Source organism: Equus asinus, chromosome 3, assembly GCF_041296235.1.
Source record: "Equus asinus isolate D_3611 breed Donkey chromosome 3, EquAss-T2T_v2, whole genome shotgun sequence".
NCBI lineage: Eukaryota > Metazoa > Chordata > Mammalia > Perissodactyla > Equidae > Equus > Equus asinus.
In genome coordinates, this window is record NC_091792.1 from 141,558,631 (window position 1) to 141,846,988 (window position 288,358).

General features: G+C 44.8%; 2 protein-coding genes and 4 long non-coding RNA genes across 7 annotated transcripts; 3 read left to right on the top strand and 3 right to left on the bottom strand.

The window, feature by feature from the left end:
* The first annotated feature begins 23,168 nt into the window (after positions 1–23,168).
* On the top strand, positions 23,169–28,248 carry LOC139044886 (uncharacterized). The gene is made up of 3 exons (XR_011502293.1): positions 23,169–23,447; positions 26,696–26,821; positions 28,113–28,248. It is a non-coding gene; the product is annotated as an uncharacterized lncRNA (long non-coding RNA).
* Positions 27,687–38,434, bottom strand: LOC139044887 (uncharacterized). Its single transcript, XR_011502294.1, has 3 exons — positions 38,296–38,434; positions 27,924–28,033; positions 27,687–27,790 (listed from the first exon to the last, which is right to left on the bottom strand). It is a non-coding gene; the product is annotated as an uncharacterized lncRNA (long non-coding RNA).
* LOC123284739 (uncharacterized) lies at positions 33,710–34,995 on the top strand. The gene is made up of 2 exons (XR_006526034.2): positions 33,710–33,847; positions 34,884–34,995. It is a non-coding gene; the product is annotated as an uncharacterized lncRNA (long non-coding RNA).
* SEL1L3 (SEL1L family member 3) lies at positions 37,342–134,668 on the top strand. Its single transcript, XM_070506110.1, has 24 exons — positions 37,342–37,671; positions 49,946–50,516; positions 61,208–61,334; positions 62,970–63,091; positions 63,436–63,551; positions 66,105–66,163; positions 72,179–72,311; positions 74,124–74,256; positions 75,750–75,890; positions 87,197–87,408; positions 88,658–88,837; positions 97,007–97,126; positions 98,940–99,080; positions 102,789–102,851; positions 105,892–106,068; positions 108,498–108,625; positions 110,908–110,991; positions 118,668–118,758; positions 118,891–118,975; positions 120,127–120,236; positions 125,026–125,153; positions 125,775–125,877; positions 125,958–126,030; positions 133,494–134,668. Exons 1-24 carry the CDS (start codon positions 37,507–37,509, stop codon positions 133,631–133,633), a joined length of 3,402 nt encoding a protein of 1,133 aa, XP_070362211.1. The 5' UTR covers positions 37,342–37,506; the 3' UTR covers positions 133,634–134,668.
* LOC106840438 (uncharacterized) lies at positions 38,733–40,007 on the bottom strand. Its single transcript, XR_006526033.2, has 3 exons — positions 39,841–40,007; positions 39,540–39,676; positions 38,733–39,375 (listed from the first exon to the last, which is right to left on the bottom strand). It is a non-coding gene; the product is annotated as an uncharacterized lncRNA (long non-coding RNA).
* Positions 134,669–169,726: 35,058 nt separating the features above from the next.
* On the bottom strand, positions 169,727–196,786 carry SLC34A2 (solute carrier family 34 member 2). 2 transcript variants are annotated; one of them, XM_070506111.1, is made up of 14 exons: positions 196,564–196,786; positions 195,728–195,931; positions 185,182–185,296; positions 184,946–185,080; positions 183,743–183,871; positions 182,153–182,296; positions 180,914–181,025; positions 178,131–178,326; positions 177,274–177,369; positions 176,698–176,818; positions 175,859–176,026; positions 174,317–174,433; positions 174,102–174,226; positions 169,727–172,232 (listed from the first exon to the last, which is right to left on the bottom strand). In XM_070506111.1, the coding sequence occupies exons 2-14, from the start codon at positions 195,839–195,841 to the stop codon at positions 171,606–171,608; spliced, it is 2,199 nt and encodes a 732-aa protein (XP_070362212.1). In that variant the 5' UTR covers positions 195,842–195,931; positions 196,564–196,786; the 3' UTR covers positions 169,727–171,605. The 2 variants fall into 2 exon arrangements, with proteins under 2 accessions (XP_070362212.1, XP_070362213.1); XM_070506112.1 differs by lacking the exon at positions 196,564–196,786 and adding an exon at positions 191,250–191,325 and having other exon boundaries at positions 195,728–195,762.
* Positions 196,787–288,358: the final 91,572 nt, after the last annotated feature.

Below are 288,358 nucleotides of genomic sequence, written 5' to 3' on the forward strand. Positions count from 1 at the left end.
AAGAACAAAAGGGAAAGAAGAAGAAAGAATGCAGAACGGAAAGTGAGGGGTGGCACCGAGTTGTCATCAAGTGAGCCAGGTGGCTCCAGTTGACACATGGTCCAGAGGTCCAGTGCTGAGCATCCTCTGTAGCCTGCTGGATGGAGGGCAGAGTGTTTGGGAGCTCAGCAAGGAATGGGAGTATTTATTGGGTCTGAGTGCCTGATTCGAAACTCTTCTCCAAAATTCCTATTTTCTGTCTGCCAAAATAAGTGATGGACTTTACAGTTCATATTCTAGCTCATCTGCCCAGGTCAGGGACCTACCACTCTGAATTTCTCGTCTGCTTCTTCCCAGCTAGAAGTAAGTCTCAATTTACTTCCCATCAAGAACAAGCACCATCTCCCTGCTCAGTGAGATCCTAGTTTTAGAAGATTCTGCCTTTATCCTGGGAATATCTATGTATGTGCACAAAGCCCCTCTCTGTGGAGGAGACACTTAAACCTAAAATAAGTGGAAACTTCATATTCAGGGAGATGGCAAATAAAATGTCAATATTTTTTACATTAAACAACCTCTTATATATCTGTTCTTCTGTGAACGTAACGGCACCGATGGGCCAAAAGTCCAAAAAAACTGCTTCAGTTCCTGTGTTAGTCCGTTCAGGCTGCGGTAACAAAAGCCCACAGCCTGGGTGGGGGGTGGTAGTTTATAAACAACAGACATTTATTTCTCACAGTTCTGGAGTCTGGGAAGTTCAAGATCATGGTGTCAGCATGGTTGGACATGGGCCCTCTTTCTGGTTCACCGCCTGCACCCTCTCGCTGTGTCCTCACATCGTGGAAGGGGCAAAGGATCATTCTGAAGCCTCTTTTTTTCAAGGCACTAATCCCTTGGTGAGGGCTGCACCCTCATGACTTAAGCACATCCCAAAGGTCCCATCTCCTAATACCATCACCACTGAGGGTTAGGATTTCAACATTTGAATCTGCGGGGGACACAAACATTCAAACCATAGCAGTTCCTCAATGTGAATGTCAACAATTGGTGCAAAAAACGGAGGCACAGATTGTTTTAGCCTCTTTCCCCTGTGGCCCCCACACTCATAGGGCTGATCATCCCCTGCTCACGCGTGCACCATTCCCAAAGGACATCACCGTGAAATGGTGGCTATGTTCTTGGACATGACAGAGCAAGTGTCTTCAGTACTTCAAGGACACAATTATACAGCTCTATGCACCTTGGGAATTACAAAGACATTCACTGATCAGCCTGGTCAGCTGACATTCTTAATTGTTTACAGTCAATTCTCCTTGCTCCAGGTCCACCCATGAGTCCCTAGAAGGATAAAAGGGTAGATCAGCTTATAAAAACACTGCCTTAAGAACCTAAAAAGTCTGAAATGACAAAACTCTGCCAAACAATGGAGAAATCCATTGAAAATACCAACTACTTGTGTAGTAAGGTCAAGCAAGCATGTCACTAGGCCTTACTGTATCAGAGGTAAAATTATCTAACATGGATGATTGGTCCTACTGAATATTTTGGTTCCTTCAACTCCCTACCACCCACCCCCGTAATCATTCTCCACACAGCAGCCAGGGCTAGCTTTTAGAAATTGAAATCAGATTGTATGACCCCTTGCTAAAACACCCCAAAGTCTTCCTAATCACTTAGAATAATCTCCAAACATCTGAGCAGATCCTTAGAAGGTTCTAGATCATTTGTCCCTGCCTCTCTCTTCTACCTCATCTCCCTCCATTGTCCCATATTAACAGGTCCTGCCATACAAGTTTCCTGTTTGTTCAAGAACACACATCAAGTCTGATCTGTCCTCTGGACCTTTGCACCTGCAGTGCCCTCTGCCTGAAATGCCCAGCTCTTGGCCTGGCTTTCTTTCTTCTTTCAAGTATCAGTTCAAGTACCACTTCCTTGACCACACAGTCTAAAGCAGTCCTCACCCCACTTCGCTCTCCATTGGTGCTCTTATTTTCTTTTCTATAGCACCTTCAACCTAGATACTTACACGTTTATCACAGCCCCTCACTCGAGAGTGTATGTACCATGATGCAGGAACTTGATGGACCTCCCCTGTGTCTCCAGCACCTTCCAGAATACTTGGGACAAGTAGGTACTCAATATTTGTTGAATGACTGAGCATATTCGTTTCTTATATCCTCCAGGCATTTTAGAGACACTGTCGCCTGGGGAAGACACTTGGAAATTTAACCTCTCTTGAGAAGGCAGGGAAAGCCTCGCTTCTCATTAATTATTTAAATACCTACAAAGCCTGGGATTTCAGGAGGATTAAGAATCTTCCTCATTCCACTTGTCACTGCTACATGCTCTCAGGCCTAATCATAGCACCTGTGACTCTTACACCGACGGCTGGTGTCTGGTCTCCCGAGAGCCTTAGTGTAGCAAGAAAGCATCTACAGACTATTAACACTGGCATCTTTTGAGATTTTAATTATTGGAGTATTTTTTTTCTATCTCATTCATGGTCAGGATTTTGATTAACTTGTAAGTGGGAGCTTTGGCAATTAGAGGAGTTTGGAGGAGGGTGTTTAGGGCTGGTAAGAAATGCCAGGGCCGCCCTTAGCTGCTAGTGAAGGAATTGGCGGTATGCCAGCTGCCTCCCCCATCTTTGCATCCATCTACACCCCATGTGGGAGGATGGGCATGCAGCAGGATTTTTGGCTGCAATGGGTGGTCGGACTTGCTGGGAGCTCTCTGCTTCCCAGACATTTCTTTCTGTCTACGGCATCTTTGTGGATGTGGGAGTCTCCAAGTTTTCAGCAGGTTAGGTCAGCAGGCAGCAGCTCACTCTGGTGTTATGTCGTTGGAGCACCTTCTTCTCAGCACTTGGGCTTCCATCCAGGCTGCCTCAGCGCTTCTGAACGACCAAGGTCTGGAAATAGTTCATCCACGGAGCTGGCTTGGCAGAGGCAGGCTGCTCAGCTGAGCAGTGCGGCGGCTCTGACTGCTCTCTCCTCAGGGGCCCCAGGTCCACCCATCGCTTCTCACCTCCTCCTGTTCTGGGCTTTCAGAGCCCAGTTCTGCATTTAGATGTAGCTTTGCAGGGAGATAGGTCTGGGTTTGAACCTTTACCAACCTATTTAACCCTCTGAGCCTCAATTTCTTTATCCGTAAGATGGGGACGAGAACCACAACCTACCTCACAAGTTTTTGAGAGGATTGAATGAGACACTGGGTGCAAAGCGTCTAGAACAGTAAATGTCAGCTGTTATCATTTGGGTTCAAGTTTATGTGTGACACCTTAAGCCAGTTCACCCTTCTGGGTCTCAGCTTTCTCACCTATAAATTGAGGATAATGCCTCTTGTAGTTGTGTGATAATGAAACGAGGGTGCAAGATAAATTGTCAAGCATTTTCCAAATGCGGCCTGATTTCATCAGTGAGTCTTTGACTTGCATCTACCTCTGGCCATGAAATTAAGTTGAATTTCTCACAAAATCCTAAACATGGACATGTTGTCTGCCTTACTCGTGAAAAGAATGTAGAAATATAGAATGGGGCGGGCTATATGCAAACACTGTTGGGAAGTTAAACAAAAAAAGGCAAATAGCATTAAAATGATTATTGCATGAGTGACCAGACTTTCGTCCCTCAGGGGTAAATATTTCCCAATTTGCTTAGAGTAGCAAAAAAGAGGAAAAAAAAAAGATTTGATGGTTATTTCAAATCTGTCTCCCCCAGGGAAATTAAATCTGAGTTATGAGGTATTTTTCATGAAGCCAGAGTCTAGCATAAAACTAACAATTAAAAAAAACCACTGTGAGATGACCATAAGTGGATTCGGACGGGATTGTCCTTAGCACAGGGATGCGGGGGCACACCGTCATCCCTGCCGCAGAACTTCCTCCGACCCCCGCCCTACCCCACATCCTTGGCCTGGTGGGGACTGGGTACATCCTTTAGGAGTTATGTCACCTGCCATGTTCCCATCGCCCTGCAGGCAGGGACCTCCCAGTGTTCACAGCTGGTAAATTGACAGGCCTCCTCAGTCTCTGTCACTCCCACCGCCCCTCATCCCCAGCAGTAATTGGTGCTGCTGTGAGGACCGCAAAGGCAGCAGGGCATTTTTATTCTGAAGTAACAAGTTATTACATGTAAGCCATGGTTTCTTTTTTTATTTTTTCAAAAATGACACTGAGTACTTTTCCCAGAAACCTGATTGTTTTTAGCCTCATCTTTGGTCTTCTCTCCTATGGGCAGTTTCAAAGGTCAGGGGCGTTTCTCATTTGAATCTCCCCAGCACCCCTTTCTGAAGCAGAGCCGTCTTCTCTGTAGGGAACCCATGCAAGGGGAGCTCACTCTGCCTTTGCCCATTCGCAGGACCCAGAACTGGCCAATCCTTGTATCCTACACTCTTGGCCATTGTGGCTGGTTCCCATAGGCACGTGAGGCAAATCAAGCAAATCAGGAGCTTCCTTGGATCTTTCCTGATATTGCAATTGGCAAAGGCCGTGTCTTTCCCCTGGGGTTGTCAGGCTGGGAGGATTTCAGTCTGAGGCTGCTGGTAGCCATGAGGCCAGGGCCTGCCTGAGAGACAAGAGATCTCTGATAGCATTGTTGGCACTCTGGATCAAGCCCTGCCTGAAGCCACTACAATAGGGCACTATGTGAACTAACAAATACCCTCCATGTCGCTTTTTTTGAAGGGGGTTTCTGTCACTGCCAACTGCAAACATCTTGATTGATACAGTTAGATTAGCCTCTGTGTTAGGTTTTTTGAAAATTCTTGAAGAATGGCTAAGATGGAATGAATGCGGTGTAAAGAAACATGAAATAGAGGGGAGCATACAGGTTAAATTTGGAATTTCCTTGAAAAATAATGCCTCCCATTTACTGAACACCTGCGAGTGCCACACATTTTATATACGCCATCTTCTTGGCTTCTCACTGCCATCCTGCAGGTTGTATTATAACCATTTTAGAGAGCAGCAAATTGAGGCTTGGAGGAACTAAGAGACTTGCCAAAGACCACTCAGGGAGGAAGTAGTGGAGCCAGGATTTTGCACTCGAGTTTTTGGTGAAACAACTTCCATCCTATAGATCTAAGACTATTGCTTACTCATTCATTCAGCACTTATTGGACATTAGGTATTTGCCAGGCAGGATGTTAGTCACCGGGGATATGAAATGAATATGATAGCGCACATCCTTCAGCTGCTCAGAGTCCAGTGGGGGAGACCCCCATTAGGGTCATTATTATGGGTTGAATGGTATCCCCCAAAAAGATATCTTGAACTCCTAACCCCTGGTATGCGTGAATGTGAGATTCTTTGGGAATAGGGTCTATGCCCATGTGATCAAGATAAGACGAGGCCATTAGGGCAGGCCCTAGTCCAGTATGACTGGGGTCCTTCTAAGAGGGAAATTTTGACCCCCAGACCCACGGGAAAAGGCCACGTGAAGCTGGAGGCAGAGATTAGAGTGATGCTTCTCCAAGCCAAGGAACACCAAGGATTGTCCTCTGTCACCAGATGCTGGGGGAGAGGCATGGAACAGATTCTCCCTACGAGCTCTCAGAAGGAACCAGCCTGGCCAACACCCTGATGAAGGACTTGCAGCCTCCAGAACTGCGAGACAAGACATTTCGGTTGTTTTGAGTGACTCAGTTTACGACAGCCCTAGAAAACAAATACAGTCATCCAGGGTTCCACCTCCAGGAACCTGTGTTGATTTGAATCTCGTCTAAGATTGCTCTGCCTGTGGCCCCCCCAGCTGACAACCTGGGACAAGCCTCTGCAGCCTGCAGTCCCACCCTCCCATCCATCACACCTCGCAGGTGGGCTCCTCCCAGCCACAGCTCCCTGTCCTCTTCGCCACAGATGAGTGAAGCCACCGGGTCCCGGATTGCCCAGCACCAGGACGCACCCTGTGTGACAATGCTCCCCTCCCCCGACCTCTGAACACACTCTGGCCCCAATAGCCGCCCAGGGGCCCACTGTTTGCTTTGGACAGGCAAGTACCTGGAGGCAGCGGACAGCTAATACCAGGGCGTTGCCCTTCCTTTATATTCCAAAGCTGTTCTGTTTCCAGGATACGAGTCTCATGATTCCTCCTTTGTGATTAATGTTGAAGCCATTTCTTGATGTACTGTCTTAATAACACGGTGAAGGCAAACAGCCTTTGGTTGGCGAATGTGACAGCACTTTTATCTGACCAGCCTCACCCTGGTCCATTCCTGCAAACCAGGTAGGCAGCATGTGGATGTGGAAGACGTGAAACGAGGGGAAATAAAGTCTGAATTAATCGGCAATTTGCCTAGGCTGGTGATTAGCTATAATTTGGACCTGCGGCCTAGCGTTTTAAGCGCTGGCCCAACTTCCTTTAGCTTTTGACTGTCTTGAAATGCCAACAAAACTCTCCTAATGAGAAGCATTTACCTGCTGATGTGTTTGGAGGGCAAAACGCCAGCTCATTAAACATGGTGAAGCCTCCAGTAGCTAAAGCTTTCCTGGTGGGTGAACTTAAACTTTCCATACTCCTAAAGAAGGGGGCGACGTCAGTTATAATTATTCCCAAGTGGGTGTCCTCCTGTCAACACCTCAAGGCCAAGGCCCTGATCTTGCTTTTTTTATTTTTGTACCTTTAAGAACATCTAACAGAGTGGGTACTTCCGGCCCGCTGGTTGGCTTAAGTACAGGGATTTAATTCGGGCCACTGTGACCCTAGTATGTTTTTATCACACATGGTGGTTAAGAATTTAGGCTTTGGAGCTTAAGAGGCAGGCTGCCTGGATTAGAATGCAAGCTGGCTGTGTGACTTCGGGAAGGTGAGTTAACCTCTCTGAGCTTCAGTCTCTTATCTGCAAAATGAGTTGTTAGAATGAGTCAATGAGATAACGTACCTGAAGTGCTCAGCAATCAACAAAAAGAGCCATTATTATTAACTGGTAATTGGAAGATCCGGACTTAGCCAGGTTTGTCTGACTCCAGAACCCAGGCTGTTGCCCATTTTGGGGCTCAGCATGACTTCCACTGGATTTCTCTCCACCATAGGGTGAGCTGGCATAACCAGACGCAGGACCAGCAGCCACGTGCTGGAAGAGCCATGCTGGACATGCTAAATCCTTTCTCAGATGCCTGGACAGAGCTCCCTAAGCCCCCAAAATCACAGCCAAGAAGCCCCATACTCCCATCCAAGTTGGTCATGCAGGTCTTGGGAGCATCTCTGTCTCTTTGTGGGAAGAGAGAAGATTTCCAGACTCCTTTCGGGTCTCTCTCTCTCCCAGGGCTTGTCAAAGTCCCCTGTTGTGAGGACAGGAGCTCAAGGAGAGAAGACACACTTTAAGGTCCTACTCAGCTCCCCTCCCCCAGAGGTACAGGTGACTGTGCTCTCTCAGATCTGGAAGCAATCTTCCCAGCTCTCCATCTGTATTAGTTTCTTATGGCTGCCATAACAAAGTACCAAAAACTGAGTGGCTTAAAACAGAAATTTATTGTCTCACAGTTCTGGAGGCTAGAAGTCCAAGATGAGGGTGTCGGCAGGGCCATGCTCTCTGACAGCTCTAGGGGAAAACCCTTGCTGGCCTCTTCCAGCTTCTGCTGTTTGGAGTGGTCCTAGGTCTTCCTTGGCTCCTTAGATGCATCACTGCGGTCACATGGCCATCCTCTCCCTGTGAGTCTTCACACAGTGTTTCCTCTGTGCATGTCTGTGCATGTGTCCAAATTTCCCCTTCTCATAAGGACACCGGTTATCTTGGATCAGGGTCCACCCTAATGACCTCATTTTACCTTGATTTTCTCTGTTAAGACCCTATTTCCAAATAAGGTCACATTCTGAGTTACTGGGGGTTAGAACTTTAGCATTTCTTTCTTTGGGAGGCGGAATTCAACTCATCACACCATCTGTGATGGTTAATTTTATGTGTCAACTTGGTTAGGCTATCACACCCAGCTATTTGGTCAAATATTATTCCAGATGTTTCTGTGAAGGTATTTTTTAGACAAGATGGACATTTAAATCAGTCGATTTTGAGTAAAGCAGATTACCCTCCATCCGATCAGTGAAAGGCCTTAACAGAAAAAGATTCACATCCCTTGAAGAAGAGAGTATCCTGCCTGCTGGCGACCTTGGTACTCAAAGTGAAATCCTTCCCTGGATGTCTAGCCTCCCGGCCTACCCTGCAGATTTTGGACTGGCCAAGCCTCCACAATCAACTGAGCCAATCCTTAAAACAAATTCTCTCTCTATAGATAGATAGATCGATCGCTTGATAGATAGATAGATCAATCTATCTATGGCTAGGGATCTATATCTGTATCTATATCTCATATAGATAGAGTTGCTTCTGTTTCTCCATTGATTCTGTTTCTCTGGAGAACCCTGACTGATACACCATCCAAGGGTCCCTGTTACAATAGACCCTCCCTTCAGCCTAGGATCTTGGAGATGGTGCCACGATCGAGGCAAGGCTGGCAATGCCTCACCCAGACAGAGGAGAATGCCTGGGGCTGCCTTTCAACTCACCTCACTGTAAACAGTCAGTCAACGAGCAGACACGCATTTCTGAGCCTTCAATTTTTATTAATCCCTCGGCAAAGGCAGGTTGGACAGTTCAGTCTCAGTGTGAATTGCATTCAGAGACCATGGAGAAGGGACAAGAAGAGATTCCCTAGCTTCACAAGCTGGTGTGGTTCTGGAGCTGCTGTTCTGTACAAGGAGTTAGGACAGAAACACTCATTTAAAATAATGCATAAAATGTTAAAGTCTGTCACATTGTTCATTGTCTAGCTACCTTTTGCTGTCTAACAAACTGCTTCAAAATTTACTGGCTGGAAACTATAACTATTTATTTATTTGTGACTCTGAGGGTCAGCAGTTCATGCTGGGCTCAACAGGGTGGTTCTCCTGCTTGATGGCTTCTGGAGTCATATATGCAGCTTCTGTCACCTGGTAGTACAACTGGGTGTCTTACTTAGTTGGAGCTGCTGTAACAAAAATACCATAGTCTTTGTGGCTTACACAAAAGAAATTTACTCCTCCCAGTTCCGAAAGCTGCGAAGTCGAAGGTGAAGGTGCCAGCTGATTCCCCGAGGGCTCTTCCTGGTTTGTGGAGGGACACCTTCTTGCTGTGTTATCTCATAACAAGGACAAAGATCATCTCTCTCCCGCCTCCCCTTATAAAGGCATCAATCCCATTCAGGAGGGCTCTTCTCTCACGACCTAATTACCTCCCAAAGGTCCCAACTCCAAATACCATTACACGGGCCATTAGGGCTTCAACATGTGAATTTGGGGGAAAAACGAGCATTCTGTCCATAGCACTGGGACGAGATGGTCCAAGATGGCTTCACACACATCTGGCCATTGGTACTGGCTGTTGCCTGGGCTTCTCTCTCCATTCGAGTTCTCATCTTCAAGATAGCTAGCCTGGGCCTCTTTACCTGGTGGTCCTGTGTTCTAAGAAGGTGAGAGTAGCAGCTGCTAGGCCCCTTAAGACCTAGACTCAGAAGTCACCAAAACATCACTTCCATTGTATTCCTTCGGCCAAAGCAAGTTACAAAGTCTTCTTCTGTTCAAGGTGAGGAAGAATGGACTCCACCACTTGACAGGAGGTGGTGCAACGCGACACTGCAAAAGGATGTGCATGCACTGATGTGAGGATTTATTACAGCCAACTTTGCAAACAATCTACCACATTTACTGAGCAAATTAAATCAGTGAATGCAAAGGGCAAGTTATGTCAGGATACATCAATGGAGGTGACAGCACGACACTGATCAGACCCAGAGATCAGAGGGGCATTTCAGACATGTGAGGACATTGCTGTTTATTACGCCATTTGATTGAGAACCCGGCAGGGAAGGTCTTTGGGATCTGCCTGATTCAAAGTCTAGTCTATAAATTTTTTCCTGTGAAATTAGATATTTGCCTCATCTCTGTTACAGCACAGCCAGAGGCATCTGGCTGGGCCTGCTAACTTATGTTCTTAGATTTTCCTTGGCAGAAATTAATTTCTTTTTCTTAAGAAGTTTTTTTTCTCACTCCAAGGCTGAGTCTTTGCGTTAATACCGGGGATCCACAATTCATAAATTTGTACCTCTTGGTTCATTGTTTCAAAATGAGACTTTTAATAGATTCCAAAGACTTAATAAGAGGGCCGCCTAGTCACATAATGAAGCTACTGTGCACGTGGCTGACAGGTAGTAATTTATTATTATCCATGTCTCTGATAAGAGCTGTGCCATGCACAGTGGGTGCCTAATAAATATTAGCTATTACAACATAAGCGATGGAAGAAAGTTTGTCCCTTTGTGTCTCAGCCAACCATTCATAACGCATTCTTCTATTACCATTGTGTCTATTTTCTGTTAATTTTATCAATTATATGTAGAGGGGAACTATAGCCATGTGTCTTTATTATTGTGAGTTTAAATGTCCTAATTTATCCTGCCACTGTGTTTTGCTTAGCAGAGCAAGTCACAATATTTTTCTGTCCCTGCAGTGAAAGACTGCAGTAAATTGATCTTGCTAACAACAGATAATTATTAGCTTCCTCAAGAATTTTACTGTATATGCATTGCTAAGCATTCCAGGAGGATTAATATTTCTAAGAATTTTGGACAAGATGAGGTATCGGCCAAAAGAGAGGGCTGTTTTAATGTTGGCCCTTGCTCCTTTTGCATATCCACCACCGATCATTTGTTAATGCTGCTTGTGTTTCAATCTGTGGTCACTCCAAGAATGAATGCTCCTCTGCTGACTAATACACCCAGTTCCAAAGGGAGAAGCAGGCAACTCAGAACACTGGACGATGCCGGCAGTCACCAGGTTTGCATCCAAGAGCGACATCTTCACAGGGTGATGCTTTTCTGAAAAGTCGGCAGTGAAACGGCAAATTTTAAAGCACGGTTCATTGATGTTCAAGGGTTTCTTCTTCAGATGAGCAGAGCTATTCTGGCACTTGGAATTGCACAGTTTTTTTTAATTTTTTTCTTCCTTATTTCTTTGTTATGTTGTCATTGGGAGCAGGCAGAGGAAAGGCAAGGGGTTTTAAGATTCAGCAGAGGACTGCCGAGAGTCAGAGCTCGGTGGGGCTGGAAAGTCTTTGCCAAGCTAAGGGTCCAAAAGAAATGGAAACCTTCTGAAACATCCAGTCCATTCATACATTGATTATAAATAGATGCCTAACCAGACTGCACTGACATATGTATTAAAACCATTTAATTGGGGGCTGGCCCTGTGGCTGAGTTGTTAAGTTCGCGTGCTCTGCTTCAGCAGTCCCAGGTTTCGCCGGTTGGGATCCTGGGCGTGGACATGGCACTGCTCACCAGGCCACGTTGAGGCGGTGTCCCACATAGCACAACCAGAGGCACTCACAACTAGAATGTACAACTATGTACTAGGGGGCTTTGGGGAGAAGAAGAAGAAAAAAAAAAAGAAGATTGGCAACAGATGTTAGCTCAGGTGCCAATCTTTAAAAAAAAAACCCAGTTAATTCTTTTAATACATTTCTAGTGAATTTTCTATTTAGGAAAACTTTGGGTAAACCACAAGTAGGCAAATGTTGATTTATTCCCTTAGGGTTGGAATGAGGGTTGGGTCTGGGTGGGCCTCTCTGGAGGAAGTGAGGGCTGGGTGAGGCGGTAGGCCTGATGGGAGGTGAGGCAGGAGGGGAGGTAGCCCCAGGTCTGTGGGATTCAGCCCCATGTTATGTAGTTTGGCCAACGGAGGGCACAGAAGGCATTAAGAAAGGCAGAGACAGGGTCAGGTAGGTTGCAGTGGGAAGGGTAACTTAGGCATTTTAGGTTGGGTTGCAGAGAAGCTGAGCCTGAGACAGGCTTCTTGGGCAAGCAGTTTCTTGAGGGAGCACCCTCAGGTGAAACATGGAAGGGTTTGAGGGAGACTTGAACGTGACAGGCTAAGATGTGGTCTAGCCTCAGCCTGATCCCATGGGGAGCTCTGGAGCGTGAGGGCCAGCCTTGTGCCTCATTATCAGGCAGCCGTGGCTGTGGGCTGTCCCCAGAGGGAAGGCATTTTCTCCTGGTGAAAAAGCTTAGTGTTTTTCTCCCAGGGCAAGTCTCAGGAGAAGGGAGCAGCTGTGAGCTGTTAGCAGCCCCCAGTCAAGGGGATGTGGGTGAGGCACCAAGCACATCTACTTCCAGAGGGAAGCAAGAGCAGTGGAGTGGGCTCTCAGCATCCTCCGAGAGGTGGGAGACTGCGGCATGCCGTGGCCATAAAGGAAAGGGCAAAGCAGTTCTTGTAATGGAAGAAGCATTAGGCTTTCTAGAGAGAGCCGCTAAGTAAGGGGTGAGAACAACACGACATTACCTGCGGTTCGGCTGAGGGCAAAATCTAAGAGCTGTATCCATCAACCACGAAGGAAAGACGCCCACAGTTCAGAATTACCCAGAGGTAAAGGGAGTGGGATTTGGGTAACATTGAGGTATGTGTCAAGCAAGGCAGAGAAGGGGCTATGCCAACATTCTAAAAATAAATGATTCTCTCCTGTTTCCATCCGAGGTGCTCAAGGTAATTTGCAAACATTTGCAGGCAAGTTTTTTCCGGGCTGAACTGCAGGCAAAGCTCCCACTGACTTCACAGGGAGCTCCCAGGGGACACGCAGCAAGGTGAGGCCTTGGTTCTGGGTAATTAAGACTTATGGCACTCTTGTTAGCGAAGAAATCCCTGCGCGCACCATTGACATGCAGCCGGCTCAGCAGCCCACAGCCCCTCGGCAGCCGTCGGCCGTTAGAAGCCGGCTCGAGCCGTCATTAATTTTGCCATCCCTCACTTTCTGAAATCAGAGGATGACATCACTTTGATTAAGAGGGACAGTCACGTTACAGACAGTAGAGTCAGCCTACGTTGGCTGGTGTCCTCAAAGCCAGTCACTGATGATGGGGTTGGTACCCCATGGGACCACAGGCAGTAGGAGTTCTCCAACATGGAGTCAAATTCTACTGTCGCTTTCTGAGCAGAGGAAATTCTCCCCAGACACCCCACCTGCACTCCTTTCTTACCTTACTCTTCTTTTCTGCTTGCCTTCCTGTCCCCTCCTCTAAGGCACAAAGGTGCTCACTGATGATCAGGCCTGGACAGGAGGAAATGTCTCTAGAACGCTCTTTAGATCCCTCTGGATCATGGTGGAGGAAGGATGGATAAATGAATGAGCAGGTGTGTATTGACCTTCACCATGTGCAAGGTGCTGTGCCACAGCTGGGAAAGGTACAAAGAATTCTGGAACGCTTTCCTGACCCTCAGAGTCTAAAATCTTGCAGAAGAGGCCCATCTCTGCCCAGGGTTAGCAGCACAGCTTTGGAGCCAGATGGCCTGGGTTTGAATCTTGGCTCTGCCACACTGACTCTTGGACCTTATGCAAGTTATGCAACCTCTCTGTGCCTCAGTTTTCTCATCTGGGGCTAACAATAGTATGTACCTCATTCGGTCGTTGTGAGGAATAAACATATTAATGAAAGAGCTTAAAACTTGGTCATTACTCTTATAAATGAGAGCAAAGCAGCAAACATTTATAAAGTATTCACAGCTGAGTGCTGTACATGCTTCATCTCATCTGATCCACAAATGACATGTGAGGTGGGGACCGCCATTATCCCCATTTTACCGACAAGGAAATGGAGGCTCAGAGAAGTTAAGTAAGTAACTTGTATAAAACCACAAAGTTAGGAAGTGGTAGAGGTGGGATTTGTACCCAGAGCTAAGGCACTTAGCCATGATTCTAGAATGTGTCTCCTATAAGAAAATCAATGAGGGCCAAATGCTTTAGGTTCTCAGAGAACTGAGAGCTCTCTGGGAACTGGGGCGATCATGGTAGGTTTCTGCTGAGTCTTCCTTTTTGATGTAGGAGGATCATTTATATATTCAGCCATATTTATTGAGCATGTAATATGATCAGGCACAGAGCTGGAGACCTCGTGAGTGATGCACGGTTTCTACTCAGTTTAAAAGGGAAGACATAAACGATCGAAGGCTGCAGCAGCAGGGAGCGGGTCATGCTGAGTAGGGCCTGGAGGCGGGAGTGGGCGAATCTTTCAGGGATGGGAAGATATGGACGAAGGGAGCAGGGCAGGGGAGCATCCCTAAGGAGGTGAAGGCTATGGCACAGCATGAGCAAAGGCTCAGAGGGATGAAACAGCTCAATGAAACCCTCAGTATTTACATAGTTGAAGCCACGCGTGATAGTGGGTAGGATGGGAAGAAATAATTATACTAACTGACACCCTTTGAATGCACATGATGTCCTCTGCACTCTCTCTTTTATTCTCTCCCTGGAGTGGGCAAACTATGGCCTGTGGGCCAATTCCAGGCCACCACCTGTTTTTGTATGGCCCACAAGCCAAGAATGATTTCTACAGATGAACATTTGTAATTGATTTTGATGATGATTTTGAACCCTAATTAAGCAAAATGTTATCCTTCCCCCGAAAAGAGCACTCCATTGTTACTAGCAGACCCGTGTTACAAAAAAAATTGTCCTCGATTATTATTATATTTTGAAATTTGTCAATAAAATATGTTGTGGAAATTAATTCTCTCTCTAGTTATGTAAGTACCTACATAATAGTCTTAATTTTGTATCTTGACCTACAAAACTTGAAATATTTACAACCTGGCCCTTTATAGGAAAAGCCTGCCAAAGACTGTTCCTTCCAAACGCCCAGGAGGCATCGTTCTTATTTAAGGATAAGGGAACTGATGCACAGAAGGATTAATTGCAGAGCAAGCCGGGATGGAAGTAAGATTTGAACCCAGGCAGTCTTGTCCTAGGGGCCCAAGCTCTGAACTGCACTTCCACCAGTGTTTGTAGAGGCCTGGGGAAGAAGCTCAGGCCTGAACTAGAGCAGGGCAGAGCGAATGGGGGAACAAAACTGCCCGGATGTGGAGACAAGCAAGAAGAAGGAGGCATCCCAGCTGAGTCAGGCTTCCCTGATGTGAGCGGAACTGCGTTGGGGGCCGTGGGCACAATGGGAGCCAGCCTTGTTTCCCAGGAAAGGACCCCTGACCAGGAGCATTGGATTTCTCGCTTGGATGACTGGGCCTATTCGCAGTGCTGCAGGAAATGCCAGAGGAAGAGCAGGGCTGGCGAGCTGAGGGTGGGACGTTCAACTTGGACATGTGGAGCTGGAAATGCCTGGGGGATAAACGTGTGCAGATGTCTAGGAGGAGGGTGGATAACAGAGTCTGGGCTCAGGAGCTAAGAGCAGAGTTGGGAGTCATTAGCCATGGAGGCTGAAGGCTCGGAGAATCAGGATTCATACACTAAGGCAGGAGATTATTCCCTCTGTCAACAGCAGTTGAAGAGTTCCTCTTCTCAGAACGGGGCTGTGGACAGAGCACTTTTCATCTTCGAAACTCTAGGTGGAGGGGAGTGGGAGCCATGCTCCTGGGTTCAGTGGACCTAGGAGAACAAGGAAACAGGGCTATTTTTTAAATGAGTGCCCATGTCATTATATGATGTCTCTTGTCACACACACTCACTCCAAAGGATCATAGAGGATGTATTTTTAAAACTCCGGTGTGTGTATTAATTTACACAGAATTATCTGATTAACTTCGAAGGCTGTTGACTTGAGCATGAAGATTTCCAAGTAAAAGCAGAAAGAAAATGCTCAGTGTAATTGAGAACGCAAGGAGAATTTCCTTCCAGTGAAGTTTCAAAAAGACAAAGGAAGAAGGAGCCTCTGATTACATAATTCCTACCTGGGAAAGTAAAAATCTTTGATTATCTATTTATGGCCTGCCATACTCAGGGCCCAGAGGAAATCAGACAAGCCTGAAAGAAACTAATTTCCACCACTTCTCCTTTTCCTCTCTCTTGGTTTGTGGCCTCATAACCTTGAGGAGCTGGCCTGTGTGTGCTTCTGCATGGCATGAGGTCCACTTCCACAGATCTGCTGAGGAGCAGGCCCTGCTGGCCAGGGAGAGACGGAGGTAAAGGCAAAGAGGTGGTGAAGCCATCACCTAAAGGGAACAGGACTGAGTCAACCTTGCCAGCCGAGGGGATTCTTACAGACCTAATGTTTTCCCAAGAGTTCTTGGGGCAAATAAGGAGAAAAAGATGAGGCTGTCTGAAGTTTTAGAGGAAGTGAGGGGTAATCAAGGTTAGGGGCATGCCCAGTCTTTGGAATTTTTGCCTTGGTTTTCCTTGGGCCCGCTCCTGGCCTATAAGGTGTCTGTGTGCAACTTATAACAGGTGACCCCACTACCCCTGGCCCCTGATGCTGGGCAAGCCTGAGGCTGGGACTGTTGGCGGGGTGAGGGAGAGTAGGCCCCCACTGGCCCTCTTGGGTGAGCCAAGGGCAGAGCACAGCTGCACATCTGGCCCCCCCAGGTCCTGTGTGTCCTACTCATTAATTTATAGAAGAGCAGCATCTGGAAAGCGGGTGCCGTAGAAAACCCGATGATGTGTCAGGGTTCACCTAAACTTAATGCGTGTCCATCTCACACACCGATTTGTCCTTTTCCTTGGACAAACACTGTCTCAGTAGGCCTGGGGACGTCTGTCATTTCATGAACTCTCCTCTCCCTTGGATTTAATTCTATAAGGGATCCTCTAGGAGGCACTTTGAAAAACTGCAGCCACGCTTTGAGCTGCTAGGCTTCCACTGAAAAAATGATTACTTCGATGTTCTAAATGGAACTGGAGATGAAATCAATAAGATCTAGGAAATCCATTAAAAAAAATGCAACATGGTCCCTTATCTAATATAAGAATGAGATTTTCATGAGATGTCTTTGAAAGAGAAAAATGCATGTGCATAAATACACAACATCTGTATAAACTAAAACAATTATCTTTCCTGATTTGAAGGAAGCATATAATGTAGGTGGAGGAGAGATTTGTATGTTTACCTCTGAACCTGATTTGATTTTAATATCATTCTGTCATTTGTGAACAGTTCCCAAGCGCCTTGTCAGGAAGAGTCGCTTATTAAGCCACTGAAAGTATCTTATAAAAATAGCAGACATCTAAACTGTGACTCATTCCACGAAATCCCAGTGGCCCCAGCACGACTGGCTTCTGCACCGACTTAGTTGTGCAAACGTGTGCCAGCATCCTTTCCATGGCAGATTCAGTGCTGACCTCAGAGTGAAGGAAGATTCATAAGACATAGCCTGATCTGAAAGGAGTTCACAACCCAGCAGGGAGGGAGCAAAATACTATACAAGATAAGGTTAAACCATTTGAGATCAGTTAGAAGGGATTGCTCTGAAGTCGTATTTATGGAGTACAGGTCTGTGTAGAGTGCGTTAGGAACAGAGAAGAGGGGAAACTGACCCAACCTGGGGGTGCTGGGGGATTGTCAAGACAGAGACATTTGAACAGTGTCTTGAAGGATACATAAGAGTTTGAAAGTGGCAAGGGGAGTCTTTTCAGCAGAAGAGCAGCACACGCAAAGGTATGGAGCTATGACTTTGCACAGCTAATAAAGGAACAGCAAAGAGCTCTCAATCTCTAGACAGTAAGGTGTATGTGAAACTGACAAAGGATGAAACTGGGGAAAAAAAGCAGGCCAGACTCAGTGTGAAGGTGAGCCCCGAAGGTTTTCAGGCTGAGAAAGGCATGAGCAGATTGGTGTTTTAGATGGCTTCATCTGATGGCCTCTGATTTGCAGAATAGACCTCTCAATGAGATCCACCTTAAGTGTGATCCATGGTGTGGTGGTGTTTTTCTCACTGATTCAGAAAATTAATCCATTTCCTAGAGTTCTTGGCTTAGACTCAGGAAGTGTTTATACCCTAGAACAGAGGTCTGCAAACTATGGCTCATGGGCCATATCTGGCCCACCAGCTGTTTTTGTAAATAAGGTTTTATTGGCACATAGCCACATCATTCCATCCAGTATCGTCTGTGGCTGCTTTCGCATTCTGGCTGATTTCGAAGCTGAGTTGAGTAGTTGCAACAAAGACTGTATGACTACAAGGCCTGAAATATTTACGATTTGGTCCTTTACAGAAAAAGTTTGCTGACCCTTGCCCTTTGGTTCTTTGAAGTCTTTGCCATCTTTCTCATCAGATGGGAAACTTCAGAGACAACCTTGAAGTTTAGCCTCATTACCTTTTGTACTGCTTGCTTCCGCCTTTATCAAGTGGCCCAGTTCAGTTGCTCTCTTCAAGCCAGTAGTGAGAAACACAGGGGAGAACCACGTACGACAGAGGCCATAAGACAGCGAGCACAAGGAGCCAGGCAAGTCTGGTCAAACCACTTCATTTCTTCTCTACTGGAGTCCCTGCATATGAGATCAACAGCCTGCCACCGACACCAAGCATATTGAGGGCAGCAGAGTTCGGAAACCCCTCACCAGGTCCTCTTGGGCAGGGCGGAACTGATTAGGTGGTTCTGGTAATAGACCAACACTGGCCTCCAAAATGTACAGATTAATGGGCTGACATCAATCTTAGGGAGATCTTTAACATGTTCCTGCAAGATTCCGGACTTACTCCTGTCCTCTTCAGCATTTCTATTGGAACACATAAATCAGAAGCCGTGTTATCAATGTGGAGTTTCCCCATATCTGGGGGAAGTGGGACAGCTAATAACTGGCATTGCTTTGTCAGCATCAGTGTTTCAAAAAATTCTTGATGAGGTAGAGCAGTGTCCAAACTCTGCTCTCTTCCAGAGGGACAGTTTCTCCTAAGTGAGGAATGTGAGTCTTAGAAGGTCCACCCCTAACATTCATGGGCCCTGGGGCAAGAGTATAAACGGAGGCCAGCACACCATATGTCCAAATACTTAGAAGTTATAAATCAAGCTAACAAACTGCTAGACAAGACGTATTCTCTCCTCCTACCTTGACAAATATACCTTCTTCACCACCTAGAAGCCCAGATTCAAATTCAGAATTCTCTGACTACTCGGAATCTTAAAGCTGGAACATGGCGGCTTGGAGAGAGCCAGTCCTCGCCTGGCGCTCCCAGCTCTTGACCCACCTTTTTACTTTCTGATCTGCTCTTGGGCTCCTCAGTGACTTCTCTCCAGTTGCTTTCTCTTTGCTGCTTCACCAGTGAGAGCTATCATTTGGTGCCATTCATCCGGTTCTGCCCTCTGGCTTCTATGCTTAAACCCAATTCCTACTTCCACCACTGATTCATTGGTTTCCAGTCTCTTCAGGTAACCCCCGGTTTAGTGCTTACATTTGGTATATCCCCAGGCAATCGTGTCCCTGATGGATTCTCCCCATGGCTAGGAAACAGAACCTGGCCAACTCTCACCCACCTTCCAGCTCCTGTTCCCTCTCCCCAATTCCCACCGGTGCCAATGTCTCCTGACCTTAATTACAAAGAATGAACACATACTTCAGCAAATTTGGGGCAGCCAGGGGTGGTAGGTAGTCCCACCCAGAAGCAATATATTTCTTTGAATGCTAGTGTTTTTATCTTCAAAGGGTCACATGCTTTAAGAAAAGTTTTAATCACTGAGATATGATTTATGTATAACATACATTCAAAAAAGTACACAAAACATAAATATACAGCTTAACGAATTATCACAAGGCATATGACCACCAGGTAAACAAATGCCCAGAAGCCCCCCACCCTCTGTGCCTCACTGTCTTCTCCCCAAGGGAAACCAACCACTATTCTGACTGCTGATGCTATTGTTCAGTTTTGCCTGGTTTTGGAGTTTTTGTAAATGGAATCAAACACTGCTAATTCCTTTGCATCCAGCTTCTTTCACTCAACATATCTGTGAGATTTATCTATGACGTTTTGTGTAGTTCTAGTCCACTCGTTTTCATTGCTGTGTGTCCATCATATGAGTACACCACAATTTATTTATACATTTCATAGTCGATGGGCACTTAGGCTGTCTCCAGTTGTTGATTATTATGTCTAATACTAAATATTCTTGTAAATATCTATTGGTGTACCTGAGCACGAATTTGGGACTGTATCTATCTCAAAGTGTGTTGCTGCATCGTGGGTTTTGCATATTTCAACTTAGTCGATACCTCCAAAGAGTTTTCCAGAGTGGTTGAACCAATCTGTACTCCCACCTTCAGTGTCTGTGGTTTCTTGTGGCTCCACATTTTCATAGGGTTTTTCTTTTATTCTTCTCCATGATATATCCATGTTTGTTTCCATGTTGAAAAATGTTACACATTTTTTTCCAAAAAGGGGAAATGATGCTTCTGAAAGGCCTACAAAGTTTATCGTGAGGCTTCACTTGTCCCATGTTGGAGGAGCTCAGCTGTATATTAACCAAGCTGACCTCTAGAAGGTTCTTTGCTCCGTCATGACCTTTTGGCCTTTTACCAAACAGTTTCATATTCAGGGAACAGCTTCTCTCCTTTGTCTGGCATAGAACCTGCATTATATTGACTGAATATGAAGAGATCCACCACTGACCTTCGATCCGTTTTGCCAAGACAGTATTTATCTGAATAATCTTATTTTGACTACGCGTTCATCTATTTGTTGCTTAGATCAACCTCTGTGTCATTTCGAGGAAACAGACCATGTACTTCTTTAATATACACCTCCATCACCTGCAAGAAGTCTTGGGACCCCATGGGGAGCAATCAGTATTTGCTAACCGACTGACTGCTCAGTGTAGCCTAAAATCCATCTTTATTTTTATATGATAGTTTAAGTGATTTAATGAGTGGCTGTCACTGACAAGGCACTTGGGGACTGTGCATAAAATGACACAATAATATAAAAATAAAGCTTTGCTCAGAGACTAATACACAGAACTGCCTTCCGTGTACACATTACTCTTTCTCCTAGAGGAAACAATTCTTCCTTTGGTCAAGTGCCGTTGTTTTATTGACAGAAATAAGTAAATCCACATTTCCTTCTGCTGCCTTATTTGAATGCTTACGAAATCAGGACTCATATATAATGTTCATTTCAGCAATGAATATGCAGAAAGTGCTGCATCTCTTTATTTAGGGATTTTAAACATTGCAGTCATGTTCATCGTGGTGACTGTAGGCTTTTATATCTAAGTCAGACTCATTTCTCAAAGTCGTATTTAAATATCTCAAACAGTAGTGTTGGCCTCTTGGGTATTACACAACATACAACCAAAGAAGGAAGGTTAACCTCGCCAAAAAAAGTATAAAGAAATGGTGCAGCTGTGGATATTTCATGTTTAGGAAGCAGTGGGATCAGGCAAAAGAAGAACAGAGAATTCTAGGGGAGCCAAGCTCGCAATGAGAATCTGGATGTGGGCTTCATCTTAGAGGAGAGCGTGGGAGTTCTTCTCTAACTTAATGATGCTCTGAGTGAGGTAGACAATTTTTTCTCAGTTGCATGTTTTGTAGGCAAGGTTTCTCTTCTGCTTCTTTCAATAATTTAAATGCCAAATACTGACAATCCAGATGGTGACCTGGACCTAAGCGCACACGTGGTTTCACAGCCATGGCTTTGCTCCTGAGTTTAGGTTTTAGGATAGTTTCATTCATTCATTCATTCATTCATTTGTCCTTTTATTCATTTGTTTAGTTAAGTGCTCAGGCAACAAATACCTACCCAGCACCTACCACATTGCAAGTGTTGTGTTTGGTGCTCAGAGTACAATGACGTGTCCTACTAAGACATTTTTCAAATAATCACACAAATAATAGTAAAATTGCATCTGTGTGAGTGCTCTAAAGGAAGAAAGTGGTACGATGAAAATGTGTATTAGAAGATCAGGGAGGTCTGGGATATGTCCTTGAGGAAGTCATGACTGGGCTGATATCTGTTAAATGAGCAGGTGAATCAACTAGGTGAAATGGGGGGAGGGGAGGAAATGAGAGGCTTGTGCAAAGGGCCTGTGGTAGGAGAGAGTATGACTTACATGTGGATGAGCATGAAGGTCAGTGCAGGAGGAGTGGAGAGAGCAAAGGGTGTGCGCAGGACCTTCTTCACCCTAAAGGAGCTTTGTCCTTATCTTAAGAGCAAAATTGACACATGGGGAAGAACAGGTGGACAGGAAGGGATCCAATGTCACGGTGTGGGTTGTGGGACTCAGAGGCACACCAGGAAGAAGGTTTTAGAACTTGCCTTTACACAGTCCCTAGTCAGCAGCTTGACTCAATTACAGGTATCCCCCAACAGCTGTTAGCTGTCGGGCAGGCTGGTTTCCCAGGTCTGAGTGGATAATAGAGAGGATGCTCAGGGGTGGCAGAGGGACATGCTCCAGTGGTCCGGATCTGCTCTCTCCTCTGTGCACAATGAGCCATTTGGGCAGGAAGCCACGCTTGCTGCTTGCAGATCTGAATGTGTTTAGCTGTAACGGTCTGACAGGGAAGACTGGTTGCAACTTTAATAGAACCCAAGGCACCCACCCAACTGGCATAATCTCTCCCCTGAAAGGTAACGTGTGGCCTTTGTGTGCTGGGGCTTCAGTTTACAACCGAGATTAAATATAGACAAATTCAAAATATAAATGTTCTTGATTCGATTTATAATGCTAATAATAAAACACATCGTAATAGCATTTTCAAACTGCAGGTATTCAACATTTGGAGAGTCAAAAGATCTGAAAAAATATTTTTGGGTCAAGCTATTGTAATGCATAACATACCAAGACAGCAATAAATCTTGGTGGGGCAGAATTCTGGGCGGGGAGGAAGGAAGGGGAAAAGGAACAGTTTCCTGAGTGTCGACTGTGATTGTCACAGTGCGGGGTTTCTCAGCACTACTGACATTTTGGGCCAGATCATTCTTTGTTTGGCAGGCTGTCCTGCACATTGTATGATGTTTCACAGCGTCCCTGGCCTCTGCCCAGTGGATGCCGATAGCACACCACCCCCACTCCCATTTGTGACAACCCAAAACGTCTCCAGACATTACCAAATGTCCCCTGGGGGGGCAAAATCCACCCCTCCACTTTTGAACTGTTCTAATAGAGGATGCATAACTAATAAACCTGGTGTGCAGAGTTTGATGAAATAAAAACAAAAACTGCCAATAATTTGAAGATTAATGTTACATAAATTTTTAAAAAATTTTTCTATAGAATGTGATTAGAGGCTTTTCCAACCAAGATCACTTTTCCATCTCAAACCATTTGGACACAAAGCATGTGTATGAAAATCACCATACTCTAGCTTCCCTCGAAACTCTCAGTAAAAGGCAGATCCTTTTCTGTTCGTTGAGGGACATTGAGTTTATGGTCTGCAAGTCAACTTTGAATTTAAAGTCTGAAATGCAAAACTGGCTTTCCCATTTCTTCCTCTGCAGAGAAGCAAACAAGGAACCGATTCTTTGCTTTCTGTGCTCTTGAGACTTTAAATATTTCTCCCCATCTCAGTTTTGGTGGGAGATGGGAGGGTATTACAAGCTATAATGCAATCATTTGGATGCTTAACTGCAGACGAGAAGAATTGGGAATGCTTTGTAAAATTTCCCAAAAGAGTGAAATGCTCTGTCAGGGGTCCAATGCCCCCATCCTCTGCTTGGACAAACATCTCTGTCCAGCTGGGGCTGCCACAACGGACCAGACGGAGGATGTTTTGGCTTCGGCTTCTTTACCATGCTGTACGTGAGTGACCTTGAAAATTGGCCAATTCTCCTTGCATCTCCACTGTCCTTTTTCTGGAAATCAAAATAAAAGCAGTGGCTGAATCCCTCACTGGATGGTTGTGAGGTTTAATGAGATCACAGTTGGGAGATCTGGTGTTAGCATCTGAGGAATGTTAGTTCTCACCTTGAAGCTGCTGGGCTTTCTCGGTATTTTGCCAATTTTTTTTGTTAAATTGGGTAGGTAGGCAGATGTTTCTTTTATATAATTGGAGAGGCAGGATTTAGAAATATCACAGAAGTACCTGTTAACCACCCTGAATTTAAATCTGGTGAGTTGAGATTAGGTATAGACAAGTTTAAACTTACGTATATATAAAATATGTAAATTATATAAACTTATTGTATATACAAAATAAATTTAAACTCATCTCTAATATATATAGTTGTTTGCTCTATATGTGTAACACATAAAGTAGATTCAAACTATACATATATAATAGATATAGGAAAATATATATAGGGTGAATAATAATAGCATGCTACCTAAAATATTAATAATACTCTGGCTTACATGATTTGAAAAAGCTCTTGGTATTTTAGATTAAAAGGTATAAGCTATGTCTACTAAAAACGTGAATGGAGTTAGAAAAACCTAGTTGGTCCGAGTATCAGAAAGCCCAGGACAGAAGTCACCCCAGGCAGCATGCATGTTTCTCTCAGGGAGGAGAATTTACCTACAGTCCCTGAAGTAATATGGAGAGAGGGCTTGTTTTGTTTTGTGGTCTGTGCTGCCGGAAGTAGGAGGATTAGTCAGAAAAAATGTTGGTCTGTTTATATTAAGGCTGAAGACTGATCCCTGGCTAATACTGAAATTAACCAGCTAAACTTGGGCTGGTCCAAGGGGGAAAGTAAGTAATGAAATAAGAACGACATCTTTGAAACTGGAGCATGATTTTGGGACAGTCCAGTGGCAGCAGCGTGGCACGTTTGTCTTGTGGAAGAGGGTGGGAGAAGACCTGGGAGGTTTTTCAGTCCTGACACTCAGAAGTGTGTGCCCTGAACAGGAAGATCTTCAACCCTGTCCAAAATGATCCTAATCACCCCACATTTGTAAAGCTTGCAAAGCACGGCCCCAGCCACCATTTCACTTAATCCTCAGAACAATCCTGAGTGGCAGTCAGCATTTTCAATGGATAAAGCTGGCTCAGAAGGGTCAAGGGACTTGCTCAAACACCCTTGATTGGGAATTGGTGGAGAACCAATTCTATCCTACTTCCCTTAAAAAAAGAAAAAAGAAAAAAGAAAAATAGGAAGACAATTTTCCTTAAAAAAAAAAAGGTAAAATAAAATGAAAATTGAAAGCAGTTGGGATTCTAGGTGGAGTTGGGAATCAGTAGAGTGGTTTTGTCGGCTTTTAAAAAAATGTTTCTCTCCCTTCAACTCACCACCTCTCCCTTTTTTATTTTAATTTCTGGCTATGGGTCTTGGGGTAAGGTCATCTTTCATTTTAAAAAGGTAAGAAAAACCTGTCCGCTTGTTAATCACCATCTCTCTGCCACACTGAAAATTCCAGTAGGTTAGTTGGCCAAATATCGACATTAGCTGCCGGGCGATGTGTCACCAGGCAATATGTACATGAACAGATGCACACTGTGGTTTTAATTACCATGATCTCTCCAAGGACCCGTCCATCCTCCTCCGTGTGTACATTCCAATTTACTAGTTTGAAGATGCGCTGAACGGAAGTCTGTTCCTGTAATTGACCAAGAGGTCTTAGCCCACCAAGGCACAAACCTTCTGATGAGAATGTGGCTGCTCTACTCTGCAGCTCCACCCACTGAACCTAAGCAGCTGCCACTTTCACTTCTTCTTCTTCTCTTTTTTTATTTTCTAAGTTTTTGTTTGTTTTTGCCCTTCACAGATTTAACAGATACATTTATACTTTCTGGGTATTTAACCACTTGTGTTAAAGGTATTTTTTTCGTGGTGTCCTGTCAAGACAGTGAGGATACAATTTTAGGAAGTCAAAATATGTTTAAACACAACTTAGTAAATGTAATTACTCATCATTTGGCATTTGACCTTTGCAATTTCATTTTATTTAATGCCATAATTGGTGTTCTTGATTTGGAACGATTCCTAACTTTTATTTTTGTCTTGAAGGCAATATATATTTTTTAAACGTACCTCATTTGGCTTTCTTATAATAACATTCTTCCTCAAAACATCCTTGATTTCTATAGGGGGACAGCCTGGTGGTGTAGTGGTTAAGTTCGGCAGGCTCTGCTTTGGCTGCCCAGGTTCGTGGGTTTGAATCCTGACTTATGCCACTCATCAGCCACGCTGTGGTGGCGACACACATACAAAACAGAGGGAGACTGGCCACAGATGTTAGCTCAGGGTGAATCTTCGTCAGCAAAAATATATATATATATATATATATACTTTATTTCTATAGAAATTCATACCTATTTACGTGTCTGCCTGGCTATCTATCATCACATATCTTATAATCAAAAACTGCTTCCTCTGCAAAATGCTAGGACAGATGACCATATTATTAGTCCCCAGAAGAGGTCTTCTACTATCTAGCCTCTGGGGAGTATCACATGGCATTGCTCCTTCAAAGTGAGACATCTAGTTGTCACTCACCAACCCACCCGGCCTTTTATGGAGTACATTTGCTGCCTCTCCACTTCACTCAGATTTGCAAGAGTTAATTATTTAATATGTTTGCAAAGCACATTGAGTTCCCTAGAGGAGGTGTGCCACATAAATATACAAAAATGAATAATTAATTAAAGTTTAAGCAGATCACTCGGTGAGTGCTTCCTTAACTGCCCCATTTTTCTAATGAGGTGGTTTGAAGTTACAATCTAGTTTTGGTTTCTCACCCTTCCTCCTTTCTGGTGCCTTCTTCTTCTTCCTCTTCTTCCTTTCTTTCTAATTCTTTTTCCCTTCTGTCAATTCTATCACCGCCTACCATATTGTAGGCACCTGGTCAATTACAATGATTTAGTGCCAGATCTATAGGTAAAAGCCTTCATTAACTTCAACAGGCATCATAAACTCTTCAGAACTCTAGGGTGAGATTAATAATTAGATAATGGTTCTAATGCGCTGTGAAAATGGGAAGCCGGGCTCATGAAATGCTGAGCACCACGTGGTGATCAGCAATGGAGAAAATCCTTGTCTACTGAGCCTTCTTCCCTGATCTGTTTCAAGTAAAACAAGAGATCCCTGATACTCTCAAATTAATATAGGTCAAACCCAAGCCCTCCGACAGCCTGACTCCTCTCACGGGCTAGAACAAACAAGGAGATTGCAATTGAAGAGCACGGCTTGGAGGTTCGTCGGATTCTCTTCGAGGGAACAGAGGACTAACTTAGGTAGAGTCTGAAGGAGCGACATCATTGCTTATTGAATGTTGACGTCCAAATCCTAGTTATTCCCTTACCAGAGATTAGAGGCATTAGGGAATGGTTCACGTCCATCCTGCTAAACCTGACCCACTTTATTTACACTGTAATCTTACTTCAGAGCGTGAAAGGTAAAAGGAGCTGCTCTTATCAATTAATAGCCAAAGAAAAATTTAGAGTTCACGTTCAACGTAACAGCTATTTATTCCAAAGCACTACAGAAATGAAGAGGCACTCCAGGTTATACTGGGGGAGAGAGCCAGGGGGATGGGGAAAGCGCTGAAGAGAATTTTTTTCTTTCCCTCTTAAGAGTTTGAATTACTGTGCAATCTTGGATTTTCTAGTGACCTGTGTTAAAGCCCTGGGGCTAAAGCAGACCTATAATGGATCTATTTCTGAATTGTTCAGCAGGATTGGAGTTTAAAACAGCAGGTGTGGTACACGCATATAATGAGGCCAGGGCTTCCTTCTGAATCCAGGAGGGCACTGGTCACAGCCCTGCACGGCCTCTCAAAGTACAGAGGAGAGCAAGGTCTTCCTCAGCCCACTTCCAGAATTCTCCAAGGTAGCCAGACCCGTCCTAAGCAGACACAGAGGTTGCTTTAGGGATATGAGATAAAGGGTCAGCAAAAGACTCTGCCCTCACCGCCAAAGCTCCCTGCTCTGCTTTGCCTACCCCTCACCCCAGCCCCACAATTGAATATCAGAAATTCACTTATCTGGGTTAAGGCATTGTTCCACATTCAAATACCTCTGGGAAGTATAACACATTCTCTTTACCAGTCATTAATAATTCAGTGTTTATTCGACAAACATTGGTTGTTTGTTGAATTTACTCATGACATGAATTAATCAGAGTCCCAGAGTGAGAAGATGTGTTGGAGTTCAACACTGCCTTTCTACTGGTAGCATGACCACTCTGAACCTCAGCTGGCACACCTGGAAAACCAGGGGGATGGATCAGGAGGTCCTCTAAGTCACTTCCAGTCCCAGCAACGTCTACTTCTAAGACAGCTGTGGGAATGAGCACAAGCCAGGCAGTGGTGATGGGTGGGGGGTGTTTGGGGTGAACCTGAGACACAGCCAAACGAGCACGGAGATTCCTCAGAAAGTCCGGGGTCTTTGATTTGCTTTGTATCAATCTGCAGCCTTGGGTCTGGGTTCCAGAGGTCAGGATGGATCCTGGAACACAGTTGGTACCCAATAACATTGCATTAAAAAGTATAGGAAAAATGATAACACTTATATATTAATTTTCTAGGGCTGCTGGAACAGACTGCCCCAAACTGAGTGGCTTGAAACAACAGAAATTTATTGTCTCACAGTTCTGGAAAATAGAAGTCTAAAATCAAGGCCCTGGCAAAGCCATGCTCCCTCTGAAGCCTCGGGACAAGGACCATGCTGCCTTCTTTGCCTCTTCCAGTTTCTGGTAGCCCCAGGCAGTCCATGGCTCAGGGCAGCAAGACTCCAAGCTCTGCCTCCCTCTTCACATGGCTGTCTTCCCTCTGTGTCTTTACGCTGTCATCCCTATGGGCATGTCTATGTCAAAACTTCCATCTTCTTGTAAGGACAGCGGTCATAGTGGATTAGGGCCCATCCTATGATCTCATCTTCGCGTGATTACATCTGCCGAGACCCCATTTCCAAATAAGGGCAGCGCCACAGGGGTTAGACACAGGAGTGAGGATTCCAACATGTCCTTTCAGAGGACACCATCCAACCCGTAACAACGACTTCCACAGGATTGTTAAGACAGTGAACTGAAACACAGATATGAAAAGTCTTGATGATTGGAAAGTCTTGATGCAAATATAGAATAAAGAACTCAGCTGGGGTTTGAGTCCGGCCCTTTCTCCCAACCTTTAGGCTAGAGTTTCAGCATAAGGACTCTGAAGCCCAATTTAGGGGTGTGAAGACAAATGAGGGGGAAGAGTATAGAAAATTAGGTCAAGGGCACAAAAGACAATGTTCACTACCTTACGGGTTACCTGGGCCTAGTTCAGGTCCCGAGTGAGTGAAGTGACCTCAAAGACTCCATGCGCTAACCCAGACTTCCCAGAATGGGACCAGCAGGCAAGCGACACCCGTTCACCAAGGCCACGGTGGAGAGAATGGAAATCACTGCTTCACACTCGTATTCTTTTATTACCGTAGACTTGGAAGGTCAGAGTGAAGAAAAGCTTTAATAAGCACCAGTAAAGCGTTACACATGGCGCTGTTCGGAAGACAGATATGGTTCCTGACCTGCGGGGCCCGGGTTCTAAAACACACAGGGACAGCCATGTCTAGATTTCATGTGAGTTTTTCTTTTCCCTTTTGGGGGGTTAGCACCGGGGAAGTATTGCATTCTAGCTGATTAGGAACCACAAGTCTAAATTTCAATTCTGGGCTGAATAGTAATTTTTCCTGAAGGTTTGAATAAATCATCCAATCTGCTTCAGTTTCAACTATTTTCAGCATTTCTATTTTAATCATTAATTTTGGCTGCTTAGGACCCCGGAGTCACCAAGCCGGCATGTGACTTAATTTGGGATGGGAATGAGGCAGGAGGTGGAAGATGCACTGAGAACTGAACAGGAGAAAATGGGCTTGAGCTCCAGTCTGAAAGATTTGGGCCGAATGCAGGGATATTTTCTTGTTAGTGACGATAGCAATTTTTGGGGTTTGCTCTCACAAGGCAGATTATAGAATCGGCACAACTGTAATTTTGGTAAAGATAGGAGAGATTCTCATGTAAGGAAGATAGTTTAATTTTCATTCTGATTTGACTGCAAGGTGATGAGCCGGATCAACTTTCTATTCAGGTAAATCATAACACCTTAAGACAATAAGAAGTGCATATAATCCATCCTGCTCCCTTTTCACTTTGAATGCCAGGAAGCTCAAAGCTAACTATACTGTTGAGTTAAAATTAATATTAGCCTCCGATACTGTTTCAGTTATCTATTGCTGTGAACAAATTACCCCCAGACTTAGTGGCTCACAACAACAATTTATTTATACCTTTCACAGTTCAGTAAGTTGACCGGACTCAGCTGGGCAGTCCTTGCTTGAGGACTCTCACACAGTTTCTGACGGATGGTGGCTGAGGTAGGAGTCACCTAAGGCTCAGCTGCCATAAACGTTCAAGATGGTTTCTCAGTCACATGTCTGGCAGCTGGGCTGAGACAGCCAGAACATCTAGAGGCTGGCTGAGCTTCTCTCTCTCCCTCCACACGGCTAGCGTGGGCTTTCTCACAGCATGCTGGGCAGTCGCAGCTCACACCTGGCGGCTGGCTTCCCCCAGGTGGAAAACGGGGGAATATACCCCGCCAGGTTATAATGGGAGATGTGGTCCATGGCTGGGGTCATGCTGCCACAGGTATTTATAAACTTTCTCTATTTTTCTCGGTCTTATAAGGCATGTATCTTTCTTTGTGAGCCTTTTTTGGAGGTAGGCAAGTAGGAAAAATACAGTCAAGTGCTGCATAACGACGTTTCAGTTAACGACGGCCCGCATATGTAAGGGTGGTCCCATAAGATCAGTACCATCTCGCCTAGGTGTGAAGTAGGCTATATCATCTAGGTTTGTGCAAGTACACTCTGTGATGTTTGCACAACGACAAAATCATTAAGTGACGCATGACTGTGCACACAGTGGTTTCCTCTTGTCTAAGGCTTGACAGTTTACCATGCACCGTCACCTATGCTACCTTCCCTGACCTCCAGAACACCATGTAAAGGGGCAGATCTGCAACTGTAGCCCATTTTTACAGATGTGGAGACTGAGGTTCAAAAAGGATTGGTAACCTGCCCAAGGTAACACAGCTAGGAAGTGGTGGGCCGGGCCCTGGACAGGTGTGTCTGATACAACAATCCATGTTCTCAGGCAGCTGCTGAAGCCCTGACAGAGACCCAAGTCGAAAACCCAGGAGGGGCTCCCCGACATGCCACACAACACCTGCTTGCCTCTCCATCACCCCCAATCACAGCGGAAGTTTAGTGCCATGGTCTGAGCACGAGTCCTTGAGCAAAATGGCCTGAATCCGAACGGGCTCTGCCACTTCCTGGCCATGTTCCTGGTTTCTTTCAAATGACTCAGTTTCTTCATCTGTAAAATGAGACTGCTGCTGATGTCATGAGGAATACACAAATTATTTATTAAGAGGACCCTGGTCTAGCTTCCCCTTCTCTAGGCCTTATTTGATTTATAAGGACCTTACCAAGCATCCATACAAGTACAGCTGATCTGGACATTTCATTTTACTCGATATTACTGGAAGGACTAAAAGCCCTAAGTCGATGTTAATGCCTGCCTGAGGATCACAATTTCGGCTGCAGGATGCAGTTATAAAATACTGTCAGGACTTGGAGACACAAATCGCTTTCCGCAAGCTCTCACGTGCACTCACATTCTCTCTTCAATTATTTACACTGACATTCTCGCCCTCGGTCCCCGGTTGCTCTCTCCTCTCACTCTCTGTCCCAAGTGGACCTGCACATTCACACTCAACTTCTTTCCACTCCAGTCCTTCACGTATATGTTCTCAACACGCGCACCCAAAGATAGCCTTCCACTTACACATACATGTCCTTGACCTTCTGTGTCCCAGGGCACCTTCCTTCCTCAGAGCCTCAGTATACAGATATTTCTGTGCTCACGGAGCCTGAGATGCACCCCCTCCCATTCCAGGTCCCCCAAAGATGGCAGGAGAAGTTTTTGCAGCCATGCCCAGTGAGGAGGTTCTGGACACCTGGCTGCACCTGCCCACGGGTGTTCAGCTCACAAAGCTCTTCATCAGTGATCCGAGGGGGCCACTGAGTGGATTCCCCTGCTGCCCACTGGACACGGCACAAACAGCCTGCATGGGATCCAGAGAGCTTATGATAGCTGCTGCCTAAGGGGGCAAGTGCTCCTGACCTGGGAGGAGGCTGGGCTAAGGGAAGCTGCCAGCTTTTTCCCAGCTCAGGGTGGGGTGAGAATCGAGCTGAATATGCACCTATTCAGAAGGGCAAAGAGCCAAAAATAACTAGGAGCAATAGCGTTTCATCTGACAGGCCCAGAAATAGAGCTCATTTCGGAGCATGCCAGGGCTACAGACGAGGGATTCCGAGACCTCAGCATTCCCGGAGAAACACATGGAAAAACTCCCAGGTTACACAAGCATTTCCATCCCCTCTTCACTACAGCTTCTCAAAGCAAGAGCTCCGTGGCCCACAGGAACAGAGTCTGCAGAGTCAGAGACTTGAGGGGGTCTGGGGACCAGGACTCAAGGACGCTATCTGGTGGAATGCCCCAAGGAAGGAAGAAATAGGAAGTTAACTGGTCAATAAGGAGAATGCAAAACAGAACAGAGTCAGGACATGGATTTAGAGAAGGTAATGCTTAGGCATCGTGAGAAAAATGGAGGTACTGAACATTAACGATGGCGTGCGTGCAGGATTTAGATAAAGCCTGAAGGTCATCCTTGGCAGAGAAAAAGGCCAAGGTTTTCCAGTTGGGATGGGGAGTGTGCTGCCTGCCAGCCGTCTTCTCTTCTATTTTTGTTTTCTTCTATTTTGATGTAAAAGGCAAATGTCACAGTTCATTTGTCTTTATTCTGAATATCTGAAATTGCAGAAGGAAAGGAGAGGGTGGGAGAGGGGAGAAACCTGATAGTCATGGGAAAGCTGTGTTCTAACAGGAAGAAGATAGAGGAGATAACAATGAATAAAAAAGGGAAAGGAGGAAGGAAGATAAGAAGGGAGAAAGACAAGAAGGGAGGGTAGAAGAAAAAACAGAAAAGGAAGATGATGGAGTCAATTTTATTTAGCGACTACGTTTAAGAATTTTCTATACAAGGCAGGGGGGAGTACACAGAGCTGATTAAGAAACCACCCCTCCAAAACAAAAAGTGACAAGTGTTGGAGAGGTTGTGGAGAAAAAGGAACGCTCATACACTGTTGGTGGGAATGCAAACTGGTGCAGCCACTATGGAAAACAGTATGGAGATTTCTCGAAAAATTAAAAATAGAAATACCTTTTGACCCACCCATCCCACTACTGGGTATCTATCCAAAGAACTTGAAATCAGCAATTCCAAAAGTCCCATGCACCCCTATGTTCATCGCAGCATTATTTACAATAGCCAAGATGTGGAAGTAACCTAAATGTCCATCAACTGAGGATTGGATAAAGAAGATATGGTGTGTGTGTGTGTGTGTGTATGTATATATATATATATATATATATATATATATAGTGGAATACTACTCAGCCATAAAAAAGATAAAATCGTCCCATTCACAATAACATGGATGGACCTTGAAGGTATTATGTTGAGTGAAATAAACCAGATAGAGAAAGACGAACTCTGGACCTTGAAGGTATTATGTTGAGTGAAATAAACCAGATAGAGAAAGACGAACTCTGTATGATTCCACTCATAAGTGGAAGTTAAACATAGAGACAAAGAGAATTTATTGGTGGTTATCAGGGGAAAGGGGGGGTGGGGGCAGGGCACAAAGGGTGAAGTGGCGCACCTACAACATGACTAACAATAATGTACACCTGAAATTTCACAAGGTTGTAAACTATCATAATCTTAATAAAAAGTTAAAGAAAGAAAGAAAGAAAGAAAGAAACCACCCCTGCTCTCAAAGATCTTACAGTCTACCCAAAGAGAAGGACAGGCTGACAAACCTGCTACCGTATAAAGCAGGATTAGCTGGTTGCTACGTGGGGTTCCAGGCAATGCTCAGTGAGAACAGAGAGAAAGGACCCATCGAGTTTTGACCTGAGGCCATGAGGGAAGGTCCCTAGAGCAGGTGGCATTTGCCTGGGCCCCAGCGGTTTATGTAGGAGCGGAGTGGTTAGAAGGAGCATGCCTCACTTCCTCCCACAGAGTGCCACCACCCCACCTCTTGATATGCAGGTGTCATTTGTCTCTGTAGGCACAGGTCTCTTTTCCCTAGACAGCCTTGATCCCTGGAAATGTGGCTTCCAAGTGCCCCAGCATGGACAGTGCCAGTCTGAGGGTAAGTTTCTACTGGTCCACAGCCAAATGAGACACAGACAAATTGGGAGTTTTTCACAAGCAAATTACATTCAGTTTAAAGGACTGTCTTTTATTATAATGTTAAACCCCTCCTTAATTTTTGCTGGTAAAAATGCCCTATCTTTTTAACAAAATAATGGTGAATAAAAGTAGATTTCAGGTTATTTTGTTTGTTTTAAATATGTATATTTTTGTTTTTCGGAGGAAGACTCACCCTGAGCTAACATCTGTTGCCAATCTTCCTCTTTTTATGTGTGAGCCGCCACATCACGGCCACCAACAAACAAGCGGTGTAGGTCCACGCCCAGGAACCGAACCTGGGCTGCCAAAGCAGAGCAAGATGAACTTAACCACTAGGCCACCAGGCTGGTCCTGTTTTGAATATTTTTACTTGGCAAGTTAATAGTTGGCCAACTGCATTTGTCCCTGAGATTATAGTGATCGTTTCAGTCTGAGGACTCCTGGCCTAAGATGTCATCTGTGCCCATCGAGGCAAACGGGTTCAGTGAGGTTCACCTCTTTCTCCAGCCTCCTTGGCTCCAGGCCTCTGGATGCTCCTCCCCCTGGAGGCTCAATAGGGATGAATGAGTCCACCATTCTCCCTCGGCCCCTGATGCTTTTGTCCTTTTCCGTGTTGAGGTGTGGAGTTGTTCTCCTCTCACCATCTCCTTTGAGGGGAATGTGATAAACCGACTCACACTAAGGCAGTAAGGAGTGATACTCGATTAATACACTCTCCCCAGGGGCCTTCACATTTTAGTGGAGTATTAAAACTTAATTCAAGCCAATGAATTGTAATGGTGGAATTTTAAGCTCTTCCACAGGGCAATGGGAAAGAACGATATTTTTAAATAAAGGGGCTTCTGCTGAAATCAGACCACACCTTTCAAATTACTGACACAAACAATGAGAGATGAGGCCGGGCAATAACTGATTCTGTCTTCTTGATCAAAATGTCACACTCCACTATGAATAGACGTCCTGACCTTCTCTTTCTCTGCCCCTCTCCAATACAGAATGAATCAGCCAGCTCTGCCACCCCCTGCCCTGGGCTGCGGAGCAACCTGAACGTCCCTTTTACGGAACCAAAGTGTGTTTGGTGTTTTTTGCAAGCCTGCTGCTCCTTGCGGAACGGATGGTCCTGCCCACTTCTGGATTCCTCGGGCTTTTGGTGGTGCCTGATGGACACTAGGAATGCAATAGAAGACAAATAAGTGGGAGATTGGATATACCAGGTTAAAATAGCCCAGTCCCCTATGGGGTTCCTCCACATTGACTACAGTTAGGTAAATTCAAACCCTTAAACTCACAAGGCTTTGAAAACTGTGATTGCGTGAATCCTGATTACAAACCACCTGAGGGAATCATTTGGCTCCCTAAGACCAGCTGAGTCTGTGTGCAATAAAGGAGGAGAGAAACTCTGGAGAAAGGCCCAGGGAGACGGGGGAAACCAAAGAAATATTAGGAAGCCCCATTCTCCAGAAGTGGCCAACAATTTTCCTCCCACATACATTAAAAAGTATAGTCTATACTTCGACCAGACAGAAAAAATATGGACATGATCTGGGACAAAGTCATCAAATCTTTGATCCCCTTGGGCACTCGATAGAATAAATGGTTTTCCACATCACACAGGAGAATTTTAAGTGCTTTGGGTCTGTGGAAGTGGGGCATAGTGGTGGTGACATCTGTCAAACAAAGAAACCCTCAAATGCTTTAATGTGGTGGCTGCTGGATGAGAGAGGCGCAGAAGTGACCGTCTCCTGTAAGCCAATGGTTCTGGAAATGGGGTCTCTGCAGCAGCAGCAGCATCACCTGGGAGCTTGTTAGAAAGGTGGCTTCTTGGTCCCACCCAGGACTGACTGAATCTGAAATTCCAGGAGGGTTGTCCAGCTATGTGCGTTTTAACAAGCCCTCCCCACGATTCCAATGCAGGCTGAAGTCTGAGAACCACTGACATAAAGCATTACCTTGCAGTGAGTGACTCGGGGCCAAGAGCCTGACCCAGGGCCACAGCCATCGAGTGACCTAAAAAAAGTAAGGGATGACTCAGCTGAGGAGCTGAGCGTGGCCAGGCCGCCTGTCCTGAGAGCCTGAGGGCATACGCAGCCACAGGGGATTGCAAAGCTGGTCTAACCCAACCCTAGGTATCCCATCTTACCACCAGCCTCTCCCGATGCCTGTCGTGACTTGACCTACTGTGATGGCACCTCCACGGGGAAAGGGCTGTGTCCTCTCAGATTCCCAATCTATTATTAGTTCCAATCCGCACAAATCCACCGGTGCCAAAGGGAAGCTTTTGCGAACTTTCGAAGATGGGTTAACGGTTTCAGAGCAGCAGCCCAGGGCCCAAGGAGTTGTCTGAGCCAATAGACACAGCCATTCGCTTCCCAGAGCGCTAGGGCGGGCCGTGAGCGGTCCCGCCATCTCGCCGCGCCCCTCGGCCTGGCGGCAGAACCCGGGACGGCGAGCAGCCAGTCCCAACCTGCTTGCTCAGAGCCCAGGATGTGCCTGGATATTTTTTTAAAAAGCTTTTTGAGCACTTCAAGAGCCTTAGTCCTTTCATTTGGGGCTTGAATACAATTGCATTGGCCTAATTAATTCATTTTCTTTTTTTTGGTCCAAAGTGGAAACAGGGGCACAAAGATGCAAATCAAATACAAGCCCGCTTTGGGCGCCGATACTCTGGACAATTAAAACAAAGAGCGTGGCGGCGGCGGCACCGCACAAAACCCTCGGGAAACATCCAGAACGTGCTGCGAACCAGCCAGCAGGGTGGGGCACAACCCGGGCTAAAAATGTGCCAGCAGGGAGGCGGCCCCACCCCTGCAGGTGGACAGGTGGAGGTTGGCAGGGGTCAAAATCCATCCTCCAGGACTGGAAGCTGGGCCGCTGAGTGGCGCGACTCCAGGGGGCACAGTCACCCTGCACCCAGCGGGAATGGCGCCCTCGCGCAAAAAGCCACCTAACAAAAACCCATTGCACCGGCGCGAACTGGGCTGCGCGACCCGCAGAAGGAGTGGGTGGGAGAGGGAGAATGCGGGGGGCGGAACAGACTGAGAAGGGAGGGGAGGGAGGGAGAAAAAGGACAGGGAGAAAAGGGAGAAAGTGAAAAAAGAGGGGCTTAGGAAGAGACGGCTGAGTGGGAGAAGAGGAGAGAGGGAAAAAGGGAAACGGAGGTGGGGGGGATCGCCGAGAGGAAGAGCGCGGAAGGGGGGCCGGGGGAGGGAAGGAAAGAAAAAGAAAGGGAGGTCGGGCAAGGAGCGAACCGGGCGGGGGGGCGGCAGCTGGGGGGCGGGACCCGGGTCGGTAGCCACCTGCGTGGGCGCCGGCTGCCCCCAGGGGTGGAAGCTGGGGGCAGGCGGGAGCGGCCGGGAGGCAGGCTGGGCAGGGAGGCAGAGGGGAGGGAGGGAGGGGACGGGGACTGGGAAGCGGGGAGGAGCCGGCGCTTGGCTGGGGCTGCGGGGGCGGCGACGGCTGGAGCGGCAGTGGCGGCGGCGGCGGGTCCGGCGGCGGCGGCAGGTGGCCCCGCGCGCGGCGGCCGGCCCGGCCGGGGGCGGGCGGGAAGGTGGCGCCTCGGGCGGAGGCCGGTCCCTGCACCAGGTGACCTGTTCCGGCCCGTATCCGGGCGGCCTCGCCATGCAGCGGCGCGGCGCGGGGCTCGGGTGGCCGCGGCAGCAGCAGCAACAACCCCCGCCGCCCGCGGTCGGCCCCCGGGCCGCAGCCATGGCCCCCCCGAGTGGCGGCGTCCCCCCGGGCCTCGGCGGCCGCCCAGCCTGCGCGCTGTTCCTACTCTGCTACCTGGTGAGCGCCGGACCCTACTCGGGTCCTCCCCTCCGCGCGGAGCCCGGGGGACGCGGGTGGGGGCGACGGGGGACCTCGCCACGCGGGGCGGGTACGGCGCTGCTAGTTTCCTCGCCGCTGCGCCCTGGGCGCGCCCGGCGCCTGGGATGGGTACCCGGGGCGCCGAGAGGGGTGCGTGGACCGGACTTGCCGCGCTGTGCTCTCGCTGGTGTCCATTCCTCTCCCTCCCAGACTCGCTCCAGACCCGGGTCGGGTTCCCCTCGAGACTCCGTCCTGTCCCCTACTCCATCTGGGTGCCTCGCTACCCGCGTTCCCTCCCCACCCGGCCGCGCACGGTTCTCCAGCACCCCCCACCCCTCTCCATTGCCCGTCCTGGGCTTCCCTCACAATCTTCTCGCGGCTCCTTTCCTTCTTGTGCCCAACTTCGCCTCTTTCTTTCCACGAATGCCACCCGCCTCGACCCTCCTTTTAGTTCCCACCCGGCCCTCATGGCCCCGACCGTTTTCTGCCAACGCACCGGGCGATGAACCTTGCATTTCCAGTGCTCTTCAACTCCTCCGTGGTCACTCCCGCCAAGTTGCTGCGGTTGCCAGAAAGAAATCTAGTTCTTTGTAACACACTTACCGCCAGAGTAGTGACTTTAGCTGCGTCTTGAAGATTGTCATTTCAGATAATAACATTTGGCTTATACATGTCAGTTTACAATTTGCACACTTCTTGGCTACTGTTTTAGTCGTCAACTAAATGGCAGTAACGTATTTTTCAAAACCAACTCATTTGAAATACCAGAGTAATTTAGACCCTCAGAACGAGGTGGGAGGTAATCCTCAATTCCTTTGATGGCTTGCTTTCATCTGTCTGCTTTGAATTCTCCTAAACAATAGTAAATTTACAAAAGGTGACACCCTTCCTGTCCAGCCTACCTTATGTTCCAGGATCCTGCAGAAACCTTGGGTTATCTCACCATATATTATTGTAAATAAATGAATGGAAAATGCTGAATCATGAAACTGATGTAATAGGAAATTCACAGAATGCTAAAAGAAAAAAAATTAAGCAGTATCATTGTCCAGAATTCCTTTAATTTATGTGGCATTGTCATTATTCAGAGTTTTTCTTCATCAAAGCTAAAAACTGCTGAGGAGACACTGACGGAATTAGAGTTTGGTTCCAGAGAAATTTGCCACCCAGCCCAAGTTTCTTTTGAGGCTCTTTACTTCTTGGATGTTTCATTTCTTGAAGCAAGAGGGTGTAAAAATGCAAATTGTATTTCTGCTTTTGCATCTACCTGTTGAGCGATCCATGCTTTTTCTCATATTTTAAAATTAGCCAGTACCAAATTTTCTGGTTGAATATACCTCATATTTTCATAAGAAGTTGTTGGTTAGCATGAATGATTTTTTTTCACCCAAGAGATATTATTATTTAATATTTATGCCACAAGGTTACAGCACACAGGCTCATAAATAAAACTGCTGCTATGACAAATGACAGGGTTTCAGTTTAAACAGATGATCCGCTTCCACAAGGCGCTGGTTTACCCACAGAGGCAGAAATTATGTAGTAGAGTAGAGTGTGAAACAGTAATTTACAGGTGGTCTGGAAAGTTCCACATGGAAATCCCAAGGCCTTGCAAGGAGAGAGCACTTCTTGACAGTTCCAAGAAATCACGGTCACGAGAGCCAAGCCTAAAGGCCTAGTGATCTGTGGGAACAGAGGCAGCTGATGGAGCAAGTATAAAAGTTCTGTATGGACCAAGGGGGACTTAAGAAAAGAGATCACAGCAAGGGGGACAATGATGCTCTGGATAGGTCAGAGTGAGGTAGAGAAGTGGGGAGGTAGGGCTCTGAAAAGATTATAGAAAATACCGTAATGTGGAAAATAACTAGAGCATGGCTGGACGTCTTGGCAGGCAGGGCAGGAATGGACTTGGGAACTCTCTTGGAGAGGAAATGTCTGTCCTTCTTGACTGTGTGTGCTTCCTTCAGATGAGCTTCAGAGGCCACTGCAAAAGAAAGACTTTGATAAACAGGAAGGCCATTTTGCAAGTGAATGAGAAGGTTTTGCTAAACCCAAGAAAGCAAAAGTGTGGCTTGGAAGATGGGCTTCACTTTTGGTGCTAAAAGTCTAGCCATTTGCTAGGGATTTTGTTCTAGAGGGCTGTGATACCTGAGATCCTGCTGAAAGGCAAGGCTTCTTGACCTTGGAGAAGTGTGGTGTGCACATTGGGGAAAATGTAAACATCTGCATGAAATGTGTGAAAAACATGAGACAGCCGAGAAAAAATGCACAGTAGTGTGCATTCTCCTCTTCAAGGTCTACTTCCTAGAGGAAGTGACTGCTAAGGGAAGGAGGGTGGGCAGGTGGAGGGTAGAGGTGGAGCCGAATAGCTAGGCAGGATCTCAGGAATAGGTAGACACTAGAGGGTGAAAGCTATCTCATAATTTGAAAGCCTAAATAATAATATTAATAGTAGTGGTTTCTTTGTGCTAAGTCATTTACATGCATTATCCGGTATTAATCTTCACAACAACATTGTGAGATAGGAGCTATTGTGATCCCCATTCAGATGAGGTAACTGAGGCTCAGAGAGGTTAAGTAAGCTTCCCCAGGCCACATAGGTAGTCCGAGATTGAAACCCAAATCTATCTGCTTCCAGAGCCTCAGTTCTTAGCCATGCTAGCTTATTGCCTTCTGGATTTTGCTGCTTGTAACCCATTCCCCTCATGCATAGATGTATGGGCCATTAGCAAAGCTCTTGCAATTAACAGCTACTGTGCAATTGGCCAGGATGTGAGGTCATGTCTAAAGTAGCCTAAAATATACAAAGCAGGAAGCGCAGGCCACAGAATAGAAGCAGGATGTTAAAGAGAAAAAAAAAAAAAAGGTAAAACCAAAAGATATTTGCCATCTGCAATGGAGAGGTAAAGGATGGAATCTTTATATAGTCCGGAGGCAGCTGGCAGAGTTCAGCATTGAGTTTGTACGAATGTGTGTCCAAGTGCGGGCCCAGTGTGCCTTGGCATGCATTCCAAAGCCAAACTGTCCTTGATTTGGGGCTTGATTCCCATTTTGTGTTGTTCCCACCTATTTGCTTGTTCACAAGGGCTGGAGGTTGAGTGGCTTTCTGAACAGATGCCTTTAAGTCCCTGCCCTCCTGGGGAGCGTGCTTCCTGGAGGCGGGGTCCAGAGGCGATGGGCACATGCCTTCTCCATTGGTGGGGACAGAGTAACCTTCAGTAGCAGCCCAAGAACAGTACTGTGACTGTAGCTAGGATACTGCCAAAGCATGAATAATTGTGACGAGGCCTGAAAGATAAGTCACGGAACGATGCCAAGCAGATTTCTGAAAAGATGATCCCTGGTTCCAGCAGCTGCCAGAAAATTTTGAGGTCAGCAAGGTCAAGATGCACAGGGCCTCCTCAGAGAGGGTGAGGGCCTTGAAAGCAAACAGTAACGAACTCACTTCCCTTGAGGTCACTGGTGCTGAGTCGTGTGGTCCACACAGGACTTGCTCTGCCCAGTAGACCCCCTTGCCATTCTCTTGCATCGTTAACTCTTACCTTCCTCTAGACTTGGCTAGGACAGCCCGAGGCTGCTCCAGCCCCATCTGTGACAATGGCACTTGTACAAGGCAGTTCTGTCCATTCCGAACTCTGGTCTCGAATGTATAATTTTTTCTTAAATGAGCAAACAAACCTCACAATGGCTAGTATTGATGTCAGCTGTAGAGCTGAAATATTCAGAGTGGATGTTTTTTCTTGTTAGACAATCAAAGGACAAAGAAATAAAAGGACATTTGCTGCAGAGATGTGCGTGGGGATCGTTAGCAGACATTGGCTGTGACCGAGTCTTGTGCAGAATTCTCTGTAAGTGGCCACAGACCTTCAGTTATCCCTCTAGAAGTAGTCATTAATTCTTGACTCTGTGTGTACCACAGGACCTACTAAGATCAAAACGGGGTACAGAGACCCTCAATCATCCAGCTTGTGCAAGAGTGATTATGGGTATTTGAAATATAGAGATCATCCTCAAACTTGACATCAGTCAGTGGCTTCCACGTCCATCCTAACCAGAGATCCTAAAATCTCCTAAGCAATGGTGTTTGCCTCTTGCCCTCTATTCCTGTTGGCTAAGGTGTGGGAGCCCTGAATTGGCTGAAAGGAAGCAGCTGGAGGAAAGGTAGAAGAGAAGAGGTGAAGAAGCCAGGCAGTTCACAGGGAAGATGGATGGACTCGAGGAGACCATAAATAGCCTACAGTGAATTCCGTTACCCTGTTTATTGGCTCATCCCAGTCCCCTGAGAGCAGACCTGAGGGGCAGGAGGGCCAGGCAGCGTGTGAGGAATTGCTGAGGAAATTCTGCTTTGGCAGATCCTGTTTGTCTCCCATCCTCACCTGAGGAAGGGCTTCATCAAGCTGAGGCTCAGTGTGGTGTGTGTGTTTGTGGGTAGGATAACATCTACCCTCCCCAGACACAAGGCTTCATGATGGAAATTTAGCCGCCCCTCACTTTCAAGATGGGGGTGAGCAAAGTCCCAAGATACCCTCACCTGTAGCCAGAAAGTGGTGACACCTGTAGAGGGAAGTGGGTGAGTTGAGGGCATCGTTTTGGGTGTTTCTGGAAGGCACCAGTGCTGACAAAGTCAGCACTTATGGATTTGAATTTTGGTTCTGCTTTTCAGTAGCTGGTTGACCTCGGGCAAGTTGTTTACCGTCTTGGAGTCCGTTCCGTTTCATCAGCTGGAATGTTGTGTCCCTTACAGGGCTGTTGTGAGAATTAGGTTTGAAGTAAAAAGTTCTGTAAGTTCAATGTGAGAGGATGAGGTTAGAAGTGAGTGGGAAGAAAGACTTACTGCACCTGTCCCAATGCCCAGCGCACAGTAGGTACTCAATGAAATCAAACCAAACCAAACCTTGGTGACCTGCATATGATTTGAGTTAGAAAGAAATAGCACATCAAATAGTATTACAGTGGGCGAGAAGACCCAACACAGCTAGGACTATGATGGTTATTGTGATGAATGGGTTTCTCTGGCCAGCTCTCAGTTTGGGAAGACATACTGGTTGACTGGGAAGTGTTTCCCAAGGCACATCTTGATTTTGAAGTCCATATTGACATTATCTCCCATTCTGCTTAATTGCATGCTTTATTGACAGAAACAGAATTTTTTCTTATTTCTAGTCAGCAGAAATTGGAAAAGTAGGCTTGGAAGCCAATACAATTGCCTTTTTGACCTATGGAAAGTTTGATCCAGCCAGTTGAGTGGAGAGGACGCGCTCACGAGCCAAAGTTTCTTTAGGCGACTGATGGGGTGGAATGGGCAGGAGTGAGAAAGACAGTCACTTATTGTTTGCATATCTGAAGCCCCCACATACATGTGTGAGTGTAAATGAACTTCCCATAGCGAGACATGAATGATGAAGACTTTCCAATCTCTCTGTCCCTTCCTTAAATAACAAGTGGATCGTACAGAGAAGGGAGCCAACTGTTCTCAGCCCTTTGGAACAAGGGAGGACTGTTTGAATAGAGTCTCTTCCTATTGATTTTGTTTAAGGGAATCAGATGCAGTCAGACTCAAAGAAGTTTAGGCAGTATTGATAGATTTTTTTTCCATCCAGAAGATACATAAATTCATCTGGTTTTCAATTCCCGGGCTGAATTAAATGCATTTAGGTCTCCAATTTTGGGTCTTTTATGATGAACACACATTGACCGACTCCTTTCTTTCTTTGTTCCAAAAATTTACAATACTTACACAATTACGCAAAGACAAAGGCATCTGTGTTTTGTGGCTGTGTGTGACGATGTCAAATTTGACTTTGATTAGGGCTTACTTGTGGTATAAACAGGTGTTTGGGGGCTCACCAGCTTTCAGAGTCCAGCTCCATTGTGTGCGGAACAGATCGGTAGCTTCCGAGGTGGAACATCTATGTGGCTGCCTAAATGGCATAATTTGAGCGACACAGAAATGTCCCTTACACCCCAGATATCTTGCTTACAGCTGCAGTGCATTTGGGCTCTGCTTTTAAGGCATTATTTCCGCCAGGCTGGCATAGAAATGCAGATATGGGACATTACCACAGTATTTTTTCATTATCCCATTAACGTGGATGAACTTGCCAGATGAACAGGAGTCCAACAGAGGGTGGAGGGATAGGAAATTTTAGAAGTTTAATTTGTATTTTTGGTGTGGAGAATTGGAAAAGTTCTAGAATGTAGTGCGATTGGCTGAAAGGTCTGGAGGGACTAGGTAGCTGGGAAAAGTCCACTCCAGGTGGGTGTCAGACCCTGACCTCACAGTGCCGCAGGTCAGCTCTGACCCCCAGGGGCCCAGTAAGATGCCAAAGGGTGAGGGCTCTTTGTAAGAAAGTAGCACGGGCCTCCTTACAAAAGAACTTGTGAATGTTAGGAAAAGGTGGGGGGGGACTCACGATTGGATCAAGTCCTTCGGTTTATGTGCAGGTACCCCCACCATGTGCAGCAGTGACCTAGGATGGACCACCGAGGCACCTGGCAGAAATGCCCACTCGTGGCACTTTATTTTGACAGGAAACACGTACCAAAATCCTACTGTGTGCCAAGCTCTATCTTAGAAGCCAGAGACATAAAAATGAATAAGACACGGACTCTGACCTTATGATTTCTAAACAAAGGAATGTTTGGGTAATTTTTAGCTCGTGTTAATGCAACCTGGCATGTGAAAATACCTATGAAGGTTGGACACGTGTCATGCCTGTAGCTGAAACTCAAGTTAATTGCTTTCTTTTCCTGGCAGGAAACAGCTCATAACCACACACATGACTTGAGCCAGGAAATCAGCTTCAGCTTAATCAATATTTAGAGTGTGATGTGTTGCTAATCGGTGTTGGTTTTGTACATAACAGAGGTGGCCACAATTCATGGTGTGGCAGCTGCCCACTGGGTCCATTCCAACCCACGAGATGCCAGCTTCCTACATTGCACAGGTGCCCAAAAGACTGAAGATGGTTAACACCTTCTTGAGGGATTTAGACCATGCTCCTAAAGCTACATATGCTCATTTCAAGGTCCGCCTTGGGACCAGCATGCCCCCGTCATATTAAGAAAAATTGCTCCATCCCTGAGGTTGATCTTCTCTTGTACCCTAGCTGTCACTCATGCTTCTCCCACTTCTCAAATAATCTTTCTCAGTCTGTGAAATTATATCTCTTTGCCCAGCCTGGCTCCAACTTCTTATCCTACTTAAATCTTTATTGAAAGAAACAAAAGTAAGATGTCAATACCGCCACCGGGAAACCTTAGTAAAATAATAGATCTAGCCCCATCAACTACACATACATGAAATTATGCCTAACTGGGTTATTAGTTTCATTTCTTCTTTATGATAATACCTTTAAAAGCATTATCTTCTGTCACTTCATGTTCTTCAAAACTATCTACAATAAAAGTTTGATAATCTAGAACAGCGGTCAGCAAACTGGCCCATGGGTCAATCCAGGCAGCTGCCTGTTTTTGTAAACAAAGCGGTGCTGAACGACAGCCATGCTCATTTGCTTATGAGTTGTCTGTGACTGTTTTCTCGATACCACGGCAGAGTTGAGTAGTTGCGATAGACGTTGAGTGGCCTAAAAACCTAAAATATTTACTGTGTGGTCCTTTACCATATGGTCAGGAAAAGTCTGCTGACCTCAAATCTAGAATAGCACCCTCCAGTAGAAATATGATGTGAGCCAGAAAAGCGAGCAAAATATCTAATTTCAGATTTTCTAGTTCCCACATTAAAAAAGTGAACACAAACAGGAAATTAATGTCAGTGATATATTTAACTCACTGTATCCTAATATTATCGTTTCAACATGTAATCAGTGTAAGAATTACTAATGAGATCTTTTACCTCCTTTTTTAATATTTAATCTTGGAAATCCAGTGTATATTTTACATTTAACAGCACATCTCAGTTTGGACCAGCCATATTATGAGTGTTTAATGTGACCTGTGGCCACTGTGGATCATAAGCAAAACTGAAACCATATTCAGCATGCTGTGTTTATTAACGCAGAAAAGTGGGCTGGTGCATTTTTAGCAATAAGATGTAAAGTAAGGAACATGATTATTATTAACTGCACTTTGCAATGAAATATAGTGAAATCAAATAGCCCTTCTCCCTGCATTTTGTTTAAAAAAGGTTTTCACTGGAGTTCCTAGCATCAGCAATAAAAACATGATAAAAAAAATCGAAGTGGGAGGACTGCGCCTTAGTGAGGTTTTGAGGTACACATGTGAAGAAAGAGGAAGAGGTGTTAAGTCATTTTTTGAAAAGGAACACAACGTGATATTTAATATATCACAGCATGTCCTGGACTCCTCCCTATTGTCTCGCTAAATAAGCAATGTCTCCTTCCGGTGGAATTGTGGAAGGGCACCACTGGGGGCATTTGGAATGAGGAGCGCTGGCCACTCATTGGCTGCTGTCCTAGTCCAACCTCCATCAGTGCCAGCGATCTCTGGCTTCTGCTGAACTCTGTTGTGGGCTTAACGGCTTGATTCGCATCTTGAGAAGGGGGCCACATCTTGGCACATCTGGCCACATGCATAAACCACCACTTGTGGACAAACACCGACTGTATCTCTATTCATCTGAAAGCAGAATTTAGCCTGGAGTTGCCAGGCAGCTGTGCAATGCAACTCTTTCGTCTCGCTGTTGTGCCTATGGGGTGGGAATGGGGGTGACAAAAAGGAGCCTGGTTTCTGGGCTTGCCTCTGCAAAGCCACCAGCTGGGTGATGTCGGAGGATGTCACCTCTCCGTTGCCATTTGCTCGTCTGAAAAATGGACTGGGCCGGCTTGTCACCAAGGGCTCGTCTGCTAACATGCTCTACTTCTAATTATAAGATTATTTTTGTATGTGTTTCCCTCCCTGTAATTTGGAAGTGGAAGTGAGCCCATAAAACAATTCAGCCTCCCCCTGCAGGGATGGGCAGTTTGGACTGTGCCCTGCTCTTGACATGTTTCTTCCCACAGATTTCCCATGACGAATCTAGAGGAATGGCCCGCCCTTCTCCTGTTCTCCCTCTACCATTGGGAGAAGCTACATTTTCCATTTTCATCTTTTAGGACTGTTGCTTTTCTCCCCTCCCCTCACTATTTTTTCCCCAAAATTCATGTAGCGCAAAATTCAAAAGATAAGTAAGGACATACAGTCCCGATCTCTCACTTACCCTGTCTCCTGGTCCCCTCATCCTTTATGCGACTAACCAATGCCATATGCGTTCAAGCAAATATGTCTATATTTTTTCCTTTTTTAAAAAATCCAACAGGTACTTCTGAACCGTGCTTTAAAAAAACCAAAACTCAAACTTTGGAAATCATTTCATTCTGTGTACATGAAGCTCTTCTTCACTTTAGTAGCTGTGTAGTACTCCAGGAGTGGATGTGCTATAATTTGTTGCACCAGCCCTCTTGACAGACATTTAAGTTTTTCATCTTTTGCTATGACAAACACTGCTGCAGTGAAAAGCTATACATGCATCATTTTGCATAAATTTGAGTATATTTGTAGGATAAAATCCTAGAAGAGGAATTATTGACCCAGAGTGTGGGTGGCTTGATCCTTTTGATAGACACTGCCCGATTGCCCTTCGTGGATATCACTCCCACCAGCAAGACAGAACAGGGCAGACTTGCCTACGCTCGGCGGCCAGTACAGTGACTTATTGGACTTTTTAATGTCCGTGAATCTAATAGGTTAAAAATGGTATCTCAGTGTAGTTTCCATTTGCATTTCTCTTACTATGAGAATTTGCAATGAACTATGTTTGTTTATTTTTCTTCATTGTCAGCTTTGTTTCTAAATGACTGTCGGTACTTTAAAATAGAAACACCATCCTCTTTTGCAGAAACCTTCATTGATAGTTTGTTGTTAGTTGAAAACAAGTGCATGTTCTTTGGGTTGGGATTCAGTGTCCTCCAGCGCCGGGACCCTGCCTTTTAACCTCGTATCCCCATGTCCTTCTGTGTCTTTACCCTCTTCTATTCTCTGGCCAAACCAAGCTGCTTGCTAGTCCCCAAATACGCCTGCGTTTCCCTGCCTTCTTGGCCCTACTTAAGCTGTTCACATCACCTGCAGTGTCTCCCCTTTGCCTCTCTACCTAACGAACTTCTCTTCATCCCTCAAAGCCCAACTGAAGTACCATTTTTTCCATAAAGCCTGTCCCAGACCCCCCCAGTCAGAGTTGCTCTCACCTGGTGCTGTGCTTCTTTCGGGCTTGTTTGTAGTTTGACCAGAGCACTGGCCATGTCCTGTCTTGTGTCACTGTCATTTGTAAACAGAATTCCTGATCCTTATCCACTCTGCCTCTCCTACAGCCCCAGGCCAGAACTGAAGAACAGGGTCCCTGTTTCTTCCTTCTTTAGAAAAGACCACAGTGACCTTTTTCTTCAAAATTGTGGTAAAAAATATTCATAGCATAAAATTTATGATTTTAACCTTTTTTAGGGGTATGATTCAGTGACATTAGGTACATTCACACTGCTGTGCAACCGTCACCACCATCCATCTCCAGAACACTTTTCATCTTGCAAAACTGAAACTCTGTACGCATTAAACACTAGCTCCTCGTTCTCCTTTTCCCCAGCCCCTGGCCACCACCATTCTACTTTCTGTCTCTATGAACCTGACTACTCTAGTAGTCATGTAAGTGGAATCAAAGAGTATTTGGGTTTTTTTTGTGACTGGCTTATTTCACTTAGCATGTCCTCAAAGTTCATTTATGTTGTAGCATGTGTCATAATTTCCTTCCTTAAAAAAAATGCTAAAAAAGCATTCCTTTGTGTGTATATACTACATTTTATCTGTTCATCCCATCAGTGGACATTGGGGTTGTGTCCACATTTTAGCCATTATGAATAATGCTGCTGTGAACATGAGCGTATGACTGTGAAGAGCTCTCTTCCAGTGCCTGCTGTCACCTCTTGGGCATATACGCAGAAGTAGAATTGCTGGATTGTATGATAATTCTTTTTTTTTTTTTTTTAAAGATTGGCACCTGAGCTAACAACTGTTGCCAATCTTCTGTTTTTGGTTTTTCTGCTTTTTCTCCCGACATCCTCCCAATACATAGTTGTATATTTTTTTAGTTGTGGGTCCTTCTAGTTGTGGCATGTGGGATGCCGCCTCAACGTGGCCTGATGAGCGGTGTCATGTCTGCACCCAGGATCCGAACCGGTGAAACCCTGGGCCGCTGAAACGGAGCGCTCGAACTTAACCACTCGGCTACGGGGCGGCCCCGATAATTCTGTGTTTAAGTCTTTGAGGAACTGCTGTACTGCTTTTCACAGTGGCTGCACTGTTTCACATTCCCACCAGCGATGCACAAGGGTTCCAGTTTCTCTATATCCTGTCCAATACTTGTCACTTTCTGGTTTTTGTTGTTGTTGTTGATAATAGCCATTCTAATGGATGTGAAGTGGTCCAAAGTAACATTTTTGCTATTATTTTGGATGCCCAAATCACGAAGTCGTATTCAGAAGAGCTCTTAGGACCCATTCTTCAGTGCCTTGTGCTTAAAACATTGCCTTAGTTTCACTACCAAACTTTCCAAATTTCTTCTGGAAGGAATGTCCACATTGAGAGATCTTCATCATTTAAAAAACTAGATGAATAAACACATGGCAAAATCTTTCCTGGCCCGTGTAGCACCATCCATGGTAAAAGACTCGGACAGCAGCCTGTGGTCCCAGCCTGCTTGTGTGTGATTTGGAGCGACAGAAAGCTCCTGCTGGTCCATCCATCACTCACGCTTGCTTTGGCTTAGCACTTTCGGGAGCAAAACGGTTGTTGTCCCTGTTATGTTCTCTCTCAGGTGCCCTTTGAACTCTTCTCCCACCATTTGATTTGGCTGCATCTCACCACGATTTGAAGTTATGATCATAGTTTGGGCATGTCTGGATTGTCTCTTTTTCCCTCTAAGGCAGGTGCGCTGCTACTGGATTTGTTGTGAACTAGCTCCTCCATTTGGAAACCAGCTCTGGAATGATTGCCACATAGCTTTGAAAGTCACATTTCGATCAGCAGATGCTCCTGAGTCTGAGGAGAGAGTGTAATGTGACCTAATCTTCATTTGTGTGTATGCTGGTTTTTCTCCAATTGTTCTGTCGTAGTTTCGACATCTTTTATCTTCCGCATGCATCGCTTTATGTAGCTGGATATTTTTTTAGCCCAGGAAAATAATGATGCACATATCTGTTAATATGGTGATGTTTAAACTTATTATATCTATTTTTTTTCTTTTCAGAATTTTGTGCCGTCTTTGGGCAGGCAGACTTCCCTGACTACGTCGGTGATACCCAAAGCTGAGCGGAGCCTGGCTTACAAAGACTTTATTTATTTCACTGTCTTTGAAGGAAACGTTCGCAACGTTTCTGAAGTCTCGGTCGAGTACTTATGCTCTCAGCCTTGTGTCGTCAATTTGGAAGCAGTCGTTTCTTCTGAGTTCAGAAGCAGCATTCCCGTGTACAAAAAGAGGTGGAAGAATGAGAAACACCTTCACACCAGCAGGAGACAAATAGTACACGTGAAATTTCCGAGCATCATGGTTTACAGAGATGATTATTTCATCAGATATTCCATTTCGGTGTCCGCGGTGGTACTACGCGCCTGGATTACTCACAAATATAGTGGTGGAGACTTAAATGTTAAATGGGAGGAAAACTTGCTATACGCCGTGGCGACGAATTATACTCTGCTGACTACCGTCCCGCCTTTTGAACGCCCTTTCAAAGATCATCAAGTGTGCCTTGAGTGGAACACAGATTATATTTGGAACCTTCGAGCAAACAAGATTCCCCAGTGTCCTCTTGAAAATGGTAGGTCATTCGCCTTGCTAGGAACCTAATTCGCATTTCTTCAGATAGCCTGTGTCATAAGAGGGTGGCAGGGGAAAACTCTTATATTAGCAGTGGAGGAGGCGAGGAAAATGAAGGGACACACTGTGTCTGTAATTTCGGACTTTGGGGATGAAAGGGGAAAATTAAAAAGGTGAGGAGAGGAGAAAGAGTAGGAGAGAATAGGACTGAAGATGAAAGTGGGAAGGACAAAGAGGGCATGGAACGGGGCCTTGAGAGGTTTAGATCTGCTTTAAGGAGAAAAGGGGTATTAATGCCACTGAAGCAAGGATTGGGAAAATCTTTCTCCCCGTCTCCCCTCAAAAATCCCTCAAGATGGGGCGGGCTCCGTGGCCGAGTGGTTAAGTTCGCACGCTCTGCTGCGTCGGCCCAGGGTTCGGATCCTAGGCGTGGACATGGCACTGCTGGTCAGGCCACGTTGAGGCAGCGTCCTACATCCCACAACTAGAAGGACCTACAGCTAAGATATACAGCTATGTACGGGGGTTGGGGGTGGGGAATAAAGCAGGAAAAAAAAAAAGGAAGAAAGATTGGCAACAGTTGTTAGCCTAGGTGCCAATCTTTAAAAAAAAAAAAAAAATCGCTCAAGTGGCAGTTATTTTTAGTGCAGCACTGGCTTTTCAGCCAAGCAGACCCGGGTTCGACTCCTGGTTCTGCCACTTTCTGCCTGTGTAATTTTGGAACTTTTGGAGCCTCAGTTTTCTTATCTGTAAAATGGGGATAATAAATAACAATTCCCTCAGAACAGTGTTGTGAGAATGAAATGAGGTGTAATTTGCTTAGCATATAATCAGCACTCAGTGAAAAGAAGCCATGATGATGATAGAGTCCAAACTCTGCATTTTATCCTAAATACCACATGGTCACAGCCACCGAAGGACCAATGCAGGAGGCTCCTCAGCCTCTCTTAGGCATGGGGGTTGGAGATCTCTGGCTGTGTGCACTTGGAAGAAGGGGTCAGAAGTTCTCTCCACTGGTTGGAGGGGCACCTTGCTATGTGGATGCTGAGCACCTGCCAGCTCTCCTCCCTACTCTGCAATGGGGAGTCAACCCCGGGCATGCTCCCAGGCACCACCTGGGGTCTGGCAGTGTTTCCTAAAGTGTGGCCCTAGGACACATTGCCACAGAATCACCCAGGGCTCCTGTTGCAAATGCAAATTCCCAGGCCCCATCCAGTACCTACTCAGTCAGGGTCTGTGGGGAACAGGGCCCTGGAATCAGCATTTTAAACACATCCTCGGGGCTCTGATGCATCCCAAAGCTTGAGAGCCTGTGCAGCAGGGGCAGAGCGGGCAGGACGTGGGTCTAGAGTTACTGTGGCCAGACCTCCAGGCAGGGTTGCGGGGTGGAGGAAGTCCATGGACCTGTGACAGCACTGCCTTCCACCGCTGTGACTGACACCTCCTAGTCTTTAAGAGGCCTGGTTTGGGGCAAGGTGACTTAAGGACCTGGCGGAAACAATGGCAATGACTGTTTCCTGGGGCCACTCCAAAACTGCCCAGCATAGAATGAAAACTTAAAGGGCCTGTGCAACCACATATTATAATTGATCAGAACCCACTTGCCATAGAAACAACACATTTGGCATTTAAAAGAAAAACTGTTCATTTTGAAATAATTATAGAGTCTCAGGAAGTTGCAAAAATGGTAGAGATTCCCATGTCTCCTTCCACAAGCTTCCCCTAATGGTGACATCCTTCATAACGCTTGTACAATACCAAAACCAGGAAACTGACGTTGCTTTAATACCATTAACCAGACTATAGACCTTATTCATATTTCACCAGTTTTTATGTGCACTTGTGTATGTGTATATGGTTCTGTACAATTTTATCCTACGTTTTGTTTTAATAACCCTGTTCAGTGTCTAGCTTATTCCATGATGGTGCAATGCTTTAAAGACAAAGATATCTAGAAGAAAAAGGCAAGTTCCTTTTCTGTGTGTGTGTGCATTGGGGATAGGACGGGGTAGGTAATTCAATATCTGCAATCGTCGAGCTGCCTGCATTTCGATGATCAATGTGCATCCCTTTTCCAGGCGGAACCCCATGCTAGCCTCCGTCTGGAATGCCATCCACAGGGATCCCTAATTTGTTAAGGAGGAGGAAACACGGGGCACACGCAGCCATAGTGTTACATTGCCTCCGATTTTGTCAGGGCTTAATGATTCCATTTCATGTTTGGCAGATCACATATTTCTCATTGGAGGATGCCTGAATTGCAAGCAGAAAGTTTTCAAATGAAGTCATTTATGAGCCGGCTGAGTTCTTAGGGCGCCTGAACATACCCTTAAAATGTGAGACGTCTTTTCTTTCTTTTGTTGTTCCTTCTCAAATTCATAGAATTCGTATTCTTCAGAATAGCACAGTGGGATTTTTCTCCCCAGCTTCTTCAGAGCATTACTTCTGGGGCAAGAACCAATCTGATAAAAGCATAACGCAGAGGAAAACCTTTCCTGAAAGTCAAAGTCACTGAAATAGGGGAGTGCTCTGTGCACCCTCAAAACCGGCGCTGTTTGCACGACTGTGATTTGCTCACCGAAACAGGGGTCCGTTTCCTCTCCCTCTCTTTAAAAGACAAATCAAAAGAGCGCCAGCGGCAGCCCTATGGAAGGTGTCCACAACCTTTGTTCTTGATATCGGCTGTGCGATGGAAGGGAGCCAGGCTTCTGGCTTGTTCTTAGCAGAGGCTCCTTTATTTGGCTCATGATGAACAAGAGTCAAGTCTGAACAACAAGATGCCATTAGAGAGCCACGGGGGCGCCTTCATGTCTGGTCCCATCACAGTCGTCTGCAGCCAGCATGGGTGTGGGGTGTGGGGAGCGTTTTCTGTGTCAAGTGCCTGGTGTCCGACGAGGGCTCGGCATCCGAACTGAAGTACCTCCCCCACCCCCCGCCACCTTGCTTTCATTTTCTTTTTCCTTTATAAAAAGAGAGAACCAAAGTCCCTGTTCATGGATGTTCCATGATGATCACAGGGCACCCCCCCACCAAAAGCTTAGGTTAGACTCCCGAGGCAAGGGCTGTGTGTGTCCAGACACACCCCCTGCAGCTATCTCCTTCACCAGGACCCGTGCCCAGCCTGGCTGGTGGTCTGATTTTCGGCAGAGGTGCCACAGACTTTTTTGCAGCCCTGCTGAGTAAACCTGCCCCGGATTAGAAGTGGGCAGCCTCTTAGGACATGTGTGTTCCAAGGCTCTGCCACGTGTCCTTCTGGTGCACCTGTGCCTGCTGCACCCTGGGCGTGTGGCCCTAGGTGGTAGGCAGACCACACCTGCAGCTTATTGTCATCCATTTCCTTGGGGGAGGGGACTAGGCGTTAGCTGTTGTCGCTCTCCAGTCACATGTATCCCTGACTCATGCGTGAACTCACTGAGAGAAAGAAATCTACCGCACAGCTCTAGGGGTCCACCTGGAGCTCTCTTCCTATCACATCCTATTGTGAGAGGTCGGCTGGTCCTGTGGCCTCCATCTTCAGACTGTATCACATATTCAGTCACTTCTCACGACATGTATTGCTGTCGTCCTGGTCTAAGCCACCACCGTCCCTGTCTGGACTCTGGCCGCAGCCTGCAAATGGCCTCCCCACTTTGTCCTCAGTCCCCTCACAGCAGCGAGTGTGAACAGGTCACATTGCTCCCTGCAGACAGTTCCTCTCATTGCAGTCAGGAAGGTCAGCCCACATCCCTTACCATGGCCTGTGGAATCTGTCCCTGTCCCCTTGCTGGTGTCCTTCCTGCCATGCTGCCCTCTGCCTACCTGTCCCAGCCACTTAGGCCTGCTTGCTCCTCCTTGAGTGAACCAAGATCATTTCCACTTTGGGACCTTTGCATTCCTGCTCCCTCCACCCAAGATACCCCTCCCCTAGGTCACTACATGGCTTGCTCCCTTACCTCATTCCTCCCTCTGCGAAAATGTCATCTCATCAGAGACTGCTTCCTTGTCCACCTTATCTAAGATGGCAGCCCCAGCCCTGCCCCATGGTTATCCACCTTTATTTTCCTTCATAGCCTTATTGCCACCGGACATTGTAGTTAAATATATTTAATTGCTTATTGGCCTGTTGAGTGTCTCCATACTAGAGCAGAAGCTCCAGGAGGCCAGAGTCCTGTTTTGTTTTGTCCCTGTGCCTGGCACAGCACGTGCATATAGCGGGTATGGAGTGACCATTTGTCAAATGAATGACGGATGCTCTTAGCCGAATGGCCAGGACCTTTTTCTCTCTTATGCTTATGTGTGACAACATCCTTCCGGGGCTGTGTTGCCACCCTAGGGGCCATGCGTGGGTCGGGGTGGCTGTGTTCCTTCCCCGGAACTGGCACCCCTCAGCTTCCCCAGAAGAGCCCATTTGGGCTGTGCTGGTGAAGTCTGCCGCCTCCCTATCAGTGATTCTCCTTTGCCACCACACAGGTGCTCACCTTCGTCCTGCCTGTCCCCCAGTTGGAGTCTGTGATCCCAGCCCTTTGCTTTGGCCAAAGGAGTTCCTTTTTCCAGGGATAGCTGCCATCCCTGACTCCCTCTCTCCACTTGCACCTCCCTCCCGCTGCCACCTTCCATGTCTTCCTGGCAAAATCATACCCATATTTCAATGACCAGCTCAGATTTCCACCCTTCTCCCACTCCTCCCTCCCCCGCCCAACCCTGAAGCTTTTTTTCTTTCTTTTTGATTCCCACAGTTGGAAATTAGCTCTCTACCCTCTGGCCTCCTCTCTGTTGGTAACCTTCTCTGTTCATAGTATGTGTCATGTTCAATTCAGTTAAACACAGATTAATTGAGCACCTATAATGTACCAATTTCTTTACTAAGTCTGGAGGTTCAAAGACACAGACACCGTCCCTCTCTCTCTTTAGGTGCTTATGTGGGAGGCAAACATGACTAAAAATAATAACAGCCACTTTCCTTGACTGAGCACTCACCATGTACCAGACCCTGTGCTAAATACTTTATGTGGGTATCTGATTTAATCTGTCCGGTACTCTACCATCCTATTTACAGAGGAGGAGGAGGAAACTGACTCAGAGAGGTTGCGTAACTTGGCTAAGGTCACATAGCTATTGATAATGGAGCTGGGATTTGAACCCAGGTAGTTTGGTTCCCAAATGCCACACTTAGCTATTAGGCAATACTGCGGAGGGATGTCCTGGAACTATTTATTTATTTTAAGTCATTCATTCATTAAAAAAAGTTACTGAGCAGTCTTTATGTGTTAGGAGCTTTGTTAGGCTTCTTCATAGAAGAGGTGACACTTGGACAGAGGCTTGAAGGATGAGTAGAGTTTTCATAGTGAGAAAAGGCAGAGAGAGAAGGGCATCTGGGCGGAAGGGAAAACATGAACCATACCACGCAGAGGAGAAAATGCAGCTCCATGGGGCGATGTGACGAGCCTGCATCCCTTGATGCGAGGAGTGGCAAATAAGTCTCATCTTGTATGCCAACTCCGCGTGATGGGGGTGGCTGCCCAGAGCATGATGTTGAGAAGGATTCTGAGGCTGAGTCTGTGCCTAGTGGAAAGCACGCCTTTTGGCCTGATCACCAGTGCCGGCCACAGGGTGGAAATGTGGAGTAGCTGCACAGGAGCCACACGTTTGTTCAGGTAGAATCTCACGTGTGAGTTGGGCGATTCGGGAAATAAGACTGGAAAGGCAGGTCGGGGCCACACTTCGAAGGTTCTTAAATGCCATGCTAAGGGCTATTAAACATTCTGCCCTACTGTCTACCTATGTGACTGTTTTTCTGATCTTTTCTCTTAGGTTAGAAACTGGGGAACATGACAGTTTTCTTCTTTTCCACTCTTTTCCTTTCACTAAAAATTCATTCTCATCTTCAGATCCAATGGATTGGAAGCATGATTTCTTATAACAAAATTCCACTACAACAAAATAATAGACGACTAAGTCAAATATTGGGGCCAGACTTTTCCTGTCTCTGAAAATATCAGTTTATGGAGTGAGACTATTCAAGTCAATGACGTAGTGATACCTTCTGTTATTATAGGAAGTCTATATTTGGCACGTTTAGGGGAAAAAAAAGACTGACTCCTTTTTTTCCCCCAGTTAATCATGGTAGTCGGAATTTTTCAGTAATAACACTAATTAATGCCTGGAGTCTGCATTGCCCTTTCTGATTTTCAAAGCACTTTTTCTGTGCGCATTGTCTCATTTAATCCTCATAATAGTCCCATGGGAAAGACAGAATTATTCTTGTCCTCTCTTTACAGAGGGGAAAACCAAGGCTCAGGGCGCTTCTTTAACTGGAGCCCAAGCTTCCTAATTCCTTCGACTTTGCTATGCTGCCTCTCCGAAATATGCTAATACGGTTCTAACCCAGGTTCTAAATTAGAAGCAATCCTCTTTTTTTGAGCTGGATTTTTACTGGTGTGAATCATCCTGTTTTCCTCACCCACTGGACTTTGTCTCTTTGAAGCAGATTGAACAGCCTCGGAGGCCCAGGATGGGGAGGCCTCGGAGTGTGGCTGGCTCCTTCTCCCCGCCTGCACGGAAATGCTCAGAGATGTCGTTCTCTTCTTTTTTAGCCAAAATGTAATCCATGTACCTAGTAAAAGATTCAGATAGTGTAAAAAGGTTTAGGGGGAAGAGTAAGTTCCCACCCACCCGAGCCTTCTAGTCCCTTCCCCCAGACAAACTGAGTAACACTGGTTTCTTGTGTGTCCTCTTCCAACACACATGGGAGGGTACCATAACTGTCCCGCTCTCATTAAGAGTACGGCAGAGATTTTTATACAGCAGTGCATGCTGCGAGACCTCCTTCTTTTCAATAGCTGCTTAGCATTCCTTTGCCTGACAGTCCATAATTTATTTAACCTGTCTCCTGCTGATGGTCGTGCAGGTCATTTCTAGCCTTTTCCAGTTAACAACAAGGTTTCACCGAACATGTTTGTACATGGATCTTTGTGCACCCGTATAAGTATGCTTGGAGGATAAATTACTAGGAGAGGAATTTATTTTATTTTTAAGACTCCTAGTATTGAATATTCCACAGACTTCCTTAGTAACCCACTTCACTGCCTAGTATCCTTTTGGGGGAAGTTCTGACCTAAATCATACTTGCTAGAAAATAGAGTTTTTGTTCTCAGGCTTTGGCTTTAAAGAAAATGAAACACCCTGTTGCCGCTGCCTGTTTAATGGCCTGTGTTTGGAAAGCGTTATTGAGTTACCTGCGCTCTAGCTATACTTCTCCAGGTTGGGAAAATCTTAGCTTCCTTTCCTCCAGGTTCCACTTACAGATTTATAGTCACTGTTATTCCTTGCATGAAGACCATCTCTCACTTCTCCAGAATGGGCTGAGGATCTCAGTGGCATCACTGTGGTGCGTTTGGAGTGCATCTGAGTACGGCTTTGTTACGTGGGGGTGACACCGTCCCCAGAACTGGTGTCTCTGTCAACTCAGCTGAACTGGAAAATGGGCTATGTGACCCCTACGCCACCCCACTCAGGGGTGCTGTTCGAAATACTTAACAATCCAGAAGAGGTGGGGGCCCCAGTCAGTCTCCCCGGGCGCTGGCCCTAGTGCTGAAACAGGATGATGCTGGAGGTCCCTGCTGAGCCAGGCTCTACCCTGAAGGAGGGGCGGCATGGATAGTAGGTCATGAGGCCTTGGAAGTTCGAGACAGCACCAATTATCTAACCAATATGGAGATATTTCAGTGTTTCAACCACCAGTATGGCCTCACAGGGGCGTGCCCGCTGCCCATCAGCCCTCGTTCTCTCTGGGAAGACTTGTGAGATGTGATGTGGTTTAATAAAAACCCAGTGGCTACAGAGTAGGGGACCAGGTTTGCATCATACTTGGGGCTTCTTATTAGCTCTACAACCTTCAACAAGACGCTAACACCTTTCTTGCCCCCAAATGAAAGAGTCTGCACCATATAATATCTAATGCTGCTTCTTGCTCTAAAATTTGGAGAAATAAAATAAGCGAGGGGGTGGGTTCCAAACTTGAACTATTTTCCTGGCGTTTTATGTTTGTGTCGTAATGATGCCTTCCCCCCCCCCGCCCCCCAGCTTCCTCATTCCAGATTAGGCAAAGAAATGGATTTGGGGGCAGGATCTGAAAGAAGAGTGACTATTGTTTGTATTAGACGGCACGGGGCACATTATAGAATTGTGGGAAGTTTTGGGTGAAAGAGAGGTTCAAATCCTGATTTGCCCACACTATATTCGTTTGTTCATTCATTCATTTATTCATGCACACATTCACTCACTAAATGTTTATGGAGCCTCTATCAAGTGTTGGGCACTGTTTTGGGCTCTGGGGATGGAATAATGAATAAAGTAACGTCCCTGCTTTCTTGGAGCTTACATTCTAGAGGAAATTGGGCAAGCCACTTAACCTCTTTGGACCTAAATTTTCCTACCTGTCAATTCTTCCATGGTGAATGGCATTGGTACTGTTCCTTCCCATTCTAGTGTCTATGGGAGCCATCACTAATGAACAATAGTGCTCCAAGCAGCCACAGTCAGTTACTAGGAAATAGCTCATATGTGATCCTGGGCTAGATGAATTCTAAAGTCCTTTCCTGCTCCAAAACTTCATTCTTATTAATTATTTCTAATTAAATGGGAAGACAATATTATACTGAGGGAAAATTGTAATAGAATTCAAAATCATAAAACTATCGAAGCTATGGATTTTACAAGAAAACCGCCATTGTTTTGGTTTTGTTGGATACAAAAAATATGTGTTTTTGTAGAATTATTTTAGATCACTGGGTCTTAGATTTTCCTTCCACAGTCTCCTGCTCAACCCTGCTTTACTTTGATCCCCTGATAAGGGAGAGGCTCATCAACATTCATTTTTAACTCCTTTCATTTTGGAAACCTCCTTTATGAAGGCTCCTTTGACTGGAGTCAGGTTGGGCAGAATCAAATCCTGCTTGTTTTATAAGTGTTTCTACTATACACTAGATAACTCAACAGCAGTCACTACCAGAAGGCCCCCCAGGGGGCTGACGTGGCCATCTGGTCTCTTATGTTCCACTCAACACGATGGAAGCCAAACCAAGGTTGGGCTGGTATCAACCTCTTGGTGAATTTTTTTCCCCAAATTCCAAACACATCCTTGCAGTATTTCCGTTTCCATTCCCCCTCCCTGCTCCCATAACAGACCAGCAAATCCAGTGTGCCCAAATTGAGCTCAAACTGCAAAGAAAAAAAGATTAGAAGTGTTTCCGTTAGAACTGATAGCTTCACTCTTTTGGATTTCCAAATGCATCTTTACCTACAACAAAGCAAGTAGATTTGTGGGCACTGGGGGAAATTTGGCTTCTTGAATTCTATTATAAACATGGGGGTCTGAGACTATGACAACTGTGCTCTCATGATTTCCAAGTTATAATGCATCAGAGGTACCTCTCTCTATAATAAAATATTTTCCCCAGTGGGGAACAAGAGCTGGTGTCCAGCATCCCAGGCTCCTATAATTTGTGCCAATATTGACATTTGATAACTTGCTCAGAAATCAACTCTTCCCTCTCCAAGAAGCCCCAGAAAATAGATTATTTCCACCATTTAATCGTGGACATTTAAACCAAGGAGCATTTTAAGAAAGAGAAAAATGATCTTTATTCCTAGGTTGAGCTCAGTGAATTCTTTTTTCTTTGAAGGGGGGTGGATATAGGAAATAAAAATTTAATATTGGCCTTGTTTAAAGCAGTAAGTATTAAATATAGATGAAATAACTCAGTTCCACCTTACGATTTGTTATGGACATGCCTCCTTTCTGTAGCCACAGAATTCTTCCACATTTGCAAACTACAGTGGAAGGCTCCCTGGTTTGAAGGGATATGGTTAGTAATTTTTGCAGAGGGTGATGTGTTGAATATTGCGGAAAGTCTGTACAGAAGAAAGAAACTGCAAGGTGAAGAGCATGGATTCTGAAACCAACCTGCCTGAGTTTGAATCCCAGGTCCAGCTTATATTATTATAATCTCCAAGGTTCAGTTTTTTCATCTGATAAATGGGGATACTAACAGAACTTCTTTCGTAAGTTGTAAAATTAAACAAGATTATTCCTGAAATGTGCTTAGCATGTTTCCTGGCATATTTTCAGTGTTAAATAAATGTTAGTTACTATTTTGGCAGCTGTGCATCTATTTTCTCATCTGTAGACTGGGGACAATGATGAGGATTAAGTGAATTTATATGTATATTTATAATTATTAAATATTATTTTTTTACAGCAGTGTGGACCAGAGTGAGTGCTGCTGAAATGATAACCTACTGTTATTACGCAAATTCAAAATGCTTTCCTTAATGTTAGAAGGGCAGTATATAAAATGATTAAGCACCAAGGACCTGAGCTGCAAACTTGAAATTTGGCTCCACCGCTTATTAGCTCTGTGACCTTAGGCGAGTTGTTTTATGTCTCCATGCCTCGGGCTTTTCGTCTGTAGAATGGAGCTAATGATAGATCTCCTTAATAGGGTTGTTATGAAAACTAATTGAGATAGCTCGGTAAAGTGCTTCGCAGATGCCTGGCATATATTCCATGTTCAATAAATGTTTGCTAATAGTTTCAGAGTATTTCATTTAAATATTTGATTGGTGCTAGGCAGAGGGTTCTAGAAAGAATGTGATTTGGGAAGCAATGCTTTTCTGGAGATAATTGAAAGGCAGCCATCTTGCTGTTTGCAGATGTGGTCACCCTCCTGGGCTTTCTCTATGCTTCCAGTGGAGAAAACACAGGCATTGTGAAGAAGTTCCCGAGGTTTCTGAACCGAGAGCTGGAAGCCACCCGACGCCAGCGGATAGATTACCCAGTGTAAGAACGGGCAGATGATGCGGGCTGGTGGGCGGTGCCCTTTTTATCTGAGGACAGAGCAGGCTAGTGGAACCCCTTAGGAGGAACACCTTTGTAACATGCTTTGGAAAAATATTGAGATCTACAGAACTTAGGCAGAATCTGTGGACCTGAAAACTTCAGAGTATTCTTCAATTATTCTTGCACTGTGCTTTCCTCACTTTGCCTCACACTTCACATGTTGGTCCCAGGAAGGACATGAGGAGGGGAGGAAGGTGCTGGAGCCTGGCCTCGCCGGGTTTCAGGTGCAGCCAGCCACAGCCAGCACAGATTGCAGCCTTTGCTTTGACTTTTCTTTCTTGGAAGATTGGATGAGCTGCTTAAAAATCTCACAACTTCTGATCTTCTCCATTGATTTCAGCAAAACCCAGATATATTTTTTTCCTTCTGCTGAATTGAAGATGCTGAAAATGGTTCCTGGTTCACCTCACACTGGATGGATTTAGCAGAGTGATTTAATTCTTCCCATGCTGCTGGCTGTAGAAAGATCTTGAGTCACTTTACTGAGCGTATGTTCTTGCTAAGCTTCCTTGTAATAACTTATCTTCATGAGCTTGCTCAGCTGGGTGGGTCAGGAGGGAGCTGTGTGACACCATCTGCTGGCATATCTTACCACTGATTTGGAGGCCAGATTATAAAACCCAGAATATTCTAAAGGACTTGTTTGGATGTATCCCCAAAAAACCTGGGGCCACTGCCACTTTAACCCAAACTGTGAATTGCTTGCTGGGATAATGAGAGAACTCTATATATTTATTTTGACCTGGATTCCTGTTTCATGTGCAAAATGCAATTATTCCCAGCTCCTCTTCTTTGAACTGTTGGTCCCTAGCACTCTGTGTGGCAGCAAGCAAGTGTCCAGCAAATATTTGCTGAATGATTGATGGATCACATATCCTGGCTAAATGTGCCCTAGTTAAGTTGACTACTGTGATTTTATCCTCACTTCACAAATCACAGATGTACAATATTTTTTCCCACAAAAATAGCCCCAGTCCAGAAATGGAACAATTAGATTAGATGTTCCATATTGGTCAGCCAGAACTGTGTTACCGAACAACCTAATGTGTGCATTAAAATAGGAGCTGTGTGTCCCAATTAGCATATAGTGATGCCATTTGCAGATTATGACATTTCTCTACCTTCAGGCTTTTATCTTTGAAAGAAACAAAATTGCTCAAAAAGCCCTAATTATGTTTTTTCTTTTAATCATTGAGATTAGAATAACTTCTTTTCAAATCACCTCTTATTAAAATCCAGATTTTTATTCCATGTCTGGCTTTATAAGACTTAATCAAGAATTCCAATGGCAGGCATGTGAGATTCTCAAAGAGGCACAGAAACAGAGTTTTTGGTGCAAGGTAGAATGTCTGCCAGTTTTGTACAATGATGCTTAACTCGTGTCTTTTGCAGTTACTATAACCACCTCCTTTGTCTCAAAAATCAAGCCTTGCAAGCTGATCTCTCATGATGAACATGAAGGCAAATTCGTCCCTTCATTGGAAAGAAAGCAATTTACTTGGTCATTGTTAACTGTAATTACCTGTTCTTAGATGATATCAATCTGCCGAATTTTTTTTCCCCTCTTTCTTACAGGTTTACTGTTTCATTGTGGCTTTATTTACTCCATTATTGCAAGGCCAATCTCTGTGGAATTCTGTACTTTGTTGATTCTAATGAGATGTACGGCACACCCTCTGTATTTCTTACCGAAGAGGGTAAGTACGAAAAAGAACCTTTACAACGATGTTGTAATTTTCTTGTGCTCTGTCTATTGGCAGGTACGTCTGTCTAGAGTAAGGAAGATATTGTCAACGTGGCAGTTCAGTGATAATGATGGTTTTCAAATGTGGGCTTCAGGTTGAACTTTTTTTCTGGAAGCTTAAAACAAATGTCTTCTTTACAAAGGAATGTACTTACTTATATGTTCTTTTGTTTTTGTTTGAAGAAGATACATGACGTGGTCTGGTAGCTTCTTAGGATAATTGTTGAAAAGGTGTAGCCACTTCATTCCCTCCTAAGTATTTTTTGTCATTTTCATGAGCTTTAATTTTCCTTTTAGGCCACTTGCATATTCAAATGCATCTAGACAAAGGAGAAGACCTCGCTGTAAAAACTAAATTCACCGTACCTTTGAAGGAGTGGTTTAGACTGGATATCTCTTTTAACGGAGGCCAGGTATCTGTATGCATGCTCCAGCACGAATCATACCAGCATCAACACTTAATGTTAAGCATTGCTATAAAGTCAGGGAGCAAGAAAATCTGTAAAAGCAAATTTGTGGTAAATGATGAACTCTTTACAGCTATACACTTTTTCCGTCAAACTTTTATAGCTGTAAGTTTAAATCATAAGAATTCCATCCCATTTAATTAACTTTTAAACTGCTTCTTGCGACCATATTGTGAATGAGTAAATAATATAGCCAGCTATGTAGCTGCAATTATCTGAGCAATTCAGCCCTTTTCCCTCAGGGAGACAGGCCTTGTGGAGATAAATGTTAAAATAGCATTGGCCATGTTTATGTAGTGTTATCAGATCTACAACTTATTTTTACAGGAAATTTAGTGGTTAGTTCAGCCAAGAAATGGTTTGACTGTTTTTGGCAGTTGAAACAATTGCTTATGTTTGGCTTTAAACAGACGAACAATAATCAAGAAACGTAAGTGATAATTCTGGTGGGACGGAAGGTCTTTATCTACTTCATACTATAAAACACTGCACAGAACTGTTCCAGACTCTCATAGCACAGATTTTATGGATTATGGCAAATCTGTTGTTATAATGGAATACAATTCCATTTCTCAGCATCCACGATGCCAGGATGCTGCTATTTTTCTGGTTGCTTTATTTTCTCATCAGCTTTTCTTATTGATTTGTGATTTTCCGGTAAGAAAACTAAAAGAGATGTTTTGTTTGTCTTGTGTATTAGATGATACACAGACTTCCTCAGTGGTTAGGTTTATCACATTTCCTTTTTCTGAAGGGAAGAGAAATCAGGTCAGTCCTTGTTGCTTTCCTGAGAAGAGTCTGGGAAATGTTAGCTGGGGTGTTTTATATGTTTGTTTGTTTCCTGAAAGATGTTCGGTGACGTAGCTGTGGTCCACATTTTAGCTTCTCGTTTATGTGAGGGTTAAGATGGCGTTATAGTTGGGTTACTGCTTTCTCCTAAGGAGAAGGTCAGCTCAGAGCTGTGTATCACTTAGGCAGGTATCAAATCATCAGAGCAAATCACAGATCTTAGTTTATACCTGCTGTATGCAAGGCAGTTCACTGAAGGAGCTTATAGATTACTTATGGAAGTAACATTAAGCAGGTGAAGGGATGTTGTAAGGTGAGCTTAATTGCCAAATGAGTCATATTGGCTCAGAGGAGACAGCACTTTGAGCTGGGATGCTCAGGGAAGGTTTCAAAGAGAAGATTCCTCTGGATGGGCAGAATCGAAATGGAGAAGAGAAGAAGGGGCATTTTAGCACATCACTGGGGATTAGCACATCAGTCAGTTAGACTGGAGCAGGAATTTGGGGGCTGCAGAAAATTAAGAGAAGAAAACAATTTCTTTATGACTAGAATGTGGAGAATCTTGAGTATCTTGGAATTTAGATTTCTACTTGCAAGGCAGCAGGGCTTCATGGAAGATATTTTAGCAGAAGAAGAGTAAATCAAAGTAGTCCTTTAATTAAAGAGATGAATTTAACAGCAGAGTTCATGGGGTAAAGCAGAAGAAGAGAATTAGGAAGACCAGATAGGGTAGAAAGAAAAAAGAAGTCTGTGTGTATGTATGTATATAATATATTCTTTTTCTTTTTCAGTAGACTTTTTCCATTTGTCCTTCTTTCTTTCCATCCCAACTGGTCTTCCCAATATATATATAAGTTCCAAAACAAAATTTATTGTTTTTCTATACAAAATCCTCCTCAGTGGCGGGACCACCATACTTATTGCTTTGACTCAGTGGACTTAAAATAAATGATTGGTTTAGAGAAACAGCGGGTTTGAGTCCTTTTCTTCTCTGAACCCACATGTTGTCTATGGCTGCGCTGGATGGTTTCATGGGTGAGCTTGTTTTTCACAGACACAGTGTTGTAGACACATCTTCGAGAATCTAGTTGGGCCAGCACATGTTTCCTAAACGCTTGCTCTGTGCTAGCATTTGGAGACTAAAAGGAGCCCTTTAACTCCAGGAGCTTATGTTGTAGTCCAGTACCTGAGAAGAACACATGTGACAGCTAACAACACTCACCACAAAACCATTGTCACTGTTAAAATGACAGTGAGGATTCTCAGTGCTTAGAGAAGGAGGGTGGGAAACAGTCGTGCGTGAAGAACATTCAGCATCGAGCTCGTTTTCCCCCTAAGGCTCTCACGGAGTCAGAGCAAAATTTCAAAAACTCCTTGTCGTATCTTACACATTTCCTTGTCTTTCTATGCAACAAGGTTTTAAGCACAATACGCCAAATGAACCTTTGGCTTGACATTTGAAAGTATCTGAAACCCATTGGGGGAAACTGCATTATAGATCTTTCCTACCATGTCAAGTCATTTGGAGAAATCAAATTTCTTAAGTTTTAAAATATACACAGGGCTAGTAAACTGTTCCTTTTATTTTTGCAGAAATTGATCAGGTGAAAAACTCTGCAGCACATTTTATGAGTAATTTATACCCAGACCTGAATTTATGATGTGGGGCATTGAGGTGTAACTGATCCTTGTGTATCTCTCCCAACATAGATAGCAGTGACCACCAGCATTGGACAGGATTTGAAAAGTTACCATAATCAGACCATTAGGTAAGTGTGATCTTTCTTTTTATTGAAAAATTTTGCTGAATGAGGGTCAAGGAATCTTCATGCTTTAGCCCGCAACCCTAACGTTATTCCCAAAGCTCCTTAATCAGCTTTTCCAAGCGTGGCCTGCAGCTAGTCCGCCCTATAGCTAGTCTTTGTACTTTCTTTTCTTTTACTATCCACAAACTCTCCCTGTTTCCCCCACAACATGTTTTCTAAGTAAGAGAAACTAATCCTCTCTCCAGATCTCATTGTAAATTCTTCCTTTCGTGGCACTTTATATAATTTATTTTCTTTGAAAATTATCTTCCACAAAGGATTCTGAAAAATAAATCAGAGTATTAATGTTGCTTATTGAGAATGATCAGTAACTTTGGCCTAGAATAAAACATAAAAGCAGACAGTCTTCATATTTATGTTGATAATCTAAATTTGAAATGTATGCAACTATTGATATTGGTATAACTTTTCATCTTTATGTAACCATTCCCTACAAGAGTTACAGAAACTGAGAATTGGGTCTCTTGCCTTGTATTTCATAATTTTTTAATTTGCTTCGACATCCCTGTGTTATAGGGGGTTCTATGGTGGCAGAACCATGGGGCAATCTTCTTTAGGAACTCAGGATACCACATCAGAGCTTGGTAATATGTATATAATCCAACACTTAAGAGTAAGTCTAAAGGACAGAAACATAAATTGCCAGCTTTGTATGTATGATTTAAATCAATGTATCAGGACTGTTGGGCATGTTGGCTAGGGGATTTGCTCCTCCATCCTTCAGTCATTCCACTACACCAAGCAGAAAGCTGCCGCTCCAGACAGGCTCCGTTCACTCAGAGTCCCCACACAATCCACATTTTCTTGAAAACCAATTATTAAAGGAAGGAAAGCAAAGAGAGAAGGAGACATTGGGACAAAGGGGCATATGCTATGGGTTTTTTTTTTTTTTTCACCATTCCTGTTTACATTTAAGTCAAACTGATTTCTTTTATGCCCTGGGTATGTAGAACAATGCTTATTTTCACAGCCGGATTAAAGGATTAGAGTTATATAGAAAGGCTAAAGCAGTGTTATTCCTTAGCCTGCAAAGACAAGGTCAGGCGTGACGTGATAGCTGTATTGTAGCATAGAGGCTGGGGCCGAAGCACGGAGCAGAAGTCTTAAAGCTCACCAGGCGGATTTAGACCAGTCAGGAAGAATTCAACAGCTATGAGTTTTGTTATGTAACAGGTGGCCGTGGGCTCTCTGAAGAGTTCAAGAATAGGAAAGGCCTGGGAATTCTCTTTGGAGAAACAGATGATATGTGGCTCCTTTGGAAATCTCTTATCTGCAAGGAAGTCCTGAGAAATTAAGGGTTTGCATTTCAGAACGTGAAATCTAAAATAATGCCTTCCTCTTTCTCCCCTGACACCCACCTCCGACTCCGGGATGTTTTTGACAACTGATTGAATTTCATAGGCTCTTTCTTATTTTCCATGTAAGAGCTTCCTTTCCTCTGAAATCCCAGAAATCTGGATGCTGACAGGAGTGAGTTGTAGATGAGAGACCACAGTGTGATCCAGGGCTGGGACCAGTCTGGGGCGAGAGAGGCATGTGCTTTCTACATGAAGTTTAAGGAGGCATCAGATAAATTCAGTAATTGTATGAGTTTCCTAGAGCTGCTGGAACAAAGTACCACAAACTGACTGGCTGTAACAACAGAAATTTATTGCCTCTTAGTTCTAGAGGATAGAGGCTGAGAGCAAGGGCTCGGCAGGGCCGTGCTCCCTCTGAAGGCTCCGGGAAGGACCTGTTCTAGGCTTCTCTCTCCAGCTTCTGAGAGTCCCCTAGCCTGTGGCAGTGTAACTCCAGTCTTCACATGGGGTTCTCCCTGTGCGAGTGTCTGTCTTTGTCCAGATTTGCCCTGATCGTAAGGATACCAGTCATACTGGGTTAAGGGCCCACCCTATTCTAGTATGGCCTCATCTGAATTAATTATATCTGCAATGACCCTATTTCCAGATAAGATCCCATTATGCAGTTCTGGGGGTTCGGACTTCAGTATATGAATTTTGCAGGGGGGGAGGGGGGACAGTTTAACTCATAACAGTAATCATGAGAAATTGCATTTGGATATAAGCTTTTTAAAAATCAAAATTAATGCAAAGAATCCACGATGAACAAAATGTCAAAATGTTAAGAAAAGACAAAATCGGTGTAGTCATATAAGATTCCAAAGATCAGACCGATTTTCAGGTACATACCAGTTCAACATCCCAGTGAAAACACAGAAAACTCACCCGGTGATATCGGCAGTCCCCAGATACCGGCAGTCCCCAGACCCAAGGGTGCCCCTCACCCCCACCTCAGTGGTCCTGCCGTCCTCCCAGGCTCTCCTCCAGCATTTAGAACAACCAAAGAGTTAATGCCAGGTCCACTAGGGATTCCTGTGGTCAGATATCTGGAATCCCGCTTTCAGAGTGGGCCAAGCCAGTGAACTAAACATCAGATATTTCAGATGGTTATCGGTGTTCCAGGGAAAGCCTCTCAACGTTCCTTTTTATTTGTTCCTGTCATGTAAACACAATGGTAGCTGTTATCCCACAAATGTGGGGTGGGAAGATCAGTCATTAAGTGCTCAGAAGTGCAGTGCCACACACGAATGAAAGGCTGTCAGTACCGCTCGGTGACAGGCCACAGCTGCAGACCTGTATAGTGTTGGATTCCTTCGTCTATCCAGTACACCTTCAGTCATCCAACATGCCTACCACATGCCAGACATGCTGCCGGACTCTGGGAATAAAATGCTGAACAGAAAGAATACAGTCAGTCCCTGCCTTCATGGAGCTAAAAACATCTCGTAGGGGAGACAGATCTTAAACGAGGAAATTCACAAATAAGTTTAAAATTGCAAATCGTGCTGAATGCTGGGAAGGAAATGAATAAAGTGACTTGAAGGGATAACAGGGGTCAGAATTCAGAGCAGGTATTGGGGAAGTGAGTCAAAGATGAGAATTACTCTGAGAGGTGAGGGTGGCAGCTAATTTGAGTCTCTAAGTTCGCCTACTGGAGAAGCCGGGAGCTGGAGCTATTTCCAGTTGTGAGTGAGGCCTATTTGAGAACGCTGGGTGATTCTTCCGTAATAAACCAGGGCGCTCTCCTGTGTCCAGATGAGAGTAAAGATGGTTTGCCAGCACGTCTGAGATTTTCGAAAGGGAAAGCTTTTATCTCAGCGAAATTGATGGCTATCAAACAAGGCCCAGTGCAAGGAATCTCTTACAATATTTGTGCAGCCACTGAGAATTTTAGAGGAGAAAAATGTGGAGGCTCCCATGTGGATGGAGGCCAAATTGGAGAGCGCTCCTATTTCATTGTATTATAATAATGATAAAAACCAAAAATATTACAGTCCACTACTATAGGAACCAAGGACTTTATTGATTAGTAGAAGAAGTCTATTAAAGCGAAGATCCATAAAAAAATACTTATGCAAACATTTTATTTTACTTAAAAAAATGGAAATGTACGTTCATTTGCCAGTCTTTCCAGGTAGGGCCTTTCCTTTGAGTATGAATCTACTGATGAAAGTGCCCTGTCGTCTTTCTTGCATAAACAGCACCCAATTTCTGTTTCTTCCAAATGAAAACAAACACACTTGTGAAATAGCAGAATCCTTCTAGATTTCCTCAATTTCTTTTTCCAACCTTTTACGGTTGTCTTAATTCCACAACAACTTTTTTAGTAGCCATTCTTTTCTGAGTTTACCCAAAATATCCAACTTAATTTTTATAGAATGAACGACTCTTTCTTCTCCATCCATATTTTATTGGATAACGTAATATTTAATTGAGTTGTATGGTCACAATGACCGTGCAGTTGGTATTAACAGGTTTGGGAAGGAACACGTTACTCTTACTAAGCATGCAACTCAAGAGATGGCAGCAATGTCCTACAGTGGATTAAGTTACTATTAATAACCATAGTTAACAGTTATGGTGCCTACTATGTGCTAGGCACTGTTCTAAATGCTTTGTTTAAATATTAGTTCATTTAATCCTCACAACAACCCTGTAGGTCGGTGCTATTATTATCTCTATTTAAAAAGTGTGGAGACTAGGTCTCTGGAGAGTCGCCTCCAGCCGGCGAGCATCCAGCGTGTTATGGGGAGGGGCTATCGGGTGAGCTGTTGGGTGGGTGAGCAGAGGCCTGTGAAGGGGGCTTCTACTGCAGAAGCATTGTGCTGAACCCACTGCGTGCCAGGTATTGTCTCATGGGGGTGGTTGGAATGTTCGAGCCTTTCTAAGGTCTTGAAAAACAGAATCAGTTCACAGCTCTCGGAGATAATAACTTTGTGATCTCAGCTGAAAAAAGAGAGAAAAAGGGGCTCTCTTCTCATGGCCCTTCAAGCCTGAGATTCTGGAAAGAAAAGTATCAGGAGATGAAGCACTTCTTTTCCATTTTAGTTGCTTTCACCTAAGGCTGATCTCTTAGTGTTCGCTGTTACTGCCGTCAGTGATGTTGTCAGAGTGCTCATCTCTCCACCTTTTGTCTTCCTCTCCAGCCACGTGCCCCTGCTGGGGGTCGGGTTCCTCGCTAACAGTCAGTCCATCTCCTCTCCTGGGATGACCCCGGGTTGCTTGGCTTCTCTGATCCAACCGCTGGTAGCTTGCTCTGTCCCCGTTGGCGTCACCCTGGCCTATCGCTCTCGTGGCTCGCCAGCTCCTGGCGGCTTGCCTGACAGTTTGTTCTCTTTCCTTCTGCTTCCATCTGCCCTCTGCGCTCCCTGGCTCTTTCCTCTTTGCCTGTTTCTCACTTGATGCCTGGCTTGACCCCTCCTTGCTGTTCACATATGCTCTGATCGCACCTTGCCCACCCATTCCTATTTTAATTTTTGAATAGGTAGGAAATGCACATGGTTTAAAAAATCAAATCTACATGAAAAGATACACAGTTAGATGCCTTGCTCCCAGCTCTGCCCCATCTAGTCTGTCCCCTACCCCCCACGCCACAGGGAAACACTTTTATTAGTTTCTTGTATATACTTCTAGAATTTTTCTAATGCAAATACCAAAAAAAAAAAAAAAAAAGAACAAAAGCAAACCATTCTTCTTTGTATTGGCTGAAAAATATACTCTTTGTTCTGCACTTTCATTTTACTTTTTTTCACTTAACAATGTATTTTGGAGATTTTTCCAGGTCAGTGCACAGCCCTCTTTTCCCTCTTTTAAAGCCGTATGGTAAAAAAGCTGACATCCAAGGCCCATTGGATGGATGTGGGCAAGTCCTCACTGACAGGCGCCTGGGCTTTCCAGTCTTTGGTGAATAGCAATAATGCTGCAAGGAGCAACTATGTGTATTTTATTCATGCCAACCCATGTTTTTCCTCCATTTTCTTTCCTGAGCCTTCAAGTCTTTCAGGGCAAAATAGAATTCGCGAGCATCACCTGTGCTGACCTCTGCTCTTTGACCAAGCCTTTGACCTTTCTGTGGCCTCTTCCTCCTGACTCTGAATTTTACCTCAGTTCTTATCTAATAAGATATGTTTTTAGTTTTCCTCCGCAGCCACCTTCTATCCATTCAATGGATAGAAGTTTTTTTTTCCTTTTAGAGCAAAATACTTCCGATTAAGACCGTCAATTCCAAATAATTCCAGTGATTCCAAACAATTTCATCAATATCAATAGCCAGCATGTATTAGTATTTGTGGTGAGCCAGGAGCTCTGATAGGCGCTGTACATCTTTAGAGTTCACTTAATCCTTTTAACAATCCAGTAAGTGAGGAGCTCATTTACTAATGAGAAAACTCAGTCTCAGAGAGGTTAAGTGACTGGTCTAAAGTCACACAGCTGGTAAGTGGCAGAGCTGGGATCCTAACCCAAGTCCACCTGACCCCACTGTGGTCTCATCTGCTAGAACTCAGAGTGAAGAGCTTGCGGAAATTTGGGATTTTAAGTCAAAGGAGGGTTGATAAAAGAGTCTCTTTTTAAAAAATCTGGTTCAGCCTCAGAGCTCTCTTAATCCTTTGTTCTTCTCCAGCTTCCGGGAGGATTTCTATTATAATGACACCGATGGGTATTTCATTGTTGGAGGGAGCAGGTATGTGGCCGGCATTGAAGGGTTTTTCGGACCCCTGAAGTACTACCGCCTCCGCTCTCTGCACCCTGCGCAGGTGAGCCCCAGGGATCCATGGGAAATTTTTGGGTGCTCGTGGGTGATGGGCGGGTGGCTCAGGGGCATGTGAAACCCAGTATAAACAAAAGATTTATCCAAGCTGGACCTCACATCGGCTCTGTCATCAAACATAATTGATATTGAGGCTTTTCCCCCAGCAAATGCAATAATAGATTTCTGTTAACGTTTGGTTTATTTAGTACTCATAAAATGGAAACCATTTACTTCCTCTGTTTTAATAACCACTAGTTTAATTGTAGAGTAGATTTTTATCAGGCTGTTGCCTATCCAGTGATTAAGCTAATGAAAGGAGAGAATCTTAGTTATTTGGTAAAGCTTCTTTTATATGCTATTATTTAGAGCATCAGAAGAGAAGACGCTCTAGAAGATTAGAGTCCTGGTTCCTTTTGCTGCTCTTCTCTGAAGCGGGCCTTTGGCTCACGCTGGGCTGGGAGGGCTGCGGCTGTAGAGGTCACAGAGGGCTTTGTATTCAGAACTGCGTCTCCTGCACCGTGGTTCTCACATCCAGCCCACCCACAGATGGAACTGTCCAGTTCTCCAGGCCAGCTCCAGCAGGGTGGTGCTGGGGGGAGAGAGTTTCCCCACAAGGGGGCCTTCACGGCGGCCGTTTTTTCTGCCTTGGTAAGGAGATCACCAGATTTCTGAACAAGGAGCATTCTCTCATTCCCTGGGCCCTGTGGGGTTTGTTCTGGGAAAAGCGGGAGTCACTAGGCGAAGTCAATTAGGAAAAGTGGGCAGCCCTACCACCCATGGGTGCGCCTTAGAGTCCCTATCGAGAGACCTCCAAGAAAAGGAAGGAAATGAAATTCGTTTATTCATTTATACAGCAAATGCTTATTATTCACCAAGATGAATTAAGATGGTAGCTTACAAACTTTTTTTTGAAGTTGGTCCACAATAAGAAATGTATTTAATATCATGAACAGAACATGCATATGCATACATATGCACATAATATACGGGGACACATACACTCACATGTATGTGTGCATATATATATAACACAAAGCTGAAACCAAAATTGTACTAAGAATACGTACCCTTGCTGTGTTCAATGCAGTCTGATATTTTGTGTTCTGCTTTGTAAAAAAAAAAAATCACTGCTGGTTACAACCCACTGAAATAATTTCATTACCCTCCAATGGGTCACAACCTGCATTCTGAAAACCACAGAGTTGAGATCAGGTCTCTGTTCTTCAGGAGCTCCCTGTCTGGACCTTAAACAGATAAGTCATGAAAGACTGCAGTGCCCGCTTTAATTCAGATGTGAGCACAGCGTTTGGGGGTGCAGAGGCAGGAGCGTCCGCGCTGGAACACTCCTGAGGGTGGGGTGGGCTGTTAGGGAAACTGAAGCAGCGACCTGGATCTGGCTCTTGGAGGTTGAGTAGGAGGCGGCCAAGCAGAAGAAGATGGGAGGAGCTGGCAGGCAGCAGGCACAGCACCGGTGGACTTGGCGTCCCCTTGGGAACTGGAGAGGAGATGAATGTGATTTTCTGGGGATGGGCTGCAGTGGAGGGAAAGGAGAGAGTGGAGCCTGGTCTCTGGGAAAGCCTGACATTTAAGAAGCTCTTTAGAGGAGAAGATGCCACAAAAAGAAGCTAGAGGGAACTAGCCTGTCCTTGAATTCCTAGTAACACCCTTGCTTTGCGAATCCAGAGTGGATGACCTGTGCACAAATAAGCCACCTGGTGATGTCAGTGGGAGAAGGAAATAACCCGAACGCAGCCTTTGTAGGTATCCATGGGGGTTTGACGACAATCGTTCAGTCGGTTTTCTTGCCTTCTTGTAGATTTCTAATCCCCTCCTTGAGAAGCAACTTGCTGAACAAATCAAGTTATATTATGAAAGATGTGCAGAAGTTCAAGAAATAGTGTCTGTGTATGCATCCACGGTACAGCAAGGGGGCCGGAGACAAGAAGCATGTAAGTATTGAGCAGTTTTTAGCTCAGTGCATTGGTATTGAAACATGTTTGGCTTCTTTCTAACGGGGTTAAAATAGAACATGTATGACTTGGCCAATGGGGACACTTGTGACTGTGAGCCCTCCACAGATGGATGCAAGTGAAAGGGTGCACTCCACCTGGATTCCAACAAGACCAGCAGCTGAAAGGAACCCGAACCTGCTTCGTAGCTTTGACTATCTGTAATTTAGTTTAAGAATACAAATGAGAGTGTTTTGAGTCTCGCATTGCATTATTCCCATTCATAATGGGATCTTAGGCCAGTCTAAGAAAATAAAAATGAATTGGAAAATAAATTAATCATTAGAAATGTTTCCCCATCCGTGCACTTTTGTCTTGGGCCATTAATATCTGAATATTAGCTTTCAGAAATGTTGAACAATGACTTTGTTGTTGGGGGCTCAGTTTTATTTTTCAAATCCTTGAAATTGACTCATTCTGGAAGACATCGGTAATTTTCAACCAAAGGAATGAAATTCAGGTAGATTGCTTTCGTGCCTGCTCATATTTGCCTGGACATCCTTTCACTTCAAACTTGGTCCTGTCTTGTCTTCCAGCTTGGATCTAGCACTCGTAAATTTCTCTGTGCTATAGATCTTCTTGCTTGATATAGTGGCACTAGAGTTAGTCACATATGTTCCTTCTGGAAGAGAAATTCCTGTGAGGCCTTTACCATCAGCAAAAGTAAATTGAGTATTTCAGTCCTGCCCACATATCTCACCATCCCCAGAGCCTAACTTCCCGTTCCAGGCCTTGGTGGATGGATGCATCTCGAACATACCCTAGTCCGATGGGTTCACGTAAAACTGTCCCAGGCAATAATTACAGATGGTGACAGGTAAGTGTGGAAAGGCAGAACTTCTACAATTCAGTTTAAAAATAGGCTCTACTGGTCCCCAGCTGCTACTCTCACCATTGAATCATCCAGAAAATACTATGTGTCAGAAGAGGGGGAAGATTTATGGGAATAGTAATGTCCCAAACAGGCAAAAAACCGATTTTGATAACTGATGTAATTTCAGGAGAGATTCGCAGAGTTGGGAGGCCAGCCTTGCATGCTGATCTGTTTGGTGGCACTGGGAAGATTTTCCAAACATCTTGTACTGCCTTCGCTCCCTGGGGATCCTTGGGCTTTGCTCCTTAACTCACATTGCCAACAAAATGGCCTAGATATTGGCCTCCTGGGGACTCATCTGAGGCCAGCTGCTTATTCTGTAGAATTATTCAACAGCCATCAGCAACTTTGGCACATTTCCCTTGGCCTCGGCTTTGAATTTGTGACCTCGAGGCAAAGGCATCGTAGCTAATTTCACATCCCGAATGCACCCAAACAACATCCAGCAACGTTAATTCTCACCTCTTCTTTCTAGTTCCTCCCAGGCAGAAGGGATTTAGAGAAGTGACACTTGCTCTCTGCTAAGAGGAGTGGCAGCTTGTGCTTCCCTTTCCTGTAGGTGACCTCCAGAACTCCTACCTGGACCTGAAGCGCAGGTATGGGAGCCCGTCGACGTGCAGAGCCTTCCCCTGGGAGAGGGAGCTGAAAGAGAAGCACCCCAGCTTGTTCCAGGCCTTGCTGGAGATGGAGTCGTTGACTGGTAATTGTGTCTTTGCCTCGCTTCCGGACGTTAGTTAGGAAGGCTCCTGTTTTTCCTCTATTTCGCTCACCCTCTTTGGTGACTTGTGCCTCCAAGTTATTTTAACCCTAGTGTTCTAGCTTAATTTCGGATTTAAATTCTACCCTTGTATGTCCACAACTTTCGATATATCTGTGTGCATTTCCAATGCTAAATGCAAAAACTTCAATTTAGGAGTTGCTCGAGCAATTCTTTATTTAAAACCCAGGCCACAAATGAACAGCCCACAGCCGGAGCTGGCCCCCAGATGCAGTTGGTTTGACACCTACGTTGTTGTCATTTTTTAAAAAAATCAGTTACCAGTATCAAAAAACTTGCGTAAAAATGCGTATTTCTAGCTTTTCGCGAAAAATGCAAAGATCTGGCAGTGCTGGGCCTCACTCTGACATGGCAGCGATCCTGGAGGTGAGTGGTCGGCACAGGCACGCTCTGTCCGTCCGCAGCCTCTCCTCTCGCTTTCAGCACCTCCTGCCTGTTCATTCATGGACCTGACCTGCCTGGGCAATGGGCACTTGAACTGGAGACCCCTGCTTTGAACTACGCTTTAAGCAGCATCTCAGGAGTCTGTGTGTACTTCCCAAGTGTGGCCAGCTTCTCCTTAAGCCCATCGAGATTTGGGTTTGCTTGGTAATTAACTACATACGGTAGGGCCACGGGGGATCTTGAAACCATGTCTGTGAGGAAGAGGAGAGAAGCTGGAGGTGTTCAGCCTGGGGAAGGAGATGCCAAGGGGGCCGATGATACCTATCTTTGTGCTTAGGGGAACCCGTGGTATTCCTGGGCATACAACCAGACCCTCAAGTCAAGGCATTGCAGAAACTGACTGCATGTGAGAACTTCCTAAGAATGGCAGTGTCCAACAGGGGAGATTGCCTTTGCAGCTAGTGACCCCCAGCCCTGTCCTGAAAGAAATTAAGCCATATAGGATATTTCATCTTTCCTTCATTTGATAGTTGCTGAGTGACCTCTCAGTTACTTGGCTAGACTTCAGAGATGATTAAAATAACACAAGGTCCCTACCCTTGAGGGACAGACTTGAAAGCAAAGAAAAACGGTAATGCATTTTAATAAAGGCTGTGGAAGTAAATGGTAAAAGAAGGGAGCGATCAGTTCTACCTGATGGGCTGGGGTGTTCAGAGAAGGCTTCCTGGAGGAGGTGACACTGGGACTGATTCTTGAAAGGTCAGTAAGTGTTGGCCAGATAGACAAGGAGGAGGTGGGTATTGCAGGTAGAGTGGAGGGAGAGAGGTGGGAACAGACATGCAAATGGTTTGGGAGGAAGAAGAAGGCCTGGACAGTGATGATTCAACTGGGGCTCAGACACCACCCTGAAGAGTTTTGGCTTTACCTCGTAGGTACAGGGACCTGTTGAAGAGTTTCAAGCAGGAGGGAGAGGTGTGGTCAGATCTAGTCTGTCATCACTGGGAGGTTGGGGGAGGTGAACTAGAGGGGGGTGGAGCTGGAAGCAGGGAGTCCATTGCCATGGTCCAGGAGGAGAGGATGCAGGCCTGGATGGGACAGAGTGATGGAGATGGAGCCAAAGAATGTAAAGAGGTTGGCTCTGAAAGACTCTGTGACTGCCTGGATTCAGGCAGGGACGTCACGTGGAGTCATGTGACAGCATAGCCTCTGGACCCAGGTGGCCTGGTTCCAGTTTTAACTTAGCACTTACTAGCTGTGTGATCTTGGGCAAGTTGCTTCATTTCTCTGAGCCTCAGTTTCCTCGTCTGCAAAATGGGGATGATGGTGGTACCGCTCTCCTAGAGCTGGGTTCAAGGAATAGATATATACAGACTTAGAACAGTATCAGTACATCGTGGGCTCCTTGTAAGTAGTATTTCTCAACCTTGGCACTCCTGATGTTTCAGACTGGAGAATTCTTTGTTGTGAGGGGTCTGTCCCATGCACTGTAGGATGTTTAGCTCTTTTTCTGGCTAAACACTACCCACTAGAGACCAGTAGCAGTCTCTCCCCTCTCATGACTCCCCTCTTGAGCTGTGACAACTAAAAATGTCCTCAGACATTGCCAGATGTCCCTGAGGAGGCCAGATCACCCCTGGTTGAGAACCCTGCTATGTAAGTGTATGGCTATTAGTCCCGAGCGGGGACAATTCCTAGGTTTTCATTGGTCGTCTGTGGGTGGTGGAGCCACCCCTCAAGACAGACGAACAGGAGAGGGAGATGCGTGTTGGATAGCGTAGGCTAAAGGAGCTAAGACCACGTCCATATCCAAACTGGTTTTATGAGATTTCTGATCGTATTAAATATAGGTTTGCTGACTGGGAACAGGGATGAATCATTTTCACCACACATTCTTTTTTAAGGAAATACTCTCAATAAGAATGTTTTCATGTTATTTTTACAGCTCAGAAGCTTTGTTTATAAGAATTTAGAATTATTTTATTCTCCGCGGAGACCTGGAAATGGAATTTAATTGAAAACCCAAATCACGAGCTCCTGAACCATAAGATGTCCTGTTGTAAGGAGCTGTTAACATTGCAGCACAGCAACATCTTCTGCTGACCTCCCTTAGGCTTCCTGGAGTCTCCACCCTTGCGGGGAGAGAGGACCTGAAAGCCAGATTTGCTATTTGGTGTTGAACCAGCCAGTCGGGTCCTTCTGGTGCTAAGTCTGCTTAGAACAGCACCAAGGAGCGAACCCTGAGGGGCCATACCTGCCACCGTGGCCTCTGCCTCCCTCGGCACGCTGCCACCTGCGTTGCTCCTCTCCCTGACATTTCCTGGGGACGGGGAGCCAGCTGGGAGGGAGAGCAGGAGGGGGAGGCGAATCTCCAGAACCAACCTCAAGCCCCCGTTCTGCCTTCAGCCCCTGAGTTTCTGGGTTACACTGCTCAGTCCAGAAGGACTGGGGAGGCTTCTGCGGAGGTTGGACAGACACTCCTCGTTACAATTCATCGCTCTGCCTGGCACACTGCCCTTGCTGGGGGCTATCATGGTGTCCTCCCACGAACCCTGGAGAGAGATTGGTGTTACACATTGTGCCCAGTTTCTCAGAAGACAGAGAGAAATGCAGAAAATTTGATTTTGTAAATTGAAGGTTAAAGAAATGCTTACATTTTTTACGTATCTTTACTCTGGTCTCCTATAAAAAGAATAGCAGGAAGATCGATGTGACTGTGTATCCTCTCCGGGTTCCTCATGTACCCTTCCTTCCAAGTTCATCTTGCTGGAAGTGTCTAGATGGGTTTGGATGACTAGTTGATAGGAACTACGTTTGCATAATGTTTTCTGCTGCTGCCCTGAGCTGTCTGGTCCGCTTGACTAGTAGACTTTATTAGCACATCTTCATTATATTACGTTTTTCATATCTGAGATAAGCTACGACAATGGACTCAAGTATCAGATGTTTGATACTTGTAATTCTTGCTGTAGAAACTGAATAGGTGCAGTAACAAAGATAAGGAATTTGTGTGAGTAATGTCTTAAGCCTCTCATATCCCAACCTTCCATTTATGCGCTCACTAGACAAGTATTGACTAAGTGCCCCCTCTCATGTTTTGTGCGAGAGTTATTTAGGTAAATAAAAAAAAGTTAGCTCCCATAGTTCCCACAAAGGGAATTATTTTTTCCCTGGCATTTTGAAAAAATAAGACAGCGTGAGACAATAGCCTGTGATCTGTGGTTCTTTGAGACAGAGTTATCTTTTTTCATGGCAGCGTCTCTGCATGTATCCGGCCAACTCCACTTGCAGGCCGCTCCACTGCAAGTTGCAGACTTGAGTGTGTTTTTCCCCCTCACTGTGTGGTTTTAGGAAGATCATCTGCTCTCGCTCTAAGCCAACAGTGTGCTTCAAAGGAGCAATGAGAGCACTGTAGGGGGTGGAGAGTCAGAGCTCCGCTTCATCAGCACCCAGTAGGAAGTGTCTAATGGACTGTCCTCTGCCTCCTGGCCTAGTGTGGTCAGGAGTGGTCACCACCTTCCGGTTGTTCCCAAAAGACTGAGCTATATTTCCCTCCTACAGAAGAGACTGGCCAAATATTTACACCCTCACTCTTTAAGGACTATAATTTAAAAAAGATTTTTTTTTTGTGTTAAAATACACGTAACCTAAAATTGTCCATCTCAACCATTTTTAAGTGTACTCTTCAGTAGTGTTAAGTATATTCACATTGTTGCACAACAGATCTCTAGAACTTTCTCATCTTGCAAAACTGAAACTCTGGACCCATTAAACAACTCCCCATTCTCCCCTACCGTACCCCAGGCACAGGCGACCACCATTCTACTTCTGTCTCTGTGACCTTGACAACTCTAGGTACCTCCTATAAGTGGAATCATACAGTGTTTGTCTTTTTGTGACTGGCTTATTTCACTTAGTGTCAACTCCTCAAGGTTCATCCATGTTGTAGCATGTGTCAGAATCTCCTTCCTCTTTAAGGCTGCATAATATTCCTATACCACATTTTGTTTGTCCACTTATCTGTCAATGGACGCTTTCGCCTCTTCACTATTATGACTAGTGCTGCTGTGGGCACAGGTGTGGAAATACCTCTTCGAGACTTGTCTTTCAGTTCTTTTGGTTGTATGCTCAGAGATGAGATTGCTGGTTCACATGGTAATATGGTAATTCTATGTTTAATCTTTTGAGGAACCACCTTGAGGTGTAATTTATATACTGGAAAAGTGTGTTTAGTAGTAAATAAGACTGCAGTGCTCTCATAAAGTGACGTAATGTCTATGAAAGAGCTTCATGGACAGAAAGGTACCACGTGGATGTGAGGGATAGGGTCACCTGAAAAGAGGTCTTCTCTGACCCGGTGGCGCAGCAGTTAAGTGCGCACGTTCCGCTTCGGCGGCCTGGGGTTCGTCGGTTCGGGTCCCAGGTGCGGACATGGCACCACTTGGCAAACCATGTTGTGGTAGGCATCCCACATATAAAGCACAGGAAGATGGGCATGGATGTGAGCTTGGGGCCAGTCTCCCTCAGCAAAAAGAGGAGGATTGGCAGCAGCAGTTAGCTCAGGGCTAATCTTCCTCAAAAAAAAAAGAGCTCATCTCACTCTGCCTGGAGTTACACCTATTTGATCCTATATGTGTCTCTACCGCTTGCTCAATTGCAAGCTTATTGAAGGTGGTGCAAGAAGTGTAAGTACCTCACTTACACTTCCAGTTCTCGGCAGTGCCTGCAATGGTGCTGGGCATATGTTAGCTGCTTAGGGAATCCATCATTCTTCCTTGTGACCCTAAACAGCACATTTCTGCACCATTCCCCTGCAAGAGCATGCCCCACCCACGCACGGCCCTCAGCATGCCCCACCCACGCACGGCCCTCAGCTTGCCCCACCCACGCACGGCCCTCAGCTTGCCTGCCCTGCAAACAGCCTTCAAGTCCCTACTTAAGTACTGCTTCCTCCCGTCATCTTCCCCAGGCAGATGGCTCCTTCTTCCATGCTGCCTTTGCCATTCTGTAGGTGTCCCTTTTGCAGTACCTGTCTTACTGCATTCTGATGGTGGATTTGCCTGTCTGATTCCACAGTGGAGCTTAGAGGTCTTCAAAGACGGCAACAGCATCAAGGTCTTCTTCAAAGACCCTCAATAAGTATTTCTTCAGTAACTGAATGCACTCCAAGTAAATAAGTAATCTCATTGTAAGTACTAAAAACATCTTTGTTGGGTCAGTGAATCCCTGAAGGAACGAGGAATGTGACTTCCAGGAGACACAAGTTCAAGGTCAGCACTCGCCAAGCCGTGGCACCAGTCCAGCCTGAGGGAGTGCTGTGGGCTTATTTGCCTTCTCTCTGCATTCTTCTCATTTCTCACACACTCCCTTAGCCTGTTCCCTCTCAGGAGTTGCTGTCTTGGCTCTGAAAACACCTCTGCAAACAAAGTTCTGTTTCCCGGGTCTGTCAGGATGCTGTTTTCTAACTCTCCCCTGGCAACAAAAGTAGACCAGAATCCTCCTCAGTCCGTGTGCACTCACTGCAAAGGAATTCCGGAGATGCAGGCCTCATGGATCTTGCTGCCATGTATCTGTAATCTAGTTGCGGAGGTGTACAGGTGCCCAGATGTAAGACAGCCCCAAGGTACCTGCAAACCCAATTTGGCACCTATGTATTGCGTACCTCCGAGCACTGTGCTGGGCCCTGGGGCGACCACGATGAAAAGCGTAGACCAGCCCCCACACACACTCTGCCAAGTGCCAGGGGATGCAGAGGAAGGAAGCTTCCTAGAATTTGACAGCTGATGTGCTAACCTGGTATAAAATGCAGCTGTCCCTACTCATGATTCCCGCTCTGAAGTATAACATGACTTGTTCCTCGCCTCCTGGAGTTGGCATGTCTTTGAATTAAAGATGGCAGCGCTCCTCGGATCACCCAGCTGCAGTGCATAGAGATGTGGCAGAATCCTCTTCCTGCCTCCTGGCATTCCAGACCCACTGCTCTGTAGCCTGATTTCCATGCTTGGCACGGGGATTCTCCTGTGCTGCTCTTTCCCAAAGTTCAGCACTGTCCAGCCTCTGGGTGGCATCTGCTCAGGACTTCAGGGGGACCGTTCTGATTAGTCAGCCTCTAAGTTGTTTCCTGGGGAACCTCCAGTTCTCTGGGAAAGAGGCTCCTGTCAGAGCACAGAAGTTGCCCTCTTAGCATTGGGGCTTGTTCTAATGCTAGGATGGTAGTATCTTAGTATGCACACTTTCATTATTTAAGAGGTGTGCTGGCTATTTCTTTTACTCTCCTGTCACACTTTCCTTGTCAAAATAGAACTCTTTGAATTCAAAAACCCTTTGAATGGGGCTCTGGCATCCGGGGAAGAGAGGGGATGGGGACTGGGCTGATAAGAGGCTGCAGGAATGCCAATGGCAGGTGGCGCTCAGGGCCAAGAGCTGGTTACGGTAGAAGGAGTGAGGAGGGACACAGAGGCTCAGGTGCAGGTGGGACTCGAGGGCAGGGAGGCACAGGTGAGTGAGGCAGGTGAGCTGGCCCTCATGCCTCTCCAGACATCTGTCCTGAGGCCAGAACTCTTTACTCCCTTCCCTCCTATCATCCTGGACTGGGCACCTTTGAGTCCACAGGAGTTGGTGACTGTGGCTACAGGAAGTCTGAGGTCTGTCAGCAAATGTTTCTCAGGAGGAGGCCTGGTCTGAAGCTGGGCTCGCCTCCCAGCGCTGACACCATCTGTGCTGTTCCGTCAGGGCCACGGCCTGACTCCTGCCCCAGGCTTCGGAGCGCTGAGTGCAGAGGAAGCGGTGCCCCCACACAATATGCCGACGCAGTGCTGGCTGCGCTGGTGTCACTCTAGTTTGTTTTTAACTCATCTTACTTTTGCCAACAATTGCAATGTTTATTTGGAGATTCTAAAATGCAGAGCATGGAGATGGTAGATTTACAATAATGTTACTTAATAATACCAGGATAATGTCCTTTAAGAGCTATTTTCACTGTTGTTCATTGAAGAACCATCATCTTTATTTTTTTTATCAAAGAAAGCATACATTATAGCTTTTAAAAAATGTGCGGAAGGACAAAGAAGAAAACAAAGGAAGGGCTGTACCTTTTCTGCTCAGAGAATCCCCAATGACAGTCCTGAAAGAGAAAGAGAAAGGGGGAGAAAGAGAGAGAGAAAGGAAAAGGGAGCGGGGAGAGAAATTGCCTGTATAAAACCATAAAATTTGCACAGTACGGAAAAGTACAAATAGTTTACTTTAGAGAGAGAAATAAACCATCTCTTTAGGTCTTAGGGAACCAATGGGGCTCACTGAATCAGAATGCATATGAGGATCCTGCTGTGGTTTTTTAAACTAGCAAACTTGGTAAAGATCTTCTTTTTCTGGTTAAATAACATTTTCTCCTTTCACTGATTTCTCCCTTTCAAACTTCTACTTGGGATGCATTCTCCCTTTTGTAATCTTGAAACTAAAGATGACTTTCCTCTTAATGTCCCCGATCTTCTCACAAGAATGAGCTGGCCTTTCTCCTTCCGAATTCTCAATAAGATGCTCACTCCAGCTCCTTCAGCAAGTGGCTACCTTCTCATTTTCTGCTTTTTACCTCTTTTAATGATGAGTGCACAAATGGTGACCTTATGGTATTGCTGGAAAAAAGAAAAAAAGCGAAATAAACAATGCTGGGCTGTTCGGAAAATAGTAAGGATTAATTGATGATGGCGGTGCCTTTCATTTCCTGAGCTTCTGGAACAAGAAGAAAGAAAATGGGAAAATGGCTCTTTCTTCCATCTTGTTTGTTTGTTTTTTCGTTACACCATTAATCTCTGTAAACAAGGCATGTTTTTTAGTTACAGATCGACTAGAAAAAAAATGCATATGCTGAGCCAGATGGGTGAAATTAACAGTTTCATTAAACTGATTTGAAAATTGCCAGTCTTACAATATCGCCAGTGACACTGTGGCTTTGATTTTGTGTTACAGTAAGAATTCGAACTTTGAAGAATGTGCAAAATGAGCAGTTTTATTTTAGAATTATTTTTTATTATAGTCTCTCGTGGAGAAAATTATTTAGATTCTATTGCAGAGAAAATACTGATTGGAAATATTTGGGGGGAGTTAAGAATTTTAATATGCGAAAGAAATAACGAAGCGTTTTCAACCGGCCTCCTCTCTTTCAGTCCAACAAGTCTTTTTGTGCGAAGGATTTGAGCTTTGTGAGGGATTCCCCTTTTCTCCTTGTTCTCCAACAAACCCAGCTTCCTGGGCACTCCCGCTAATGATTTCGGCGGTTCTGTGCCAGGGGGTCAGCAGGGCAAGTGTTTCATTTGGAACTTCATTTGGTTTGGAGTCTCTCCTCTCCTCTGAGCGCACAAAGCCGGTGTCTGTGGGTACTCAGGCAAACTCATCATCTTAGTGAGATGTTTGGCAGAGCAGGTGAGGCCGGGATGAATCGTTAACAAAATGGTAATGTTGCTTTGCTCAGAATGTGCACAGAGGGGCATCTGAGATGAGTACCTATTTAAAAGTAAATATATAAATGAGTGGAAGTAGGATTTAACTTTGCAATTCCAACTGAGTAGTGCATCAGTGCATACTGAATCTGGTGGAGGAGATTCTTATTCTGTCTAATGGTCGAGTAGGGCAGAATTCTTCTCTCAGCTATGCAAAGGGAAAACCCAAAATGAGATCCCCAGACTCCTGGCGGAAAAGGGTGTCATTATTCAGATATATCCCAACAGATGAGCAGAGGGAGATGTTCTTTGCCATGTTGTTGGTTATAGCGAAACCACTGGAAGCAACCCAAGAGCCTCAAAATAGATAACTGGTTGGAAAAATGCCGTTTTTAGAATGCAATACTTTTGAAGTATTTAGAAAATACTTTAGAAGGCAACACTGTTGAAGCTTTAGACAGAATGAGCATCTGCAACCCACGGACAGATACCCATGTTATGTGCTTAATTTAAAAAAGAAAGTTGAGGGTCAGAATTTATAGGAGCTTTTTGGAAAGGAAAGTGTATGTATATATGCAGATAGACGTGTATATGAATTATTGTCTGTGCAAAGGGAGATTCTGGAAATATACACAGCAAGCTTCTAACATTGTTTATCTTCACTGTTTCAGAAGGATTGACAGAAAGGGGGCTTCTGTTTTTCTTTTATACAAAGCTGCGTTGATTGATTTTTTTTTAATAGTAAGCAGCTATTTCTTTAGGGATTAAAAAAATACAGGAAGAAGAGCAAATTTCATTTTTTCAGCAAGGTGATATTTTTTGACCCTACCGCTTGAGATCCAGGGAGTACAAGCAGGCCCAGCTGCTGCCCCCTGGAGAGTGCTGGGGCTCGGGGCTCCAGGAGCCAGGAGATGAGACTCCTTAGCACTGGGTGGAGGTGGGGGGTGGGCTCCTTCCCCACGGCTTGGCAAATGAAGGCATGTGTCCCCCTCTCAGGGGCAGCCAGCCCACCTGTGTGCCTGGAGAGACTGGCACCAGCTCATAACCAACACCTCGAGTTTCGCAGTTTCATCCATGGATCCCACTGGTCCTGCTTTTAGCGTGGGCCTCTGCGAGGGGATTGCCTTTAAGTAAATCCGATCCCAAACCTTCCCATTCGAGTTTTCCCACAGTGGGAACTCATCCCTGTTCATTCCTTAGTGGAGTGCTGATAGAGGGAGTCTCTTATTGCCTCCTGAAAGTTGTTAGCAACAGTTTAATTTGGGATGGAATGAAGAAAATAAAAGAAAAATGTTGGACATAACTTTTAGGCAGATAAAGTTTTAGTCTTAAGTAAGATGACCAGATCTCTTTAAATGCAAATAGTATCTTTGCAATCCTACATGGTCTGTTGTAACATAGCATCTAATAGATGCACAGAATAGGAAGGAAACATGCACTGCTTGAATTAATAAACAAGAGAGATGAATAATGTAGACAGACTTTGGAAGATTGTAACACTTACACTATAGGGCCATATAGTTTGCTAATTTGGGCTTCTGTGTTTATCAGATTTGCGGGAGAATTAAGTCAGAGGAAGTATCGTATAGCTTAAAGCAGTTGCATAAAGAGGTCTCTACCCATGGTGGTAAAGTACTTATTAACACAGCTGGTTGCCTATTAATCAGGAGGTGGGTGTAGCAGAGTGAGTAGGAACTCTGGTTTCACGACCCGCAAAGCTGGATTCAAAACTTGGCTCAGACACTTGCCAGCTTTTGTAACTTTAGACAGGTTAGTTGACTTCTCATGGCTTCAGTCTCCTCATTTGAAAAATGAGGACACTAATAATAGTACTCACCTCATAAAATTGTCCAGATTGCATGACATAATTTGCATAAGACACATAACCCAGTGTTTGGCATTTTGTAAGCTCTCAATAAAGGTTGACTCATTCTTTTTATTGTATTTAGAGACCCACAAGAAAAACTGGAGGCAAGAGATGATAAGAAAGCATCTCAAAATAAGGTTCTTTTTCTTAACTTTTTAGAGCAGCACCTAGGAACTATTTCTGATAAAATACATTCTTCTTCAGAGAGTCTTAGAAGGGAAAAAAGAATCTCTGGAAGTTTAGGTGGTCCTGATTAGGTGGTAAATTACTCTCTCTCAGCGCTCTCTCAGTTATATAAGGTACATTCTTTTCCCCAGAATACTAGGCTGTCATTTAGTGCCAAAGAAAAAGCTATTTACAGAATGACACCGTGGCATCCGCCAAGGGTTTAATTTACCTCCCCGGAAGGTGGTATATTTCAAGGCACTGCAGGACCAACCATATTAATAACTCAGGTGGTTTAATTGGCTTTTCCCTCTTCTTTATAAAGCCACGTCGATCCCATGGTAATTAATTGTGTGTGCTGTGAATTGTGTTATTTACAGTGTCAAGGAACCAGAATGAATTTGTATTAGAAATCGGTGGGAGGATATTTGAGAAAGCTGTAAGGAGTCTCTCCAGCGTTGATGGTCTTCACCAAATTAGCTCTGTCATCCCCTTTTTGATGGATTCCAGCTGCTGTGGATACCATAAAGCATCCTACTACCTCGCAGTCTTTTATGAAACTGGATTAAATGTACCTCGGGATCAGCAGCAGGTAGAGTATTTCAGGGGGTCCAAGAACGTCAGTCACCTGCTTTATATTTGCAGAGTAATGTCTCATGCCCCAGGGGGAGCCGGACATATCCATGCCCCGTGGAGTCCTTTAAAATCTTTACACTCGAGAGAAACATCCTAGGGCTGTGTTAAATACGGGATCTCCTGCTTTCAGTGAGTGGGAAAGGGCGCTGCATCCATTTCCGGACAGAGGCTTGGGGATAGGATCGGTATACTGTACAAGCAAGTTTGGGTAGAGCTTCCCAGAATCCCAGTCCTTCAAGAACAGGTGCCTCTTGTCAATTCTTATGACTACTCTGGCTGTGAGAGCATCATCCCATATGAATTTTTAGTTAAGTGAAGTCATTTGGACCTCTTAGCAAAGTATCATCACATCCAGCCTTCTGCCATCAAAATAAAAGCCATACCAGACGGTTTCGTTTGTGGTTTTGAATCCAAATTTATCACGCAACTTGCCTAACATTTGGAATCACATTTTTATAAGAACTACTAAATGGTCCCTGATCGCTTTTAATTTTCAGATTTGCACACATAATTGTTCATCCTGGGTTTGAAGAGATGGACTGTGTAGACCTGCCCTGGTGGTTCCATGGTCCTTTTAAGTGACTTCTTTGTGCATGTCACTGGCTTGTAGAAGCTTATGATTGGTGGCATGCTTTCCTGAGTCCCTGAGGCAATCCTCACAAAGGTGGCATAGTACAGAAGATTCTGCCGCAAAGTGGCTGGTTGGCCAAGGACACTTGACTTCAACTCTCTGGGTCTCTGTTCCCTCAACTATGAAATGAGATTGTTGGACCAGTCGATCTCTAAGGACCTTTCCCAACACTAATGTTCTGAGAGCGTGAGATTGGGACGTGACCCACTGTTCAGATCATCTGGCCGTAGAGGAGGTAGCTGAAGCAGACCAGGGATCCTCAGAACAGCTGACAGATACACAAAGAGATGCTGTGACAGAAGTCAGGGGAAGACCACCATTTTCACTGAGAAAAGGGCAAAAGTCAAGGAATTTTAAGCCGTTAGGCATTAAGAAGGACAGATAACTGGGAATATGCAAACCGTTAGAATGCTGTTGGGGCTACTTTTCTAACAGTTTTTTTCAAGGCATGTTAACATATTTCTGGAATGAAGAGGCTCATATATAGGGATGGGGACAGATGACCTTTCAGTGTGAGGAGTTTATGACCCTTTCTTACAATCTTGTGAACGCTTTGTCCATTTCTTTCAAACAGGGCATGTTGTATAGTTTGGTTGGAGGCCAGGGCAGTGAGAGACTGTCCTCAATGAATCTTGGCTACAAACACTACCAGGGTATTGATAACTACCCCCTGGACTGGGAGCTGTCCTACGCCTACTACAGCAACATTGCCACCAAGACGCCCCTTGACCAGCACACGCTACAAGGAGATCAGGTACGGGAGAGAAATGGGTGGAAATGGTTATGGCCCTGTTTCCCAGGGCTTCCAGAACAGTTTAATCAAGTGTCTGCACCTGTGGCCAGTTTGTTCACTGGCCTTCAGAGGATGCGCATAATCAGATGGAGAGAAGAGCTTTCTTGTACTCTCCAATTGATATTTCCTGACTGTTCTCAGGCTGGATGCAGGAGCAATCCTACATCTATGCACGGAAACCTTTCCATGAGTGGGAGGACTGGTAGGGGAAGGGTAGATTTGGCCCTGGACAGATGTTGATTTTGCAAAAAGTGTATACCAGAAACATAGGCATCTTGTCTTTGTTCCAAGACCATGTGAAGTGGTGGGGTTTGGAGATGTTAGGGGGGATTGAGCCAAATTGAGTGGGGGCAGTAAATCAAGGGTTCCTATCAATATGTAATGAGCAAGCAGGGTCTATGATACACAGAAGCAGACTCTGTCCCTAGCTGTGTCCCTGCTGCTGGACACCATCATGTGAACCTTGCTAGCCCAGTGCTCCCAGGTGACTGACAGCAGGCAATGTCTGAAGACTCTGCCCTGTCCTCAGTTAAAAACTGGATAAGGGGCTCTAACTCCTGCCCCTGCTTTTACAGGCTCCCAAATCTTATTGACTCATTGGGCAGAGAAATCAGTGACTCACATCTACCAAAAAAAACTAATGTGTTACACTGGACCAACTGATGGTTTGTTTCCAGACTTGTTTGAGGTCAGCGAATGAAAGGATGTAAGTCAAGGTGATAGTGTATGATGCAGATCTGCATGCAGTGGGAGTGGACCGTGATGCAGTTGGCTTCTTGGAATGTATTTTTGTGTTTCCTTTTCTCCAGAAATGATCTAAGATGTTTTCCTGGTCATAGCACTTGAGGTGGTCGAGTTGAAAAGTACCAGTAGTCTACGCCAGGAGTTGGCAATTTTTTTCTGTAAAGGGCCAGATAGTAAATATTTTAGGCTTTGCTCATAGTTTCTGTTGCAACTACTCATTTGTGCCAGAGACGGTATATAAACAAATGGGATGCCTGGGTTTGCGCAGCCATAGACAGTACGTGAATGGCATGGCTGGATTCAGCTCTGGTCTGCACTGTAAACTCTTGATTTTCCCTGTTTATGCTTGGGGAGATTTAGGGACAAGCCTGGCTGGGTCAGGATTGTAGAAACTTGGGCTGAGCAGCTAACTGGGAACTAGACCCTTCACTGTTCCCCAGCGCTGCTCCTGGATTGTGCTAAGAAAATTGCAGTGCAGAAAATGTGTGCTTTGATGATTGAGAACGGATGGTTTCTGGAAAAGAAACCTACAGTGGCCACTCTATGGTTATGAAATAAATGACTCAAAGATATACGGTGTCAGTGAACATTAAACACGAGTCAATCTATAACACACCAAAAGGCTGTCTATATATACACCCTAACTCCTTTAGGAAATAATGATTTCTTCTGAAGAAACGTGCACACTCATCATTATCATTTGTGTTCTCTCAGTGTATACAAGCTATGTGTAAAATTTGACCTCAGTTTGACAGGAATTAATTTGTTTAATTGATAACTTTTTTTAAAAAAAGGAATTATTCTGAAAAAACATTCATACAAAATCAAGCCACAAAAGAATATTGCCATTGTTCTACTAAGCCTGAATGTGTTAATAATGCCCTATATGTGTATATTATACTTTTAAGAATTCTGATTCAGCATAAATTAGCAATGGGAAATGGTATGTTGCTAACAAGCTCCTTTTCTTTTGAAGATTTGGCATATGAAATGTTATGATTATGAAAGAAAATGTTTAATTGGTCTGAACCAGAGAAGAGGAATAGGAAAGATCCGTCTTGCAGCTGAAAAGTCGTATGATTAAGAATCACAGATACGAATTATACAGTTAGAAGAGTTGTATCATCGCTCATTTTCTTAAGAATGTGTAATTAATGGCTTCTTGAGAATTTAAGCAGGTGTCGTACGTTGATTTAAATGTCCTTTTGTTGAGAAATCTATTAATTCACCAGCAACACGTAACAAATGAGATATGGAAAGCCAGACCTCTAATTAACAAACCAAGGATCTGTCAGAAGCTCCTTTCTTGATTCTTGTTTCATTTTCTTTTTTATGTAACTCGTGGTTCGAATCAATGCATCTTCTTTATTAGTAATCTCGCTTCACGTCACTTCTTCATGATTTAGTGGGGCTTTGCTTCCGGTTAAAGAGAAAGAAGATAATAGGGTTTTTTGTTTGTTTTTGTGGCTTAATTGCGAATGAGTTTGTCTCCTTCTCTCCACTCCTCAGAATTTGCTTTTCTGCAAGGTTTGGTCCCCACCCTCCTCTCTCTACAACTTCTAGAGGGGCAGGGGTCCCATCCACACCCCTCGTTTCAATGCCTGCCACATACTGATGACACTAAAACCTTCCTCTCCGGCTGAGGTTGTTCTTACAAGCTCGCTTCTGCCACTGTAACATACCACAAAGAAAACACACCACCTCATCTCCTCTCCGTTCCCCAGAGACACCTCAACCAATGGCACCATTGTTCACGGTAGCAACTGAGTCCTCTCTTATCCCTCCGTAATCCCATCAGTTACAGCCCCCAACAGCTTTACATGCCAATGTCCCCCTGCTCCCGTCTGCATCCCTGCTGCCACAGCCTACATTTGTCCTTCATCATCTCTCCCCTGAGCCACTGTGACAGCCTCTTGTTATGGACCCAAATTCATATGTCAAAGCCCTCACACTACGATATGAATGTATGTGGAGACAGGGCCTTTAATGAGGTGACTAAGTTAAAACGGAGTCATTAGGTGGCCCTAATCCAATGTGACTGACAGCCTTACAAGAAGAGGAGATTAGGACACTGACAAAACAGACAGAGGGGTGACCATATGAGGACACAGCAAAAAGGTGGCCATCTGCATGCTAAGGAGGGAGCCCTCAGAAGAAACAAAAGCTGCCAACTCCTTGATCTTGGACTTCTAGCCTCTGGAACTGCGAGAAAAGAAATCTCTGTGGTTTAAGCCACCCAGTCTGTGGTATTTTGTTATGGCAGCCCTAGCAAACTAGCATGCCTCCTGACTGGTCTTCCTGTCACTTGTCTTGTCCCTTCCCATTCTCTTCTCACCAAGCACAAAGTGGGCTGTGGACAGTTGAGGTTCTCAACCTGGCCACACATCAGAATCACCTGGGGGCTTCAAGAATACCCATGCACGGGGTCCACCCCATAGTCTTATTGCAGTGATAATGGGTGGGTCCCAGCCATATCATATTCGTCTATGTGTATGTGTGTATTTTCAAAGCTCCTCAAATGATCATCATATTCAGCCAGTGTTGGGAAGTACTGACCAAGAAGCACTAAGTCCAACTCGGTGCTCGACATAGGAGGCATTCCTTGATCTGGTTTCTCTCTGCTTCCCCAACCTCAACTCTCAACGTTCCTTGCTCCACCTGCCCACTCTGGCGACACTAAGCTTTTGGCCACACCATGCTGTTCACGCCTCCTGGCTCTGCTTGGTCTCCTCTGCCTGGTTTGCTTTCTCCATACCCCCTCCTCCTGTCCTGCCTGCTGACTCTTCACTTCCTTGAACACGGGGCTCAGCCATCACCTCCTCCTCCAGATCTCCCCTTTGCTATGGGGCCATGGCCCCCGGGCACGTCCCTGCCCTGGCTCTTAGGATGAGTGTTGTGTACAGGGTTGTAGATCTGGCTCCCACAGGAGACTGTGAGCTCCCTGAGACAGGCACCTCGTCTATTCATATCAGTGACCCCAGTGCCCAGCACTGTGCTTGATACACAATTGGTGCTCACTGTTTACCACTGGGATGATAGATAGGACAGGAGTGCAGAGCCTCCAGTGACAAACATAAAGGGATCACAGTGTTTTGTGACTCTCTACTGCTTTTGGATGTGACAGTGTTCACTGTCGACAGCCAGCACCCAGAGCACTTGGCGTTAGACTGTCTCTCTTGCATTCAGCCTTGTATGTGACATCCCTGTCTGTGAAATCTGGTGTACTTGCTTCCCTTTCTCTCCGTTGTTACAGCTGTGTTCCCCAGTTCTTACTTTAAAATCCCTAAAATGTTAAATTTCAGCAAAGAAATACACCCCCGTATCGGAAGCCAAACGTTATAGCTGATTTTAAACACCCTGAGAGGCAGGTTCCTGCTGGCGGTTCCCACAGGCCCTGAAGGAGGTTGGCGGGGTAGGCTGTTTACGTGGAGCCTCTGAACTTACCCTGCGCCTGAGATCCCGGGAGTGCTGGCTGAACCGTCGTATTCCACCGCTCCAGAGAAGGCAGACGCTCCGGAAAATGTGGGGCTGCGAGCCTTTGCTCCCAGCTGCTAAGTTGCAGGGCTTGTTTTCCTTCCTGCCTTATCTGTCTTCCTCTCTCTCTCTCCCTCCCTCTCTTCCCTTCTCTCTTTCTTTCTCTCATTTCCCCTCTTCCTTTCTCTGTCTCCACCACTGCCTTCACCCTCCCCAGCCCCTGCCCATTCTCCCCTCCGCCCTGCCTTCACTGTGTCAATGGCAGCCAGCTGACATAGCATGAACACTGCCCTTGTAGCCTGTAGGCTGAGCAGACAGAGAGGAGGTGAAGCCTGTGAAGTGTCAGTGCCTCTGGGAGAGCGTGGAGCCTTCTCGGACACTGGCTCAAGGGCGCCCTGAGGATGGCACAGTCTCCAGACATTGGACCTCCTCTGACCTCATCAGTGGGCTTTAACTCTGCAGTGTCAGATACAAACTATTCATTCTAGAGACATTGATTTTACAACACAGCAACAGAAAGAACCCCCCAGAAGCCACCCAAGATCCCAGAACTGGTCAGTCTGGGACTCTGGGATCCTATAGCATCTCCACCAGCTCTGCCCCTACCCTCGCTCCCACTGTTGCTTCTCCACCCCACAACTTTTTCCTCGTTGGTCACATCTGAAGCATCATTTCCTGGTCACGAGATGTTTGAATGAATGAGTAGCCGCACACTGTTCCCTTTCAGGGCTTGTTTCTTTATCCGAAGGCTTTATAGGTGGTTGGCTTTCACAGAAGGCCCTAGGCATGTGGCTCTGACGTGGTGCAAATTGCCACTGTGGTGACCCCAGAACTGTGGAGAGGCAGCCACCTGCCTGGGTGTAGCAGGCAACTGTGATGTGGCTCCAGGGCCACGTTTGCCTGGGTTCAAGTTCCAGGTCTGCTGTTCACTGGGTGTGAAGTCTTGGATAATTCCGCTCGCCTCTCTGTCTCTACACCGTTTCACCTGTGAAATGGGTGCCATGATGGTCTGCACTTCACATGGTTCTTACGGCACAAATAAGTTAATCCTCATGACGTGTGCTGCGTGGAGCCCAGCACACAGTGTGTGCTCTCTGCAGTGTTTCTGTTCCCAGCACTAGGCCTCCTCAAATTCTATCCCTTCTGTCTTCTTAGATGGATCTTCATCCCCACAATTTTGTAAGGCTCTCAGCTCTACAAAACTGCAAATATCAATAGGAGAACTAATGTTCTAAACTGCTACCAGCCTTTTACATATTAGAATGGACGAAGGACCTAAAGAATGATGAGTTCCCATTACTGAGAGCTTTCCATGTGCCAGATACTATGCTAAGCTCTTTCATAAACAAGCACATGTTTATGAAAACATAAATGCAATCCTTTGAAGTCAGTGCGAGTGTTGTTCCCGTTCTACAAATGAGGCAACTGAGACTCAGAGAAGCCAAAGAACTTGCCCAAAGTCACACAGCAAATGAGTAGCAGAGCCTAGATTTGAGCCCAGGTCTTTCTAACTCTTCATGCTGTAGAAAGTTATGGCTAATAGGCTGAGTGCTTTCGGTAGAGCAGGTACCAGGCTAAGCTCCATTTCGTGGAGGCAGAAACTGAGTCTCAGATAAATAAAGTTAGGGGTCCAAGGCCCACAGGTAGTTAGTGGCAAGTTAGAATTCAAGTCCCCTGAGTCAGATGTGAAAGTTCATGCTTATAATGGCCCCACCCTGCTGTAAAGCTCATGGCACCTCCCAGAGGAGAGAGACAGGCCTGGGTCAGGGGATAGGGATCCGAAGACTAACTGTTCGTTCTTCAGAGTTATGCATGGTTGCCCAGGTCCCCCGGAAACGTGGTCTTTGCCAAGACCCCCCTCAAGGCACTGTGGATAGAGTTCACTGTCTATGGAGGGACACAATGAAACGGCCCGCCATTTGCTTCCTCCCAGATGCATGAGTCCTGCACAGGGTGGCGAGGCTGAGCGAAGACTGTGGGCCCCATGGCCAGCCAGCCTGGGTTTGACTCCTAAGTTTGAAGAACATGTTTAATATATGACCTTGGATAAGTTACTTCAGCTCTCTGGGCCTCAGTTTCCACTTGGGTGAAATGGGACTATTGATAGTGACTATCTCATAAGGTTGCAAAGATTCAATGAGTCAGTCTGGGCAAAGCAGTTAGAACAGTGCCTGGCATGCAGTCTAAGCTGGTTCTTACGATATACTGTCACCGCCAGCATAGCAGAAACACCTAAGAGGATTTATAAATTTATAAGGGATTTATAAATCCCTGCAGGGTGTGGGAACTGTGTCTTCATATGTTATGTCTTCCATTCAAGTCTTGTCACAGGTGAAGGAGGAGGGAATAAAAGGAAAGGAGAAAGACAAGTAAAAATTAAAACACTCAAACTCTCCAGTTGAACAAAATCTTCTAGCTGAGAATTCCATTATTTGAGCAGCTTGAGCTTCAGCCCAGTTCCAGGCTCATCACAGACAACAGAGTGTCCCCTGGAGTCTGGGCTGAAATGCCCACTCATTGGCCGTACACTTGGCAAAGACTCAATGAGATAGGATTCCAGGGGCTTCTTTCTGGAGGGCAGCATCGTGGGGGAGGGGGTCAGAGCCCTGTCTTTGGAGTCAAGCCAGCCTGGCTTCCAGGGCCAGCTCCACAATGTGACCTTGAGTTCATGGTTTCACCTTCTGAGCCTTGGTTTCTTTGCTTATCCATTGAGGACAGTGATATTTGGGCTGCAGCCCTGTCGTGAGGGTTAAATAAAAAATGTTTGTTAAACACCTGGCACATATTGGTTTCAATAAAAGGTAGTGGGCACCATATTCTAGCTGTGGCTATTCGCTTGGTGCCTCTCCAGGTTAGACATCCATCAGGAATTGACACCTGCTGGGTTCTGAGTCTTAGCACAGTCCCCACGTCTCACCCCCCCAATGCCTCTGAAAAGGACCCTGGCTCCACGCAGCCAAGGGGCAGAGGCAGCTGAGAGACCTTCTCAGGAACGGGGCTGCAGACTAGAGTTTGTGAATCTAAATACTTTCATAACTAACCCACAAAGGAGGTCACAGGGGAAATCAGGCTGCTTGTTTTCTGAGGCTTCTTTCCCAGACTCATCCAGATCCAGTTTTTCACCATCTGCCTGTGGCATGCGCTGGGCATGGCAGCCCTTTCAGGAACCCCTCTCAGCACGGGTAGATAGGGCTCATTATTTAAGGGGAGACCGTGAAACAACAGGGCCAGTTTTTTGTTAAACAGCCAAAAGTTACACATCAAAATGAGTCTTATTCTCTTCAAAGGAGTCAGATAACTGGGAGGCTATGTGCAAATTCAGAACATTTTGTGAACTTTCCCTTTGGGCTCATCGTTAAAGCCTCTAGCACATTCTTGCTCGCATCCTCAGAGTTAATGCACCTTCTTCTTTGCAGGGTAGATTTAATTTTTGGAAATAGCCAAAAGATATTTGAAGCTGAGCCTGCTAAATAGGGAGGGTTAGTCATGCAGGATAATAACACTTTGGGATAAAAAAAAATAATAAGGTTATACTTAGAAAATATTGATTTACCTTTTTTGATGCTGTGTGTAATCTGGTTCTGAAATCATTGGCACAGAAGTGGTCTTCTGAACAAGCTTGAGCAATAGAAGTGGAAATGGAATAAATTGTGTCCTTCCAAGGCAGACTCTTTGATAGGAACAAAAATACTCAGATACATGAGATGTGATATATTCATTTGAAAAGAATTTGATCTTATGGCATTGTGGACACACCTCGTATTTCAATTATTCATATGGTTTTTCCTTGAGCAATTGGTGGTTTATGAATAATGTCATGTCTTTTGCATACCCATATCATTTGGATATTTCTTTTCTCCCTGCCTCCATTCTCTCCCTCCCTCCCTCCTTCCTTCCTTTCTTCCTTTTTAGGCATATGTTGAAACAATTAGACTAAAAGATGATGAAACACTCAAGGTACAAACGAAAGAAGATGGAGACGTCTTTATGTGGTTGAAGCATGAAGCTACCCGAGGCAATGCAGCAGCTCAGGTAAAGATACAGTCCACTGTCTTGGAAATTCTATCAGTTATAATAGACCAGGTTATGCCATGGTAACACAATATCCCAAACCTCAGTGGCTTAAAACAACCCCGATTTATTTCTTGCTCACACTACTCAGCTGGTGGGGGTTGGCATAGGCTGTGCTCTCGTGGTCCCCTAGGAACCTAAGCTAACAGAGGCTTCATGGTAACACATAATTCCAAAACCATTGCAGCAGGGCGACGGCCGTGGCAGGTCACAGGCTGGCTCTTAACGCTTCTGCTCAGGAGTGGCACAAGTCCCATCTCACACTGCATTGGCCAAAGCAAGTCACTTGGTCATTCTTGACTTCAAGTGGGCTGGTAATGTAGTCCTACCCTGTCGAGAAAGAGAGAGGTCCACAATATTTACAATGAGTCCTAAAGACTACCCTCAGGCATTTTAGTGCATCAGAAATAAAAAGAAGCATCTTGGGTGCAGGAGAGATTAGATAGGCATTGAAAATAAGGCCATGAATTCAGCTAGAAGAACAGTAGAAAAGCACGTGTGGTGTATTAGATTGAAAGGATCGACCCTGTCTTGTGAACATGCCTTGTCTTTTGGATGGACTTTTAAGAGGTACAAGAAAGGGCAGAGGGGAGGATGTGTCCTGTCTGACTTCTTGCCTTGATTTCACTATGGAGAAAAGGCCTTGGTGGGAGCCTGCTAAGGCTGATGGCACCGGAAGGGAGGAAGCCAGCCTCTTTCCCAAAGGGTGGATTTCGCTTTGCTTCGTGCTCCTGGTGAGCACAGTGTCAGGAAGAGCCACTGGGTCTGCTAAGCAGGCAGAAGCCTAGGGATGGGAAAGAGAAAGAAAACAGAAAAGAACAAATGATTGACAATCAGACATTTCAGAGACTCTGTAGTAAGAGGTCTGTACCCCTTCGTAGAGGTCTTCCTGGCATTTCAGGAGGTACTTTGCTGGAAGTTTAAGTATTTGCAGGGAAAGGAAAGAGAAGGAGATGAGAGGAGAAGCAGAAAGAAGGGAAGACAATAAGGGGCCCACAGGGGGCCAGAATGTTAACTGGCATTGCCTCTGGCTCCCATCTTAGGCGCCTGTCCCTAGCCTCGTTGGTCTTCCTAGTGCAGGAAGACATTCCAGTGTGTAGTTCTGGAAATGCTGCGGCCAGAGCCGTTTACTGGGTGCTCCACAGCTTGCATGAACTTTCCTGGCAATGGACGCCTCTACCTTCCTTCATTCAGCAGACCTTTGTTCTGCAAGCTTCTGTTGAGTTCTGCTGGGTGAGGGCAGAGGGGACGAGGGCAGATAAATAAGATCTTGAGCTTCCTACCCCCAGAGAGCTCCCAGGCTCGGGCTAATGGTGGAGCCAGCCATGTTGACAAACGCTGGGCTAGGAGGAGATAAGAGCGCAGAAGGCTGCTCTAACCAGTACTACGGCTGGGCACAGGCCTCCACACTGTTCAGTGGGCCAAGAGGATGGGCAGTACTTTCCAAAGGAGGGGGCTCTTGAGGGAGGAGACAGTTGTGCTTCTTGACCAAGTGCCATCGAGCTGTGGCCCTGGGTGCGGTAGAGTCATTCACTTGCATGCCCCGACGGACCATTTCCAGCTTGTGTGAAGGACTTATGTTTACACCAGTCCGCCTTCAGGGCTCTGGCCCCCAGTTGGAAGCTAACATGTGTCCTGTGTCTGCCTAGTTCTTGGTTCTCAATATAAAAACATTTTAAATTAGCTTTGTCCTCCTACCTTTTAAAGACTTTTAAAGTCTTATGTGAAGTGTTACACAGGAAAGTCAGTATTCTAAATTGCTACTGTCTTGAAGCAACGACTGGCCCAGATGCTGTTCTGGGGCCAGCAAGGTGTGGCCAAGAATCCGGAAGCGGCGATTGAGTGGTACGCCAAGGGCGCCCTGGAGACCGAGGACCCGGCGTTAATCTACGACTATGCCATTGTGTTATTCAAGGTAAGAATCACTCAGTTTGTGCTGAAATTTGCAATTCTTGTCAGACTTCCTGAGCAGTTTCCTGTAGGCGTGCAGGCAAACAGGGAGTCTGTAACTGAAGAAACTTCCTATATGCTTCTGTCACTGTGGAAGGAAAGGGATGTTTGCTGAAAAAGCGGAGTCAGAAGCAGTCGCCTGGTCTCGTTTTTAATCATTAATCTGTTTGACACCTGGATTCTCTTTGCTTTTGCAAGAACTGTAGGCTTCTGGAGGAGACACCCATATTTTACGGGTTGGGACATGGTTGCCAGCCCCCAAAGGTGCCGCAAGTTCGCCACCAGGCAGAGTTGCCATTGAATTACAGCTTAAACACAGTGCGTGCTTGGGCTGGATCTCAACAGTCTCATTGATCAAAACAAAAATCTTGGTTTTAAGCCAATAGGAGAATGGTGGGGATGGGTGGAAAGAGCATTAGCCCAGGAGACAGAGGACAGAGTTCAAGTCCCTCCTCTGCAGCCGTCAGCTGTGTGTCCTTGGAGTCATCTAATCTCATGGGACAATGGTAATGACCACAGATCGAATGAGATAACATAATGAACAGGCTTTGAGAACTGTAAAATACTGTATCTTATATGAAATAATAATAGTCCACACTGATTGATCGAGCCCTCATTACCTGATTTACGTGTATTAACACATTTAATCCTCATGACAACCTGGCGAGGTAGGTACCGAGGTGTGTTATGATTGCTCCTTGTATTTGTGGTCACAGGGGCACAGAGGGGTTTTGTAACTTGCCCAGGGTTGCACAACTGGTACATTTCAGACCTGGGAATGGGCTCCAGGCAGTCTGCCTTCAGAGTCTGCCCTTAAATCCATAAACAGAAGCATCAATTCACCAATCTTGGAAAAGTAAAAAGCCGTTGGCTTTGATGAGGAAACACTCGGACCGCATGTCCACACCCAGAGAAAGCAGCTGCCCCCAGATAGCGAGTGTCTCCAGACAAAGATGTGGATTCACGGGGCCAGCCCCACCCCACAGAACCACAGCTGTGGCCACTCACTGATTAACAGCTATGACTTTTCCTGCATTTCTAACCCTCCAAAGCCTTAAAATCTATTGCTTGTTGTGGTTTCCAAATTTAGAGCCAGGACTTTCTCTTTTCAGTCACCAAATCAGCATAGAAATGATTTGACTCTTAGCCATATGCCAATGCATCCATGTATTTATTCAGTAAACACCATTTAGGGCTGACAAAATGCCAGACTGTGCTAGATGGAGGGACCTCAGATGCATGAGCTGCGTCCCTGAACTCGGGGGGCTCATATGCTGGTGGGGAAAACAAGCACAAAGGAGACAGGCACAGAGGAGAGACACCTGTCCACCAGAGTTGGGGCTGGCCACTGTCCAAAGTGTGGAGAGGAGAAAGGCATGAATCAGACATTACTTCTGCCCACCTGGAGCTCACAATCTAGAGGGAGAGGCAAATACATGAATAAATGACTCTGGAGATGTCATAAGGTTTTCTCAGGGTCTGATTTCCCAAACCTGAAAGCTTTTCTGGTTTTCCTGCCCTATAACTAAGTTATCCCTGGGAGGGATGAAGTAAGACTTTTATCAGCATCTCAAGGAACATTTTTACCTCTGGCCAGAGGTCTTTAATTGTAACCCATGTGAAAGAACCCCATGCAGAAAATGGACTTTCCAAATGTGAAGGACAGTAATGTGCACTTGGTTTTGTGTGGGTATTCAGCCTATTGTATTCAAAGAGGGCACCATGATGGTGGCTGTGGTTTGTCTACACAGTCGAGTTTTGCATTTTGCATGCACATGAGGGTGGAGCTTTGACTTTTGCTGTAGCAACTGTCCTTCCTGAATTCATTCAGTGGATAGTTAGTGAGCAATTGCTATATACCAAGACTTTCCATTTCTCTCACTTAACAGCTTCCAATACTACTCTGATTTGTGTGTAGTATGTAGTCCTTGTGCAAGAAACGATCCCACTTCTGATTAAATAGCAAGTATACTGGAAAATCCCTGGTCTGGAAATCACAGTACCTGAGTTCTAGGTGCAGCTCTAACTGTGAGGTTTTGGATAAGTCAACCTCTCTGGGTCCCGGTCTTATTCCTTCAAAACCAGGAAGCTGGAGGAGATAAACTTTGAGTTCAACCAGGTTCTAACATTCTGCCGTTCTGGTCTTTCTGATGCTTCTCCAGTCCACAAAGGTTGTCTCATCGCCCTATCCAATTATTCCAAGTAATCTTCATGTCCTTTTCTCTTTCCTCTCTGTAATTAAATGAAGTAATGGTGCACTTCTGAAAAATATTTTCATCTTTCACTTTGCTTCAGCTCATTGGTTTTATTAAATAGGTAAGTTAAAGTCTAGTAGAAACTCAGTGTATGGAATTTAACCTTTAGTTAGAGCCAGAATTTTATCTTAGGATCTAAAAATTATAGAGACCACATACCCTGCATGTTTTCTGTATCCTGCAAGGAGGTTGTGAATCACCCTTTCTCAGCATAGAACTGAAGTATACAGGAGAAAATATTCCATGGTGGTTATAAGCTTGGACTCTGGAGCCTGCCTGCCTGGGTTCAAATCCTGCCTCTGTTTCTCACTCACTGTGTGATTCTGAGTGAGTTTCTCAGAGGGGAATGACAGCAGCACCTCTGCAGGGCTGCTGTGAGGACTGGATGTGACAGGACAGTGCTTGGCCCCTGTTAATTAGCACAGAACTGTTCACTAGCGCTGTCTTCATTCACCATAGAGCTAAGTGTTTAAATAGTGTTAATAACTGTAGTCATTGCAAACCCTCTTACATAATATCACATGTGCCCTCCTCAACCACTGTGTCTGAGACCAGGAGGACTCCATGGGGTACATTGAGGGGCGCGGGGTGTCTGTAGCAGACTGAGTTTTGAAGCAGCAGTGGTTTTCACCTGGCTCCTCTTGCCTACCATCTTCATCGTCAGACTTACGTCAAGAGAGAGCTCAGGAGCCCCTCCTCAGACCCACCATTTCCCCCACGGGGTCCTGCAGACACCTCAGTGTGGCCCCACAGGGTTCCTCTCTTGTAACCAGAACCCCAAAGCCATTTTTCTCCATGAGCACAAACCACTTCTGCAGGAAGAACTTGCTTTTGCAGGAGGAACCTTGTCAGTTTCTGCCAGCTTCTCTGAAGCAACTGATTTCAAGGGGTCATGTCTCCTTCACAGCTGGTTCTTGAGCTGATTGTGAAGCCGCAGTGTACCACCCTGGGGACTTCTGTGAGGACCCAGGAAGACTGCAAATGACAGCCTAATAACTCTTGACTGTCCAACACAGATAAAGTCCTTTATCCGGCTCACAAATTAGGTAATCCCCAGAGAAACACATCCAGGATGACCAAACTCACGTAACCTTATTCACATCTTCTCCCAGCAGCACCTGTGGATCGATGGGAATGAGATTCGCTCCATGACAAACAGGGAATTTTGTGTCACTGCTGGGCTGAGAGGGTGAGGTTTGTTGCCTCCACCCCACAAATATAAGCCAAATAATAATGATGGTGATGGTGATAACGCAATGGCTCTGCATATAGAAATCTGTAAGATTAGGTTTTTAATTAAGAAAGCTTGGGTTTTATTTTTAAGTATTTTATATCAAACACTGATGTATCTGTGTAATGTTTTTGAGTGTGCCCCGGGTTTATTTTCTTCGTAATCATTGCTGTTTATCATTGTTTAGGGTCAAGGAGTAAAAAAGAACAGACAGCTTGCGTTAGAGCTGATGAAGAAAGCCGCTTCCAAGGTAACACTTCTGCATATTGTCAGAAGGAAACATTTCCACCACACACACCCACACGCTCGCGAGTCTGCGAGAGTGAATGGCCAGGCTTCAGCTGGAAGGTAGAAATGCAGTGGGGGGGTGGGGGGTCGCCAGCGCTGCACTGATCAGTCATTTTTGAGCTACGCACATACAGAAACCTGCCACAATGGGGACGGCAAAATTCAAAAGCTGAATTCACCTTCCAGTCAATAGAATTCAGCCCAATTTTGTTTGAAGGCTAAAATTATAATCACGGGCTGCCCTGATAACAAGCAGCAAGGGCTCCTTGAAATTGAATAGGTATAAATGCCTTTGAATTAGGAAAACCAAAAGCCTAATTCTTTTGAAGGTTAACCCTGTCGTGTCCAATGCCCATTTACTTCTCCGTGCTTTAATAATGGGGCTATTTATCAAGTTCATTGTCAGTCTTAGGAATTATTTTGCTTTTGTCACTATTTGCTCTTCAATGTTATCTTCAAGTCAGCTAGTTTCAGTATAGCAACACAGAATGCAAGTTAAATATCATTTGGGAGGGGGCACACACACGCACACACATGCATGCACACATATCCCTGTGTGCAAACACACATGCCCACTGCATGCACACTCACGCATATTTGCAAATAAATAAATTTGTAGAAACCACTGTAATTCTACAACCTTGACAGGGCCCTGTGTAGTTCTTCTGGCTCTTGAATGTGCCTCCATCCCAAAGGCTGCTAATATTTGCCCTGTCAACAAAGACTCCTGACGTTATCATGAGGATTTTTCTTCCTCATTCCCTTTCTTTAGGGAGCTCAGAGTGTCTTTTTTCTGTTAAAGAGGGAGGTGGAGCATGGAGTAAGAGAGCCAAGAGGCTTTTCCTCCGCCTATGGGGTATCAAGAGGGCACATGACCGAGGAGAAGGGAACCCACTGAAGTGCACATCAGCTCCGACCCCAACAAATTATAGCGCAGAAATAGAAAAGCAGCTTAATGACGGTCACTGAGGGCATTGGTTCCAGAGTGTCCTAAAATGGGGCAGTTATGGGGCTTCCTGGCAGGTGTGAAATTTGCATCTCTTTAGCCATCCTAGTGGTGAATTGATGTCTAATGTGCTTTATTTTGAAGGGATTTTTAGCTGAGCTTAGATAAGTATTGGGGAAATGCAGTTTTATGGCTCAGAGTAGTCACATCTTTGAAAGTATTAGGTGATTCTCACTCATTTACCCAGCAAGGAATTTTTAAGCCCCTACCCTTTGTCGGGCACTGTGGTGAAGGTGCCTATAGTTTGATTTTTGGACTTAGCCAGAAGTCATGTGAAGGCAAATCTGTTGATTGAGGTGTAAATATCCAGAAGAAGGTATGAGTATTAAGAAATAAGACAGGAGTTCTCATGGGGCTCGGAACTTGGTCCAAATGCATTTCCTAAGGAGTTCTGCAGATGTTTTGAGTCATGACAAGTGCATGTGAATAAGCCTGGGGCCCCTGACTTCACTGTAAAAGCCACGTTGATGTGTCCTTCTGTAGACTTCTTCCAAAGCTGGTTCTCGCCACTTTCTACAATGACCTGCTCTGTTACTTCACTGAAACACAGTCTGCAGGACTTATCAGGAGCCTGCCTTGCACCTGGTCCTTGGCGAGGCTCAAGAAGAATGCTTCTGTGACTGGATCCAGGGCACTAACGTTTTCCCAGGTGTCTGCTTTCTTGCGGACCTGCAAAACTGAGCCCTGCTCTCCATCCTCAGAGTAGAGGATTTGGATTCCATTTTGTTTAGCATCAGCATTCAAAGGGTGGCTCTTGTTCATTCATCAAACATTTATTGAGCACCGACTCTGTGCCAAGCACTCATATAGGTGCTTGAGATACAAAACAAAGATCCCCGCCCTCATGGAGCTTCTGTTCTACGAGTTTTGTTAGTTTCTTTCTCCTGGGCTTTCTGGCACCCAGATTCCAACATAAAGACTAGGAAGCACAGCCTTTTAGGAGCCATTGCAGACTGGAAAGGCTGCAGGCTGGGATCTTGGCATCTGTTGTCAAGGAACACCTATCTTTCCCGGATGAAAGGGAAGGTGAAGGAGATTTGGTTCTGCACTTAGGATTCTCTCAGCGGCAAGGGCACTGTCACCCCTCGAATCCTTTTTTCCTCTGCTGGTTCCTGGTCTTGTGGGTCTAGCAGGATGGGAGGAAGGAGAGCACTGCATTCCCAGGTTGCACTCAGGTGTCTCCCTGCTGGGCAGGAGGCTCTGTCAGGAGCCCTCACACCCCTGCGGGGCTCCTGAGCCTTCAGCAACTAGACTGGAGGCTGTCGTGTGGAAGCAGGTGGGAGCACCTGGGTGCAAACCTGCGGAAGCAGAGGAGGGCATCTGATAGCATGAATCAGCAAGAACAAAGACGCTCGAGACTAGATTCACATGAACCAGCCCTTCTCTGGTGCCAGTTTAGATGCAGTTCTGAAACCCACCCCCTCTCCACCACCCTCCCCTTCTGCCTCAGCCCGGACCAGACTCCACCTGGCCGAGCTGGGATGCTAAGCAGTCACAAGGCACCTGTGCTTTGCAAGTAGGATGCTGCAGCTGCTTCTCTCCGAGAATTTGCTGGTGTTCAGGGCAGGGTAATCAACAGATGGGCGGGTGGGTCACCTAGAAACCGTCCCCGCCAGGACAGGTTTCAGGCCTCCTGTTGCAGTTGAGCTTTCCTGAATTTCAGGGGCACTCTTGATACTCAGGGCAATAAGAGGCCTTTTGTAGACAAGGGCATTGCGTAACAGCCCATTGGAGGGGAGTGATGATTTGGGGGCCAGCATCACTGTTGAGCTGGAATGCGAAAATCCCAGCAGCAGCCGGGAGAAATCCACCTGGGAAGACTCTGAGGCGGGCTCGTGTTTTCGAGCACTTAGCTTTTCTTTGATGCCATCTGTCCCAAAAAAGAGACAGGAAAGGTTTTGCTCAGACTCCAGCAGAATGCTTTCACAATCAATTCTCTTTAGGTTTCATTAAAACAAAAAAAAAGTAATTTCTTTCTTCTTGTTCTAAAATCCAGGGATTGCATCAGGCAGTCAATGGCCTGGGATGGTATTACCACAAGTTCAAGAAAAATTATGCGAAAGCAGCACAATACTGGTTAAAAGCAGAAGAAATGGGGAACCCAGATGCATCATACAATCTTGGAGTCCTGTATCTGGATGGTATTTTCCCAGGAGTTCCTGGAAGGAATCAAGTGAGTAAGACTTGAGACCAGCCGTACAGCTGGTCAGTCACTCAATCATGAAGCATTTGTGAGGGTGCACTGTGTGCCCAGCCTGGACGAGCCCTGTGGGTGGGACAGACACCACCCAAGCCTCAGACCATGTTCCCGAGGAACTCAAGGGTCCGATTAGGAAGACAAGATAGTGAAGAGCAAAGGAAGGCATTTAGCCATATGCCAAGTATGTGCTAATTGCTGTGAGCCAAACAGTTCTGGAAAGGGGAAATGGTGAAGGCCAGTGCAGTCAGGAGGGCTTCATGGAGGAGGGAGGCCTGAGCTGGGGAGAGGAGCAGGAGATGATATAGGGGAGAATGAGCGAGAGATGGTGCTGAGATAGATCTTACTAGAAGCAAAGAGAGCTGGGTCCTAATAGGGTTACCTGGTATGAGACCAGATTGAAGAGTAATGAAAACAACAATGACAATCTTTGGTGTTTGTTGAACACTTCCTTGGTGCCAGACACTCACAAACACTTTACGTGCCCCAAAACACTTTACGTGTGCCGTCCCATTTTATCCTAACAACTCTCTGGAATAGTTACTATTATTACATCCATTTTACATAATAAGCAACTGAGGCTCTGGCCGTGGAGATACAGCAAACTTACGGTATCTTATGTGACTTAGAGTCACACCCTTAGTGGAGTCAGGACCTGGATCCCCACATGAAATGGAAGCCGTTCGTTATCAATAATAATTTGATGATGATAATAATAACCTGAGCATCGTTACATCCAACAAAGTTCATTGAACGCCCATCCTACGCCAGGCACTGGGGACACAGCAGCAGACAAAACAGTGTCTGCTCTTGGGAAGCTTACTTTCCAGTGGGGGAGAAAGACAATAAACAAATGAATATATAATATGAAGACGGTGGAGATAGTGTTACGGGGAAATAAGGCAGGGTAAGGAGGACAGGCAGGGTAGAGATTGGGGGATGCTATTTTATAAGGGAAATCAGACGTCTCTTTGATGATGTGATGTTGTACAGACTCCTAAAGGAGGCTTACAGATATCTGGGAGAACATTCCAGAAGGAGGGAACAGCCAGGGCAAAAGCCCCAAGAAGAAAGCAGGCTTAGTGTGCTCGCAGAATAGCAGGGAGGCCTGAGTGGCAGGACCAGAAAGCAGGGAAGATGGGAGAGGCAGGAGATAAGGTCAGGGAGGCAGGTGCCTGGGTCATTGTGATGACTCAGCTCTGAGCAAGATGGGAAACTCCCAGACAGCTTTGAACAGGGCAGTGATAGGCTGTGTTTTAGGAGGCTCCTCCTGGATCCTAGCGGGGACTAAGATTGAAGGAGACCAGAGCAGGAGCAGATGGTTAATGTATTGAATCCAAGGGAGAAAGGATTCCGGGTCAGAAGAGGGGCTGAGTTGTGGCTGGATTCTGGATAATTTTGAAGGTCAAGGTGACAGGATTTGCTAATGATTGGATGTGGGGTGGGAGAGGGGAAGAGAAATCAGGACAACTCCAGCATGTTTGGCATTTATTGAGATGTGAAGAGTGGAGAGGGCATTTAGTGGGATGGGGAAGCCTTGGCAGACTTGGGGGTGGGGAATCAGAAGATCATTTTTTGTGAAACACCAGGCTAAGCCTCGAGAATGTGTTATCTCATTTAATCCTCGAAACAACTTTTCATGCTAGTTACTGTCGGAAGCCACATTTTTCAGTGGAAGAAATTGAGATAATCTGTCAGTTAGATTAACGAACATGCCCGAGGTCACCCAGCTAATAAGGAGCAGAGCTGGAATTTGAACCCAAGCCTGTCTGACTCTAAGACCCATGCTTAAAAACGACAGTTAACTGCCTTGGAAAAATAATAGCAATCCGTGGAACATAGGCCACTCAAAGTGCTTATTTTATTTTTCCCCCTCTACCTCTCTCTGACTACATATGAGGTGGTATATTTTTATGCATTGCAAATGTCTGGTAACCCTCCCACACATCTGCGAGAGTGGACTTTTTATTGTCATGTTCTAATTCTCACCTTCCTACTGGAAATGCAGTTTTTGTGCATGCATTTGAATAAAGGTTTTAAGCCAGGTTAGGAAAGCAACTGCCTGAATTCTCACCTGGTATGGCTTCTGACACGGTCTTCCTTCTAGCTTGCAGGAGTTACGGGATCAAATGAGATGACACTGGTATTCGTAGTTACATGTTGTCTTATTTATTGGGCAAACTTAACCAATGGAAGAGCTGTGGTCAAGGTTATCACATCCAGAGACCAGCTCCTGTGGTTGGCTGTCTTCCTAGAACTTGCCTCAGTTTTCTTAAAGATAGCAGAAGTTATAAGCCTGTGATGCCCTCAGGTGTTAAGTACCTCCCCACCTTGGCTCTGATGAAACCAGCCCAGCCAGGAAGACTCCTCGCTAAGGAGAATGACCTTGTCCGTCTCTCTTACAGACTTTAGCTGGTGAATATTTCCATAAGGCTGCACAAGGGGGACACATCGAAGGAACCTTGTGGTGTTCCCTCTACTATATCACAGGCAACCTGGAGACGTTCCCTAGAGATCCCGAGAAGGCTGTTGTGTAAGAATCTGTCACATGTTGCGGACGACGGGAGAGCCGTGTGCTGTATTCACCATGCCTGAGAAAACGAAGTTCCTTTTTCTGTTTTTTCTTTGCATTTTTTTAAATTTCATTTTTATATTTATCAGTTACACACACACACAGTTTAAAGAGCAAAAAAATTTGACAAGGCAAAAATAAAAAACAAAAATTTAATTAAAAATTAAAAAAAAAATAGTTTGATAAGAAAAAACAGGAAATCTCTGCACACCCCACCCCGGGCTCTGTGTCCTGCTCCCAGGAATAAAATATGCTCAATTTTTTAATTACTTTTTTCTTATTTGCCTCTATCTCTAAATAACATACTTACACCACTATTTCTTGTTATTTTCATTATAGGCATTGTCTAATGATGTCCCACAGTGAAAGATAAAGTTCTCTCTCGCTCTGCCAACTCCTGCCACCCCACACATTCATACTTCCTGCCCTCTCCCACCTTCCCAATAAATGGCAGATTAGCACCAGGGCTTACATTATTATGACCATGTTCGCTGCCGAGCCACGTGGTATACTACTTGGCTTTTTCTTTCTGGCAAAGCATTAGTTTTCTATGGAATAGCAACTGTATTTTACTGTTCTTTCGTTGCTCAGCTTTCTGTGTACTTATCATTTTCTATGTGCTTGGTCTCCAGATTCTCCTTCAGTTGTCTAAAGGTCTTCTCAGTGTGTCCAGCCCCACCAGATAGCTTTAATCTTCTTGGTAACGTCTCTCCCAGAGTCTTTGCTCAGGACAGAGCTGCCCTCCTGAAATGACCTTTGTCATCATTGTGGGGTTCCCGCTCCCTTCATTTCTATCTTTTGTGGTTCTCTTTGCTGGACCCTATTCCTCTTTCTTGGTTTACTCCTACATTTTGGTAGAGTGCAACCTGCCGTAGCTTCCCGAAGAACGACAGGGAGCACAATTTTGAGGTCATGCATAACTGAAATGCTTTACAGGGCTTGGCAAACTATGGCCCACAGATAACACGTGGCCTGCCACCTGTTATCTGTGGCCCCAAGAACTAAGAATGCTTTTTACATTTTTAAAGTGTTGTGAAACAAACAAAGAAGAATATGCAACGGAGATCACATGTGGGCCACAAGGCTTAAAATATATGCTATCTTGTCCTTTACAGAAAAAAAGTTTGCAGACCTCTGCTGTACACCACCCCACACCAACGGTCTGGCTCTCCAAAAGGTTATTTTTCATAAGACATTTGAGAGCCAACTCAGCGTTACCTGAACTCAGTGATAAAATTAGACACACTTGAGGCTTTTTATCATAGTTAGTTAGGACATTTGGTATGAACTTTCATGTTTCATGGATTTTCTTGTTATCCTTTTGTTATTGATTTCTATCTTAATTCCACTGTGATCAGAGATTATATTTCGAATGACTTTGATCCTTTGAGATTTGCTGAGGCTTGCTTTATGAGCAGTATATGGTCAATTTTGGTACACCTGCTTTTTTTGTTAGAGTTTGCATATTGTATCTTTTTCCAACCTTTTACTTTCAATCTTTCTCTGTCCTTTAATTTTGATGTATATCTCCTATAAACAACATGTAATTGGAGTTTTGTGTATTTTTTATTCAGTCCGACAATTTTAGTTTTTAACTGGTGTATTTAGTCCATTTACATTTACTGTAATTATGGATGTACCTGTTTTAAATCTACCATTTTACTATTTATTCCCTACTTGTTCTATCTATTCTTTGTACCTTTTTTCTCTTTTGTTGCCCTTCCTTTATATTAATCAAGTATTTTAAAAAAATTATTGTATTTCCCCCTTCCATTAGCTTGTGAGTTATGTATTCTTATAACATTGTTTTAGTGGTTGTAGATCTAAATATTACAACAGACTAGTTCATTATTAGTAAACCTCTCCAGGATAAATTCAGGGACGGAAACAAAATAGGGAAAGCTTATAATAAATCACTAAACATGTTTTAATGGAGAGAGTATTAGAATTCTTGATGAAGGCTATCTTTTTCCATATTGGTGGATATTTGTCATTACATACCTTTCATGTCTTTGTTCCCATACATGACAGCTCCTAAGCATTCTTAAGAAAGGGCACTGAATGCGAAGCTCTCAAAATGCGTCTTTCTTTACCTTCTTAACATTCAGCTCTGGTTTATTGCTCTGTAAAAATTCTAACAAGCAAAATATTCCCCAACTGGGATTTATTGAGATCATATGAAGGAAAAAGCAATTATTTAATTTACCACAGTTTGTATATTTTCTCTTCTGTTTCCTTTTCAGATGGGCAAAGCACGTAGCTGAGAAAAATGGCTACTTGGGCCATGTCATTCGCAAAGGCCTCAATGCCTACCTGGAGGGCTCATGGTAAGCTCGGGACCCGCGTTAGAATGCACTTTCCCAGCCCTTATCTTTCAGTCTGTGAGTAGCCTTATGAGATGGAGTCTTAAAATGCAACTGAAAAAGCAATTTGCAGGGAAATCACGACCTCCCAGCAATAATATTCAGAGTATCGCACACTGATTGGCCGTTGATTGGGAAACATAGCATTTCCATGTTTAATTATACACAAAAATTAGTTCTCTAGGCGGAGCGTCCACAGTCATCAAGTTGAGAGACACACGAATGCGTTGACTTCCCTTCCCTTCAAGCTTGCTTCTCTTGGTTTTCGAGTCTGGAAGAAGCACAGGGGATCTTAGCTGACCTCTGCCTCTCAGGACAGGCCACGGAAGGTCCAGGATTTCCACCATACTCGTGGCAAGAAGAGAGAGCAGCGTGTTTAAGGCTTAGGCTGCATTCTTCTGTAGATAGTTTACTGCATCTCCCACGGCCAGGAACCTGGCATTGCTCGAGTCACTCACCAAACCTCCAATGTCACAGCCAAACAGCCTGCCCTTTCTAACCTTCTTCTGCTGGAGTTAGCATGATGTACTCTATGGCTTGAGACACCGCGTATGAGGACTTGCAAATGCCCCCCAGTTGCTGTTACTTGATTTTACAAATAAGGTGGCACCTCTCCAGACTCTACCTGACTCCGTCTTTTTGTTTCCTCTGTGAGTCTTAGCACTCTCTCTTACTTTTCCTTGGGCCACATTTTCTTGGCTGCTTTATTGCCTAAATGATCTGGGTATTTCAGTAATAACTAAAAAGTATATGCAAATCAGCACATATCCCCTCGGTCCGCTGCCTCAAGAACATTAGACCAGACCTGTCATCGATCATACTCTGATCCAAACCTCAATTAAAAATTAGAATATAAGGGACTGGCCCAGTGGCGCAGTGGTTAAGTTTGCACGTTCCACTTAGGCGGCCCAAGGTTTGCTGGTTTGGATCCCGGGTGCGAACCCATGCACTGCTTGTCAAGCCATGCTGTGGCAGGCATCCCATATAAAATAGAGGAAGATGGGCACAGATGGTAGCTCAAGGCCAGTCTTCCTTAGTAAAAAGAGGAGGATTGGCAAACCTGTTAGCTAAAGGCTAATCTTCCTAAAAAAAATTTTAAATATAAGTTTAAAAGAATGCCATTTCCTCCTTTGGTCCATGGGTGCCCCCGTAATCAACAGATAGCGTCTCAGTAAACAAGAATCTTAAATTAGAGAATGCGAGGGAAATGAACTCAATGAAAAAAGCACCAAATACAAATGTTTATTATTATCATTTTGTGAAAGTTTATTATCTGTGGCCTCACTTTGCACAATTGGAAAGAAATTTTTTAATGAAATTATTATTTTCCAATTGATATACCTTACGATTTTTGTGGTGTTTTATCTTGTTTCCCAAGTGAGCTTCAGTTCATAAAACTCCCAAATTTGACTTTAATTCATTCTCTACTTCTCATCCTCCAGACTTCCCACCCATACCCCCCTACAAGCTTCTTAAGGAGAACGAAGCATTTAAATATGAAAATGTTTATTTGATGGGTTTCCCCAAAGGGAGAGCACATCTGTAAATACCCATCCCCCAACACACACACACACGCACACACACACACATACACCAAGATGTCTGACACCGTTTTTCCCATAGAGTGTCTGTTAGTAGCTTCTGCTAATGGCTTAGCTTTCTTGTCTACTTTTGGCTTTAATATCACAAAGCACTTCAGGTAGCACATTTAAAAATTTGCACTGAAGTTCAAGATGAACTAAGATTTTTGTGGAGGCCAGCCTGGGGGCATAGCGGGTAAGTTAGCTGCTCCGCTTTGGTGGCCCAGGGTTCGCCCAGTTCGGATCCCAGGTGTGGACCTAGCAGCGCTCATCAAGCCATGCTGTGACAGGCGTCCCACATATAAAGTAGAGGAAGATGGGCACGGATGTTAGCTCAGGGCCAGTCTTCCTCAGCAAAGAGAGGAGGATTGGCAGCACAGGTTAGCTCAGGGCTAATCTTCCTTAAAAGAAAAAAAAGATTTTTGTCACCTATTGTCCTTCTTCGAATATTCAGTTACAACATGAGATTGTGTTTTTGGTTGTTATCTTTTGGCGGAAGGGAAGGGGAATTAAGTGTGTTCTACACTGTTTGTGAGCTGGGTCCAGTCCAGCCAATTTACTGAGTACACTTAAATGCCGGGTGCCTTGCCATAAGCTGTGGGGGATGCCACCAGTAGGGCTTGAGGAAGTTTGCAGCCTCATCTCCTCCTCATGCTGAACTACCTACAGTTTCTCTCATGGCCCATCTTCTGTCTGACCTCTGGGCCTTTGCACTTACTGTTCCCTCTGCCCAGAAGTCCTGCCTAACTCCTTACTCCCTTTTGTCCTTTCATGGATCAGGACTGCTCTTTACTTGTTGATTGCCCTGTGACTTGTATCCCAGAGCCCAGCACCTCGTGGCACCTGGCAAGTGCTTAAAAAGACAGAATAATCATAACTGAAGGGCCCTGAGCAGTATGTAAAGAGCATTAGGGATGCTGGAGAGGAAAAGAAGCTATCTGGTTTGAGGAACTTCTGCCAGCCTTCATGATGGAGGTAGCCAATGATATGGCCTTAAGGAATAGGTGAGGTTTCCACTAGCCATGCAAGGAACAGCATTTATGGTGAAGGGAATCACAGGAACAAAAGCAAAGAGACAGGAAAATTGTGCGTGAGTGTAGGAAATTTTAAGCCACCCAGTTTGCCTTGAGGGTAAGATTTGCAAAAGGGAGTGATATATAAAAAGACCACAGAAGTCCTGCTTTACGGAATTTTGAATGGCAGATCACACACTTTTTACTTAATTTGTGAAGCAGTGGGGAGCCATTGATAGTTTTGAGAGAGGGTAGTGACATGACAGAGCTGGGTTTGGAGATACTGAGCCAAACAACTGTGTTTGATGGAGAAGAGAAGGGAGAGTCTGAAAGAGGGAGCTAGTTCAGAACCCAGGTAAAAGGAGCTGAGCATTTGAGCCAGAGATATACCATGAGCCAATTGAGTTATTTTTCCCTTCTTCTGTCATATAATAGTTGGTACGTAGAAATAATATGTCCTATATATATATATAGGTTCCAAAGCATAACAGTAAAGTGGACGCCTGTAACCCTATTTAAGAAAATGAATTATTGAAGCCGTCTGCATTTCCCTCCCAGATTAGATCACCCCTACTCCCAATGCCCGGAAGTAACCATCATCCTGAACCTTGTTGATCTGCCCCTTGCTTTCTTTATAGTTTTGCTACACGTAATGATGTCTTGGTCGACAACTGACCACACAGATGATGATGGTCCCATAAGGTTAGTGCCATGTAGCCTAGGCACGTAGTAGGCTGTACCACCTAGGTTTGTGTAAATACACTCTATGATGTTCGCACAATGACGAAATCGCCTAATGATGCTTTTCTCAGAACGTCTCCCCATCGTTAAGCGACATGTGACTGTATATGGATATATTCATATACATAAGACTTAGTTTGGCTTGTTTCTGAGCTGCATATTATTAGAATCATACTATATATAGTTCTTCAACAGCTTTTTCCTTTCACCTGACATTGTGTTTCTGAGATTCATAGCTTTTGGTACATGTACATGTGGATCATTCATTTTCGCTGCTGTCTTATATCACAATTTACTTACCAGTTCTCATGTTAACACATATTGGGGTTGTTTCCCATTTTTTTTGTTTGTTTGTTTTTAGGAACAAGGTGGCCGTAAACATTTTTATGTATCTCCTGGCATATATAGGAAGAGTTTCTAAAATATAAACCTAGGAGTGGAGTCACAGGGCAGGCACATGTTCGACTTTACAAGATGATGCCAACTACTTTCCAAAATGATTTTACCAGTTTACTCCCCTGCCAACCGTGTATAAATTTTTGTTTCTCCATATCCTTGCCAGTCTTGATGCTGATGCTAAGTATAGTTAAAGATAAGTCTCAATCTAGATTTGAAGCCTTTTCCTATCAATGGGAAGAAACATCTGGTATCCATTCCAATGGGAAGATCTTTGTCAAAATATATCTGAGGCAAAGGGCTTCTATCTCTTCCTTCTTGCGGAGCCTCCAAACACACCCCAGGGGTTAAATGGGAAATATATGAATGTTGGCCTCCTCACACCCCAACGTGGCTTTTTTTGGTGACATCTATTTTGCAGATAGGACTGAATCGTCCATCCATGTCCCAAGTCCATCCCCTTTTTTCATTTTCTGTGAGTGAATTTATTCTGGGCATTATTCTCAAATTACGTGTGTCAGTTTGATGAGCTTGTACTTTTCTGTGTTGTTCCAAGATTTATATGGGACAGTTTAAATGAAGAGTGTGAGTGAGAGAACGGCCTTTTGCTGTGTAGGCCCAATACAGAAGATAATGTTGCCGTGCCTGAGGCTGTCCTCGGACACCAGGAGAAGTCAGCTAAGGAGAGGCCGGCTGTCATGTTTCATTTCTCTCTGCCTTACCCCTACGCGTGTTTTACCTGTGAGCTATGTGTCTTATTGTCTTTTGTCTTAAATATACCCCAAACACTTACCCCAGGAGGTTAGCCAGATTGTGATGGGCTTGAGGCAAGAGAAGGAGGCATGCAAAGTTCCAGTTGAAAGAAATTCACCTTTTTGCAATAGAACGGGGGTCCTGAATTCCACTGAGACCCCAGGATTTTTTTATCTTTCCAGTTTGAACTGTTTCAGGCATTGGCAGAAAAGAGCACAGAGAAAATAATATCATTGTTTGAGAAACTGCTCAGAGGTGCCCAAATTCACACTTCATGGCAGGCAGTCGAAGCATTGGTTATTAAGATGTATCGTTATGAAAGTTCTATAAGTGTATGTGCTGAGTCTGAAGTGGGCGGGTGGCAAACGTGCTCCTAGACTCCTTCTTTACTCTAAAGCCCCTCCTCTCCTCATCCATCCCCATCCCCATTAGGACTGCCTGGGGAACAATTTCACTTTAGTGCTTTGGAAATCAAGCTGGAAGCTCTGGCTGGCTTCCTAAACCTTGAGGAAATTCATGCAAGGACACTACAGTTTTGTGGCTTGTCTTTGGGCTTCCTACACGTAGCAAATGCTGAGTAAATGTTTGTTCCATGAATGTAAGGGTAGAAATATCTGTAATTAATACTTGCAGACAGTTTCTGTTGAAACACAATTAAGTGAGAGCAAAGTGCCAGCAGGCTAAATGTGGATAGGGTTTCTGCAGAGGTGTGGCATCTCAGAAGTCTTAATAAGCTGAGAAAGGCTGATCTTCCGTGTTCTAATCCTCACCTATGGTTCACTCTTTGATACATGAAAATAGCTGGTGGTGGTACTGGCATGTACCAGCATCTGATGATCGCTTCTGCAAGCGGGAAAAGAGAGGCGAATTTCTGTTCCTTATTTCTATTGACATTAATGCTTTTAGACATCTCTTTTTGATGGATTCCAGCGCTTCCTCAAAGGAAATGCTCGAGAATTCTATGAAATTTCCTCCCGACTTATACAATAATTAGAAGTGGAAGTCTTCCTTTAAAACTTGTTCCTCTCTTCCCTCCCCCACCACCAAAGTAACTTTAGAGACAAGATATTAGTCTTATAAAATTTATCATAGTGACTCTGTTCGTACAGAGAGTGTCAGCCTCGTGGGTCCCCCCAGAGTCTAGCAGTCTACCCGAATACTGTCTAAGAAAAACTCATTTTATTACATTTTAATAACGTCAAGCCACATTCCATCCAGTTACAGCAGCCGAGGGAGCCAGCCCAGTATTTGACCTTGGGCTGGCAAGTCCACACCATCTGCTTCCTTCATCCACCCCTGTGGGAAACTGAGGCACTGGTGTGAGCCTGAGTGTCCCGAAGACACTCGAGATTATAGACCTTTGGAACAGGACCTGATTGCAAAACGATGGGGACTTTCTGCTGAGCCTCCCTCGCAGGCCCTCCATCTAGGGTCTGCTCTGAGCGTTCTGTCACCAAACATGATTTTTGCAGGTTACGTAAGAAAATGCCTCAGTGTCTTTTATATTGTTCTTGCAGCTGCAGTTGTGGACTTGTTATCTGGCTTGCCTAGGCGGGGGACGCTGCTTAGCCAGCCTCGTCTCTTTAGCATGAGTCATGGCTAATTTGTCGGCTGCCTTGGGCATCTCGGAGACTGAGAATCAGCACGCTCAGCAGCCACGTGGCCAGTGGCCTACAGTGTATCTGATTGAAAGTCTGGCTGTCCTAATGTGACCCTAGCCACCTTTCTCTGTCCCCAGAAGATGGTCTGCCAGAAGCTGCTTTAGCAGTGTAGAAAAGATGATTTCAGAATCTGCCTACCTTATTTTCTCAACCCACCCCTCCCCACCCTTCCATAAACCAGTTCCTAGGTGGAACTAAAATTAAGAAAGTTAGTAATGTCAACTACTTAGAATGAAAAATAAGCTTTAGAAACAACTATTTATGGTTAAAATAAATTTCTACTCACAAACTGGGTAAAACGAAGAAAATGGGGGAAATCAGATAAGTAAAAAGAAGGAAATAAAAATTATTTCCATTCTTACCACCTTGATATAAGTACTGTTTGCATTTTGGTAGATAATTTTTGGGTTTTACTTTTTCTCTGCATTTATGTATCTGTGTGTGTGTGAACATGGTATGTATTCAGTTTTATGTCTGTTTTACCAAAATGGATTTACACTGTTTTTTATCCTGCCTTTTTTTTTTTTTTTTTTACTGAATGGAAAATTTTGCATGAACGTTTTTCTGTTTTTGAATTTTCTTCCACAACAACATTTTTAACAGCCACCTTTGAAAGTGGCTGCACTGCGAGTTAATTTAACTAGTCACTGATTTTCAGATATTTAAGTTGTTTCTGGGGTTTTTTGTTCACATAAACAGCTCTGCTGTGAACTCTGTTGCCACAGAATCTTTGCACATGTCTCTGATTGTTTCTTTAGAATAAACTCTGAGCAGGGGGAACTGTTGGGCCAAGTGGTCTGTGCATTCTTAAGACTCCTCACATTTAACCATTGTCTAATTGGCCCTCCCACTAGCAGCAGTTGTCGGAATATGTCCATTTCCCCAAGCCCTTGTTGTTACTCTATCATGAACTGGGTGCCAATCTTTCAGCAGATGAAAAGTGGTCTCCCATTGTTTTTTAATTACTCAATTACTGGTGGTGTCGAACATTTATTTTTTCATGTGTGTTTTTGGCCATTGGAATCAAAGCTCTCCTTTGCCAAACTTCTAATGCACCACAACAGTTCAGCTTTAATTAACCTTGTTCAGAATCCTAAGCCGCATAAAGCCTTCCACAAAACAGAGGACTCAGAAACACAGGGCTTTTTCTTAATACCATTTATCTCCTCCAAGCGAGGACCGAAGGATTCAAGGACCAACGGCTAGTAGACAACTCCCCAGCCAACACTCAACATACCTTCTGCCAGTAGAGGTAGCTGTTGTACCAACCAGCTCCCCAACCTTATCTGTGAGTTCAGCTTTGAAGATAGGAAATAAATTAGTGCAGGCAGTATTTTTAACAACGGTGTTTATTTAAAAAAAGAAAAAAGAACTCATGATTTTGTGGTTTTAAAAAAACTGCTTATTTGGTGCCCTCTTACATTTAAATATAAAGCTCTCTGTGAGTATTAGTGAGAGCCACTATATGAAATTTATTATTAATCATCTATTTTTAGGCACGAAGCTTTGCTGTATTATGTTTTAGCAGCAGAAACTGGAATTGAAGTGTCACAGACAAATTTAGCACACATCTGTGAGGAGCGCCCAGTAAGTACATGTATTCTTCTTGGAGTAGAAGCATTAAGGTTAAGGATAATGAAGTGGGTTTTATGGAGGCAAAATGAGTCACTTGGCCGAAATATTACTGAATTCACTTTTTCTCCCCCTTCGTCCCCTTAGGACCTGGCCAAGGCATACCTGGGTGTTAATTGCGTTTGGAGATACTATAATTTCTCTGTTTTTCAAATCGATGCTCCTTCATTTGGTATGTATGGAAAAACGGATGCTGAATTGAAGCTTCACTGGTGATTTTAATGTTTAGCAACAGGGAACATCTAACAGCTTTGTGTGAAGTGTGGTATTTCTAAACAATTAGGAAAGAGAGTGAAAAATCTCTGCTATGAAGATCATGACTGAACTCTGCTCTCAGCCTCACGCAATGCAGTCCATTGTCCACCCAATGCTTGAACCCACCAATTCTTCAGAATCAGTGAGAATTCAGAAGAGGAAGCTATTATGGAGAGACTCTCTGGGCCAGTCATTTGCCTTTTTGCCCCCAGGGGTATTTCCTGTCTTCCTCGGCTCTGCTCTGTATGGTGGGGGGCTGACCCTCAGGAGCTACAGTTCCCAGACTGCTTTGCTCTAGTGCCTCTGATTAGTGCCAGCCAATGGGAGGCTCTGGAGGGAGGTTGCAGGATGGGAGAAGGCAAGAAGTCCAAGTATTTCTCCCCTCCTCTCTCTGCTTTGGTCTATGTCTATGGCAATGGCTGCCTGTCCACGGCTCCAGCTCCTGCCTGGTCATCCACCCTCTGGTCTCGGCTGGCTCCCAGCCCGGGGATGATGATAGCGTCCCTGGGCAGCTGATGGCTGATCAGATTACTGATTTCTGGGCTGTCTGTTGTTCCCATTTGCCTTTTCAGCTCTTCCAATACCCTGGTAACCAGTTCACAGTGTTAAAATCCCTCTTTTGAACTACCTGACATGGATTCTCTTCTTCTGATTGGACGTTGAGTGATACATACACTCTTAAAACTTTTTCCTCAGAGGAAAAATAAAATATGTGGCTTAAACAGAGTAAAGAAATACCAGAAATACCCGTCAGTCATCAAACCTAAGCAGCACAATTTCAGATGTGAAATAACCTTGGCCGATTGGGTTGTGCGGTTGCAGACTCTGATTCTCACAAACAGACCCATTTAGGAGAGCTGCCCAGCAAAGCAAAAAATCTGTGTAGAAGGTTTAGCACAAGAGCCATTTTTTTATTTTTTGGTTCCTGACCCACCAAGGAAACCTAAATATGTTTGGTAGTCAGATTCTGGTAGGAAAGTTCTCAACCATGCAAATGGGCCAATTGTTTAAAATGTGAGTCTGAAATAAAACCACTTGACAAATGGACCTGTGCTTTTTGTCCTGCAGCATATTTGAAAATGGGAGACCTTTACTACTATGGCCACCAAAACCAGTCACAAGACCTTGAGTTGTCCGTGCAGATGTATGCCCAAGCAGCACTGGACGGAGACTCACAGGTAAACAATGACAGAAACGAGCTCCGGGGGATCCCCGTTGGTGAGGTCGAAAGGCCTAGAGTCTTCATAAGCCCTCCTGTCTGTATATTTCCACAGCTTACAAAGTCATTTCTCATTCATTTTCACAAGCCCCTCACAACAACTCTACGAGGACGCTAACCATAATGTGAATCTTTATTGAACACCTACCATGTTTTCCACAGCAGTCTTGTGGGGGTGGGGCTTAGCACACCCATTTCATAGTGGAGAATACCAAGACTATGACAGGGTGATAAATTGCTCAAGCCCAAACAATCCCGTAGTAGATGAAGTAGCCAGACCATAAACCCAGGTTTTCTGGCTCCAAGCCCAGGGGTCTTTCTACCAGATTCTCTCAAACTAACTCACCATGTAGAAACTCAAGAAATTGAAAGTGTGGTCAAAATGGGAAGTAGTTTGCTTCTATAGTTGGGCTAATACTTCAGTGACAGGATTTTGCTCTCAGTGACCTTTTTTGGGAAACTCCTCATTTTGGAATATTTTTAGATTTATAGAAAAGTTGCAGGAAGAGTATGTTCATATCTTGCATACCCACAATACCATTATCAAACTAAGAAATCAGCATTGGTTCAGTGCCATTCACTACACTTCAGACTTTATTTGTATTTCACTAGTTTTCCCTCTAATGTCCTTTTTCTGTTCCAGAGTCCCACTCAGGATCTCACATTGCATTTAGTTGTCATATTTCTTTTATCTTCTTCAATCTGGGCCAGTTTCTGTCTTTCCTTGTCTTTCCTGACCTTGTTACATTTGAAGAATCCTGGTCAGGTATTTTGCAGAATGTCTCTCGATTTGGGTCCGTCTTCTGTTTTCTCATGAATAGATTAAGATTACGCATTTTGGGCAAGGACAGCACAGAAATGATGTGTCCTTCTCAATGTATCCTACGAGGTGTACATGATCTCAATATGTCTTGTTACTGATGAGGTTGATCTCAGTCACCTGGTTAACATGGTTTCTGCTCAGTTTCTCCCCTGTAAAGTTATTTTTCTCTTTCTAAATTTATAGGTATCTTGGAGAGTTAGATGTCAACCATGCAAATATCCGATTTCTCCTCAAACTTCTGCCCACTGATTTTAGTATCCTTCGGTAGATCTTGCCCCCTGCAGTCATTCTGTGGTGTGCTAATATGATTCTTTATTTCCCTCATTCCTCCTGGATTTGCCAATGGGAATTCTCCTGTGAGGATCTCAGGGTCATTTTCAGGCTGGAAGTTGGAATGGTTGCATAACCCTCTTATGCAACACGTTCTGGTGGTATGCTTTGGGCACATGTTGGACGAGCAAAAGTTGGAAACTCGCCAGTATTAGTTTTTTTCCAAACGAGGTACTATGTCAGGATGATTCTTTACCTGGGTTAAAGTCCCACATCTCTGTCACTTCATAGCTGTTTGTACATGGCAAGTCACTAAATCACTGGGTCTTCATTTTCCCATTTGTGAACTGGGGATAATACCTCACAGTTTATGAGGATTAAATGAGACGTTTGATGTACAATGTTGAGCCCAGCACTGAGAACACACAATGGACACAGTCCGTTCTATTATTAGTTCTGGAATGAAATAGGAGTTGGTGCTAAAAGGATTTGATCGAGAGCCAAACTAAACTTTCTCACGTGGTATCTGTGACTCAAAATTAGGTCTGGATCATTTTTTTCAATTCCGATTTTTACTTTTTGGAAAGAAAATGTTGCAAAAACATTAAAGGATCATTTTAAAAGAAAAGAAAAATCAAAGAATGCACCCACAGTTCCGTGACGGGCTTTACTCCTTCATGTCTTCATGTTCCCTTCCAGTCCCTGCCCACAGGCAAGCGTATCTCTGTGATGTTACCAAGAGTGTACACACCACTTTCAAAATCCATCTCTTCTCACATACAGTAGGAATGTGGGCATTTTATTCCATAGTCTTTCTAGTTTCTTACCCTTAACCACTGCCTTATATTCCGTTGAGCTGGTAACTCCAATTTATTAAGGTTTATCTTATTGGTGGACATTTATTCTTACATTCGCTAATTTATTCACTGATTTGGCATATGTTTACCCAATCCTGCCATGTCTTAAACATTGCTTAGTGGTGGAGACTTAAGATAAAAAGATAGACAATATTCTTGGCTTCATGGGATTTAGAATCTATTAAGGAAGACGTGGAGGTCATTTCCTACTGTGTTGCAATTATAGCTAGTGCTACAGTGAACGTTTTCATATTTCCATCTTTTAACTCCATTGGAATGATTTCTTTTATTGTCTGTGAGATAGTATTACTGAGTCAAACAGTCTAAATTGTTTTACAGCTGCATAATAACAGTATATTGTCGATTTGCTTTCTGAAAGTGTTTTCCAGTTAATACATCCCCAAGCAGTGGTTAAGTGTGGGAGGATAACTGACATGTGCTCAGCACTGGGTGTTTTTGTGACTTAATTTTGCTAATTGAATAGTTTTAAGTTGATGCTTCCTTATGGTTTTAAATTGCATTTATTTGAATACTAGTGAAGATGGGTACTTTTACCTCAACTTGTCTATGATAATTTACTCTTAATATTTTCTTTTATGTGATTCTTTATTCTTATTCTTTACCTGTTTAACCTATTGGAGTCTTGATACTGATTTTTTTTTTCAGTTTAAATCATAGTTAGTTCTTTTTACGTTTGCCCAATAGATAATGAACCTTAAGCTATTACATTGCACACAAATATTCCCTTAGTCTGTTTTCCTATCTATTTTAACTTGTTATGTTTTCATTGTTCAGAGACTTTAAATTTTTATAAAGCAATGTTTTTCTTTTCTTCTAATACTTCAAGTTTTAAGGGTACCTTCCTTTCAAATATTCCATTCTCTGCTTGCGTGTGTGCATCTTAAAGATACTTAATGATGAGGATCAAGCCTGGCCCTGCCCCAGGAAGAAGCCCAAGGCGTCCTGCCCTACATACCGATCTGTGTCATCCTCTGGGAAGCATAGGACGTCCTGACTTAATCCGATCTGATTCTTATCTAAAGTTATAGGACCACCCAATAACCGGACCCCACCGGCACTGATACCATTTTAATGACTTTTTTTCATGATCTTTCCTTTGTCTAGTAAAGAAATAACTCACATATCTATGCCTTATAAATTTAGAGCTAACCCTCAACACATTGCAGCTCTTACTGCCCATGGGCCCTGTCCCCATGCCTGCAGCTCCTACTGCCCATGGGCCCTGTCCCCATGCCTGCAGCTCCTACTGCCCATGGGCCCTGTCCCCATGCCTGCAGCTCCTACTGCCCATGGGCTCTGTCCCCATGCCTGCAGCTCCTCCTGCCCATGGGCCCTGTCCCCATGCCTGCAGCTCCTACTGCCCATGGGCCCTGTCCCCATGCCTGCAGCTCTTACTGCCCATGGGTCCTGTCCCCATGCTATTCCAGGCTATTCTCTGAATAAAAGAGCACTACTGCCAGACCTCGAGAGTCCAAGAAATCTTTCTTTCGACTCCTCAACTCAGTGAGCCCACATCACTTAATACTTTCATCTATTTAGAGGTTATTTGGCAGCATGACCGAGGTTGAGATTTGAGACGCCAACCCTCTTTGTTTGCAATTGAATTCCAGCTCTGCCTCTTAACAGCTTTGCGACCTTGGGCAAATTCTTTAACCTCTCTGTGCCTCAGTTGTCTCATCTATAAAATGGGGAGAATAATAGTACCCATCTCAATTTGTTGTTATGAGGTTAAGTGAGTGTATATCAAACAGAACAATGCCTCACATATAGCAAGCACCCGGAAAATGTTAGCTGCTGTTATTTTTATCATGATCATTGCATAGGATGCTTGTGAGAGTCCTGGTATATACAACCTGGGGGATGGTGATTTTCATTTAAATTGTTGTCAGTGGCAACTGAAAGTAAAGGTCAAAGGCAGGATATGTCATTAAAACATGACCATGAATTCTTTGAAGGGCAGCAATCCAGGGAAAGTTGTAAAGCCCTAATGGTAAGTAACCGATCGTTTTTTATTTATTTCTTGGTGTGGCCACATGCTCAGCGCGTGATGGACAGTGCATCTCCTCCAGGTAGTATAACAGTTTCCATCCTTTGTGAAGCACCTCTACCCTCAGGCTCTTCACTGTGTTATTTCATTGGACCTGTGCAGCCCAATAAGGCAGTCCTACTTCTGAGGTCAAGAAGAAGGTGTGTAAGAGAGAGCTAGAGGGAAGCATCCCAGAGTGGAGGTCTGTGACAAGAGGAATCATGAGAAGAGGTTTTCCATGCTGGCCTAGGCAACCTGGGGCAACCACCCGCACCCCATTCTGTGCATAAGAGACTCGCTACATGAGAATGTCAGTCACGACTAGTAGCCCCAGCACAAAAACATTTCGTTGGATTTCTGACATGCTGACGATGACCCAGGGCATAATCTGTAAGTGATGGACACTGCCTTCGACTCAGTATTCTGGTTTTGTTGATGATACAAGGGCACGTTTTCCAGCAAGTTCTGTTTTGAGAGAGTGAACAGAGCAGGAAAGGACAGATCTCCCGGTTGACTGGCTTCTGAGCAGATGGGACACAGCATCCTCTGAAACCCTCCTGGTTCTCCTGCAAATAAATTTCTCAGATGCATTTATTTAGGGAAACAATTCATCAATGAAGATGACAAAACCATCTGGCTCCAGGGACTGAAAAAAAGTCGAGAGGTTGTAAAAGTTTACCTTCTGATGCAGGGTTTGTGTCTGGGCTTCATTATAGGGAGCTAATGAGTTTGGTTTGCGGTTTGTTTTCAGGGATTTTTTAACCTGGCCCTGCTAGTTGAGGAAGGTGCTATAATCCCACATCATATTTTGGATTTCTTGGAAATTGACCCAACTATCCATTCTAATAACATCTCCATCCTGCAGGAACTATACGAAAGGTGAGTTCAGAGCCTTGTTAGTTTGGTGGGTTCTGGGGGATCCCCAGTGAGTGGGGTTTGCCTCTCGGTTCAGGTTAGCCTTACTCTTATTTTGTAGTGTCAGTTGCTATAAAAAGGGCTCAGGATTCATTTTGATTAGAGAACACTCAGCTGAACCCATATTTATTTCCCTTTTCTAGTATGTGAGGCTTAAGCTACAGAATGCTTGATCTGAAATTAAAGCGCTGACCAAGCTTTTCCACAAAAGTGGAAAAAATAACATGTCCAATGGAACCATGCTTTTCTGTAAGATAGGGAGGCGTTCCAATGGCTGGACTTTGGACAGACACTTGAACAGAAGTATTGCTCTGCCGGCCCCCATGCTTCAGGCTTCTCCTTGACCTGTTGGCTTTTAATTAAGGACAGGAGTGACCTTCTTCTAAGATTTCTGCCAGGATCCTAGAATTTTAAGGCAGGTCCAAACCCCTTTGAACTGGCTTTAATTCTTTATCTCTCATCTTTAGCGTGCCCATTTGTCCCAAAGCAGAAGGGGGAGAGTTTGAGGATCTGAAAATGTTGGTCATAAGTAAGGCCACCAAAGTTGGCTGACACGTCAAGATGCACTGTGCTTTTTATCTGTAGGTGCTGGAACCACAGTACTGAGGAGTCCTTCAGCCCCTGCGCCCTGGCCTGGCTTTACCTTCACCTACGGCTTATCTGGGGCGCCATCCTGCACTCTGCCCTGGTAGGTACTGTCTCCCCCAGCTCTGCCCAGGGGTCCCTGCCCTTTTTCAGTCATCTGATGCATACTTCTGATGTTTGCAGATCTATTTTCTGGGAACCTTCCTGCTGTCCATATTGATCGCCCGGACCGTGCAGTATTTCCAGTCTGTCTCAGGTAAAGATTTATAAAAAGCCAGGGCAATATAAAAAGGTAGGGATTCTTTTATATATATATATATATATTATATATAAAAATGGGGGGTTACCCCTAGGGGTGCATCATAATCTTTGGCTGATGGAAGGCCCCAATTATTGTTATATTTTTCAAAGTAAGCAAGGCTTTTTTTAAATAAAAAGCTTAAGAAATCAAATTAAAATGTCTTCTCCTATTGAAAATACCTCTGCTATCAAAATTTGACCTCTATGTGCCTTTAAACCTGGCTCTGAGGCCCCCTTCAGGCTGATGTCCTCCTATTTATCCAAGTCAAGGAATCAAAGGTGTGGGGGGATAAACAAGGAATGATGATGAATAAAAATCCTCAGCCCCATGGATTCAGAGGGAGGGTCTAAGGAGGAGCGTAAAGCCAGCATTTCATCTAGTGGGGATTCCACTAGTCACTATTGTTTGCCTGAGCTCATGTTGGGCACTACTTAAGGAGATGGGAGCCCCAGTGGCTTCAATTTGGGCTTAGAGTCCAGGCCTGGCTGCTCATTAGCTGTGTGACTTATGGCGAGTTATTTCACCTTTCTGATCCCCCAATTTCTCGTCCATAAAATGAAGTTATAACAGTAGCTACTTCCCAAGGGTGTTAGGAGGGTTCAGTGAAAAAATTACTCATAAGTCACCAAAAAGACTACTATAGTTAAATGTTAACTACTGTGTTTATCTGGCATATAAAACCCTTTCAACAAATGTTACCTACCGTGTTTATCTCCCCTGTGAGACCATAAACTGAGTCAGAGGAAGGCCTTAGTCCTGTCATTTATAGTATCTCACACTTAGTAGGTGCTTAAATTTGCAAACATCTGTCTGTGGAGAGTTGTAATCTTCCACCATCTTAGATGGCTACAGGAGGACATAATCATTCATGAAGAACATCAGGGACATTTACAAATGGAGAAATTAGGACTGGACATGGCATTTGAGCATTCGCATAGCCATTATTTATGCAGCAGATAATGAAAAGCGAAAGGAGTACATTTCACCACAGATTCGATGGGAGGAGAAAGTCGCCATTGCTAGAGGCTAATCCGGAACGTTTCCCTCTGATTTACCTGAGGAGGTTAGCCAGGAACCGTCAACAGCCCTTCCAGTCTTGATGCCCTGTACTATGCCAGCTTATAAATTGTCCTCATGCAAATTCTGTCCCGTCGCTAAATTTGTTGCCAGGTAGAGCATATTTATTTTGCCTCTCGTCAGTGTTTTCCATTTCAAATTATCTTTGTCATTTTTACTCTGTAGAAATATTGTTATGATTATTACAAATGCAATTCCATTAGAGGAACTGAAAATTGTCTTTATGATTTTATGCCAGCTGGTCGCCATGAAAATTCATGGGCTGGCGGAATTGCTTTTATCAGAAGTTGTCTCTTTTTCTTTCCTTCACATCTTCATTATCAGTCCCTCCCCATTCTCGTCTTCCTGTTCCTCCTGCCCTTTGATATACTCCCCTTTCTATGTACCCTGTGCTCTTTCACACTTTTTCTTCATCTCTTTCTCTTTCACTTGCTTCTTCATGTGTTTCCCTCCTTCCCTCTTGACTAGTCTTAGAGAAGTCTGGATGGGATCTTAAAAATAATTTAATTCTATGCCCTTCATTTTGCAGATGAAGGAATTGAGGCCAAAAGGATGAAGTGGCCTGCCCCAAATTCACAAAAGTCCAAGAAAGGATGTAGGGCAGCAGAATTTCAAACTTTGTCAGACTCACAATACTTTAAAATAGTGGTTACCATCTGTCTTCGACCTATCATCCTCTTACATAAGAAATATTTTGTGGCACGTCTTTTGGTGCCCTGAAATTAAGGATAATTAACCTGCCTACACATATATTTTTTAAAATAATGCCCTAACAGCAATATAAAGGAGGAAAAAAAAGAAACTAATTATAACAAAATAGTATATATTTCAATGTGTAAATTATAGCCCGGGTGCTTCTTAATTTTAATGTGCATATGAATCACTTAGGGATCTTGTTAAATGCAGATCCTACTTCAGTAGGTCTGGGGCTGGGTTCTGAGATTCGACATTTCTAACAAGGTTTCGGGTGATGCTCGTGCTGCTGTCCCATGGGCCATACCTTGAGTCGTAAGGACCTAAAAGTGAAAAAACAAAGTCTCCACGTATTTCCAAAATGTGCCCGCACTGTGGTGCCTACCAGCCCTGTTAGAACTGGTGTTGAGTTAAAATATGGAGTAAATTTTTTTCATAAAGTCCTCAACATAAGTGCAAATTTGTCACTAACTGTGAAATAAGAAGGTACTTCGTCCGAGATTGGGCCATGGGGCAGGGGCAATAGAGGCACAGTAGAACAGGAGAGAAGCTTCTGCGGGGGATTGCTCAGAGGACAAAGTTTCCACCATCAGGATCCCCTGATGCCCCAGTGCTCCAGGTCCCATGACCCGCCCCATGGGCAGGGGGACAATGTAGTGGATGCTGGTGGTAGCCATGGCGTTGGGAAGCAAGCACAATCATGAACTCAAGTGCTGATTGACAGAGGAAAGAGGAACGAGATGGAGAATTAGAAACCTCCCTTAAGTGGCTTTGTGTGAGGATTGTGCTGTAAGTTAGAGATCTTCGTCATTCTGTGATTTGCATTTTTCCAGTCAATTTTTTTAAAATGAATGATTTATGGTCAAACCTTTAAATTGAGCTCTCCATCCGTTTGCGTTCGGCTCTAACGACCTTCATTTTCCTCCTGAGTTTGTATGCTCTGTGATATACCGTCAACATGTCACAGCATTTGCCACATAACATTGTCCCACCTTCCGGAAGGCCAGCCGTGCAGGACAGTAGCTAACACCACAGACTCAGGAGTCAGCCTGCCAAGATTCTGGCCCTGCCGCTAACTGTGTGACCTTGGGCAAAGCAGAGATCGTATATTGCCTCAGTTTCCCCTTCTGTAAAATAGTGGAAATGCTAGTACACCTACTTCCTGTTGTAGTTGAGAGAACCAAAGAAGATAACGCGGTGTAAAGTGCTTAGAACTCAACAAATGTTAACTGGTAGTGCCCAAGGAGTAGTGTCCTCCAGGCCATTTACCTGTACTTAACACGTGGTGACACCAGGTAGCACCTGCTCTCAGGTAGCTTGGTTTATCTCAGTGATGGATACAATCACCAGAGCCTATCGTGCTTTTCTATGCTGCTAGACTCTGTCAAAAATATGAAACTCTTTTTACAGCATCTAAACGAAGACATTGACTAGTCTATCACAAAAAATATCACATATGTCTTTTGTATCCTTCAAGGGAGCTTGTTTTTGACTCCTAGCTTGCATTCCACAGGCCCCTCAGTCTCTTTTGAGGCTGACGCCACCAAGGGTGATACAAAGGTCCCTGGGTCCTGGGTAGCGCTAGGACCACTCACGTGGTCACCAGTCTGATAGCAGAACACACAGTGCCCTGGGCCCACGCTGTCCCTCCAGGGCCAGTGGCTTTGCCGCTTCTCGGTCGCCTAAGAGTCCTATCCTCTTTGCCAAGGCTGTGCACCATTAGCCTTTTTTCTCCCAAGTCTTCCTTTCTCAGGTGGTTGAAGGTGAGGGCTCTGCTGCTGGTACAACCCACAGTGGGGCTCAGCCACTTTCTCAGGCTCCAAAACGCTCCTTTCCCTGCCTCCTTGCATCTTGAAAGCCTTTCTCCCCTCCCTGTGAGGGACGCCAAGTGTAAGCGCCTTAATGGACTCAGGCTTGTGAAAAAACAAAAAACCCCAAAGCAAAGTATGTCTAGAACCATCTCCATTTCGGCCCTGCCACAAATCTCCCCTGAGACAAGAATGCGTGAAGCCTGGCTGGCTGTCCGAAGGAAGGTGAAGAGAAGACTAGGTGGAGAAAATGTCAATGGCCATTTCAGACAACGTCTTACTAGTGTCGGTGCAGACTTTACGTCTGAATAGAAAACACAGGACAGAGCACGCTGTGCAGAGCTACCAGCTCCTGGGTGTGACTCGGTCGCCTTTTAAACCAGTATCAGCCTATTCAAACATTCGTAATTTAAGCCAACTCATCCTTTCTGCCTAAATGATTAGCCTAGTGGTCTTTTAAAAAGAGTAAGATGATACGAACAAGATTAATTAAACCTTTTCCTACTCTTTTCCTGTCCTCTACATTTCTGGTTAATGAGGTTTCTACAAAAATTACAGTAAAATGTCACAAAGTGGTGCTCATGAAAAAAGCAGGAGCCTTAAAGTCAGAGCGATTTAGTGGTGAGATTTTGCTTTTCTCCTAACTCATTACAATTGGCGCCCTCCCAGGATCTCCACTCAGAAGAAGCATTTAAATGACAGGAATCTTGTCCTGCGCCCTGCTAGAGCCAGAGGCCCAAAGGAAGGAGGCTAGATCTTATTCAGAGGATATGATTCCCAGAGCTTCCCCCTCAATCATCCGCTTGCCCCCCATCTTTGCAAACATTCTACTATCTCGAGATTAACCCAGGATATCTCCTCGTGTGCTTCTTTTCTTTATGCTCCCATCTGGTCAACTGGCAAGTAGACATTTTTCCTTCAAGCGTCCACAACAGAGGTCAACAAACTTTTTCTGCAAAGGGCCAGATAATAAACATTTTGGCTTCGAGGGCCATCTCTGTCGCAATGACTCAACTTTCCTTATAGTGTGAAAGCAGCCATTGACAATACATGAAAACGAATGGTGTGGCTGGTTTCCAATAAACTTTACTCTGGACGTGACAATTTGAATCTCATGTTTTTCACATGTCACAAAATATCACTCTTCTGTTGATTTTTGTTCAACCATTTAAAAATGTAAAAACCATCCTTAGATTTTCAGCCACACAAAAACAGGCAGCAAGCTACATTTGGCCCATGGGCTGCAGTCTGCCAACCCCTGGTCCACACCACTCAGAGCCAGGTCTTGATTATTCTCACTAATGCACAGAAAATGGTCCCCCAAGCAGCAGGTAATCCAAAAATCATTTCTATTATGCTCTGGAACACGCTCTGTAATTTTTTAAGCAGCACGCTTATTTTCCTGTTACCTTGATTCTAGTTGGTCCTCAAATTAACACACATCCCAGGTGAGCAGAGAGAAGGAGGCCACTTTAAAATTACCATGGGCTGTGGGGGGCTTGTGCATTGATCGCAGACCCTTAGTGGAAGGGGGAGGGTTCTCACGTGGATAATAACAAACATGCTGTAGAAACATTGAGCATTCTTATTATGCTCTTACAAGAAAATTTAAATCGTGGCAATGCTAATTATGCATTCCTTCTACATTTACACATTGGCACTTTTTTGTTTTAATCAGAAAACTGATTGCTGATTTATCTTGTTACCATGGTGATTTAAACATTTCCCTGAGCTTGAAAAGGAAAAATACATGCCTTAGTACCTCATTAACTTCTTCAGAGATCATCAGAAAGATAAATCCTAGGGCCCAAGGGTGTCTTGAACACCATCTGATCGGAGCCCCTCAATTCACAGAAGAGGAAACCAAGGCCTATGAGATTCAAGCTTTTGGGACTGAAATGTCTGCCGTAATATCTACCCCAAAGTCACCTGTTGGTGGTAGATAAATAAGACTTTCTTAGACCGGGTCTCCTGACTCCAGCAAATGGTCTTTGTGCCCCATCGCTGGACCTCATGCTCCCTGCCATGGGTAGCTCACCTGCCACAGTGATGATTTAACCCAGAAACGCCCCAGCGTTATGCAACACCTTGGGTACCCCCGCCACCACCACTCTCCTGTTCCTTCTGAACAGTCTCTGGATCCACAAGATCTTCAGTGGGTATTGGAAAGGGTTCCTAGGAGAATTCCTTTACATATCCAGAAAAACCAGAGACTTTGGAGCCCATATTGAATGGCCTAGAAAGGCTCCTTGAAGATGGATCTCTTGAAGAGTTTATCTAAAAATCAGATTGTCAACGTATGACTTTTAGATATATGCCAGCATCTTCTTAAAGTCAGTGCATTTCAGAATGGACATTTGGGAATCTTTAAAAATGGTCCCACCTACTGGAAAGTGTATAAGAGTCAAGGATAGCTGAGCTCGATTAAGATCACTGGTTAAAGGCAAACTAGCAGTTGTTGGCACAAACTATGGCCACTGGGCTAGCCACATGTCATTCATCCCTGCCAACTGCTACCCTCATTTTACAGATGAAGAAACTACAATCAGAGATGTTAAGTAACTTGCCCAAGATCACACAGCTGATAAATGGCAGAGGCATGAGACTCCTGAACTTCCTGGCTTCAAGGTTTCTGCAGTTTTCACAGGATATTGGGGCCTAACAGAGATCTGTAGGCATCCCAGAAGCAAAGGCACCAACTTTTTTATCGGTCCTGCAAGCCATGCCCCTGAAATTAATAATAAATCTTAACACATTTTCAGGATAAAATGGGTCACTGGAATTAATAGCTAACATTTGTTGAACACTTGTGCGTCCCAGACACTGTTCTAGGCACTTCATATACGTTAACTCATTTAGTCCTTTTAACAACTCAACAAGGTAGAGATGCTTTTATTTTCCCCATTTTTTAGAGGCAGAAGGAGAGTGGGTAACTTGTCCAAGGTCACATAACTGATAAAGGGCGGAGCAGCTGGGTTCCAGAGCCCACGGTCTTGTTAACCGGGACTCCGCCCAGCCTCAGTACACATGCGGCATATGTCAGCCTCAGCACTGTTGATGTTTGCAGGTGGACCATTCTTTGGTGTAGGGGCCATCCCTGCATTATAGGATGCTTAACAGCATCTCTCGCCTCTACCCACTATACGCCAGCAGTACCCTGCCCTTCAGCTGTGACAACCGAAAATGTCTACCAACATTGCTAATTGTTGCCTGGGAATCAAAATCACGTGCATTTGAAAACCACTAACATAAAATATAAAACTTTATAAGCCTCTCTAATGTTTTGTTTGTTCAATCTCCTTACTAAAGGTAGACTGATAAATAATTAAACCTAGAAGTTATGTTTTCCAAAACGTATACACATTTATTTAAATAAAGTAATTTAAACCAAATTTGGTACATCATCCAAATGGAATAAGAAAGTGAATAAAACCAACACTCCTTTATGATTGATTGGTATAGTTCACAGCTTGCGTTGCATCAACACCATGGGAAAAAAAGAGATATAAGCACAGGAAACACACCAGAGTGTTAGTTTTTTTCTTTTCTTTTTTTAATTAAAATATTTACCTGGAAGCCACAGTATAAATGCAGAGCTTAGAGTCCCAGGATGTCAAAACCATCAAAGGTCTTTGCACATCTATTCCATCCTGCCATTTTACAGAAGGGAGCACCAAAGTTCAAAGAACCTAGATAATGGGTCCAAAGTTGCTTATCAAGTTCATGTCATGACCACTAGCCTAGAAGCATCTCCCTGGCTTGCTAAGGTCCAGGCGTGGTTGTGTGTCCTGCACGCACTGTTTTAAATAATCAGCACCTGTTGTGCATGTGTCTCTGCAGCCACCAGTTCCCGTCCGACACCAGCCCGGGCTTCCCCAGACTCCACCGCTCCCATTGCAAGCCCAGCTGTGACTCCAGCTGCAGATGCCTCCGCTCAGGACCAGCCCACGGTCACTAATAACCCGGAGCCTCGTGGGTGAACTATGCACTCCAGGTCTCTCCAGATGAGAGACAATCCTTTCAACGGCTGGTATTGGGAAGCTGGGGCCACGGCAACATACTGATAAACACCTTAAATGTCTTGTCAACTGGATGCAAATTTTGCACTTGGTGTCTTTTGTTGTTTTTTTTTAAAATTGAATTACAAAGAAGTACCCAGAGCAGACACTGGTTATACCAAAGGTTATCAAACCAATGCAAGGAAGATCCTGATCATAGAGGTGTTGGGGAGGTTGCCAGGGTTATTGCCGACATCCATTCCTGGCGATTGTGTGTATGCCCTGTGGCATATCAGAATCCTTATACACTGAGATGTAATTTAAGAATTTTTAGCGCCTTGTTCTTTCCCTTTTATTAAAGAACAGAAAATTGTGACTTCTCTACCAGTTGGGTAATATTTCAGTACAAGTGTTTGCCACAACCCTGCTCCTCAAAGTCCAATCAACAGATTTCAATTTAACTTCCAAAACGCAGCAGTTCTAAGGCACCTTGAAATACACAGGTTGTGGCCACACATGCAGGGAAGGCGATGGCTTTTGTAAATTGGTTTACATTTTTCTCCTTGAATTTTTCTAAGGTCGTAGTGCTTCCAAATCACTTAATGACATTGTTGGATATGGTTTACTTTTCAATTGCAATCCATAAAATAACACTTAGAAAATTCTTAGTATTTAAGCTTAGTCTTCTCCATGAATTACCCCTTAGAATAGCCTGGCAGCAGTGGGTATGCAGGAAACAAGCCTTTAGCTCATAGTCTCATCCCCAGCCTTCTGCCCCTTCTGCCTGCCTGAGTCCATGAAGGGTGTGTGTGTGTGTGTGTGTGTGTGAGCGCGTGAGCGTGTATCTGTGAAGAAAGGGGGAGAGAAAGGCACAGAGAGAGGGAGAGGAAGGGCAGACCGTCTGCACACTGTATGCTGCTAAGGTAGTAGATAAATCAGTAATGCAATATTGGTCCAAACTACTCTTTGCACTACTTTATTTACAGTAGTAAATAAAAATTATTTTTATACCATTGACTCCTGGGAAGTAGCTTTTTTTTCTTTTTCATAGTTACTGTTGTCATCATCCAAAGTCCTAAGGTCCATGCATTCTCCTCAAGGAGGAAAAGAAAAAGTCCTCTTTACCAGAGGCGTTATTTCTGGTAACCTGTTAACATTTGCAGATACAGAGGTGCCAGGAGGCTCCTCTCCGGGAATCCCGAGCTCCAGGTCTGGCCCCCATGATGTCAGACATTGTTTCAGAGCTTCTGGCAGCTCTGTGGCTGGATTTATATCACTTCTGGGTTAAGTATGCAGTCCACCTCTTTCTCCCGTCTATGCGGTGTATACTGCTCTTGTTTCAGCAGAGCCTGTCCTTCCTGCTTGCGAAAGAGCCAGACTTTGGAGTCTGACAGTCCTGGCTTCAAATTCTGGTTCTGTAACTTACTAGCTCAGGAACCCTGGGTGAGTGATTAACCCTTTCTGAGTCTTGGATCTCCTTTTGATCAAACAGGGGCAATAAAATCCAGTTCTTGGCCTTTTCATGAGGCTTAAATGGGATAAGGTATGTAAAACTCCCAGGGCAGTGCCCTGAACATGGTTAGTTGTTACTTATATTAGAAAGAGAAGTCTGAGAGGCCAGACAGAGGGCTCTTTACTGTGCCCAGCTCCTCTCTTCATGGCAAACGCGCTCATTCCTCAGCTGCTGGGAAGAGAGGGTGGTGACAGGTCACAGCTACACCCCTCAGGGGTCTGCCTAAGGTTATGTCCTTGCCAGAGCAGCTCATGGCCAGTGGCTTGTTGGTGTAGGGCGGGCTTTCTCTATCAGTACTACTGACATTGGGGGCCGGATGGTTCTTTGTTGTGGGGAGGCTGTTTGCGCATTGGAGGTGGTTAGCAACAGCATCACGGGTCTCTACCCCCTAGATGCAGGTAGTGCATGCACACACACACCCTTGCCCACCCTCCAGTTGTGACAGCCAAAAATATCTCCAAACATTGCCAAACGTTCCCTGGGGGCCAAAATCACTTCCCCTCCTTCACCTTGAGAATAGCCGACGTAGGAAAACAAATACCCCTTGCCTCAATTTGGAACAGCCCTGAAAGGCCATCCCATCTCCAGAACTCCAGAACTCCTGCTTGGTGGCACTCCTAGCGTAGTTCACTTTCTCCCTCTGCCCAATTCTGCCTTCTGTGTTTTTGTGTAGGATATCCTGACACTGCTCCCACAAACCACACAGAACTTGCCCTCAAAGTCTGTTTCCAAGGAACACAACAATAGGAGTCTGCTCGGGCTGCCATCGCAAAGTACCACAGACTGGGGGCTTAAACAACAGAATTTGTTTCCTCACAGTCTGGAAACCGGAAGTCCAAGATTAAGGAGTTGGTAAGTTTGGTTTCTTCTGAGTCCTCTCTCCTTGGCTTGTCGATGGCTGTCTCTTTCTGGTGTCTTCATACGGTCTTCCCTCTTTGTGTGTCTGTGTCGAAATCTCCTCCTCTTCTATGGACACCAGCCATATTGGATATGAGCCCACCCATCTGACTTCATTTTACCTTAATTATCTCTTTAAAGGCCCTATTCCAAATACAACCACATTCTGAGGTTTTGGGGGCTAGGACTTCAACAGAGAATTTTGGGAGGACACGATTAGCCCATAACACCAACCTAAGACACCATGGGAGGCTGGTTCAGGTCCAGAATATGGACCCATGGGAGCCAACCTAATCTGAGACAGTTGTGCAAACACTGCTCATCTTCAGATGATGCCGGGAAAGAGTTGGACTGGTTTCAACACCAAACCACTTTAGGTGACTCTGGTGGGCCACATGTCAATTCATGTCCCAGCTTAGACTCCTGTTCTCTTGGGAGTTCTCAGGCTTTGGGATCTGGGCCCAGCCCATACCTTCTTAAGCCTCAACCTCCCTCTTCTCTCCTCAAGTTCTAACCTCGTCCTATAAGACTAGTGTCCAAGCTGGCTGGAACAGAACCCTGCACAGTGAAGGCAAATGGGGTAGAAGGGAAGGAATAAAGGAATGGAAGGGTGGGTCCAGAGAGGATATTCAGTTACTTCCCTATCATCTCCTCCACTTGGGACATTCTTAGACCAAAGGATGCAGATCAGTAGATTGTGAAACAAATCTAGCCCACAGATGTGCTTTCTTTGACCCATCCAATATTTTTAAAAGATTGAAATACTAGCCAGCCCTGTGGCCAAATTGTTAAGGTTATGTGCTCCCCTTTGGCGGCCTGGGGTTTGCTGGTTTGGATTCTGAGCACAGACCTACACACCGTTCGTCAGCCCATGCTGTGGTGGTGTCCCACATAGAAGTACTAGAATGGCCTACAACTAGGATATACAACTATGTACTGGGACCTGGGGGAGAAAAAAGAAAAAGAGGAGGATTAGCAACAGATGTTAGCTCAGGACCAAACATCCTCACCAAAATAAATAAATAAAAGGTTGAAATAGTTGCTAATATCTTAAACTCAAGGTGTTTGGGCTTCTCCTAAAAAAATCTAAAGATGTGGGAAAACTGGGCTTTCATTGCTGCATAGCAAGAATTAGCTGAGGCTGAGTAGGTCTGCCCTTTTCAGGTAGAACTTGTGCTTTTTGGTTTGCCCCAGTTGCCCCCATTCCCTGTGCTTTACACCTAGTCTACTTAGGCAACTGAGTTTACAATCCATGTTTTGGACTTCCTTTTCTTCATTCTTAATGACTTCATTTTGGTGAGTCTGATAGCAATCCACAGATTCATCCACTGCTTAATCACTGCCAAGCCTCTGGGAGTTGGGGAAGTGGTAGTCTTTCTTTCTATTCTTTGGCAGAGGGAGAGCCCAAGTTGTGAGTCATTTGAAGTCCCAGTAGAATGTCCAACAAAGTTGCAGACTAAAATGTCGAGAAAAAAAATCAACAGTGTCTTCCTATAACTGCATAAGTAACCAAAAAATAAAATGCTGAAGAATTATATTTATTAAAAATATATTTAATAAAATACTAAATATTATAAATGAAGTTAAAAATTTCATTTACAATGGCAATACAGTTATAAAATGTCTAGTAATTAACTTAATAATGAACTCAGCAGATCACTACCAAGAAAATTTTAGAATTTAAAAGTATATGAAAGAAGATATCAATAAATCAATATACCATGTTCATGGATAGAATAACAACAAATAAATTTGTTAATTTCCTCAAAATTAATCTATGGATTCAATGCTATTTCAGTAAAAGCCCTGATTTTGTGAGGAACTGACAAACTGATTTTAAAATTTGTATGGGAGAATGTAAGTCCATGCATACCTAGAGAAAGTTTGAAAAAAGAAGAGTGAAGGAAACTGACCTGAAGAATACAATTATACTACAAAGCCGTAGTTACAGGAACAGTGGGATGGTGATGCAGGAATAGACAAGTGGTTCAAGGGAAAAGAATGGACATCCCAGGAGGAGACTATATATATACAGAAATTTGATGTATGATAAAGTGTCATCACAAATCAGTTGGAGTAAAAATGGAATATTCAGTACACAGAGTTAGGAAATTGGCTAATCGTATGTGGAAAAATAAGATTGAAACTGTACCTCATGTCCTTTATAAAAAAAAAAAAAATTCCAAATAAATTAAAGGCTTAATTATGAAAAGTGCAACTGCCAAGCTAGTAGGAGAAACTGTAGGAGAATATTTTAACATTTCAAATGAGAAAAGATTTTTTAAACAATATATAGATTTCCCTTCTTCAAAAATGAAGGATTCCTATTCAAGAAAGGACACCACAGACAAAGTTGGTAGATTAGTGACAGACTGGGAGAATGCATTCAAAACATCCAACACCACAGAGGCTCAATATCTAGAATGTACAAAGAATGCATGCTAATCAGTCACAACAATGAACAGAAAACCCAGTAGAAAAAACATTCAAAGCATGTGATCAGGCAATTCATGGAAGGAGAAAATTTGATGACTTACAAATAGGTGGAGAGCTGCTCGATCTAACTGGAAGTCAAAGAAATACAAATTAAAATCAAAAGATGCCACTTCACGGGGCTGGCCATTGTTGAGTTTGTGCACTCCACTTTGGAGGCCCAGGCTTCGCCAGTTCGGATCCCTGGCATAAACCTACATACTGCTTATCAAGCCATGCTATAGTAGGCATCCCACATATAAAATAGAAGAATATGGGGACAGATGTTAGCTCAGGGCCAATCTTCCTCAGCAAAAAGAGGAGAATTGATGGCAGATGTTAGCTCAGGGCTAATCTTCCTCAAAAAAAAAACAAATAAACAAAAAAAGATGCCACATTGTATCCATAATACTTGCAAAAATGAGAACGCTGGTATTATCCTGAGACTATGGGGGAATAGTAACTCTCATGCTTAGCTAGTAAGAGGGCAAACTGGTGAGCAATATGGCAGTAACATACTTAGTGAAATTAAGTATTTATGACAGGCCCACTCCTGAATATGGACTTCACAACCTGCACGGGTCCAATAGGGGATATACATGAGGGAGGCTCATGTATATTCATCACAGCACTATTTGGGAGAGCAAGGAGATGGAGCAGGCTGGATGCCCATCATGTGGTAGATGGATATAACAGAAAACCATGCACCAGTCAGAAAGTAAGAAACTAGACTTATGAGCAGCAATTTAGAAAGATGTTAAAAATATGTGGATAAATGAAAAAAGTAAGAAACTGAATCAGATCTATATCTCCATACTATCTGTGTAAATTAGAAAGCAAACACCCAAAGAATATTATATGCATATATGTGTGCATAAACATATGTATACGTACATATTCATGTGTGTGTGTGTCTATATATACCTTCTTTTTTCAGGATACATGCATAACTCTCAACTTTGGCAATATTCATATTTTGGGCTAGATAGTTCTTTGCTATTGGGATCTGTCCTGTGCATTGTAAGATGCTTAGCAGCATCACTGGCCTCTCTCTACTAGATGCCAGTAGCACTCCCTTAGTTATGACAATCAAAAATTTCTCCAGACATTCCCAAATGTCCCCTGGCCAAGTGAGTGGGGAGCAGGGGCAAAATTGCCCTGGTTGAGAACCACTGACCTAAATCACATGTCAAATATATCAGAGTGGCTAGTTAGGTACTCAGAGAGGGATTGGGAGGGGGGCTGTGTGAGGAAAGGAAATATATTACAATACAAAAAGAGTAGAATCTTGCAGACAATGTTGATGGTGTGCCATGAACTGAGGAGAATGGTTAGCTCAACTCTGGGTACCTCAGGTCCAAATACAAGAAATAAAGAAACGCAAAGCAAACTAAAATTGGCCTCCATGCTCAGAACTGGCAGATGTTTGCTGGAGTTCAGTCTCCCACAACCTGAGTATCCTTGTAGGCAAAAGAATTTAGCAAACCATATAGTCTCTTGCTTTTTGACATTCGCTGTGACATTAGATAGCATGAGGAAGCCTTGGCATTTCCTTAATGAGTCTAAGCTGAAGCATATTTTGCAAAAGTTCTAATGTGAGGAAGACTATCCCGGGTTAACCAACAGACAGACAAAGCATGTGCTGTGGAGATCGGCAAAGCAGAGAACCAAACACTGCAAAGAGTGCATATGACAAACGACTTGTATATAGCACATGCAAAGAACTCTTACAACTCAATAAGAGACCAGAAACCCAATACAAAAAATGGGGAAACAAACTGAACCAAACAGCCTCTTCATCAAATGAACTATAGAGATGGCAAATAAACACACTGAAAAGTTCCTCAACATCATTAGTCATTATGGAAACGCAAACTAAAGCCACACTGAGACACCACTGCATGATCCCTAGAATGGCTAAAATTAAAAGATTGGTCATGCTAAGTGTTGACAAGGACATGAAGCAACCGGAACTCTCATTTACTGTTGGTGGGAATGCAAATGGTACTACCACTTCAGAAAAAAGAATCTGACCGTTTCTTAAAAAGTTAATACTACACTAGCAATTTAGTGTTGCTAGATAAAATAAAGGATACCAAGTTAAATTTAAATTTCACATAAACCATGAATAAGTTTTTCAATTTAGGTGAGTTCTAAATATTGCATAGGACATACGTACATTAAAAAATTACTTGTTTATCTGAAATTCAAATTCAAAACTTGTATTTTTATTTACCAAATCTTGCAACTCTTCTTCCCATACAACCCAGCCAATCCACTCCTAGGTATTTAACCAAGAGAAATGAAAATATCTGTCCACTGGTACACCAATGTTCCTAACAGATCTCTTTGTAACAGCCCTAAAGTGGAAATAATTCAAATGTCCATGAACAAAAGAATGGATAAACAAATTATGGTATATCCATACAACAGATTATTACCCAGCAATAAAAGGAATGAACTATGGATAAACAGAAAACGTGAATGAATATCAAAGTAACTATGCTGAGTGAAAGAAGCCAGACAAAAAAGAATCCATATCAAGTTATTCCATTTACATAAAATTCTAGAAAGTGCCACCTAATCTCTAGTGACAGAAAGCAGATCAGTGACTGTCTGGGGGCGTGTAAGGGTTGAGGTGATGTTGGGGGGCGGGAAAGAAGGCTTTTAAACTTCTGGGAGAGATGCATTTATTCATTACCTCGATTGTGGTGATGGTTTCACTGGTGTACGCATATGTCAAAACTCATCAAGTTGTATTCTTCAAATACGTGCAGTATATTGTATGTCAATTATACCACAATGAAGCCATAAAATTTTATTTTTAATTTTCTTGTGTGAATTTACTCCATATATAATAGTGTGTGAAACTCTGTAGCGGATAAAACAAGCAGTTTACTTACTTGGAGAGACAAGACCGACAAAAATAAAAAGTTAAATAAAAGCTCGAGTGTAAAGTAAAATGAAATGGGGGATAATATTTGTAAGTATTAAACCAATGTATTTTAATTTCCCCTATAGGTCGTATTACTTTGCAGCCTTCTCCCTCAGAGAGAGAGCCCTGAAGCTTATAACCAGAGAGTGGAAAAGAGGCAAATGTTGACCCATTATTAGGATAATGGGCTTGCACACTACGCCTAGTGGAGAAAGAGCGGATTTCCTGCATTTCTTTAGTATAGCAAAGGATGGATTTGGAGGACTAGCTCATAGATTTTTCTACCAATAGTGTAGAGACGGTACCCCTTCCACTTGTGACAACTAGCTACTATAGTTGAAAGAGTAGGATCAGGGAAGTGAGAGAAAAATCCACTCCTTCTAGCTTTCAGGATGGTAGGGAAAAGAAAGAAGAGAAAAATGGAGTTTGGAGGATGAAGGCAGATGCCAGGGTTCTCTTTCACATCCTCTTGACATCCTCCTTCCACTTCCAGTCCCCAGGAAGACTGACCCTCATGCTTAAACATGGGGGAGCCCTGGGGCGTAGAGACATCTGTCCTGCTTTCATCGGAAGGCACCAGTCTTGCCGACCCCTGCCCATAACTGGGCCTCCATCATTGCCTCCATTTGCTGTAGCCAAGAAGAAAAGCTTGAGTTTGGCTTGGTTGAGTCTTTCTGGCTTTCTGTGTGGTTTGAAGTTGTCCAGAAACGTGTATATGCCCTGAAAGAGAGATGTGGGAAGTAATGGAGGGCAAGCTGGTTTTCAAGACTCTAGCAGTGGCTGCAACTATGGGAATCTTTAAACAGCACTGAAAGCCAGAAGTTGAGCCCATCAGCAAGTGGAAGTTGGAGAGGGTGCCCCAGAGCACTGCTCAAATCAAGGGAAGGGAGCACGAGTTGACTGACAACAGATGTTAGCTTCAGAGGCTGGCCCAGTGACTAGATAGTATGAAGACATTATACACATCATCATAAGCATCCCATAGACTCCACCATTATACCATCTTACAGAGGTATAGTGTGTATACGTGTAGGGGGAGGCGGGGATGCTGAGAGAGGAAGCATTTCACCTAAAGAAACTGAACATTACCCAATGGCACTGTATTAGTTTATTACATTAGAATAAATTGTTTCCTCACCAACTCCCCCACAGACCCCCATCAATACCCAGAGGATGCACACTCAAAAGAAGACTAGATTATAGACAAACTAAAGGAAATATATTCCCAATGTGCATCTGAGTGTAGTGTACATAAATTTGCCACCCACTGCCAAGATAATACAAAAGATGTTTCAAAGCATTCAGTGATCCAGGGCAATAGTGGTAGCCAGTAAGTGGGAGAGGGTCTTGGAGGTGCCTTGCTGGATGGGCAGGATTTGGGCCAGGCAGATGGGAGGGGGCATGTCAGACAGGGAGAACTGCCCAAGTGAGGCCTGGAAGGGAGCAGGTGCACACGGCATTTCAGGAAACAATAAGAATAGGGTGGAGCAGAGGGCTCCTGTTGACAGGAGGGCCTGTGGTGCCCCGTTTGGTTCGCATGAACTCAGCCGTGAGTGTGCTCAGAAAGGCAGGCTCTGAACAGGCCCGGACTCGTCTTCTGGAAACTGCAAACAGAAAGGCAGAGAATGTGGTCACGAATATTAGTTGGTTTCTCAATAAGTTAAGAAGCTGAAAGTGGCCATCCAATGGCTCCTGGTGTTTGCAGAGTAGCAAACAGCCGCAACATGTCACTGAGAGAGAGCGTGATTTTTAGAGGGCGTGTCTGAGAAACACCAAGGGTCATTTCCCTCACAAGTCAACCTAAGGAAGGCAGGGACTGGGAACAGACTCTGGCTGGCACCCTGTAAGGAGAGCTCTTATTTGTTTTCTAGTTTCTATTCACTCCATGAAGAATATGCACTGGGTCGATCATTGAGAAATGGCCTGGCTCACGTTTCATGTCACCTCCTGTGGCCCAGCTGTTCAACTGGGCAGGGCTCCTTACTGAGAGGCCAAGGGATAAGGAACAGTGTTGGTCCCAGGGACTCTGATGCCTGGATGCAGCCTGCGCCCTCGTCCTACTCCAACACCCTACCTAACGCTGTTTTTAATTAGTTGTTACTTTTAGGCACCTTTCTCTCTCCCTGACCTCAGCCTTCCACAGCAGGATAAGTCACCATGGGACGCACACCAGGCCTCCTGTCTGCACCTGGAGTGCCCTCAGGTCTCAGAGGCAAATGCTGGTTTGAGAAGGCCCCCCACTGCTGCCCTCCCCATTGCACAGAGATTGTGTCTCAAAGGACTCACAGCTTTGAAGAGAAAGAAGAGAGCTGTTTGGGCAGAACCACAGGCCAGCTCAGCTGGGGCAAGCCCGGGAGACTGCCATGTGGTTTCCAAATGGATTATATACGAGGGTCCTGCTTTACCCTCAAAATAAAATTCAATGACAAAAAGCTTATAGGGTACGTACCTACTAGAATGTCCCAAATCAAATGCTGGCGAGGATGTGGAACAACAGGAACTCTCATTAGTTGCTAGCGGGAAAGTAAAATGGTACAGCCACTTAGGAAGACAGGGTGGTGGTTTCTTACCAAACTGAACATACTCTTTACACATCATGCAGCAATCACACTCCTTGGTATTTACCAAATGAATTGAAAACTTCTGTCCCCACACGAAAACCTGCACACGGATGTTTATAGCAGCTTTATCCATAATTGCCAAAAGTTGGAAGCAACCAAGATGCCCTTCACTTGGTGAATGAACAAATACACTGTAGTATATTCAGACAATGGAATATTATTCAGCGCTAAAAAGAAATGAACTGTCAGGCCATAAAAAGATATGGAGGAAACTTCAATGCATATTACTAAGTGAAAGATGCCAATCTGAAAAGACTATATGCTGTATGATTCCAGCTATATGGCCTTCTGGAAAAGGCAAAACTATGGAGACAGTAAAAATATCAATGGTTGCCAGGGGGTGGGAGACGGACAGGAGGAAAGACGAGGCAGAGCGCAGAGAATTTTTGGGGCAGTAAAAATACTCTGTGGGATACCGTAGTGATGGATATATGTCATAATGCATTTATCCAAATTTGTGGAATGTACAACACCAAAATTGAACTGTAATGTGAACTATGATCTTTGAGTGATTATGATATGTCAATGTAGGTTCATCAGTTTTAACACCTGTACCAGTCTGGTGGGAGATGATAATGGGAGAGGCTATGCCTGTGGGTAGGGAGCAGAGGGTGTATGGGAAATCTCTACACCTTCCCTTCAATTTTGCTGTCAACCTAAAACTGCTCTAAAAAATATAAAGTCTTAATCACAAAAATAAAAAAGCTAATAGGGGACCAGGAACAGTTTCAAATGAATAACGTTAACCTTTGAAGAAGAGTCACAAATTTAAGAAAAGTAGTATTCATGAGAACTTTAGGAAATATTTACAGGAATTCTGGGAGGCCTTATAATAATTTCATCACCAAAAGGGTGTCTGGGTTTGCAATCACCCAGAGCAGGGATGCATGGCCTTTATTACTTGCTGTGTAACCCTGAGCAATCAGCAGACCATCCAGCCTCACTTCACTGGTCTATCTGTCATCTCTGAGCTGTCTTCAAGGTCTGAAGCACAAAGATTGAGCTTTTTTACTCACACTGGGCACAGAAACTTCTGGCCTCTCCTTTTTTCATTCCAACTGCTCTGTAATACAGCTCAAGTTTCCTCTCCTCCAGGAAGTGGAAGAGAATTGACACTTCTTGACTGCCTGCCATTCACCTGGTACTTTCCATACGTTATTTCTGTAAGCAGGGATCCTAGAGGACCCGATCTATCCATTGGGATTGGTTGAACGATACCCCAGCTCTCAAGAAGCTGTTTGCAGACTCAGATTTGCATGGAGGCTGGAATGTCTGATGGGAACAGATCTTGACTGCTGTTCATAATCAGGGCTCAGACGTGCCTGACAGACTTGAGGGCCATGGGTTAGAAAAGCCTTACAGGGGCCAGGGAGAACATTGACCCTAGGGACCCAGACTTAGCAACAGGCCCTGAGGGCCGTAGGGTAGAACCGAATTGGGTTTATTACTGTAGCTGTCAGAGGATCTCTTCTTAATCCTGCCATTCTAGAAACATTTCACATTTGCAAGAGCTCTTCACTAAATTCGGACTCTCTGGGGCCCTAACCAGGCTGTGGGTTCAACAAGTGAGTATAAATGTGGGAGAGAGCATTTTCTTTCCTCTCCCAAATAATATACCCTTATCAAAGCAACTACCCTAAGTCATGAATCTGACTCAGTATACCGCTGAAATATACTGCTGCGTACACAGCAGATGTTTGTTGAGTAAGTAAACGAGTCAAGCTGTCCTGCATCATGACGTTCAAGTCCTGTGCTATTTGTTGGTGAGTCTCCACTGCAGTCCACCAAATGGCCAGCCTGAGCCAATCAACAGATGCAGAACTCTAAGCAACAGCTTACAGTGGTACCCTGGCAGGGGTGTGGGGACCAGGGGCTGGTGGGGGAGGGGCACACCCGGACACTGAGAAACATCAGGACTATGTATAAACCATCTTCCGAGAAGGGAATTTCCTCGTGAGCAAAGGAGCCGTTGAGAGTCAGGGATCAATATTAACGTGACCTCAGTTGTATTCTCAGGGTGTCGAAATCTGAGACATTGGGTTTATGTCACTTAATTCGCACAATACCACTGCAAGTTAGATACACGTTTCCCCTTTGTATAGATGAATAAATTATTGCAATCATACTGAGTGACAAGCAGCCATAAAATCTCAGTGGCACACAGCCATCAGCATTTATTCTCACCCAGGCACTAGTGGGTTGGCAGTGGTTCAGCTGATCTAGGGTGGACTGAGCTGGGCTTGGTTCCAGGCTGTGGGGTGGGTCCAGGCATGCTCAACATGGTCTTTTATCCTTCTTGGATCAGGATATGCAACCCCAAACTATGCCCCTTTGGCATAAGGATTAGCGAGAATCAACAGACGCAGGAAGAGTTCTCTGCCCTTCCCCTTTTCTGCCTAAAAGCAAGGCATCGATTTCTTTTTGTGAAAGAGTCCCCTCCTCTATCACACCAGGAAAAAGAGAGGAACTCCTATCACCAGAGATGGAGGGTTGGCACCAAGAGGAGTCTGCATATACAAACTTTACAAAAATAACCCTTATCTTCCATTATTTTCCCCATATATATCCTGGTTACTTCACCACAATTCATCATCCCTCAAATCCCAAACCCCCTTTCCTTTTTGTAAAATGGTACATAACCCCCTGAGTGGAACAACTTCTTTGAATTTCTCTTTTTCTGTGAACTCCCATACACGTAAAATATTGATAAAAATTGTGTGCCTTTCTCTTGTTAATCTGTTTTGTTAGTTTAATTTGCAGGCCCCCATTGAATGTACATAGAGGGTAAAGGAAAAGTTTATCCTCTCCAATAATCTCTTGGCAAAAGGCTCAAAAACTGAAATGCACAAGTATATTTGAAGCCTTCATTCATATCACCTCCGCTAACAGCCCATTGGCTAGAGGAGGTCACAGGGGTAAGCTATGGGGGCAGGGAAGCACACACCTCCTGGGGAGGAGAGAGGGATGTTGCTTTCAACTTCCATCTGTGTGACACCAAAGCTGGAGCTGCTTTCTTGCAGCCTTCAACGCATCCCCCTTCTACGAATCCCCTGACTCGTTGTCTTTACCACTCAGCGAAGCAATTACATACTTTTGTCCTATTATTCAGATCTTCATTATTTGGTATTTGCTTTATCTCCCCAATGGAATCGTTTAAGTTCTTAAAGCAGGGGCACCCCCAGCTCCTGCACGGTGCTGGTACAGAGAAGGAGCACAGTGAGAAATTATAGAAGGGCTGGTCAGGTATATATTTCTATCTTCGTACCAAGAAGCCTGAAATAAGTGCTGCTGTGGAGATCCTGCCTGATTACGTGAAGACAAGCCGAAAAGAGCTGAGCAGGTAACCGTGGCCCCACAAAGCTGGAAGAACTTGACAGCTCTTCAGTGCTTCAGAGGACCTGCCGCCAGCAGGGAGGCTGGGTTAATCAGCACTGTATCCTCCTCACAGATTTGATTAGCAGCTCTTGTCAAAACTCAGCTGCTCGTCAAAATCAGACTTAAAAAAAAGCTGTTCCAAGCTTATATCCTTATTTTCACTTATATTTCTTCCAGATATGAGACCAAAATCTCACTTTCTGTTTTTCTTAATTGAGCTATAATTGACATATAACTTTGTGAAGTTTAAGGTGTACGACGCGTTGATTTGATACACTTACATATTGCTGTGTGATTACTATCATAGCCTTTGCTAATGCTTCCATTGCATCACATAATTATCTTTTTTTTTTTTTTGGTGATAACATTTAAGATCTAGTCCTTTAGTAACTTTCAAGTATATAATACAATGTTGTTAAAAATTAAAAATAGAACTACCATATGATCCGGCAATTCCACGTTTGGGTATATATGCAAAGGAAAGCCAGCCCCAGCTAAGATTCAGCGCTCTCACCACTGCGGCCTGAGTTCGTTTCCTGTCAGGGAGCCACACCACCCGTCTGTCAGTTGTCCTACTGTGGCAGCTGCATGTTGCTGTGATGCTGAAAGCTGTGCCACCAGTATTTCAAATATCTGCAGGGTCACCCATGGCGGACAGGTTTCAGTGGAGCTTCCAGACTAAGACAGACTGGGAAGAAGGACCTGGCCACCCACTTCTGAAAAAATTGGCCACGAAAACCCTGTGAATAGCAGCAGAGCATTGTCTGAGACAGTTCCAGAAGCTGAGAAGATGGTGCAAAAAGACCGGGCAGTGTTCTGCTCAATTATACGCAGGGTCGCAAGGAGTCAGAATTGACTTGACAGCACCAACAACAAATTCAAAGGAAATGTCAACAGAATATCGAAAAGATGTCTACTCCACATTTATTGCAGCATTATTTGCAATAACCAAGATATGGAAATAATCTAAGCATCCATCAACAGATGAATGGATGAAGAAGACATAGTATATATATTATATATATGTATATAAAATATTCAGTGGAATATTATTCAACCATGAGAAAGAAGGAAATCCCGACATTTGTATCAATATGAATGGACCTTAGAGTCCTTATGCTAAGTGAGATAAGTCAGACAGAGAAAGACAAATACTGTATGATATCACTTATACGTAGAATCTAAAAAGAAGCTGAACTCATAGTAACAGAACAGAAAAGTGATTACCAGGGGCTGGGGGGAGGGGAATAGAGAGCTATGGGTCAAAAGTTGCAAACTTACAATTAGAAGATGAATAAATTCTGGGGGTCTAATACACAAAATCTCATTTTCTAAAGAGAATTAAGAAATGAGAGTCAGAGTGATTCAAGAACGCCCTTCCCCTAGTCAAACGGAGGTGGTGGTTATACTGGTTAACGCTTATTGAGCACTTACTTATGTACACATACAGGGACCATGCATTCATAACCTTGTTTAATCTTATACTGATTATAACCATCCCCATTTTGCAGCTGGGGAAAACGAGGGCTAAAGAGATTATGGTACTTGTCCAGGATCACAGTGCTTACCATGGTGGAGCTGGGGGGCAAACCCTGATGAAAAACCCTGTACTCCTCAGTACTCTATGCTAAATCCCTACTGTGTTCTTTTTCATTTTAATGAACTATTTCAAACATTAAAAAGTATAGAAAATAATACTTGTGTCCCTACCAACCTGTTTTGTAAAATGTCACCTTTTTCTTTTTTCTCTTTCAATGATTGGCTTTTAAAAAAAAAAACAAAATGTTACAAACATAGAAAATGTCCCACAGGCATCCCCCGCTAAATTCTTTCACCCTCTCTCTATGCCCGAAGGTAACCACTACTTAAATTTTGTCTCCCTAATTCCAATGTGTTTTTTAAACTTTTACTACTTATGTAAATAAAGATGAACATTAATAACTTGTCTTGAATGTTTTAAATTCTACTTAAATAGTATCTTCTAAAATTCACTTTTCATTCCACCTTATGTGTTTGAGATTTATCCATGTTGATACATATAGGAATATTAGAATAGGAATATTGCCATGTAGTATTTCATTTTCAGCTGTGTAGGTTGATGAGTGAGATGGACTGAATGTATGTTCAAAAATCACAAGTCTCAGGGCCGGTCTAGTGGCATAGTGGTTAAGTTCACACACTCTGCTTCCGTGGCCCAGGGTTCATAGGTTTGGATCCCAGGTGTGGACCTACATGCTGCTCATCAAGCCATGCTGTGGCAGCATCCCACTTACAAAATAGAGGAAAATTGGCACAGCTGTTAGCTCAGGGACGATCTTCCTCAAGCAAAAGGAGGAAGATGGGCAGCAGATTTTAGCTCAAGGCCAATCTTCCTCACCAAAAAAAATAAAAATCACGAGTCGCATTCTGTGGAATGTCAATTCTGTTGAAGCCCCGAGATCTTATGTTCTTCTCCAGAGATGGTGCTATTTTAATTTTTCTTTAAGTAATATTTTTTGTCCATTACAAAAGTCACATGTAAATGACAGAAAAACCTGAAGAATATGGAAAAGCACAAAAATCTCCATAATCCCACTAGCCAAGGTCTCCCATTGCTAATAGTGTTTATACTTTAGGATTTGGAGTTAGATAGACAAGCAGATAGAAAGAGACAAATAGATGACAACCCTGTGTGGTAATCTTTTCTACTTAACTCTTGCTTTCATTTAGCAACTTTCCATGTCAAAAATTAGTTGGTTTTTTTTTTAACCATACTTTTAATGGCTGAATTATATTTCATTATATGGATGTATTGTATTTGGTTTATTCAATCTCCCCATGTGGGATATTTGTGTTATCTCTGATCTTTGGTTATAAAAATAAATTTTGAGAAAAATAATCCTTGTAGCAAATCTATAGTTTCTGTATTAATTCCCTTGGGATAAATTCACGGAAGTAGGATTGCTGGATCAATGAGAATGAACAGTTTAAGACTTGCTGTGTGTGGCTGGCTCTTCTCGGCACCTCAGGCTGGGGGTGGCGTGACCACTCAGCTTACGATGCTTGGATGTCCAACAGGATTCTCAGCCACTCTGGTCTCCAGGGATGAAGGTACATTCAAGAGCTCAGCAGCTGGCCCACTGCATTGGGACACTTGGTACCCACACTCTCACCCTGCTGGATTAAAAGCAGAAGTAGTCATGGGGGAAAGGGTAGGTCTTTCCGGAGTCCTCTGAACTCTAGAGGTCCAGAACCTAGAACTAGGGGCTGGCCTGGTGGCACAACAGTTAAGTTCGCACGTTCCGATTCTCGGCGGCCCAGGTTCGCCAGTTCGGATCCCGGGTGCAGACATGGCACTGCTTGGCACGCCATGCTGTGGTAGGCGTCCCATATATAAAATGGAGGAAAATGAGCACGGATGTTAGCTCAGGGCCAGGCTTCCTCAGCAAAAAAGAGGAAGACTGGCAGTAGTTAGCTCAGGGCTAATCTTCCTCAAATAAAAAAAAAAAGAACCTAGAACTAGCTAGAATCTAAAACTTCTAAAACCTCGAGTGAGAACTGATAGCTCCAGATTAGAACCAGCCCTGAAAGTCTCTTGGGGATCTGTTTGAGGGAAGGAGAAAGATGAACCGGCCTCTTAAAATCATCAATTTTAAATAAGAGAGTCAAAAGATTCTCAAACGGACCCTGGCATTCTATAAAATATGAGTTCTCTTCCAGTTTACCGCAGACCAGTGTTATATTCCAGCTCAATCAGCCTAAATATACACAGGCAAAGGACACTCCAGTTTGAACTATTTGGGTCATTTTTTGGCTTGTTTTTATTTTTCATTACAATTGAACTAAATTTTGTTGCCACTGATATTTCAGTCTCTAAAAGAGGGTATATAGACTTTGAAACCATATCATCTGGACTAAAATTCTGGCTTTTACGCTTCTTAGAGATCTGCCTTGAGCAAGAGACTTAACTTCTTTGTGCCTCAATGTCCACATCTCTAAAAGGGGACTCAGGATACCGACTTCACAGGCTGTTGCCAGGATTAAATGAGAAAACAGGTTGCACGCTTGTTGGAACGTCTCACGTATGGGAAATACTCAGAGAACACGAATCCTCTTTTCCTCTTCTCTTAGTTCAGCACTAAATCTGATGTGGCATATACATGATAAATGTGGAGTCCTTCCCAAGTGTTTTATTTACAATTTCAAGTTCATTTACTATCTCGAATTAGAGTGAGGTCTTATTTCAGTTAAGCATTCACTGCAATAGAATGTGAATACGTTTTGAAAACTGTAAAACACTATACCATAATTACCAGCTTAAAGTTTTTCACATTCAGGGATATTAGAAAAGCAAACAGAGGAAGTAAATTGCTTAAATGATGGAAATTACACGGCCTCCTTGTACAAAGGTTGGCCTTGCCTGTCGATGTGTTACGTGCAACGAGCTCTGATTTGGGATTTGGACGTTACCACAATGGTTTGCATTATTGATTATTTTCATTGCATTTTATAAATCAAATCAATTTGAAAGGGTCGCTCAATTCATGTTTGATAAAACCATAAAGAGCAAGCAGTACCCCCACTTATACACAGGGCTGTAGGTCTAAAACTTTTCTTCCTAGTCCTCTGTTTGACATACCGAGCAACCTGTCCTGATAGCTCCCCTGGTTCCCAGCCAGGAATTGGGGCGCCTGGCTGCCCTCTAACTGTCTTCACGTCTATTCCACAGAGATTAGAATCGTAAGGGGAAGGCCACTGAATAGGGAAAGAAGAGACTCTTCAACAGTTGGTGTTGGGACGACTAAACTTCCACATGCAAAAGAATTAGGTTCAACTCCTACGTCACATCCTATCCAAAAATTAACTCAAACTGGATCAACAACCTAAATATAACAGCTAAAATCGTAAAACTGAGCAGAAAACTAGGGTAAAGCTTTCATGACTTTGGATTCGGCAGGGGATGCTTAGATGCGACACCAAAGCATAAGCAACAAAAGGAAAAATAGATAAGTTGGACTTCATCAAAATTAAAAACTTTTATGTATCCAAGGACATTATGTGGAAAGTGAAAAGACAAACTATGAATGGGAGAAAATGTTTGCAAATCATGTATCTGACAAGAGTCTAGTACCCAGAATATATAAAGAACTCTTATAACTAAAAAAGGCAACTCAATTAAAAAATGGGCAAAGGACTTAAATAGACATTTTTCCAAAGAAGGTGTATAAATATCCAACAAGCACATGAAAAGATGTCAACATCCTTAATCATTAGGGAAATACAGATCAAAACCAAAATGAGTTATCCCTGCATATCCAATAGGATGACTATAATAAAAAAAAGGAAAATAACGAGTGTTGAAGAGAACGTGGAGAAATTAGAACCCTCATACATTGTGTGGGAATCTAAAACTGGTTCAGCCACTGTGGAAAACAGCTTGGTATTTCCTCAAAAAGTGAAATATAGAATTATCATATGACCCCACATTTCTACTCCAAGGTATAGACCCAAAATAATTGAAAACAAGGACTCAAACAAGTAAATGGTACACATATATTCATAGCAGCAGGACTTACAATAACCAAAAGGTAGAAACAGCCCAAATGTCTGTCAGTGGATGAATGGATACACAAATTGTGGTATACAACATGTGCCACACAACAACGTTTTGGTTGACAATGGACAAAATATACGATGGTGGTCCCATAAGATTAATGCCATATAGCTTAGGTGTATAGTAAGCTACCATCTAGGTTTGTGTAAATACACTCTATGATGTTCGCACAATGACAAAATCACCTAATGACACATTTCTCAGAACGTATCCCTGTTCAGTGATGCATGACTGTATACACACAATGGAGTGTTATTCAGCCATAAGAGGTACTGATATATGTTTCATTATGGATAAACCTCAGACACATTATACTAAGTGAAAAAATCCAGAAACAAAAAAATCACATACTGTATGATTCCATTTATATAAAATATTCAGAAGAGAGAAATCCACAGAGAGAGGACACAGAAAGGTGGTTGCCAGGGGCTGAGGGAGGGGATAATGGGGGGAAACTGCTTAATGGGGAAGGAGTTTGACTTCGGAGTGATGGAAATGTTTAGGAACTAGATAGAGGTGGTGGTTGCACCACATTGTGAATGTACTAAATGCCACTGAATTGTTCACTTTAAAATGGTTAATTTTATGTTATAGGAATTTTGCCTTAATAAATTATTTTTTAAAAAAATCATAAGGGAATGGCAAAAAAAAGAACCAATCCAGCAGGAGTAAAGAGGTGAGCATGCTCTCCTGGGGACATGGGTCTTTCTCTTCATCTGTAAAATAAGGATGACAGTAGTTCCTGCTTCGCAGAGCTGGTGGCGGAACAGAAGAGTTAGTCCACGTAACGGACTTAGAACAGGGCCGTGCACAAGGTAAATGCTCCATGCATGTTATCTATCATCGTTATTATTAATTCTTGCCCAAGAAACCCAGTAGAAACCTCCCTCAAAAAGTCCTAATGCAAACCACTGCCTCCTTCATTCCTACTAAGATTATAAAAAATCAACACCACTTCATTTGAAAAAAGGTGGGACAGACCAAAGCTGAGTGTAACTGGCATCAGTGGAATCTACTTATCAGGTACTTTGTAAATACTGCCATGTTCATCCTTTCATCTTATGAGATCCCATTTTGCAGCTGGGGAAACTGAGGCTCAAAGAGGTTAAATAGCTTAACCAACACCTCACAGGTGGTCAGTGGTAGATCCAGAATTCAAACCCAGTCTGGCATGTAGCGAAACTCGTAAGCTTCCTACTCCATTGCTTTGCTTGCCCTGTTCAAAGTCTCTCTCTGGGCCAAGCCCATCGGAGGGCAACAGGGTGAGAAGTGAAGGCAGAGGAAGACGTACAGGGCAAAGGGAAAGCTCTGCTGCGAGGGTGCAAACCCTGCTGACTGGTATTTCCTGCTGACTTTCTAACTGGCCTCGGCCACATCCTTGATTCCTTTCACAGTACATTAATCCCAAGCACCAGACTGGAACCAGCCTGATTTGGTCTCACCTTGCTGTGTTAACCCACTAATTTGAAAGGAGTTCTAAAATATTGGCCAGGACAGATGCCTGGGAAATCTGAGACCTTTCTCTGTCCTCTACTTCTGATGCGGGGTCGGTGAGCCGAGGAGTCGAAAGAAAGATTTCTTAGACTCTCAAGATCTGGCAGTAGTGCTCTTTTATTTAGAGAACAGTATGGAATAGCATGCGGACAGGGTCCATGGGCAGGCAGGGCTGGTGCGTGGGGACAGGACCCACAGGCAGTCAGAGCTCCTGCTGCTGCCCCGAGTTGAGGGTTAGGGCTAAATTTAAGGCATAGGTATGTGAGTCATCTCTTTACGAAGACAAAGGAAAGAACATGAAAAAAAGTTAAAATGGTATCAGTGCAGGTGGGGTCTGGTCGTTGGGTGATCCCATGACTTTTAGACAAGAATCAAATCGGATTAAGTAAAGGCCAGAAGCCACCACCCTAAATCAGTTACATGAGGTTGCCAGACAGTAACCAACTTAAGTTCTTGCCTTCCCCATTAAGAGTTTCTAGGGATAAGGTCATCTCTCTTCTTCTTCCTGGTACAGAGAGGGAGGCACCTTTTACAGATAGAGATTTACCTTACAAATGTAAATGTGTCCCAACAAGGGCAAGTTCCATTCCTCAGAGCCTCCTTCCTTGTCCCAGTTTATCAAAAGCAATCAGCCCCAAAACAATCCCAGTGCCAAAGAGACATATCTTGGGGTGCCCAATTTCAGGTCCCTACAATGTCATCCCCCTTCCTTCACAAATGCAAAGGTCTCTCAAAAGGGCAAGCAAAATTCCAGTCCTCGGAGCCTGCTTCTCATCTGTAGTTTTAAAAATAACCAGCCTAAAATCCTCATCACTTCCACCTCACCCCTACCCTACATGCACGGCATCACCCAGCGCTGGGAAAGAAGCTTCTACCCATGCAGGATGTGAAAGGTTCAAGACAAGGGTGTCTGCTGATCACCCCCTGAGAGGATGATGCCTAGTCTCTGCCCTCTACCACCCCAAAAACCCCAATATCCTGCCCAGTGGATCCAGAGTTGCCTGAGTAATCAGCTACCTAAAGCGGGTTGGGACATAGAAGAATGACCTCAATATATGCTTTAGTAGCTTAGGGCCGGGGCCAACCGAGAGGTAAGAGAGGGAATTTCTCTCTTGCTGGAAGGTTGAGTCGGGGTAGGACAAAGTGTAGATCCACACTGTAGTACTGAAAGGTACCAGACTGTTAGCCAGCCTGTGTCTACTCAGGGTTGATGGCAGATTTTTGTCCCTGGGAAGTCTAGGTGCCTGGGACACTGACACTCATGTCCTTCCCAGTACTCCCCTCACTGCGTATCAGTGTAACCCTAAACCTCTCCTGGGCTCTCCCCGCTCCCTCCTACCCCCTTGGGTCCTAGGGAACCTGGAAGGCTGCATTGGAGCTTGCTTGTTTTTTATTAAGAGCTGGAGCATCTGGTTCTCTGTGTAAAGAACCACCAATTAGAGGAAAACAAAGCAGACTGTAATCTCATTTTTGGACCCAGGGCACAAAATTTAAGGAAGCACTCACATGATCCTGAGAGTGAGCACCTTATTAAATTTTGTGCCCTAGGCGTCCCTCTTGCCTCTGCCTAGCCTCCTCCCTGTTGACCTTCAGCCACACCTGGTTCAGCAATCTGCACACGCAGGGTGCAGATTTGACTCTCAGGGGACAGACTCCCATGAACCCAGTCCAGCAGGCGGCAGACTGACACCACGGCACCAATTTTAGGCAGCTGTAGATCACAGCTTGGAGGTGGGGGGTGATGGTGGAGGAGGGTCATCATAATAACACCAGGCCCTTATTGAACTTCCACTCTGCACCACGCCGTGTAGAAAGTGCTTTACACTCAGCATTTCAGTAATACCCACAGCAACCCTACGAGACAGATATGTGAATACATCTTCCCCATTTGACAGATAAGGAAACCAAGACTTAGTAAAATTCAGGGATCTGCTTAGGATCCTGTAGCTACCTACATCTAGGAATCCAGATGTAACCAGCCGTGAGACTGGTTTCGAGACGCTTACAAAGTGTTGAGGCAAGAGATGAAAAGAGTATGAACTGCAGGGGCAGTGGGATGCAGAGAAGTGACAAGATCAGGTCAGGATTGAAAGGGGGAAATTGACAGGCCTGCTGACCCTGGTTGTGGATGGTCAGGCAGACGGAGGAATCCAAGACAGCTCCTGGATTCTGGCTTTCACCACTAGGCTGGTAAATGACGATTGTAGCAGCCACACCTCTTTTAGGACAGTAAAAGCTGATACCAGAAACAAAATGCTCATTTCTGCTGAAATCAACTCGTAGTTCCCTGTGGGCTGATTTATCTGGAAGCCTCAGGCCAGCGAACAGAGTGATAAGAACCAGAAGCATGAGAGGTGGCCTTACGGATTTATCAAGCAGGCTGGGTCCGGCCTTGTGGGCCCTCTGTCTGGAGCCACTCTAAATAATTCCCTGAGGTCTTCTTAGGCTGTGCATGGGAACTTGTGACTCCTCAGCAGGTTTGGCCATATCCATCAGGATCAAGTCAAAACTCCTCAGAGAGCACACACACCCTCCATCTTTGTCTGAGCCCCCTTAATTATCCCTCCCAGGTCCCAGCTCCCCTCTCACAGGCTTCCCCTATTAGCCCAGCCTGGCTGCCCCACAGGCAATTCCTATAATGTTCTAAGATCCTGATCTCATTATCCTGGCCTTTGTTCCCTTTTATTTTCATCTCCTTTTTCCCCTCCTCCCTTCCTCAAGCCCTCTCCTCTGTCTGATGACAGCTCTGGCTTCAGTGCAGTGCTGTGTTTGGATGCCACCCTCTCTGAGGAGCCTTTCTTTGTGCTTACTTCTCAGAATCAATAACGTTGTGTGTATTTAAGCCTTACCACGCACTAAGCAATGTGGTTTAATTACAAATCCCAGTATTTCCCTAAATGTAGTATTTATACACTGGGGTCGGGGGGGGGGGGGGGGGGGAGGGGGGGTGGTGCCATGAAATGTTTCTGACCAGAACAAACTTTTAAAATTTTAACAACTATGCCTTTGCTTTAGTGTTGATCAGAAAAATAGGAATCACCCACCAAACCCAAGATTTCATAAATTTCTCTGCTTAGCGTGAAGCAAAAGGGGCCGGCAAGGTTGACAAACTCATTGCAGAGGCTGCAGGGACGGGGAGCGAACATTTTATTTTATTTTTATTTTTTTAAATATTTTTATTTGTATGAACTTTTTTACTTTAGGACTTGTAGAACGTTTTTACTTTTTTTTCCCTTTCCTTTTCTGCTTTTCCTCCCCAAATCTCCCCAGGAGATAGTTGTATATCTTAGTTGTGGGTCCTTCTAGTTGTGGCGTGTGGGACGCTGCCTCAACGTGGCCTGATGAGCGGTGCCATGTCCACGCCCAGGATCCGAACTGACGAAACCCTGGGCCGCCAAAGCAGAGCACCCGAACTTAATTGCTGGGCCACGGGCCGGACCCTGGAGGGAACATTTTAAAGGAGAGATGCTGGTACCTGGGGTTTGGGGGCATCTCACAGAATCCTTACCACCACCCTGTGAAGGAGCTGGCTTCACCTTGCTGAGACAGAAGCTCGCTGGGTCACAGAGGTTAGAGAACTAGCCTCAGGTCACAGGACCCCTAAGGAGGGGAGGGGATTTGCTCTCTGATCCGACTGACTCCCCCAGGCACTGGCTTTGTCTCTTTGTCGGTCTGTCTCTCCCGGGCAGGAAGCTCCTTGAAAGCAGGAGCTTGCCTTCTCCGTCTGTACATCCCATGCCCAGGGCTCTTCTCGAGACACAGTACAGTTTACTAAGGTTCTGGGGAAGGAACGAGTGCCTGCGGGAGTGGCTGGTGGTGTCCAATTTGCAAAGCATTTTCACGAGCATTTTTGTTTAATTCTCCCAACACTTCTGAAGAAACGATCATTAGTGCCCCTTCCTGCTTCAAAGGTGAGAGCACGGATGATCAGAGGCTTGCCTTCTCGCTGAGAGAGGAGAGTGGGATCACACTCACCAGGGGGCTACGGGGCCCCAGAACCTCAGGGAGGGCAGGACAGCCGGACGTAGAGAGAGAAGGGAGGGAAAAGATCAAGTCTCCCTCTGAGACCCGAGTGGCAGATGACCTTTAACCTGGAATACCTTTTTCCTTTCCAGCTCAGAGCTCAGCAGGCCTGTCGTTGGCGAGCACTGACAGTCACTGGAGGTTTTATTGGAGACGTGGGAACAAGCCCCCGCTTACTTAGATAAGCTCTTTGGAGACGAGGCCCTGAACTTGAGCCGGGAGAAGACTCCTAGGCCAGATTCAGTTTCCCACAGGACGCATTTCCAGGGTCATTCGCGTTTTTCTTTTCCTTATTACATTTTCTTACTAGTGACAAAATCATATAAGTTCATGGTCAAATAATTGGGTGGAGGGCAGAAAAATATAAATATAAGTATTATGTTTTTCTTATTTATTCTTCTTTAGTTCTAATCTCCTATTTAATTATTACAGTTTATGATTTATTATATCTTATTTATTTCTTATTCATAATATATACATAATTTTCTTTATAAATATTTCTCACCACCCAGAAATGACTGTTAACATTTTTGCGTGTGGGGGAAAAAGAAGGAGAAGGAAGCGGAAGGGGAAGAAGAGAGCCTGGCCCAGTGGTGTAGCAGTTAAGGTCACATGACCAGCTGTGACAGCCCAGGGTTCGCCGGTTCACGGACCTAGCACTGCTTATCAAGCCATGCTGTGGCAGGCTTCCCACATATAAAATAGAGGAAGGATTGGCAGTGGATGTTAGCTCATAGCTAATCTTCCTCAAAAAAGAAAAAAAGGGGGGAGGGGAAGAAGAAAGAGAAGAGGAAGAAAGGAAGGAAGGGAAAGAGGTGGGGGGAGAGAAAGAGAAGTCTTGGCAAGCTGTGTTAAAAAGCATCTTAATTTTTGCCCTTTGCTAGGGGAAGAGTGCTTATAAGCATGCTTTGAGGATCACCTGCATCTGAATCCCTTGGGGCATTTTCTAAAAATGCCGATTCCTGGCCCTCAACCTACTGAATGGCCATCTCTGGGGTGAGGCCTGCGGTTCCACATTTGAGCGGGTCCTGCCAAGTTGAGAACGTTACTGAAACAAGTGGCCCCCAGAAGTCGTCCTGGAAATAAGGGGATGGAGGGGACTGCTTTTTGTGGAGAAAAGTTTCTTCAGTGCTCGTGCTAAGGCCTGGCCTGGACATCTGCAGTTTTGAAGAAAGAGCTCAATCCTTCTGCGTGCCCTCCCGGGGTTGCTGGGATGTTCACTGATTTGGGGCTTCTTCTGTGGACACTGGGAATCCAGGGATCTTGAGGGTCCCTGGGCCTGGGGGGAGGGCAAATTGAAACGAGGCTGAGATCTGTGAGGAAGGAGCTTGCTGAACGCCGGGCAGGTAGGCCAAGGAGAAAGTTGGACAGGAAGGGGCTCCAGGTGACTGTGTGTGGCCAACATGGTGCTTTGAGATTAAAGTTTTCCTCCTTGTGTTGTCCAGTCTATGGCATTTTCGAGTTTTTAGGAAAGCCTGTGACTTTAGCTACTCAGGTTTGGTGCTTCTGGGATGTGAAGCAGAGGATCAAGTGGCACGACATGAATCAGGAGTAATGAGACGAAGAGGAGCTGCGGGTGGGCCACAGAAAGTACAGTTTGGATCCAGCAGTGACCAGTCCCAACCAGAAAGTGCAAGCACTCAGAAGTTCACGGGAGTGAACCAGAATCCCCGTCATCCCAGAGAGAGGGTGAGTGTTAAAGGAAATGTCTGGAGAATACAGTGACACGTGTCTACACACTCATATACACACACAAACGCCTTACTTCTTTCTCCCTTTCTTCAGGTTGAATCTAGGGAAGTGGAAGTGAAAAGGAAAGTGGGAATATTCAACTACAGTAATGTTTGAAAAGTTAAATGAAGAATAAACTCAAATATAAAAGCTCTGGGGAAAAAAAAAAATTGGCTAGAAAGACTCTTTCTTGCCCTGGGTTGGGATCATGTCCTCAATGAGAAATGTTGGGCCATCAGAAAGCCTAGGGCCCCAGAAGCCCTGCGTGTGTGCTGTCTGGTATTGTGGACTTTATCCAGCCGGAAAAATTTTTATCACACAGCATGCTTGTCTTCTGGTGTCTTTTACAGCCATCTAATTGCTGGCAAGTTTCAGCTTGACTCACCAAGGAATTTGAACTCCAACGCTCTGAGACAGTCACATTCAGCTCTGGATGAATGGTTCCCGGAAGTAGGATTTCCCAAGAAGGTATTGGGAGAGGAAAAGCATGCCCCTCGGTTCCAAGTCAATCCCTTTCCCAAATCCCCTCTCTCTCCTGACACTGCAAGCTCATCACATTTTCTACGCCAACCCACTCTCTTTTAGGGATTTTTTTCTTTGTTGTTGCTGTTTATCTTTTTCTGGTCATAAAATGTATGCTAATGCTAAATTGACAGTGTAGGAAATTATAAAAACAGTTGCTCGTGGTCTATGCACTTCTTTTTAATTTAGTAAAGGTTATATTGTATATGTAATTTTGAGTCCTTCTTTTCCCACATTTCTTTCTAGGTTTATTCCTGGGTAGTTAATGGCATTGTTGCTATTTTGAATGCAATCTTTCTTTGCCTTATTGTTTAGGAATGGCTAAAACTTCTGGAGTAACGGTAAATTATTGTGATGGTAACCTGAATCTTTGCCTTGTTCCTGATTTTTTTTTTTTTTTTGAGGAAGATTAGCCCTGAGCTAACTACTGCCAATCCTCCTCTTTTTGCTGAGGAAGACTGGCCTCGAGTTAACATCCATGCCCATCTTCCTCTACTTTATACATGGGACGCCTACCACAGCATGGCTTTTCCCAAGCAGTGCCATGTCCGCACCTGGGATTGGAACCGGTAAACCCGGGGCCACCAAGAAGCAGAACGTGCGAACTTAACCACTGAGCCACCAGGCCAGCCCCACTGTTCCTGATTTTAATAGGAATGCTTTTGGAGTCTCAAAATCATTGATGTTGAATTCTTAAGTATGACGTTGATTCTTATTTATACCAGTCAGATGTTAGATGTTGAGAAGGATATTCTTCATCATGAAAAGAAAGCATGTTTTTTAAATCAAAGCTTACTATTTAAAAATACATTAGGGGCTGGCCTGGTGCCATAATGGTTAAGTTTGCGTGCTCTGCTTCAGTGGCCCGGGGTTTATGGGTTCAGATCCCAGGCACAGACCTGCACACCATTCATCAAGCTGTGCCGTGGCGTGTCCCCCGTATAAAATAGAGGAAGATTGGCACAGATGTTAGCTCAGCAACAATCTTCCTCAAGCAAAAAGAGGAAGATTGGGAACAGATGTTAGCTCAGCAACAATCTTCCTCACCAAAAAAAACTAAATAAAAAATAAAAATACATCAGAAATGGATATTGGAATTCATCAAACTTTTCAAAAATATCTATCAGGAGGACAGATGTTGATATGAATTTTATGTGTAGATTTTTCATATTAAGCCATCTTTACATTTCTGACATAATGTTATTTGGTATTTTATATACTGCTGAACTTATTTACTGGAGTTTTGTTTAAAATTTTTTTTCGGGGCCAGCCCCGAGTGGTTAAGTTCACACACTCTGCTTCAGTGGTCCAGGGTTTCGCTGGTTCGGATCCTGGGCACAGACTTAGCACTGCTCATCAAGCTGTGCTGAGGCAGTGTCCCACGTAGAGGAACTAGAAGGACCTACAACTAGAATAAACAACTATGTAGTGGGTGGCTTTGGAGAGAAGAAGAAGAAAAAAGAAAAGATTGGCAACAGATGTTGGCTAGGGCCAAGCTTTAAAAAAAAATTTTGTTTTCATATACATAACATATACATATACGTAAATGAACATCATCTATACATCTTTTTTTAAACTTTGTGTCTGGCTTAGCCTTATAAATTGAATTGTTATGTAATCTATGGTTTCCTCTGTCCTTTGTCCTAGAACAATTTCTTTATCATGAGAATTATCTAGTCCTTGAATTTTGTTTTTAATTTTTTTGAGGAAGATTAGCCCTGAGCTAACTACTGCCAATCCTCCTCTTTTTGCTGAGGAAGACTGGCCTCGAGCTAACATCCATGCCCATCTTCCTCTACTTTATACGTGGGACGCCTACCACAGCATGGCTTTTCCCAAGTGGTGCCATGTCCGCACCTGGGATCGGAAGTGGCGAACCCTGGGCCACTGAAGAGGAACATGCTAACTTAACCACTGTGCCACCAGGCTGGCCCCTCCTTGAAGTTTTTTAAAAAAGAATTTTCTTTTGTAATCACTTGGCCCAGCATTTTTATGGAGGCAAGCAACTTTTCTTTCACCGTTATTGCTTTGTTTGGGTTATCTATTTCTTGATTCAAGTTTGGTAATTTACATTTTACTCAAAAATACCCTTTGTAAAGACTTTCAAATGTATTAGCAGAGTTGCATCCAGAAATGAAAGCATTTGCTGCTTTGAATTTGCCTCTTATTACAGCTTTGTCAGCATCTTATAGGGTTACTATGGAGGATGCTTATTACTGCTATTTTCTAAATATCCTACATTTGCATTTTGGTCTCATTGTTGACAAAAGAATTATTTAGGAGAGAATTCCAATATTTTCATACAGCTAGGTCTTTTTGTTGATTTTAGTTTTGTTATTTATATTGGTTAGAGAGTGTTCTGAATAATTTCTCCTTTAGGGAATTTACTGAAATTTTCTCTGGTAAACAATATATAATCAATTTCAAGGTTATCTACGAGTACTAGGAAAGCTTTATGTTTGTAGAAAAAGGGAATTCAATATTTGTCTGTTAAATTGACCTTATTGATTATATCATTCAGACTTTCTATAGCAGCACTGTCCAATAGAAATATACTGTGAACAACATAAGTGATTTAAAATTTTCTAGTAACCATATTTTAAAAAGTAAAAAGAAATAGGTGAAACCAATTTTAATTAGCATATTTTATTTAACCCCCATATCCAAAATATTATCATTTCAACATGTAGTCAATACAAAATATATTAATGAGATATTTTACATTCTTTTTTTCATAGTAGTTTTTCAAAACCCAATGTGTATTTTACATTTTCAGCACATCTCAGATGCTAAATTGTCATCAGAAATACTTGATCTGTATTTAGATTCCATAAAATTTACAGTTGAAAAAGTAGATTCATGTAACCACGTTGTTCTAAACATTCTTAAAAACTTGCCAATACTGAATCAAGTAGAATTTAAAACATTATATTTAAATTAAATAAAATTAAAACTTCAATTTTCCGATTACACTAGCCACATTTCAAGTGCTCAACAACCACATGTGGCTCCTACCTGCTATATTGGACAGTGCAGCTGTGTATCTTTATTTATTTTTGCCTGCTAGATCTGTCAAATAGAGATGTATTAAAATGTCCAACTACTTTTAAGGGATTTTTGTACATGGGATAATGGTATTTGAGTATTTAAGACTTTCTTTTATTGAGATACAGTTGACATATAACATTAGATTAGTTTCCAGTATACAATATCATGATTTGTTATATGTGTGTACAGCGAAATGATCACCACAATAAGTCTCGATAACACTCATCGCTCGTATATCACGTCGGTATATTTTAACATATTCTCATCTTTTGCGAATGCATGTTGAAATATTTGTGAACGAAATTATATGGTCTTTAAAATTGGTTTGGAAACAATATGGGAAGGGAGGAGGTAGGTTGGGGTGTAGGTGAAAAGACACCAGCTCTGAGTGGTAATCGTTGAGGGTTAGTGAAGGGCACGTGGGAATTCATTATACTTTTCTGTTACTTTTTTATGTTTGAAAGTTTTCGTAATAAAAATATTTTAAAAATTTTTAATGTGGACTAAACTTTTTCCATTTGTGAATTTTTTTCTATAAAATTTCCTCTATATATTATTTTGTGCATTTCAATGCTATGTTATTTTATTATTGTTTTTTATTATCATAATTAAAAATTAAATAAATATGACTAGTTATATAAAATCAGAATACAACTTTCTTTTTTCCTCACTGATCTTTAAAATTTTTCCAATGGAAAGTTCTTTCTTTGCTTCCTCAAAAAACTTCGTCAAAAAACTCAGAAAAGTCACAATTTTCCCAGTTACTTTTAGGTTAGGAAAAGGTCAGAGGATTGCTTTAAGCCATAAGTCCAATGTGGTAGATTAAAGATGGCTGCAAATTCTTTGCCACTTGTCCTGTGGAATAGTGGAGTCTATTCCCCTCCCCTTGAATTGGGATTGTCCTTGCTTTGACCAATAGAATGTGGCTGAAATGATGCTGTATAACTGCTGACACTGGGCTTGAAGAGATCTGAGCCTTCTTCTTTCCCACTCTTAGTACACTCCCTTTTTGAACTCAGACACCTTGCTTTGTGAAGCCCAAGCCACGTGGAGAGCCCACATGAAAGAGAACTAAGGCACTCGGGTTGCCTGTTCCAGCTGAGCTCCCAGCCAGCAGCTATGTGAGTGAGCCATCTTGGACGTCATTCAACTGGCTGTCAGAGTGGAGTGCAGTCATTTCTCAAACACAGCCTTTTTCTCTGCTGCCACCAGCCGTTTCTTCTCAGACACAAGTTGGGTAGCAGTCTCTCACGTTCTCTGCTGCAGAGTACTCCTACCTCACTCTCTGAGGGTTCCATTGAAACCACCTCTCTAGACCTGAGTGAGGGAGGAAGTACGCCCATCTTGGATCGGCATTCAGAGAGAAACACGTGAAGGGCTGAAGAGCAGAAGTTAAAGGTCACAGCTGACATTCCTCGGCTTCAACTTCTGCCCAAACTTCCTTCTCCATCTAAAGAGAGGTCTCCTGAGAATGTCTTCCCTCCACCACGTCTAGATTCTCAATGTCTTCTTGTCTCTTTTTTCTTGGGGAGCAAAAGTGAGAGTGATAGAAGATCAAAGAAGGAACAAGTTTCCATCACTGTTTTCAGACAGAAGGGTGAAGGCCAGGGGTAGGATCAGGGCAAGAGATTACCCAATCCCCTGAGCAAAGCTTCCCTACTGGTGACTTGGGACTAAAACTCCAAGGAGGAGAAGGGTGAGACCTTGCTCCCTCCACTGGCAAATCTCAAGGCTCTCATCTTGGCCCTGAAGCGGTGTATGCTGAGAACAGTTCCCTTTTTGCCTCAGCCCTGGATATTTGGGGAGGGACTTGTCTGCCTTGACTCGTGACGTGTCCCACACATACTGCACTCAGTAGTGAGGAGCAAGGACCAGGCCCCTGTGAGGACTAGGGAGCTGGCCTTGGGAGGTTGATACAGAAAGTGGTGGTTTAGCACCTGTATATCACGGTGGATAAGACTCGAGTCCTGTGCCCTTTATTCCTTATTCCTGAACTGTTCCACCTCCTCTCCCGAAGCTTCTTCCTTCTGAAATGCCTTGACACTTCAACTCTAATATATCCAGAAGCTGCCCTATAATCTTGATGTCAGTGAGTCACAAAGTAGCATGGTTCAGTGGACAGAGCCCTGGGCTCTGGATTCAAATCCTGTCATCCTGGACGGTCAGCTAAATTCTTTGAATCTTCTTCATTAAGTGGAAATAAACAGCTCTTATCTCTTCGGGCTCTGATGACAGTCAATGAGGTGATGCATGGAAAACACCCACCTAGGGGCCTCAACTGCTGTTACTTGGGGATGGTGGCCCTCCAGCCCCAGCTAGAGTGTTAGGGAGGATTTTCAACCTCCCTGGAACTGCCACAGAGGTCACAGTGTGGGCCTCCCACTTATCTATCTGATTGGGAGACGAAGAGGGAGCATGCTCAGCTTTGAAACCCACGGGGCCCTGTTTACTCTGGTCAGCTGTGGTGGCCTCAGGGCAGGCTCTAGCCCCAGGGGAGGCCTGTGACTGGGTAAGCAAATTGTTTTTAATTCAAAGGTGGAATGTTAGGAAGCTTTCCCCACCCCTGAAGGTCTAAAAGCCACGTCTTACAATCAGCTTCCTTAGTAATGAAATGGATATTTTCACCTCCATCAGTCTTTCTTCTACGTCTTATTTTTTAATTGATTCCAGATTCTATAAGGGAAGAAAGGGATGCTATCTACTGACTCCCTAAGACTCCAATGAAGTGAAGAATGTAAAACTGCAACCTGAGCACCAAGGTGCAGATCCCAGAGCCCCTTTGGATGCCATGTAACCTGAGCCAAATGAGAAGGCTTAACTCTGCTTCCTGGCAGCATAATTCATGCTCCACTCACAGGTCATATTTAGCTAGTACCTGAGCAGGATGATTTATTCTGCTAATACGACAACCAATGACATCAGGCTGAAGCCAATAATTAAATAATACACCCCTGGTGGACCTGTAAGTCTGCTGCCCCACTCCAGGAAAGAGATGGGAGATTTATTCTTGAAAGAATTAAGCCAAAGGAGCCTTGGTAATAAGGATGGTGGAGGAAATGAGGTGCCAAAAAAAACATTAGACGGAGGTAAAATTCTGTACTTTGAACAGGTTCTGTATCAGTTACCTAGTACTGTGTAACAAACAACCTCAAAACTTTGTGCCCTAAAAACCATCACCATTTTATTTGCTCACAGTATAGGTCAGCAATTTGAGCTGGACTCTTTTGGGCTGTGAGCATAAAATAAATTTACACACACATGTGGACTCAAAAATTTTATTTCTGGGCCGGCTTTGTGGCCGAGCGGTTAAGTTCGCGTGCTCCACTGCAGCGGCCCAGGGTTCAGATCCTGGGCGCGGACATGGCACCGCTCGTCAGGCCACGTTGAAGTGGCGTCCCACATCCCACAACTAGAAGGACCTGCAACTAAGATATACAACTGTGCACAGGGGTGGGGTTTGGGGAGAGAAAGCAGAAAAAAAAATTTTATTTTGTTTGTACTCTTTCTTGGGTAATCCAAGCAGACTAGAGAGTAAAGAAATAAAATATAAACTCCAGAAAACAGGGTATCCATCGTAGGAGCTTGGCAAAGCCTAAGATGAAGCTGCTTGAAAGATGGACAGAACTAGTCCATACTGAGTCCAGAGGATGAAGTTTTAAAAAGAAGAGAAAATGAAAGAAAAGAAAGAAACCAGAAGGTTATCAGACAGTTTGGAGCAATTGGGAAAAAAAAATATTTATAGGTATTTAACAGCACTGATGAAAACAATGAAAGAAGATAACGTTGGTCCACTATTTAGTTCCGCAATTTATCTCAATTGTGTGAACCTAGTAATGTAAATGTTGACTGCTGGTTGAGAAAATGGGTGGCAGTGGGGGGATGGTGTGAGAGCTAAACCTCATTTACTGAAAAACAGGTGAAGAGATGCATAAGAAAAAGCCATTAGAATCACATGATGCTTATGGAGCAAAATACCAGAAGAACTCACTTAAGGAGTTGGAAAGGGTTGCTTCTGAGGAACCAGACAGGAGTGTGGGGAGGGATGGGGCAAATGACAAGATCAACTGCTGTAAACTCTCTACAACTATTGGATTTTGAACCTTGACAAAAAGAGCGTAAAAACCTTTTTAAAACAATGCCCATCTCTGTGTCCTAGGTTGGGACTAGAACGTACGTCTGTCATTGAAGGACAGCACAACAGTTTCCAAAATGCTAGAGGTCTTTGCCTCCTGTCCCCAGGCTGCATCCTAGCTCAGTCCTCCGACTGACCCTGGGTCCATTTGGAAATGAGTCATATGACACTCGTCTAGCAATTCCTAATAATGAATCCAAGGCCAGTTCTGGCCTCTCTGGCTTGGGCTGATGGCAGCTTTTTGGTTTGCCATTTCTCTTTGCAAATACTCAGAGAAGGAAACATGTAAACAAGTGTGGGAAGTGTATCTCACACAAATGCTATGCATGTTGGTCCCCTATACTATGACTATATGCCAAGCACTTACAGTAAACCAACCCTGGGCTAAATATTTACACACGTTGCCCCATTTCGATAATCATAGGAAGCCACATGCTAATGTCTCATGTTCCAGGTGAGGAAATTAGCATTGGGAAAGCTTGGCAGGTTTGCTAGTAAACGACAGAGCCGGCAGTGGAACCCAACTCTCTGCGTGACCCCAACCCTGAGTTCAGCATCACACTGCAGTGCTGACTCAGCCCTCTGCATGTGCTTTGGTTGTCCTAGAGAGGAGCTGTCAATTTACAGTCCTCCTGCACACGTTTCTTAATTTAAATCAGCTCTTCTTTAATACTTTGTTTTGACCAGCATGGGGTGGTGGGCAGGGCTGACTTCTTGAGCACACAGCTACACAGGACCCCGTACTCAGAAGGGCCTCATCCTTGGCTGAAATGCTCTGCTACCAGGGTCTTGAAATTCAGTTTTATCTTTTAACTTAGTTATGTAAGTGAAGTCTGATGGGACAATGGAGCATGCATGTGAGCAGAGAATGGACAATATATGTGCCCAGTTCCTTGCCACCCCAGTCACATAGAGCAATTGTAAGGCTCCACGAGTACAGAATTCAGGAGACCTACAAGCGGGAGTGTAGCAAGACTCAAAGCCAAGTACAAGGTAAGTGTGTTTTGTCTGCAACTGACAAAGAAGCTACGCTTTCCATTCAAACCAGAACTTCCTTGGAGCGCAACAAAACTAATGACTAACGAACCCTATCACATCCTTTTCTCATGAGTGTTACTTCCCTGTGTTAGCCAGCCACTTAGGCCAAAAATGACGACATGGAAGGAAAGGGCAGCCCACAGTCCTTCCTCCTCGCACAGCTTCCTTACTCATCAGTAAGGCAGCGAATATTGGTAGAACATGCGCATATCCAGAAGAGAAATAGAAATAACGGAGGTAGCTTTGTGCAGTGTTTCAGCTGTTCTGGGAGGAATGAAATACACGTATGAACTACAAAATAGGAGTTGTATAATTTCAGTGATTCCGCGTACAAGTTAGAAGCTCTTATGTTTGAATTTTAAACTGGCCCTACACAATCTAAAGATGAACCATAAAATTCATGCTATTACTTTAAATTTAAATTTTTACTTTAAATAGCAAATTTCTAAAAAAAAAAAAAAAGTAAGTCAAGAGAGAGAGACTGTGGAAGAAAGGAAAGCTTTATATTTGGTACCTGTAGTGGTACTTTCCCCCTGCTTTTTGAACAAGGGGCCCCACAAATTATGTGGCTGGCCTTAGTGGTGGGGTGGTGGGTAGTGACATTAAGTGACGGAGACTTCACATTTCTAGGAGATAGATCAGGAGGCCCCTATTTCCCTGTAATTGAAAGTAACATATTCCTTTTGGGTTTGACTATCTTTTTTATTTCTCCCTTCCCACAACCAGTATAAAAATACAATTAATGCAGATACAAGGATCCAATTTTTAAAAATCAGAGTGCAAAGAGGGCCAAAGCCCCACCCAGGTTTAACTTACATATTTACAGGGTGTGTGGCACAGGTGTGGCTACAGAGGCACACTGAAAAGGTGGTATTACAAAATATACAAAGACAGTCTTTATATTTCATAGTAGAACCTGGCCTTATTTCCAAATGAGAGCACTATAGAATACAAATCACACTACTATTTACTATATAACTTATGAAAAACGCTGTACAAGTGTGTGACCATAAATATAGAGTATAAATGGCTCTGTTTGGGAATTGGTATCTACATGGGGGAAGGTCGGGGGAGGGCTCAGTTTGTTTCCCCAACCTGTTAGGATGATGGATAAGCTAGGATGGGGAGGGAAGGGTCTAGAGTGTGGTTGCACGAATCTCCCTTTCTCAGACTTGATCGAAGATCACTCAGTCTCTGGGGAGAATTGGAATTCCTTAGGGTGAGGAGCAGTGGAGGGAAGAGGTGTAAATACAAGAAGAGGCTCTAGAAGGCACAGAGAAGGCATCTGGGGCAAGAAGGAACACATCCCTTGGACTCATGGACACACACAGACCCCTACTGCTACTTGATGACCACAGTTCTGTGGGCAGTCCAGCATGCCCTGGTTTCTGCCCTTAGAGAGAAGGAAATCAACGTTCATCTATCTATGGGAGAATGTTTGGAAAGAGGTTCTGGCTTGGACAGATGGATGGATGGATGGAAGCTGACCACCAAAAGCTGACTCAGTCATCTTGCACAGGGAGCACACAGGCAGAGAGAAATGTAGAACTGTTCCATACTCAGGTGCTGCCTGGGATTCAGGTGACAGCAGTAGAGGGGACTTAGAGAACCTGTATATCTTATTCCAAAAGACTCAACAGGGATGGTTTTTTATCTGACAAGAGAGCAGCAGTAGGCTTTAGCCACAACATCTGTCAATTTGGCCTCTAAGTTAGTCAGATTAAAAAGAATGAGGCCCTTTGGGTAGATAAACTATCTCCTCAAATGTTCCCCATTCCCTAGCTCTCATCCTACAACTGCCCAGCTCAAGAACAGGACCACTCTCTTCTTAGGAAGACGGCGCAGCAGGTGAGCCAGAGTTCGTCCTGAACCTCCCTCTGTAGCCCAGATGTGGCTCCCATCTCGGAAACTTGAGAGCACAGCAGGTAAACTGCTTGGACTAGCTATACCTGCTCAGGTGAAAAAACCCTGACAGGAGACTTGCGGAGCACTGGGAAGTGGGAAAGACCCCCACCTGTGGTCTTCTCCAGGTCTCCAAACAAACACATTATTTCCCCTGAACTGGGCTGGTCTGGGGCAAGGACGCCTGGGAGCAGCTGCTCTTGGTTGAAGCCAGTCTTTGCTATAAGAGATGTCTGAGCTTTATCACAATAAAGAAAAGCATATGTGTATGTATGTCACCTTTGAGAACCTTCCATAAATTCCTCCCTTGGGGCTTTTCCTTTGGAAGAGGATGGTTTGAGTCTGAAAATAAGTCCTATCAGCCAACCCAGCTGTGTGCAGGGGCGGGTGAGATCATCTCTTCTGGCCAGGTTTCATTGTCTAATTCTCTTTCAGTGTCGTTCTGCGCCTTCCTGGGAGGGGAAGACCCAGGGTGCAGGGGCTGAGATGAAACTACTATGCAGGCTGATATACTGGGTGAAGGGAAATGAGAGTGGGGACTGATGTCAAATCCATTTCTCAATGGGAAACAAATCCCCATGAGATGGACAAAGGCATGTAGAACTAGGAGTGTGAGCATGTGGGACTTGAGGCCCCTCCTCCCACCTCTGGGCAGCCCCTACAAGGCTGTGAGGCTGGAGACAGTCTTTGTGCCCAGGGCATCCACTTCAGACTTGGGGACTTCGTCCTGCGGCTCTCTGCTCATGGCCATGTTATCAAAGGCCTGGGGGGCCTTGATGGGGATATCCTGCCCCTCCTCCGGGTCCTTGCAGCACTTGCTGCAGCGGCAGCAATTGGGACAGCCGCACAGCAGACAGCAGGCACGGCAGCAGACGCGGCAGCAGCAGCAGCAGCGTGTCTGGCAGCAGTCGGTGAGCTGGGAGATCAGGTTGTCCCAGGGCTTCAGCGAGTGCATCCACAAGGGCAGGAAGTTCCAGTTCTGGAGCTTCCTGGGCAGGATGCGTGGGCAGCGGGACTGCAGGAGCCTGAGGGCCACCACGAGAAGAAGCACGAAGATGATGGGCACCCCGACGCCCACCAGCACGGGCCAGCCAGCCAGGGAGAGGCCAAACACTGCCAGCGGGACCAGGAAGAAGAGGAAGATCAGGTAGAAGATGGCAAACCAGCGGTACTTAGCTGAGATGTTGCCCAGCCCCTTGGCCAGGCGGATGGGCAGGCGGGTGAATGGGATTGGGTACCACAGCAAGATGCCTGAGATGTTGAAGAAAAAGTGGCACAGGGCAATCTGAAACACAAGAGGTTGGACAGGTGAGTGGGTCTGTGGCGTGGTGGGGGTGGAGAGAAGGGCTTCACCAGGCAGGCATCAGTAGCAGAGTCACAGGGCTTCCTTGACTTCTTAGCTCAGCCCAGAGTGAGACCTGCATTACCTGAGGACCTACTATGTGTCTGGGGACAAGAGGAGGGAGGGCAAGGGAGGTGACCTGCTGAATCACAGCTCAATTTTCAGAGCCTGAAGTCCTTTAGGCAAAATGACCCTCATGAATGCGCCCACTGCCACCCAGTGTCTTGGACCTGCTGCTTTCAGCTGGGCGGTTGAGAGCTGGTGGCACAGAAGGAAAAGGCTCACAGGATAGCTGACTTTCTTGGCTCAATGGGAGAGTGAAGGAAGGATGGGTACAGCTAACAAAAAATAATAGCAGCAGCAACTGATGTTTATGGTGTGTTTCTTATGTGCGAGGCAACTGTTCTAGGCACTTTACGTGAATTACTTCAATCCTCAAAAACTATCCTATGAGATGGCAATGTTCATAATCCCCATTTGATGGAGGGGGAAACTGAGGCACCATGAGGCTAAACTATTTTCCCAAAGTCACATAGGTGGCAGATGGTAGAGTGGGATTCAAACCCAGGTGGCCTGGCTCCAGCGGCCACGCACTGTGCCACTTCCCTATGTGTGCCAAGTGGGGGCCAGGCATCATGCTGGGGACTTGGGACCAGCCTCGTACAATACACTAGCCACTAGCCAGCCACGTATGGCAACTGAGCACTTGAAATGTGGCTGTTCCACATTGAGATGCGCCATAAGTGTAAAATACACACTGGATTTCAAAGACTTAGCCCAAAAAAGAATGTAAAATATCTCACCAATTTTTTTATATCGGTCACATGTTGAAATGACAATGGGTTAAGTCAAACACGTTATTAAAATTGATCTCCCTGTTTCTTTTTACTTTTTAAAAATGTGGCTACTGTGCCCGGCCTGGTGGTGTAGTGGTTAAGTTCGCCTGCTCTGCTTCGGGGGCCCAGGGTTCGCAGGTTCAGATCCCAGGCACAGACCTATACACCACTTATCAAGCCATGCTATGGCGGCATCCCACATACAAAATAGAGGGATATTGGCACAGGTGTTAGCTCAGCAACAATCTCCCTCAAGCAAAAAGAGTAAGATTGGCAACAGATAGTAGCTCAAGGCTAATCTTCCTCACCAAAAAATTAAAAATTTAAAAATAAAAATGTGGCTCCCAAAAAATTTTAAATTACATGGGTGGCTCAGATTTATATTCTGTACTCACATTATATTTCTGTTGGACAGCACGACTTCAGATAGTTCCCCATCAGATCTTTATAATAATCTTAATGAGATAAGGATCATGGTTCCCATTTTTCAGACGACAGAATTGATGCTTGAAGGTTAGGTCATCTGCCTAAGGTCACTTAGTGTGTAAGTGGTGGGACAAGGATTCAAATACCAAAAGTCTTCTTGCCCAAGGTCACCTACTTGATCCAGGCAAGGCAGGTTCCCGATTTTTCTTGTAATGCCAGGCCCAGGCCACAGGCGACCTCCTAATGTCCAGGCAGAGTTCCCCAAGAGGGGGCAAGGTGACAGGAAGTGGTGTCTATGCTTTCCACCTCTATCAAGTGGCCACCCCAAGTTTGTTTAAATGACCACCAGGGATGGGAGTCTCACTACCTCTCTGAGGGGCAGATGGCTTTCACTGTTCTCAAATCTGTCTCCCCATGGCTTCTCCTCCACATCACAGTTTTGACATAACAGAACAAAGCTTGACTCTCGTTAGAAACCACCTACTTGCAATAACGCGGATGGGGTTGAATCCCACCCCCAGAGCCCCTGCCCCATGCAGCATTTCCTGACCTGGAGTGAGCTCTTCAACGTATTCCCTGGGCTGGCTAAGGAGGCTAGAATGGCGGTGGTGGTGGTGCCGATGTTGGAGCCCAGCGTGAGCGGATACGCCCTCTCAATGCTTATCACACCGATACCTGGAGGAAAAAGACAAAGGCCATGGCATCAGCCCCAAGGGATGATGGACGATGGCAGTGGCGGCCAGAAGAAGCCAGGGAGAAACTCACCAATGAGTGGGGTCAGAGCAGATGTGAACACAGAGCTGCTCTGCACGATGAAGGTCATGCCGGCCCCCACGAGGATGGCCAGGTAGCCAGTCACCCAGCCAAAGGGAAAGGGGAAATCTGGAAGACAGAAGCAAAATAGATCTGTTATAATCCTTCTAGGGAAGGTGTGGATTGGAAGCCCACCTGGCCCCTCCACAGGACCCAGGGGGCTGGGCTGGGCTCGAGGATTAGGTTGTATAGATGCCTCCCCACCCCACACCTGAAATGGCAAACCGGATTTTCAGAATCCTTTTACCCTGCATGTGATTATGAAGACAAAAACACATACTCACTGGAGGTCAGAGGTGAGAAATGCTGAACCCATCTCTTATGGACTGAATGTTTGTGTCCCCCCAAATTCACACATTGAAACCTTAACCTCAGTGTGATGGCATTAGGAAGTGGGGCCTTTGGAAGGTGATTAGGTCACGAGGGTGGAGTCCTCATGAATGGATTAGTACCCTCAGAGAAGACAGCTTGCTTCCCGTCCACTCTCTGCTCCCTGTGAGGACACACTGAGAAGGCAGCCATCTATAAATCAGGAAGTGGGTCCTCACCAGAACCTGACCATGCTGGCACCCTGATCTTGCACTTCCCAGGCTTCAGGACTGTGAGAAATTAATTACTGCTGTTTAAGCCAAACAGGCTCTGGTAATGTGTTTCAGCAGCTGAACTGACTGAGACACCACCCAGATAACCACTCTCCTCCCACAAAGCACTGGGAGCACTTGGACCTCCATCCTTCCTCCTGCCCTGGTCTCCCGACACGGCGCACCCTCCCCCTTTGTTTCCACTTAAAGGAGCCCTGAGGAAATGCAGCAGTTCGGGAGCCCTGCGAACCCAGCCCTCTGGACCACAGGCATAGGACCAGGCCCTGCATCCCCGGCCCTGCATCACCCAGAGCCACTCAGCTCATCCTAAAGACAACCTCCTGACAACCCTGGAAGGTAGATATTGTTGGCCCTGCTTCACTGAGATTTCACAGGGGAGTGATGTCCTGGGCTAGGTTAGCTCTCATTGGCCAGGACGCCATACTCAGCAGGAGCTCCTCTTGGCCAGTAGAGTCGCAGTGACTGCCTCAGGATGCTGATGTATTTATCCAGAACCACATTTTCTTCCCAAGAGTCAGAGGGAAGTGGGGACCACAGTGGGCATCTGTCACCCTTTTTCCTAAGGGATCCTAACAGACCCAGTAAAGTCCTGAGCATATAGGAAATCTTCCAGGAAGGAAGACCACCTCAAAGCTCTCTGGATTTGAGCTAGCTCTTTCTCAGGACCTTGCAAACCTGCAAGGGAAGCTTGTGCCCACTCCCCAGGCTCCTCTCAAGACACCAAGGAAGATTTCAAGGGTGAATGGCATCTTAATTTCTGCAGCTTATCAGATCCAGAGAGAAACTCCCATGCAGAGGCCATTGCTAGAAGCGAATCTAAAGGAGCCCACCCTGGGGTGGCCACAGCGATGTCACCCCCTAGAAGGACCAGAATGGGGGACAGTGCACCTACCAGTGTTGAGGGTCTTCTTGATGACAACTGCTACCTGCCCCTGGAGCACGGAGCCCAGGAGCTTGACGATGACGATCAGGCAGCCACAGAGGACCAGCAGGGAGATGATCAGCAGGATGATGCCAACAGCAAGATCCGGAAGGCTGGAATTCACAAAGATGTGCTGGCCTGAAGAGAGTAGGAAAACCCCTGTTAGGAGGACGTGGGGCCCCCTGAGGCCACAGATTCTTATTTATCCTCCAACATTCTCCTGTCTCATAGTAAGAGAGTCTTGGTTTTAGCTTGACCCAGGGCAGCCCCAAATAGAGCTCACACTTCCCAGCTTCCCTTGCAGCTAAGGGTAGCCCTGAGGCTGTGTTCTGCCAGTGGGATCGCCTGAGGCTGGAAGACGAAGTGAAATCTAAAATCACACAACTAGTCAGGGGCAGATCCAGGCCTCCCACCCCATTCTTCTATCTCTAAATCCCATGCTGTGTTTTACTCATGATACTGAGGATACTCACAATAAAGTTACTGTCAAAGGGATATGGAAGTACATGGAGGAGCACTCTGGAATCTGTCGACGAGTTCTCAGATGGTACGGAACTGCCAGAGGAACTGGGCTTCCAGTACTGCTTCTGCCCTTTACCATGGGACCTTAGGCTTGGCACCTGTCCCCTAAGCCTCAGTTTCCTCCACTGTGAAAACACGTAGCTCATTCCCCGGTGCAGAGTTGGTGCTCAGTGAACCTTACTGCCCTTCTTTCCATCACTTACTGGGGCTCCACACAGAGAAGAAAGCCCCACCACCACCCGAGACAGCCCGTCTGGGTGGCTGACACTCTACTGAGTTCCACTCACATTTGGCAATGTTCTTCTGGTAGGTCACGTTCTTGATGGTCCAGGTGTAGTTGCCATCCATCCAACAGAGGGAAGGGGAGGTGCAGTTCTCACCCGAGGGGATGGTGACATTCATCGGCGTCTGGGTTGTAAACATGAGAAATGGTATATCTAGTCCAGCGTGCTCACTTTTGGTGGGGAGTGGCAGACAACGTGGGGAACAGTAGGGAGACACATATTGATGTTTGCATCTATAAGCGAGATGCACTGCTTCCAAGGGTCCTTCCATAAATGGAAACCGAGAGGCAGCCAGAGATAAGCCAAGAGCCATGAAAATGATGACAACCCAGAAATAATGTATCCATGGTGCAGGGTGGGGCAAAAGGGGGTCTGTCTGTCCTACTGCATTCTGTCTGTCCACCCAGCATTCAACAACTTGTTTCCTTAAGGATTCTCACTGGCCCATTTTGATTTTTCACATGTCCTTAATTTTCCTTTCCCTTATCTTTTATTTGCCCATTTTCCCACTTTGAATGAAAGGTTTTGCTTAAAGTATGCCAAGAATTCACCCACCCAGTGATGTTCTTAGAAACTTACCATGCTGGTCAAAGTTTTGCACCAAATCTTGATCAGACTCTTGTTTTTGGCTGCTTCGTCATTCAGTGCAACTTGGTTGATAACATCTTTATCCAGCTGAGAAAGGCAATAGACAGAAGAGCGTGTCCTCAGAACTGAGGTGGGGCGGAGCATGGGGGTTGCTGTTAAGAGGGGCTCTGAGGACATGAACCCGACTGTGAGCCCCTGCAAGAGTGAGTTGGGACTCTCTATCTGCACTCCCAGGGTGGAGCACAGCACAAAGACATCAGCAGGTACTTGATAAATAAATGGTTGTATGAACACGGACTGGTACCTAGGAAGCAGACGGTAGATATTCACTGGTAGAGCGAATGGCAGAGAAAACCAGAAGGTAACCAAGCAGAGAAAACCAAGCTGTCCCTTTCTCCCCAGGCCACATTCACAAAGCCTTCTTTCATTTATTTCACTTATATGGACAGACTGGTGACCAGAGGGGTGAGATGGAAGGAAGGACGGGAAACTTCCTCTTTGGCTGGGAGTAGGGTAATCTTTTATCACGTAGCCCACTGATGCTGAGGTTAGTAGTGGGAATAAAGTGGTCCCAAGTGTCCAATGGAGAGTCTTTGAGTCTTGAGAGGCACTCGCCATGCCCCACCCCCACTCCAATAAAGATGACACGTGTTGAAGTCAAGGAAACCAAAAGGGCCAATGACTCCCCAGTGTCTCTGAAGTTCTGTGCCCCCCACCTTGGCCTTTTTCAGAGGCCACCAAAGAGCCATGTTTATACTCATCCTTCTCCACCATCTCTGCCCCTCTGAGGAGGGTAGGGGAAGGGGGAGGGAGTTAGCTCCCTTCCCTGTCTGAACGAAGCTGGTTACCTGGACTATGAGCTTTGTGAAAGGATCTGTGATAACTTTCAGAAGTGCCGGGGCATCTTCTCCATTCTTGAAGTTGAAGCTGTTCACCACCAGGTTGGTCAGGATCTCCAGATAATGGGTGGCGGCTTCCAGGGGCAAGAGCACCAACACGGAGAGCCAGTTGAAGAAGTCGTGGACGGTGGCCCCTGCAAAAGCCCTACGGGAGGCGAACCCCACCCCAAGCCAATGGCCAGGTTAGTCAAAGGGCAAGTGGGCACCAGTCTAGGCAGGTCATTACTTGTATCATCTGCCAGGTGTCACCTGTGTACACAAGTGTGTACAATCTCAATTTGTCCTCACAGCAATCCTCAAAGTGGGTGGTATTAATATGCCCATTTGACAGAGGAGGAAATTGAGGACCAGCAAGCATAGAGGAGTTGAAGACCACTGCAGGGGCACTGGGTCCAGGATCCTTGTCTCCCACTGCCTGGCAGAGCCTTTCCCACCAATCAGACAGCACTCAGTGCTCTCCTCTTGGGAAAAAAGGAACTAGCCACGTGACAGCTGCAGCAATTAGCTCCATGACCACTGTTTGGAAGGAGTGCATCAAAACCACTTTTGACTCACACATATTGAAGACACCCTTCCTTTGGAAAGGTGGGGACCAGGATGATGGTCATCGTCAAAGCCCTCTACACACCTGAATTCTGAACCCTTTTTTAAAGATCTTGAGACTCTGATGAAACATTTGAACAGTCTCCACAAGAAACAAGGCTAGTATATACCACAATTTTCTTCTATCTGAGAAAATTCACAGGTTCTCCCTGAATTCCATCCTTCTGTCTCCAGATTAAGAAACTCTAGTCGTTTTCCTTAATGAAGAAATTTTCCTTTTATAAACATCCGCAGGGTGCAGCGGTTAAGTGCGCATGTTCCGCTTCTCGGCGGCCTGGGGTTTGCTGGTTCAGATCCCGGGTGTGGACATGGCACTGCTTGGCATGCCATGCTGTGATAGGCGTCCCACATATAAAGTAGAGGAAGATGGGCATGGATGTTAGCTCAGGGCCAGTCTTCCTCAGCAAAAAGAGAAGGATTGGCAGCAGTTAGCTCAGGGCTACTCTTCCTCAAAAAAAAAATTTAAATTAAAAATAAAATTAAATTAAAAACATCTGCATGTCAAAAAACACCCAAAACCAAATGGGACATGGGATGTGAACAGAGAGAAGTTAACAAAACATGTGAGAGAGAATGCTTAAATTCTCTAGTAGTAAAAGAAATTTATTTGTAATTTATTTATTTGTGAGTACAAACTTTCACCTACCTTATTAGATAATATTTTAAAAAGTAACTTTTTCTTCCTAGAGAGAATGATTTAAGGCTTTTTCATACAATGCTGATGTAAAGTGACACAAATACTTCTTAGTAGTTTGGCAAAATGTTTTAAGAGTTTTACAGCTGTTTAATATAGTAATTATTGTTCTAGGAATCTGTCTAAGAACATAATCCAAACCACCAGGAAAGAAAGATACACATTACCTAAGAAGTTACTGAAAGCAATCTATTTAGAGAGCCCAAACCAGGCGAGCTAGGTCAGTTATATTCCTCTGCGTAGGCACCTTCATAGATCTTACTTTTATATCTCATAGGTTATCCAGAGGCAAAAATTAGTGTGAAAAGACCCCAAAATCTAAAATAAGAAAACCTGGATTGAGTCCCAGCCATGCCCCTCAGTGAAGTTACTTAATCTCTTTGCATTCCTAGATTTATAAGATGGGACATAAAAAAGCCTACTCAAGGGCCAGGCCTGGTGGCCTACTGGTTAAATTCAGTGGCCCAGGTTCGGTTCCCGTGCACGGACATACACCACTCGTCTGTCAGTGGCCACACTGTTGTGTTGGCTCACATACAAAAGGAGGAAGATTGGCAACAGATGTTAGCTCAGGGTGCATCTTCCTCAGGGAAAAAAAAAAAAGCCTGCTGGACTTCTTGAGAAGATCAAATTCGCAAGCGCCCTGGATAACGTGTATTATTGTTGTGACACTTGGGACATTGTATCAGGGACCAAAGGAGGTCAGCCACGCCTCTGGGGCAGTGAATGTCTCTGCAGACATCTACTGCCTCCAAATCACCAACGCAGGAGGGACGATGTTTGCTAGCCCCCCATACCAGCCTGTTTGACGCCATCTGCCTGACCCGACAGTGAGCACATCTTGTGGACACCCTGGTAACTGCTTCTGCACTTTAATAAGCTCTGCAAAAAGTGCCTCACCCGTTAGAAGAGAGGCTTCCCCTTGCCTATATCCAACCCGCCCCATTTTCAGATCTTACGCATCCACAAAGCTACATTTTGCCTTTTATTGGCATGCAGTGAAGAACAAAGAAAAAGTGGCCTGGATTCAGTTGGCCAAAAATGGAAGCTTTTGGAGGTTATAATTATTTATGACTAAGTGGGACAGAAAATCCTATCCCAACTGGCCTTGTTTTAACTACACCGACCTGTAGGTAAGCTTCTAGCGAGGGCTTGCCAAGCACCTTGCTAATCATTTACCTGTATGGTTGTGTTTAATCCCTTAGACAACACAGTGGTGACAGATACTATTATTATCCCTGCCATGCACACCAGGGAGCTGAGTTTAATTGCTGGTAAGTGTGTGATCCCAGCCCCTAGCTGTATTCCACTGCGGTGACTTCTCTACGATCCAGGAATGACAAGCATATTCTTACTCCCTAGTTAAAGGTAGTTACAACAACCTGGCCAAACCGATGCGCCTGATGGTGGCAAAGGCTGGTTCTGAGCCTCCTACCTTCTGAATTCATTCCGGTCTCCTGCCTGCATGAGCGCCACGATGGTGTTGGTGATCGAGGTCCCAATGTTGGCCCCCATGATGATGGGGACGGCAGTCCGCACTGTGAGCACTGGAGCATGGGGAGAAGAGGAGGTCGGCAAGTTAGCAAGTTTAGGGAGGCAGCCTGGCTGGGTTCCTGACATTCCTTGTTCAGGCTGGCAGTTCCCTAAAGTAGCAGTTCTTAACCTCTTTGAGGTCTGTACCTCGCTCGCTGTGAATCTGATGAAAGCTGGGGCAGCTCACCGTAGAAATATTCACGTGTACCCCCCCAAAATTTCCAGTGCCTAATTTCAGGGACTTCACAGACTCCACGAAGCCCTTCCGTGGATCCCAGTTTAAAAGTGCCTTTCTAAATCCCTCTCTCCTCCGTGTGACAGAGGCCAGGGCAGCTTAAGGGAGACGAGGACTAGTGTGTTTATTACGGCAAATTCTTGGCAGTACGATTTCTTTTTCTAACAAAATTAGTATATTGCCACAATGTTCTGACACATAAATGTAACGTATTTTGAAATAATATCTTATTCTAATTTGGCCCATAAAAGGTTCTAGTTAATTTGGGCTAAAATGCTGGTTTGGGCTGAAAATTAATCAGCTCAAACTGGTCCCCCTCAGGGGGTTCTGTCTCAGTTCAGCCAGAATAAATATCAGGTAGGTTCAAGTTTGGAATGCCAACTGCCAAGCTCAGTTTTTTGTTTTGGTGAGGAAGATTGGCCCTGAGCTAACATCTGTGCCAATCTTCCTCTATTTTATATGTGGGACGCCACCACAGCATGGCTTGATGGGCAGTGTGTAGGTCCATGTGTGGGATCTGAACCCACAAACCCTGGGCTGCTGCAGCAAAGCATGCAAACTTAACCACTATGCCACCAGGCTGCCCCCAGAATTTTATATTTTAAATTAAAATCAATTAAGGTTAAATGCAATTAAATAGCTACACGTGGCTAGTGGCTGCTGGACTGGACAGCACAGTTCTAGATAATTCAGAGCTGACTCTTCAAATACTGGGTCTATTATCAGACTCAGCTATGGAAATGGAAACAGGAGGCTGCCTAGGATCAAAAGTGGAATATATCACAGTTGGACAAGATAGGAAGCTAATGGTGACAAGCCTGGACATATTCAGAGTAACTCCCAGGCTCCCCAGTTGGACAGAGAAATGGCTGGAATGCATCTGGACTCGTGGGTGCCTGGACTCACGTGAGGAAGCCACCATGCTGACAATGATGGACGAGGAGGTGCTGGAGCTCTGCACCAGGACGGTCACCAGCACCCCAATCACCAGCCCCGCCACAGGGTTGGACATAATAGAGTTGTTGCTGAAGAACTGCCCGGCCACCTTTCCTGAAAAACAAACCCATGGCCACATGATGGGGGTTGGGTGGGTGCAGGGTACCTAGAAATCTCCAGCCACGCTGGTACCCATGACATCCTGCTTTCTCATGCTTCTTCTCAGCGCTGCCCTGATGCCGTATCTCCACTTCTTTGACCTAGCTGCGCCTACCCCCCACTCTTTGTTCCACTTGTCCCTTCAACCTCCTGTGCTTCTCCCATTCCACCAGCAAGCCCTCCTCCAGCCTTCTCTGGTCATGAACATGGCCTCGACTCTGTACTTGGCCCGACGAGTATCAGTGAACCTCCTAACGCCCTAATTCTCTTCTCTGGGATATACCCCAATTCAGAAGGTTTATCCTCCAGGAGTGGATCTCCTCATTCTCCTCTATCTACTCCCTAACCCCCAGCCCCAACTACATCCTGTAAGCGAATGCTGGGAGCATCATTTTTGAGAGTATGCCTCTGAGACCATCAATTTATTCCCCAATCCATTTTATATAAAGACTGAGGCCCAGAGAGTCAAGGTGTCTTGTCTGAGATAGTCAGAGAGCTAAGACCCTCACTGATGCTACCTGAGAACAGGGCGACTAGAGGTGGCTTCCAGGAACTCAGTCCCCCCTCACGCTCCAATAAGTGCTCCCCTCCCCAATTCTCCCAGGTCAAAAAGATGAGTTCTCAAGAGAGGCACCAAGGGATGTGGAAATCCATGGTCTGTCTTCTGTGTCACGTGGATCTGAGTTTGAATCTCACTACATCAGTTACAGGCTATGAACCTTGTGGGGCCGGGCAGTGATCTCTCTGAGCCTCGGTCCTCTCCTCTGTAAACGGGAAGGGCTTTGGAAAGGAATGTTTAAGACAGTGCCCCTGAAAATGCCTGCACCCAGCAGGCACTCAAAGTGCTGGCTATCACTGTTGTCACCCATTTTGGGTACAAAGGTGGACCAAGTACTTCTGGGTTCCCCTCATACTGCATGGCCACACTCAGTCCTGGGAGATGTTTAGGCAACTGCTATGGATGCAGATTCCCCCAGCCCAGGGACCCCTGTCCTTCTCCCGAAAGGACCAGCTCTGAGGTCACCTTGGCCTAAGAGAACACCCTTATCCAATCATCTCCTCTCCACTTAGGGTGGGGGGCCCAAAGATGGCAGGGAATCCCTTTGATAAGTCTTTGTGTCGATCAGCTTCCTGTCCAAGGTTTGTGGACAAACACAAGGGGCTGATAGTTTGGGACTGGCTCCTGGCCTCAGCCATCTCAGCCAGTCATAGTCCTTTTATAGGTGTCCATTTTGTCTTCTTTAAAATGGGGGCATAGGCTTCACCAGATGTTCTGAGCTGGCTTCCAGCCCTCAAACACCCCAGGAGGCTGCAAGTGGAGAGGGCTTGCTGCATCACAATGGTCTGAGCCAAATTCAATAAGAACTCCCCCACCCCTGACCTTGACCTTTTCCTCCATACCTCCAACCAGCTGGAAGGCGCTGCTGAGGACATCCAAGGAGCACACGAACAAGTAGAGAAACCCCAGAAGCAGGATGAATTTGCCAATCCCTTGGAAGACACAGAGAATCTTCCCTCTGGTGTCTCTCTCTGGAGCAGAGGAAAAGGCACAAAGGCTTTTAAGTGTTGAAACACTGAGAAGTTTGGCAATGAGCTCAGAACTCCCCCACCCCACCTCCTGGCCAGGGAGCTGTAAATTTACGTTCTAAGGCCTAGAGATGGGACGCAACCACGCAACCACTTCCTAGGCTGCAGTTTTCCAAGCAATTACCACTGTCGTCCATTTAGTTGAAAACCCTGGTGAAGGGTATCTAAAGGATTTGCATTTGGGAGGAGAGGTTCAGTGTCGCCTGGGGCACAGACAGGCAAACCAGGCTCCAGGCTCAGCTGAACCAGGGTTGCTGAGTGTGGCAGTTAAGACATCTTGCCATCTGCTAAGTGAGGGGTCAGAGATAAAGGCCCTCCTAAACCCCTTCAGAACAGGACAGAATATTTTCTAGAATGTGCCTGCAAGGTAGCAATCACAGCCTCCCTCTGGGGAGGGCTTGGACCCTCACACATCCTGGAATGCTACATCCTTGGCTGCTGCTTTCTCCACTCGCTTTTAAAGTGGTTCTCACCTCCTCCCTCCCAGCTCGCTTCCCCTCCCACCTGTGGATTCCACAGACTTGACACCCTGCACCTGGAAAAGAAATGCAGCGTTTGCTCGCAGCCAGCTGTTCTGCCTGTACCTTCTCTGTCTTCTGGGAGCCTGCCCTGGTGGCTGCATTTAGGTAAGGGGACCCCCCCACCCCCAACCTTGGAGCTCTCAGAGCAGGGGCCTTGTCTGCTCACTGCTGCATCCAGGGCACCTTGATGGTACCCGGGGCCTGGTCAGCATGCGATGCATTCTAAGGAGCAGCACCATGCCTGGCCTGTTATAACCCCAGAGCCTGGCACCTTTGTTGAATGAAAGAAAGAACGAGAGATCCCCAGTCATTACACTGGGCTTTGACTCTAAGCCTCCCAGACAGCCAGGAGGCATCCCTAGCCAGGACCTTCGTTTGAAGGGGCAGAGAACGAGGGAAAGGGGGAGGATGACGTGAAGGAGATGACACTGAAGACAGTGAACTCCTTGCCCACAGGCAGTTCCCTCCAGCCTACCCCAGCCGGACTAATTTTTACCCGACCACTTGATCCCCGTGTTCTGAAGCGCCGGCAGGTCCCAGGGGTCTTCCACCTCTGTAGGTTCCCCTATCAGTGTCGCGGTGGAGTAGGATGGCAGCAGTTCAATCTTGGTTACAGGGGTCCCAGTGTCATCTGCCCAAACAAGCAATAAAGGCCATGAGGAATGAGGAGTCAGATGTCTCTCCTGGGATCCTCCCAGGAGGCCAGTCTGGGGCTGGATGAGTGGCACTTACTTTGGTCCTTCTCCTTGCCTTTCGCAGGTGTGGCAGATTGTTGGCTAGTGGCCCCTTCGATGTATTTATTGGAGTTGGGCTGGGCATTTTCCAACTCAGGCCAAGGAGCCATGGTCTGTGGACGGGAAAACAGAGCTTAAAGAAGCAGCCACTCAAAGGAGGCACACTCAGTTGCCATGACAGGGAGACCCAGCGGCTGCAAGGAATTGGGAGAGTGAAGGGGGGTCGTGTTATACCTTAGAAGTGTGGGATCCTAGTGCCACATTTTATCTTCTGTAGCGCTCTCTCAACCACTCACCCAGGCTATCACTAAATCAAACCAGTTCTCAAGCGTTTTTCCATGCTAGCCTCATATCTATATAATCAATTGAACCTCCTTTGATTTCTCTAACTTCTGTCTCAGCCTCTGTCTTGACTCTCTCCTTTATTTGAAAAGGGGATGTGAGCTCATCCATCTTCATCAACTCATGGTACACCAAGTCCTCATGGCCCTCCAGGGGGCCCCCATCGACTTTCCACTTCCAGGCCACTTATGAATGGGTGTGTATTTAGGTTAGCCCTTTAATGCCTCTGAGCATAAAGTGTCAGTTTCCCCATCTATAAAATGGGAGTAGTTCTTCATACTTTGCAGGGTTATGAGATTGATGGTGATGCCTAGAAAGTGCCTGGCGCCAAGCAGGCATCTGCTAAGTCGTAGCAGTTATTATTGTGCTATGCTGCCCGCATTAATGACCCTTCGTCAGAACGACATTCTTCCCAGCCCGCAGTAGAGACTTCCTCACAACTCATTTTCTGCACAAAGCCTTTCTTGGTTACACAGAGAGGAGCTGTGGCTCTTGGCACACCGGAAAGCCCACTCCTGACAGTCCTGCCCTTTGACACTCGTTAGACAAGGTGGCCCAGAGGACTGGGACAAACAGTTCACAGAAGAAGTACAAGTGGCTAAAACACTTATTTAAAAATAAGTTCTGCCTCATTAGCAATCCAAAATATACATATTAAAACAGGGAGCTATCAAATTAGCAAAAAAAAAAAAATTTAAGTATAATATGCTGTGCTGGAGAAGATGCTGTGAGATGCACACTGCTGGAAACGCTGGGAAACACTTTGGCAAAATGTCTAAAGTGCCTCACACTTTTCATACATCTCTGACCCAGTAATTTCACTCCTAGGAAGTGGGAATCTAGGAATATTTTTTCTCAGAAAATCAGAAATACCTGCCTTGCTCTGATCACCTCCTAGGAGAGGGCTTCCCAGAATCTGGGTCTGTCTGACTCCAGTATTTTTCTTCAATGGATCTATTTACTGCCTACCAGAATGCAGGCTCTACCAACAAAGGGGCTTTGTCTTGTTCCTGCCTGCATCCTCAGGGGCTGCGGCTCTGCCCGGTGCATTGATGACGCCCAGTAAATGTGTGTTGACCGAACAAAGGTGACACAAACCCAAAAGACATTTGCTGCACTATCACTTACAGAGTTGAAAAATAAAAATAGGAAAATTATCGTATTAACTACGGTACATCCAGGCAGTGTAACAGCATGCCATTAAAAAGGTTATAAAGAATCAGCAAAAAATAAAATAAAAGTAAGTAAAAAGCACTTTTTGGTCCCATTCACAGCTTGATCTCAATAAGGATCCAGAAATGTTCCATGCGGTTCAGAGTAGGCGGTGGGATTGTGGGTCATTTTTATTTTCTTCTACCTGTAATTTATAAATTCTTTTAAAAGATGTAGCCCAACCCCCAAACCCACAAAGGTAAGATGGCCCAGGGACACCTGTATTGTTACCATTATTCATGTTGATGAGGCTAGGGGAGGAAAAAAAGCTGATTCTGTGAGTTCCATCATGAGGGGCTTTTATGAATTTGTTTAGCCCAAGGAACTTTCTCGACTTTCCTCATGCAACCACACGGCATGGCACATAGTTGCATGATCACAGGGAAGTGGCTTCCGCAGTCACTGGCTTCCAGGAAGGCACAGATTAGGTCTTTCATTTCAGCTTAATAAGCACCCAGCCCATGGCCTGGTACACAATAGGCCTCATGTGCTTTCTGAGTAGGATGCTGGGACCTGCCCAGCCAGTGAGAGCTAATATTTATTGAGCCAGGCTGTGCTAGGCACTTCCCACAAGCTCACAGCCACCCATTCAGGGAGGGGTCATTATTCTCCCATTATACAGACGCAGCAACTCACGCACAAGGAGGCTAAGTGACTTGCCCAAGATCCCAGGTGGGAGGGCCTTGAGCCGAGGTCAGTGTGAATCCAGAGCTTTGGGTGGTGCTTCGGCTGGTTTCGAGGGGCAGGGCTGCTTCTCACATAGTACCTCCTGGAGTTGCAGTGCCTGTCACAGGTTGAACTCCTCCCTCAGGCTCAATGAAAAGCCTTTTTACACTGACAATCAAAGGCAGGGTAAAGCCTGCCGCTCCCCAGGCCTGCTGGCTGGAGCTCCTTCCTGGGCTGTGCTGAGCAGCAGCTACATGGCTGGGGCCTGGGCAGGGGAGGTGGGGTGGAGGCAGGTGGTTGAGGAGGAGAGACCAAGGCTGACCTGGGAGACCTCCAACCTCAGCTTAAAGCTGCCATGTGGGTGAACCAGCTTGGGTTTGAAACGGCACAGAGGTTGAAAAGAAAACGTGTTTTCTGACTGTAGGTAAAGTGTCTATCCCTCTGACTCTCCCAGCACAGGCATCCTCAGCCACAGCGTCTTGGGGAAAGAAACTAACAATCTTGGAACACTCAGTTTCAGTCAGGCACTAGGCTGGGTACTTTACCCAGCATAGATGTTCAGAACCAAACTCTAGCTCTGCCCCAGATGCACTGTGACCTGGGGCAAGTCACTTGACTGCTCTGTGCCTCAGTTTCCCTTATGTAGAAGGGGATTATATTAGTTTATAACCTATTGGGTCATTAGGCAACTTCAATGAGTTAATTTCTGTAAAGCACTTAGAACAGAAATCTGTTCCATGAGTTGGTTCATGTCACTCCTCTGAGCAACCCTGTGAGGGGTTAGGGTCATTCCCATTTCACAGACGAGCAAACCGAAACACTCAGAGGGGTGAAGCCACTCGGCCTAAGTGGTAGGCGTGATTTGAGAGTTTCTCTGGCTCTGGAGTCCGTGCTTGTCTCTCAATTGTTACACGAGCTGGAACACTCCTGGAAGGAGTGAGTCATGCATTAGTAACAGCAAACGTGAAATATATCTGATTAAAGGCCCAATGCTAGGCAAATGGAAAAGATGCTTCAACAATCTGATGGCAGAAGTCAGTGTCCCACTCACCGTACACAGAATCCGGGGAGGAAGTGAATGCCGTGATCTCGGTCTTGAAGCACCTCCCGCCTGATATTCGTACAAAAGCATTCGCACCTCTAGGCCTCCGATCTTCAATGTTCATGTGCCGTGTACAGAAGTCAGAACTTCAAATTCACCCTAACCTAGATCCAGCTCATTTCTGTGGAACTTTGCTGCTTATGTGATTCCTGTTATCATCCTCCCAGACTCTCCGACAGCCCCCAAATCCAGCCAGTACCAGGACCTGCTGATTCTACCCCTGGCTCCCAGTGCCACGCCCCCTGGCTGGGCCTCAGCACCTCCTGTCTAGACCAACGCAGCAGCCTGGTCCCCAGTGTCTCTCCACAGGGTAAATTCCTAACACCCAGCTGTGATGGTGTGGACTCCCCATCTTTTATTGCCCACTGCTCCCCAAATGATCCCTGTGCTCGGTCACACTGACCTGAAATAGGGACCCTGAATCCTCTCGGTAGAGTGCCACCTCTGCTTTTGCCCAGGCAGCCCGCTATTAGGAGACCCTCCCCCCATCTCTTTCTCTACCCCTTTCGGCTCAGCCCGAGCCCTCCCTCCCCTTCCGCCTGAGTTCCCCCCGATTCTCTGGTCTTGCCCTTCACGCCCCTTGCACGTCCTACCCGTGTGACTCATTTGGCACTGCACCACACCGCACTGTGACATCCTTTAATTGATTTCTAACAACAACAACTACCATTTAATGAACACCAGGCGCTGTGCTTGTGCTCAGCACATATTATCTCCTTCAATCTTTATGCAAGAAAGGGGTCATGACCATCTCCATTTGCACATGGGACACCCTCGAGTAAAGAGATTAAGCAACTGATTCAAAGTCACCCTGGAGGTGAGTGACAGAGCCAGTTTTTAAACACAGCTCTACCTGTCAGTGAGGTTGGGGCCCTTATTCCCCAACATCCTTGGCCGTGACATAAACATACCTTCCTGGAGCTGATTTTATTCACATAATCGGGGAAAAGGAATATTAAATAATGTGACTGGTAGACAATTTACATTTGAGATGCGATATTTACAAGGTGCAAACTGTTTCTCAACTTTGGCTCTACTGACATTTGGGGCCAGAAAACACTTTGCCATGGCGGCCTGTCCTGTGCTTTGTAGGATGTTTAACAGCATCCCTGGCCTCTGCTCACTGGATGCATCTCTGGCCCCCTCACCCTTAGTTGTAACAACCAAAAATGTCTCCAGACATTGCCAAATGTCCCTTAGGGACTGAGAACTACTGGTCTAGAGGTTAGAAGGCTGGACTTTAGCTCCCAGCTGCCTGGGTTCAAGTTTCAGCTCTGCCGTTTCCTGTGTGACTTTGGGCCACTTCTTTGACTCTGTTTCCGCATATGTCAAATGAGGATAATACCTAGGAAAGATTCTTGTGATGGTTAAGTGTGTTTTGTTTTGAGTTCTCATAACAGTGCCTGGCACATGTAAACCTTGTGGTTATCAGCTATCATACTAAAATAAGCAGGGACATATTATAGTATAGAATGCAAAATTTATTTAAATTTAAAAAAAACAAAAATTGCTTTGAGCTTGCAATGGGCTGTTTCGGGCTACTCAAACCCCAGAGCTTCATATACCTGACTCTCCTTCTCTGGGGGCAATTTGAAAGAAAAATTTGAAAATTGTGACTTTGCATCACCTCTCTTTTCTCATGATCTTAATTAATTCTAGAATTGTTCTCCTATCTCACACACATTTATACTGCCTTCCCAATTGGAATTTAAGTTTTTGAGGGCAGGAGCCATCTGTTATTCTTTTTCTTCCAGTGCTCAGTAGACTGCACACAGTAGGCACTTTATATTGTGAATGGAGGAATCAACATACAGGGTTTGCTGAAGGAAGGCCCTGGTCCCAGTTGATTACGCATAGGAAACAACTCCAGCCTGAATCTTTCTGATAAGTGGTTGTCCCTCATTACCATATGCAAGTTGGGTTGGCCAAGATCTGTTGGATGGAGGAACTGTGTCAAGAAACTGCACACAGCCTGGATGACACAGCAGCCACATTAGGGAAACATTCTCAGCAGCATGCTGTAAGAAGGATGATTATTTGTTTATTATTTAAGTGATGTTTTCGGTGAGTGGATTTCTCTGATTGATCAGAGTCATTCTTTCAAGAAGTGAACATGAAGCGTCTAGCAAACACAGAAACAGACATTCCCATGGTCCAACATCCAAGTAGTTTATAATACTATAAGCACTGGAATGGGCAGACCCATTTGCACTGAACTGAACAGAAAGGAATAGAATATGATGGCAAGGGATCCAAAAAGCTAAGTGTCTTTTGTTTCTTTTGCAAGGAAAGATTCTCCCTGAGCTAGCATCTGTTGACAATCTTCCTCCTTTTTTTTTTCCCCAATACCCCAGTACATGTTTGTACTTCCTAGTTGTTTAAGTCATTCTAGTTCTTCTATGTGAGCCACAGCCACAGTATGACGGCTGACAGATGAGTGGGTGGTTCTATGACCAAAAAGTGAATCTGGGCCACTGAAGTGGTGAGCATTGAACTTTAACCATCAGGCCATCAGGGCTGGCTCTAACGGTCTTGAATACATACCCTGTATGAGGCCTGTGCCTCTGTCATTCACCTTCAGATACTCATTTACTGTTAGCGTCCCCAAAAAGCAAAGGCAAATCTCTATTAAATGTCTCTACTCCTCCTTCTGGGAAGTCTTGTCTTCCCTGTTCTGAGTTCAACTATTTGTCACAAGCCCATTTCTTTTTTACAAATACTTCCCTGATGAAGCAATTATTTACCCTCATGCTGCACTTCATTTTCTGGTCCGTGCATCGTCTCCTCCATCAGTTTGTGGGTGTTCACTGTGCTAGACACCTGCAGGTAAGGAAAGGATGTGCAGGGCCACACACCAAAGCATTGCCCCTCAAAGGGCAGGGAGCCCGGAGCGCCATCGGACCCAGCCCAGAGCTCTCTGAAACTGCTGGCCACTCCCCTCCTGGTCCTCTCCACCTTGACAGCTCAAGCTGTTCCTCTCCGGACCCAGGCAGGGGGGAAATCAGAGCACCTGACACCCAACCACTATACTTGGCAGTGCGGGCACAAAGGCCTCAATCTTCCTGCTCTCCTGGCCAGCAAAGCCCCAGCACTCTGTGCAGGCTGACCCCACAGATCTGGAATAAAGGCAGGACCTGGAGCAAACTCCCCATGATCAGCCTCATGACTAGGCAGCTGTTCAGGGGCTCCTCTGGGTCCCTGGAGTTGCCACCTCTGCTGATACCATGAGGCCTGGCACGCAGTACCAGGAGAGAGAACCACACACTGGTTTCTCAATGAGAGTCCTGCCACTCACTGTGAGTGACCCTGAGCTTCTCCAAGCTTCAGTGTCATCATCCCAAAAATGGGGACAATACCAGCTCCCTCACTGAGCTGTCATGGGACTAATTCATGAGTATAGGTGAGGCCCTGAACAAAGCGCCTGGCGGAGCCAGCGCTCAGAACTTTGTGAAATGCATTGCACCATGAACAATGAAGAGACTTAACTCCACTTTGCCCAGACCATAAGCTCTTCATCTCAGTACTCAGCACGGAAGCGGACCCTCGGTAAACATTCCTGCAATAAATGAACCCAAAGCAAGAGAGATAAAGGAGCTACAGTTTGTTTTATTATAGGCGAGTGCCCAACATGACCTGTGACCTCATTAACTCTTATGAAAAGGAAGCAGTTTTTTCCAGCCTGCAAAGAAACTGAGGCACAGCAAAATTAAGAAAGTTCCATAGCTACCTAGGGATTGAGTCAGGATTTGAACTCAGGACTGCTGGTTCCAAAGCTGAGGCCCTTTCCATTGACCTCATAGTCAGTTGCCAAGACAGAGAGAGAAGGAATCCTCCAGGTCCCATCAAAGCAGCAGGGTACCAAGGGGCCTCAGGCCCAGGCTCCGGGGGGCTCGGAGGGTTTCTGGGAGACCTGGCAGGGCTCATCTCTATGCAGGTGTCACTCCTGCCTAGTCATTCAGAGGCTAGAAATGCAGCCAAGAATGCTGTAATGACAGGCTGCTGAGCTCCAGCAAAGGCTTCTGGCATACCAGCAACCTGGATTCGGCACATGCCAAGCCTTTTAGGAGAGGCAGCATTGAATGGGCTGGACAAAGGATGTAGCCTGAATCTGAGGCCACTGCTCCCACGGGTGTGGCAAACACTGTTCTGTCTGGAAGCTGCTTCCCTAGGGAGGGGCTTTGGGCACCACCAGGGGTCCTGGGAGCTTTTGGGTCCCTCCAAAGACTTTCTCCCATCCTCATCCCCTGATCCAGCTGTTCCCTCTCCCCACTTGCCCTCAAGCTTCCTCCAGCACACTCCTGCTACCTGCCAGAAGAAGCAGAGAAGGAAAAGTCATCATTTGGGCAGTTTGGTACTAATACCCAGAAAGATGTTTTTTAACACCCAGGCAGGAGACCAGTGGCTACGATCACACATTTGCTCCCTCACTCCCCACCACTCATCCCTACAATTGAGCCTGCTGTGTTGATAACCTTTTCGGCTCAACTTCCTGTGTCCACATGTGTATCCAATGCCAAGAGGAACTCTTGCAGGCCAAGAAGAGGAAATTTCTCAGCTCTTCTGAGACGTGGGTGGCAAGGAAATGTAGGGCCCCTGGCAGTCTCCCAACCCTTACACTCTGCATTGTTTGGGCCTCTCCAACCAGGACCTGTTCTGGGGCCGCCTATGCTCAGAACAGCAGCAGTCCACGGCCATCTGAAGAAGTGGGGAGAGGAGGCGGCACGGGGCAGTATCCCACGGAGAGACCGGGACACACACACATTCTCCCACCAGGGGGTGGCCTCCACAAGCAACGGCAGGATGACCTCTGTAGCTCCAGCATACAACACAGTTCTGGCACATTGTGGCCAGCCAAATGTAGTTTTTTGAGCATTTTGTGCCAGGTACTGCCGTAAGCCCTGTACACAAATTAACCTATTTAATCTCAGATGTATTTTATGTATTTTTGTTAGTAAATATACTTAAGTACCCATGTTATCCCCGTTCTACAGAGGAGAAAACTGAGTCAGGGAGAAATTAATTGCTCCAAGGCCCACAGACACTACACCCTCAGACATAAATCAAACTCAGTCTGGCTCCAATATTCTCAGTGTGCTGAAGAAATATTTCCTTATACTTTGAAAGAATAACCAAGACTTCAAAAATTCCCAAGAGGATGATGGCTACTTTTCTTCAGCTTCCTTTAACCATCACAAAACAAAATAATCTCCCAAGGACATCGAGGTGGGAGGGAGGTGTGTGGGACAGGAGATGGGGGAAGCAAATGGCCCGGGTTTTACATTGATGAATGGCTTCAGTTTAGACTTTTGGGGAGATGCACTAATAGATTTTTTAAAAGACATTTATTCTATCAGTTTAAACTAGGGCCCTAACTGATGTTAGCTCAGGGCCAGCCTTCCTCAGCAAAAAGAGGAGGATTGGTGGCAGATGTTAGCTCAGGGCTAAGCTTCCTCAAAAAAAATAAATAAACTAGGGCCCTATTACCAAACGACACCCTCCTGGTACACTTTCAATTTGTATTTATATTTCAAAATAAATCCTGTAATTAACCTGCCACTATACCGATTATTTTGCATTGTATTAGAGGGTCAAAAGGGTTAATTTATAAACATCTTAAATATGGTCGCCATCTTTTTGCAGCCCTCTTTTTCACTCTTGCTTTTTTTAATTCACTAGGATGAATTAATTTACCAAGATGTCCTAACAACTCCCTGCTGATATTGCCCTTATCCCCAGGGTGGAAGTGGGGGTGTGGGGTGAGGAAGGCAAGGTGGGAGGCGGCTGAGAATGGTATTAAAAGTTTTATTCCAAATCACTGATCCCAAGAAGCTATTTTCTTCATTAAATTGAATTCAGGCTATTTTTATGTCAGCTTTGCGTCTAAGAGCAACAACCCAGACGTCTGTCCTCCCACTTCTGGGGACTTGTTTCAATGAGATGGGTGAGTGGTTTGGAGTAGATTTTGGAGGGAGCAATCTGTTGAACATCCCAGCCTTTTAAAAGCATGCCTTTCTTGCCACCAAAGTTATAAAAATAGAGAAGAGATCATTATCAGCTGGTGGGCTGGCTCTGACCAAGAGATTTAAACACTCAACAATCTGAAACAATTGTCAATCCTATAAGGCACGACTTGTTGTTTTTCAAGAACACCCAACACAGAACAGGTTAAAGAACTGCTGGCACAGTAGGGGGAACAAAAGGAAAGAAAGAGAAACAGGGCGGAGCGAGCAGAGCTAACAGAAATCTCTTGGTGAACCTGAACAGGGAGAGGAGATTCTAAGTGGTGAAATCCACAAGCTGCCTCCGTGAAATCAACAGGTTTGAGAAAGTTGCTTCTTCCTTAGAAAAAATGGAGAGATTCTAACTCTTCTCATCTCAATGCCAGGGACCCGTGGTAGGCATCGACCCAGGAGAATCTTAAAACTGAATTAACTCCATACTATGTCCCTCTTCTTTCTGGCCTGGAAGATGCTGGGTGCCCTCAATCCAACTGCGCCTGTGCAAATCTTGTAAGGCGTCTCCCCAGCCGCCCGCCGCCCCCCACTTCCCTCTGACTCTGAAAATACTGAGAAATTGTGGGCTCTATTCTCCCAAGACAAAACTGAAGGACAGGCCCTTTGCTGATGGCCGCTTGCACTGATGGGACCAGCAAACTAGGACTGTTTGCTGCAATAATTCTGCAAACAAGAAGCGGGACACGTGGAAGTCACACGAGGGGGCATCGCATTGCTGGGCAACCACAAAAACTTAGAATTTTCAGCACAGGAAAGACTCTGAGACGGTTCTGTTCTTGTAAAGAGGGGAAACTGAGGCCCAGGGACTCCCAGGGACCTGCCTTGGGTCACATATCCAGTTAGTGACCAAAAAGAGAGCCCAGTCGTCCTGATTCCTACGTTCCCCTATTTTTCCTCCCCAAACCCAAGAATCCCAAAGCATCTATAATTCTAGAATCCCCAAGTGCAGCTGATTAATAACACTGCCAGTAGTTAACAGTGTAGTCATAGGAGTGGTAATAACAGCAATAGCAGTAATATTAAGGGGGGAGGATCTGAAAGTCTGGGAAAGGTTTATTATTTTTTTTCTCTTCTGCAGCCCAAAGCCAGCCAAGTTCCTTGAGGGCAGCCTGGAGGAATTAAGAGAATTAAGTAAATTAAAAGTAAATTAAGGTTCTTTCAAGAGCGGAAAGAGCAGGAAGTGCTCTTGCCCCAGCGGCGGTACTCACCAGCGCTCCCTGCGCAGGTAATGGACCGAACGAGGCACCCAGGTGGAGCGCCGCGGCCCCGCCGTATATATAGCGAAGGTGTTGCGCAAAGAGGCCGGCGGCGGCTGCTGTCATCACGCCCCTCGCACATTCCAGGACCGCCTGCCGCCGCTGCCGCAGCACTGCCTACCTGCCGGCTTAATGAGTCCATCGTGACCTCGCGCCCTGCGCCAAGGAAAGACAGACGGCCTGGCTGCAGGGAGAAAGCTGTCCGGTCCCCGGTCCCCGGTCCCCCGTCCCCAGTGCCCGCATGGCCGCGAAGGTCCCGCGCGCCCTGACCCCCGGCTGGAGCGCCCTCCTCCGCCCCAACGCGGGCCGCGGGAGATCCCAGCGAGTGGAGACCAGTGGGGCTCCCCATCCACTGCTTTCTCCTACCCATGAACCTGAATCTTCTAGTTTAGCTCCTCTGAGGCTGAAGAGGTCAGAAACGTTGAGACACAGATAAAAGGCAACTGGAAAGTCAGGGACAAATCCTTCCAAAACAAAGCTAGGATTGTTCGGCCTTATCAGTCTTTGGGGTGCTTTCTGCCCCGGTAGCTTAGACTCAGCAGTCAGACACTTGACCAGCTGGAGCCTTGGGTCTGCGACGGGAAAGAGCTGGATTAACCAGCCTGAGGAAGGGGAGGGAGCTGCTCTCTCCAAGAGAACCGTTCCCCCCATGCTAGTCCCAGCTTTGGCGAACCATGGTCCTTATTTCACTTTCTGCTGTACCCGGGTATTCCCTGTGTCTCCACACGTCTTTCTCCATCTGGGCTGTGAGAAGACCCGTCCCAGGGAGAGCCCGTCATGGCGCTTACCCTAACAGCCACCCAGTTCCGTGCTGGGCAGATGTTTTCTCCAATGCCCACACAAACACCTTCCCTGGGTAAGAGCAGCTTCCTTTCTAGTTGGGGCTAGGCGTTGGGAGCATGACACAGGATTAGTCAGGATTTGCTGAGTGGGGATCAAACCTGGGTCTTATTCCACAACCCAGGCCCTATCCCTCTGCCGCATGGTCCTGGTTTTGTAGCTGGGGATAGTGAGAGTTAGCAAGCTTACTAGTTGCCTAGCTGCCCAAAGTAACAGTTGAAGCACCTTGTTGGAACTAAGCTGGTTTCATTCCAAAACCCAAGAGTTTTCTCCACCATCAGGGAGAAGAAGTCGGGAGAGCTGCTTCCAGGACCCATAGAGCCTGGCTCTCCCTGGGGCTGAGAAGTCAGAGGTTAGGCACGCTAACTCTGGGGTCTAGCTGCCTGAGATCAGTTGCCTGTTGTGCCCCCTTACTTTCTCTGCCTGCATTTGCCTGTGTAAAATGCGAATAGCGGTCCCTCTCTATTAGAGTGAAACGAGCTAAAATATTTAGAGCATGAAGAACAGTACCTGGCACATGACGAGAACTCAGTGCCTGTTAGCCACTAGTTTTCACTGGAACCTCTGGTGTTGGGAGAAGATGAGTGGGAAGCTTTGATTAGACTCATCTGGAACTTGGGACTCTGGGGTCGTCATTCCACAGCCTCACACGTTGGTCACATCAGTCTGAGGGCCAGGACATATTACTTGGAGAGTGGGCATTAGAAATCAAGTCAGCCCAGACTGTTCTTATTAGCTGTAGTGGTTCTGCTGGTGAGCTTGGGTGCTAGACTTCAAAGCCAGCCCTTGGAGAGTGATCAACAAGCACCCTTCCACAGAGTGATTTCTAAAGTGGAATCCACTGGTGACAGGAACCCACTGGCAGGTACTCATGGGGCTCAGCCCCTCCTCCAGCCCTGGGCAAGCAGGCTGCGGATAACACCTCAGGGGGTCAGAGGGGCAGGTCTTAGTTGAACATTCATCCCAATGAGCCTCCCCGCAGTAACTCTGGGCTTTGATATGGGGCACAGATCTAACTGCCTCCACATTGCCTTTATATTATTCTCAACAAGGAGCTAACAGAAGGATCGAAATTTCAAAAAACTTGGAATGAGAAAGCTTTCCCTTTTAGGGTCCAAAGGGCAAAATGCTGGTTCAGACAGAAGACTTTTTTCCAATGTACATGGATCTCATAATAGATCAGAGATGATATCTTTTTGATTCTAGTTTTGGATTGCAGTTTTTGTAGTACTTTTTGCACAGAATGGAGAAAAGGTAGGTGGGGTATGTGTGTGTATCACTCTAGAATCTCTCCCTTTAGGGGATCACAACTTGCTGCAGAACATTTTCCTACCTTCATTCCATCTCAGATAGAGAACCCTGTCACCATTTAGTACTTTCAACGTTCAGTCTACGTTTACACACAAACTTCTAAAGTACTTTCACTCGCACATTTCTTTGTGCCTCCTGTTGCTCTCTAAAGTAGCATTGATTAGATTAAACAGCATCATTAATGTGAGACTGAGGCCCACCCAGAGCAGGATCTTGCCCGAGGCTACAAAACTGTGAGCTGATATAGGCCCACATCCCTTACGAAGCTCCTGGGGCCAGATGTGTCTTAGACTTTAGAAATTTCCATTTTTATAAAGTAAGATGCAGACACTCCACTGGGACCTGGACAGCACCCTGTAATCAAACTCACGGAGATTTTTACTGTAAAAATGTATAAACATTGATACTATAAAAATATTGATTTTATATATCACTTTAGGTTAGGATGTGAGCTAAATGAGTTTTTAAATTGCAGATTAGAGATCGTGACTGCTATTTTAATTTTTTACCATGGCCAAATATTTTATTTATAATTTATTTATAGTGTTATATATATAGGGTAATTTACATTACATGTGTTCCATTTATCTGTTGTTTTATTGTCAACATTTTTAAACATGCCAAAGTGGAAATATTTTGACACTGAATACCTATATGCATACTACTTAGATTCTGTAAAACATTTTACTATATTTGCTTTATTACATTACTGTCCATCTGTCGATTCTTCTATTAATCCATTATTTTTGCTTTCTTTCAAAATTGTAGGCATCAGTTCATGTCAGCCTTTATAGTTCAGCTTGCAGATTTTCAACCAGAGTTCAAATATTTGTTTATGGCTTATTTCATAGGTAAAATTTACATAAATGAAATGCACAAGGTGTAAAAATACCATAGATACATTTTGACAAATACGTAACCTTGTGAAACTCAACCTCCTTATCAAGATAGAGAGGATTACCACCACTCCAGGAAATCCCCTCATGCCTTTTCCCAGGCAATCTAAACTCTCATAGGAGCAAGAACTCTTCTAATTGCTTTCCACCAGAGATTAGCTTTTCTTGTTCTCAGGTTCCATATAAAAGTAATCATATAGTATGTTCTCTCTTGTGAAAGACTTTGTTCACTCAGCCTAATACTGTGTGTATCAGTAGCTATTTTACTGTTTTTTTATTGAGGTATAGTTGACATATAACATTATATTAGTCTCAGGTCTCCAACATAATGATTCAACATTTGTATACTATGAAATGATCACAATAAGTCTAGTTAACATTCGTCCCCATCCATAGTTACAAAATTTTTGTGATAAGGACTTTTAAGATCTTTTTTTGAGTGCTTTCCATGTGCAAGTACTGTTATAAACACTTTCCATAGATTGTCATTAATCCTAAATATAAAGGCCAGGAAACGGGGCCCCAGAGAAGTTGAACAGCACATCCCAGTGTTAAAGGACTAGTCAGTAGTGGCAGAGTGAAGATCTTAACCCAGTTATCAATTTCACCTACATAATCAGCAGTTTTTCACTGCTTTCTTATCTCCCTGTCCTTATAGGGATATTTAATTGCCCAAAGGACTTGTACGATGAGTGGAATGAAATAGAACAGAGAATCCAGAAACATACAGACACTTGACTTACAACAATGTCACTGCAGAGCAGGAAGGTTAAGATAACCTGCAGTAAATGGATGTCCAAACGGAAACAAAGGAAACTTGACCCTCTACCCAGCACCCTACACACAAAAGAATTTATCTAAATGTGAAAGGCAAAATAATAGGACTTCTAGAGGACAATATAGACAAATTTTCATGAATTCAGGGTAGGGAAGGAGTTCTTAGATAGGACACAAGAGGCATTAGCCATAAAAGACACTTTTAAGAGAGTGAAAAGGCAGACCAGAGTAGAACATAGCACTGACCAAGAGCTTATGCCAGAACATGTAAAGAATGCCTATATATCAAGAAAAAGAACCCAATTGAAAAATGGTCAGGAGACTAGAACAGGCACTTTACAAATGAGGATAGTTAATAAACACATTAAAAGGTGTTCAATGTCACTATTGAGGGAGATGCAAATTAAACCACAATGAGACTTAAACCCAGTGTATATACATCCACTCCCAGCATATGCCCAAGAGAGATGTGCACCTATATTCATCAGACAACATACACAAAACTGCCCATAGCAGCAAAGCCCGCAAAACAGCTCAGCTGTCTGTTGCCGTTGGTAGAATGGAATATTAACTGTGAAACCCTCATACAATAAGATACTGTTATGAAGTTGCTGTTGTTGTAGTCGAAAGTGCTCAGGTAATATGCATCAATGAAAACAAACAATTTATTTATTGTTACATGGAACTAAATAAACAACTCTTATCTGACAAACATGTTTGATTCATCCTGTTTGACTCCACTTGCATAAAATTCCCAAACCAGCCCTAACTAAATCTTAGTTCAGGAATGCATACTTAAGTGGTAAAACCATGGAGAAAAGAAGCAAGTTCTTACTCTAGAAGTCAGGTAGGGTTCACTTTCTGGGGAGGAGGAGTAAGACTGAGGGAACAAGGATTTCTGAGCTGTTGACAGTGTTCTTGTTGTGTCATTGTTTCATGATCATAAATCCTTGAGTTGTACTAATCCTATGTATTTTTTCTATGAATATCTCACAGTTAACAGGTTGAAAGAAATTAGTGCTGTTGGGGAGGGGTGCAGGGAAGAGGGTGGGCTCTGGGTTACGTCACAGCTTGAATCTTTTTGAAGCCAGAAAGTTTGAACCACTTACTGGATCTGTCACAAAAATGTTTACCACAGCGAGCACTTGGATATGGCTTTCTCTGTCCCAGATGTTTAACCAATAGTTGGTTTGTAAACTGGCCCCCATACACAGAGGGCAAGGAGAGACCAAAGACAGAGGCAGGCCACTCCAGATTGGTAAGTGGCAGGTTTAATAAGCGAGGGAACTTACACATGAGGCTTGTCTTGGGCGGCTGTGAGATCAGTAGATGTCCGCACCCGCCAGCCAGAATCTTAAAAGTTTATATAGAGGCCTTAACTGAGTTTAGTCACGTATACTGCCCAGATGCCGCCCAGATGGTCTCACCAACACCTTACTCTCTCAAGGCTGTGTCCTTGGAACAGTTCCCACTGTGGGAATGGTTGGCAGAGCAGACATATTAAGGACAGAGGAGGGAGTGAGGAGCCTCTGATTGCCTGGGTCCAGCTCGAGGGTCACCCGGTGGTCACATCCTTAAATTACCTCCTCCAATGCCAATTATGTGATAAACTTCTAAAAGAGAACACACGTGGACTTTCCTGCCGGGAACAAACTGAATGTAACAACCTCCTGATGACTGAGGATCATTTTACAAAATCCAGTGACAATCCCATAAGTCCTTAAGCACCTCAAGAGCTGTTTTTCTGTCCTAAATAGGCCCAGACAGCTATGCTTTTAGACTTTTCCTGTGTGTGTGTCTGTGTGTGTATATGTATGTACGGATGTGTGTATGTGTGTGTGTATTTTTTGTAATTTTTCTACTTCCATTGCTGCACAGTGTTAGCAGTGAGGCCGTTTACAGGCACTTTCTGCATTATCGCTGTAACTATATGCAACAGTAACCTCCTCGCTTTATTGTCATCATCCATCATTATTATATTGCCTTTTCTAACCTGTTATGAAGAAAATAGCTCACTTCATTCATTTATCTATTCAACAAAAAGTCATTAAAACTGTGTGTAAAACAGGAGTTAGTAAACCTGACAGCTCTGATGGGTCTATTTACGTGCATCTTTTACTTCCTAGAATTAACATTTACTTTGAATAATCAGAAAACTTTCTTACTACACAGCCCTGGGCTAAGTTCAAAACAGTTGAGGCCGTTGGCACTAAACTCCCACTTTACAAGGATGTACTGTATTAGGACTAAGGCTAACAAGTTGGTGCCATACAGAGGGTCTGGGGTAAAGAGCGTGGACCGGATCGTCACTCTGGGGCCCACAGCCTGGGGGGGTGGCCAGGAGTCCGGTGCAGAGAAAGAGGTGGCTTCTCTTCCATCCTGGCCTTCTTTCTGCTTCCATCACTCATTCCCACCCAGGGCCTTTGCTCTTGGCATCCCTTCTGCCTAGAACGTTCTCCCAGATTTTCACATGGACATTCCTCCATTGAGCATTTCCCTTGCCTGCAGCCATTGTCACCCTATTTTTATTTCCTTCATTACATTGTTGTATGACTTCTTTTTTCAAACCAAGAAATGGTTTCTTCCTGGCTTGGGGGATTGGAATTTGGGGTCCAGCTTACTCCCTAAATATTTCACTTTTGACTTAAACGTTTTTAACCATAGGGATTTAAAGGTATTACATATATAACTTTTGGTCACATTATTTAAAATTACTTCTTAATTAATTAAATTCAAAAGATAAAATAATAATTTAAAGTTAGGAAGGAACTCACAGCTCTGAAATTCAGTCTGAACGCCATCCAGGAGGCTTGAATTTTCTTTCTGTTCTCCATTGAGTCTGAGTCTGACAAGCCTGGTTGGAGATGCCAAAGGAAGAGATGTGAGTGATTGCTAAGCACCCCACCCGCACAGAAAGATCTCCCAACAGCCCTTTAGGGCATCTCATATTCCCATTATGTGCAACTACCAAAAAAAAAGGTGAATGTTATAGAACCCAAGGTGGGTGGAGCTATGAAAAAAAGGGGTGTGTGTATTATCTCAGGAGACAACACCAGCAATGTGACAATAGCACTAAAACATGGTCTTCCACTGTGCTTGGTCTCCTACGCTGCCTTGTGGGCCTCCCCAAAAAGCATTTTGTATTCAGATGTTCCTAAAGGTAATGCTTATGGTGGCCAATAACTGGAAACCACTTATCTGAATGTACAACTTCAAACTTCACAACCGTTTTCACATTGAAAATGTGGGTCAAACAATATCTTTACTGTTTCATACGTATATAACAGATCCTTATATCAACCCAACGACGAGCCAGTGGGGTACCACTGAAAAAGCAGAGGATAGCTATGGATAGAAAGAAGATTGGAAGATATATGCCAACGTTAACAGGGAAAAATCTGAGGATAAGATTTAATATTTTATTGCTATGGATGTATGTATCCATACGTACTAATTTTGAAATTAGAAAAAAAAGTTCAAAATTTGTATTCATCTATTTGGTTCTGTCACTTATTGGCATGGACAAGCTACCTAATCAGAGCCTCAGTTTTCATCTGTTAAATGGGGCGACGTTTAGACCTACCTTACCCAACTCATAGATGATGAAAACTTAGTAAAATAACATAAGGAAAGGGCTTTGTAACCATAAAGAGTTACACAAATGTATGAGTTGGATTGTATCAACATACTATATATGCATGCACACATTGTTATGTTAAATATGTAGAAAACAGGGTAGTCCATCCACATCCCCAATAACTTCTACCAAATGTGTGTTTGTGCATTGACAAGGACTGGAATTGCATTTAAAACATTTTTATCCGTTATACATCCATTTGCTTTACCTGAAAAGCTGCTGAAATGTATAGTATACTTAAAATAACACAAACTCTACCCCTTTGGGCACCGAGGTTGGGTTACAGTGAGGCCTGGGCTGCACCAGCGTGACCCTGTTCTTTCTCTTCCTCCTGAAGTGCTTCCCGCATTATAACCCGCCCTGCTGTCCACCTCACACTTGACAAGCTGACAGAGGAAGACTTTTTGACTTCTTGCCCATAAAAACAGTATCCTCTCACACTGTTTCCTTCTTGAAAGATCTAGTTCCTGGAAATCTGACAGCCTGCGAGCCCTCCCAAATGTCCCTGCCTTCCAGCTGACCCCACCCCACCCCAACGTTCCTGCCTTTGGAGGGACAAGACACACCAGGAGCAGGAGAAGGAAGCAGCTTCTCTTTCAACAGTGCTGCTGCTTTTAGAAGTCACCAGCGATCCTGCTTAGTTGAAGAGGAAGCAGGTAAGATGCCAGAGCACAGAGTGAGCAGGAGTCATCCCCTAAGGGCAGGCTCCAGGTGGGTACACACCTGGGGCGGCCAGGCAGGTAGAAGACAGGCATGTTCTTTGTTGGTTGGAAAGGAAGCGCCCTGTCCAGAACTCAGCTCCAGATGTTGCTTGAGGACACATGGCCTGATGCTGTCAGATCTTTAGACTATTCTAGAGAAGCCAGATATCTAGTTTTGTATGTGAAATTCACCATTACAAAAAAAATTACCAGCCAAACAAAGCAGGTCTGTGGACTGTCAGTTTTCATCCTGACGCCAGAATATAGTCTCAGGTTTTCAGACACTGCCCCAGTGCCCTTTCGACTAGCATCCATGGTTTATCCTCTGGGCCCCCTGGTGCCTCTACCTGCCAGTGTCTTAACCCACTCAGTGGGGCCGGCATTCTTTACAAAGTGGAAGTGGCAGAGAGAGGCTCCAGAGAGGAGAAGATGGCACTTTCCCCTGGGATATGGCTATGCCATGAAAGAAAGGCCTCCAGGAGCCCAGGCAATCATTTCTCTTCTTCGGCTCAGTGCCCACCCTGAGTCACCAGGCCTGGGAAAACCAAGGTGCTCAGACTGATGGGAAAATTCCTGGCCTTGCCCTGTTCATTCCAAACTCCCCAGCAGCAAGAAGCTCCAAGTGACTGAAGCAAGAAAAGAGGAGGGTGGCAAGCATTGCCTGCTTGGCTCTCAGCTATCAAGGCTGGGCCTTCTGGGCCTGCTTGCTTGGGCATCCACCCCTGAGGGCCTGTGGGCAAGCAGCCTGGCGCTCTCCTGACCACAGCTGCAGCAAGAAAAGGGTATGAAGTGGATTGTACCATAAAAGCCTGAAAAAGTGGCTCAAAAACAACACCTGAACAAAACCACTTTGAACTCTCGCATTCGTTAAGAGCTTCTCCGGGGCCCTAGGACAGTGCTGATAATTTCAGAATTGTTCGGTCAGGCCCACTGACAAGGGAATGTTTCCTTGGATGCGGCCTGAATTCAGGAAATGGCAAATGTGTTACTTAGTTGTGAGAAAGCACTAGACTTCAAAGAATCAGGCTTAAATGAAGACCTGCTAAAGGAACAGAACACAGACTGAAATAATTACAGGCTGTTTTCAACCTTGCCTTAATATGCACAGTCATTTGTGGCTTCGCTGCAGGGACTGATTCTGAGAAATGCATCGTCAGGCAATTTCATCTTTGTGCAAACATCAGAGTGTACTTACACAAATCTAGGTGGTATGGCCTACTACACACCTAGGCTATATGGTACTGGTCTTATGGGACCACCATCATATATGCGTCCCTTATTGGCTGAAACGTGGTTATGTGGCACGCGACTGTATCTTCAAGAATATTCAGGGGCTGGCCCCGTGGCCGAGTGGTTAAGTTAGCGTGCTCCGCTGCAGGAGGCCCAGCGTTTCGTTGGTTCGAATCCTGGGCGGGAACATGGCACTGCTCATTAAACCACGCTGAGGCAGCATCCCACACGCCGCAACTAGAAGGACCCACAACGAAGAATATACAACTATGTACCGGGGGACTTTGGGGAGAAAAAGGAAAAAAAAAAAAAAAAGAAAATTCAGAGAAAAATACTGGAAAGCAATATACAAGAATGTTCCTAGTGGTTCTCTCTGATTGTGAGAACGGGTGACTATTTTCTATCTGTTTGTATGCTGCTCCAAAAAGTATTTAAGCCAGCTTACAAATAGACAAAAATTGATTATAAAATAAGTGGAAAAGGAGAGGCAAAGAGAAATGTAGGGAAGTAAGACTGAGCCAGGAGAGGGGCAAGAGCTACACATGAAACTGCCATTTTTTGTAGGTTAAAAACTGTGGAACAGCCAATCTCTCATGGTTCAACTTAAAACAAAACAGAGATCTACATTCACTGGAGTTAAGGCAACTATGGCTTTTAGTTTTCTAGTCACCAACTAGAAGAGGGAAGGAAAGAAGACCAGTTAAAAACCTATGGTGTCCAGCAGGTAGAAAGCTAGGTGCTCAGGACTTTCCTTCTATATTTTCCAGAATGTCTTTTGTAGGCAGAGATGTCTTTTGTAGGCAGAGATTTTAAAAGTAAATTCTTTTTAATGAAATTGGTACTAGTCCTGAGTCCTCCATCTCTTGAGTTCTCAGATTTGGGGCAATTTCACTCCATTTCTCAATAAGAGGATAATCCCAGCTTAACCCACCTCCAAAGGTGGTTTTGAGTGTTCAAATTAGACAAGGTTATGTGTAATTAACCAAGAAGCCTTACAAAGAATAGTAATGGTACCAGTTATTGAGTACTTGTAATAGTCAGATACCGTGCTGGTGCCTAGTAACAAACAAGCCCTAGAAAGTTACAGTCACAGATTATGGAATTGGTGAATGTCAGTGTTATGGGTAAAGTGGCTTGTATGAGGTCTTACACACAGGAGATCAATCATAGTAACGATCGATAGTGCTAGTAAGGTTTGAGAATGCTTTGCCTAAGTCATAACAAACAGGTCCTAATAATAAAGTTGGTGGAACTTTTATATTTTATAAGTTATTTGGCAAGTTAATGAATATAAAGCATTACCATAGTGTGTGATACATAGTAGGGGTTCATTAAACAGTTATTATTCCATTTATTCCTTGTTATGGGTCTGTTACAACTAGAGGCACAGCCAGGATCTCAAACCCTGGCCCGCTTACCTCTCAGACTCTTCCCATTACACTATATACATGTATTGAATACATAGTAGGTACAACATATAATTATCAATTTAATGAATCAGGCCTCAGTACCTCAAACTTTTACCTTGCGTCAGTTTTTTTAAGTTATAAATGTTCCTTTAAAATCCCCTGCCATCCTCCTTTGTTTCACTGCTCCTGGCTTAATTTACCATAACCAATTCTTCCTCCTACCTCCCCTAAGCGACGATCATTCTTATGTTTCATTTTCCTCTGGAATCTGAGGTCTCCCCTGTCTCTTCTCCCCAGCCAGTGGCATCACCTCCATTCTAGAGACAGGGCCCCTCCCACAGTGATCAGTCAAGAAGACTTTATGGAGTGCCTACTATGTGTCAGGCTCTCTGTGAAGACCTGGTCCCTGTCCTAGAGAACTTACACCCTTGGGGGCTGTAATAAAGAGGAATTTAACGAATATATGTACCATGTCAAATATAATGCTCGGCACACAGTAGGTACTCAGTTGTGGTTCTTATCTTTGGTTATATGTGGAGGACCTCTATGTTCCAAGCACTCAATCTAGCTCTTCATGCATTATCTTACTTCATCCACAGTGACTGGATTAGTAATTGTTTACATTCTAGAGATAGGAAATCCAGACCACAGAGGTTCATTACTTTCCAAACCAGTTGGGATTCATTCAGGTGTGCCTAACTCCAAAGCTTGTGCTTCTGTCCAGTGTCAGGCCCAGGATGAGGCAAGGGACACCTAAAGCACTCGAGGAGTTTCGAGCACAAAAGTCGAGGTGCACACTCTCAGGTTCGCTCAAGGCACACATTTCTATTCCCTACAGGACCCCAAAAGTTTACTGATATCTGCATCATCTCCCAGCGGGTGAGATTCTAGCCTGGAGTTTTTCTGTGAAAGTTCTTTCTCTACTTGTAGACTCCTTTCTTCATATTTTCTCCTGCCTCAACTCAGCTTGGAACTGGCCTCTGCCCTGCTCCAAAACCATAGCAAGGTGGCCCAGCCTTCCTTGGCTTTCTGGCCGCACAAATCTCTGGGCCAGTGGTCTCTAAAGAGGAAGCATGCTCTGTGCGCTGGCGTGCTTTGCTGGCTGCCTTGAATCTAAATCACAGGACAGTGCTCTAGCAGCAGGACTAGACACAGCTCAACGGCCAAGGATGTTTCACACTGGCCCAGACTAAAGCAAGAGCCAGGCCAGCTGGCAGGAGAGGCCAAAGAACTCACAACAGCTCTTCAGCATCTAAACAATAGCTCCTAAAGCCTGGTTCCCAGACCAACAGCACCAGCAGCACCCAGGACCTTGTTGGCAATGCAACTTCTCAGGCCCCACACCAGATCTTCTGATCGGAAAGTCTAGCGATGTGGTCTGCAATCGTATGGGTGATTCTAGTGTGCGCTCAATTTTGAACTATAAGATAGAACCTAAACTCCGCTCTAGCGGAACCTCCACAGTCTCTGCCTACACCTCTAGTATCACCTCTCTCCTCCCCCTGCATCACCTCTTCTAGGAAGCCCTCCCTGAGGAAGGGCAAACACTGTGCCTTATTACTCTTTGTGTCCCTGGTGCCAAACACATGGTCTGGTTTTCAGTAACTGCTCAGCCAGTGTTTGTTGAATAGTAGGGAAATCAAAGCAGATGTGCAAAAGTGGGGGTCAGGGTGTGGTTTCCATGGAAAAAGTGCAACACCCATCTGAGCCAGACCTCTGGCCAATGGCCTAGGGCTGCAGCCACGGGCCTTGAGTGAAAAAGGCCAGGTGTAACAGAAAGTCTCGGAATAGTGAACTGACCCACTTACTTCCTCCTAAAAGGGGCAGCCACAACTCTGTTTTAGCTGATTGTTGCTGTTAGGAATGAGGGCCAACGTTGCTATCTCTCTCACATTTCAGAAGCCAGAAATTAAGACCATTAGGTGAAATTTCAGGACTTTTAGATGTTGGCTCAAATTTTTTTAAAGAACTCCAAAAACCCAACTGTAGGAGCCAAACAAAATACATCTCAGGCCAAATGCAGCACACTAGCTGCTTGCTAGCTTGCTAGCTCTGTCTGGCATCAGTTTGTTCTTTTAGGCAGGGACTTTGTCTCTTACCTCTGCATCTGGCAAACCTAGAAGGTACCTGGCTCAGAGTAGAGCTCAGTTGACATTTGGGGAATGAATGAAAGACACAGAGGACCCCAATACCATCCACCTCATCACCTGTCTTTGTGCCAATTCCCCCTCCATCAGAACCTGGCTCATCTCAGGAAGGAAGGCCCCCAAGAGCCCACCTGATTGCAAGTGTCACATTTTCACCCCAACTCTCCGAAACACCCATTGCCTTCCCACTATTAATGACAATGTGGTTCACCCTTGGTTCTCTCCCATCATGGAACACAGAGGGAAGGGCAGGGCAGGGTAGGGGGACTCCTTGCCCCTATGATGTGTCCACATTTACACTGAGCAGGTGTCCAGAGGATTGTACGCTGGGAACAGTTGCTAGTTACTGAGAACAATACATGTTCTTTGTCCTTAAAGGAACCCAATAAAATTGAGATTTTTTTTTTTTCTCTCCCTTGCTAGAGGCTTTATAACCCCTGACAAAGGGCAAGGAGTTTTCAATTTTTAACTGCCACCATCAACTATTATTTCATTCTTTCTCATCTGCAGGGGGTGGGACCCTTGAAGGTGACTCATAGAAAAATGCAGTGGGCAGTCACAGCTGAACAAATATAACCTAGACTCATCATGTTTCAAGAAGTGGGCCTCTCTCAATTTGGGGTCACTGCACAAGTCACAGATTTAATGGGAAGTCTGGCCAAATTTCACTTCTTTCCAGATGCTGCATCAGAAGGAGTTGCTTCTGGCTACTGTGGTACTCACTGATCCCCGCTCCCAGGGAACCTGTCAAAGCCCTCTGCTCTCTCCCAGGAATTTAAGGTACAGCCTGTGTATAATTCCGTGGAAACCTTTGTTCAGATCAATCACAGTGCTGCCATCATGTCAACAATTTATAGGTAACACAGACACACAGAACGTTTATGTTGGAACAAACCTCACAAATCATCCAGCCCAGTGATTTTTCAGTGCAAGCAGAACAATAGAACTGCTTGGTCTGATCCCCCTCCCCCACGCTCACCTCCTCCGAATCTCCCTTCCAGCCCAGGACAACCTGGGGGCAGGGTGCAGACTGGGAGGGAGCTCTGGGAACCCCCTGGGTCTGCTGAGTTGCAGTAAAAACCTAATCCAGTACTTGTATTTGGAAAAAAAGACAAAAAAAATTACAGAACATTTCTGTTACAAAAGGAATCTATAGTTATTGTGGAAATTGTGAAATTTCCAAAAAAGTGGGGAAGTGACTATCAATGAATAGCCACTATGACAGTTTTGGTGTATTTCCTTCCAGTTTTTTATTTTTCTACCCATAGGGGGTTTTTGCTTTTTGTTTTTTAACCTGGGGTTGTGTCCAACCAGAGTGAGGACATTTTTTCCCAATTCATACAAAGAATGCGCCAGTAGTGTGGACTATGTTGTAGTTGCACACACTTTTCAATTCATACCAGGCTGACTACAGATCTGCCTTTATTCTATTTGGAACCACAATCGCCTTTTTTGGTGACCTCCTTTTGGTGTGGATGAGCATAAATGGCAGATTTGGGGCTCTTGGGAGAGATTTTGATGGGAAAATGGGTACTATCCTTAGCCCCAAGTGAAGCCAGAGTTAAAGCGACCACACAGATGTCCAAACATCCTGCAGTAGGTCAGGGGGAGGAAGGCGGGCAAGCAGCCACTGAGGCTCCAGTGGTAGGCTGCAAATCACGAGAGAACTTTATTGTTTTTTGTTGCGTGAGTAAGTCCTCACTCCTCTTTCCTCACTCTCAGCTGATAATGCTGTTTCCAACCTTGTGGAGAAAATGGAAGCCCTCAGAAGAGACCTCCCCATCCCTCCACCAAATTAAGTGATCTTCCTGGATGTGTCCCTGTATACTCTGCATTCCCTCTTTGAACATGGCGGAACTCTCCTGGCTCCTATCACAGACAACCCTTTACTAGATCCTCTGCCCTCTCTGCTCCAGGAAGACTTCTCTGAAAGTGTCTCCTCCCCCAATGACCCCCCTTCTCCTGCATCACTGAGTTCTTCTCTTGATGGGAATCTTTCCCATTGGCATACAACTTGCAGGGTTTTCTGCCATCTCTAGAAACCACTCCCCACCTTGACTCGCGTCCCCCACTCAGCTACTGTTGCATTTCTCTCTCTCCTCTCTTAGCAAAATTCCTTGAAAGAGTTATCCATATTCTGTCTCCATTTCTTCCCTCCATCCCATTCTCTCTTGAACCCATTCTAACAAGCCTTTTGCCCCCAATATGGGGCTAAGAGCCCTCATCAAGGTCATCTTTGGGGGCCGGTCTGGTGGCATAGTGGTTAAGTTCACACACTCAGCTTTGGCAGCCCGGGGTTTGTGGGTTCGGATCCCGAATGCAGACTTACACACCGCTCGTCAAGCCGTGCTATGTTAGCTCAGGGCCCATCTTCCTCACCCCCCAAAAAATAAGGTCACCATTGCCTTCCTTGTTGCTAACCCACCCGTCAGTCTTTGGTCACCTTACTCAAGATTGTGACAGCATTTGAGGCACATGATCCCTCCCCCGGACTTGAAATGCTTCCATCCTCAGCTTCTTTCCTGATGCTCCTCCTCCATCATGGGCTGGCCACTCCTCAAGAGTCTTTTATTGGATTCCCTCGCGACCTCTACAAGTCAAAGTTCCCCAGTGCTCAGTCTTTAATTCTCTTCCACTTACCCCTTAGGTCAATGACTTTTAAATTTTGACCATGACTCACAGTAAAAAATACATTTCACATCCTGCCCCAGCTTGTGCATGTATGCAAACACAACTAAAAGAAAATATTTCATAAAACAATGATCTACTACGTACAACACACTCTGAAATTTTCTATTTTACTCTGTTTTTTTTAAAAGCTGTTCAGGACAACCACTGGTCATGCCCTTGTCTTTAAACACCATCTCTATGCTGACAACTCCCAAATATATCATCTCTAGCCTAGACCTGAGCTTCAGACGTGAATTTCCAACTGCCTACTCAACAGTTTCCTTCACAGGCATATCCCACCAGCCTTTCAAACTTGACATGCCCTAAACTCCACTCCTGACTCCCTCAGCCTTTCTCATCTTGTTAATGATTCACTCAGTTGCTCAGATCAAAAATGTTAGAGCCTGAATTTGTACGCTTTCAACTTTTTCCTTTCTCACTCTACATTTAATATGACAGAAAATCCTTCAAATGGCTCTACCTCCAAAATACACCTCCAGTGCAATCACTTCTCACCGTCTATTACCAGGGTAGCCTGGCCACAATCTTCTCTCATCAGGATTATTTCTAGGGTCTCAGTGGTCTTTCTGCATCTACTTTGCCCCCTCTATAGTCTATTCTCCAGTACAGCAGCCAAAGGGATCTTTGACATAAACTAGATCAGGTCCTTTCTTGCTCAAGCCTTCCCATTTCTTCCTATCCCACTGACAACACAAAAGTCTTTCCAGGCCCTCCACATAGGGCCGGTTTATGCTAAGACATTTTCTTCCACTCTGGCCTCATCAACCTTCCTGCTATTCCTCAAACTTGGCAAGCATGTTCCTATCCCAGGGCCATTGGCCTTGCTGGTCCCTCCTTCTTGGATGGCAGGTATTTGTACAATGTGCTTCCTTGCTTTACTCAGCTCTCTGCTCAAATGTTACCTCCTCTGACAGCCCCTTTATCTTGTTTTCCTTTTCTTCAAACTCATTGCCACATAACATTGTTACGAATTTTTTGTTTCCCATTCTCTGTAGGCTATAAGTTTTATGAGGTCGAATTTGCTTGTTCACCGGGCCTAGTAAGTGCCTAACACACAATAGATATCCAACAAATATTTGTTGAATTAATAAGTGGTACTCGAATGGCTTCATTCCAAGCAAGTCAATGTGTGAATGGCCAGATGGGGATGATAGGCAGTAGTGGGGCTTGAGGCAAAATAGATAGACCATACCCTGCCCTAAAGCATTCAAGCTCACATGCAAAACAAAACTAATCTTACAAAAACTACCACTGTCCTGACACAACCAGAATCCTAAAATAGGCTATCAACAGGGCACCTGACTAAAAAACTCAAAAAATGTTAGAGTTGGGATCTTTACAATCTTTAAGACTCTCCTCTTTAAACTAATTGGCAACTTGAGGTTCTTTAGCGACTTGTTCAGGGTAACTCTGCAATTTGAGGCAAAGCCAAGGAAAGTCAAGGGTCTTCTGAACCCACTACAGGAGCCACCTTTCCACCTAAAATGGCAATTCTTTATGAGGGCTTGTAGAGGCTACATGGATTAATTGAATTATTGAAACATAGAAAAGCTCTTGGCAATCCATCCTCTGCAGGAGTACTTATGCAGGTGGATAACTGTGGAGAAGAGCAGATCTGGAGGAAACTTCAATCAGGACTGACAATGTTATGGCCTTTAGCTTACCCACCCTACCACCAACCAGATGGTGTATTAGCATAAATTCTCCACTTTGAACCAAAGCTGGCTTTGGCTAAGATTTACATACTTAAAGCCAAGTCAAATTTATAACTCCAGATTCAATGAGACTTCCTATTCTCAGGTTACCATCTGCAGACTGAGAGAATCTAAGTCGATAAATAACTTAAACATGGCACTGGACTAGGGCACCTTGCAAACAAAGGTTACCTGGGCACCACTGGCGTGGAAATGAGATGGGCTCACGAGATATTAATAGAATTGCCGTCATTCTTTACACAAGCTTTGATTTCCCTGCTTCTTCCATTATTAGTGTTGTGAGCATTTTGCTTTATCAGTAAATTTTCTTTGAAGTTATTGACTCCACACTGGCAAATGACTCTCAATTCTGCTGAGAGCTCTTGCCAGAGAAATGTGTGGGCACCTTCACTCTCATCCCTCCCCAGGCTGTCCTGCATCTTACAGAGTTGTTTATGGGCACCCCTGAGCCAGGTGGTTCCCTCTTGCATTAATAGGGTCTGTGGGTACCTCCCTAGGGGTAAGGTGGCCCCACCCACCTATAGGGAGACTATCCTCTCCCTCATCTTAAGTCCCCAGAAGCAAGCGGGAAAAACAAGGCCACATAATTTAGCCTGCATGCAAAGCTAGGAGCACCCTCAAGGCCCCAACTCCCCCCACCCCACCCCTGTGCCTAGGAGAGGTGGAGCAGGAGTCTGCTGAGTAAATGGAGCATCCCTGGGGCTCTGGAAATCAACATATTTGCCAAGAGAGTGGAGAAACATGACAGCCCAGGGTTAAACCTTTATGGGCTTGGGTTCATCTCACTTAATCTTCACAATCACCTTATAGGCTTGATCCCATCATTATCCACATTTTGCAGATTACCCAAAAATCACACAGCTATTAAGTAGCAAAGCACTGTAAAACCAAACCCAGATACCAAAACCTATTGCTTTTCATCTCTAAACATTATGGCAAGCTGCAAGACTCATTGTTTAATTCTTACAACAATTCTAAGTAATCCAGTCATTTCACCTCCATTTTACAGGTGAAGAGTTGGGCTCCGAGAGGCTTCAATATTTTGCGCAAAGTTACGAATCTGGGTTTGAATCCTGGCTGGACCAGATTCAAACCCAGGTTAACTTACTACTCCTCACAACCTCTCACTGGCCTAAGCATGAATCTGTGAGCACATCTTCTAGTGGGACCCAAGCTGTCCAATAAGCGCCCCCCAATGGGGAGCTCAGTGACACACAAGAACACCCCCATTACTCTAGACACAGGCGCTCACCCCCTGGCTCTATTCGCAATACACAGAACCTCCTGGGACTAGAAAATGGAGACCTCCTTGACTGATCACTGACTTCCTTCATCACTCACTGCCAAGCACAACCATCTGACACCCACCCTCCACCATCTTCCCAGAGACCAGTTCTGCTCACCCAGGACTTGAGGAAACCAAGTACACTGTGGCAAAGGTTCTAGGTCCCTCAGATCCACAGCAGTCTTCTTACCTGGGAAAGATGCAATCGGGAAGAGCTGGAAATTGCTGCTGCCTGAGAAAGAAGAGCTAGGCTTTCTACAGAGTAAGCCAATATATAGTCTAACCCACTCATGCCTGCAGTCTCCCTGAATCTACCTCACCCAGCTCCCACCTCAGGGCTGAACAGCCCTACTCATGCCAGCTCCCTCCCTAGGGCTGGTTTCATCCTTTCTTGTCCAGCTTGGAGATCCAGCTCTGGGCTTATTCCTTGATTCTGCTCACACTTACAACAGGCCCCTTGTTCTGATGACCTGACTGAGCAGACAAGTCTGCGTCACACACATGTGCGATGGGGGCACTAGAGATCTAGGCCACTTGGGCCAGCCCACCCTGACATGCCCGACCAGGGGAGAAGGCATGGGTATTGGCGAGACAATTCTAAAACTCATCTGGAAGAATAGAAAAGGCAAGAGAATGGAAGGGAATTCAGAAGGAAGTAAAGAAATGAGATGAAACACGCCCTATAAGCTATCAAAACACAGTAAAAGAACATAGTTATCAAAACAGTTGGGTAATAGCCTAGGAACGGGAAGATGGATTGATTAAATAAAATGGCCCAAAATAGACTCCTGCTAAAATTTGATAAAGAAAGCCTCTCAAATAAACTTTAAAGTCAAGGATTATTAATACATTTTCTAGAGTAACCAGTTAGCAAATTGAAAAAAACATTAACTCAGACCCACCTTATATCACGTGTCAGAATTAATTTCAGAGAGAGAGACCTAGACCACAGAAAAAGACAAGTGGGGTAGACAGAAAGAGCTATAGATTTGACTATATGGATATAAAATTAAGCAAATACGGTGAGAAAAAGTATCCCCTCTCAATAATAAACATTGAGGGGCTAGCCCCGTGGCCAAGTGGTTAAGTTCGCGCACTCCGCTGCAGGTGGCCCAGTGTTTCGTTGGTTTGAATCCTGGGCACAGGCATGGCATTGCTCATCAAACCACGCTGAGGCAGCGTCCCACATGCCACAACTAGAAGGATCCACAATGAAGAATATACAACTATGTACCGGGGGGCTTTGGGGAGAAAAAGGAAAAAAATTTAAAAATCTTTAAAAAAATAAAATAAAAAACATTGAATTGCTATCTTTCTTATTTTTAAAGTTCATTCACATTAGTAAGCCAAACACTGAATCCCATAAATAAAAGGAGTAAGCAAAAAATCCACCACAACAAAGTTCTACTGATCCGATCTCAAAAAATGCCAGCAATGTTTGGAAATACATTAAGACTCTTAAAGACACTTCTCCTTCCTAGTACGATTTGTTTGAAACATTAATGTCCTATGATGGTGAGCAATGGAATAGATATTCTCCTGCGTGGCTGGTAATTCAAGTTGATTTAACTTTTAGGAGAAAATTAGAAATGTATTAAGAAATATAACATGATTTTTAGCCTTTGACCTAGTAATTATACTTACAGAAACCCACATTAGGAAAAGATTCCAACGTGTATGAAGATATTTGTCTAGTGTACAGAATTAAGAGGGAAGCACACCACATGTCCAAAATGGAGCATGACACGTAAATTATGATACTTCCACTCGATAAATGAGACTGTTTGCAGCCACTTTAAAAAATAGCATTTACGAAAACAATGTCACAAGATAAAGATGTGTATGATACGCTATAACAAAGAAAAGCTGAATTCAAAACAGAAATAGATGGCAAGAAAAAACAAACAAAAAGCCACACAAAGCAAAAAGGATGACATACATCCAAATTTATAAGAATGGTTGTGTGAAGGTAGAAGGAGTAACTTTTAAAATGTTTCTTATTTTTCCAAATTTTCTTTGATAGAGTTTTTGTTTTGTGATTTGATGTTTTTTAAAGAACACACCATAAAATCTTCTATTTGGTAGGTGTTCTTCAGTTAAAGGGAAGACACAAAAGGAAAAAAGATGGCAAGGCAAACAACAGAAAAAGGGAGAAAGAAAACGGGATTGAGATGCTAAAAGGCAGAAACGGGCAGAGAAGGGAACGCAAGGAGTGAAAGATGCACAGACTTCCCAAGGGAGCAGGACAAAGTTGCTGAGCAACAGAGGGTATCGGATAGATGCAGTGATGGAACCACTCAGATATGGAGAGACAGTGGGGATCCAAGGGTGGACATGAGAAGAGGGAAGTAAGGAAGAAAGAGTCACTTCACCTATCTTATCTATAAATACTCCTTTTTTAAAAAAAGAAGATAACTCTCCAGATGAAAAAACTGGGGAAGAGCCGGCCTGATGGCACAGCGGTTAAGTTCGCACGTTCGGTTTCTCAGTGGCCCGGGGTTTGCCGGTTCGGATCCCAGGTGTGGGCATGGCACCACTTGGCATGCCATGCTGTGGTAGGCATCCCACATAGAAAGTAGAGGAAGATGGGCATGGATGTTAGCTCAGGGCCAGTCTTCCTCAGCAAAAAGAGGAGGATTGGCAGCAGTTAGCTCGGGGCTAATCTTCCTAAAAAAAACCTCTCTCTCTGCTTAAAATTGCTAAGCAGAGATTCTCCACCATGGGCAATCCCATCCCCAGGGGACATTTGGTAAACTTTGGAGACATTTTTGGTTGTCACAACCCAGAGTGGGGGGTGCTGCTGGCATCTAGTGTGTAGGGTCCAGAGATGCTGCTAAACATCCTAGACTGCACAGCGCCCCCTCAACAAGGAATGATCCAGCCAAAACTGTCACTAGTCCCGAGGTTCAGAAAGCCTGAGCTAGGGTGTTTTTCTGTTTTCTTCAAAACTGACAGAGCCTGCCACTTTGCAACTTCTGTCCTAAATCTGTGTTCTGTCTACTGCTCTCCACTCCTGTTTAGGAGGCTCACAGTGTCAAGAATAGTTCGTTCCTCTTTCCAAGAAACACAGCAAAGTGACCTGAAATAAAGTCAAACGATAGATTTCATCTTCCAGTACTCAGAATAACAGATAAAGGGAGTTTGACAGAAATTTGAAATACCTGGTATAACAATAAGGAACCTGTGTGAAAGGATACAGCTGTTTCTTTGACTCTAATATGGTGTGGGGGATCCAGAAATTCTAACACATTTTAGGAACAGGACAGGGCACACTCCTCGAAAGGATGCTGGCCCTTGGACAGGGTACCAGAGAAGCTTCAGCTAACTATCAGGTTCAGAAACCAAGCTCTTGTAATCCAAGTGATTTCTGGTCTCTCTTAAACACTCATCCATCTCATCCTTTCTGTAGTTTGGACATTTTTGATAAATGCTCCTTTCTTGAGACTCGTTCCACCCTTGGCTTCTGTGACATTGCGTTGTTCTGGTTCCCCTCCCAGCTCTGGGCTCATTTGTGCTGCCTCTGATGGCTCAACCCTCTCCCATGACTTCCCTCACCCGCTTTGAACAAACTCTCTTCTCTACTTTCTCTAAATTCACCCCTTAACACCACTCGGCGGTCACAATTTGGGGTCCATGGGCTTTCACAGCCTTGCTGCTTCATGGGCGTGGCCCAACATTTATGACACGTGGACACAGGCAAGGCCCTGAGAGATCCCATGAGACATCATTGTACTATCCGTGAGCTGTAGGGTGCCACCAGATGTGAACAACATAAAAGAAGAAAGAAGTCCATCAAATTCAAGATCTTCGGGGTAAGAAAAGACATTTAAATATCCTAAGATATTTAAAACCAAACAATAGCCCACAAAATTAAATCCAATTGAAAAACGTAATCTGAGCATGTGGCAGCGATGGAGATGCAGATTTCTGTGAGTGGATTAGCCATGATCTCTTTTAGAGTTTTGGAGCCCTTTGCATAATGACCCAAAAAAAGGTCAGTACTGAAGTGACTTGATTTTTTCCCTTGACGGATAAGCAAAATTAACTCTGAGGGAGATTCAGAATTAAGAAGAGCCGCAAGGTAAACCAAATCATTTTTTGATAAATTTAGAAATAATCTGTACATATCTGTTATTTTAATTTCTTGTTAAGGACAATTAGCATATTAGTATTTGTAGTAGGTTAACCTAGTGATCCGGTGGAAGGAAAAGAAAGAAATCTCTGGTGACTGCCAGGAATTTAGCTTGAACAGCTAGGCAGATGGTGGTGCCAGTTACTGGGATGAAGGGAATGAGAGAGAAACAATTTCAGGGAGGAACTCAAGAGTTTGGCTTTCTGAGAGCTCCAGAATGAGCTCCATAAATCTCTACCAAGTGGCAATGCTGCTATAATAACACTTGAGAGACCTGCTGCTATCCCAGGTCTACAGAGACCTAAAGTGGATGCCAAAATAGCAGCTAATCAATAGCAAAATCACTCTGGGATCTTTTAATTGTTGGCTAACAGTCACAAATGAGCCATCCTTCCCAGAAAGAGAGGATGAATCCATTTCCTGTAGATAACGATGTTAGCATTTCCTGCAGAAGTGGACGGGGGATGTGCTGACCCTGGCCTCCACAGTCCTCTTACAGACCTCACCCCAGCAAGTTATGATGGTGGCAAATTTAATTCAAGATGAGGCTGGGAGGTCACAGGGAGGGGCACATCAAGTTATGATAGTAGCATCCTTCTCTGTCTCCACGCTCCCCTCCAACATTCTCCACTCCAGCTCCAATTTCGTTCTCTTCTCTGTTATACAGTAGCTTTCTCCTTCCTCTGATCCCAGCTGCCCCAAAGCCCTGGGTCTGTAGCCTCTACAGCAGATGGGCTTCTTGAAGCATTTCTTGACAGAGTTGGTCGTCTCTCTCACTGACTAGGAGAACACGCTCTCTCGGCTCCTCTTATGGCCTTCCTCCCACAGCATGCCCCTTGTTAGCCATGCACTTCTGCAGGAGGGAACACCTCTCCTTGTGTTTCCTCTAACAAGCCCAGCACACGCCCTTCTGCTTTGCAGCAGCTGCTCCCACTGCTCCCAGAGATCCACGGCCCGTCTGCCAGAAGCTAAGGATAACCAAAGGACAGGTCTCCGGGTCCAAGCTGGAAAGAGAGGACAGGAGAGCCTGGCCTCCCTGTCTTGGCTGACCTGCCTGAGGCACCTCGTGCTTTTTTCCCTCCTATGTCTGGCTTCGCCTCTCCCACTCAAACACGTCCTCACGGCCGGAGCAGGGCAGTGATGACTCCCACTAGCACTGATGCTCTCTTTATTTAAATTTGGTTATTTTGTTCATCATGTACTTTTTTGCATTATTTTAAATTATTTTGATTATTTTAAAAATATCACATTGGGGCTGGCCCAGTGGCATAGTGGTTTGGGTTCATGTGCTCTGCTTTGGCAGCCGGGGTTCACAGGTTTGGATCCCCGGTACAGACCTACACACGGCTCATCAAGCCATGCTGTGGTGGCATCCCACATACAAAAATTAGAGGAAAATTGCCACAGATGTTAGCTCAGTGACAATCTTCCTCAAGCAGAAAAAAAAAAAAAAGAAAGGAAGATTGGCAACAGATGATAGCTCAGGGCCAACCTTCCTCACGAAAAAAAAAAAAAGAATTTTTTGTGCAACATATATTCCTGAGAATGTGCCAGGAATGCGTGTGATCTCATGTAATCCTCTCAACCAGCTTGTAAAGGAGATTTTGCTCCTCCCTCATTTTCCAGACGAGGCCAATCAGCAAGAGGTTGGGACTTTCTGGGATACTAAAATGAGCGAGAGATAGATTTGGGATCTGATACCCATCCTCAGAACTGACTGATCATCTGCCCATTGCCTCTTGGTGGCTCTGGAAGGTGCCCAGCACAGCTAGAATGCAGGAGGAATAAATTGCAGCTAACAGTTTATCTGACATAAATTTCCTTGCACCAACTACAACTTGTCTTTATCAGACATGTTCCCGTGAGGAGGAGCTTGGCAAAAATTGACCAATTACCGCTGGCTGCTTTCACACGATGGAGCTGGCTGCCTGGGGGAATGGGGTGAGACGGGAAACTTTTACTGCATATCTTTTTGCACTTTTGAACTTTGAGCCATCTGACTATAGTTATTACCTATTCAATAATAAATGATAATGTTAAAGTTCAAAAAGGAAAGAAAGACTTACAAACTATCCTCAGGAGAACCCTGGAATGGATTAGCCCCTAAATGCATTCGGTTTCAGCAAAATCTTGGTGGATCCCCAGAATGGTCTTCCCCGGCTGGCATGGTGGGCCAGCCTCTCCAGGGTTAATTCACCCCTTGGGTACACATTTCAGATGTCCTGGATATATGACTTTCTGCTAATCTCAGATAGGCCTGGAGGGACACTGGGCCTAGAAGGTTTTCCTTGGGGCCCCAAATGGTCCAGACTCAAGAACGAGCTTCACAAGACAGCTCCCGGAGAATGCGAAAGAGTCCTAACTGGCCTGATCACTGTCTCAGTTCATTGGACGAGAAAAAGGAATATCACAGCCAATAGCTCACCTTTGGGATTAACCATGGAATTCAAGGTGACACCAAACCCATGGCCCTTCTCAGAAGAAAGCGTTGTTCTAAAATAAAACCCAGGAGTTAGTGCAATGGGGTGATGCGCGCCCCAGGTGAAGGATCTGGAGACCTAAGTGCAGGTCCCAGCTCTGTTACCAACCCCGGGCATTGGAGAGGGTTCCATAGCTCTGAACCTCTGAATCTGTGAAACGGGGGATTTGGGCTGATGTCCCTGTGGTCCCCTCCTGAGCTCTAAGACCTCGATTCTGGACTTGTCTTCCAACTCTCTCCTCCTTCCCTGGTTTCACACCCCAAGAGCTGGAGTGTCAGCTAACTGGCAGTGTGTGGGGGCACTGCTCCCCGAGGCAGGGAACAGGGCCTTTGTTCCTTTTGTAATCTTCCCACAGAACACACAGCCCCAAATTCTGCACATGTTGCCTCCCCCGCACTTCCCCCTCCTCCTTCAACATCTCTGTTCTGCCTCAACCAACGATGTTCGCTTTTGCCTCTGGCCTCACAGTGACAAGTGTCTTGTCATCTCTGTCCTGCTGAGCTGCAAGAGTTTCTGAAGACTATCAATACTGGGGGTGACCCCAGGCTAGGCCAGCTCCCCCTACAATTAGTCTGGCGACCTCAGAGCGTTGAGCAGCGATGGAAGGCAGTTTAACACAGACAGAGACTCACAAACCCCACAGACTGGGGCTTTTATCCTAGGAGAAGTCCCTAAACCTGTCCTGCAATGTGTTCCCTCCCTCAATCCACGTTGGTAGAGTGTTCAGATCATCTTCGCCCCTCTGGCCTCAACTGATTGGACCAGAAGTAGATAACTGACTTCAGCTGGATCAATCAGTTCCTTGCCTGGAAAGCTGAAATTGTGCTAAGGGGGGCCGGCCCGGTGGCACAGTGGTTAAGTTTGCACGTTCTGCTTTGGCGCCCAGGGTCACCAGTTAGGATCCCAGGTGCGGATCAACGCACTGCTTGTTAAGCCACGCTGTGGCAGGCGTCCCACATAAAATAGAGGAAGATGGGCACAGATGTTAGCTCAGGGCCAGTCTTCCTCAGCAAAAAGAGGAGGATTGGCAGTAGACGTTAGCTGAGGACTAATCTTCCTCAAAAAAAAAGAAAAGAAATTGTGCGAAGAGATTCAGTCACACTGTGGCTGGATCAGTCAAGAAATCCTGAGGTTGTGGATGGACATTTTCTACCTAGGATGCAGAGAAAGTGAGTTTTCAGGGAAAGAGAGAGATGAATGAAGCAGAAATATAAAGAGGGCTCAAAATGGGGCTTGGAGATCGTTCTGTGGGCATTCCCGTCCCTGGTCAGTTCATGGTCAAGAGCTGGTGAAAGGCCAGCTTGGTGGTGCAGTGGTTAAGTTCACAGCTCCAGTTCAGCAGACCGGGTTTTGCTGGTTTGGATCCTGGGCACGGACCTACACACCGCTTATCAAGCCATGCTGTGGCAGGCGTCCCACATATAAAATAGAGGGAGATGGGCACAGATGCTAGCTCAGGGCCAATCTTCCTCAAAAAATTTAAAAAGGGCTAGTGAAGAGCAGGTTTGTGATTTTTGTTGTCCAGCACCCGTCGCCTTCTACAACATGTCTGTGTTTCCCTTGGCGGAGAGATCTGTGTCCACTGTGACCTGCTTTGTAGGCACAGGTCTTTCCAGGTACCCTCCTCGCTATGTTAGCAGGGGAGCTAGCTCCTTCGGCCCTCCTCAGGGACCACGACGTCCAGGTGCACGTCCTGAGCTGCACAAACACAATGGCCTCTCCCAGGACATGAGTCCCGAGCAAGTAACTGACAGGGACTATTCACCCCAGTGACCAGGGGGGTGGTTGCCTGCCCAGGCTGTTCCTTCTGGGCCTCCTTCTTTTGTCCCTCCGAGCAGCCTTGGGCCCCGGCCAAGCTGCCACAAGCTCTGTGTGCCCCCCTCATTCTTCCTTAAATTCCCTTTCATTTTAGCAAAACCAGAGTCACTTTTTCTTGTTTGCGACTAAGAGGTCCTGACTCATATTCACAGTTACATCATCTGCTTGGGTTCCACGAGACAGCCGGTATACATCCTGATTAAGTAAGCTCGATGGATTTCCATTTCTTATGACCGAGAGTCCTTATAGCTTAGGGGTGGACCCTGGACTAGTTATTGTGCCTCTCTGAGCCTCCATTTCCTCATCCTGAAAATGACGCTACATATTCCTACTATGTAGAGAAATAGGAAGGATAAGGTAGCAACAACAACAACAAAGGTGATAAAGAGCAGATGTTCGATAGTGTTACGACGTGCCGTGAACTGCTCCAAGAGCCTGCGCAGAGTAAGCCACCCAGCCCTCACAACTACCCTATGAAGTAAGCACTTTTAGCCTCGTTTTAAAGGTGAGGAAACTGAGGAACAGAAAGGCTAAGTAATTTCCCCAAAGCCACACTGCAAACAAGTGCCAGGGTACCTCATGCACGTTTGGTTGTTCAGTAAATGGTAGCTATTATTTGTGCTAGTCAAAAGATTTCACAATCAGTTTGTGATTTAGGTAACACCCCATTTGTGAAGGAGGGGTTGCACAGGCTTCCACCAGAACAATAGCTAATCAACTGTGGCCAAGGCAGATGCAAAATGTGAAATCACTCAGTCTTTACACAACCCTCCCAGTGATTTCACCACTCCCGTGGCTTCAACTGCCCCCTCTATGCACAATCCTCTCACATCTCTGCCTTTAGCTCAGCCCTCCCTCCTGAGCTCCCAGTGCATCTACCCAACTGCCTGTTGGGCATTTCCGATTCAGTGGACCATGGACACTCCAACTCAGCATGGCTTAAGATAAAACCTGCATTTGTATCCCAAACCTGCTCTTCCTCTAGTACTTTTTGCTTCAGTGAATGGAACCATCATCCTCTAAGCTTCCTAAATCAGCTGCCCAGGGGTTGTCTTACTTCCTCCCGAACCCCAAATCCAAGCAGTCAAACATTAAACCCCATCTATTCTGCCTGGATAATCCTCATCTCTCCACTCCCTAGAGTGGAGCACCATCACTCTTGCCCAGCACACAACAGCTGATCACCAGTCTCCATCCGTCTCCAATCTAATCCACATCGCAGGCACAGTGATGCTTCTAAAGTACAAACCTGGCTAGTCGCTGCTCTGCCTAATTTTCAGTGGCTTCCCCTTACCCCAAGATAATGTCCAAATTCCTTTTTGTGGCTTTTGAGACTCCCTGATCTAGCCCCTGCCTACCCCTCCAGTTGCAAACCTTGAGATTTTCCCTCTGACACTCACTGCTTCAGATGTGCAAAACTTTCCCCTTGGTTTTTCACCATTCATTCATTTACTCATTAATTCAAAAAATTCACTGAGCCCCTGCCGTGAGCCCGGCACTGGGAGTACAATAAGACAGACACGATTTCTGTTCTGAGGAGGCCTACACTGGTCTGGCTGACTCCTTTTTGTCTTCGAGATCTCAGCTAGTGCGTGTGCCTAGATTACCCTGTTTTTCTCTGCCATAACGTACACCACACTTCACTACTGTCTAACCTCTCCCTCTCCTGCCAGACTGTCAGCTCATGGGGATGAGCACTGGCTGTATCGCCAAGCCTGGTACATCGTAGACACTCAATAAATAGTTGATGAATGAATGAATAACATTATACTCAGCAAATACTCATACTTCTGTTTTCCTACAAGACTCTAAGCTTTCTTTTTTTTTCAAACAGGAAAGCGCAGGTCATGTTTCTATTTTTCTCCCATACTAGTACTCAGTCTTGGTTGAATGGATGGACAGGCATGTCTCCATGTAGGAAAATGAGAGAAGTCTGGTCAAAGCAGGAAGGGAGCATTTTTAGGGGACTGGGGTGTGCGGAGATCCCTGGAATTTATAATTACATGATCTGATTGTTCTCAGAGGGGCATGTGGTTCCTTGGTTCTCAGTGCTGGCTGCACAGTGGAATCACGATGGGAGGCTGTCAAAATACTGATGGCCAGGCCTCTCCCCCAGAGATTCCAATTCAATCAGTCTGGGTTGCGGCTTGGGCAATGGAAAAAATTTAAAAGCTTCCCAGGTGCTTCTAATGTGCAGCCAGGGCTGGGCAGCTGTGGGGCCTCCTGGGATTTATAAGGCCTTGGTCAGACCTGGGTCTGCAGATGTGTAGATAAGCTGTCAGGGATTCCTGGGTATTGGATGTGGATCAAGACTTATGACATAATCGGAGGTGAAACCAAGGGAATGACGATGGGGAAAGAAGCCAGGACCAACTAACCATGCCTCCTAGCTGCACATTTACTGAAGGAATGAATGAGTCTATAACGGGCAAGAGCAAATCCTTTGTACTTCTGTGACTCACTGGGAATAACATTCTTTATGGACAATCAAGCCAGTACCTAGACAGCCATGGAAAAAATTCCTGAAAAGATTGAATAATATTAAACCAGTAGAATCTCCTACTATCACAGATCCCCTGGGGATGCAAGATCATCCACTTATTCTCCTATTCATTCATTCAACAAACATCTATTGAGTACCTACTGCATGCCAAGCACTATTCTAGATGCTAGGAAGGATACAGCTTGTTTGGGGCTGAATTGTGTCCACCCAAAATTCATATATTGAAAGACTAAACCCCAGTACCTCAAAATGTGGTTGTATTTAGAGACAGAGTTTTTAAAGAGATAATTAAGTTAAAATAAGGTCATTAGAGTTGACTCAAATCCAATATAACTGATGTCCTTTTAAGAGGAGGAAATTTGGACACAGACAGACACAGAGGGAAGGCCATGTAAAGACACAGGTAGAAAATGGCCATCTATAAGGCAAGGAGAGAGGCCTCAGCAGAAGATGTCATAAAAATTGCTAGTTTTATTTTCATTCATTCTCTCACTTCTTTAATTCCACAATGCTGCCTGAGCACTTACTAGCTTCCAGGCATTGTGCTAAGTATTTTCTCATAAAACATCTTATTTAATTGTAGAAATACATGAGACAACAGGCACTACCTCTGTCCCACTCTTTGCTGTACCCTTAGCACCTAGGCACACTGCAAACGCACTCAAAACTTTGCCTTTAAATGATGCATGCACATTTTTGAGTCAAGAGTCAACATATTAAAGGATGAATATTGAAATCCAAAGTGCAGGCCACTAAAAATTACCTGTAACGAAGGGCCAGTTGTTGATTCTCTCTACTTCCCTGAGCTATAGTCTCTTTAAAAAACTATCATTGTGCGGAGAGAGTTTGCTAGTTCAATGAGACTGTGGTGCTTTCTTGAGACATTAGGTGAGCTGTCCTGTAACGTGAAATGAGCCCCTTTTCCCATCTATCCAACCGTCCATCCATCCATCCATCCATCCATCATCCATCCATCTAACTGATAAAGAACCTTTGGCAAAAACCAGGAAACCTACATCTTTCCTTCAGGAGGACTTGGTTGGCATCTGTAAAGCAACTGATCGAATTCCACCAATTCAGGCCCTAGGGAGAGTGAAGCTGGCTGCCACTACCTACTTTATCCACCTCCAGGGAGCAGTTCCAGTTACCCCATGACCCTTAAGCAACTATGGGGCCTCAGCCCTGGTGATTAAGAGTTTGGAATTTGTGACAGGATTTTGGGTTGGATTCTCAACTCTACCAATGACTAGCTGTGGCCTCCCTGTGCCTCAGTTTCTTCACCTATAAACCAGGAGATATAATTACATAAAAGAAGATTAAGTAGGCATGCATAAGCTATTAGAGGAGTACCTGGCACATAGGCAGTGTTCAACAAATCTTAGCCATTATTATTGTTATTATGATCTGGCCTGTTTAAGGGACAAAAACTCCTGTTCTTCAAGGCCAAGTTCAGTTTGTCTGGGATTTAGGATTTAGGCACATTCCAAGTTGGGGAAAAGTTTTCAAAACAAGATTATGGAATTCTGGGGAAGAAATAACAGCAGAGCTGCCTGGTCACTTTCTTTTTTTTTTGAGGAAGATTAGCCCTGAGCTAACATCTGCTGCCAATCCTCCTCTTTTTGCTGAGGAAGACTGGCCCTAGGCTAACATCCGTGCCCATCTTCCTCTACTTTATATGTGGGACGCCTACCACAGCATGGCATGCCAAGCCGTGCCATGTCTCCACCGGAGATCCGAACCAGCGAACCCCAGGCCGCCGAAGTAGAACATGCGAACTTAACTGCTGTGCCACTGGACCGGCACCTGGTCACTTTCTATTTGGGAGATAAAGAAGGCAAGCCATATCTTCAAGGCCAGGGTACGAATGCACTACCTACAGAGAGACTCGAAGTCTTGGTTGAACACTGCTGACTGGTTTCCACTCTGTCCTTCCAGGTCAATTGCTCAGATATAGATAAGTCACCCCAAATCCTTAGCTTGGCATGCAAGATCCCATCTAATTCAGTCTGACCTATCTTTCCAGCTTTGCCTCCCACTACTCCCCTTCTTAAAACTTCCACTCCAGACAGACTGGTTTACTTACTTGTCCCTAAAAATGTCACACAGGGTCCTGCTCCCATTCTTTTGCTTGTGCTGTTCCCAGAGGTTTGATCATCCTCCCACACACACACTCCTATCCACTTGGATAAATTATAACCCTCCTTGGGCTCCAAATGCCATCACACTTCTTCCTTAGAATCTAATGTGACCTCCTCAGTGTACAAGGATCCCTTCTTTCTGAGGATTACTAGGTCATTTGGAGTCTGTGGAATTAATTTGGAGATTCAACAGAAAGAACGTTATGGTGCCTCTTCTATCATTGCCTGTGATGGTTAACTTTATGTGTCATCTTGACTGGACTCAGGGAATCCCAGAGAGCTGGTCAAACATTATTTCTGGGTGTATCTGTGAGGATGGTTCCGGAGGAGATTAGCATTTGAATTGGCAGACTGAGTAAAGATCATCTTCACCAATGTGGGTGGACATCATCCAATGTGAGGGCCTGAATAGAACCAAAAGGTGAGGAAGGGTGAATTTGCTCTGTCTGCGTGAGCGAGGACGTTGTCTTCTCCAGCCCTCAGACGTCCGCACTCCTGGTTCTCAGGCCTTCAAACTTGAACAGAATTACACCACCGGCTTTTCTGGTTCTCCGGCTTGTAGACAGCAGATCCTGCATCTTCTCTGCCACCATAATCTCACGAGCCAATTACTACAATAAATCTCTCACATCTGTCTGTCTGTCTGTCTCTCTCTCTATATATACATGGATATATTGATATTTATATATAGATATTGATACAGATATAGATATAATATAGATATAGACTATTCTGTTTGTTCTGTTTCTCTGGAGAACCCTGGCTAATACATTGCCTCAAACTAGTTTTATCTGATTTCCTGTAAGCTCCTTGGTGACATAGATTTCTTTCAATTCTATGAGCTCCCCCATTGAATTCTTTCAATTCTATGTCTCAAAAAAATCCAATTGAGATAACCAATAACAGTTTCTGTTGCTTGCAACCAAAATAGCCCTAATTTATCCTCTGTGAACTAGAGGTGGGAAAATATTTTGGATTAAATTAAATTAATGTCATCAAGGACATTTTAACACATTTGTAGCCAAAGATTCCCTTACTTCTCAGGCAGGACCTATTTACTTTCATTTTATATTCATCTCTCTCAAGCTTAACTATCCAGTTCCATCAAAATCGTAAGTGCATAGTAGGAGAATGGTTGTTGAAGGTGCTTCGATGATAGAAAGAGAACAGCTGGTAGCCCAGCCAAAATGAAAAGAGAAAAGCCATAAGAGGCAAAGACAAAAATTCAATAATCACAATGGTTTGTGCAGAGGCCAAAAAAATTCATGCACTTAATAGGACTGGATGATAGTCCAGCATAAAACAACTAAATTCACGATGATGCCCCAGGTCATTCAGAATAGGTTTAATATTCTGGTATCTCCTATCTACAGAAGGCATGAAACCAAATAATTCATTTTAGTAAAATTCCTAACCCAAATGTCTAAATCAAATTTTTAAAAACTATGAGGCTCTGAAGACTGTTCACACCCCATGATTCATACATTCATTAAGGAATATTTATTGAGCACCTACCATAGATCAGCCCTGTCCTAGCTGGTGAGGACAGAAGCACAAACAAGACAGATGGGTCCTTACTCCACCGGGGTTTACATTCTAGGTACAGAAGAGATCATAAGCAAGGAAATGTTTAAATGAACAAGATAATTTGAGATAATAATAAGTGCTATAATATATATGGAAATATATCAGAATGATGTATCAGAAGGGTGTGGTAGACAGTGTCTAGGGTGGGGGATAAATTATATTGAGTGGCCATGAAAGGCCTCACTGAAGAAGGGATATTAGATGTCATTCTTGTCCCCCCTCTCTGCAATTGATCCCACCGTCCTGGCTCCCAAAGATGCCCCTTCCCACCTGGAAGACTCCTTGTGTGACAGCCACTGATCAGCTTCCCTGAGCTGGGGAGAAGAAAACAAAACAGCCACGTGCCTTTGCTGAAGAGGCATTTGAGTAAACTCAAGAGTTCTGGTTTCTAGAAGGAAGTTTCTTCAGCACCTGGATTAACATGTCCTTAAGTCAATCTGAAGGCTGTCCAAGAAAGACTCAGAAAATACGTCAACAATGGATCAACGGCTCTCAGTGGAGAAGGCATTCCATTCTCCCTGATTTAGCAATCAAGTCTCTACCCCGACACACAGAAGTTGATAGCCAAACAATGACTGTCACTAATTCAGCAGAAGATTTGAAGCTGCTTTAGCCCTGATGTGTTCTACACCCGGTCATCCAGAAGTTACCTAGGGCAGAGGTCTTTCTTGGCCTGACACTCTAACACAAAGCCATGTGACAAGCAGCCTTTCAATGATGCCTCCAGAGCCAGCAACTGTCCCTCTCTGGCTCCAAAATGCAATCTGTGACTCCCTTCATGCCCACCGACTGCCAGCCCTCCCGGGAAGCTTACTTCTTTGTCCATCTGGACATCTTCCTCTAAAGGCTCCTTAAAAAACTTCCACCTGCTTCCAGCAAAAATGTTGGAGCAGAGTCCAGTTTCACTTCACATGCCTCAGGAATGTGAGTAATCCAATTTAAGAAGATGCTTGACTAAGTTTTTAGAACCCAAATCAATTGGTCATTCTTCAATCCCTAGAGCATGGTCCGTCATGAGGTGGAAACATTCCTAACCAAATATTATCCCAGAGGAAAGTCTGGTTTGGCTGGTTTGAAACACACAGAGATAGGTTGCTGTAAGACACAATAACAGCGCTTCCCACATACGAAGTTTCTTAGGCCAGCTCAGACCCTCTGGCCTAAGGAAACGCATGTGCCACTAGACAGACACCTGGCCTCTGAGAGGTCAACGTGTGCAAGGCAGAGAGAAGGGAAGAGCTGCATCATCAGGCCTCACTGTGTCATCCACCATCCCCAGCTGCCTGACTTTGTGGGAGAAAGTATTCAAAGAGCAAATTCACTAAGCAATTACTTACATGAAAAGTGTATTATCACATCATTTAACAGGTCAGTAGACAAGTCTCTCTGTATATCTCCTCCTGCCAATGGCCACAGCAGCACCCTCCCACTGAAGCTGTGAAAGAAGCCCAGGAAGACACCTCTGAGAATGAGGTGTCTGTCACTGTAGTTCCTATGCCTATCTCCCAAAGCCATGCCAAGAAAAGCACGTGACTTCAGACATGCCAACCCAAGGTGTTGGAGTCCTCACCACAACACGGAAGGACAGAAAAGGACTTGCTTCAAGACGAACCCTGGGTAACTTGAAAACTGCTATGTATTTCAACAGATAAGAATTCACTTCCTAGGTTCTATTACAGGAATATTTTTCCCCTGAGAGTAGCTGGTGTGATTTGGCATATATGAATACCTGAACAGTTTCCCTCCATTACTGCTGAGTTGGAACTAAGGGGTCTATAAAGTGTGAAATGAGAGATGGACGTGGTGTGGCTTAATGCTAATTACCACTCAGGTGATGTGGCTGGGGCTTCCGTATTCTTACAGCTTCCGAAATCGGAATCTGATTAGTGGCTATTTTAAGACTGCATTATAGAGTCCGTCCCAAATACTTTCTAAATGAGAGGAATGTTATGGGCTGCCACCAAGTTTTTCCTCTTGTTAATCATTTCAAGGATTCATGTTGTGCATACAAGGTGACTACTGAGCAATTAACCCATTAAGGGTATTTTTCTTTGCAGGGAAAGAGGCTTTTTTTTTTTGGTAGGGAAAGATTGACTCTGAGCTAACATCTGTCGCCAATCTTCCTCTTCTTTTTTTTCCTCCCCAAAGCCCCAGTATGTGGTTATATATCCTAGCCATAAATTGTTCTAGTTCTTCTATGTGAGCTGCCGCCACAGCATGGCAACTGACAGAGGGGTGGCATGATTTCGTGATGGGGAAACAAATCCTGGTCGCCGATGCAGTGAGCACTGAACTTTAAGCACTAGGCCATCAGGGCTGGCTCAGGGGGTATTTTTTTAAATTTAAAGATTTGATCAAACTTGAGAAGGATCCTCCTCCCCCTTTCCCCACCCAAACACACCTTTTAACTTAAGTACCTGAGTTCACCTACTACAGCTTGTTGAAGGTGTAAATAAATAAGTTACTAAACAGTCTGGTGAGAAAAGCCAGGAAAATTATTTCTATTTTTAAAAAAACATATTTGTACTAGGATGAGTGCCCTTGATTACAGAACTACAAACAATTATAAACCTGAAATTTCCTATTCCCAAGTTGTATTGTTTTGATTGCTTCGGAGATGGAATAACCAATCTATTTACTTCATTCTACTTCCTTGTTTTCAACTCCACATATTTCTACTAAAGACTTTGTGATTTTTCTGTGTTTTTGTTTATGTGTGGTGATTTGGGTGAGGGAGAAACATGGTGAGAAGGAAGGAGAGGCGTGAAGTGGAAGGCAGAAAAGCATTTAGTGATATGTAGCTCTCTTTATTGATTTGCAGAATTACCAGTAATAGGCATAACCTTTCCCTCCAAACTGGCTTTCTTTCCTTGTCTGAGTATCTGCTCAAAGTCAGAAGCCAATTAGTCGTTTTAGGATTTTCTTTCAAGTTTAATACCCACCCACCTCCAATCAATCACGAACCTCAGTTGATTCCATCTCTGAACTATCGAATCCACCCCATCCTCTCCATGCCAGGTAACCACTGCTGTTGTTCAGAACCCAGTTACATCTCACCAGGGCAGCCAGCAGGCCCATGACTGGGCTCCCTGGCCTTCCACAAATCCAGCCTCAACCCTGTGCCAGAGTGACTTTCTAAAACAAAATCAGAACCCTGGCTCCCCAGGTCTACAAAGTCCTTCTTTGGAAAGGCCTATGGAGGGTCTTTCCTTGCCTTCCCCAGGCTGACTAGGGGCCCTTCTCCAAAATGCCCCTTCACACACCTCCCTTGTACCAGGGATCACACTATGTTTTAATTGTTCGCTTGTCAACCTATCTCCCTCACTAGACTGTGTGTATTCTGAAGGTTGGAACCATGTCTTTCCCAGTGCCCCACACACCAAGAAAATGCTCAAGAGATGCTTGTAGGAAGGGAGAAGGGGAGAGGGGCAGTGGGAAGCTCACTGGGCTTTGTATGCTGAATACCCCACAGAAATCACTTGTTACCTTGCTCAGCTAACTTCTCAGAATAAAAAAAGGGCATTCCAGTGGAGGGGCCATTGTCCAACATCCAAACTATGCTCCCATTTGAAGACAATCCCCTAGTGGCAGGGCCAGCTTCATGTACAGTCACATAGGACCCCACATTGAGAAGGTTCCCCCACTTGGTTTAATGTTCTAGTGTCACTGTGTTGGAAATTCTTAATTTTTAACAAGGGGCCCCACATTTTTCTTTTGCACTGGGCCTTGCAAATTACGTAGCCAGTCCTGCCCAGTGAGAATGGAAGTCATGGGGTCTGGGAACTCAGATCCTCCTACTTTCTGCCCCATAGAACAAGACAAATCCCCAGTCCCTGTCCCCGAAAGGATATATTCACCAAGCATTCATGATCTGAAGGCTGACTGAATATGTTTTGCATGTCTATCTACTGCTATTTTTCAATGCTATGTAGTCATTGATGAATTTAATAAAATACACATTCATTTGAAAGAGTTCTTTAATTTGAAGTGGCATTTTAGCATTATATACAGTTTATTCAAGAGAGAGTCTCAGTTGGGTATGAGCGCGTCTTTACCACTTTTCTAACACCCACCACCTTCCCTTTGCTGATGACAGAAGGAGGCTGTAGGCTCAGAAACTTCCCCAAGCAGAAATATCTGGGTAGAATTGAGCATCCCCTGGCACTTCCTACCCCCTGGGAGACACACCTTGGATGCTCCCACCCAAGGAGAGGAAGGGGTGATGAGAAGCTCTCAGGGGGGCGGCCATGGCAGTGGATTTCAGCAGGAGAAGCAAAGGATACTGGGCATCCCTCCCAGGGCTCCTCCTAAGCTCCTGCCTCTTTTCCCAGCCTGCACCTTTGAGGACCCACTGGAGCTCTGATGGACTTCCAATAGATTCCCTTTTTGTTGAGACAGCAGAGGTGGGTTGCTGCTGCTTGAAACAGGGAAGCTTCCTCCCGAAGAGCTATAAAGACCACAATTGCTTTTGCTATAGGTTCTTCCTTTCAGTCGCCTGCACCCCTGACATTGGAGGTGGGCACAGACATGATAGATAACACACCCAACTTCGGGGCTCTCAGCCTAGCTGAGCCCTGGCCCCGGGCCCACAGGGAGTACATTTTTGCCATTTGTTGGAATTCAGTATTGTTGTTGGTTCCCACACCCACCTTTCTCTCTGTCGGCTCTTCTGGGTAATAACAGCTAAGTATTACCTTGGTCTCACCAAGTGCTCGGCTTGTCCTGAGCCCTTCACGTTATCCTAAGAGAAGCATCATGAAGCAATCATGAGTACAGAGTCTGACGTGAGAATTTTGGATTTGAACCTCAGTTTCCACATCCATGAGACTCGAACAACGAAAGTACCCATCTCCAGCACTGTTGCGAAGTTACGTGAGTTAGCCCAGTGCCTGGTAAGCCCTGTTTGTGTTTGTTATTACTGTTACCTTGGTATCATTCAATCTTCACAACAGCCCCACGAGGGAGGTTTTATTATTAGTATCATCCCCATTTTGCAGATAAGAAAACTGAAGGGCAGAGAGATTAAGGAACTTGCCAAAGGTCACCCTTTAACAAGTGGTGGGACCATCTAAAACGGCCTGAGATGGTCTAAGTCCAAAGCCTAGCTCTCTCACCTTAGCAGTACTGCCTTCCTCTTGAGACTGCCTAGCTGACTGTGGTCCACTGTGAGCCCAGATATTTTTTCAGGTCTAATTCACTCTTTGCAATCCTGGGCCTGGGTCCTGTATGCATAAACCCGCCATTTTATAACTGTGGCTACTGAACTGCATTTTGTTTTTCACTGAGCCCTCTGACCGCCAAACCCCAATCTATTATGGGGGCTGGTGGTATGAGTTCAGAGTTGGGGGGTGTGTGGGAGTCACGGGCTGGGGCCAGGTGGTGTACCGGCAGTAAGACCTTACGTGACGGAACGGTACGGCTCCTGTGAGAAATATGGCGGATCAACATTTCCTACCTTTCTCCACCAACCAGAAGGAAGCAGGAGGCCACACTTCTGCTGCTTCCGCCATTTCTCCTGGCAAGCGCCATGGCTGCGGAGTTTGGCCTTTCCATGGTGTTCTTCCGAATCCAGCCAGTAGCTTCCTGATCATAAAAGACAGTGGTGGACTTGATGCCCTCTTGTTCTGTGGTGTGGCTCTCAAAGCTATTCTTGAAAGCTCATCATGGTACTTTAAACCTCCTGAGTAACTCTGTAAACACTATTAAATCTCCTTCAGCCTAAATGAGGGAGCTAGAGTGGATTATGTCTCTACCATTGAATCCTAACTAATACGGCATTTGAGAGGTGGAAACTTGACCACGACTGAGGGGGAACATGTCTCATTATCAAATATTTTATTTATCTTATTTTATATTTATCAAATTTATTTATTCATTTTAAAAATAGAATAGTGTGACAGACATCTCCGTATCCCCCACCCAGCCTAAGAAGTGAAACATTACAAATAAAATCGATGATGCCCTGTTTCCCCTTCACCCTTTGAAGCTCCTTCTTCCTACCCTAAAGACCCACCATCGTAAATTCCTCTGCATGTGTTTCTATTTTTACTTTGTGTATAGATAGCCCAACCAAACAGAGCATGATTTTGCAGGCATCGTTTTACAGCTTTTCTTTGTTGCTCAACATTATGTTTTCAAGATTTGCCAATACTATTTGGTCACCTCATTTTATTCTTTTTAATAGTTGGATGTATTCCACGTATGAATATATTTCTTGCGTATTCTGTCACTGTTTGTTCTGCCACTGGTAAGGGAGACAGTTTAACTTTCTAAGATCTATCAGGGTGGCATTTCAATTGTCTTCAGAGCACACAGTGTGCAAAATGCTCTACTGATAGTAAGGATGAGTCCCCACGGTGACCCAGGCACTCACATTTACATCTTAAAACAGTGCACTGGCCGAGCAAACCTCATCCAAGGAGCAGGATCATCCAGGGTTCCACTCTAGTGTCACCAGACGTACCATTGAGGCTGTCATGACAGACAAGGCCCCATGATAGACTTTACAGACTTGCTACCAGGAAATGAAAGTCGAGATGAAGTGGGTGACTGGCTTCTGAAGTCCCAGCAGCCATGCCCCCAGGTTCTGGGAAGAGGCCAATGAGCTCACTGACCAATCACGGAGAAATTCCAACACCTTAGCCAGGAATTCTGAATAATACATGCACTCAGCTCAAATGATTCAGGAGAGTTTATCAATCACCAGGGCTTAAAATCAGTTACTTTGTCACCCAAAGTTAGTCAATCATAAAAAGTGGAGATGCATTTGAGAGGACTCAGTTCTGGTCAGCAGAACTTCCCCTGGACACTGTTGTGGGGAGAGGGAAAAGAATGGCTTTGCACTCGAGCACACACAAATCCCTGTCCCTCCACTTTCTACGTGTGTAATCTTGGACAAACAGCTTCCTGTCTCTGAGCTTCATTCTCTTATCTCTAAATGGGAAATTAAAATGACAAGTGGACATGGCTGACTTGGTGTTCCATTCTCCCTTCTTTGGGTAACGGCACCAAGATTTCCTTCTGGGGAACCCCCCTCCCCCACTCATAGTCCATACATTTTGGGTGGTGGTGCCTCCACCTTTAGTTCAGAGGTGGACGTGGGACTCAGGCCTGGGTGATGTTATCACCCATGTCCCTGGCCCAACCTCTGTTCAGAGGCAGGCACACGATGCAGTCAGAGTCAATAAAATGCAATGAGACTTTTACTGGAACGTCAGGGGCTCTTTCCTGCTGAACTTGAACTTGAAAGGAAGTGAGTCTAGAGAAGCAGGGAGTCACCAAATTTTTGACCAAGAATGAAGGCCATGCAGCAGACTGCATTGCTGAGAGGTGGAAAGAAACCAAGTGCTAGTGGCATTATTTAAGTTCCTGGGTCAAGGTATACTGAAGGCCAAGATCAATTCTTGGGCTTTTCAGTTCCTTATTAATTTATGTGTTTATTTTTGTTGCTTAAACCAGTTTGAGTAGGTTTTCTGTCACGTGAAGGGCAGTAAGTCTTGACCAACACTCTGTTGGGTAGCTGTAAGGATTAACTGAGATGACATGAAAGATGCCTACCATAGGCCAGATTCCCTTTCCCTGCCTTGTTCTTTTTCTGATCCAAAGCTTTCTTCACTTAACTCTTTTTAAAATATTACATAATCCTAAATCATTCTGAGTTTCTAGAAACTTCTAGAGACTATAATATAGTAGAAACTTGAAAAAGTTAAAGATGCTTAGCTTAGAAAAGAAAAGATTGCTTGGCAACATAATAGCTTTCTTGAAATACTTAAAAGCCTGACCTATGGAAAAGAACTAGCCTCCAACTTGGAGAGCAGAGTTGGGTGACTGGGTGGAAGTTAGCAGAAGACACTTTACTTCAATGAGAGGAAGAACTTTTTTTTTTCTTTGAGGAAGATTAGCTCTGAGCTAACATCTGCCACCAATACTCCTCTTTTTGCTGAGGAAGGCTGGCCCTGAGCTAACATCCATGCCCATCTTCCTCTACTTTACATGTGGGATGCCTACCACAGCATGGCTTGCCAAGCGGTACTATGTCCACACCCCAGATGCAAACCGGCGAACCCCAGGCCGCTTAAGTGGAAGGTGCGCACGTAACCACTCTGCCACTGAGCTGGCCTCAAGAGAGGAAGAACTATTTAGTAACAAGCTCTGGATCGCACCTCTGAAGTGCTGGGTTTCCCCTCATGGGACACCTTCGCTTGAGGATGGACAGTCACTGACTGTGATGTGCAGAAGGGACTCTTACTTCAAGGAGAGAGTTAAGTGGATGACCGCCAATGCTCTCTCACTTACAGGATTCCAAATCAGGTGCCAAATATGATTACTACTTATGCCCCCAATATAAGGGGATCTCTGATTTTTCCAACAAGAAAAGTTTCTGAGCAATTTGAAGATAAAAACTTTTAGGAATGTAGATGAAATAGTCACATGTCTCTTGATACATTCAATTTATTATATCAGTTGCCTACATCTTTACAATTGTGTATTACATAAAATTATCATATGTGAATTTAGAAAAGTTGCTTTTTCCGTTCTTGCCTTTAATGCCCTTCATAGCACTTTGACATTAGTTTCTTTTTTACTGGAGTCACTTTTGAATCATATAATGTTGAGTTTGTCCAATAATGTTTAACTTTTGGAGCTGTGCCCTTATGACTATAAAAAACAACTCTAAGACAGATATTCTAGAAGGAAAAATACTCTTTTTATTGTGCGTTTAAAAATTTCTAGGATATAATCTCTCTGGTCCCATTGTAAGTGATTCTTAATGAGTTTTCTTAGAAGCTCAACTATTACGATATAGCAAAATAAACCATACTTAGTAGCTACTAGAATGTCCTCTGAACAAGGAAGATACAAAACTGCATATTTAGTGTGATCCAAAATACGAAGAAGACTTAGAAATGTAAATGCAAGAAAAACATGACAGGGAATATACAAGAAGATCAATAGCAGTTGCCTCTGAATTGTGGTTATTATGCATATCATTATTTTATTTTTCATACTTTTCTGTATTTCCAAATTCTCTACAATCAGCATAATAACTTTAAAAAATTTTTTAATTTAATTAATTTATTTATTTTGAGGAAATTAGCCTTGAGCTAACATCTGCTGCCAATCCTCCTCTTTTTTGCTGAGGAAGACTGGCTCTGAGCTAACATCCATGCCCATCTTCCTATACGTGGGATGCCTGCCACAGCATGGCTTGACAAGCAGTGCGTAGGTCCACTGCTGGGATCTGAACCAGTGAACCCCAGGTTGCTGAGGGGGAACGTGTGAACTTAACCACTGTGCCACCGGGCTGGACCCAGCATAATAAGTTTTATAATAAGACAATAGAACAAGTTATAAAAATAAATGGTAGTTATAGAATATAAACTCCTATTCCAGCTTCTGTCAGGTTTACGAGATGCAGCTAGACCAGGGGTCACAAACCTGAACACAAACACTTCCATGTAACATAAATGATGGAAGTGGGCCAATTATAAATAAGAGGGAGTATGAGGACTGTGGCAAATTGGAGAAAGTTTTGCCTAATCAAAATAGGGCAGCTAATTATTGTCATGGAGGAATGTAAGCCCTGTTCCCAGAGGGTGCCATGTTCTCTCCCTTTTCCTAGTTCGGTATCTTTCCTCTGCCTGGAGTACTCTCTTTCCTCCCAGCTTCTTCATCCCGCAAATTCACACCTGCACTTCAGTCCATTCCAGAGATCCTTTCCTGCTTCCTGCTTCCGGTTAACTCCCCTCCAAGGGTCTTCACAGCACCTTGACCTACCCTTATCAAAGCACTCATCTGGTTGCATCGTAATTGCCTTCACTCATCTGTCTCCCTCAATAGAATGGGAGGAACTTGAGTGCAAGGGTGAGTCTTTGCACACCCAGTGCCTGGCACATAGCAGGTGGACAAAAAAACATTTTTTGAATGAATTAATGAATAAGCAGGCAACTTATACTAATTTATGCTTTAATTTTAGATTGCCATCACCCTGACTTCGCCAGGCAATTATTTTTGAGATGGCCTTAGCTGTAGGCCTACAGCGTGAGTGCCAGCTGTATAGGTAAATCAAGACCACGTATGGCCAACTTTCTTAGAACATGCTATCCACAACATTTCTGCCAAATTTTATGCAGTAGCTGTTTAGCTCGTGTTAGGTGGTTCCAGGAAAAAAATTTCTATGTTCCAATTCTGGGCTCCTGGCTTCCAGCTGGACTGCATCACGGACATACACTGCCTGGTGCCCGGGAGAGGAGAAACTGGTTTGCTCATTCATGTAAACATATTCATGGAAAGCTGACTCCACAGGCAAGAAGAGGCTATTGTTTCTGTCCATCTGGGGCAGTTTTTCATTTTGTTTTGTTTTGTTTTGTTTGAGGAAGATTAGCCCTGAACTAACATCTGTTGCCAATCCTCCTCTTTTTGCTGAGGAAGACTGGCCCTGAGCTAACATCCGTGCCCATCTTCCTCTACTTTATATGTGGGATGCCTGCCACAGCATGGCTTGCCAAGCGGTGCCATGTCCACACCTGGGATCCAAATCAGCGAACCCCAGGCCGCTGGAGCGGAATATGCGAACTTAACCGCTGCGCCACTGGGCTGGCCCCTGGGGCAGTTTTAATAAAGGAATCTGAAACCCAATACTTCTTAGCAGCCTCATCTGACAAAACTAGATGCCTCAAACCGGCCCTAGACACCCTCATCTCCGATACTCTCGTTTTAGAAGGCCTGGTGGCTGGCAACAAGATTCTGGTTGCCCGATAAAATACAGGACGCCCACTTAAATGTGAATTTCAGATAGACAATGAATAAATTTGCAGGGTGAGTATACCCCATATATTGCATGGGACATACTTATGCTAAAAAAAAAAAGTACTTGTTCTTTATCTGAAATTCACATTTAACTGGGCATCTTGTATTTTAATTTGCTAAATCCGGCAACCTAAATGAGCTTGCAGGTTGGGATTCCAACAGATCATGTTTTCCCAGCAGGCACCCTCCGCTGCTCGGCTGCCCAGGGATAATGGAAGCCTTCCAGAGCCTGGGAGCAGGGATTTGAATGGTCAGAAGGCTGTCTGCGTTCAGGGTACAGGACTGTGTCATGTGGTGTGGGGGACAGGAAGAGGCTCCCAATCTTAACTGCACATTAGAATCACCGGGGTAGCTTTCAAAACATCTCAAAGCACAGGCCACAACCGGATCAGTTAAATCAGAATTGCTGGGGCGGGGACAAAGGCTTGGGTGTTTTTCAAAGCTCCCCTAGAAGATTCCATTGTGTAGCCAAGGTTGAGAAGCACTGATCTATGCCCCCTCTCCTCCCCTCGCACAAGTCACATGCTAATCATTTTCTCCCTTCGCAGAGTGTGGTGGTCTGTCATTCAAGTAGCAAGTAGTTACAGGAGGCTTGTGACCGGAATCAATGTAGTCTGGGTGTCTGATGCCAGAACAATTGGAGTTGCAAGTCCCAGCCGCATACCGGCTGTAGGGCCTTGAGCAAGGAGAGGGGACTTTACAGCTCTGAGCCTCAGCCTCCAGTTTGTAAAACAGAACCACTAACATGGGGCTAATGGTAGCCTGGCCCACCCGCTTTGCAGGACAGCATGAGGATAAGAGTTAGGCAAAACGCGATAAGTCACTGACAGTCCCTGACGAGTTCTAAGTCGCTGTAGAAAAGTCAGCTCTCCTCATGCTGACAACCTATGCACCGGGCTCAGGAGCAGATGTCAGATCTGGGATTCAGGAAGATCTAAAGCAGAAACTGCATTTGAACAAGATCCCCGGGTGACATGTAAGCACATTAAAGTTCAAGAAGCACTTAGGATACAGCTTTGGATTCAGTGGGCCTTGAGGGGGCAAGGGCCCGAGAACCTGTATTTCTAGCAAGTTTCCAGCCAATGCCAGTACTGCGGGGGGTGGACACAGCCTGAACAACGAGGGTTTAGAACAGTGATTCTCAGCTCTGGCTGTCCTCTACGATCGCATGGGGGCTACATCCGACCCCACTCCAGGCCGATTGAATCAGAATCTGGGATGGGCCACGAGCATAAGTATTTTAAGAATATCTCCCAAGGTGCCATCAGATGCTCCCGTTTTCCAGATCCCCAGAAAACCTGGCTCCAAACCATCAAGGCAAATACCTTCTTTCTTGTCCTTGCTCCCTGTGTCCAATTCCCATGTCACTTTACGATAGCTCTACTCCGGCCTTCCTTCCCATCGCCAAGTCCTAAAATAGATCACATCCGGGTCACCCCAGGCCTAAACCAGCACTTGGGTGGTGGCCCCTGGGCCCTTCTAGCACTCCCTAAAAAGCCCTGGGATCTGCAGAATTTGCAGGGAACTGTGCTGATCACATAGAAAGTGCCCACTCACAGTAGCTGTCATGGTTACGGCTATTACAAGTACTATTCCACGGGCTTCTTCTCCAGCCCTAAACCCCTTCCCCGGGTGCTTAACTGTCCAGTTACTGACGCACACACTCAGCCCCCTTGGCCAGCCAGGTCCCTGACATCCTAATCCCGAACCTCCACTTCCACCTCGTCTCTCCAGGACTGCAGAGCGGGAAGACCAGTGGTGAGTCTTCCTCTGGGACTGCTCATTAGTATGTGGAAAGAGTCCTTTGTGACCCACAGATGAAAGCCCACTCTCCATGAGACGTCATTACAGTGATTAGAGTTTCCCCATCTGTAAAATGGGCTTTCATGAAGCTGCTTGTTTACAGAGCTCCTGAGATGAAAAGGCTTGTAAATGGAGCAGGATGCTGAGGAGTCCGGCTCAGGGATGAGCCCTGCCTTCACTGAGGGGTGGGTGGGAGCTCGAGAGGCTGGGGGCTCCTCCCTCCCCTACTCTGCTGGAATCTCATGCGGTATGGGAAGGGAGGGAGCTGGGGGGGGAAAGCGGAAGATGAGCCTGTGTGTAAGTGTGTGTGCGAGAGCATGTGTGAATGTGCATGTGTGTATTTGTGTGGAAGTGAGTGTGTGTCTGTGTGTGTTTGTGTGTGTGTATTCATTATCAGGGTGGATAGATAAGGTCCCAGCCTTGAGGTCAAGAAGAAATCACATGTTTCTATCTCAAATTCCAAGAACTCCTTGAGCCGAAGCTCACTCAGGTGATGTTGCTGTTCCATTTTTCACCCAGTGCCGTGTGGAGCCCTCTGGGATGCGAATTCCACTGCTGGGGAAAGGGGAAGCAGAGGGGGCAAGACTGTGGCCCACAGCAGCCCCCCTACCAAAATTGCCCTGTGTGTACCTGTTTTTACATTAGAATTCCTTACAAGATTTTATTTGAAGGGAAGGATCAATGGCTTACAGATGCTTCAAAAACACAGTTTAGGGGCAGAGGAAAAAGGTAAATGAAAAGCATACGGGTAAGGAACACAAACTTTAGGGACAGATGGCCTGAGTTTTAGCTGTGTTATCTTGACGAGTTACTTCACATCTCTGTGCTGTTTCCTGAACAGTAAAACGTGGATAATAATAGTAGCTGCCTCATACAGTTGTGATCAGGATTAAATGTGCCAGGCCTGTGCCCGGCACGTGGTGAGGATTCTGAAGTGTCTGCCATTGTTACTGGGAGCCACGATTTCCCCATGTCAGATTTCTCAAGTGCTCTGCCTGGTACTTCCACATATATCTGTTTTTGGAATCTTCTCAATGACCCTCTAAATTAAAAATATATGTTGACCCATTTTACAGATCAAGACATTAAGGCTTGGGGAGGTAAGTGGAAGAATCAGAGCTGGAGCCCCCATCTTGGACCTGCCTGCCCAGGGCTTCCCTCTGAGCTCCCTAGACCGGAAGGGGCTGTTTCTCAGACCCCCTGGGTCGGCCCTTCTCCACACTCCAGCCTTCTCCACTGTACTCTGTCCATCTGGGCCCATGGCCAGCTCCAGGGATGAGCTTGTCTACTCCCAAAACAGCAAGAGCAAGAGGGCCCAGCAGTGACCAGTGATAGCTGATGACCAATCCAGTGTAGCCAGGAACAAGGTTAAAGTTTTTCTAAGCTATGCTAGTCGATCTAGGTCAGTGTTTCTCCAAAGGTGTTCCATGGATCTCTGTTCCAGAATCTCCAGCGGCTCTCATTAAAATGCAAATGTCTTGGCCCCAAAAGCATTGAATCCCAGTCTCTAAAGAAGAGACCCAAGAATCTGAATTTAACCCCAGGGGATTCTGAGGCTCCAAAGGTAGAGGCCCTGGGCTCAGGTCCTGAGCAGGGTGGGTGCAGGATGGGCTGGTCCATCTGACACTCCCTGTATCTCCTGCCCCAGGCCCCGGGCTGAGCCCCCTCTCCTAGAACCCTGGCCCCAGTCAGTGAGTCCTTTCCCAGCCAGGCACCTGGCCCACCTCACTTCACAGGACTCCACCTGGCGTGAACTCCACCTGGCACTCAGGCCCCACGAGGCTCCCATGAGCTGCGCCGCTCGGCGGCATCAGCCTGTCCGGGTTTGGATCCTGCCTCCAGATCTTCTCTTGCATGTGCTCTTTCCTCTCTCCTCTTCCCCCTTTTGTCAGGCCCAGCCCCTTCTACCCCATCTCACCGTAACTGCCCTTTTCTCATCTCTAAAATGTTGGCGGTGATCTTGTATTTCTCTAAGATCCTTTCTTGCAAAATGTTGAAGGAGTTGGGTAGCCAAGACCTGCAGGCCCCTTCTCTAGATATAGTGCCCCCCCACACACATTTTCACGAAGTGATTATGGGCCAGTGGAGGGGGGCAAGTGGGTGCTGGAGGCAGATGGGTACCCAAGGGGGGTTTTCAAAGTCTGGGCAGGAACAGTGAGGGATTTCCAGGGGCCAGATTGTGGCTCTCTTCCTCACAAGAGGGGACCGTGACCCTGACAGAATGAAGAACTCGAAAGTGGGCCAGATGAGAAGGTAATTCCAAAGAAGGTGTGACGAATATAAGATCTGAGAGGGACTGGTTGGGAGGTGTTCTGTAAAAAGAGAAAATGCAAGATGATCTGCAATCTGTAATTTGTCACACAAGTCCTGGACATAATAAGAAAGTAGAATGTGACCCAACTGAAGACAGGTGTATCAGGGGGCTTCTTGAGGAATGAGCAGGAAGCAGTGGATGGAGTGAGTAAGGGCCTGGGCTTTGGCGTTTGAACTGTCTCGGGCTCAGTGCAGGCCCATTACAAGCTGTGTAGCCTTGGGAAAGCTACTTAACATTTCTGAGCCTCATGTCCCCATTTATAAAATGGGACAGTCTCAGTAACACCTCATGAGTGTGTAGTGAAGACCAGGTAAGATCATGTACGTACCATGCTTAGTCCAGTTGAGTGGCACATACTACCTGTCCAATGACATATCCCAGAGACTGTGATTCTCAGTCTTTCTGGGCAGCTCAAAACTGATGGTTCAGGGGCTGGCCCCATGGCCCAGTGGTTAAGTTCACGCATTCCTCTTTGGCGGCCCAGGGCTTCACTGGTTCGGATCCTGCGCATGGACATGGCACCACTCATCAGGCCATGATGAGGCAGCGTCCCACATAGCACAACCAGAGGCACCCACAACTAGAATATACAACTATGTACCGGGGGGTTTTGAGGAGGAGAAGAAAAAAAAAAAGGAAAAAGATAAAAGAAGATTGGCAGCAGTTGTTAGCTCAGGTGCCAATCTTTAAAAAAAAAAAAAAAACTGCTCCTTCAGGGCCGGCCCGGTGGCACAGCAGTTAAATTCGCACGTTCTGCTTTGGCGGCCCGGGGTTCACCAGTTTCGATCCCAGGTGTGGACCTACACACTGCTTGTCAAGTCATACTGTGGCAGGCGTCCCGCATATAAAGTAGAGGGAGATGGGCACAGGTGTTAGCTCAGGGCCAGCCTTCCTCAGCAAATAGAGGAGGATTGGAGGCAGGTGTTAGCTCAGGGCTAACTCACCTTAAAAAAAAGAAAACAAAACTGATGGTTCAGTGGTTCCCAGAGGGGAAGCGGGGAGGGAGGAGGGCAAAGGGGGTGATTTGCACCTGTGTACAGTGACGGATGTTAATTAGTCTTTGGGTGGTGAACATGATGTAATCTACACAGAAATCGAAATATAATGATGTACGCCTGAAATGTATATATTGTTATAAACCAATGTTACCTCAATAAAAAAATTAAAAAAACAAAGCGAAAAAAACCCTGATGGTTCGGGGAGGGCCAGGACCTCTAGACTGAGTCATTGACCAAAAGACAATTTCAGGTTCTGGTCTCCAGGTGTGAAGAAGGGAAGGAAGACGTGTGATTGTGAACAGTGATGATACGTTAAGTACTTTATAATAATACATAAGCAATAAATATCTATGGCCTCAGCCTCCACGTTTTCCCAACAAGCAGGAGCTTTGATTCTGTTCCAAGGTTCAAGCCCACGTTCATGGGAGGCCTTTAAAGCTTAGAGGCTGTCTTTCTTTCCACCTGCTGATCTCCTGGAGAAAAGTTGAATTGCTTCACCAACAGTAATATCAAATGTGTCGGCATCAGTGACAATGCCCTGGGCTCAGTCTGGGCTAAGTGACGGGTGAGCGCTGTCTCATTCAATCCTCAACAACCCACTGAAGTGTGCACTGTGATTCCTCATCTCCATCTTAGGACAATGGCGCTGGGAGAGCAGCTTTCCCAAAGTCACACAGCCAGACTCAAACCTGGGCCTGAGCGGGCTTGTGAGCACCCTGCCGTGCTGCCTCCCAGCATCAATCAAACAGTCAGAGGGAGAAATGTTGCCAGGAATAGCGAGAGACAGAGAGAAGGAAGAGTCCATAAAACTCTAAGGACTGGATTATAAACTATCCTTAAATCATTCACTCTGTCTCTGAAATTAAGAATTAGGAGCAAGTAGCAATGAGAGGATAGACAGGAAGCTTTGAGTCAGGGACGGGCTGAGGATCTAATCTCTCACTGACATCCTGCTTTTTCACATGATCCTCGGGATCTCAGACTCTCCTAAGAAGTCAAATACTTTGCAGTCGGATTAAAAACCAAACCAAACCTTGCAGGCCGGGAGAAGGTGGAGCAGACAAGGCCAGAGGATTAAAGTCAAACTCCCAGAGCAAAGTTTGACTGTGACGGTCTGTTTGTCCAGGGTCCCTGGTATGTGGGTGGCCGGGCCATGCAAAGGCAGGAGGGCAATGTGCTTCCCAGGCTCACGCCCCAGGGGTTCTATGTGCCGCAAGGAGCCTCCTGAGTGGGGAGGTTGTGAAGGACAAAACACGCTGGCAGTGAACCTGAACCACGAAGGGGGACGGAAGACTCAAGTGGCCTGGAAGAATCAGGAGTGGCCCTGGATGAAAGTGACAGGGATTAAAAGAAGTGTGGCCGAACTTTCTGCAGAGGACGCAGGAATCAGCAATGAAGATGAGAACCAAGAGTCTCCTGATGCCCGAAGCCTGGGCACTAGGCTTCCCCACACATGCAGCCCTCTCTCAGCTCCCAGGAGTAGAGGCCTCTTCCTCTCCGGCCATGCGGAAGAAGGGGACTTTATATTACCATGTAGGAACCAGAAGAAAAGCGCTCCAAGATCAGATCTGCAGTTCTAGAAACCAGAGCTTAGAGGCAAGGGAGAAAGGGGGGAAGGAAAGAAAGAAGAAAGGGAAGATGGGAAGGAGGGAGGGGGGAAACAAGGAAGGAAAGAGGGGAAGAAGTCAGTTTCACGTTTAGAAATAGATTATCAATTGTTTTCTATAAAAAAAAGTGTTCAAATCTACCACAACTTTATTGAACTAGGAACTATTCTGCTCCGCTTAAGCATATGTTTAGAGCTCATTAACTACTCACTGGGGAGGGGCAAAAGGGAAAAAAAAACCCAACCCTTAAAATTCCAAGCATTTGGTCATCCACAAAAGACTACTGAATCCCAAACCAACATACTGATGGGTATAAGTTAGTGGAGAGGAGACAGTCTTAAGGATGGTGTAAACCAATGGAAATTTTATTTTAGGGCCAACTTAAAGAACTCACACATAGATTCCTAAAAACCCCAGGGTAATCAGAACCAATAATATAAATGTGATAAGAAAGACATGGACTCACAATGGGTTATCAATGGATCCTGGGATCCTTTATGCCCTGGAACAATTGTCTTTCCATAGAACAATCCACAGAGTCATTATCAGAGACAAACAACACATGGTTGCCAAATAAACCCTGAATTTGAAGTCAGATAGCAGCAGGTACAAATTCCGGCTCTGCCTTCCTCTCACCCGCATTGACCTTGTGCAAGCACCTTAATCTCTTTAAAGCTCAATATTCTGAGCTGTAAAATAGGGTTCACAGAGTTGTAAGGAGTAAAAGATTTAAATGAGCTGTAAAATAGAGTTCACAGAGTTGCAAGGGGTAAAAGACATTTAAATATTTACTGAGCATGTATTATAGGCCAAGCCCTATTCTAGGCAACGGGGATACAGAATGAACAAAACACAGGTCTGCCTTCATGGAGCTTATAGCCGAGAAGGGCAAGGTAAGAAATAAACGCATAAACCGAGGAAGGCAGAGGACATCAGATGGTGATGAGATGGGGACAGGGAGGAGGCACAGGGAAACTGCTGTTCTATCTAGGGCAGTGAGGGAAGGTTCACGATAAGGAGACATGAAGCAGTGATCAGCACACACCTGGGGGAAGAGGTTCCTGGCAGAAGGGACGGCAGAGCACAGATCCTGAGGCAGGAGCCTACTTGTTGTGTTCACCTAACAAGGAAACCAATGGAACCGATGTGGACTAAGCCAGGTGAGGTGAAGAAAAAGATAAAGCCGGACAGGTGTTCCAGTGGGAGGAGGCATGAAAAAGATTTAGCATTTCCCCTGAGTGAGCTGGGAAGCCAACGACAGGATACGATTGGCATGTATTTAGAAAGGATCACTTTGTCCTCTGCAAGAAGAGGCGGGAACAGGCAAGAGCAGAAAGAGAGAGGCCAATTAAAGTTCGCTGAAATAATGCTGGCAGAAGATGATGGTTGTTTCAGGAATTCGGGCTGAGCATCTGGAAGCATGGAATTGCTACTAACTGAAATGAGGGGCAATTTTGCAGAGAAAATCAGTTCAGTGTTGGGCATGTTCAAGTTTGAGAAATCTATTGGACAACCAAGTGGAGATACTGAGTCGACAGTTGGATATATGGGCCTGGAGTTCAGGGCAGTTTTTAAACCCGTAGGTTTGGATATAGAGAAGAGTTCAAGGACTCCAGGGTTTAGAGGTCAAGGAGATGAGTAGGAGAAGAAAATGAGACTAGGAGTGGCTGGTGTGGTAGAAGGAAAACCAGGGTCCCCAAGGAGTTTATGCAGGGGTGGGCAATCTCCTTCCATAAAGGGCCACATAGTGAATATTTTCAGCTTTGCAGGCCATCTGGTCTCTGTTGCCACCACTCAACTCTGCCACTGTAGCATGAAAGCAGCCATAGATGATATGTAAATAGCCATGTTTGTGCTCCAGCAAAGCTCTATTTAAGAAAACAGGCTACAGGCTGGATTTGGCCTGCAGGCTGTAGTTTGCCAAACCCCAGGTCAAGCAAGTGGTGCCCCAGGAGTTGTGCAATGTCGAGAGAGAACTGAACACGTGGTGTTCTGGAAGCCAAGTGGACAAAGTGTTGCAAGGGGGAGTGATAAATGGTATCAAATGCTGCTGACAGGGCGAGTCAGCTGAAGAAAGAGAATCAGCCATTGGTGTAAGAACACGTCCATCATCAATGGACTCAACAAGAGCCTTTTCACTGGAGTGGTGAGGACGGAAGCCTCATTAGAATGGGTTCAGAAGAGAATGGTAGGAGATCATGGGCATAAACAACTCTTTTGAAGAGTGTTAGTTCCTGGGAAAAAGGAAGTATTCGATAAGTGGTCATTCCTTTTCCAAAAATGGACCCATGATATAGCAGTTAGAAGTTATATAGAATTGCAGAGTTTACAATGCACACACAGAGTGTTGGGACCATTTACTCATGGCAATTGAACACATTCACGTTGTTTCAAGTAACACACATTTTTGTGAGTTATTTGGATTCACAAAAAAAAAAAACCCAGAACCTTGGGGTCTAGAATTGAGTTAGAAGCTACTAAAATATAGCTTAAATTTGATAGTGTGATCCCCAGGCAGCATGCAGACAGGCCATTGTATTACAGATCCCAAACACAGGTGCCTGCCATTTATTTACACCTTGCCCTGTGATGAAAAAGACTTAAGACAGGTCTCTGCATCATGGTTAGACCAAGTCCATACTTGTCAAAATATTCCATTCTGAACCTCTATAGCAGCTTGTACAGTCTATCTAGCCAAGAGAGTTTTTCATTAACTAGGGTGAGTTATTGGCATGGGGTCCATCCAGAGAAAAAGCCTAAATTTATGCCATACTTTGTTTCCTGGGGAGCCAAAACCATTTCATATAAATTACCTCATTGATCTCCAAAGCCCTTGTGTGAGATTTAGAATTATTATTTCTTTTTCATCTTGACACCTAGTCTGTAGGAGGGCAATAAATATTACATTCTGATGTTTATGATGTGGGACTGAAGGCTATGTCAGTGAAATTCGTATTGTGGTTTTAGCCTCTGAGAGGAGCCCCAGCATGGGGAGATGAGTTGGTCTAACAGACTGTGCTGGGCATGTTTCCTGGGCCCATCCACCTTCAGCTCCTGCTTGCACGAGGCACCACATTTTGTACCTTATGATCCTCTTCCCTTCTGCATTCCCCCTCACCAACCACAACTCGTTGGACCAGGAATGGATCCCACCCCCAGAATAGTCGATCTGTCAGCTGACATGAAGTCTATGGTTATGTCTGGCATGACATAATGATCTAGGCCAATGCCAGCCTCTCTTGGGAAACCATCCCCCCATCACTCACAAGTAGATGGAGAGGAGTAGGCACACAGGGAGAGTGCCACATATTGGTGGTACAACCCTAAAGAGAAGATCCATGAATTTCGGGATACATGAGATCCCTGGCGCCATCTTGGAAGCAGATGTCTGACAGATCCATTCTCAGGGAGCCCAGACCCCACTGCAGCTCCAGTTCTTACTGTTCTAGGAGATTCTGTCCCCATCATCCCTATACCTGTAGCCCTGAGACCATCCCTCTTTCTTTTTGGATCCTCCAGATGATCTTTGTGTCTTGTAGCTAAACACACTCAACTCAAACTCTGACAAAGCTGACCCATATTGGCCAAGTCTTGGGAAAATAACAAAGGAAACTATTCAAATAGTCCACTGCCCTTGAACTTCTGTCTGCTGAAAAAGAAACACCAGGTGAAAAGGGCAGAGGCAGGGTGCCCAGGGGCCCTGTCCTTTTGTCTTTCTTCCTCTCAAAGTTCTGCACTATTTTAGGCCATCTCTATTGCTTCAAGCCCAGAGACTCGCCCTGCCCCAGCTCATCATGGTTCAAGTATTCAACAACCATTCCCTGGGCACCTCCTATGAGCCTACCACCCTAGGCACTAAGGTTGCAGGAATGAAGAAGACAGACCCAATTCCTGTCCTCCAGGGTTTGTCTGGAAGGAGAAACAGACCATTAAACAAGCAAGTACATTTTGATGTCATGTGGCCTAACAGAGGAAATTGTGAGTAGAGGGAACCACAGAGTAGGCAAAACGACTTCCCATCTTGAGCAAATCATGAAGAGCTTCAGGAGAAAGTGGTGCCTAAGCTGAGTCTTGAAGGGTGAGTTGGGGTTACTCAAGGAGGAGGCAGAAGGGTGTTCGAGGCAGAGGAAGCTGCACTTGCAAAGGCCAGTCCAGGGTCCCTTAAGCAATCAGATTAAGGTGAGACACAATCCAGGGTGCCCCCAGGGATGCCCCAGTGGGAGATTGGACTAGACACACTCCCAAGTTCCTTCTCCCCTGTAGAATCCTTGATTGTAGGTGAAGCCCAGAATCCAGTCTGGGTCCTCCTCAGAACTGACCTAAATTTCCATTCTGGCCCACAGAATTTTTTAGTTAGAAACCAGAGCAAACACCAAGGCAGCCACACTCACGGGGCCCCAGTCAACCAGCACCCACCACCCAGTCTATGTGGCGCATAGACTCAGGCACATCTGCTGCCAGTGCAGGAGAGAGCACAGTAGGGACAGCTTCCTCAAGGTGCTGGGGACACCCAGAATGCCCCAAAAGAGGGAAAATGACACATTTCCTGAGGGTCTTCCTTCTACCAAGGAATGCCTCCCTGAGGTATCTCTGGAGATTGATTCCACACATCTCAGCAGTCCAGAATGGGGAGACACCAGATCTGCACTTTATGTGTCCAGAGATGTATGTGGTAAAGAGAACTCAGCTTTCTCCTCTGCTCTGCTCTAGGGAGAGCCAGCACACACTCCCCCTTCGTTCCTGTCACCGAGCTGAGTGAAGTGGGCCGAATCTGTATCATTAAAGTCTTAAGTTCCTACTGTAGGTTAGTGAAGGGAAGACAGCCCAGGAGTACCCTAGGCTATAGGCCACAGAATTCAACTCATGTCCCAAAAATGTGTCCACTGTGTGCCAGGTGGGTACTATTATTATTATTATCCCCTTTCACAGGTGAGGAAACTGAGGCCCAGAGAGGTATAAAGTATCTTGCCCAAGGTCACTCAGCCAGGAAGTGGGAAAGCTGAGATATGGATTCTGGGAATCTGCTACTAGAGGTCAAAGGTCAGAAGTCAGGAAGTACATCTATTTAACTTCCTCTGTGTAACTCTTATACACACCTTGTAACTGGGTCTTAATGATGACCTGCATGTTAGATAGCTCTTTACTTCTGCTTCCACAACTTTACCTTGGTGCGGTTGAGGCTCTGAAAAAATTTTAACAGCTTAAGTTGCGAATGTTTGTTGAATGAAATAATGAGTAAACGAGAGTTCGTTTTGGCTTCATTTTCCTTCACTTTCCACCTCTTCCCTTGGCTCCTCTCTCAAGGCATCATATTCCCAAGATGCTTACTACCTCAGCAGAAGCTCTTCATTTCCACTTCCTGTCCACTTCCACCATCCAACCATTCTTCCTTCCCCCACCTCTCTGTGATCCCCAGCCTCAGCTGGACTCTGGGTTAAAATTGTGGATCTGCCACTCACTAGTTCTATGACTTTGTGCAAGAGTCTGTGCTCTCTGACCTGTTGAATAGGAGCTAACAGCCCTAACCTCTTTTTTTTTTTTTTTTTTGAGGAAGGTTAGCCCTGAGCTATCTGCTGCCAATCCTCCTCTTTTCACTGAGGAAGACTGGCCCTGAGCTAACATCCATGCCCATCTTCCTCTACTTTATAAGTGGGACACCTACCACAGCATGGCATGACAAGCAGTGCCATGTCCACACCCGGGATCCAAACCTGCAAACCCCGGGCCGCCAAAGCAGAATGTGCACACTTAATGGCTGCACCACCGGGCCGGCCCTAGCCCTAACCTCTTACAGCAGTGGATCAAAAAGAATAATGTAGAAAATCACTTGCTAGTGCCTGGCTCATAGTAGGTGCTCAAAGGTATTTGTTCTCTTCCTTTTTCCCCTTGAAGCATAAACCTTTGGACCTTCCCTCTATCGCTCCCTCTATTCAAGGATAATTCTTTTTCTAAAATATCTGGAAAGCACATGATTCTTTGGTCTTGCCTTAGAACCAATTGTAAGCCGTCACACTTGGTTGCAAAGCCATAAAACGATTAGCAATAACTCTGCTATCAAATAATTATCAGGGAGTGTAAATGTGTGCTCAAGGCTCCAATTTATAGACCAATAAGAAAGTTTAGAAACTTATAGTTCTTTGAAGGCTTGAACTAAATGGTTTCCTAGAAACCTGCATGGCAGACAAGCACAGCTGAGGCTAGTTTCCTCCTGGAGGCCATGCCACTGGAAACTGGCCAAAAGATTGGGGCCTGAAAAAGCTGAGACTGAATTCTGGTGATTGACATCTGAGACTGCTGGTTTCTCACCAGAAATAAAAGCTCTCTGGAAAGTTGGAGGGGCGAGGACTTGTAAATGGGCACATGGAAATCTGGAGAGCTCAGTGCAAAATCAGGGGATGGAAATCAATAGTTCCGGTTTTCAACCTTTGGCGCAAGCTGCATGACCACAGGAAAAGGGAACAAGTCTGAGTTCTTGGAGCTGTCTTACAGGTTGAATGGCAAGATCTTTAGTTCTTCTTTCATTTCTCTGTAAACTAAAATTTTTCAGATCAGCAGTAGAAATATTGGAAGGACGCTCTCCCCTCTGTCTATGAGCCCCTTTGGAGTACTTTAGCAAATACTGTGATTCAGACGATTTGCCAAGAAGGACTCTGTACGTTGGATTTCCTCAACACTAAATATTTGAAGCCAACCTGAAGAGAAATTGACATGTTTAGGAAGTTAAGAGAAAACTCAAAATGTTTTGGTTCCGTTCGATTCCTCTTGAGGGTCCACTCTTTGAATTATAAAGCAAATACATCTTTGTTTTGTAATATATTATTCTTGTGTAATCTCTCCAGATTTTCAACCTTTAAGAAAAATGTTGGAGATAAGTTAAATGGTTTTTATTTGCTCTAACTTAATAAGACAAAGTTTGAGTAGAAAGTCAAGGTGACTTTGAGAGTAAACACTCTAAAACTTTCATAATAGATTGAATGTTGGCTTCAGAGTGGTTACCTTCAGAGAATGTGCTCCAATTTGGAAAATGTTGCTAAATATCAAAAAACACTCTGCAAGTCCTCTTTGAAGACTGTCTTCAAGGCCAATTTACAAGACACATGTAAAAATCTGCTTTTGACCCCAAATAACATTACATGCCTGTCTACTCTATATTAGTCTCCAGATTTGAGCACCAATGGCTTGTGTCTACTTCCAAAAATCAAATTCACCCCCAAAAGATTAAGATTTGCCATCCTAAAGGATGTACAGAAATAAAAAATGCACTGCAGGCTCTGAAGATAATTCTCAACAAAGAGTTCCTAAAATGTGAGCAATAGAAGCATTGTTTGAAAGCGGAGCTCTCCAAGGTGGTGACTTTCAAGACCACATACTTCATTTGTATGCACCGAATCACAAAATGCCAGACCTAGAAAAGGCCATGAAGACAGGGCTGGGTCCAGGGTGACAGAATCCCCGAGAATGAGCATCTGCTTGGAGTTTGTGTCCCAGGTGTCTCAGTCCCCTCACTCTAGTCCCGGCCCTGCATCAAGATTTTCAAGATCAGCCTTGTGGTTACAAGAGACAGAGGGTGAGGGGAGGGGGAATTGGAGGAAGATGGTCAAAAGGTACAAACTTCCAGTTGTAAGATAAATAAGTACTAGGGATGCAATGTACAACATGATGACTACAGCTAGCATTGCTATATGATATATTAAAAAGTTATCCTAAGAGTTCTCATCACAAGGAGAAATTTTTTTCCTTTTTTTCTTTCTTTTCTTTTTATTGTAACTGTATGAGAAGACACACGTTAGCTGAACCTATTGTGGAATCATTTCACAATATATATAAATCAAACCATCGTGTTGTATGCCTTAAACTTACACGGTGATGTTTGTCAATCATTTCTCAATAAAACTGGAGAAAAAATGGGAAAAAAATCATTATATTGTACACCTTAAATTAATACAATGTTATATGTCAATAATATCTCAATAAAACTGGAAGAAAATTTTAGAAATTAAAAAAATGATTTTCTAACATAAGTTTAGGTGGGCCCATGGCTCTGTCAAAAGTATCAATCATCCTGTTTTATACTCCCATCTTGTGAATGGGGTTCTAAATGACGATAATAGAAACTGAAAGAGAAAGCAGGCTTATGTTGGATGCAGTGCCTGGTAGATGCTCAGTAATGTTAGTGAAATGGACTCAAGATGCAATACTAAGAAATATATTTTAACTAAGAAATATGTTATCCCTGTTATCATCGCCAGTGTTAACCACTGGTCTCACCATTCTGCCTTGTAGATCGTGCTGAGAATTGTAAACGCAATGTTATTAAACCACCATAAGTGGGTGTTTTGTGAAATTTTTTAAAACAAACTGTTACTTGTATTGATGTGTCTGAACACTGGCCTATTATCAAGCACTGTAAATTGCTCTGCTCGGTAGATTACCGTTAAAATCCAGCCCCTGCTAAGTCACGGGGAGAAGAAATGGGAAATTGTGCTTGCACGGACACTAGTGGATGAGGGAAGGATGAAGGAAGAGTTTGGGACAAACCTCAGAAGAGTCGAACTAATCAAAAGCAGAATTGCCAACCTCATGCAACATGGATCGGCCACCCTAGAAGTATTGGAGTAGAGACGGGACGGCCCCTTGCAGGGATGGCACAGAGAGCCTGATGCAGTGAGCTGCACAGCCCCTAGTCCCTCACAGCTATTGGGTTTCCAGGATTCTGTGATATCAGCTTGTAGGATGAAGATGTTCATAATGTAGAGGTCGACACAGTCCTTGAAAACACATTATCTTTTTCCTTTTTTCCTGTTTTGATAGAGCAAAATTTCTTTGGCCTTTTTGTCTTTCATCAAAACTCTGAGCCCTCTGCTGCGAGGAGTCTTCCTGATTCTCCAAGGGAGGTGTTGACCTCATATCCATTGGCCAGCTCAACTTGGACAGTTGTTGCCTTCGCATCAAGATTTGTGGACAGCAATAGGCAGGGATAGGACAAGGATCCAGCATCTCAGTAAATCTTCACAAATGCTCTGTTAAACAAAAATTCAGATCCATGTTTTACAAATGAGGAAACTGGGGTTCCAGGAGGTCTGCTTGCTTGCTCAAGGTCTCACGACTCATAAAAGACAGAGCGGGCATTCCTCCCCAGGTCACGATGGCTCTGAAGCATGGGTTCTTTCCATTAGACTAAAGTATATGTTGGGTACGTGTGTGTGTGTGTGTGTGTGTGTGTGTGTGTGTGAATACTGCACTGAGTCATCAATTCACGTATTCTTATTCCACGTTCCTCGGATGCATCACCAGTCTTCACAGTACAATTCAACAGAAACAACTAAAGCTTCTCAAGCGGTAGCCATGTGCTGAGCATGGATGCGGAGCTTACTCCTAATACACTCATGTTACCCTAGAAGGTAGGTGCTGTTCTTATTCCCATTTTTAAGATAAAGAAACTGAGGTATAGGGACTTGTACAAGTCACACAGCTAGTAAGGAGCAAAACCAGGTTTTGAACACAGACTTTTTGTCATCAGTAAACACCTCTCCACCCTTAACCGTTAGGCAATATTGCCTCTAACCTACTTGAGGGTGAAGAGTCACTTTACAGCTCTCTAAATCATCCAGAGCTATTAGCATAGTTCTATGCTCATGATAGGAAATTAATAAATACTTTATTAATTGGTAAATATTTGGGGCCAGTCATGTGAGGGAAGGAAATGAGTAATTACTAAGTGGGCAGTTACCTAGAATGGCCTGGTGGATGGTCAGAGGTCAGAGATGTCTCAGGGCCATTCAAAACCACTGCCCAGTCAACACCTTTTGAGTGAATGCTGGGGTTACCCAACGCAGTGCTGCCTTCTCAGTCTGGAAACCTAGAGTGGGGCCTGGAAGAGCTCCTAAGCAACCCCACCAGATCTGAACAACTGGCCCTGCCTGTTTGCTCTGATGCCTTTGAAGGATTAAATCAGGTTCTTTGTCTCCTCAGGCATTCATTCAACCAATACTTACTGAGAGAGAACTCCACGCCATGCTGGGGGGCCAGCAAAGACCGCCCTAAAGGAGCTTATATTCTGGTGGGAAGGATTAGAGGAGTGATGAATGAGTAATGTATAATATGTTAAGTGGGGCAAAATGCTGTGAAGGAAAATAAAGTCAAAGTGAAAGTGATAGATGGGCAGTGGGGCAGGATGGTGGTGTGTATTTTAAATAGAGTAGTCAGAGAAGGCTTATCTTGATAAGAAGAGCTTCAGGCAGAACCCACATGAAAGTGAAAGGGCAAGCCACGCTGATATTTGAGGGAAGTGTTTAGACAGCCATGCAAAGGCCCTGGGGTTTGTTCAAGGAAGAGCAAGGAGGCCTGTGCATCTGCAGCATGAGCGCAGTTTATTCTGCTGAGATCAAATCAGAGTCATAAGGGATTTGAAAGTTCCCATGTGCCTCTCCAAACTTTGTCAGGGCAAACTCAGTCAATTTTTCTGCCTTGCAGAAAAATAATGTGCATGATTATGGACGGATATGTCTGTATAATATTTTAGAGTCTTAAAGTGCTTCTGCATACACAATCTCATGATCCTCACAACCTGGTGAGGTGAGCTTGTGCTGCTTTCATACAGTAAAGAAACTGAGGTGAATAAAGTTCAGTGGTTTGCTCAAGGTCACACAGGTATATGGCAGGTCCAAATCCAGTACTCTTGTCTGCATTATCTTCTCTCTTCAAAGCCAGGGCTCTTCTCTCTACTCACTCTAACCACCCTCTACTCTACAGCCTGCCAGAGCTCTCTAGGTCCGCAATAAATGCCTCTTAACGCTGTTTCCGAGGACTGTCGCAAAGATGCCAAGGGGGGCCTCCCAGAAGAGTGAAGTGGTGAGAGCAATCAGAATACGTCCTGGACCGAGCAGGGTGTCGAGTCTATTCTTGGCATCCTACGGACGGAAATTCTAAAACCAATGAGAAAGTGACTGCCCAAGTTCCTAGAATGAACCAGAGATCTCCATAGTTTATGCCCAGTTCCTCTGTTCATCTTGCCTGGCAAAGAATATATATGTATGTTATATATATAAATATATATATATATATATATATATATATATATTTCACTTACCTGAAAAGGCATAAAGCAAGGCAAATAAGAGTTTAAGAACTTAGTTCTGGGATCAGGCAGCCAGCCTTTGATCTGAAACCTCCCCACTTTCTCTCTGTGTGGCTTAAATAAAAGCATACTCTTTTGACTCAGAGTTTTTTTTTTTTTTTAAAGATTTTATTTTTCCCTTTTTCTCCCCAAAGCCCCCCAGTACATAGTTGTGTATTCTTCGTTGTGGGTCCTTCTAGTTGTGGCATGTGGGACGCTGCCTCAGCGTGGTCTGACGAGCAGTGCCATGTCTGCGTCCAGGATTCGAACCAACGAAACACTGGGCCGCCTGCTGCAGAGCGCGCGAACTTAATCACTCGGCCACGGGGCCAGCCCCTCAGAGTTTTTTTAAGACTATTTTTTGGAGACGGTTTTGGGGGGGGGGGGTGTTGTTTTTTTAAATTTTTTTATTGCGGTTACACTGGTTTATAACATTATACAAATTTCAGGTGTACATCATTATATTTCGACTTCTTTGTAGAATACATCATGTTCACCACCCAAAGACTAATTACCATCCGTCACCACACACGTGTGCCTTGTCACCCCCTTTCACCCTCTTCCCTCCCCCCTTCCCCTCTGGTAGCCACTAATCCAATCTCTGTCTCTATGTGATTGTTTGTTGTTGTTTAGAGAATTTTAGCTTAACAACAAAATTAAGAGGAAGGTACAGAAATTTCCCATACACCTCCTGACCCCACACATACATAGCATCCTCTATTATCAGCGTCACTCACCAGAGTGGTACATTTTTTACCAAAGATGAACCAACATTGACACATCATAATCACCCGAAAGTCCATAGTTTACTTTAGGGTTCGCTCTTGGTCTGGTACATTCCATGGGTTTGGACAAATGTGTAATAACATGTATTTGCCATTATAGTACCATACAGAATGGTTTCAGTGCTTTAAAAATCCTCTGTGCTACACCTATTCATCTCTTTCCCTCCACCCCACCCCTGGCAACCACTGATCTTCTTTGTGTCTCCATAGTTGTGCTTTTTCCGTAATGTCATCTGGTTGGAATCATACAGTACCTAACCTTTTCACATTGGCTTCTTTCACTTAGTAACATGTATTTAAAGTTCCTCCATGTGTTTTCATGGCTTGATAGCTCTTTTATTTTTCATACTGAATAATATTCCATTGTTTGGATGTACCACAGTTTATCCATTCACCAACTGAAGGACATCTTGGGTGCTTCCACATTTTGGCAAGTATGAATAGAGCTGCTTTAACATCCATATGCAAATTTTTACGTGGACACAAGTTTTCAACTCATTTGAATAAACACTAAGGAGTGTGCTTGCTGGACCGTACAGTAAGAGTATGTTTAGTTTTATATGAAACCGCCAAACTTGTCATCCAAAGTGGCTGGACCATTTCGCATTCCCGCCAGCAAGGTATGAGAGTTCCTGCTGCCGCACATCCTTGCCAGCATTTGGTGCTGTTAGTGTTCTGGACTTGGGCCACTCTAATAGGTTAAGACTCAGTTTTCACATCTGTAAAATAGAACTAAGAACAGTGCCTGTGGGGTGGGATTGCCGTGAGGAGTAACGAAGCCACGCATGTAGCAAGCTCAGTGTGGTACCTGGCACAGAGTAGCTCTTAAGAACTGTCACTGCTGTAATGTTATTACTCTTATTAATATTAAAGACCTACGCTCTGCCCAACATTTTGTCTATATTATCTCTATTCATTACAAGAGCCATGGAAGATAAATATTATTATCCCCCTATACAGATGGAAACAATTCCCTCAACTGGAGAGGTGGAGGAACTTGCCCAGGGGGTGTGGGCAGCTCTCAGGAAAATCTTCTAGTGACCATAGGTTCCCATGGCCACACCCACAGCAAGTTTGCCTTCTCCAGGGGAGCACACGTGAGTAAGTGACTATCACTGTCTTTTGTTCTCAGGCGAGGTGTGCTGAGGTCTCAGTGTACCCCTGGAAGGGACAGGCTGCACACTGCAGAAAGGACTTCTTTGTTTAGAAATCACTCTGCCTTGATTTGTTTGCTTCTGTTAAAGAGTAGGGAGACCCTTGCTCCTTGAAGTCCGAATGAGGTAAACTGTGACTGGATGGCCCCATGGCACCACGGCTTCTGCCCTGTGATCAGCAATGAAGGAGGTCAGAACCTCTGCCCCCGTGGGAGCAGTAGCCCATTGGGTCTGAACAGGAAGTCAAGGTTGCCCTCTGTCATCACCTCAGATTAAGGAGTGACACCAGGAGGTGGAAGCTGCTTCAGGTGGAAGGCTGGAGTAGTGAAGTTACTATTTGGGTATGAAAAGGAATAGAAGGCAAGGGAAACCCCTCGCTATCTCTTGAGGACATTTTCTTGAACTGAAAGGGACAAAAGAAGGGTGTAACCTCAAGGGGAGAGAACCCTGGTTTGACAGAGCCTGGAATGCTAAGTCTACAGGGTTACAAAGTGATGGAGCTAAGACACCAGGTAGGGTTTCCTGGGCCCCTTGGCACCCCACTTCTCAATCACAAGCTTCAGGAATTGTCTCTTCTAAAGATGAGCCAAGTTCAAATGACCAGAGCCAAGTTCAAATGACCAAACCCAAGCCTACCTCTTAGATACTATTTTTTTATTGTGGTAAAACACACATAACATAAAACGTACCATCTTAATCATTTTTAGTGTAGAGTTCAGTGGCTTTAAGTGCATTCAAATTGTTCTACACCCATTGCCACCATCCATCCCCAGAACTCTTTTCATGAAACAACACCACCCCGTTCTCCACCTCCTCCAGCCCCTGGAGGCCACCATTCTACTTTCCGCCACCACGAATTTGACAACTCTAGGTACCTCATGTAAGTGGAATCATACAGTACCTGTCTTTTTGAAACTGGTTTATTTCACTTAACATAACGTCCTCAAGGTTTATCCATGTTGTAACATGTGTCAGAATTTGCTTCCTTTTTAAGGCTGAATAATAAATATTCTATTATATAGATGGAGAGAGAGAGAGAGAATATATATATTCTATGCATATATATGTGTGTGTGTGTGTATATACATATATATATATATATATATGTATATACACCAAGTTTTTTATCCATTCATCTGTCAATAGACAATGGATTGATTCCACCTTTTGGTTATTGTGAATAATGCTGCTATGAACATGGGTGTACAGATATTCCTTTGAGTCCTTGCTTTCAATTCTTTTGGATATATACCCACAAGTAGAATTGTTGCATCATCTGGCGATTCTCAACTTGATTTTGTGAGGAGCTGCCATACAGTTTTGCACAGCAGCTGCAACATTTTCATTCCCATCAGCAGTGCACCATGGCTTCCATTTTTCTATATCCTCGCCAACACTTGTTATCTGTTTTTTGATAGCAGCAATCTGCATAGGTGCGAGGTGGTTCTAGGATATATTTTAAAAAATTTTTAAAGACTTTATTCTTTTAGAGCAGTTTTAGGTTCACAGCAAAATAGAGAGGAAGGTACAGAGATTCTGAGGGGATTGTTCAAGAATAGAGGAGACTAAACAGTTAAGACAACAAAAGGCAGTGTTTGATCCTTCATTGGATCCTGGATTAAGAATGTTTTTTAAAAACCTCAATGGCTATAAAAGACATCATTGGGACAACTGAAGAAATGTGACATGGACTGTACGTTTGATGAGAGCACTCTGTCCGTGTTAAATTCACCGAGGTGACAATCGTATTGTGGTTATGAGGGAGAATGCCTCTGTCATTAGTAGACACTTGCTAAAATATTTAGGGGGATGTTGTCCTGATGTCTACAAGAAACTCTCAAGTGGTTCAGCAAAAATAAACAAACTTTGATAAATAAGGGTGTATATATATACAGAGAGAGAACGAATGTGGCAAAAAAGTGAACAGTTGGTAAAGCTCGGTGAAGGGAACAAGGGTGCCCGTTGTCCTATTTTTGCAATTTATTTGCAGATTTGAACATTGAAAATGAAATGAGGGGAGGGAGAATCCTCACACAGTCTCCTCTCTGCCTGTAAGTCCTTGCGGGATTTTCCCGCCGTGTGACTTTATTACTGCCTTCTACCCATTTTGGAGGAAAGAGTGTGGAGTGTAAATAGTTTTTAAATAGCAGCTTCTTCCAGACGTTTTTAGTAGAGACCGTAGAAAGCGTGATTTAAAAACAAAACAAACAAAAAAACAACAACCAGCTTCCTTGTCCTTTAAAAATAAAAATGCTTACTCTAAAAAAGACAAAGCTATGGAAGCAAAAATCTCAACAGTGGTTGCCAGGGCCTGGGGGCAGGAGAGGAGCCTGCCTACAAAAGTACATGAGGGAACTTTGTGGGTGATAGAAATATTCTATATCTTAATTGTGGTGATAGTGGCACAACCAAATGCATTAGTCAAAATCCTAGAAATGTACACCTAAAAAAATGTCAATGTTACTGTGTACAAACCATCCCTTGTGAGGGATTGGAATTGGCCACCCCAAGATACGTCTCTTTGGCATGAAGATTAATTTGGGCTACTTTTAAAAACTGCAGACATGAGAGAAACTCTGAAAAGTAGAAGTTACCCTTTGTAAGAGATATTTACATTTGTAACGGAAATCTCCATCTGTAAAGGTGTCTCCCTCTCTGTACCAGGAAGAAGAGGGAATGACCTTATCTCTAGAAACTCTTATCAATGCGGAAAGCAAAGACTTAAATTTGCATAGTAACCTTACTCTTGTTTACTATGCTTTTCTGATAATCTCCCATAACTGACTCTCCCCACCCCCAACATCCTCCTCGTAGCTGAAGATGGTATTTAAGGTGAGAACCTCCACCATTTTGGCAAGTTGCTCAGTTTTCCTGAGCCTCTCCCATGTATCCATGTTATAAAACTTTGTTTGATTTTCTGCTGTTATTCAGTCTCATGTGAATTTAATTCATAGCCCAGCCAGAAGGCCTAGAATGGGTAGAGGAAATGTCTTTCTCCCCTACAACCTCAATAAGCCTGACTTTAAAAAAAAAAAACAAAAAAAAAAAACCTATTTTTCATCGTCCTTCCAGTGTTTCTTCCTGCTGGCTTGAAGGGAGCCATTCTTGCCCAGAGGTTTACCTACTTGCCTTAAGCAGGGAAGAAAGGTGAGATGAATGCAAATGAGAAAGGCTGGCAGGGTGAAGCAAAAAATATTTAGGGAGCAAGATCAGAGGCGCTGAACCTAAGAGGAAAGCTCATCCTCTGCAGGGCGGCCATTGCAGGAATGCCTTCCATGCCTGAGCTGCATCCCCTTCTGTTCTCAAGTCACTGCGGAGATACTGGTTTTGGTGTGCCAGCAGAACCAGCACCTGCCTGGGCTATCAGACTGGAAGGCTTCCTCTGAGGCCCCACTTGCCACAAACTTCTGTTCCACCAACCTCCCTTTGGGCCATTCTCTCCCATCACCTGTGCTCCAGGTTCCACCATTGGTCAAGTTTTTGAACTGGACATGAAAAAGAGGATCTGTTGTCAGGAAGCCATCAGGGGAGTGTTTATGCTTTTAGTGGAAGAGAGTTTCTGGCCTTTTTTCTTATATATATTCAGTACACATTTACCAAGTATCCACCAGACACCAGGCAGTACCCTCGGCACTGGAGATTAATGAGCAGAATCCAATCATCATAGATTCAGATTCAGCAGAATCATGGCATTTTAGAGCTAGAGGATTTTTGGAATTGCAGTTTGATACCTTCATTTCACAAATAGGAAAACTGGGTGTTAGGAATGAATGTTTGTCTGCCCAAGATTCATGTGTTAAATCCCAACCACCAATGTGATGGTATTAGGATATGGGGCCTTTGGGAGGTGATTAGGTCATGAGGGTGGAGCCTTCATGAATAGGATTAGTCCCATTCATAGGATTAGACTCATGAATGGGTTTTTTAGTCCCTTATAAGAAGAAATAGGAAAGAGATGATCTCCTAGATAAGGATACAAAAGAAGACAGACATCTATAAACCAGTAAGAGGGCCTTCACCAAGAACCCTACCATGCTGGCACCCTGATCTCAGACTTCTAGCCTCCAGAACTGTGAGAAATAAATGTTTCTTGTTCAAGTCACGCAGTCTAGAGTACTCTGTTATAGCCACCAGAACAGACTAAGACACTGAGGTGTAGAATGAAGCAGGGACCTGCCCAGGGTTGTGCAGAGGGTTGGCTGGTGAGTTAAGAGCAGAAGTCAGTGAGCTTCTCACGAATTCACAAAATACCCTTCACAAACTTGTCCCAGAGGCAGAGCCACCGAAAGACAAGAGTAGAGCTTTCGAGCGGGACGCCTTCAGATCTGAGCTCAGCCTCTGAATTTGCTGGGGGATGGCGGGCCTCGGTTCTTTATCTGTAAAATGGGGATAACAGTCCCTTCATTGCAGGGTCTCGGTAAGAACTAGAAAAGTTTATGTAAAGTCTCTGGTGTAGAGTAGAATAGTCTCATTAGCCATGGTGGGAGACACAGGGAGTATGGACCAGCCAAGGACAATAGTCATGAGGAAGAGGCTGAAAAGACACTGAAGTGAGGAGGAGCAGAGATCTCTGACAGCTTCACTAGTGTCACAACTCTGCCTGGGGCCAGTCAATGATAAATTAACTCAATGTGTTGAGACGAATCTGTGTTAGAAACATGTTCGAAACAAAGTTTTACAATACCCTTCTCTGAAAGGCAGAGGAGAGAGGGCAGGGGGTTCTGACAGCAAAAGCATTTTCTGAATATTTGAAAAATGCTCGCAGCATAGGTTGTGCATTGTTCAGGGTTCTCTGGAAGTCTAATGGAAATTAATGGAAATTAATGGAAAGCTCAAGTGTGACCACATGATGCAGACAGGGGACACTTTTAGGTCCCCGGAGTCCTTCGAACTGGGCTCCACTGTCAGGTTGAGATCCTTTAAGGCTCTGCTCTAAGGAAGAGACGGGACTGTTTTATTTACCAAATCAACATGCTAGTATGTAAGTGAGGGCCTCTGGGCTAACCCAAAACAGACTATTCTCCAAAAGATGAAAAACTTCTTTTACAAGCCCCTTCAGACCATCAGGCATTCACATTCATGGAGTGGTTGGATTCAAAAGCCCCTGTCACACCTCCGTTGGGGTTAGGTACGTGGAAAATGCATGAAAATAACTTTGTGATGCCTTTGCTCAAAGCTGGAGCAGTTGGTTCGAAACCACAGGAACATCCAGCGAAATAGGTTCTCCTTACTCCGGAGACGGTGTCCCAAAGGGACAAAGACTTACTCTCGGCTCCGCACAACATCCTCCTTGGCTGCCGCTGGCCAGGCTCTATGGGCCAGCTTAGCAGCTGTGGTCTAACCTCTGAACAGACATCTGGCTCCTCCATCCCCAACTCCTCTACGAACACCTTGCCAGCCAGAATAGTTGGCACTACACCCCTCCCCTTTGCATCTAGGTGACAGGTACCTCTTCTAGCAGGTTGGGACTTGGTCCCTAGGTAATGTTTCCAAAAACATGGAAGGAGAACAACATCATGGATCAGAGTCTGAGCTTCATTCAGTGTCTGGGTGTGAGTCCTGGCTTAGCTCCCAATCAGCTGGGGTCCTTATGTGCAAGTTAACATCCCGTTGCCTGCCTCCATTTCCCCACCTGTAAAAGGGAAAGGATAATAATAATAGTAGCAATCACTTGCATGCGTCTTCTCCCCAGCAGACACAGTTCTGAGCACTTTACCTCCACCAACAGCTAATCCTCACACAGCAGTAGAAGTCAATACTATTCCCCTCCTCCTCCCTTCCTCGCCATGGGGAGTACTTACATTCGTTCTCGTGAGCGGGTGGGAACACTTCCCAGCCTTAATAAATCTTAGCTATTATTACATGAGGTGATTTTAAAGGTCACATGGATAAGCATTTTTAAGTTCATAGTGTGCATTTATAAAAATAAACCCATGTTAGAAAGAGACTGTATATATTGCCCATGAATTCATCGATATTATTACCCAAGTTGAGGATAAGAATGTTATTTAAGTAAACATACAGAGTCGATTTAAAAAAAGATTAAGTAAAAAAAAATAGTATAGACATCAAAGAAATTCAGCAAAAATCTGTAAGGTGGAACACAAATGCCGGAGCAAAATATTGGGGAATAATGCTCTAGACCCAAAACAGCCAGAATAGTGCCTGTTTTTAGACGCAGTCTTTCCAGTCCTCCTTCCTTACAAACGCCCACCTCTGCCTGGTTCAACAGTCAAGAAAGAAGTCCCCTTCCCTCCCTGAAACCAGCCTGTCCTTTCCAGCCCATGCTGTTTCCTGGGTCCAGACCGTGTCCTCAGATAGAGGCAAGGGTGTGTTTCCCACACTCTAATCTAGAGGTGAGCCAGAGAGAGCGCCTCCTCGACTGCACCGGTCTGGCAGGCAGATGATAACAGTGTGGGTGAGGAATGAGGGGAGGAGACCCCACCTGTCCCACTAATGACAGGACCCTTCCCAGCTGGAAGCCCTAATTGCTCCTCTGGCCCTTTAAGATCACTTCCCGCTTAACTGTTAACAAGCCCCTTCTCCAGGAAATTGGATGCCCCTTGAGCTGTTGGCTAGAGCTCCTGGAGACAGATGGAAGGGGTTGGCTGGACTGGCTACACCTGCCTTGAAAATATTTACAAATAGGTAACTCTTTAGTTTTTCAATTACGATCTTGGATCATGAGGAAGTTGTTGGAAGATCTATAAAAGCCTTACTCAAGGGTTTTGTTTGCCCCTGCAGAAAAGCACATGGATGTCCCCATCAGCTCAGACTTCTGTCTGGGCTGCTTAGCGGCTGGGTTATCACAGAACACTGCTTCAGCTGTAGCTGCCGAAGCTGAAATCTCTCAAACTTGTGTTCAGCATCACCGTCACAGATTTAGTTTCATCCCCAGAGGAAAACCCATAGAGCAAAACAAACAACTTTCCTTTGAAGGGTTCCAAATCTTGTGCCACCAAAAACTAGAATTCCCGGTCTCTCAGGTTTGTGGTCTCCCCACGCTTTGTGATTGTTTTCACTTCTTCCAGAGACACTAAAGTGAATCCCAAGAGTAATTGCTCTGCCTACGTTAACCCCTGCTGCCTTGAGCCAGACTCATTTCTTGGCTGCTTACAAAGAACCAAAGACTCTGCTAAGCGCTTTTCAAACATCATGTCATGCATACCTCACAATACTTCGTGAGTTTGGGGTTACTTTTTCCTGTGTTACAGGAAACCCCTTAATAAGAGTCTGGAGGTAAAGTTCAGGACTGGCGCCATGGCTGCACCTGTCATCCGTATTCTTGGTCCTCCATGTTTTCTCCTTGCCCTCCTTTTTTGAGGAAATAGAGCTTCAAAGAGCTTAAGCAACTTGCTACAAATCATGATGCTAGTTAAGAGAGGAGATAGGATTTGAACTCAAGACTGTCTGCCTCCAAAACTCTTTCTACCATGCCAGGCGGACTCTCTCTGTGGATGGAATAAGGGGAGAGGGAAGACGAGGATAGACCAGCTCAGCCTCAGGGGCACTGACTATACCCTCTGCCACGCCCTCTGCCTGAGTCAGACATTGGAGCCCAACCTCATGGAGGGCTTGGACCGGTAACTAGAAACCAGGTGGATGCAGGAGGAAAAGGGTCTGGAACCTTCATATCTGCCTGATGCATCTCCCGGTCCTTTCAACGCCTACAAAGCACCCCACCCAGGACTTCAAACTCCAGACCGTCCTCACGCAGCATTGCCAGATTTAGGAAAAAACCAAGACAAAACAGAGCTCCCAGTTAAATTTGAATTTCAGATACATAAGGAATAATTCTTATTATAAGTGCAGACATCCATTTAATGGAATAACATGCGTGTTAGCAAAGATGATTCATTAAAATATCATAATAAAAATTATCATAATTCTTTGATCTCCCAAGAAACAAACTATGTAAGCATAAAACATGATGACTTTAGTATACTATCATTATTTTATGTTTATAGTTTCAACTGACCTAATCTTAATATACTAAAATGATATAGGTGTTAAAGACATTAATAAATATAGAGCGTGAGGTTTTAAAGACTGTGGCACAGATAAATTATTTTGCAGTACAGCACCTAAGAATCAATGTCAGCATATAGTATATATTATTCTTTTTTTCCTATGATTTACTGGAGCTGAAAGATAAAAGTAAGTCTCTGAAGCTATCTTGTAAACCTTTTCTAAATATCAAACACTGAACAAAAAGATGTTAAAAGTGATCAACCTCATTAATAATCAAAGAAATTAAAACAATAAAATATTACTTTTAGTAAATCATTTTACATTTATTATTTAATTTATTATATTATAATTATATAATATAACATTATTTTCTTTATTATTTTACTTTTATTACATTTAATAAATCATTTAATAAATAAACACATAAATTAAAATAATTGAATAAATAATGTTGACAAGGGCTAGTGTCGTGATGGAGGTGGGTAGACTGTGGTAGGGGAGTTGCTTTCAATATTAGAAGGAGTAAAAATCTTTACTTTTCTCAGGAACAGTTGGGCAAAATATATCGAAAGTCTTAGAAATGGGCAAATGCTCTAACTTAAAGGTACTTCTAGGAATTTGTCCTAAGAAAATAACTTGGGCTAGGCGCAAAGATTTCACTACAAAGATGCCCACTGCAGCATTGTTAATGTCTGTTAATATGCATCATTATAGATAATTATATGTACTTTTAGAAGTAATATAATGTACATATATTTGTGTGTATACATTATACCTGATATATACATACATATGTATTATACACCGTATATACACTACATATATATATAAAATGTATACACACACACATGCCACCTGGGGAAGAGGTAAATGAATTTTGGAACACCTATTCAAAAGTAGGCGTTTTAAGTGATGCTGTAGAAGAATAGTTCAAGATACAAAAGAGTTACGGGTGCCTTCCTTCTTCCTCACATGGACCTGAGGCTGGAGGTGCAATGACCATCTTGCAATGATGAATGGATAAGGATGAGGACAAAAGCCACATGCTAAGGATGGCAAGGAGGAAAGCTGGAAGACCAGCAATACTGATGACAGTATGGAGCCATCCCACCAGTCCTGAACTTTACTCCAGACATTTGCCTTTTCTCACCAGGAGCTTTTAGGATTTTCCCTTTCAACAAAAAATCTAGCACACCTAGGATACTAATAATTTCAAAAATGTACAAGACACCGCAGTGTCACAGAGCAGAAACGCAAACCTGTGTCTGCCAGACACTGGTTTGTGCTCTGCATAGTAATTCCTGCTAACTGAAAGGAACTGATATCAATAGTGTTTCTTTACCCCAAGATTACTCCTTTATGCACATTCACAATCACAGGCTCACAAATTACAGGTGGTTTCTCTGTTGGTTGGAAAACACCGTGTGAATCATGTTTGTGGGAAGAACTATCTAACAGTAAAAGAAAATCTAGAGATTTTTGGAGTAAATGTTGATAAGATTCTACAATGATGATTGATATGGAAGTGCCTCAGTGCCCTTGCACCTGCTATTCCCTCTACCTGGTAATTCCCTCTACCAGCATTACCCCAGATGCTGACATAGCTGGCTTCCTCACCTCAAGTCTTTGCTTAAATATTTCCTTCACAAAGAGTTCTTCCCGGATCACCACATTTAAAATTGTAAACTCTCCTGGCTTTATTTTTTCCATCATACTTATCACTCTCTACTATATAATTTACATATTTATTTTACTTAGTCTCCTTCCCACCCCCGCCCCCCAAAAAATGTTGGCTCCAGGAAGGAAGCAGTATTTTTATCTGTTTTGCCATCAGCACCAAGAACAGTGCTTTGCGTGGAGTTGGCACTCGGTGCTTATTGGATGAACGGAGGAACAAAGGAAACCAGAAGCACACAGTGTAAGCAACACTCACAGCAGGGCCTGTGCTAGAAAATTAAGCGCTTGGCTCCAAGGTCATCTCAAGACAGCAGCAGAGAGGCACAGAAGGAGAGAGGAACACAGAAGAACTGCCTGACTGAGAATATAGTTTAGTTCTACCTGCTTTTGCACTTTCTATAAATGATTCATTCTTTATAGGTCCTTTCGTGACTTTCTTCTGTCACTTATTCTGGCTGCAGAATTTGTCCATGTTGCCCTGTGCAGTTGTAAATTACATTTATTTCTACTGCTGTACGGAATACCATTGCAAGAAGAGCGTAAAATATATTCCTCTGTTTTGGATACTTGGGTTGATTCCAGGTTGGGGCTCTTTTGATCCATCCTGGTATGATCATTCTTGTCAAGTTTCAGGTGCACATGTGTAAGAATTTCTCCAAAAGGGTGGGCACTTCTATTTTGCCAGATAATACCAAACTGTTTCCTAAAGTGGTTGTGCTAATGAACGCTCCAACCAGCAAGTTGTGGGAGTTGCTGTTACTCCACAGCTTTGTCAACACTTGCTCCTATGAGACTCTTGTTAGAATTTTTGCCATTCTGGTGACAGTAAGTGGTGTCTCCCTGTGGTTTTATTTTGAAGGGCCCTGATCATGAATGAGGTTGAGAGCCTCTTTATTAGACACATTTTTCTTTTTATTTTCATTTTCTTGGTTCAATATTATCACATCTTACATGCATCCAGCCTTCTCTGTTTTCTTCATTCAGATGCATTAGCAAAGGAATAAACATACAAGTAATTAAAAACTAATTTTAATTGAACTTTGGAATGAGTAGTGTTTTGTCCACACTTCCCTTTTTCAATCAGTTCTGCTTAGTCAGTCATTAAATCTGATTTAGAATCACAGATTTCAGAAGTAGAAATAGTGATAGCCAACATTTGTAGAGTGTTGACTGTGTGTTAGTCACTGTGCTGTGGGCTTGACATATACAAAGGAATGAAAACTTGCTACTTAAAATAACATCTTCCTTCTAAGGAGAGGGAGTCTCTTATCTGAAAAGCCATATTCTGTTGAGCACCGTGGTTCAATTATACAAAGTGAGCGTGGAAGGGAATTTGGTGCTCAAACCTGGAGAGAACCCAGCTGCTCTGCCTCACGAACTGAGAAGAGTGTGGAGTTGTGGGGTAACCACTGAGAGAAGGGAGAGGAGGAGAGGTGGGAGGGGGCAAAAGCGAGAGGAGGGTCAGTCACTATGGTGGGTGGATGGAGCTCAAGTTGCTGAAATGACCAAGGGATTCTTCAATTTTGAGTTTAACAATGTCTTTCATCATTTCTGTTACACAGCACACACTGCGTTGTGAGATGCTTATGTTTTCTGTTTGTTGTTCATAAAATTTTCTCATATAGGGTAACAGTGTGGGAGAAGAATAGCATGTTCAGAATATTGAGGCAATTCCTAAACAGAACAAATTCACCAGATGCTGAAACTCAGATGCAGAGATGAGCAGAAAAATGCAAGCACCACCAGGGCCCCAGTCACTTCACGTGGAATGGTGTTTGAGGACATCTTATCTAAACTTAAGGGAGCAACACGATCACTGCTGATATCTAGGTAATACTTCCACTATCTCCTTTCTTTAATCTTCACAAGAATCCTGTTAGGTAGGTAGTAATATTCTTCCCATCCACAGTTAAGGATATCAAGGCTCAAAAAGGGCAAGTAATGGCCTATGAACAAAATTAGAATCATTTATTATTGGATTTCTAATTAATTTTGCAGACTGGCAGACCCTTCTACTCCCATCACATACAAATGCTGTATAAAATTAAACCCCTTCCCCTCGTAATTTTTAAATACATGGCCAAGCTTAAAAAGAAGGAATATCCCCAGGTTCCAGAGTAGGAAGCAGAGCTAAAGCGAAAGAGTCCGTGTGGGTATTGGAAGCAGGTAAATATTGCAGAGCCTGGCGATGAAACAACTACCCACGATTTCAGCTCATGAGAGGTGGGGAGCTGGAAATGAGCCCCCTCCCTCAAAAAACCGGGAGCCATGAAGGCTTTCTGTCTCTGAAATAGGCAATAGAAGAAGTGCTTCATTGGCCCGGGATGCAAAAAGGAAGATGACCATCCTTCAGGGCCAGGGAAAGTAAAAGAACAACTCTAAAGAAAGCAGAGCATCCACCTGCATCACGCACAGGCATCTGATCTGAATCTATGTTACCGATGAGGCTCCAGAACCCATTCTGAGAAACCTACATAAAGCTGGTCTGGAGTCTATAGGGGCCAAACCAAGTACACGTACTTCAGGGAAAACCACTCCCACTGAAAATGAACTCACAAGAAAAAATTACTGATCTTATGAGAGTAAAAAACTGCCATGAGAGAAAATCAGCAAACACAACAAATGCTGGCCGGCCCCGTGGCCAAGTGGTTAAGTTCGCACCCTCCGCTTCGGGGGCCCAGGGTTTCACCGGTTCAGATCCTGGGCGCGGACATGGCACCGCTCATCAGGCCACATTGAGGCAGTGTCCCACATGCCACAACTAGAGGGACCCACAACGAAAATATACAACTATATACTGGAGATATTTGGGGAGAAAAAAGGAGGAAAAAAACCCACAACGAATGCAACAAAATTCAGAACCAAGAACTACGGATATAAAGCAATCTCAAAGAGATCTTAAAATCATGTAATTGTTTTTTTGTTTTTTGTTTTTGAGGAAGATTAGACCTGAGCTAACATCTGCCGCCAATCTTCCTCTTTTTGCTGAGGAAGACTGGCCCTGAGCTAACATCCATGGCCATCTTCCTCTACTTTATATGTGGGACGCCTACCACAGCATGGCCTGTCAAGTGGTGCCATGTCTGCATCCAGGATCCGAACTGGCGAACCCCGGGCCGCTGAAGCAGAACGTGTGCACTTAACCGCTGCACCACCGGGCTGGCCCCAAAATCATGTAATTGAAACAAGTAATAATATAAAGGAATAACATGCATGAAAGTAAGAAAGAATAAAATGAAAAAATATGACACTGAGGGAGGGACTGTGAAATTTTTTAAAAGAATTCAACTAGACTTCTAGAAGTAAAAAACAGAGTCATTAAAATTAAAAATTCAGTGGACCCTCCTCTGAAGAGAAAACTAATAAACCGAATGGTAAATTTGAGGAAGTCATCCAGCATGCAGCTCACAGCAATAAAGAGGTGGAAAGTATGAAAGAAATTAAGAGATGCATAAAATAGAGTGAAAAGATTCAGCGTACATTTAATGGGAGTCCCAGAGAAGGAGATATTATCAGGTGTCCAGGCAAATCATTATGCAGGAATAAGTAGATAAAGATATTTTAGACATGAAAGTCTAAAAGTCTACTGTACCTTTCCCTTACTAAAAGCAATACCAAAAGTGATATCTCAACAAGAAAGAAAGTCAACCCAGAAGGAAGGCGTCAGATGCAAAAAGCCAAGAAACTGATGAAAAAGTTGATAAATCTAAATAATACTGATTGCGAAATTGTAACAATGATTATGACCAACTGGGAGGGTTTTTTTTTTTTCCACAAAGTAGAACTAAAATATTACCCAACAATTACATAGAAGATTCTGAGTTCCTTGTACTGTTTGGAAAAATGACGGGGATATAATTAGATCCAAACCTTTAATCATGCATGCTAACAATTAACTACCAAATGAATAGAAATCGAATGTTTAACTTCTCAACAGGTGAAGGGGAAAGAGATGGGTGGAGAGGCAAAGAAAAAGCACGATGAATGGAAAAAACCTAAACTAGTGAAAACAAGTTCACATATATTAGTAATCCTAAGAAACATAAACAACAACAGAGAAACTCTCCCATATAGACCCTAGAAAAAATAGTAGAAAAAATTAGCAACGACCCAAATTTACCCTCCTTAGGAGACTAGACAGATACATTGTGTTGTATTTATAAATTGGAACTCTCTAGAAGAGTTTAAAATGAACGAAATGAATTTGTATATGAAATTGATTTTTATATATCAACATGGATAGGGTCAAAAAATATATAAATTTAAAAAAGCAAGTTTCAGAATGATATATACAGTAGAATTCCTTTTGTTTAAATTGTTTAAAATATAGAAAATGGGTGGGAAGGATACACATGCTTTTGGGAGTGGAGGGAGGGAGGAATGTGGAGGGCTTCAAAGAAAACTTCAATCGTATCTTTAATATTTTATTTCTTTAAAAATATCTGAAGCAAATACAGGAAAGGGTTAACTCTATGTGTCTTCCAGTTGCTGGCTTATAAGACTCCCTGTACTTTTCTGAATGTTTAAAATATTTCGTAATAAAAAATTTACTATCAACTCAAAATACTATAGAGCTGGGCTTTCCAATAATTGAATCAAACCTGCATTTAAACTTTAATTTAATTAAAAATTCAGTTCCTCAGTCACACTAGCCGCATTTCAAGTGCTCAATAGGCACAGGTAGCTACTCTATTGGATGGTGCAGTTTTAGGCTATTTCCATCCCCACAGAAAGTTCCACTGGGAAGCTTTAGAGCCTCAAAGCCATCTTGGTTCACGTCACTTCTCATTATTTAGTTCTGTCAGTAAATATTAAAGATAGTAATACACAAAATGTAGGCCAAACTTGCACTGAGCATAGAGCATACCTATACATCCCTATGGGACTTTGATTAAGTTGTGTTGCTGTGTTGTGTTGTGCTTCATCAAATCACTTGAAGTTTCTGGAAGGCTGATGTCCAGTTAATTCAGATTTTCCTATAGTATTTCCATTGCAAACAGCCACAGTAATTTAGAATTGGTAATATGATGAGGTTGTTCCAGCCACTACATATTTGATTCCCTAGCTATCCCACTTCCACCCAGTGCCCTCCCAATGTACAAATCTGGGAAAATTAACACACAAAAAAGACATTTCTCCGATTTTCTCATTTACTAAAGGAAGTGCCTTAAACAGTTATCTGAATGGCCAGTATTTCACTAGGAATTTCAACACTAACAAGAACAATAAAAACCAGTTCCAGAAACATTGAGAAGTTTGCAAAAGCAAGCAGTGGCTTCAGGAAGGGAGCGACTTGAGACTTTGCCCTCAGACCTGAGAATTACTGCAGGTCATTGAGCTCTTTCCATTGGGGTTGTAATTGATTTTCTCACTGGCACAAATTTCCCCACATCTCCTCTAGCTGTCTGGTTAAGGCTGAGCTGTGAAATACACCACAGGAAAAGTGAACTGGGTTCTGTATGGAGATGGCTACCAAAATACAGTAGTTTTAGCAGCCACCATCAGGTTAACACAAGGGAAATTCTTTGGGCTACAGAAGGCTTTGGGGAATATAAAACCACTAATGATGGATGCCCAAGGAGCAAATCAATTTCAATACTATGATTCCATGAATGGGTGAGATATATTCATTCATTCTTTGACAGTTGTATGTTGAGCACCTGCTGGCTTCAAGCACTGTCATAGGGAATGCCAAAATATAGAGACAGATGTGTTGCCTGCCTCGTGTTGCTGATAATCCACAGGGAAGATCTGTGTTCCTGGCCTATGGCACCAGGTAATTCATAAATTAATCCTAGTAAACCAAAATGCTAACAGAGTGCCTTGAGGCCTGGTGAACTGTGGAGTCCGGTTCTCTCTGTAAAGAGAATTGAAGTCTTTGTAAAAGGTGAAGCTGAATTTCTTCCAAAATTCCAAGTCTCAGTGAAGAAAATCTCACCCTGCCACCCTTTGAGCCATCTGCATGGTTTTTTTTTTTTTTTTTTTTTTTTAAGGATTGGCACCTGGGCTAACAACTGTTGCCAATCTTTTTTTTTTTTTTTCTGCTTTATCTCCCCAACCCCTCCTTGTACACAGTTGCATATCTTAGTTGCATGTCTTTCTAGCTGTGGGATGTGGGACGCCACCTCAAGGTGGCCTGACAAGCAGTGCCACGTCCACACCCAGGATCCGAACCCTGGGCCACCACAGTGGAGCGCGCAAACTTAACCACTCGGCCACGGAGCTGGCCCCCATGGTTTTTATAAGTACCGAAATTTCGCTAATCCTTCTAGGATAAATATGCAGTTACCACCCTAGAGACTTACTGAGGAGGACTCAAATTCTAACCAAGGGATCTAAGTAAAAGGAGAAATTAGGGGGTCAGGCCCATGGTCAAGTGGTTAAGTTCACACGCTCTGCTTCCGTGGCCTGGGGTTGGCTGGTTCGGATCCCAGGCGCGGACCTATGCACTGCTCATCAAGCCATGCTGGGGCAGCATCCCACATAGAAGATTGGCAACAGATGTTAGCACAGGGCCAATCTTTCTCGTGCAAAAAAAGAAGAATACATAAAAAATAAATAAATAAATAAAAGGAGAAATTAGATGTTCCATTGTGGTCTAAGGCCAAGGATAATGCTTATGGAGTAAGAGAGAAGAAGGGATGGTGATGTGTCTCCCCACAAGAGGATGCTAACCTCTGTTGCATATCTCCTTGGTTTCTGGGGCCATTCAAATATTACTTGGTCTTCCTAACAACTCTGCAAAGTGAGCGTTTTCACTCTTATCTTACCACTGAAGAAAGTGAAGTTCAGAGATGTGCCAGGACCTCTCCAAAGCCACCAACTAATGAGTCCAGGTCAGAACCTGGGTGTGCCAGCTTCACCTTTGTGTCATTTAATCCACCTGCTCTGACTTACAGGTAAGGACAACCTCAAATGCTCCTTCCAGTGTCTGGATCGATAACTGCACCCTATCATTCAGCTGGCAGTCAAAGGGAAATCAGGAGAGGCAGTTAAGCTACTGATAATTAAGAGATTAGAACTGTAAACCAAGATGAGCATTGTTTCATGAGTCTCTTTTTATTACTCTCAAGTTGTGCTCACTTGATAAGGTAATGGGAGAATAAAACCAATCAAGAAGGCCTTTGAGTCCCTCAGCACCCAGGAAACAGCGACATCTTCTTCATCACTGTGTTTTGTGGACAAATTAAGTATTAAATTATAAAACTAACTTGCTCTGATATCAGGAATAATGTGAACTTTGATAAAGCTTTGCGAGCTATGAAGATGGCTTTCAAAATGACCTGATCTGACTCAGTGAATAATTTAACAATTGATTTTCTGGCAGAGACACTAAAGAATAAAAGACACTGTCACCCAAGATAATCTTGGGAGGAAAGATTTCCTTCTCCCTGAGACCTTTATTTCACCTTAGTTTTGATGGGAAGATTCCACTATTTGTCCCCATTAGTGCCTGATGGACCAGAGATTTATAGCTTTTCAAATAAATGATGTTTATTTTGGTGTGAAGTTATATATCCAAATCCTAGGACAGGGCACCAAGGGAAGGGATGCTGCCTGCGTGCTGGAACATAAGGAAGGCACAGGGAGTGCAAAGGCTGGGGGAGAGGGGCAGTGCTGCACCTTCAGGAAAGGGCCTGCCTCTGAGCCAGCCTGGAGCATAGGACAGTGGAGAGGTTGGCACAGGCCGCATCACAGAGGGATCCCTAAGCAGGGTAAGAAGTTGGTCTTTCTCCTGAAGTTTTTGCTTTGGCAGGCCTGGGATGGCACCCAGGAATCTGAATTTTCAGAAAATCAACCTGTGGGAGACAACTCCATTTTTCTGACCTCACGTTTCCAGGAGAGTCCTCCACAAGGACAGTATCGGACGCAATGCCTCATTTTTCTAAGGATATTTTGTAGTACCATCTTTGCTATCCTAAAATGGAATGTACAGGTAATAGAACCTGCCTAAGAAAAAATATTTTTAAAAATTGTTACACTACCCTAACTGTAATGTAAGGGAGAAAAAGAAGGTAATTTTTAATAAAATGCATTTTAATATTTACATACTTAAATATTTAGGCATATGTTTACTAGAAGCCAAAAAGGAACAGTCAGATGTTTGTACCTATATGTGGAGACTCAGAGAAGGCAACAGCCACAGATACTGGCCAATACAGTAGTGGCAGTGACAATGTTGTATTGTAATGGTAATGAAAATACTATAGGAGTCATTGGCATCAGTGACTTAATTTTTTGAAATATTAACAACCCTCAGATAAGTTCTCAATCTACCAAAGTGTAGTCAATACTCAATCCCATTGTATTGCTTCTCTAGAAAATTCAGTATAAAATATATATCAAAACTGCAAAAAGTACTTTCATGATGTAAAAACAGAGTTATGTTCCAGATGCAGATAATTAGAACCATCAGTCACCTATAAATGTCTGGTGGGATGTTCAAAGTTCATGCAAGATTAGGGAGAGTTCTTTAACGTGCAGAAGTGTTCCATGTATTGCTATGTTTAGCATCACTGGCCCCATCCACTAAACGCCTTAGCATCCCCTAAATTATAGAGCACCCCAGGGAATGGAACCACCCTGTTGGTGGAGGGTAACGTTCCTGGTCTCTGCCCCCACCCCTTCCTGCCTCTTCCCATGGGAGGAGGAGTGACTTTGATGGGCACGTTCGGAAGAACGTCATCCATCTGGCTTTTCTTGTGGAGTAAGCATGCTGGAGGATATATACATTCTAGACTCCTCTCTAGCCAGGCAGAAACACTTGTGAAAGTCCAGTGTAGCCCAGGACTGGTGTGTGAGTTAACCCTGGGAAGGACAGCAAGCCCATCTGGCTGCAGATGTAAAGCCATGTTCTCTAATAGGCCTTGTCAGCAATAAAGCTGACTTTTTGCTTTCTCTCTGTCTCCTGCATCTATCTCATTTCTCAACTGCTTGAAAGAAGCACTGGGGGAAGAAAAGAGTGTCATTTATTGCCTTCCACACACATCACATTTGGAGAAAAGCAGGAATTATTACTCTTAGGAAGGATGAGACCATCCAGGGAGAACGAGTGTAGGGAGAGATGAAGGGCCAAGTTGGAGACCTGAAGAACCTCAACATTTAAGGCTGTGGTTTGCAAACTGTGCTTCTCAGAGCCCCCAGGATCTGGAGAGGTGCTCTCGGGGCTTCTGGGAGAGGAGATGGAGAAGAGAAGAGGCTTCTTCTGGTACCACCAGCTCCCAAGAACCACCACCACCTCAATTTCAACCACAGCAGTTGTGATTTTCTGTTTTTTATATTGGGCTTGAATGTACATAAAATTTCACTTGTAAAAAAAAAGTTCCACTGCAAAAAAAGTTTGAAAACCACTAATTTAAAGAATGAACAGAGAAAAGAGCAACTCACAAAGGAGAGTAAGAGGGATCTGCCAAAAGTGCAAGAGGAAGGAGGAATGTGCTGACCAGGAAACCTAAGGAAGGCGACTTTTCAAGAGGGAGGGAGCGGTCAAAGGTCAGAGGGAGGTCAGGGAGGACGGGGACAGAACAGTGACCAGTGGGTCTACTAACATTGTGATCTTGGCAGGAGCAGGCTCAGTGGAGGGCCAAGGGCCAAGCCCAAACAGCAGTGGATTAAGAGGTGAGTTAAGAAGTGAGGAAGCTGAGACAGCCTCCACTTCGCTGTGAAGAAGGCGCTGGAGACTGCATGGCGTCAGTTTCTCCAGCGCCTTGGGGTTGTCAAAAGGGCCCATGCCCAGAGGAAATTCAGTCCCTGCAATGTGCTGGACAATAGAGCATTATTCATGGTAGAAATGGAGAAATCCTTCTTCAAATAGAATGACAGAAATAGGAGGAGCAAGGGGCAAGGAGACCTGCAGCCTTGGCTTCGTTCCTGGAAGGGCTAGGTGGGGTTTTTTGTTGGCTTGTTTTTGAAGGGAACATTCATCTTTTTAGGAAGTCCATGTCTCCAATGGGAGCTGCAGTTAACAATGCCTTCTCTGTTCTTAACATGTTAATGAATGTCGGACCAGCAGGAGAGAAGGACTCCTACTTCCCCCATATTCCATATCCTGCTGGTCACAAGGACATAAATGTTGCTGACTGGCTGCCTAATGGTCCATGGAAACCACTGAGGTGACATCATTAATGCTGGGGACCTAAAGGGCTTCTTCCTTCATTCTTAGAGAAAAGTGCTGGAAGGAATCAGAAAGCAACAGCCAAACAGAATGGAAACTCCTAAAGTTAAGAAACATTGGGAAAGTTATAGGGAAAAAATTAAGAATCTTAAGTGTCACTTTGCTAAGTGTGGCTCTGGAATTCAAACTATGTTTTCCTCCCCTACACAAGGGCAAGGTGAGGAGTCGGAAATATTTGCATGGCTTAAACTCCACTAGAAAAATGACTGACTAGAGGCGCTTTAGACCAACGGAAGGAACGAAGGCCCAGGTCTTTCTGGCTCCAGCTCTGATCTTGTGAGTGACCCGGCTTTCCACCAGTTGCATTCCCTGTGTCTTCCTCCACTCATCAACAAAACCGACTTTATAGCCTCTGTGTGGATAATTCGTTAGAGCTTGCCATGGTGCTTGACCAACAGAAGTGAGGAGCTCAAGGGTCAAAAGTGGGAAAAAGTGCCCCATTTACTTCACTAGGTTTAATCCTCATAACAGACCTGAGAGGCATTGTGACCCATTTTACAGATGGGAAAACAGAGGCCAAGAGAACACAGGTCACTGGCATGAGGTCTCTCAGCTGCTAAGTGGCAGAGCTAAGTCAAGAACAGAGGTATGTCTGGCTCTAAAAACTATAGAGTGATGAATGAGTGAGAAATAATTGAATGAAGGAGAAAGAAATAATGAATTAACATTATTATATATTTTAGAAATGTAATGTCCCGCTTTGGGACTCTTGTTTCTTTCCCTGTTTAATTTCAAAGTCACTTCTTTGTCTATAAGCACCTATTAGTCAGACAGTCCTGTTAGTGGTGGGAGACTTAATGTACAAAAAGTGATAAGCAAGTTCTGGCACCTTCTTCCTCTAGCACAATAAGCTGTGCAAGATTGGTAAATCTTGAAGTATTTATAAAGCACAGAAAATATTCAGTGAAGGATAGATAAAGAACCATTTCGTGGTTAAAGAAATTTCAGTCTATCCACAAGATGAAAAGCAACGCAACCATAAAAAACATGGTATTAAAGAGGTATGAATGGCATATTATGATGCTAAGTAGGAAAAAATGGATGAATGTACATATTAACAAAAATTGACTTTGGGAGATGGGATTATGGTTAATTTTTTCTTCTTTTGTGTACTTTCTTGTGTTTCCAAGATTTCTTTCAATTAGCATTCATGATTTTTGGAATTGAAAAATAGGTCAAACTTCCCATTGTTACTGAGTGCTTGCCAAAATCAGTCCACAGGAGTTCATCATTCCATAGGACGCAGTGTGTTCAGAAACCTCAGGTCATCTTCTCCCATTCTCCATGGACACCCTGGCTCCCTGGGGCATGGTTTCCCTTTGAACAACATCACACCATTTTGCTTGTCCTGTGAATGGACTTGGCTAGAGGCTTGAGGATCCAGGCAGCACCACTGAAGTCAACGTTCTTCCCGCCTGGGTATCTTGCACAGTCAGGGCTTAGAACTAGGGGATGAGCGCTCATTAGACAGAACCCAGCCAAGTATCTCCCAAGGTTTGCTGGTTGCCTGAGGAAGCCCTGAAAGCTGGCTCCAGCATCCCCGAGGAGATTACTTCTTCTCTTCCTGCTGACCCGCACAGAACTGACACTGGAATTAGCATCTACCCATTGCTTTCTCAATGCCTCTTTGGAGCCCCTCAACAGCTCTTATCCTATTTAACTCAGAGCAAACTGAGGACCCAGAGGTTACATGAGCTCCAAGGTGCCGTGGCTAAAAAGGACAGAAGTAGAACCTGAACTTCTGGTTCTAAATTCCTCATGTCTTCCAGGGCAGTACTCTGCTGACTGGGGGTCCCTTTCAGAGACACATCCTGAGGGGCTCCACAGGCCACCACGAGCCACTCTAGGTTGAAATCTTAAGGATCTGTCACTCTGGTCATAAATAGCTCCTTTGGTGACAGACAAGATATTAATGAGTGTCCAATACTCCCTCTCCCTGGAAAGAACCCAAATCCCAGAACAGCAGCCAGTGCCTCTGGCAAAGCTGAATAAGATGACCAATAACCCCAGGTACAATTTCTAAAAAGGAATTTATGCCTCTGAAACAGAGGAAAGAACAACAGCCAAAATCCAAGAACAGCTCAACATCATTACTTATCAGGGAAATGCAAATTGAAATCGTTACGAGATAATCTCTACCCATCTACCAGAACGGCTAAAATTTTAAAGACTGACAGTACCGAGTGTTAGCAAGGAAGTGGAGCAACAGAACTCTCAAACATTGCAGATGGAAGAGTAAACTGGTTCTACCACTTAGTGAAACTATTTGGCATAATCTACTAAGGACAAACATGTGCCTAAGACCTGGCAAATCCACTCCCAGGTATGTGTCCAAGAGAAATGAATGCACATGTCCACAAAAATATATGCACGTGAATGATCATAGCAGCTTTACTAATAAGTAGCAAGAAACAGGAAATAACTCAATGGCCATCAACAGGAAAATTAATAAAGAAATTGTGGTATATCTGTGCAATGGAATACTACACAGCAATGACAAAGAATAAGAAGAACAAATGACTGATACACAGAATAACAGGGATGAAACTCACAAATGACACGTTGAGTGAAAGAAGTCAGACACAAAAGATCAGTACATAGTATGTGATTCAGTGGTGTACTGGAAACTCCACACAATGGCTCATGAGAACTTATTGTTATATTTTCAGGAATTTTGCAAGCCAATTGTTAAAGGCAGTCTTCGTTAAAAATTAAATTATATAAACTTACAATGAAGTAAATTATATTTAAAGTGAAGGCAATAAATATTCAAAACTCTTCACTTCCTGATTCTTTACCACATTTTTACTATTATCTGTGCAATTGGGGCTGTTTACGTCTATTGTACCTGTAAGGTAGAAATACTATATAATTGTGTTCTACTGCACATCTATTCCCGACTGTATTCAATGACCTCACTTTGGTAGCTTCCAATGAATGGTGGTGATTGCCGGGGAAATTGACCAAGGCTACAAATCAGGTTTTTCCTATTTTTGGGTGGGGGGCAGAAAGCCTGTTATCAAACACTTACCAGCATGCCACAGGTATGGTTCCATCTTTATGAAGCTTGAGAATAAGAAAAACTACCATGTGGTATTAGAAGTCAGAAAGGAGATTAGGCGGAGGGGAGGCCTCCTGCCTGGGACGAGGCGTGCGGGAACCGCATGGGGTGAGGTAATGCTCTGCATTCTGATCATGGTGGTCGTTCCATGGGTGTAAACATATTTGTGCACTTTACTATATGTAGGTAATATCTCAGTTTAAAAAATAAATTTAAACAAATTTTCCAAAACGGCCACCACCAGGGAGCGCTCTCTGTAGGAAGGCGGGAGGTTTGGCAGCCCCACATAATTTCCTGTTCTGTCTCCGTGAGACAACCCGAATTATGAGAGACCGTGGGAGGAGCAAGAGTCCCCAGTTACTATTTCCTGTGACTTCCAGAGAACAGGACTTGCACTGGGTTAATCTTTACAATCGGCCACAAGTCCCCACACAGCACAGAGCATGCCAATGGCTAATGTTTATGGAGCTCTGTTCAAAGTGCTTGACACGGATTAACTCGTTTAATCCCCTCCAAACCTGAGGGGATTTTATGGTTCCCATTTTTCAGATAAGGCAGCCAGGTGAAGGGCCCTGCTCCAGGTCACACAGCTGAGAGGTGGCAGAGTCAGGATTTTCTCCTGTACCTGTGTTAATCGCTCCACCCTTCTGACAAGAAATAATCAAAATAAGCTGTTAGGTTGTTAAATAGTCAGCACCCGGATAACACGGCATGCTGCCCACGTCTATGTTTTTATCACCCGTACCTGTGAAAAGAGACGGGAGAAGGTCCAAACATTTGGCCTCAGTGGCTGCTTTCCTGCCCTCTCCGAGATGGCAGACACGTTATGGAACGTGTTTGATGGAGTTAAACTAAAGGGCAATAAACGTGGTCGGTTGTAAATGATCCAAAGACGGAAGCTTGACTGGCAGTTTCAGGGTCCAATTTGGTTAGCTGTGCCCAGCAAGGCCACCTGCTCCATCAGGGAAATGCAAACGCAGAGATAACGCATTATCACTGAATTTGTCAAATGGAGTCCAGCCTCCCTGGCAAGAGAAACATCCAGATCCTAATGTGTAGCCCATAGATCCTGATGTGTGGCCCATTGTCTGTGGAAATTAATTATCCTGACCCCACTCTGTCTGAGCATGTCTGACTCTCCTCACACACAAATGCATCTACATCGTGACCCAGGCACCATGAAACCCAGTCGCCTCAGAAATCGTCTGGGTGACTTATGGAGTGATAGCTGAGCAAAGCAGGGAGGTGCTTTATGGACCCCAGGGTCCTTGTTTTTATGGGTTGGAAAACCAGGGTGCAGAGAGGGGCTGTCTGAGGAACCCCATGAAATAACGTGGCCCAACTTGGTCTCCAGACCCGCCGTTTAGCCTGCTGCACCTTCCGATGTGCTTGGTGCCACGAAGTGTTTCTCCAGCATCTCAGCACATGCCGTCTGTGTTATGGCCTCGCAGATGGCCAGCTCCATCAATGGTCGCTCAGTTTAAGCTATGATATTCTTTGAGTGCTTATTTTGTGCCAGCCCCATGCCCAACAGACTGTTAGTTTCTGGATCTTGCCAATAAAAGAGCCCTGTCTAGTGCCTGTCACAAAGGGGGCTGTGGAGAGAATATAGATGAGTCCAGAAAAATCCAGGAAAGCAAACCAGAGCCAGCCTCGGGCAGCTGCTGGTGGCAGTGGGGCTCTGCAGGGCGGCCACACGGATGATTGTGTGGGCCCAGCTCCTGGGGGTTGAGTCAGAGCTGAGAGGAGGGCAGGGCAGAGCCCAGTGGGATCCTGGCAGGGTGAAAATTCCATCTCCTCTTAACCTTCCTCCAAGCCCTTATGCAGCTTTTCATTTTCTTGGATCCTGTCTCTTCTCTTCTCCATCTCTCTCCTACTTCCCTCTCTCCCCTTGAGAGTGCAGAAATAAATCAGAGTGACATCATGCAAAGGGGTGGGCTCTGATGTTACCTATACAGACATATACCTAACACCCTGATTAGCTTACCTATTGGTCTCTAAGCGATCCTGATCTATAAAATGAGGCATTTTATAGGGCTCTTAAAGGGTTCGAAAGAGATTATATGCATGTAAATGCACATACACAGATATACTGTTTGTTTTAATGTGATAGGCTCACCAGGAAAGAAAAAATTAAACCTTTCCTTTCATTATCTGCCCCCTCCACCTCTCCCCACCCCCAGAAAGCGAAATCAGGCTTTTGATTCTGGAATTTTGCCCCTCAAATTGGTTTCAGGGCCCTTGATCTTGCAGCCTTTGCATAAGATGGTCCTTCAGCCTGGAACTACTTTCTCCTTCTCCTTCTTTACCTGGTTAATTCCTACTAATACATTAAGACTCAGATCAAGTGTCCCTTCTTTCTAAAGCCATCCCTCATCTTCCCAGAGATCCCCTCCCCCTCCCAGGGTCCCTGAGCTGACGTCTTTCTAATCATGCCCCTAACTCCTAGGATACAGCCTCATAATTGGGAGTTTCTGCTTTATGGTCCTTTTCTGGACCACATTAATCACTGTAGCCACAGGTCTTACGGGCCCCCTGTGGCACAGAGTAGGTGCCTGTGAAAGAATGCTCTTAAGTCAGTAACAGGGTAATAAAATGCACTGATTCACGCTAAAGCGTTGGTGTCTTACAATCACCACTCCCAGGTAACTTTGCTTAAAGGAGGAAGAAGGAAAAGGCAACACAGAAAGATGAACTTCTAGTGGAGAAATTTCAGGAGGAGGGGTCCTTCCTAAAGCTCCTAAAACAAAATGGAATTTTCACAACGGAAAGGAACCTGAGAGATAATTAGGTTTCCCTTGTTTCCCAACCATGCTCTGCGATGCCTTGAGGTTCCTGGGAAGCAGGGAGTGGGGAAAAAAAATAAGGGTTGTGGGATATGGCTCCAGACTCCCCTCCTCTCAGTCAGGAAAGGAAGCTCTGCTATTATCTGCTTTCCATATTGGGTTTATGTGCAAGATTTTGTTCGAAGCAAGGGTTCTACCAACAAGGGAAAAAAATTGATCTAGAGCCACTCACCCATTTTATAGATGAGGACAGCAAAGTTCAGAAAATGAACTCCAGTTGCCCAAAATAACACCATGGGTGGTGAGATCTTTCGATGCTCCCTCCAGCGGTCATTTCAGTACCTGCTTTGTCCAAAGCACCCTGTGCACTCAGCTGACCCCCCGTGGGCAGGAAGGGCCTCCTCCCCCCCCCCCCCCCCCGCCCCGCACCTCCCAAACACTCCTCACCACCACCCCCCCTTCCCAGATCACCCTCCCTTAAGGGAGAGGGCAAAGTTGATACAGTGACATCACTGGATCTTGTGATTCCCTTTTCTAGATGATAAAAGCAGGACTCAGATTCTGTAGCTCATCCTTGGTGGACCCCAGGATGATCCAAAGCTCGCAAAAACGCGGCAGCCAGAGGAGCTTCAGAATTACAACAGCTCCTTCCTGAGGCACCGAAAAAGCGTTCTGTGATCACTCATTCCTCCTGCTAAGATCATTTGGAGTCATTCTCTCCCTAAGTGTTAAGGTCCTTCCGGGTCCTTCTATCAAATTAAATATTGCCTACTGACTCAAGCTGCCCCACCGGGCTAAAGAGGCAACATAAATGAAAGATACAAAGAGTCCCGTCATCCTGGGGGATGATTTCTTTATTTGTGTCTCCCGGAAGCGGAAGCCAGCTGACAGAAAACAATAGTCCTTTAAGGATTTACCACCAACTGGGACTACAAATTACCGTAGATGCCTCGTGAAAGCTCTGGACAAAATGCCCCACAGGGAGGAAATAAACAAGGGCCATTCCATTTTATGTGGATTCTGACTCTTAAAACGCCCTTCCCTTCTAATAAGATTTTCTGCATTTTTTTTCCATGCCTCCAGTTTGTCTGCCTTATTGTTCTGTGGGAAACGCAGTCCTCTGAACTGAGCTCAGGTCAGGAGCCATGTGAGATGTATGAGGTGTGCACAAAGAAAAATAGTAGTCACAGCTAGCTCTGAGTGCTTGGCGTGTGCCAGATGCCACTCCAAATGCTTTACATGTAAGAATGTGTCTAATCCACACAAGAATTACAGGGGAGGAGACTGAGGCACAGAGAGGTTAAGGAACATGCTCAAGGGCACACAGCTTGTAAGAGGCAGAGCTAGGCTTCAAACCCAGGCAGTCTGGGTCCAGAGCCACAGCCTTAACTACCATGCTACATAGTATCAGCATTTACTAACACTACAGACCAGAGTCTCTGCTGGAACTAAGAACACACAAAATAGGGAGACATTTGGGAGTCAGGAACTTGGCTGGCCTGATTGAGAAAGGTGAGCAAAACATTCCTTAGGGCAGAGACTTATTTATTCTCAGTCATAAGACAGAGCCCCCGGGGCAAGCCAGAGGCTTAAGTTGGGAGGACGACAGGAGGAGTCGTCCAGCCCACTGCCATGTGAGAGCAGGAGGCCAAGAGAGGGCAGGACTTTGCACTTAGGCAGACCATAACCATTTCTCCACTCACTAGTCCTTAACTTTCGGTAAATTTAGTAATTCTCTGCATCTCAATTCTCTCATTTGTCAAATGGGGAAACTCCCATTGATCTCCAAGGGCCGCTCTGAGAGCTACAGAAGAGAATACAGGGGGACGCGTGGCACCAGCGACAGGGAGGCGCTCAGGAGGCAGGATGTCCTTGACTCCCTCCGGTCACCACCCTCGGCCTGATTAGCCCAGCTCATCCTCGTGACGCTCTTTGTGCCGCTGCCTCCCAGACTCACCTGGGCTTCACAGAAAGGACGTGGACTTTGAAACTGAACCGATACAAATTTGAAGACTGGCGGCAACATTTACTAGTTTGAGCAAGTGTCTTTCTCTCGTTGAGCCTCCCTTTCCTAACCAGCGAAATGGAGATGCCAGTCATCCCCGTTTCCGGGGGCCCCTGATGAGGATGACTGAGCGGGCACACTGCGAGCAGGTAGCCAGGGCAATCCCCCTTCACTCCCAACATTTATTTAAGCTAAAAGCTGCCTCCCTAAAGTTCCTACCCTTTGGTCCTACTTAAACTCTGTATTCGTTTCCTAGAGCTGCCATAACAAATTACCACATACTGTGTGGCTTAACCAACAAAAATTTGCCTCAGTTCTGGAGACCAGAAGTGCAAGATCAGGGTGTCGGTTACGTCAGTTCTTTAGAGCGCTTTAAGGAATGGTCTGTTCCATGCTTCTTTCCTCTCTTCTGAGTGGCCCTGGGCATTCCTTGTAGATGGTCGTCTTCTCCCTGTGTCTTCACAGCATCTTTCCTCCAGGTTTGTCTGTCTCGGTGTCCAAATTTCCGCTTTTTATAAGGACAACAGTCATACTGGATTAGGGTTCACCCTAATGACCTTCATCATAACTTGATCATCACAAAGACACTATTTCCAAATAAGGCCACATTCATAGGTAGTGGGAATGAGGACTTCAACATCTTCTGGGGGACTCAATTCAGCCCATGGCATGCCCTATGGAACTATGCCAAAGAAGTCAACTTCCTGCTCCAAACCTCAGGACCTGGCGCACTGGGACTATCACCAAGCTATCAGGTCTCCTGTCAGTCTCCCCTTCTCTTTTCTGGAGAGATCTGTCTTATTGGCCACAGTTTCCAGGTGGCTCAGAGTCTCAGGCCCTCTCCCCTCTGGGTACCTTGACCTGTGGTAGGATCCCTTTTGAATGCCATTCCCAGAACAGAATAGGTTACTCCATATGCAGCATGTCCACATGGAACAGAGTGAAACCACCACTTCCCAAGAAAGAGAAACTCTCATTCTGTCAATGAGCCCAGCAAGCTGGTTTCCCCTAGCCTGTCTGCATAAT

What these genes read in the sequence shown, in the direction of transcription:
- SLC34A2 (XM_070506111.1), bottom strand. Translation starts at nt 195,841, where the DNA reads ATGACAGCAGCCGCCGCCGGCCTCTTTGCGCAACACCTTCGCTATATA. An exon ending in GACCGGAATGAATTCAGAAG is followed by an intron (nt 178,327 to 180,913) that starts GTAGGAGGCTCA and finishes CGCCTCCCGTAG; the next exon opens with GGCTTTTGCAGGGGCCACCG. An exon ending in GCAAAACTTTGACCAGCATG is followed by an intron (nt 176,819 to 177,273) that starts GTAAGTTTCTAA and finishes TTTACAACCCAG; the next exon opens with ACGCCGATGAATGTCACCAT.
- SEL1L3 (XM_070506110.1), top strand. Translation starts at nt 37,507, where the DNA reads ATGCAGCGGCGCGGCGCGGGGCTCGGGTGGCCGCGGCAGCAGCAGCAA. An exon ending in TGAAGAAAGCCGCTTCCAAG is followed by an intron (nt 102,852 to 105,891) that starts GTAACACTTCTG and finishes TCTAAAATCCAG; the next exon opens with GGATTGCATCAGGCAGTCAA. An exon ending in CACTGGACGGAGACTCACAG is followed by an intron (nt 120,237 to 125,025) that starts GTAAACAATGAC and finishes GTTTGTTTTCAG; the next exon opens with GGATTTTTTAACCTGGCCCT.